Genomic DNA, 288,358 nt, shown 5'->3' with positions numbered 1-288,358 from the left:
TATTTATATTCACATTTCAACTATTTGACTGAAAATACGTGTAACATAACATTGCCCAAAATGAGCGTCGTACTGTAAATAAAAACATTAAACAAACAGCGTTTGAAACATCAAAATAAAGTAGTTAATTTTGTAAACTGTTTTGGTCGTTTTCGTTCGTCGCTGTATTTCGAAAACTAAAAACGTTATATGAAATAGAATAAGTTATAAATGAACTCGTTTTGAGTCAATTAAAATAGTTATAAAGGCTGATACACATTTAGTCCCGTATTTACTCAGCTGGATCCCATTTCCTTTGCAACGTGTCGCTTGTTTGCGAACATTTTTATTAAAACTTCTAGAAAGTGGGAACGCTCAGATTAATTTAACTTTTTGTGTCACAATTTTTTTCTTATTTTCGGTGGTGCTCGCTTTATATTCGTTTCAGTACTGGCTTAAATAAGCTACTTTCGTATGGGTAACGATGACGATAAGACAATTGATTGCTTCTTTGAATGAAACGATGACAGTGATTTTGTTTGTCTGTCTTTGGTCGTCATATCGGAGTACTCTAATGATATGAATTTTGTGTTTGGAGACAATTATGAGGCTAGTCAGTCCTTTGATAACAAGGGCGAAAAGCTAGTTATGTAAAGTTTAGTTACGGAGCAGAACATGAAGACATATCGAGTGGCTATAATGACCACTCCTTTTTTTCTACATCTAGATATTTGATGGTATGTGTTAGCACACCCCAGACAATTATCGTTTTGACAGTCACAATGTAGAGACTGTAAATGTGTGTGTTAACGCTTTATGGTTGGCACATTTGTGACTAGCGTAAAAAAATTAGCGTTTTTCTGATGAAATACATCCGTAAACAGCACAATATCTAACCATTTTCTACGAAAAACGATACCATTTTCAGGCTGATCGTGCGGGGTGAGGTAAGTGTTTAATTTTGGCGGGAGGCGGAGAGTGTCCGTTCTGTAGCGTTTAGCTACTGTTATGTATTCTGTGGTATTAGTTTAAATTGGTGTATGACATTTCTATCACAATGAAAGTATTACAACGTCACAGGTGTTATTTTTTGTTTCTTGCGTATGAATGCTAATGATGTCAAAATGTGTACATATTGTATAGAACGGATTAGTATCTATCACGATGTAAACGGGGCAAAAGTTAAGTCTTGGATTCCCTTACGAAAATAATAGAAAACAACACGAAAATAGGTCAGACATCACTTAGGTGTCCGATATTTTTAAGGCTTCTGTTAGAATTGAGTTATAATTAGAAAAATAATAATGATTTAGATTGCTAGTTATGATCAAATATTTCAACACGATATTTCATTAAGTATTTTATTTAGTTTTTTTATAGTGTAGTTATTATACTTTAGAATATAACAGAGCTTTATATATTTTTTTATAATTATATAAAAGTTAATTTGAGATTACTCCCTTAGTTATATGACCCTTTAAAAAACAACAAATTGAGTTTGGCCATCGTTCCACAATAAAATAACACACAAAAAATTAAATAATTATTCAAAACAAACTACCTTCCAGCGCCGGGCTCAAAGCAATTTCCTAAACAAACAATTTATTTTACCCAATGAAGTTTCTGTTTTAAACCAGTAGAAACTGGTTAAATCTGGATCCGCAGTAACGCCGGGACAGTCCGGAGTCCGATTATAAACACTTGGTCGACGGCTACGCGATTTAAGACTTTATTCGCGTTGTCTAGTTTGGTGCAAGTCATGAGATAAAGGTATAACGCATTTAGGTTGCAATTTATTTTTAATAATATTGATTGAATATAATATTAAATTGTCGCATCTGTGTTTATTTGTTTTCTTAATTTGTAATGTTCTGTGTTAAGAAGACTAACATTATAATTTTTCCATTTGAAAATGTTCAACTTAAAGACAAATAAACATAACGTTGAAAGACGTAAGTAATTGAATACTCAGTGTAAAGTTACACGCGAATTACCTCTTTATTAACAAACATTGTTGGATTTTCTGTTATTTATTTGAATGGCTTATTTCTAAAAACTTAAGAAATATGATCATTTAAATTTATCAGAACCAATAGCATTCCCACGGATTCTGTTTTTAATGTACCTACGTTTTAACAATTTACTATATTGCAATTTCATTCCTACAAAAATAAAATATCGTGAATTAAATAGAGTATAATATGTTTAATATTTAACAAGCTTTCTGTCCGCGGCTTCGCCTTGAAAAACCGCATAGTCCCCGTTCTATTGGGATTACATTATATAAGAAATCTTTACTAATATTATAAAGCTGAAGAGTTTGTTTATTTGTTTGAACGCGCTAATCTCAGGCACTACTGGTCCGATTTGAAAAATTCTTTCGGTGTAAGATAGCCCATTTATCGAGGAAGGCTATATATCATCACGCTAAGACAACAGGAGCGGAGCAATGCGGGTGAAACCGCGGAGCACAGCTAGTGTTCTAGTGTATATAGCTAATCAGGCACAGTCCTTTATAGCAAACCAAATATAATTTTCAGAACAAACTATATTCAACAGCTTCAAATAAAAATCGTGATTTTCATACTTCACCTTTTTCCTACATACTATTAAACATATTTTACATGAATCGTGTCAGCCTCCCCCGTTCACTGGACAAAAGGTAAGGCCTACGTCTTAGACAGTTTGCGTAATTTCCCCGAATGAGCTCTTAAGGCTCCTGTCCCTCTTGAGTTCTCTCGTCTTAATTACTGTTCACCTGAACAACCTTAATATGTTTTTATAGAGCACTTAATTTATGCTTTACTAAGTTTGCTCGGGTTATTTCGTGAATAAAGGATTTTGCGTTAGTTTTATTATGTAGATATAACTCGGCAAATACGTTTCAAGGAGTCGTTTTGTATAGGTTAACGTAGGGTCAATGTGGATCTATTGCAAGTAGAGTCTAAGTGAGTTATTATGAATGTTTATGAATTGTCTGTTTTACGCAGCACATTATTTAGTTCTTTAAGCTTTTGAGTTGTGTAAAGTATTTGTATTAATTATTAATTTCATAATGTTTTCTTGGTTCATATGTTTAATGAACTTTAAAAGACGTACATTATTTCATGTCAAATTATTTCATTTATGTATAATTTGCAACATGATTAAGCCAATTGATAAGTGCTTTCTTGCAGACCCTACTTAGATATACATCACCGATTTACAATAACTACTACAGTAAAGTGATACTTACATGTGAATAAGTCAACCTTATAATAGTTAAGTACCGAATATGTACTTCAAAATCTAATTCATAAGTTCGAGAATCTTTACAAAATGTAATTTCATTTAACCCACAGAAAAAAGGCGAGAAAGAACTTCTTAAACACCGAAATTGAATCAAAAACCCAAAACCATTAACATTCAATACAACAAAAGAGAGGTGCTGATGGTAATCATAATTTAAAACAACCGAGCTAATCAATTTGGGAAAAATCGCAACAAATTGAACAAAGTTGGATTCTCCGAAACTCCGAAAGTATAAATCATTCAATGTCAAAATGTAAGCACAATTTGATTATGCAAGGTACGTCCGGCTAAGTCGCAGGAAAATTAAATTTTATAAGTGGATTTGTTGCGGCTAATGCGGAGAAACGGCCCAATTTCGTTTTGTCTGGGGACCGTCTTGATCAATTGTTTACTTTACTGCGTTTACTGTGTAATTCAAATAATGCTTTTTCAATTTAAACGGAATTTGTTATATTAGACAAGTAGAGTCAAACTATGTCCTCCCTATTTTCCCTCACGTTCTAAAAACTTTCCATTTATTTGTACCGGTAGTAGTATCAGGATTACAAAAATATATCATGAACGTAACTTTTCTTAAAGTAACAATGTTATCTGAAAGGTGAACAATGTAATTACATTATATTATATACCAGGACATCATATTATTATGAGATCTTAAGCGGGCCTTTCTGCTTTTTTTCAAATTTGGTTATTGTATGCATCAAGTAGCAAGCGAGTGCGTTTGGATGCTTTTTTCCTCAGCAGTTTTTATACAAAGGAGAATGCCCATTTTTGGTACTGGTTTTTCTCATGCATCAAGACAACAATACTATTAAAAAAATCTCGGCAATTTAGAGGCCTTCTTACCATCGGAAAATATATTTTGAACAGGTAATGTTTTGTAAAATCTAATAAGACATGTAATTGTTTAGATCCGTTATTATAGATTTAGTGTCCATTACCGTTTTCATTTTTGGTACAGGTTTTTCTCATGTATCAAGATAAAAATACTATTTAAAAAAATCTCGGCAATTTAGATCCCTTCTTACTATCGGAAAATATATTTTGATCAGGGAATGTTTTGTAAAATCCTTAGATAAAATCTAATAAGACATGTAATTGTTTAGATCCGTTACCATAGATTTAGTATCCATTACCGGTTACCACGGTAACCAAGCGGTAACTATTATGACATTTACTATGGTAAATAGCTAAATGTATTAATATCGATTATTGTTTTCATTGAATTACAAAAAAATCAATTAACATAAAATCATTCTGTAAGGTATTGTTTATACACTGTAGGTTGTTTTAACATAGATAGTGAAGTAAAATAATAATAATATAAATAATATAAATATATATAAAAAAATATTATTATGACATAGCTTGGCAGGTAACCAGTTATTTCTTATTTGTTTCTTTCTTCGAATATGTAGTGAAAAAATGATTCAAACAACAACAACAATATGTAAACCGATATGTAAACCTCTATTGGTATTTTTTAAATATATATTTAGGTTTTCTTGAAATCCGTCCCGGAAGATTTCTGGTGCTTACCTGCACTAGCCGATGAACAGATAGACTTTGTCTGAAAGCATAAGCTCTACGCATAGATTAAATATGTTAAACGAAAAATAACCTTCAGACGATAAAATACTACCTAAATCACAGATAAACCTAACTAAATCGGGTTTATTTAAGTTTCGAGGTTAATTCACATTTTTCTCAATATCTTGAAAACCCCTGTTTTTATCACAAAAAAATCAATTAGTAAAAATCTTTTGAATGTCGGAGAACCCTCCAAAACCACTCTGGCATTGACGCAACACTATACTGTTGTCCATACTTTCATGGGCATTCTCCTTTGATACAATTTATTCGTGTAACAATAAATGGTAATGTACTCTAGGAAGAGTGAGACGTTCTAACACAAGCATTTAAATGCTTAAAAGGATGTCTCAATGACTGATATAATTGTAAACATATTTGTTACTGAATAAATATTTTTGATTTTTGATTTTTTTTTGAATTTCATTTATTTTAAAACTTAATTCAGTATTTTAAAAACAATTCCAATATTTTTTTTCCTTTTATATTAATGAGAGGTTGATAATAAATGACGTCTAATCGATCCAACCATTGATATAGTAACATGTATCCAAACATATTATTATTAGTTTCATTATCAATTATAATGCAGATATTTCACATTATTAAAGTATGTAGATTAAACCTACATCCTTTAATAATGTCAAATATCTGCAATGATATTGACCTTTCTTTTTTTAGTCCTCTGTGATATTATTTATCAAATAGAAGTAAAGATAAACTTTAGTTCTAGCACTCAAACGAATAACACAACTAGTAAAACACTGCGCTTAATCAATTAGTTCTAGCAGGTAATAAAGCATCGCAACTTTTTGCCACCGTAATTTATGAGCACATTAAATTTCACCCGGACTATTCAGAGCATTCCTCATTCCCCACTTCCGCAGCAACATATCCAAAGTTAACGGTCGAATCGTACAAGAAATTGATAAATGTCCTTCCCCGCAAGATCAAACAATTAGCGAATCGAATTATCCGAGATATAAATTTCTCCAAGCCCGGACTCTTTTGTTATGGAAAGATGAAGTTTTCAATTTATTCTGAATAAAAAGTACTAAAGTTTCATGCCAATTTAATAATTAAGTGTAACGTGCCGTAAATTTTATTGGCACTGGAGATATTTATTTAAGTATATTTTTAGTTTCACCCCTAAAGTAAGCATTTTTCGTTCAATATAATGAACGAAAATATTTTTTCCAATATTATTACAGCAAACAAATCTGATCTAAGCTTAGAAAAACATATTACCTAACGTTAGTATTCACTTTTAGGTTTTCTTAACATGACAACATAGTACTACCATCATTTCCTTTTCACCACCCCTCGCATCCCATCCAAAATTCGCCCCCGCATACCAGCGCTTAACTTTACGTGACAACAGATCGCGCAGACAACTTAATTGTTACTTTCGCTGATTCGTCCATTAGTTAACAATTCCGAAGGTGTATTGAGGAAAAGACTTCGCAAATAAAAATTTATTATTCCCCTTATTCCATCAATTGCGTCGATTCCTTTTGAATCTCGTTATTTTTGAGTGTTTCGTCTCTGTTGTTTTAAACCTGTTCGCTTTGTATGTTTAAGCTGTATTTTTCTGCAGATGTTTTTTCGGTATAGCGCCCATTATTTAGAAAAGTTCGTTTTTGTTGAAGGAGAAATACTGGGCTTCGTGTGCGAAATAATGGTGTGTTTTGGATGGATACCTACTCCTATGAAGGTAGGTTATGTATAAAATTATGTACTTAGTAGTTATTCGACTTATTCACATGTTAAGTGTTTTACAAATAAAAATACGTAAGTGAATGTAAGTTTTTTATTTGGGAATCGATTTTAAATTAAATGAACACAAAATTGTAAGTGATGATGCTGTTTAATCAAGCACACATATTCAAAATTATGATAATTTATATGTATAAGCTATATTAAATATACCTTATATTTTATCAAGTTATAAGCCACGTCACATAGCATAAAATTATAACATCCATAATATCGATTGCCTTTTCAACATTATTACCAAAGACCTCATAGATTATTACCTTCAATACCCGGGATAAGTATCACTTAATTTTTCCATTCACGGCTAATAAAACATCTGAATAGCGTCAATCCTCTCACTTCTCAGCCATCTTGCGTCGTCAAAAGGTGCTAATTTCAGCAGTCAATTATTCGCGCGCATGCAAACGCCTTTGTTATTCAAATTAAGAGCTCGCTGCAGTTACGTAGCCTCGAATAATGCTTCGTGTGGTTGCGTTATTGTATTTTGTAGCTTTTGTGTGCCCTGTCCTATAGAATAAGAGGTTTTGGACCAACAATTTGGTCACACGAATTTCGTGCTAGAAACGTAATGTATGATAATATTTTCGTTTCATTATAGAAGCTTTTTTTTACGTCTTTTTAATTTAAGATGGCGATGAAGATGTTTCTGGAAATGGGTTCTGAATTAGGTTAGGTGGATATTACGAAGTTTCTGGAAAACACTGAATAGTAAGAATTCATCATGTTCTCTTCGTTTATCTACATTTATAGATGTAAAAGGATACAAACAAATTCGAACTAATAAAAATATTTTATTGAAATAATATATTAAATTGCTTGTTTGGAACTTTTATTTCGTTAACTCTTTGTTAAAAATGCAATGTAGGTACTAAATGTCTTTGGTAAATTCTCATTCAAAGCACAGTTGCTTAAACTACGTAATTACGAATATGAAACTGTGCGATCACGTAACTAGTATCACGTGACACTTACCCACTGTGCTGATTCCATATTATCATATATTTTTTTTTACTATTGACATGTATATTAATGTGGGTTTCAATCATTAAAATATAGGGAACTAAGTTTCCGCTCGCGGCTTCACTCGCGCAGTCAAAGAAAAACCCGCATAGTTCCTGTGTCCGTGGGATATCCGGGATTGCGTCATTTTCCCGAGATAAAAAGAAGCCTACGTCCTTTCTCGGTTATCAAAATATCTCCATACCAAATTTCATGAAAATTGGTTCAGTAGTTTAGGCGTGATTGAGTAACAGACAGACAGAGTTACTTTCGCATTTATAAAAGGTATTAATATTAGTATGGAAGTATGGATGTAATATTGCAAAACTAACTTCAAATGATTTTGCGAATGTTGATTGCGTTAGTGTACGTCAATGTTCAAAATTAATACGAAACCCCTATTAAATTTCATAAATCGTCTAAGATTCACACCATATTATTTTATCACGAAATATACAGGAATACGAACTAATAATACTTAAAAAACATATACACAGAATAGTGACTCTAACTTCTAACTCTACCCACACCTGGAGTTTTCAACAACAAACAGGCTTCTAATAAATTTTCTTATAAGTGCATTACATTAACTGATTAAGGAAGAAACCAGACTTTTAACACATAAGTGAGCAGTTCCCAGCTGATTAAAGATACTAGACCTCTATCGACATCCAATCACAGTGGGTACTCGCTAATTGTGCTCAGAGATTAGTTTCCATTGTTTACAGTTGCCGAAGGGGACGCGACATGTGCAGCGAATCAATGCAACTCGATTCCAATCCAATTGTTTTGATTGAAACCAATCTGTTGAAGGTACCTCATATTTTCTTCCTTTTCATAATAGCAGTAATGCCATTTTTCAGAAACAACGATCACAAACTAATAGGTTGCAATAAAATAAATAGCAGATACTAATTTTGGATAAATTTAGAAATATCATTCTTTATCCATCCATCCACCCATCAATTCCGCCCGCGTAAGTCCTCTATTGGACGTAGGTCTCCCCCAAGAAGCTTAAATCTAATACACTGGAGATTGCACTATGAACGTTGACTTGTCACGGGAAGGTATGACCTTGAATGACGCCGGGTTGTTCCTTCATCCCTTTCACACCAACTTGCCAAGTTAGGTGTGAAAGGGACAAAAAACAACCAGGCGTCATTCAAGCTTCTTGGTCTCCCCCATAATCTGCCGCAGTTGCCGATCTTTGGCTTTGCTCAATTATTTATAGTTTTTTGAATATATTGTGACATATTATGTTCATAAACGCAATTTTACTTACTGTCTCTACATTTATTGCCAAAAAGTTTTAACTTAAATGTAACTTTCTTTTAAATAAATTATTTCACAAAAATTCACAAGGAAATTCCTAAATAAAAATCAATTCAACATTCTTTCATATCTATAAATTATATACAACTATTTTATCTTATTAATTAATACCCCCAGACCGTCAGAAGCACATCCAAGTTGAGTTATGGCTCAAGATTCGCTGCTAACATATCAAGACCACGTCAGACGAGTAACTGCTAAATTCGTCCTTCACATACACTACTAAAATTGGAGAAGGTATATCATATTTCTCCAATTAAAGTACATTCATTAAAGGTAAGAAACATGTATTTATCACAAACTAAACATCGTATACGTAATGCAATAAAACATTAACAATAGCAAGCAATTAAAAAGTCTCTAAAAAACATAGAAGAAAGTCACTATATGCTGCTAAGTTCCTTGAAATATAAATCGCAGGAGAGGTCAGTAAGATTATGTTGTTTCATCGTGATACGGGCAATTTCTCCAGCTTGAAGGTAAGCGCCTATAATGCGTAAGATAGAAGAGAGGCTTAACTGTTTCAGGTGCTGTTTATCAGTTTATAGAAAACGCTGAAGTCGGGGTGTGTTCTTCACTGAAAAAGCGTATTAAATGATTAACTGAATTAGCTGTGATCTTCTTCTATTTAAATGGGGATAAGTTTTACCGTAGAAGGAACCCTATATTACAGATCAATCACAATTAATATGAAAAAATCATGCCATATATCGGTTCGTTGTGCCATTACAATAACAGAAAAACAGACAAACAAACCAACAAAAAATACGCATTTATAATTAGGCCTTGCAAGTCCATTCTCTTCACACATCAAGCATTTCCTACATCTCTGTAATATAGAGCAAGTTGGTAAGTAAGTGAATAGTTGCATTGGAAGTTGTTACTAAAGTCGGTAAGTAAGCCGGACTGTGGCAGTGTGGCTCTGACCCAGGCATTGTGTGCTCATTATTGGTACAATAGTTGTAACCTAATATTATTGGATCGATGTATTGATAGGACTTTGTAGTGAAGTTACTTTGTGGTACTAATTTTGTATAGAAGTTTAGATACATTGTTATATTCTGTTGTGGGTATTTTCTTTTTCTGTTTTTGTTACACATTGTCTTTTATTGAAGCTTGTAATGGCATTTACTTGATATAGTTTCTTAATACTTTTCAAAATACATAAGAATAAAAAATATTAAAATGTAAAGCTGTTAATAACATAATTGTTGAATAATACACTTCCAAATGCACAACGACCACATCGAATAAGTTATATTAAGATCGTAGTAGATAACTATCGGTAATCATGTAATGAGGAAGTAACACTATAAATTTATAAGTATAAGATGGTACCTATAACAAAATAACATAATTTACGAGTTTCTTAAAACAAATGTACCAACTATTTTATTAATTCAATAAACTAAACGTTATTCTGCATAAACTTTATCGCATCGTATGAAAAATATGCAGCATCGAATTCAGCAACATACTCCCCGTGTACGTGTGTTTGTTCAAGTAAATTCGATACATACGAGAGCACTTGAAATGTACCGGATCGTAAACAGTGATATTTGTTTAAACGCATTACCTAAACCTGCAGAGTTTAGGCAGCTAGTAATTCTATCTATCGTGTGGGATGGCTACATGTTTGGGTGTAAGTATTCATCGAGTTTTCCTTTTAGATTATGTTTCTGCTACGATTTAGATTAACATGTTGTTTTAGTTAAATTATGAGAGTAATAATTTATTCCTATAATTAAAAATAGAAAAAATAGAGAGAAAAATTACATCACATTTGATGGTTCATGTCAATCATGGATTGCTGTTTACCATTCTCTTGTTCAGAATGTTTCTTAAATTTTGTTGTTATTTAAATTAATTTAGTAAAGTTTACGTTTAATTTGTACAGCAAATATATGATGAGAACTTCTCTATTTTAATTTATTTTTCCGTACTTAGAACCATGTAGAAAAATTTACTTAATTGATAAGCCCGCTGCATGAGCGCATCGGCATCGGCAAATATTACGAGACGTCTATCCTTTTTAACAACTAAAACGACTATAATAAACACATTATTCATACACATAAATATATTCCCTAACTCCGTAGTAAGAGAGGGTGTTGTTCCGTGAATAATATTGTAATTTGGAGGAACAGTTCGACCACCGGCACGGAAATATCGCGAGCATTTCATTTCATTGTTTGAATCTATCTAGCGTCTAGGTACCGAGTGTAGGGTGACTGTGGCACCCGCTCTTGGCTTTGGGACCTTTTGAAGTGAAACTTCTTTAGGCGTGTTGAGAGTAAAATTTAAAGGTCTCGTCATGGAGGAAGGTGACGATTTTGGTATCTTGAATCTTGTCAAAGAAGTTTCACTTCTGACACACATGTTCGACACACGCTCTTTTTTTTAGTGTGGAAATCTTGCACAGATATTCACGCCCCCGGGGAATGAGCCATGGGTTATCAGATTCTTATCGACTAAAACGCCACTGTGTTCCGTCGAGCCGCTTGGGACATAGAATCGACCGCTGTGTCGAATGAAATTTGGCTAGTGTTTAGAATGCCTAGATCGGAGGTGTGGAATCTAGCTTCTAGTGCATTTAATTCTGATAGAACTGTTTGTTTTGTGATAAGGGATGAAATGTTATGTTATAGTGAAAATATAATGTGGTGAATTTGTCTATGTAAATTGCAGGTTACAAAGAAAGGGGTAAACTGGAAATACACAATTGAATTAACTGACTGATTTTTTGTGAACCTTTTAAACCTCAAAAGAGTCCTTTGTGTAAGTATGTTAAACGCAGTGTTGAAAAAAAGACGTTACATGTTATTAATTTAAAACTATTGTTAATTGTTATTCACATAGATATAAAGACAGTTTACAATTCCTTTTATCATTTATTGCATTATGCATCACGATCAAATCCGACTATCCCGTCTCCTGGTCCATACACAGTCACCCTGGTATCAGTTCGCAGCGGCTTTTGTTCCGGCTGACGGCTCCGAATCATTCCACGTTAGTTCAGTGATTGCTTTTTGACGTGCCCATAGTTTTGGTTCGATACCAGCGCTGATCGGCTGCTGCAGGGGTGCAGAACCTTGGGCAATTATTTAATGCTGATATTAAAAGTATGTGAAATTAAAAAAAAAATACTTTTAGGATCACTTTAAAGAAAAGCAAAGGCTATGTGATTTGTGATATGCCTCAATTGATATTACATATTACTATTGCAGTTTGTCTGTATCTTATTTTTACATATTTACGGCTTAAGAGTGATATACTTATATTTAAAAATTACACTAATAAGTTTAGGGCTCATCGAATAAAAATTAGATCACAAATGCCTCTTAATTTAATATATCACATGAGTTGCTTAGATTTTTAAGACTGATTTAGCTGCAAATCAAGACAAGACAATTAATCAATTATTTACCAAAGGTTGATCTCCCCTGCAATATCGCTCAATTGCATTCATATCTCTATTTGTTCTCTAAACGATTTTATGCTTGATATGAATATTGGCTTTCATGTGATGGATTTCAATTGTTATTTGAAGAAAGGCTTTATCATTAGGGTTGTAACTTTAACTTACTCCTTTAACTTTAAAGGAATAATATAGTCTGTGTATTTAGTATGAGCATCACAGGACAGTGAAACTTAATTTTAATAAGGTGTAACATGCCAGATTTTATTTCGTATCTTTTAGGTATGTACTATGTACAATGTACATTCTCTCCTGATGAAAAACGTGTTCTTGTTTTTATTTAGTGTTTTGTGAAAATTCTATCTTCTGATTTCTTCCTTCAAGTTATCTTTTCACAGGTAGGATATGGATCCTATACCAAAATTTCATAAAAAAATTCCTGCATGCAAAATAATTTACAATACTTAAATAAAAAGCATTTGAATTTACTCCTATAAACAGAATGAAATAATCTAAAAATAGAATTTAGTTCAAATTTGTGCAGTTACAAGTCCCAGGTGAATTTTTAAACAAACATACAAACAAAACAATCTCAAAGGGAATGCGTTCGAGCCGCTGTTTGTACAAATAATGTTCGGATCTATTGGTTTGCTTGTTCGCTTTGTTTGTGAATATTTTGAAATGTTTGCTGAGATATCGAGATTTGTTTTCAGTTTATTTTTTTGAGCTTCTAGGTTGTTTCTTGCTCTTGGTTTATTCAAAATGGTAATAGGGTAATTATAGTTGATGCAAATTTGCTATATGCTATGTAATTTTAATGTTAATTTTAAGTTTTCTTATCAGAAGTAATTGAAGCAAAACTCCACATCGCTTCAATTACATTAAAAATAAAATAAAATATTGTAGTACTCTACATTACTAGAATATTTTAATTTATTTTTTGCAATTTTACAAGAACTGCATGATAAATTGTGACACAGTTAAAGATGGGCCTTTGTATAATATTATATTATGCAAAGAATACAAAATGCCTCTAAAATGAACCGTTATAAAAGCTATAAGAATTATTGTCGTGTATGATAGAGTAAGCTCACTCCCTATTACAGCATTCTGAAGAAAAACGTGATAAACATAATATTAATAATTATTATGCATATAAAAGAGAAATATACAAGTTTCGAGACATAATAAATACACTTTGTATTTCTGGAGCAAATTATTACATACATATTTGACATATACAAGCTCGTAACTCTAATCTGAAGCAACGATGAATATATTACGTTAAAACGTGAGTCATTTTGTCAGAAAGTTGTTTGTAAAATTTAATAAGTAATGTTGATACTTGATATCATAATATTATGGATTAATGCATTTATATTGTTAAGGACATGTCTTAGAAATTAACTTGTCTTTCATATTTTTAATTAACGAATATATATAATAGGATAGGATAAGAAATCATATAACACACAATTTGTTAACAAATTATACGGAATGTAATAAATCATGCTCACCGGCGAAAATATTGTTTAATATTGAAAATACTATGGAGGTGAATAAAAAATTTATAAACCAATATTAAAATACTCGTTAACAAAAATATGAATAAATTATTGAATGCGGGATCTAAAATACCTTTTAAATTAATAAAAAAATTACATTTTAAAATTAATAAAGAAGTTCTGCAAATCTCTACATTCTCTGGAACTGCCATCTCCAACACATCTAAAGACGCTCGTGTAAGTACAAATAAACAATTAATACATTAAGTTTTTCATATTATTCTCAGCGTGAACATGGTGGAATCTTTTCAGAAGCAATTATCAAGTTTCAAAGAAAATGCTCAGAGTTCCCACAAACCGCGAGCAGGCTCGTTTAATTAAATTTCAATTAAAATAATAAAGTTGCGCACAACTTGTGTAAGAGCAAACAAAAATCTTACGGTTCACGTCATTTTGATATTTATTTAGAAAGTTACTGACGAATCACGAGCGTGTTTTAGCACGAGATTTGGGTTTGGATTCATGTTAAAGCGTATGAGAAATTAGTATTTCATTTATCAAGCAAGTTTTGGATGGATCCTCTTCACAAACCCCTTTAAATTGATGTAACTGTGATATTAAATATATATGTATCAGTCAATGTTTAAAATCACATGGTCACCAAACATAGCTATTCTCCTTGACCCTATCTATGGAGTTTATATTATGTACAGAGTAAAAAGCATCATATCTATGAACAAACTTACATTATTCATTTTATAAAACACTTTATTCTACAAGTCCAGAATGAAACGATATTTTTTTTATTTACTTTTTATTTATTTATTTTTTTTAACACAGCATGCGCCAATTATACAGAGCTATTTCTTAAGAGTACAATACAAAATTATTTTTACAAAGTTATTTTTATTATTAAAAGAATAATAATTTTTAATTAATAGATGATAGATGATGATGACAACAATTTAAGGTATCAATTTTTGTATATCCTTCACTATAGAACGGAGCTTGTTGGGTGTATGGAAGAAGATGTCGATTTTATCACTGTATTTATTGATTATTTTTGATAGTCTGGGTAGTGGGGAGTTGATAGAGATATCAACTTTGAGCTGGTGTTATTTTTATCTCTTCTATCCTTTAAATAAAGGTAAGAAAATAAGTATTGACGTTAAAAAGACCATTAAAAGTTTCAAGTGTATTGATAAATTCCGCTCTCTAGATTTACACGTGCCGTGATAAAAATAGTCTTAAACGCTTTCTACTTCACATTTCAAGTATAGTTACATAAACTTTGTTAGAAAAACTATTGAATTTGTGTATGTTTGCGTATTTTTGTCTATAATCCTGAATAGTTTGTGTGTTTGTGCTAGCAGAACTGAGTAGGTAAGCAAGTCTGTAAATGCTTGCTCGTGCTTTAGAATAGGTAAACCTGTGGGTCTGGAACGTGATTTCTGAAATGAAATCAATTATACCGATGTAATGGGTGAATAGATAAGTGATACAATAGAAAGAGCATAATTTTATTTTAATGTGTTAAGGACCTTACCTTACCTTTTCTGTAATCTCTACTACCTATGTTAACAAATAAATAAGTTTTAAATTTGTAATGCATTTACCTAAAATATTCCTAGAGTTATAGAGATAATAATGTAATTATATCGGATTTATTTTATACAAAAGATGTATCTGGTTGTTATAATGTGAAATTACATTATTTCAATTATGACTCGAGTTACTGAAGAACAATCAGTAAACTTTTATATATAATTAATTAATTGTACGATAAAATAGCTTATTACGCTTGCAATTAAAAGATCCGATGCTCAATAAATTAATTTGTACACATATGAATCGTCGTGACTCATTATTTCCCACCAAAAAAGCTTTCATTAATCCGTCATAATTCCAGAAACACAATGGTCGAACTTTCGAAAAACCCGTGAAATTTACATAAAAACAACTCATACGAACTCTCAGTTAATAATTGTATCGCGGACAAAAGGGGTCCCTTTCCTTTTTTAATCCGAAACTTATGAGCGTGTGAATACATCATGGGTTAATATCGTATTTTATTGGAACGGATCGGGACGGGACGGTGTGAAGCCTCGCTGTGTTGCGTGGAAGATAAAATGGCGGTACGACGATTTTTTTAGCTATGTATATGCTTTTTTAATCGTTTGTTTGGAAACAATAGTGTTTCTTGTTGTGTTTATATCAATGAGGTGTAAGGTACATTCCTTCAAGAAATATTTGCAGATGCACAAACGCATAAATCATAATATATATCTTTTTTATCAATGAAGGACGGCTCTTTGGCACATTAGGATGATATACAGTTACATATTTTGTAATTAAATTGTAATACTGACATGACTATAAAGAGCAACTATGGAGTTTCTTCCCGGTTCTTCTCCATAGATACTGCTTTCCGAATCGGTGGTACCTAAATGTTAAAAATATGACGTTTTAAAAGTGCTTCTCGAAGAAGTCTAATTGAATGAATAAATTTTGAGTTTGAATACCTATTACTTACAAATTGGTTAGTTTTGTACAGTTTGTAGAGTTAGGTGAGTCTGCTTCGCTGTTAAATGATTGTATAATATACATATAATATGTATGATTTTTCTTTGATTGTAAAACACAAACACATACGTCAACGGTCATTAATAAGTGTTAAATAATCACCACAGAATTCTCACACGCGCCGATAACAAAACGTTCAATGAAATGGGATGTGTAAAGTTGCGTTGTAAATTCAATTGATAAGCGTGTAGAAAGTTCTGGAATCACATCCTCTTATTGGACGGCGAAATTTATTTGATCCCGGTCTGGAAGCTTCGACGAAATCGCTTTTATTGATTCTTCTAAAAGTATATCGGACAATTAATAGTATACGAACAGAGAAACCTTTTGAACGCAGATGCTTTTAATAATTGTTCTGGATTAACATTTTGTATGAGACAAAGGTTGTTTTCTTCATAATCTTTATACAATACAAAAATTCCTAGATAATGTAATTTTAGAACACATATAAAAGTGTTCAAACATTTCACAAACAAGGAGCTTTTAAAATACAACGAAATAAAAACAACATCAAAACAATTTAATACAATTACAGAATCCCCAGAGTACTTGAAAAGAGCCAAATAAGCACTTACCATACGGATTTAAAGATAAAGTATTCCCCATATCACACGATGCTAAGGCAAACCCAATATTAGCCAATAAGCGTAAAATCCTCCTCAATACGATGAGCGTTATTCAAATGTATTTAAATTGGAAAGATAAGCCAGCCATTTACAATGGTTGACACCCTATTGCTTGTCGCTTAAGCACCGACGAATACCGTGAGGTGTGGACACACCTGCGCTACTTAATATATCAAATTTGTTACAAGAGGGAGATCTATTATATCAATAGGATTGTAACAAACGTTTTGTGAAGTACAGCTATTTGATATTATTAGAATTACTAATTCTAAAACTAATTATTACGTTATATTATTTGTTAAAATGGAAGCTTTTGACTCTACATTCACAATAAACACACAGTACTTGCAACAAGCATTATAATCTTATGTGAGTATTCAAGGGAATATAGAGACGATATTTCTATAGTAATTTTAAAAGGAAAAGTTTATCGGGCACAGGAGTTTCCTACTACCAGTGTTACTAATGATTATGGGTGGTGGTGACCACTTAAGTTCGGGTGGCCTACCTTCTATTTGTTGTGACATAAAAACTACCAAAATTTTCATTAATTTATTTACTTCATTAGTTAATAATTAATATATTTCGTTCGTTCTGTGCGCAGTTCTGCTCACACCCTAATAATTCACACGGCTAACCCCGGGACGTTAACTCGTTGGCACAATCAATTATTCACCGATTTCACAATGACTCTCATTATGCCATTTTCTATGTGACTTCCGGGGAATTGAATGTCAATAGAGTTTATTACTATCATTATTCTTGTCTCGCTGTTTCTTAAGCTCGATACGACGATACATAATGTACAAGTGTACTTTTTAATTTTAAAGGTAGGGTCGTGAAAACTTCGGTGTTTAAGGCTAATCATAATTATATTAGGGCTAATCACATTTTTCATTTCTTAATTTTGACACATATTTCAAAATAATCCATACTAATATTATAAATGCGAAAGTAATTCTGTCTGTTACTCAATCACGCCTTAACTACTGAACCAATTTGCATGAAATTTGGTATAGAGATATTTTGATACCCGAGAAAGGACAAAGGATAGGTTTTCTCCCGGAAATCCCACGGGAGCGGGAACTATGCGGGTTTTTCTTTGACTGAGCGGGCGGAAAGCTAGTAGGCTTATATCGCTAATGTAATAAAAATATTGAAATAAGTTGATCTTTTTTCTACAAAGTTAAAATTGAACTGATAATTTGCTATATAATATATACTGCTCTTTAATTCTTAAAAATAATAATATTTGTACGTTAATATTCTTCGTATTAATATTCTCTGCTTAAAAATAATACATTAAATGAAGTAGGTATCGATATAGTTAAATATGATACAAATACAAGCACTTTACTTTTGATTAACCTAAAACAGAGTAAGTATTTTAAATATTCGCGAATTAATATATCTATTATTCATTTGAGCAATCTCATAATAAAATTTTCATAGATACATGACAATTTTACTCTGAGATTGTTTGAAAATTTTATTGTGAGAAATGTGTTTTAATTACATTGCAATTAAATCTTCTCTTATGTATAAAATATATATCACTGTCTGCGCTGGGTCGGAGTACAGGAGGTTGGCGGAGGTCTGCTGTGACAGCCTCTGTTGTGGTCACAGACCACAGTGGCATTTTGGCAAGTCTTCCTGTTGGGATAGATCTTAGTAATCTTAGCTTGGAGTTATTTTATATCACAGAATAATAAGAATTAAACTTGTGATAAAACTAACAGACTTCAGGTCGTAATAAATATTATTTTTGTAGAGAAGAATGCTGAAATGTATATTTAAAAAACCGCGTTAAACTAAGCACATCCTTCATTTATTTACTTAATCCTGTTTTCATTTATCAACATTTTTTATAACTTTTTTCAAAATTATGAAATGCTAAATAAAAATATACTATAAATAAACATTCACTAGCTCTCCGTTAACACAATAGTAATAAGTTATAATACACTAAGCTCCCCATTTTCCGATCTTTTAGCATAGAGAGATATAAACAGCCAATAAATTGGCACAATAAAAATAGTCAAGCATATAATTTAGCCTAATCGAGTCATAAAAGTACCCTTCCCGGTTCTACAAAAAATCTCCACGTTTGTACTTCAACGCATTCCAACCTCCCTCGGGAGTGACGAGCCAAATGTTGCATACTAGACAAATTTTATTACATTCCTCTCTTCCTATTAAGGCAAAGTTAACCTTAAAGCTAGGTATGTAGAGTTCAGTTTCCACTACACCGCGCTAGAAGGCAATACAACTAAATGTGGCGTGGAAAAGTTTTGCATAGAACCGAAGATTTTGTTAAGAGATAGGCTGTTTGCACTGTAACTCGCGCTTTAGGAAATAGTTAAGGTAAATGGGAGGTTGGCACGCGTCCAGAGCTCTCGGAGAAACTTGAAAAATTCTCGCGTAAAATGATTTTTAGGTGTCGTTAGTGATATGGAATTGAATCTGTATTTTTATGTATAACATTATCTCAACATTCACGTGTGACGTGCTGAACATGCAACAATTTTGTTTGAATGTTTTAATATAGGGAATAACCTCGAGAAACTTTATAATGTTACGAGAAGAGTTGTTGACGATTTAAAACCTCTTCTAAAAGAAGTCAAGTAGAATAAGTAAATGTTTGAGTTTTTGTTTAAGCAGTCATAAATGCTTAATTTTTCCTCTTCCATAGCTTGTGTATTTAATTCCAAAATTAGATCTCCTTTTTATATTTGGTACGGTATTTATCTATACAACACAACACATACAAATCACACAGTACAAAATATACGGCACGTAGAATGCTGATCAACTTATCGGTGAAGAAAAATCGATCAGTGAAATAGGTGTGAAATGCATTTTCAATTTCTATTAAGGATTTTTGCATAACTCAGGCAGATGTGCCTTTTTATGAGCGACGTATAGTTTAAAATGTAGTAAATAATGGTGCATACCTTCTCTAGTTTATATCACTGGCTTACATGACTGTGATATAATTGAAGTTACAGGTATGTCTGTATCATCAATACATGAGGTAAATAAATAAATAAATCATTTAAATAAATAAATCATTTATTTCACTTAAACATTTTAGAAATTAGAGCAGTTCTTATTATCCTAAGATAATAAGAACTGTTTTTCAGGAGCCTTTGTCTTCCATTGACACGAAAAAAAATCATAGAGGTATGAGTGTCATCTCTATTACATCATTCTCAAATATCCAATAGAAGCTATAGGTATCCGATACAACCCTTCATACATCATACATAACTAACGTTATGAAAACAAATGGTCAGTAATTGAGCCAATTATTTAGATAATGATCTCGAGACACATAAATCATCCAACAAAATCGCTTCGTTGCAACCTGAAAGAGGGACAATCGAAGAAACTATCGCATTTATAATATATTAAGTAACTATACTAAGCTATAAAACCACTAGCAAATTCCAGTGACAAAATTATAATCCGGAAAATAAAATCAAAACGCGTTTTACCTTGGAGAAATCAGACTGAGCATCCTCTCATTCTGCACTATGAATTTTTTACAAGGAAAGGGTAAGTGGTCGTTTTTGGAGTGAATTGGTGAATGTGGTTATGTGAATATTTAATAATAATCCCTAATATTTACTTACTTCGTGTTCTGTAATAGTTTGCTTGGCTGACCTAGTGCGTTGATGCGTTACGTTATGGACATATGATTGAACTAGCTTTCCGCCCGCGGCTTCGAACGCGTTTTCAAAGAAAAACCCGCATAGTTTCCGTTCCCGTGGGATTTCCGGGATGAAACCTATCCTATGTGTTAATCTAAGATACCCTCTATATGTGTGCTAAATTTCATTGTAATCGGTTCATTAGTATTTGCGTGAAAGAATAACAAACACACACACATCCTCATAAACTATCGCATTTATAATATTACTAGAAACTAGAAAGATAAGATAAGATTATCGTAATATGGGCTTTAAGTAAATGTATTTAGGTTTGAATTAAGATGGAAAATCTGACAGCTTCAGATCTGTTCTGTAAATAATAAAATATGTCTTTATTATTTTTTTTGAAGCTAAGAAAAGAAAATAACTAATGACACCTCATGGAATTACCTTCACATTTTTCTTATTTTCTAAAAGTTGGTTTTGTTGTAAAGGAAAGTTATCAATCGTTCATAATTTATTTGAAGGCTGATGATAAATGATAGATTAGTATTAATGAACTAGGAATTATTATAAACGATTATTCTATAAATAAAAACACAAATAAAGTAGTTATTTTTATTTTACGTGGGATAAATAATTAATCTTTCGGTTAACTTTAGATATGTATGGTAAATCAATAAAAATGGATTGTAAAATATTATTATGATTATATTTTGTAATTAATTATTAACTTCTGAAATATTCAGGATTCGAACCAGCGTCCTTCGCTATATAGTTCTAGCCTTAAACAATTCAAATTATAATTTTATGAAAATAAAACATAATAATTATCAACTTTTGTTAATACGTACACGTGTTTCTTATGTCTATAATCTTACGCAATATTACTAAAAGATCCAACTTTACCTAACCAAACTCTGTAAAGCAATTACACTCCAGTTTTCGGCCGATTTATTGATCTTCCAAGAAAGATTGTACTAAAAATATTTCCCCCAAAACCAATAGACTTTTTAACGTATGAAACGACAAAGAGCCAACCCGAAAGCAAAGTCATTAATTCTTTTCAGAAGAAATTAAAACCCGATACGACACAAATTCTGCTCCATTCCTTACTTATTAAACATACATATTACAATATTTTCATTGCATTTTAAACTCTATACTTATATTGATTAAGCTTAAATTCGAAAAACCAAGGTGTCGATTTAAGACCTTGTGTACGAAAACTGTTGTGGACTTTCAATTTAATTTGCCGAACACTTCTTATCTTTTTTTTCTCAGCATTTATCTCCATTTCATTACATTAAACTGTAATGTTTTTCTGCCGTTATCTGTGGACATAGTTACCGTTTCTGGGTCTCCACTATTTTTACTTTTCGTCTCGCGTAACCTATTTATTCAGTGCATTCCTTTTCACGGTAAAATCTTTTAATGTTTATATTTAAGTTGCTTTTAGTATCTATTACATCTAAGTGACTCAACTTTCCTAAGAAATGTCTAACAACAAATATTTAATAAGTCAAGAGTCTGATTTTACTAGAAACTTACTTTTTCTAGTAAATAATGTTTATAGAGAAGAGAAAATGAAAATAAACTACATACATTGTAAAACACAACAAAAATAATAAAAATGAATGCACACACAAATACGTGATATTAGTTTGTGCACTTATCTATGTCACAAGTTAACGAAGTCGAAATGTGTATTCTCTGCAAAATTAATAATATAATAATTTTACAAGTAACATTGTGTGGTTGTTATGCATGCTTTAATACTAATTGGATCAATTACGTATGTATAGAATATGATATAATATATTAAGCTTAGTCACAGAAAATAAATCTCATATCTCTAACCTTTTCCTTTTTCTTCCGTCTCCAATTAATTTCGGTGGTGTATATCCTTTACCATAGGGTGTTTTCCCTTCGCGTGATACCTATACTTCCTTATTAGTTTCTAGATAACGCCTAGAATCATAAATGCTTTTGTAGGATTGAAAGTCCATTCAAGGATAAATGTAGTTAAGGTAAACTTAAATATCGCTAAAGCAGCCTTAAAGCATCTTCTAATTATTGTAAAAATTTCTTGTTAATGAAAAAATAAAAACAACAAATTTCAATCTCTTTACTCTACAATTATTCTACAAGCATAGACAAAATATTACATAGTTTTACCGCCTCAGGTACCTAACCAAAATCTATTCTGTACAGGTAATTCTCTAAAAAAGAACTAAACATAGACTAGCGTGTCTACATGTCTTTTCAATCGCTGATCCGCCGGTCAATTTTAACTAATTCACAAAACGATCGAGTCGACGTGACGCGACAGCCTTCATTTCCGCCCCTTAATAGACTTCCAGTGACCCATCAAGGGGATTAGTCAAATATTAACGGCTTTCCGTTTGCACGATAGTCGCTTCCTTGGCCACCCATCAAATATTTCTATGTCACTTTTGAAGCTTTGGTTTTGGACGTGCCTTGTAACCGACGCGGACGATTGGATGGGAAGCAAATTTTGGATATTGCCAAGTTTCGGGGCTGGGTGCTAGAGCACTATATTTTATTGTAATTTTTTCACTGTAACATCGGTGGCGTATACGATAAATATGTACGAGAGGTCAATTTCAATCTATTTGTGATGGTTATCGTCATACTCTATATTGCACAATTTTAAAATTACCAAAGTAATATTATGTTTGTGAATTAGAATCATAAAACATGCGCTTAACTAGCTTACTGAAATCATCTCATCACTTATGCTCACATTGTTGGAAAACGTTTTCAAAAAGAAAAAAATAACGGCCAAAAGATAATATCCAGCCATAACAACCAATAACGCATAACAGACACGAAAATCATAGCACATAAGTATAATATAATGTCAGTTCAATAAGGATTTAAAAAGTGCCCTTCCTAAATCCCGCTGGATGTGGGTAAATTCAAACAAATGAGGGGTGGCTGTTACTTACGACGTATTTGCTCTTATATATTGGCCGGGCTTGCGTTAAATAGACCTTTTTAGGTGTTTTTACTTATGTAACGTTAGGTTATGAGGATGGCTCGTTCCTTTTGAATTTTGGAAAACTTCACTAAATTAGCTTTCTGCCTTCAAAATATCGATTAACGTATTTCATAAATAAAGGAAGAGACACTTTGCATTATGAAGTATTGAAATGGATGTGTGAATTGTGAAATAGTGACTTGCATAATTTATTTTCATGGAATAATCGAGAAGTTTAAATAAATTTTTGTTAACCTTGTATGCTCCAAATCAAGATAAATTAAAATATTTCACCTTGGGAAATGACTTGTGCCGTAAGCACATTGAACATTCATCATGTAGGTATCATATTGTAACATTAATAAACAGACTGAAGAATAATTTTAGAACGCACTAGCAAATAACTATAAAAAATAGTGTCGGACAAAAGCTGAAGTATAAGTAAGTTGGCTACTAGAGCCGTGCCCATGCATAAACAGAGCTTTCAAAATAGACTCGCAGAATTAAAGTGAAACCTTCTTATTTTACAATAATTCAACAGATTATACAACACGGAAGATTGTTATTTTACGCAGCGAAAAGTTTTCGCGTAAATAAACAACAAACGAGGAATTTGAGCGAGTTTGTCGGGTTTCTGTTAGCGTAAGTGTCTAAAAAACAAACCATCAGTTTTTATTTGACTTGCAGCACCGGCTTGTTCTTTAAATAAGTTTTGTTTACCGCTATTATGGCAAGTGATACAAGTCTATTGGAATTGTAATTGGTACGTTATTGTAATTCATGACGAACTGAAAAGTCTTTTTATTCATGTTAACACTATTTGCAATGTCCTTTCTATTGATGAGAATAACAATGCTCTAACTTTTAAATAAAAATTAGTTCGAAATACTATTTCTAAAAAAAAGGAATTCATTGTCATATTATTAAGTGATGTGAACTTGAACATTATTTTAATCGAATAATTAATTATCAGACATTGTTTTCATTCCGGTACACACATTCTGTACACCCGTGTCGTTTTGTCAATCTTTCCATAGTTTAATAAAAGAAAAAACAAATAAATAATTGTATTCCTTACTTTGATACGCAAATAAAACCAAGAATGCTTATTACGTTTTCCACTCGACGTCATATCAAACGTTTTGTGATTGTCCCGAATAAGTCAAAGTAACGTCTTCTCTGTAATTATTGTCTTTAGGGAGTTGGCGTTACTTTTTACATTTATTTCAAGTTCTTTCCCGTGTCAAAGGTTAATGAATCAATTGTTTCAATGTTTGCACTTGAATCTGGATAATTTAATAGGGTTTAACAAGACTTAGAGATGTATTGTAGGATACAATCAAAATTTAGGTCTACTTCATATAATTCTTACATTGTTCGAAATTCCATAATATTATATTACTAGCTTTCCACCCGCGGCTTCGCCCGCGCAGTCTAAGAAAAACCCGCATAGTTCCCGTTCCCGTGGGATTTCCGGGATAAAACCTATCCTATGTCCCGGGGTAAAAAGTAGCCTACGTCCTTTCTCGGGTATCAAAATATCTCTACACCAAATTTCATGCAAATTGGTTCAGTAGTTAAGGCGTGATTGAGTAACAGACAGACAAACAGAGTTACTTTCACATTTATAATATTAGTATGGATGCAGAAAACGGAAGGCATTGTAAATCCCAAATTGTTTAGCAGTACCAGATTTTTTAACGAATTAGCGGGTAGACATTAATATGTATTTGTTTGGACTAATGACTCTTCATTTAATTTCGACTTAGAGTAATGGCAATATACTTTGCCTTATAATCGGCACAACATTTAACTTATTACCAATTGTACCAAAATCGTAAGAGGTTTTTGTTAATTCATAATTTATGTTGATTTAATTGAATCGCATCACATTCGCACGTTCGCATTTTGCAATTGTTAGTTTCATACTTATATTATATGTTTAACAAACTGAAGTAATTAAGATTGAAATAACTAGATTTATGAGCTAGGTAATAACAGTCGTATACCTCATTACGGTTTACCTACAAGAATGGAAAACCAATATTAAGTATGGCGCATTAAACTGAAGTGCTCTAAGGTGGTTACAACTAAGCGTTAAATTTCATTGCTCAGTACTTCAACATAGTATTAATTATTTACAATTTAAGGTGCTGGTAATACGAGCAAAACAAGCCTCTAACAACAGGTTTTAGAGGAGTAAAAATGTTAGCAATGATTTTGATTAACATGTTTTTTTAATTAGCTGCTATTTGTGATTTTTCTTGCTTCTCCAAGTTTCAGGTATAATCCTACTTATATTATAAATGCGGACGTTTATGAGGATGTGTGTGTGTGTTTGTTACTCTTTCATGCAAATTCTACTGAACCGATTACAATGAAATTTAGCACACATAAAGAGGGTAACTTGGATTTACACATAGGTTTTATCCCGGAATCCAACGGAAACGGGAACTATGCGGGTTTTCCTTTGAAAACGCGGGCGAAGCCGCGGGCGGAAATCTAGTTCTTCATAATACCTTTTGGATTCTATTTCACCACGTAGGTAGTCTTCTTTGTATTGCAAGACTTAGAAGCTTTTTCCGCAAATAATAAGGTTTATAATTATTTATATATGTGTTATTAGTATTCATTCATTCATTCATAATCGTAGAATTTTCATCAAATAAAACAATGACCCAAATGCCATTGCTGGTTTTCAGCTATAGAAAATTTTGTGAAAAACGAATATTTACCGAAAAGTATTTAATAAAACGTGTATTGGAGATGTTGTTACCGAGTTTGTCCTCAAAGGAGTCATACAAAAACATTAATTTATTTTACTCATAGGAATTCATACATTTTTGCATTAATTCGTATAATTGTAAAAAGCAATATATAAAAGGGTAATAATATGAACATATGAACATTGAGACAAACGAAACAATATGTAACTGCATTGTTTTAAACTATATTTTATTTATATAACGTATTTATAGATTCATAATAATATCATCATTCAAGATGAGTATTACAGTTTATAGAAGCCCAGATAATTGTTCGGTTCTAAGAAGTCGAGTGAATACTTTCTCGAGCACTTTGTGTTTTGATGCTTAGAATTTATATTTCTATTTCCACACTGTACTGCTTCAATTATACAGTATTATTATAAAGAAAACATTTAATTTGTACTAAAAAAGCTTCGAAAATTTGAACATTTCACGAATAGAAGGATACACAATTCCTGATTGACGTATTCCATACAAGCTACAAAAGCTATACAATAAGCATCATGTTACAAAATCTCATTCAGCTAAAAATATATATATATTTACATGAAATTGAATCAATTCGTAAACAAAGACAAACACAACAATAGGTCAGTGGCGATAACAATACATGCGCGTTTTAATGTTATTTGTGGGATTTAAATTCTGTGACGTTTTGTTAAATATTGAATAGCGATTTATTAAACCATTTTGTAATTATTAACATTTAAGTTTGCCTTTGGTAATCACAGCATTGTTAGATGTTTTAAACACTTTATTCAATCCTTCAATATCTAATTGATTTCTGAATGAAAATTGACTGAAGAAGATAGTGTTCCTGTGAGAAGAAATAGGATACTGCTACTACGATCTGTCTATAAAATTACTATTATTTGGTTACTTGATATTACTGTGAAATTATTATTTTTCAATTCATCATCTCCAAATGATAAATTTTATCAAGAATTTACTAATGAATCTACATTTAATAGATTTTGGCTTAGAGTAACTGCAATATACTTTACCTTATGTATGCTTATTACCAATTTTACCAAAAACGAAAGAAGTTGTTGTCAATTCATAATTTATGTTGCTTTAATTGAATGAAATGATGAATAGTGAAATTAATTGTCTTTCAGGACGTTAGATTAATATTAACCTAATATAATATAATAAAACTGAATTTATATTGCATTCCACCAATGTTGAATCTTAGATTTATTAAATGTGTAGTTATGGCATCGCCTCAGGTATGATACCGTTATAGTTATGCATTAGCACAGCTATCCAATCGATATGCAGATAACGTCAGCAATCGGTATCACAGAAGATATCATTGGCTAGTTTAGAGTAGACGCCATAAAGAGCGCTCCTGTGGGATCTGAGATCTGAATAAGGGTGGGGCACACTGAGCACTTTATTTGTGAAATTACTATTAAAGTTACTGGGGCTACAAAGTGCTGCTTAATGTTGATGTTTTAAAAAATAGCTCGGTGTTGTGATTCAAAAATGAAAAGCAGAGAAGTTAGTGGTATGGCATGTGACGTGATGTGACATGATGTGATGCCACGTGATGTGATGTGATGTGACGTGACGTGGCGTGACGTGACGCGATGTGATGCGATATGATGTGACGTGTCGTGATGTGACGTGTCATGATGTGACGTGATCTGATGTGACGTGCAACGTGACGTGATGTGACGCAACGTTATGTGATGCAAATTATACGATGCAAATAACGATACTGTTACATAACAGAATACTAGAGTAGATAGACATTCCGATCCTATTGAATTGTTATAAATGGTTAATAATGAGGCACATATAATTATATAGTTCACATGTATAGATAGTTTTAATAAATTAATAACAACGCAAGTACCCAGTGTACCCGCACCCCTCTCAGGTCAATACGCGCAAGCACGCCATAAATTCCAAGAAAGGACCTCGGCGAAATGGATGCTTATCACGGACCGGCTCGGTTTCCTCGCCAGTTAAATAGCCCTGTTTTTGTCTTCTCCAGCCCTGATAGAAAGAGTTACTCGAATAAATTTATTGCTGAGCCTGCCTCGTGATTGGTGGATTTCAGTTGTTGAAACTTCTGATGGAAAAACCTTATTCAATAACAGCTTTCAGTTTGTTATTCTGAGTAACAATTTTCCATAGGTTTCGTAAATGTGTGATTATTTGCTTTCGATTTAAGATAAATAACTGGACATATTTATAAATTATACTTATTTAAGTAACTGAAATAAGAGACTATATTTACTATGTCGACTTTCGCTGTGGAATAGTGCAATTTTCTATATTAGGAATTACGCAGGATTTCTTTAGATGGTATTAGTCTCTTGGGATCTGCGAGCCGAAACTCTTTTTTATCTACACTGAGAGAAATCCACGTTTTATCGCTATGTGCCACTGAACCAAAAATTTACGAATATAAGCCAGTCCTCATCTTTTGATTTCACTCTAAAGAGTCGTTAATTTCAGCAAATCAACAGTAATTTCACAATTAATGATATTTCTTCACTTTTTGCCTTCAAATTAAAGAATGAACGCCAACAAAAGACTATCTAGTTTAGCGAACTCTAAATGAGTGCGTAACCAAAATCGCTCGCCCATTATCCTAATAGACGTCAAAACAAAGAGAATGTCACACCGTAAAGTTGAAACGAGTATAATTCAACGGTTTATTTCATTATTAAATTGTTCGTGAGCGCGCGATAACCAGGGCAAAGTTTCGTAACTTAGTTAAACGAAGTGAGACGATGGTCTTGGCGACTCGTGGTAGTTGCGGGGATTTTAAACGATTTATTGGGAACTTGGACCAAGTGGCGACAACTTCTGAAGGCCTTAGTGCCTCTTAAAAAACGAAACTTCCCATTAGACCTTTGAGTGGACGCAAAAGTTGTCACATCTAAGTGGGTTGTGTTTTAAAGACATGGTCACTGGTCAGGGTGAACGTTTGCTCTACCCTTGGCGAAATATATTTGCGTGAAAAAAAATTTAAAAGTTTCATTAAATTATATCTGAAAAGATACGTCCTGTAGTAGATATATGCGTACTGTGTTGACCTATGCGTGTTGCATACATTAACTATAAAGATATCCATAATGTAGACAAACCACACCATTTAATACCAATATTTTTGGACTATTATTGGGTAACAATGTGTTGTTCAACATAACAATAAAGACAATGCTCATAACGTAAACCCATACCATAGGCATTTTATAATTGAAGATTTGATTACATCTAGCATATTTATTTATCAATCAATTTTTTATTGCACATAAAGCATATTGTTAAATAATTTCAAAATATTCTCTACCAACCATTGCCCCTGTAATAAAACATCTTGCCATCAAAGCCATGTGTCTAATCGCATATTTTTCGATCAATAAGCACGACTCCAATATCCCAGCACGCAATCAGATCCGATTGTGATGCAAATGGCCGCTAAATTGCAAACCAGCGCGGCATTTCCTTTAGCCGCCGAAACAATTGCATCGCTCCAATATTTTCATGAAATCGATTTTACAAATTGTTGGTTGTTGTGTAGATTATTTTGAATTTAGCTCGCGTCTGCTTTGCTTATTTCAGACTATTCTGACTGAGTGACGTCATCACGTTTCACGGGTTCATTTTAAGTGGATGGTTAATTAGCTGTTCTTGGAAGGGAAAGGACTTTGTAAAGAGATGTTGGTAAGCGGGTTAATCTCAATGTAATTAAAATTTGAACTTATTTATTTAACTCGTAGAAATTATGTGTTAAGACCAACAACGGGATTCAAATACCAATTAAAACATGAAAATATCTCACCCACATTCCTAAACTATATAATATTATTGGGCTTTGTGTGGCGTGTTGTACTGGCACGGGTATATATGCCATTTATATAACTATATCAATAGTAGGAAAAATAAAATCTAGAATGTAAATGTTAAATCCAATCAAGAATGGCATTCGAAACATAAATTATAAAGCAAACTCACACCCAAACTTTCTAAAATATCATACATTTCTTCTCATGGTGTCCTTATACATACGCCCCATCAGGACATGCCCGCAATACACGCTGCATATGCCCGTACCCGCTTGCTTTGCCAACGTAATCATATTTTGGCGCACCGCCCGATCTAAACTGATTCTTTTATTTGCGCCCGGAGCGTGTCGGCTACGCTTTTATTTCTGTACTTTGAAATCAGGACTCACTTTTTAAATTTATATCTCAGTTTCGCTCCAAGTTGGGCTAGTAATTAGTGAGTTTTTACGTTTCTTTATATTCGTGTGGCTTGGATATTTAGGTTAATATAGTAAATTTGATGACAAGATTAATAGTTTAATTGCTTGGAATTTATTAATATATTTTAAGCGTTTCTTCCAAATTAATCTTTATGGTTGTGTGTGCGGAGTCCAATTACAATTACAATTTCAATGTCATAAAATTATTAATTCGAACACATCTTTATCGCAGTCTTCCTTAGTAATAATATTAACGTATATAATTGAAACTCATAAGCAATCAAGTTAACAATATTAATCCACACATTTTGATTCAAATGTCTGCTATTCTTATATAAAACGTGTCAATACAAAGGCGAGCACATCTCCAGGTCAATTGATGGGACCTTGTCTAACACAATGTACGCCCTTGTTCTGGCTAACCTTACCTAGATTTAGCTCTTTCAGATTGTCTTAGCACTCGTCTGGTAGTGATGTGCTACAAAACCACTATAGATATTTAAAACAACCCTTTTTTTGTAGTGGGGAAATCTTCCAAAGATACCCACGGCCCCCGGGGAAGGAGCCGTGGGTTATGTCGGATTCTTACCGACTAAAACCCCACTGTGTTTCGTCGAGCCGCTTTAATGATGGGGCCGCGGGTATTGGTTGGAATTATTCCGGAATAATTACTATTTTTTATTAGTATATTTCATATTTTAACACGTACCTATTTTTATTTAAAAAATATTTAGTTAAAATTATTATAAACATTTAAATTAAATTAACAACAACTTTTCAAGTAAACAAATGATTATGAAACTTTTGATCTGTACTCAAACTTATCCATTAAATGTAACAGAAACGGTCATATCCTAATAAAATATTTCATTTTGTCAAAGGCAATTTAGCTGTAAATGTTCTAGAACTTTCCAGATACTAAATCAAAAAGACTGTAACGATTTTCTTGTCGGTCTGGCGCGTCTCACGCAGTTTTGGCACACACTTTAGCATGGTGGAATTGGGCCATAGTTTGCGAGGCATTCTGAAATCGTGTCAATTTCTGGCTTTAATATAAATTTACAATCCATAAAGTAGGCCTTCTGGTGCAACGTTTTGTTGAGTAAAACGTTTTAACCCGATTATTTTAGGGGAGTTATGAATTTTTTTTTGTATGTTAAGTTAAATTTTTTTTGGGAGTAGGGTCTCCAACCGAATTGTGGAAAATTCGAACAAAATGTGTATATTCTTGCATTTACTTTTACAGAATTAAGTCAAACATTAAGTAATATAATTATTATATTGAGAACTAAATAGTCATATTTTTTATTCAACAGATAATATTATGCTTTTAAGCTCTTTACAATAAATGCGATCAATGTAAAAATGTGTTTTGTTAAACTAATCAACAAGTAGAATATAATCATTAATCGAAACATATTACCTCGCCTAACACGCAAAGATGCAATAATAGCAAAAAGTATCGACTATCGGCACATCACTGGGTGAAACGCGAGAAGTACTGTAAATTCTAATAATATATGAGTTTTCAGTGTATGAAAGACAAGTTTAGATAAAACTTGTTTTGATTTGTTGTTTGTTTTCCCATTTATTTGTCTGACGCGAACGTATAGTTTCGTTTAGAATTTTTGATATTTACGTTAGCACTGAAAATGTATTTTACTTTTTGTCTTCAGAGTTCTTATATTACAGAATTGGTTCATAGCAGTTTGATAGATTATCTACACTAGAACAAAAATATAATGTGGTCATGCTGTATCAATATAAAATTATTAATCTATAAAATTATGTAAGACTTCATTTCGTTACGATTAAGGCTGCAGTCTAGCAAAATTGCGTTTTCAACAAGTTATTTGACAATTTTTTCCCGGCTATTGAAATGATAAACTGAATTTTTTTTTCTTGTTTATCAATTAGTGTTATATACGCAATGCGCATGAATTTTTTCACATTTATAAAGTTACTTTATGTTACCTTAATCAGGCCTTCAAGATAAGTCTCTTTCCCCCAAAGACATTTCGAGCTAAGTTTGTGCACTCACTACGTTGCAACCGATTACAATTTATACAATTTGATCAGCGCATTATTATCCTTATATAGTCGTTATTAAAATCTGCTGAATACAATTGCCGAAAAACTTATGATTTTCCTAATTAGAACGTTATAAATTCATTAAATTTCCCATTTTTTGCCTTACAAAAACTATTGATAAATACTGCTAAAAGTTATTTTTTCCATTAATTTATTCGAGTTGAATGAGTATTAAACCTTTAAAAAAATTTTTTTTGAATTTTGATAATTCTTTAAATATTAAAAAAATATTTAAAATAAGTAGGAAAAATCCTAGCGAATTTCTTTAGTCGCGCTCCTTGGGCCGGAGCGTTCTGACGTGTGCTCTACGCTCGATTTTCCTTTATACCGAAGTGAAAGTTGCTCTACTTCATTAAATTTAATATTTTTGTTAATTGATTATTTTTATCTTAGTTTTGTGCAAATATTCGTATTTTTAAACATTTGATTTCGATATGGAAAATAAACGAAAAAAATATGCGTGTAACTACTAGAAAAAAAATTATCTTCGAACATAAAGTTAATGAAACCAAAGGTGATTGGCAAAAATTTCGTTATTTTACGGGGTGTCAGTAAAGGGATGTATATTTCTTTAAAACTAAAGTAAGCTCATAAATTTTCTTATAATATAATTTTTTTTTGAAGTTCCAAAAATGTTTATTTTTCGTTTGAGAAATACGAAACATAATATAAACTTGTATTGAGAACTTGAACTTGGGACATACGGGAAAAATGATTTGTTTACTCCAAAATTCCAAATATGTCGAGGTGTTTTAATTTTTTCTTCTAGTCATTTTGAACGTAGCGGCATGTTATTTGATTATTAATTTTGTAACTTAAATACAGGATGTTGGTTTTATATTCTGATCTTACAGACGCGCTGACAAATTTAGTCTACCATTTCTAGTTTAGACCTCTAAGTACCAATATTAAAACGAATGGATTATCATCACATCATCAAAACTCAGATGTAATGGAAGATCACAATAACATAGAAAATTCAATAGGTGTTGAGAACTAAACAAACACAAGTAACAGAGACGCGAATAATAAAAAAAGAGGACGAAAACGATAATTCGTTGATGCTTTCCCTTTTCGACGTATTGTTAGGGTACATCACCAATCTGCAAAAAATAAAACTGATGATTCCCAATTGCTGATTAAAAATGAAAAACAAATAATCGACAACAGTGGTGAAAATTTGCTGATCACAATGAAACATCCTTCAGTGGTAGCAGATTTACTCATTTAAAATGTAAAGGAGAGGAGGACAGGAAAACATTATGAATGTGGATGGTGGATTGTATACAGGGTGTAATCGATAAGTATATGCAGGCGATTATGACGTTATTATTGCAGGTATCAAAAAACTTAAAACTGATATCGAAATTACTTTACCTAATGAGCAAAATGACAATTATAACTTTTTAAAAGTATAACGAGAAATATCTAAAAAAATTACTTTATACATTCCCATATCAAGAAGGGAAAATGGGACTAGTAAGTAGAAGTTAAATGTCTAATTCCGGCCAAATACATGAATGCGGAAGATGCGGTTAAAAATAAAAAATTTAATATTTGAAATACAATGCAAAAAAATAACACTTTTGTCATAGATAAGAAACATGACTATTTTTTCCAAATTCAGGGACAACTAAACGTTGCAGAAGCAGAAGCCTGCTTATTTGCTGTTTGGACTGGAGTGAATCATAATCGTCTAATATTAATTTAGTGAGAAACGTCTTCCCAGTTCAAAATGGAGAAATAAACCATCCACGCGAACACCGACATCCACGCGGACGGAGTCGCGGGCGGAAGCTAGTCAAAAATAAATATCTTTTGTTTTCATTTGCGCATTTTTCTATTTTATAATTTTTTACACAAACATTACATTTTTTTTATGATATACAAAATTTGATAGAACGTATTCGCAAATTTTGTGTACTGATAAAAAGAATCACCCGGTGTAATTTTCACGAAAATTGTTTCAAATTGTCATTTTAGGTACTTATTACGAATATTAAATTATGCATACGAATGATTTAATTTTTAAAAATTAAGTGGAGCAACTTTCCCTTAGTACATTTGTATTATTTACATATAGGATGACAGGATGCATTTGTTTGCACTACTAGACCAAACCCTTAATGACCATTAATAGCTAACAATGAAGTCGTCATAATTCTTGTGACCTACATACACTGCCTTCTTAAAATTATTCATGTACAATCTAAATCGAATTAAATCTCATCCAGTAATGGAGTTCCTACTCTGTAAAGTTATTGCTTTCAAATCCTAATATAGAAAAATCGAGATAGAAAAAAGGGAAAAAAGCCTGACAAAAGTAAATGTATGAAACTAATGTAAGAGCAATACCAGAGAAAAGTACTAATATATGTATATTTGAAATTCCCTTGCGTACACCGAAATATCATTTTATTACCTGAAGTAGAAATAAAACTTGTGTATCCATATTGTTGGAAGCATGTACATGAAAGCTGTATATTGCTGCGTATAACATAACATACAATAAGGCATTAAAAGTGACGTCTGTGACACGATTTCTCCACATTTTTCGTAACTCGAGGAAGTTTCGTAGTAAATCTAGCGACGCGCGGAAAGTTGCTTTTAACTAACAGACAGAATCATGAAAAATGCTCGAACTGTCTCGAAAATTCTTATCACATTTTACGTACCTTTGCGTTGCGTTTCTTACCGTCAGCCATGTCGGGGTGTATGCGAACAATTTTTGCTGCTGAATTTTTCTCGGAAAATAATCTATACCGATATTTATAGACGGATTTTTAAAGTAGAGTCTTGGAAGTTGATATTTAACAAAATGTTAAAGTATAATTTTGATGAGTTGATGTTTCAAACAGGACGTTCAAAATTTCTTTAATTTAATTCATATAAAATGTAAAATAACGTTATAATTATGTAATAATATAAACAAAACGTTTCTGTTAAGCTCTACACTGTCTAGCTTTACTATTGTATACATACACAATTATTTCTAATTGATATAATGTTACCTAATGGAAAATCTCTGACAACCTACATAAAAAGTAAATGCAATTTATATAAATTTAAAGCTACCCTGAAAACAGCTATCCAAAAATGAAACATACATTTTTCGAATCACACAATAAATTAAAAAGATTAGTTCCAACATTCAAGCGAGACTTAAAAATTTCTCTCCATGTAATATATAGTACATAAAGAAGATAAAAATGTGACGAAGCGTTCATGAGATTTAAGCTCGTATAACGGACATAGTTACACGTCCGCGTCACCTTGGGAAATTTTACAGTCTACAACATATTCGCACCTAGTAAGGAGCCGGCAGTATTTCATACAGCTACCCGAGGGTTTGGTGCAAGTTACAAGTGTTTTTATTTATTTGATGTGTGTAATTTTTAGGTGTACTGATACTTTTTGTAGTGATATCTGGATGACTTGATGATTTCAACGTTTTTCTAGATATTCGATAAATTATTTCGAAATTTTCATAATCGTAATATAAATTGATCCCATTAAACAACATACATCAAAATATGTGCTTTTGACCCTGATGTTTCATAATATCATCATGCAACAATAATCTGAATTACTTTAACGCAATCGTATAGAAAAAATTGTGACGCGAAAATCGATCAAAATTTTTGAAATTATATTATTTATGTACTTCATAATTTTTTTCGTAAAGTATAACTTTAATTATATTAAATTAAATAAATAATTTGCCCAAAAATTCAAATGGAAAATCCTACCTACTTCTTATTGGCATGTGCCAATGCAGAGAGAAATGACATGTTTACAGTCTTCTTTTGTCTTGTGTGTTATTGTAGCAGCAGCAGCAGCAATTATAAAATCGCTTCCGCTCATACCATGCACCAAGCCTTCACACGTTCACACGAGCGGGCGTTTTATACTAGATTCTGATACGCGAATCCCTCGCGGCCTTTTGCAAAATAACTTCTAGTGAGGAATTTTTATTAACCACTCGTTCTGACTATCGCAAACTGCGAATTCGTACAGCCTTGTTATCAGACATTTTTGCAGTGCATAGTTTGTTAGAAACCTTTGTTTTTGAACAACTTTATATTGAAAATATTTTAAAGAAGTTTTTCATAGAGTTTAATAGGTTCTGTATACAGAACATAAATATAAACTAAGGTATTAACCTATAATAATAATAAAGTCTTTATACACACATTATAAGAAAGGAAAGTAGTAGAACACTGCTAAAATTTAGAATGTAATTATAATTTATTTCTATATGGACCTACAGCATGAATACCTACTTAGTATAAACATTGTGTATGAACATTCTAAATATATCCATTTTGCATGTGTAATTGCTAATAAACTAACATTATAGACTTCAATTTCCGTAAATATTGATGTAGAGTCGTGCGCTTATTTGTTTTATTAAGTTATTATTTCAACCTATAGATTTTAAATATTCATATTCAAATATTTCATACTAGAGGTCCGCCCCGGCTTCGCCCGTGGTACATATTTCGCAATAAAAGGTAGCCTATGTCCTTTCTCGGGTATCAAAATATCTCCATACCAAATTTCTTGCAAATTAGTTCAGAAGTTTAGGCGTGATTGAGTAACAGCCGATTGGCCGTGTGGTGCCGGCCTAGAATAGCACTACCCCATCTCTACCCGTGGGTGTCGTAAAAGGCGACTAAGGGTTAACTACATGCAAACGGGCAGCAGCGTTATGCATGATCTCCCCCACCATCAAATGCGCTCGCCAACCCGCCTGCCAAGCGTGGCGAGTATTGGCATTCTTTCCCCCCAAAAAAGATACACATAAAAATTAAAAATACATGAATAGTGCAACAACAACCAGGCCCCTAGTACCCGGCAGCTCCGCTATTCATGGCTACGGTAGCGGCCATGGTAACGGCGGGGCAGGGGGTGCTAAGAATCACCGGAAGCGATCCGGCTACCACTCCCGACGACCCCTGGCCCTGGTAACATACAACGCACGCACGTTGAGGACGGACGAAAAGATTGTTGAGCTGGAAGAAGAATTGAGTAAGTTACGCTGGGATGTCATAGGGTTATCAGAAGTCCGAAGACAGGGGGAGGACACGATAACGTTGGCATCCGGTAATTTATTCTTCTACCGGGAGGGCGACCAACAGTCCCAAGGTGGAATAGGGTTTATCGTTCGCAGACCCCTCATTAACAACATCATATCCATCGAAAGTGTGTCGAGCAGGGTAGCGTACCTGATCCTCAAAATATCTGATAGATATTCTTTAAAGGTGATTCAGGTCTACGCTCCGACCTCGGCACACTCAGATGAAGATGTGGAGGTAATGTATTATAAGTATATATATATTCAACATCAGTAAAGCCATACACACCTCGAAAACACATTTCAGTGTTGTGATGGGGGATTTCAACGCGAAACTGGGCAAAAGAGGCGATGATGAGTTGAGAGTGGGGCAATTTGGATTTGGGCAGCGCAACCCGAGGGGCCAGAGGCTCGCTGAGTTTCTGGAGAAAGAAGGACTCTTCATGATGAATTCCTTTTTCCAAAAATCTCCGCATAGGAAGTGGACCTGGATAAGCCCCGACGACGTAAAACGAGGAATGAGATTGACTTTATTATGACTACAAAGAGACATATATTCAATGATGTTTCTGTGATCAACAGGGTCAAAACCGGCAGCGATCACCGTATGGTAAGAGGCACATTGAATATAGATGTGAAACTCGAAAGGTCTCGCTTGATTAAGTCAACTCTTCGACCGTTCCGCACCCTAATTCAGAACCCCGAAGGCTTTCAACTCGAGCTCCAAAATCGCTTCGCTTGCCTAGGCGATGACATATCTGTGGACGATATGAACAACAGACTTATCGAAACGATTCGTACGGTAGGGTTGCATCACTGCAAGATTCCCCGTAAGAATCGAACACAAAAACTTTCCGACCATACCCTCAAGCTCCTGGCAGAGCGACGCTCTTTGCTACTGAATACTTCCGATGAAGCGAAGTCATATAGGCAGCTCAATAGACGAATTACAAAGTCCTTGCGACACGATATCCGCTCCTTCAATACGAAAAACATTGAAGAAGCGATACAGCGAAATAAAGGCTCAAAAGTGTTCGCAAGAGATGGATCTATTGGGCAAAGCCGGTTGACTAAGCTGAAGACGGATAGTGGCAAAAATGTGTCGTCTCAACCGGAGCTACTAGGCGAGGTCGAGAAGTTTTATGGACGCCTATACACCTCCGTTGTTAAGCCTGTTGCGAGTCCGGCGAAAGACCCTAGAGCCCGACTAACCCGACATTACACCGAAGATATCCCGGACATCAGCCTGTACGAGATTAGAATGGCTCTCAAACAGCTTAAGAACAACAAGGCGCCGGGTGAGGATGGAATCACATCTGAGCTTCTGAGAGCGGGTGGCACACCAATCCTCAGAGTGCTACAGAGGTTATTCACTTCCACCTTACTCGAGGGCACTGCGCCAAAAGCATGGAGCAGCAGTATGGTTGTCCTCTTCTTCAAAAAGGGAGACAAAACCCTGTTGAAGAACTACAGGCCAATATCACTGCTGAGCCATGTTTATAAGCTGTTCTCGAGAGTCATTACGAATCGTCTCGAACGCAGGCTTGATGACTTCCAGCCTCCCGAACAAGCCGGTTTCCGAAGAGGCTTTAGCACCATGGACCACATACATACGCTGCGGCAGATTATACAGAAGACGGAGGAGTATAATCTGCCATTATGCTTGGCGTTTGTGGACTATGAAAAAGCCTTTGATTCGATCGAGACTTGGGCCGTATTGAGGTCTCTTCAGCGTTGCCGCATTGACTATCGGTATATCGAAGTGTTGAGAAGTTTGTATGAAAACGCCACTATGTCAGTCCGGGTTCAGGAGCATTGCACAAAGGCAATTCCTCTGCAGCGCGGGGTCCGACAAGGAGATGTTATTTCTCCGAAACTGTTTACCGCTGCTTTGGAAGATGTCTTCAAGCTCCTGGACTGGCAAGAACTTGGCATCAATGTTAATGGCGAGTACATCTCTCACCTTCGATTTGCCGACGATATCTTAGTCATGGCAGAATCCCTGGAAGACCTCAATACAATGCTCGGTGGCCTCTACAGAGTTTCACAACAAGTGGGCCTTAGCATGAACATGGACAAGACGAAAATCATGTCAAATGTCCATGTTGTGCCCACTCCGGTATCAGTTGGGAACTCTATTCTCGAAGTTGTTGATGAATACGTTTACCTGGGACAAAGCGTCCAATTAGGTAAGTCCAATTTCGGGAAAGAGGTCAATCGTCGAATCCGACTCGGCTGGGCAGCGTTCGGGAAACTACGCAACATCTTTTCGTCCAAAATCCCTCAGTGCCTGAAGACGAAAGTCTTCGAGCAGTGTGTGTTACCGGTGTTGACTTATGGATCTGAGACGTGGTCCCTAACCGCGGGCATGGTGCACAAGCTTCGCGTTGCTCAACGAGCTATGGAACGGGCTATGCTCGGGGTTTCTTTGCGTGATCGAATCAGAAATGAGGAGATCCGCAAAAGAACTAAAGTCACCGACATAGCCCACCGTATTAGTAAGTTAAAGTGGCGCTGGGCTGGGCATATAGCCCGCAGAACCGATGGCCGTTGGGGCAAAAAGGTTCTAGAGTGGCGACCACGTACAGGACGTCGCAGTGTGGGACGGCCCTCAACGAGGTGGACAGACGACCTGATCAAAGTGGCGGGGAGCCGCTGGATTCAGGCCGCTGGTGATCGGTCGTTTTGGAAATCTTTGGGGGAGGCCTATGTCCTGCAGTGGACGTCTTGAAAGGCTGGAATGATGAAATGATGATGATGAGTAACAGACAGACAGACAGAGTAACTTTCTCATTTATAATATTAGTATGGATTTCATTTTAAGATTTGTACTTAAGAAATGGTTTTTATATATATTGCAGTAATAATTTATGGCTTGTTTATAGAATATATTTTTTTAACTTTAATGATCCATTTGACTTCAAACAGCTAAGTAAGGGCGTATTCAGAAAGAAAGCTTGAAACTTATAAGCGCTTATCGGCGCTTGTCATGTTCATATATTTTCCTACGCGGGTTACCAGCGCTGACAAGTGCCGATAAGCGCTTATAAGCGCTTATAAGTTTCAAGCTTTCTTTCTGAATACGCCCTAATTTTCTACAAACGGATTTAAAAATTCATTAATCATCTGATAATACTTAAATGTCACACAATAAATGAAAAATTCAATCTCTAAACAGTAATTTTTTTTATCTTCCTCATTTTTAGTCAATGAAAGCCACAGTATCTAAAAAGAAAACGTACAGGTAAAATTTTCAACGTACGAAATTCAATAGCACTAAGTACATTAAATTGGAAGCTAGCACCAACTCAGATGCATTCAAAGATGGCTAAGCTGTATAACGAACTTTGAAGATTTAGCTTCGTTCCGAACGTCCTGGAAACAAATGAAATTGATTTTGGGAGCTATTGTGAATTTGTAACTAACTTCAGACTTAAAGGACGCGATTTTTAGCTTCTTTTGTCTAATGATAAAGACAATGTGCGTATGATTTGTATTTATGTTGTGAAGTAAAATAATACCTGTTATGTCCGTAATCTGTGTCTTTTTAGTTTGTTGAAGACAATGCAAGTATAATGTAATATTTCCATTTATTGTCAATATTATAGGTTATATTATTGTCTTTTTAATTTGCTCATTGAAATCATATTTCAATATCACGATTTGACCAAGCACGAAATTTCAATTACCGTTCAAGATGAACATGTTTGTATGTGTGTGTGCGTGCGTGCGTATGTGTGTGTGTTGTAATTAATGAAACAGGCTAACCATATAATTGTGCATAGTACATTATACTGCAATTGCAGTAATAAGCTCGGTAATAATTGACGCGTACTTAATATGTTCAACAGAGCGCTCGTGTTTTGATAGTATAATATTGACTAGATTGTTATCAGGCCTTGTGTAAATTTGGTTAGGATAGCATTTTTTGTTTAATTTAATATGTTATTAATTATTCTATAAATAACAGATTAAAATAGTTTAGAAAGTACTTAGTTAAATACTGATACTCACTTTATATTTCGAGTGTCTGTTTTTTTATGTAGAGCACAATAAGAGCACAATGTATTCAAATAATTATTCGATTCGGTGGTAAATTAGTACAACATTAATTGAAACAAGCTAAAGCTCAACACTATTTTTAACCGACTTCAAAAAAAAGGAGGAGGTTATCAATTCGGCCGGTATATATATTTTTTTTTTTTTTTTTATTATGTATGTACACCGATTACTCCGAGGTTTCTGAACCGATTTACGTGATTCTTTTTTTGTTCGATGCGGGATGGTGTCGAATTGGTCCCATAAAAATTTTATTCGGCTAGGCCTAGTAGTTTTTATTTTATGAGCATTTTTGTCTGTACTCGATGACTTAATTTCAATGTAGCAAGTAACTTTGATTCACTTCCCGGTAACCGATTGAGCTGAAATTTTGTATACGAATGTAAATTGGATAGCGATGAAACATTATCATGACATGGAGCTGATCTGATGATGGAATCGGAAGGTGGCCATAGGAACTCAGTAATATATTGACTCAACTTTATCGAGTTTGGTCTCGTTTGATTCGTGTTGAAAAATACACTAAAAAGTATTAAATAAAAATAACTGCGTTAAAAACAACCGACTTCAAAAACGGAAAAGTAAGAAATAAAAAAGATTTGATATTATTAATTACTACATATTATTTTTATGTGCTATTTATTAAATAGGTTTGAAGTCGGTGCCAAACACTAAGCACTTAGTATTAAGCCCATGCACCGACATCAAACCTTTTTAGTAAATAGCACATAAAAATAATATGTAGTAATTAATAATATCAAATCTTTTTTATTTCTTACTTTTCCGTTTTTGAAGTCGGTTGTTTTTAACGCAGTTATTTTTATAGTAGGTATGTGTTGTAGCTAAATGGATAAAGAAGCCGTAGTAGTGGTGCTATTCGCGAATAAACAAATCTTTATATACGTACAAGATCTCTTTTTTTCTATAAATTAATACATTTATATTTTTTCAGCCCGATTATCATTCGTTCTATATAAATTAGTTCATGAATAGACAATGAAAGGTACCTGAAATCAATACTACAATAACTTATATATTTCAGAATATAACTTTAAATATAGTGCCAATTATCTAAGCGTATATTCATTGTTTATTATATAGAAGTTGAAGCTATTATGTGGTTGAATATTGAATTTATCATGGAAGTTAGAATATCCCGAATGAATTTCTTCCTAGAAATGGGAAACGATATTGGTTTGGTGTATGGTAGGTATATGATTTGGTTATCGGGTAATATTAGTTACAAGTAGAGTTTTCATATATAAATGGTATTAATCATGAAGTATATAATTGATATATTACAACCTTAACGGGGTTAAATCTAATCAAATTTGGTTCACATGTTTTGACCTGAATGAACACACAATGTTAACACACAAGTCCTACACATAGTAATTCTAAATATTGTGTTCAGCTCCTTTCAGAGAATATTTGCAGGAATATACCTTTGTTTTTTAAGCTATTGAATAGCTTCTATCGCGGGCCTTGAGCGCGGGGACCGAATCGTGAAATTTCGTAACGAAAAAACCTCACGCTCCCCACTCCGACGGGCTTGGAGGTGTGGCTTGAATGCTATGCAATAGCTTTACCGCGGCAGTCCCCGAGTGCCACACGTCTTTTTTTGTTTAATATCCACTTCTAAATAATATGCAAGATAGAAAGTTTTGCAAAAGTTTTAACAAGAAACATTAGGTATCTCATATAATTTTACAGCAATATTATTGGATGTATGGTAATTGGTAAACGCATACATCCATAAGGCGGATGGCACCTGGCAGCCATGGCGGCCCGCCCGTTTCCACTCTGCAACGGTCTATTCCTACATAACTCACAACTATTGTTAAGATTGTTGACTAGTGCTGTTATATAGCGAAGATTTTAAATTATTTAATTTCAATTATTTTAAACTTATATCAGAACCTGAAAAATTGGTGAAAGGCAGGATACCGGACTTAGTAACGTGAAATAGCTTTTATAATGTAATACCTAGTTTTTAATTTGAATTACGTATTAGTAATGTTTTTATAATAGTGCAGTATGTAGTGGATAAGACCTGGTAGGTATAGTTTTCATGAAGATAATAATAAAAATGTCTAAGGCATGAGGGCAAAATGCCGTATTATATAATAGTTTTATGATCTAAACGGTTTCTGATAGGTACTATCGTTTTATTCTTGTAACAATAAATTACGTTTCCACATTAATATTATCCATCTAAAATAATATATTAATATAGTATAGTAATCCATATCAGCCCTGTTTGATATTATGCGGTTGATTATTGATTCTTCCTTTTATTTGATGTGATAAAAATGAAACTATACTGACTTGCAGTGAAAAAATAAGGTTTAATTAAAACGATTACATTGTGTGTGCCGTTACAAGATTACAAAAGGAAATGACATTAGGTTACATGATTAAGCAAATTTGTTTCACATTAACGTGAAGTTGCCGCCGGTGCCACCGGTGTTGCCGCCACACCGCTGAACGACGCTCACTTCATAGTTGTTGAACATACCGCCCGCCTTGGAAGAACTCAGGGAAGGCTTCCAACATGAAGCACTCGTCAGTGAAGCTGGATCATGAGGGGTATAACGGGCAAATTTTTGCAAAAGATCGACGTATGATGCCGTGCGCTGTCCGTATTTCAGCCACTCGGGAAATCCCATCAGTCCCCGGTAAGACGTGCGTCACTCGACCCAGTTTCCATTTTAAAGGGGGAACATTATCCTCCTTGATCAGAACTAAGCTATCTTGTTTGAGGTCCTCATTGTTGGTTTTCCATTTAATTCGCTGTTGAAGCTCTGAAATGTATTCTTTCGACCAACGCTGCCAAAAATGTTGTCGAAGTTGCTCCACATGGTCATAGCGTCCCAATCGCGTAGGCTTAATCATCGTCAGGTTTTCGCAGATAGGTGCAGTTAGTGGTCGACCGATCAGGAAATGGGCTGGAGAAAGTGGGAGAAAGTCATGAGGATCTGAGGACAGAGGAGACAGAGGGCGAGAGTTCAGGACGGCTTCAATTTGCGTTAATACCGTTTCAAACTCTTCACGTGTTAACCCAGCATTGCCCAGCACCCGCCGCAAATGATGCTTACAGGACTTGACTCCTGCTTCCCACAACCCGCCAAAATGAGGACTGTACGGTGGTATAAATGTTAAACGAATTTGATTATGACTAAGAAAATCAGAAATATCACTACCATTATTAAAAATTACTGATAATTCTTTTTCAGCACCAACGAAATTTTTTCCATTGTCTGAAAAGATTTGATAAGGCTTTCCACGCCGTGCTATGAACCGATTTAATGCTAAAATATAATCATGTGTACTCAAGCTACCTACCAGTTCTAAATGTATAGCCCTTGTACTAAAACAAACGAATAAACAAATGTATGACTTTATTAATTTTGCACCCCTGCCTTTGCGGTCCAATATGAGCAGTGGCCCGGCATAGTCAACACCACAATTCATAAAAGGAAAATTTTGTTCTAATCTTTCCGAAGGTAAGTTACCCATAAGAGGGGTCAATGTCCTGCCTTTCATGCGTTTGCATACGATACAATTATGAACAACTTGTTTAGCTAAATCGCGAGCCCTCAAAATCCACCACCTTTCACGCATGGAATATACTAGAAGTTGAGGTCCAGCATGAAGCAATCGTTTATGTTCATATTCACATAATAATCTTGAAAATCGATGCTTCCCACTAAGCAATACGGGATGTTTTTTATTATAATCAAAATCATTCGCGTTAGATAACCTACCACCGACACGAATAATATTTGATTCATCTAGAAAAATATTTAAACCGGCTATTTTATTATATATCAATTTATTTTTAATATTTTTACTATTATTTAATGATAACTTATTTTTTAATCTATAATATTGCTCACTAAATGATTCTTGTTGAGCCAACCGTGTTAATGTATCAAGTGATCGCTGTAACTCATCTACAGATAAGGAACCGGTTTGTCGCACACGAATGCCGTTGACAATAGGCACTCTAACATTATCAATGAATCGCAATAAATATGCGCAAACCCTTTGCAAACGAATAAATGACGAATAACGTTCAAAATCAAATATTGAACATAATTGAGTAGAATGTAAATTGACAGCGCTATGTTTAATTTCAGGCAACTCACTATATGGCGAAATAAATATTTTATTATTGTCTGGCCACTTACTACTTATATCGCGTAAGAAGGCAGGGCCACACCACCAATTATGATTACTATCATACTTCAGCGTGTCTAACGTCGTGCCGCGAGTTATAATATCCGCAGGGTTATCGGTTCCCTTAACATGTCGCCAAATTGTATCGCACGTTAATTCATTTATTTGTGCGACGCGATTTTGAACGAAGGTTTTAAGTAAATGCGGCGACATACTCAACCAGCCTTGCACAATAGTTGAGTCAGTCCAAAAATATATTTTATCGAAATTTAACCGTAGGGATTGTTTTATTTTAATATATAATCTCGCACCTACCAAAGCCCCGCACAGTTCGAGTCTCGGAATACTTACTATCTTTATCGGTGCTAATTTACTTTTTGCACACAATAAATGCACTGAAACTGGTAAAGTACCGTTATTATTACACAACCTAACGTACGCGCACGCTCCGTAGGCATCTTGAGAAGCGTCAGTAAATATATGAAGCTCCTTGTAACTATTGTCATCAATAACACAACGAGGTATTTTAATATTATGCAAATGTTGCAAATCACACAGAAACTTACGCCATGCAATCGCTATGGTTTCGGGAACTTCGTCGTCCCAATCTAATTTTTGTAGCCACAATTTTTGTAACAATGATTTAGCTGTGATTACTACGGGTGTTAATAAACCTAATGGATCATATATTTGTGCAACGGTGGATAATATGACACGCTTCGTAACTATCGAGTAATTTTTTGTAAATTTAGTTGTAAAATAAAATTCATCCCTTTTTGTACACCAGCCTAAACCTAACGTTTTGGATGAATGATTTACATCAATGTTTAGGTCTTTATACATTTCAGGAGATACGTCGCAATTAAATGTCCATTTATGCAGCGGAAAACAACCCTGTTTTAACAACTTGGATATTTTATTACACAATTCCATTAACGATTCAAGGTCATTACTCCCCGTAATTAAATCGTCAACGAAAAAATCCTCGTTAATTGTCCTTGCAACTAATTCATCATTACAGTCTAAAGCTAATTGTTTTAAGCAACGCATGCTGAGAAACGGTGCTGACGCCGTTCCATATGTCACTGTATTTAGCATATATAACTGTAAAGGTAGGTTTCGATTATTCCTCCACAATATCAGCTGTAAATTACGTTGATCCGATTGAATTAAAATCTGTCTGTACATTTTTTGAATATCTGCGCAGGCTACGTATTTATATTGACGAAATCTAAGTAAAATTGAGAATATATCATTTTGTAATGGAGGTCCTGTATACTGTATATTATTTAACGATTTGTTGTTTGATGTATTCGCGCTCGCGTCGAACACAACACGTAATTTCGTAGTTAAACTATCCTCACGATAGACACCGTGATGAGGCAATATATAATGTGGTTTACTTAATAAATCTGGAATATTTTCTGTTTCAATAAGAGTCATATGACCCAGTGTTTCATATTCTGTAATAAATTCGCTATAAAGTGTTTTGTAATTAGGTAAACGATCCAACTTTCTTTCGAGAGATAAAAAACGATTTTTAGCCATAGTGTACGAATCACCTAATAACTCAGGTGACTCTTTTAGAGGAATGCGAACAGAGAATCTACCGTGTTTGTCACGTGTCGTAGTCTCTTTAAATAACGTTTCACAATAACGATCATCTTTAGACATGGGAGAAGAGAAGTCAGTCAATTCTTCTAACTCCCAAAATTTTTTCAGTTGAGTATTAATCTGAACTAAGTTACACTGAACTCTTTCAGTCTTAAACGAGTGACTATTATAAATAGGCCCAGAAATTATCCATCCTAATTTTGAATCGTACAGATAAGGACCATCACTAAGCTTAATCTTATCACTATTTAATAAATCCCAAAATATATCCGCTCCTATAAGGATATCGATATCCGACGGCACACTAAACGTAGGGTCCGCGAGTGAAATGTGTTTAGGTATTTGGAAGCGTTGAGATTTAATTGGTAACGAAGGTAACTTTGATGTAATACGAGGAAGAACCAAGCATTGAATATTTATATTAAAACGATTAACTTTAGAACGAATATTTACCTTACAGGTGTGAGAACATTTTGATATGCTTTGCCCAACACCTGAAATATGTATAGTGGACTGTATTATTGGTATTTGTAAACGATTACACAACGATTCTGTAATAAAACAATTCTGACTTCCGTTGTCAAGGAGCGCCTTAACTGTGTGATAATTATCACTAGAGTCAGAAACGTCAATGAGCGCTGTCGAAAGCAACACGGGTTGTATAGCGGCAGCGGCATTGCACGTGAGTACATTTATACGCTCGGAATGCACTCCCGTATCAGCTGATTTATGCGAACTAGGTATAGACGCGGGAATACTTAATTCTTCATTAGAACTAAGACAAGTATTATGAAGTAGTGTATTATGGTTCTTTTTGCATAATTTGCATGGACCATATGAACAATCGTTTGCTACATGGCTATCAGTGCGAATACAATTACGACAAAAGTTTTTATTTTTTACAAGAACATGTCTCTCCTGCACGGGCCTGTTTAAGAATTTCGGACATGAATACAAATAATGTTCACCGCCGCAATCAACACAAACACGTTCTTTTATATTGATATCGGATTTAGGTTTGTTACGAGATGAATTAACTACATGTGTATGTGTGAGAGGTTGCGACAAGGTTTTAGGCTTACTAAAATATTTCTGGTTGTTATTCGAGTTAATATAATTATTATTGTTATGTTTATTATATAAAACACCGCGCACATTGTTCGTTTTTATCATTTCTAACATATCAGCTCGGTTTCCAAGAAACTCTAATAGATCGCCTAATTTAATGTTTCTTGATTCATTTTTTGACAATAAGGTACCTTTATGCGTCTCCCACTCACGCTCTGTGGACTGATCGAGCTTGGACACAATTAAATAGACAACCAAAGTGTCCCATGAATCGGTCGGTTCGTTTAATGATTTTAATGCACGTAAATTACGTAATGTTGAATCTATCAACCTTCTAATGTGAACAAACGATTCGCTTTGTAGTGCCTGAACATTAAAGAGTGCCTTGACATGATTGTGTACTAATAATCGATTATTATGAAACCTATTTTCTAATAAATCCCATGCGTGTGAGTAGTTTTCAGCCGTGAACTCTAATGCACTAATAACATGAGAAGCAGAACCACTGAGGGAAGATTTTAAATAATGAAATTTCTGTATATCATTAAGATCATCACGACTGTGTATCATAGTGAGATATGAATTCCTATACTCCAACCACTGATCATAAGCACCCTCAAAGACAGGTAGCTTTATTACTGGCAATTTAATAGACATAGAATTATTACAAACCTGATGACAAATAGATTGTGTTTTTTCACTACTGTTAGGATTCACTAAGCACTTCGCGTTAGCCATAATAGAAAAATACTGCTGTTCAAACAATTCACGGTATTCTAATTGAGCTGCTATATCAGAATCTTCAACTAATTGTTCAATTTTACTCTGAATTTCATTGTAACTTTGAAAAAGTGTACAAGCTGACTCTATTCGTAATTCTAATTCAGTTTTGCTATTGGAATTTAATTCTGATTTGTCTAATTTTGAAATATATCTTTCAAACAATGTTAGCCTGCCTTTTAACGTGCCACGCTGTCTCTTTAAGTCAGCGAGCTGCATATTTATACTTTTACAAATACCTAAACGAGGAGATTTAGAATTACCACCGATTGTATCTTCACAGTCACTCATTTTAGCAGATTATAGGAAACAAGAGTACTTACAAATTCCCGGTAAGCATCAGCACAGCGCCGCGCTGCTCAACACGTGCACGAATAACTGAAACGTGAAAATAACGATATTAACGCAAATTAAACACACAGGAGATGGAGAGAAGAAGGATGGGTATCGTAACCTGACCGGATGCGACTCGACGGCAATCCTGCAGAATCCTTTTGCGACTCGCCAATCGCCATGTGCATGTGATGATGATGATGACTTCAATTAATGATTCGGCTCCGAATGGACCATGTTTGATATTATGCGGTTGATTATTGATTCTTCCTTTTATTTGATGTGATAAAAATGAAACTATACTGACTTGCAGTGAAAAAATAAGGTTTAATTAAAACGATTACATTGTGTGTGCCGTTACAAGATTACAAAAGGAAATGACATTAGGTTACATGATTAAGCAAATTTGTTTCACATTAACGTGAAGTTGCCGCCGGTGCCACCGGTGTTGCCGCCACACCGCTGAACGACGCTCACTTCATAGTTGTTGAACAAGCCCGTTAATCAATTAATATTCCTTTGTACAGCTTGATTGCATAACATAATCTCGCACTGCATAATTTGAGCGGGATTTTGGCTTCCTCCAGCCTCAAAGTTACTTGTTGACATCATGTGATGGATTGAACAAAATGTTTGTTGAGTGGTTGTAAACAATCCTTTTAAATTAACATTCTGTCCACTTTTCCTGTATATATATAAAACATAAATTGATTAATAGATAAAAATATAGTGAGGCAAATTTTGAACGTATGTCTTTCAGAATATTATTGTCAAGGATATCTTGGATTGCTAGGCTACTCAAGAAACCACTTCAGTAATCAATTCTTCTATTCCAAGTGTCATAAGGTGCTCGCAGCATAAGAAGAATATCAAGAACTAGACATATTATTATATTGAAAGCATATGGAATATTATATATCTACTTATAAACGTAGTCGTTTTACTTATGTCATGATATTGGTTTTAAAATAATTAATTTAGAATTGATAAAAGTATAAACAACAAAATTAATTTTTGAGTAGAGATGTTGTGTTGAGCGACATTATAGTGTTGTAACTTGTAACTGTTACTAGAGACTTTTCACCTACTATATTGAAGCTATATACAAAAACATATTTCCGCTTCCTATACACCACCACCTTAACCCACTGGTGACTTATCCCGCTTCGTTTGGCCAAGTGCAAATAGCGTATTAGCATTGCAAATGAGTGGCCAGAGTTTGTTAAGTGTCAGTATAACAATGTCGCAGTTCGCCTGTGATTGCCTTTGTGCCATATGTGTATTGCCTTGTAGTTTGTGTGGTTTATAACTGTGTTGTGAAGTGACGTTTGTATATTTTCTTGAGTTGGTTTATCTATGACAATTTATAAAGTTTTTTGAACTTTATTTAATATTTTAAATCATAATTAAGTTACAGGATTGTGAGCTTCAAATAAACTGATGTAATCACACTTATAATCAGTATTATTATTTCCTGAAGAAACTAAATAAAATTAAGACTGAATGACCTTTTATATATTTCTATTTGTTGTATTCCTAAATACCTACTTAAATATTTACTTTGCGATTAAGTAAAATCAATGTATTGGTTTGATGTTAAGAAGAAGAAAATCTTTCAAATCCTTGTTGCTAACAGGTTAGGTATTACAAAAGTTACCAATGCATATTTCTAAAACAATCAAAATAGTTTTTGTTTTCAAATCTCTACAATTCACACCCCGGCATCAAACCAAGCAAATAATCCATTAAATTCCTATGTTTGTTCGTAACTTTACCGATTTCCTGCCAGCACAAAAACATACATCATAACTTGAGAGCAAAACAACGCACAAAAAGGGGTATTTCATATGATAATGGTTTTAGAAGGCCTTAAGCGTTCTTTAGTAAATAATATAAACATCTAATCGGTTTTGTTAGAAAAAACAATTGTAGATTCTGGTTGAAATGTCATTTGTGTTGTGTTTCGGTCACTCGACAATGTCTGACCGAATACTGCTCCAATAATTCCATTCAAAGTATTAAACTTAATGTTTTATATTATTGTTATAATGTACAACGTTTCAGGTTAATTACAGTCATACATTTATTAAAATTCAGTTGTAATAAATTCTTTCTAGCAGATAAGCAATGGCGAGTGATTTTTTTTAACTAGCTTTCCGCTCGAGACTTCGTCTGCGTTGACTTATACTTAACAAAATATTATGCTATCTACTAGAACCTGCCTCTTGAACTCTTTATCTATTAACGATCGTTATCTATACTATCTACTAACTTTCCACCCGCGGTTTCGCCCGCGCATACAAAAAAAAAACCCGCATAGTTCCCGTTCCCGTGGAATTTCCGGAATAAAACCTATCCTATGTCCCGTTGTAAAAAGTAGCCTATGTCCTTTCTCGGGTATCATACCAAATTTCATGCAAATTTTTTCTGTAGCTAAGGCGTGATTGAGTAACAGACAGACAGACAGAGTTACTTTCGCATTTATAATATTAAAATAATAGTATGGATTAACAAAAAGGACAAAAAAGCCTGACTAAATACAATATTTGCCAACAGAATAAAGACATATTACCACATTCTCACAATATCTAAACGAGCCAATACGTGCCACCTAGATAATATTCCAACACCTAATCATTCCTCAGCAAGTCACGCAACTATTTGACTAATCTCGACTAAGTTTGGGAATTAACGGAGAACACTATAAAGCGATAATTTGGGATTAAGTCTAACGAGGTGTTATTATTATAGTTAGATAAGAATATTATGGTTGCTTGTTTGGTTAGATTTAAAAGTTTCGGGGTTTTATTGAGTGCTAAATTAAAATACGATTGTCATTATATAACATAATCATGTATATTGCTCTATGTATGGCTGTTGATTTTCCTGATATTCTGTACATTCGGCATGACCAAACTGTTCATAGTTTTTTTATATATTTCGTAAATATAAAAAAAAACTATGAACAATTTGGTTAAGGGACAGTACCTATATCCATACTAATATTATAAATGCGAAAGTAACTCTGTCTGTCTGTCTGTCTGTTACTCAATCACGCCTAAAGTACTGAACCAATTAGCATGAAATCTGGTATAGAGATATTTTGACACCCGAGAAAGGACATAGGCTACTTTTTACCCCGGGAAATAGGATAGGTTTTATCCCGGAAATTCCACGGGAACGGGAACTATGCGGGTTTTTCTTTGGCTGCGCGGGCGAAGCTGCGGGTGGAAAGCTAGTTATATTATATATTAATCATAATATACAAACTATCGTTTGTATTTCTTGATACGATATGGGAATTACATACAATTCCTAGGAAACGTAATTCCTAGATTTACACATTGCCGATAGCACACTGAAAGCGGCCAGCTTTAATAAAGTACAAATACTTCGTCCATATTCCAATCCGGTATAAACACAAATTCATTCACACGGCTTCAAGATCGCAGCCGTATTAATCACCCGAATGAATTGGTAAAGCTGTTAATACCAGCACCAACATGTACAAGCTATTTTAACCCCTATTACAAACATATTAGCTTCAATTTCATGGAGCATGTGTGTAAAAGTCTCAACTTGGGAGCGAGAATTGTTTTCCTACTTAATAAATAATTGTTTATTGTATGTGAAAGTAATTAACAACGCTTAGTTTATATACGCTTGAGTATTTTTAATGATACGTAAAAAAAGTGTGTTTTGATGAAAGTTTTTTCCCGTTGTAATTTATTTATAGCTGTCAAAACATAATATAAGTATAATATAGTAATCCATTTTATGTAATAAAAGCAGTGTTCTTTAATTCTTTAATATTAATATTAACGTGTCCCGTTCTGCTAATAAAATACGAGACAGATGCATTTCATGTCTAACAAGGGGCGATTTTCTTAACTAAATGGGACTTGGTGTAACTTATTTCATATATTTGATGTTTTTGAATAATGGTCTGTTTATGTTTCTTGTTAAATTTTTAAACATACGAATTTTTGTTAAGGTTAAGGCTAATAATCACAAGATTATTGTTGCTTTGCGACAGGATAAGTGTATATTTAGAGCTAGAAACATATTTTTCTACTTACTCAGTAGTGAATATATTAAGTCCACAATATTATTACATGCAGCTTATTTAGTTACTTACGTTTATGTATTGTGTGTTGAATTTATCCATACTTATATTATAAAGCTGAAGAGTTTTTTGAACGCGCTACTCTCAGGAACTACTGGTCCGATTTGAAAAATTATTTCTGTGTTAGATAGCCCATTTATCGAGGAAGGCTATCGGCTAAATATTATCATGCTAAGACCAACAGGAGCGGAACCACGTGGGTGAAACCGCGCGTATTAAATAAACGGATTCTGCTCATCCATTTAAATCACCTTTTAGCAGTTATCTTGTCACACATCTAACATCAATCTCTAAAATAAACTCAAACATTTATTTATTCAATTACACTTCTAGCAGCACTTTTGAATCATAACATAGTTTAACCTTTTACCACCAATGACAGCGTTTCAGCCTATCCAACTTATACCTTTGAACGTCGAAGTCGGAGCCTCGTTCGCACAGGTTAGCAACTAAACATGAGCACTATCAAGTGTCACTGTCACGCTAAGCTAAATGTTTATCACGCCAGTAACAGTAATGGGTACTGGGAGGGCTATCTTGAGGCACGCTACCTGAATTTCGGCAACGGCACAATTCTGCCTGTAGTTCTAACCACAGTGGCTTCCAACATTTGCATCTCATTGGCTATGCGGATGGATGTGCGAAATTTGGACGTGGAATATATTATTTAAGTAATTATAAGGGCAATATATTTCTCTACCAAATATTATGTCAGCTATATATAACAGTGACTATCAGTTGTGTATAGTTTCGTATATCCAATATAATATTAACATTTAATATTATTTAATATTATATTAATATTAACATTTACAATATAATATAAACATATCTTATTGTCACAAATACATATTACATGATATACAATTTATCGAAGCGAAGTATAAGCTCGCTTAGGCATGTTAGTGATATGCGTCAAAATTAAAGAGTAATTTTCGGCTTTTCCTTTAAATTTACAATTTATTGAGGAAATAATAACGAAAGACAGTATCTACATATGAAACAATTCAAGACATTTTCGATTACGATAATTTTTCAGTGTATCGAAAATATTTTATTAATGCTTGCATCTCTATCAGAAAACAAAGAATACAACACCATACAATATGGAGTCGTTAACCTAAAAATTCTAAACTGCGTTGATCTCATTTCACGCTCATAATAAAATGCCTCCTCCATTAAAACAATGGCTCTTTAAAAGTACATTAATGTTGAGATTTTGCAAGCAATTTCCGCCTTAGCGACGAATGCAAATGCGAACGAAATGTGTTATTTATCGCATGAATTAGAAATCACAATACTGCTCGAGCTCTAACGTTTTGTTTATGGTGATTTATGATAACAATATAACAAAATGGTTGAATTACTTAATTGTTCAAAAATCCTGCAACAAGTGTATTTGGTCATTGAATAAGGACTGACTACTAATGTCTTATAGCAATATTATTTCCAGAATGGAAAAGTGATGGCACTAGACGTCTTTATTATGGAACGGGGGATGAACATAATCATAATCGTTACAAAACTTGATATGAGTTCTCACTGCTAGAAAATGCATATGCCTATTCCTTCACGAGGTTTTTTCTTCACAGATTGAAGTATCGGTTAAATTAATAGTGTCCAACTAACATTCAGAAATAAATGCTTGAAATAATAATTTTTCAACAAGTAACAATTCTTAAATGAGATCTGAATATTTTCGAAACAGGTGTTTCTATTATTATCATAGCCTACAACCATGTAAATAGATTAAAAATTTTAATTAAATGTAATGTCTCATCCCTTTGGGAGTTACAGATAGACAGATTGACACGCTCAGGTTTATGGTGTCAAGCTGTCTATTACACCTCAAATCATTTAGGGTTGAGCGATAAAAACTAAGTTCATAAACACATTTTTTTTAAATTATTACGTAGCGGTTGTAAATACCAATGTATTTGTGTGTGATCAATTATTTTATTTTCTGATCATTTATTAAAAAGGAACAACCAAATGTCAGTAAATAAATAAAAAGATTTTGAGAACATCGTGTTATTTATTGATGGACAAACGATCAGCAGAAGACAGCTTAAAGCTCTATTGAAATATGTAATAGCTTTAAATCGTATTTTGCTGCAAAAGTCAAGGTGGTTTGGACAGTTACGAATAAAACTGACCACTACATTTATAATTTCATCATAAAGATATTCGATTCCCAAAATACTTGAACCTTTAACTATTATTATCAGTAAGTAACTTACACTCGCAATCAACTATCCTCCTTTCCCGAAATCATGCAACTATAACAATAAATCCATTTGAAGGAACTTTAAATACACCGGTATACGAGCAAAGGGTCCCGTTTGACCTAATTAGGACGAGTGGCTTCTAAAATGACGAGCAGATGGGCCCCGACTAATTGCTGACTTGTGATCGACGCCTGCGTGGACCGAATGCCCTTGAAGGTTTGGAATAACCATGAATTTTGAATGAAACTCACTATCATATATTAATTTTTCAACAACGCTAAAATATGTGTATTGGTTCAATTTATATTTAGTTTTATTGTGATTTTCAATGCAATAAGAAAATAGGTTTCCAACTCAAACCGGATTTTTAGTAAGCTAGTATTTTTAAGCACTTTTTAAATCACAAATTCAATACCGTTATAGAAAAAACATTATATTGAGATTTATATAAGAGACTTAATGTTCGCGACAGTTGGATAGGCGGTGACATGAATTATCTTAAAGAATTATATTTTTTCCAAGATACGATATTCTAAAAAAGGAACCAGATAAGTTTCTAAGTTACTTTAGATATTGACAAGTTCGATTGAGACATCCGAAGCCTGATCTTAAAGTGATGAAGCAGACTATCGAATGATCTCGAAGAAAAATAGTCTTACACAAGAACTCGGATAAATTGTTGAAAACTAATAAAACAAGTTTGGACAATAATTCCAGAGTCTGATCAAAGACTAATCTAATCTAGAATTTGTTAAAATATTTTGAAGTAGCTAGATTTGAATAATAAAACAGTTTAAGGTACAAAAAACTTTTCGAATGTTTGTAAAAACAACTTAAAAACACCTGATAAAACTAAAACATTCATCAAGGACGCACATAATATAGGTAATCGCGTAAATGGAAAAAATCCAAAAAGCGTGTGTCAAGCACATGTGCCAGAAGTGAAACTTCTTTGGCAAGGTTCAAAGATACCAAAATCGTCGCCTGACTCTATGATGTGACGGTACTGCCATGACGCATCCTTGAAATTCTACTCTCAACGCGCCTAAAGAAGTTTCACTTCAAAAATATCCATACACATCATAATCCATCACGCACTCATCTTTATTATAATTATTACTCTATGTAGAGATTTTAGTATTAATTAACAAAGCAACACTGAAACACCGAATAATATCTTTAATTTGTCATCAGCACTAAATATCACGAAGGAATATAAGAGTCTGAGATCGAAGCCTGAGTCAGACGTAAGCCCGCTAAAGATAACTTGATACATAATGCATGAGGACCTCTGTTAAACGTTTTAAGAAGATATTTATTGTCTGTTTTATCGGCTTGGTGTAATGGTTATATTGTTTATCTGGAGGTCTAGGGTTCGATTAACGGGGGAAATTGTATATTTCTAGGTTTGTATAGTAACTTACTAGACAATACTTAGAAAATAATAGAATTAATGTGTACCTTATAGTTGAATATTTATTATAATTATTAGGATAATATTTTCTTGTTTTTGTGCAAAATAATGAATTAATTGTGTATTTTCAACGTATCACTTTATCACCTAATATGAGAAGCTATTTTCATACAATTTTAAAAAGTTTCGAGTTCCTTTCAGTAGTCGTATTTACGTAATAAATTAATACCTACTCAATACAGCAATAACAATAAAAATATAACACATCAAAGGGAAATCAATTGCAATAACCATAGTCAAAATGATTTTCATCGCGCGACCGCAAGCATCGAAAAACATATCATTTGCAAAACGGAACGTATATCTGTATAATAGAATATAATAAAATATATATAACGTGGAAGGTCTCATATCTGATTATTGCATTGGGCCGCCATCACATTATGATAATAGGTGCTCGGGCGACGCTCCCAAATAGAAATAGAATGATTTACAATTTTCTCTCGACTTGCGTTGCGAAGGACTGATTGATTTTTACGTTATGGCTGCGTTTGTCGTAATGTGAACGCGATTGTTCTGTATAGGATATATCGCTTCGTTTGTTTGTTTGTAATAACTGGATACATTATTCTAATTTATATTATCATGATTAATATAAATACTTTTAATCTGTACGACCCACTGCCGAAACAACCTTTGAGTCTTAGACTATGTACTATTTAGAAAAGGTAAGAAGTGTAATTTTTAAAATTTTATTAATACAGTTTATGTATGATACATCTAAAGTGCACTTTTCATATTTTTATATAAGAAAAAAGGATCTAAAATGTTATAAAAACCAATACATTGTTTTCTAAGCAGCACAACTATAATATTTATATAATTCTGTCAAGGTATTCGTAGAAATTCTTAAACCGTAGAATCGCAAGCGAATAGATGCGTCAACTTCGAATAGGATTTGATATTGGGATCCGATTGCAGGAAAGATTAAGAAGAAGGTAATACAGCTTTGAGTAATCTGAATAACTTAGAATAATCTCTTTATTCTTTAATTTCTTCCTTCCATTCTGGTTTCATTTTAATTTTTACTCAACTGCGCAAAAAGGAAGGATGTTCTCAACTGTAAGTAGATTTAACATTTTTTTGGAAAAAATAATAACACACCATACCTTGAGAACTTTCGTTACATTGGTCTTTCAAAAATTTTGCACGCTGAGCACCGCTTCAAACATTACTCAAAAAGGATTTCGTTCATTAAATTAAATTAAGGTTTCCAGAACACGTCATAAATTAATTTTTATTTTTAAATTATTATCGTGATTTATACTGGAAATAGTTGCATATTTTTTTTTATAACTGTAGCTTATAACTAAACTATATTTTCACCAAATAACACGCATAAATCTCACGTGTAAAACATCTGCATTCCGTATTCATCCGTACCACAATACGAAAATTACCGACGAAGCATATAAATATTTAAAAGTTCATTCAACTTCTCTCATCATGAAAGATTAGGGTAATACGGGCATTACCCATTCAGGGTTCGTGTTTAACTTTTTCAAAAACCTGTATAAAATATGAACGTTTTAATAATCATTTGTTACGCCTATGTGTAGCGTCGTTTAACAGTAAAATGTTGTTTTATACGTAGTTTAGTAATATTTTAAATTACATACATAGTTTTTCGATTCGACGATTCCCATTGCGAACAATTTGATTGGAATACACAAATTAGATATAAATATTTTCATAGTTACATTATAATATTATGTAGGTAAATTCCTTTTATATATAATACTAGCCGCTAGAGCCGACACTGCCTACTTAAAAAAATAAAACAAAACCATTATAGGTGAAGGAAGTCGGAAAAGTTTACATAGAGCCTTTATTAGCTTTTAATATAATTTACGATAGAGTTTACATTGAAAAATTCTTCTTTCAACTAAGATCCTACCAATTAACTTGCATGCAACATAAAAATAAGGAGTAATTAAATTCATTGCAACCGGAACCCTCTAAACGTCTTGAAAGCGTCGCTTGTAGAAAGTAGAATTAAGTTCTACTGCTCAATTTGAATATACCCCCGGAACTTTTGTGTGAGTCGGTATTTATTCCGTTCTAACGGTCTTTTGCTGCGGAATACTTACTATAACTATGTACTATGTAATTAAAAGGTATTAAAGCCCAAAGTTCCTTGTGGGATATTAATGTACTTATAATATTATATCCGTTTTGTTTTACCTATACGTAAGTGACAAGGTGCCTACTTACAAAATTTTATAAGCTACGCGTGTTATTTAAAAAAAAAATATTAAGTATCTATTATTTTCACCAATCGCTTCTAAGTAAATACGTCTTTCCTATGCCTTAATTCAACCTTTCTAACACAAACATACAAAATATCTCTACATATAAAAATGAATCCCTATTTCACTTGGTCACGGCATCAGGCGTGAATGACTAGACCGATTTCGATAGTTATTTTTTTATTATATTCCTTGAACTACGAGGATGGTTCTTATGGAGATAAAACGTAAACATGTACCACTGGCGAAGCTGGGGCGGACTGCTAGTTAGTAATACAATAAGAAAATGCACAACTGCATTATTTAATCACAATGTATAATGTAGGAGGGAAATAAAAGACTAGCGGGCGCAGCTGCAGCTCACGAGACGGGACGTACATATGATTGAAATGACTGCTAATGTTGTTTTCTTCGTTATTACGTTTACGGTTTAAAAGGAAATAGTCCTTATTTACTTATAATATATTTATTATATTATACTTATTATAATATACTTATTTACAGTTTTAGTGTAGATGTATCATTGAAATGAATTAAATAAGGAATAGGCAAGATTATAGACAGTAAACGTAATTTTTTTGTTAATACTTAAAAAATATACATAATAATATATTATTCATTATACTTATAATGTCTACCTAAGGGTTAAAAACTAGCGTACATAATTAAATTACTAACTATATAGTAATATGTGGTATGAGTTATGTACTAGGACAAAAGGATCTTCATAGTGGCTTTTAACTAAATTTTGAACATGAATTAAGTTAACGTTTACACGAGATCATGTAACTTATAAATAAATTATATTATCTCTTCCTTAGAAAGTTCTTGTTATAAAGGGAAAGGGAAATTCCATTGAATAGGATCCACATTCAGTTTGGCCTCCGGAGAGTTAAGGGTATATGCATTTTGTGTGTTCTCTGATCAATTTTACTTAAGGGACAAGGAAATTATTGACGATATTGTATTCGGCCTTTATTGAGAATCATTTACTGTTGTATTTTTAATAAATATGGACTTTTCTCGCGTGCTTTCTATGTTAAATATTCAGGTTTTCAGATTCATTTCGTCTAATAAATAGTCGGTTTAAGGCAGTCATGCGATGTTGTGAAATTAAATAATTTAAATTTGATTTTTTAAACAATTAGTCACATAATTATAATGATTAATTTTAACATTGTTTTCATTGCATTTAACTGATGTAAAACATTTCGCTTCTCCAAAGCAATAGAATGTATACGAAACATCATCGTGATTTTATTTATTATTTTCTTTAGATCCAATAGTTCGTAAGAAGATGTAGCAAATGATCACATGTAATAGTTGGACACAATAGCTCTTAACCCATACTCAATCGAAAATCCCCTTAACAAAATATGAAGTGCGAAGTCGGCATAGAGCGTCCATCAGCGCACAATGGGCTCAAATAAACACCAGTCTAAAACAGCATCTAATTCAGCACCGCCGGCCACTTGCGTTGAGGAAATTCGCGTCTTCCGGACCCAGAGGCTTTCTGAACGCCTTGAGGCACTAATTTCCGCTTCACCGAAAGCCTACCCGACTCTTTTGTTCGGTAATCGCGTTTTTTGGACTCACTTATTCCGTTAGGGCAAGTTAAATGCATTACTGTCACGTCTTGGGATGGTAATTTCTGATTATGTTTTTAACGTATGGATGGTTTTACGAATTGATTGAAGAATACAGTGTTAAGTATTTTTAAGACAGAAGTTAGTGACTAAGCTCTATTATGATCACTTTTCGGTAATATGAAAGTTCGGGAATATCGTGGCTGATACGGTGTCAATTCACAAACTATAAACTCCTGATAGGGACATTACAAGTGTATTAATGTTAAAGTAAATTAAACTAATTTTATTATTCAAAATATATTTTTGTCATTGAGGAATTAATTATAAATTATTAATCACTCGTCAAAGAAAAGATAATACAGTATATCGCAATTCTCGCGTACTGAAAGAAGTGAATCGATATTCTAATTTATTTTTAACAGCCACGCCTTAAAGTTACACAAAAATAAAATAAATAAAAGCTAAACCCACGTACAAAGAGCAAATATAAATTGCTCCGAGTTCAGGGAAAGAAAAAATAAAGATTTTATACGAATGCCGGAGCTAATTGATCGCAACACCTTCAAAGATTTCCTCTCGGGAGCTCAGGAGGGCCTTGGACCGGAAATTAGAGCCTTGAGCCTTCGCGAGTGCGTTCCGCTTCAGTTTTATTGTGTCCAATTGTGGGAACCAATTTGTGTGAGCTCTGAACAGGTGATAGTGTGAGCTGCATATATGTTTGTTGTGCTCAAACGTTTGAAGTTGGACGTGCATTGGTACGCTGCATATATGTTTATTGTCGTCATACGTTTGAAGTTGGACGCAAACAATAAGCATTGGATTTAAAAAATACGTTTTTTGTTGCGGTATTGTTTCTTATTGTAAGGCTACAATCCATATCACCTTTAAAGTGAATTAATTAGGCTCACTAACTACTTTATCAAGTGAAAACTTAAGCTTCATTGCATAATGTATCATACTGGTCATTAATTATATTACATTTGCAAGAAACATATTAAATATCTGTCTTTTAATCAAGATTTAAAATTCAAACGTTTATTCTCATCTAAAATAAAAAGCTTTGCCAATTTTCCTGACACGGTAAAATAAATTAAATTTGCAACACATGAAAACATTGGTTTAAAAACGTAGCGTGAAATATGAATAGTACACCTAATGAAAATAATATTTACAATCAATATGAACGCAAAATAGCTGAAAACCGACATTTCTAATTAAAAACGAAATAAAAAGCGGTACGAATAAAATACAAACTGAACAGCACTTAGTGTTTATATAAAAGCATGCACGATTAAATTCTTTTAAAGCTTTCCGTTTTTTTGATGAAAATAATCCAGTGTTTGGTGTCAATCATTGGAATAACTTTTGCGTTTTAACATACGAATCGAGTTCTGCCTTTCATAAATATACATTGGTTGAAATTGAAATAGCGGTGAAGTAAATGTACTATTATTTTCAATCGATATATCGGAATCAGTTGAAATATGTTTTTATTTTACATGTTAGTTACAATACTTACAACTCAACAACGGCTGAACGCATGTTAATGATTTTTTCTTCATTGGATTTGTCTCCGCTTGCATTGGGATTTAAAATATTTGACAAACTCGTTTATTAAAGAGAATGATTTAATACAATTAATATTAATTTTGTTCAGTTAATTGAAATATAATTTTTCGACGAGATTAGAATGAGACCTTCAAATTAATAGAGTTCAGGTTACAGACGAAGTTGCGTGGGTCAGCTATACTATAATATACAAGTATATACCATAATAGATTGCTTTCTTCTTATAAATATTAATGCAGGAAAATAACAATATTCTAAGCAAAATCTGTTCATCGGATAAACTTATATTGAAATAGCGTAACGAATTTGAGAAGCCAATTATATATTCCGATCGCGTACACTGAAAAATGTTGTGAATTTATTTTTGTTCATCCCCAGCATTAAAAAGCTAGGATTTGCTTGTCGACCGTTTTCAATGGTATTATAGGCTATTTTTCATATTTTAAGTGACGTGTTTGAATTGTATACATAAAGCTTATATAAAATTAGACGTGCCCCGTGGTTTCATCTGCTTGGCTCAGCTCCTGTTGGTCTTAGCGTGATGATAATATATAGCCTGTAGCCTTCCTCGGTAAATGGGCTATCTAACACCGAAAAAATTTTTCAAATCGGACCATTAGTTCCTGAGATTAGCACGTTCAAACAAACAAACTCTCCAGCTTTATTATATAAGTATAGAAATATAGATTATTGTACACATACTTTGAATAGGTTCAATTATGTATTAAGAAGTTAAAATGTTTAAATATCAAACGAGCAAGAAAATCTCTCTCCTAAATTAGAGAAACTTGTATGTATGAAAAAGCATAGAAATGAGCAATAATGTACTTTATAGCTAAAACACATTTCTATGCATTTTTCACAGCTCAGTCAAAAACTATTTCGCGAGTCACACAAAAAACGTTCAAAGTTATGTCCAAATCGAATAAAAAAGCCAAGTTTTTCCGCTTGGAACATGAAAATCTGTATTGTGGAACTGTTTGCGGAAGTCGGCAAACTAATTAACGCCCAAACGATAACTCATCATCAATCTTACCGTGTGTCTCGAACTTTAGGCCAATTACACACGGAGCGGCTTTTCAATTATTATTTGCTACTGTTTCGAAAGTTCGAGAAGTAATGTCTTTGGCTTTAGATATAGGTGAATGTGGATTATGGTGAATGTGTTAATTGTTAATTATTTGAGGTATAAATGTTTTAATTCTATGAAGAATGGGTATTAACAATAAAAGGGACGTGTACGGCGTACACGTACGGACAGCAGTACTCTGCTGTTTCATTCACCAGAAATTTGATCATATCTCCGTGCTCCTTTTTCTTTGAGGTCAAGGCCATTCAACGCAGGATTTCGTCAAATATTGTCACAGTTTGTCGATTATAAATTTTGCATTTTATTTAATTATCATAATCAATATTATGTATATTACTAGGTACAATTACTATCTCTATATCATTCAATGTTCTTTAACAATTGATTTCATTAAATCATAACTGACATTAATATTATAATTAAAAATTGATTATAATCAAGCGTAAACTAGTAATAATAAGGTTATGACAGTATAAAACGGCGCATGAAATTCGAAGGACAACAATGCCCCGGGTCGCTCCGTGAATGCGCTGTTATCCCGGGTGACCGCTGGACCCTAATCTAGATGGCCTCCGGTATAAGATATAAGAGAATATTATATTATGTTATCTACACTAATATTATAAAGAGGAAAACTTTGTTTGTTTGTTTGATTGTAATGAATAGGCTCATAAACTACTGGACCGATTTTAAAAATTCTTTCACCATTCGAAAGCTACATTATCCACGAGTAATATAGGATAGGTTTTATCCCGGAAATTCCACGGGAACGGGAACTATGCGAGTTTTTCTTTGAAACCGCGAGCGGAGCCGCCGGCGGAAATCTAGTTTATTGTATAAGAGTAAAAAAACTTTATTATAATAATATTTAGAATTAAAAGATCGGTAGAGTATCTGCTTGTGACCACACTCCATGTTTTCAGATTCACGTCGTTTTCAAAACTTGTGTAACCCGTTGTCTGTCTATTTTTTATCAAATTTTATTATTTTATTTATGTAAATTGAATTAAAATCCCAAGACAGGTATATTGAATGTATTGCGTTTTAATTTGTTAAAGATATATTTTATATCACAACAATAGTACGTTGAAGTTAGTAGTTTTGAGATACACGGATAATAACTAGCATCTGTGCCAATCTAGGCCAAAATAAACTGTCTGTGTCCAACATTTAAGATAGCTTCGATTAGTTATTTTCCCATAAAACTGTAACAACTCGGAAATCCAAACTACCATGAGAATAACTGCATTTCAAATTCATCATTACACATAATATTTTGATTGCAGTGATATCCCCATGAACGAGTAATGCTAATTTAATAATAACCCGTCCATAACTAATCAAATGCAATTTGAATACCGTAATCAATTTAATTATCCTCCAATTGTAAATAATGCAATTTAGTTATTTTACGGATTATACAAATGCAAAATAGACTATGTTGAAATGTTATAGAGTTAAAATTTAATTTAAAACAATAGCTGCTGTTGTAATAATGCATTTCATAATATTATGTTAAACTCAAACTCAAACTCAAACATTTATTTATTCAATTAGAAATAATATAGGAGCACTTTTGAATCGTCATAACAGTTTCAACATTTACAACCGATTCGGAAAGCCGTATGGAGAAGAATCGGCAAGAAACTCCATAGTAGCTCTTTTTAAATCATGTCAGTATTACAATTTTACAGTGTGTCAGTGTTACATTTTAAGGCCAGTTAAGTTTTTTTTTAAGCTATTGCATAGCTTCTATCGCGGGCCTTGAGCGCGGGGACCGAATCCAGAAATTCCGTAACGAAAAAAACCTCACGCTCCCCACTCCGACGGGCGGAGGTGTGGCTTGAAGGCTTGGTATGCAATAGCTTTACCGCGGCAGTCCCCGAGTGCCACTCGCCTTTTTTATATCTTTCTTCTCTCCACTAACATTTTGACACAAACACATTATAAGCATTTCTCTCATAACTTGTACTGCTCATAGTTTCCTGATTAGCATCTAAGCCTACAGCCCATTTGTCGGTCACCTATGGGCGACGTCAGCCGCGCGATTATGAATTTTATCGTCGATTAATATCGTTCTAATGTTATTAAATTCACCCTTATCAAATGTTACAATATGGTGTTAAAAATAACTATAATGGATGATGAAATTATTGTAAAAAGCTTATATTTTAAACTAGACATTCCAGTTGCTGGGCCGCTTTGACCGGGGATAAAAAGTAAAATATGACACAGAAAGAATGTAGCTCTATACTGGTCATAGATTTTTTCGGTCTAGAAGTTTCGGAGAATCATATCAAACGAACAATTAATCAAATTTTTTCTCTCTATAATATAATTGTAGACAATTTACGGTATTTTTAATAAAAAGTTCATCTATAAAAATTGTATTTCATTCTTTTTTAATAACAAAAAATACGTATACGTTCAAAAAATGCTCAACTGAATAAAAGTTTGATATAATCTGTATTGTCTTTCAATATGCCTACATAATGTTGTCTTATTTTAAAATTTTAAAATGAATAAGGTGAGCTAATAGAGCTAAAAAAGCATACATAGAGCTGTAAAAAATTAAAAAAAAAGAATGTAATTTTATTATTTCATTTATAAACAACCTTTGAATTTTAGTTACTCTTCTTTATTATACTAGGTTTTAATTTGGTTTTACCTTATCATCACAAGCTGTTTTAATTTATTTTAAATGGTACTTACTAAAAACGCCTCGGGTAATCAGCTACTATAAAAACAAAGGGCTATCCTTTATCCATGTATCATATTTCAACCCCTAAAATCCACCCCATATTAAAAACTCCACATTTAATTGCGGCGTTAATTAAAAATAACAAAGCTTAGAGTATTTAAAAATTCGTCCAATTTTCGACTCCATGAATATATTTGGAGGGAATTTTGAAACTGTTGTAACGTAATGTCTTTGTTGTTAAAAACTACGACAGCGGACTGAAACGGGCGTGCATTGCTTTGTATTTAAATAGTTTTGCTGTGGCGTGCGTTGTGCCAGCGAGATCTGTTCAATTTTGGGCAATATTCTTGGTAAGCCTTTTTTAAGTTCAAAAAAAATTATAGTTTTAATATATTGAAATTTTAGTAATAATGTTTCAGGCATTAACTTATCTTATCACTCATCTACACCATAGTTTGATTTTAAATGGAATAACTCCATATTTGCTGTACTCCTTATGCTTTTCTTACAATAAAGATAAAAATGATATCCGGTTGATCATCGATAACCATGACAGTGTTTTTAAATCATAATTACTTAACAATATTGAATCCACGTGTAATATAATTAATTTGGCAATATTCGTTTGACAGCTCACAGCGATATATCATAAACAAGTAAAGGGATACATCAATCGGTTGTTTGAACTCCAGTTTAATGTAATAATCGACGTCTTAACGAGCGGAAACTCAGTTTGTTAACTAATTAGGTCAAAGGGTTGATGGGGACCAAAGTAGGCAGTGATGATTGTACGTTGGGTATTTAGTTGGGAAGGTGAGATATGTGACTGTATTGAAAAATGAAAACTTATTTAACAATTCCTAGGTAATTATAGTAAGCCATCGTTAAAACATGACAGAAGAGAAACTGAGAAGCACGATGGTGGCGCTTATTTTGATGGGTCGAAACATTATATACAATAAAAAGCGTGGGTTATTATTGTTCGAAAATTACGAAATCGAGAAGTAGTGCAGTAGTTTTTCGCTCAGTAATTCTGAATTTTATTTAAGAAAACATATAAAAATACTACAACCAACCCGTACTTGTAAATGTATATTTTCAATAATATTTCACATCATAACATAAGTATAATAAATACGTAATGAGAAAGGAAAAAGTACAAAAGCATAAATAGCTCCGTGAGGTATAGGGCCGATGCTAAGCTCTCCCCTGACCGACTTTACTCTTTTTAATCACATGGCTAGCCTGTTTTCTTTAGCCTTATGACCCTATTATAAAATGAATATGTTTATTTATTTTAAATACAAGGCACTACTGACTACAAGATATTATTAGTCATTTATTTTATTGATATGGTATTCTTATTTAGATTAAATTTCTTTCACAGCTCTCTAAAATATATCTTGGAGTTTTTAAAGAGGAATTCAAAAGACACATTAATTTTAATACATAAATAATATTTCATCTTTAACGCTCAACTAAAATATCCAATAGCTTGTTAATATTATGTATAAAGGCAGAATAATTTAGAAGTGCTACAAACTAGTTAATCTGGAAAATTCTTAATGAATAAAGTGTTTTTGACCAGATTTTTTTGCAATTCATATTACTAATAGAATTTTTGAGAATTTATAGATGTTTGTCAAATCATTCACACAAAAATAGCTTATCTGATTTATACGAAATTTGGTAGAGAGTTAGATTATAGATTATAATATAATCTGGATTTGCTAATGGTCTATTTTTTACCCAGGAATCATATAAGTGACTACGTGGGTTCCGCCTTGTTCTGTTATCTGGATGAGATTGCTTCCTTAGCTATTAGACCGCCTGTTGTGGTTTTTGTGTGTATGTGTGTATTTATTTAACTTTCGTTTCTATCTTTTCGTGCACAATAAAGTATTTTTGTTGCTTACTAAGAAGTATACTTTAGTAGACTCGCTGGCACAACGCTCTCGCAGAGCAAAAGCCTGTTGAGTTGGCAGTTTTGCAATTTGAATCAACGCTTATTAAGTCGCCGCTGCACTCCTCTGGCTAATTAATGGGACGTGGAATTTACTAACTATATTCTCTTTTATGTGAATACTTTAGTACGGAGTAGTGTTCCAGCGGCCTTTATTTTGAGTTTTCATCCATCATTCTATGGCATGTTTTTGGTAGGGTTATCGTAAGCATTCGGTTCTTAGGTCAATACTATTGGAATGCTATTGTAATACTTACATGGAGATGTGATCATGTCTCAATATGTTTTAATATAATATATTTTACTATCTTACACGCACATAGCTGAAACAGAGCTTTCAATTCTTAAATTTGATCTCCATTATAGTTTGAGAAATAAGTTGTTGAATATTAAGGTACGGAATGTAAAAACTTATTATCTGTATAGAATATAAATCAGAAATATAGGTATATACCTAGGTTGCTACTACCTTTTATTACAAGTCTAAATTAAACAGGGGTAAAAGCAGGGATGTTGCATGAAAATTGTTTAATATATTTCTCACAAGCCAGCAAGCACAGAATATCCTTTGCTTTATATCTTTGAGCTGCATCTACTTTCTGTTCTGAAGTATAGAATTCGTAGAAGCTATATCGTCAAACTAAAAACACTGGTCTGCAAAGAAATCCTCCTTTGAATAAAAATATGATAAACATGTAGATCTTAACATGCTGAATCTAGATCTGCTTTCAGTTTTTTTGTATCACGTCTAAATTTTTTTTTATTGTCGTTTTTAAATACCTCAAAATTCTGTATTGTTTGGTAGTCTCTCTTGCAATAATGCTATTTTATTCGGTCTTTATGATATTTTTCATCACAAAAACGACTTGAATTTATAAAACTAGAACGATATCTACTGAAGACATTATTTTTACACTAATTTGTAGGGAATTTATGGGCTTCCGTAGTTCTCATCATGACTCCGCTGCGCTCAGTTCAAAGTAAAGTTTTAAGGGGACGGTTTATTTATTTTATTTTTAATTTGGTAAAATTTTTATATTGTACTGATATATTGATGAAAATTTGTATATAATTTCAACCACAAAGCAAAATCGAATCACGTGTTATGGATTTTTAAACGACGCAACATCGAAAGCGCGAGTCTTTAGTGTGGTCTCTAGGGACTGCAAATGCGGGAGCTTAGCTTAGACTTAAATTATGAAATTAAGCAGACTAAAGTTGTAAAAAGAGTATCTGGTGACCACTATGAAACATTTCACCTGAAGTTTGATAGGAGATAAGGAAAAGCTAACTGAAAATATAGTAAAATATAGATAATAAGTTGGCAGCAAAGCTTGCTGATTTTACTTGATTGATTCGTCACGAAACTCCTTATAAAATATTAAAAGAAAAGAAAACTACTAATTGAAACAATGTAAATAATGTGTAATAATATTATCTTATAGTTTTTAATCGTTTTCTTGCCATTTTTTGTAATATTTAAACCTAATTTTTAAAATAACGATGTATTCTTAGAACAAAAAATGGGTTTCTTTCAAATTAAACCACAAAAAATCTAGACGTGATACAAATTTTTTAAAACTTAATTTCTGGTCAGAAGTATCACTTCTATAATAATCTTTTGCAAAAATAAGAAGGAGCGCGAAAAAATTTTTTTTGCAGACCAGTGAAATTAGAGTATTATATCCTTTTAAACAACCTGCATTCAAAGGTCATCGTCACCTCTGCTGTGCACCCTAAGCTTGGTGCCTCCACACATAAAAAGTTTCTACAAAAGGTTACACAATAATGATAAATGTAAAGAGGAGATAATATTCGCACAGCGATACACCGCGGCCGCAGTATTAATGCTCTAGATACGTGCTCAATTTAACGCGATTGTTGTGTTGTATTCCGCTTGGTACTAACTATAACCTGTGTATTAATACAATGGTAATAGTTTGTGGCTGGTAAAGATAATATTGTAATAAACTGTGCTGCTATTAAGATGATAATGTTTGTGTATGAATAAATCGTAGAGGCGTTTTCTTATGTTTTAATTTATAGAATTTTACAGGATGAGAGAAATATTTATTTTTAATACCCTACATGAATTTAGTTCTTTACAAACGAAAGTTAGCTATAGTGTTAAAAGACATAAAGAAGGGCTTAACTCAACTGCCAATCCTGTAATCTTATAACCGTATGAAGTTATGTTCTGTTTCGACCTTATAACATACACTGTACATTGAAATCAAAACTCATATTGTCCGATCATAAACTATTTTCTCATTGCAATTATTTATCGATCGTTTTTATTAACGCGTCATATTGTTTCACGTTTAATTACCCACATCGAGACACCAAGTGGAGCGGACCATAGGGCAGGTCGGGCAAGATAAGGTGCCATAACTCATCGGAGCCATATTTCGGGCGGCTGCCCCCAGATTGGCCGCGATTTATGCTTCACACGTTCGCGTATAAACGTCTTCGGCTAAATGTTTTTATCAGGTGTTGTTATAGTCTTGACTTCTTATCGCTGTTATTTATTGGGGTTAAATTATCGCTTGTACATTTCGTGAATTTCAGTTATCGAATGCTTTTGAAATTCGTTTGGTTTAAAATGCAATCATATACTTACCATTTCTGTTTCTGCAAGTCCTTATCATATGGGCTTCTGAAGCTTCATTTAACATTTGGTAAATTTTCTTGGGTATTATAATGCTAATACTTATTATAATACAATGATAGAGTCATAGAGCTAACCATAGAGTTAATGAACCATAACTTATCAGTCAATATTTAACCAATACATTTTTAACATCCAACGCAAGTACTTCAAAAATGTTTAATTCCTCTAATTCCGTGCCTACTTTCGCAACGTTTCCCCAAAATTTTACCAGAAAGATTTACAGTAAATCCGTCCTATTGTTGAAGATAATTCAAGGCCACTTCTCGAGTCGCATTCTCCACGGACGCATCTAAATAATTTAATAGCTGTCTCAGAGCGAACGAACGCCGCTCGGGGAATAATTTACTAAGTCATAATTTCTTTGTTGAATCTATGTAGCTTATTCCGATTAAGAAATCTTTTTGCGAGCGACGTTCGCAACGTTTTTACAAATTAACGCAGAATCAGCGCATTGTATGTGTTTGTAGCATTGTAGTTACACAATTATATGCATAGGATATTTTCTTGTATAAAACTTGACGAAGATAAATTATAATGCTAAATTTAGCCGGTCAAAAGGTCGGTCTGACTTTGACCTTTTGACATTCAACTATCTCCGATCCACTGCGATACGATGGAAAGTTTAGGCAAATCTGTATTGTAATATTATAATAAATATTTCCATAATATTATGTACATTAATGACAACCAATAACAGCTATATAAGCAGTTAAACCATAGAAATCTAAATAACAATACACTATTATTATTTTATATTTCTATAAGAGCCAATTTTTAAATCCTTGTTTAAAATTTATCCGTCCAATAAAGTATTACACGAACATTTTAAAATATCACCTTTAACCCTTAACTAGAGTCGTGAAACATTGTTACGTATGTATAGTCGTGGGTCCATTAGACCCATGTTTTTTGAAATGGTCATAATTACTTATTTATGCATTTTTTTAGGTAAATTTAAATAAAATATGATATTTATATAAAGAATACATATTATAAAAATCAACAATTAGAACTTTTATTTACTTAACATAATTTCACTTATAAAATCAGTCGTTGTTTTCTTACACAACAAAAAGGCGTCTTACAAAAATTTTAAATCTCAACAAAATTTTTATTTTTTTTAAATCAAAATTTTTTTATCTAACTAAAAAAAGTATGTTGCTTCCTAGAAAAAACAAAAACAAACTAAAAACTCTTATATTAAGAAAATAGCAATCCCTAATTACGTGCAAGATTTACAAATTATATTTGCTCAAGTCATGCATATGGGCTCCCTGCATTTAGTGCACAAATGATCAGAACTTTCACAATTAGATATTTCAGAGCTCGCGTCATGTTCTCTCTCGACAACAAAATCTACATCATCATCGGAAAACTCATTATCTGATCTATTTTCTGCAATACGGGTAGGTGTTGAGTTTTCATCGGAGTCTTCATCATTTCTTAACAATTCTTCATTTAACCATTGTTCTAACATATCTTCGTTATCAACATGTACACTTCTGGGATTCGACATAGCGAAAAACTAAAAAAAATACAATAATAAATTTAATAACGAAAATAAAAAAGTTACGTATCTATAGTCGTGGGTCCAGTGGACCCCTGTAAAGGTCAGTACCTACCTAAGGAGTACCGAGCCGAACACATCTGTCTCACAGGATACTCTCCGGCGTACTACAGGAAGGTACTGAGCAGTGAGAGGTTCTGCGGTAAGTGCCGTGGAGTAAACAAGACTTTAAAAACTCAACCTGGGTCCATTGGACCCACGACTCTAGTTAAGGGGTAAACTGTCATATACGGACAATTAGAATACATTTTTGAAATGGTAGTTTAATACGTTATTCGATGAATAAGTTTTAACTGAGGATTGAAAAATTAGCCCTTAGTTAAACAAAATTGAAAATATACTAAAAGTTAGAAAGAACGCATTTCATATTCATACTAATCAACAAATTAGTGACTTGTTATTTAAAATCTTCGCATTACATCTTCTCATATATCTCTATAATCATTAAGTAAGCAAAATATAAGATTTCACAGGACGAAATCCAAGTTTATCGACACGTAACGAGTGCTCTTAATATCGATATATAAATGCTAAAGTTACTAAAGCCTAAAGGTAAACATTAATTTCGATTTGGCACAAATTACGTAAACACGGCTTGTTTATGTTAAAACATCAAACGACCTACTAATATTTAGCTTGTTGATTTATATTTGATACTCAGGTAACTATGGTGATGGCACTGATCAAATAAATATATGAATACGTATATAAATACGAACGATTACATGTTTTAATCATAATGCCTATTTATATAAAAATACTAGCTTTCCACCCGCAGCTTCGCCCGCGCAGTCGAAGAAAAACCCGCATAGTTCCCGTACCCGTGGGATTTCCGGCATAAAACCTGGTAAAAAGTAGTCCTTTCTCGGGTATCAAAATATCTCTATACCAAATTTCATGCAAATTGGTTCAGTAGTTAAGTCGTGATTGAGTAACAGACAGACAGACAGAGTTACTTTCGCATTTATAATATTAGTAATTAGTATGGATTAATTTTTTTATTGTTTAACGCGCGCGTGTAGTGCGTATAACGACGTCAGTCGTCACACGCTGACGTCACGGTGTCTCGTGAAACTAGAACTGTCGTAGGTTGTTAAAACATGTCTTATAAACATTTCTAATGTGGTGTGCTTAAAATTAATAAATTCTAAATTTTATTTAACTATAGTAATAAAACGTATTTCATTCCTAAATGCAGACCAGTATTCTAATTTTTTGCAAGCCGATTAATATCTGTCTTATACTCGTAGCTAATAGCGCTCTATGTACAAGCAAAGGTCTGAAAAATAATGAATTTCTAATTGAATTTCTTCTTTTGCCTACAAATAATATAAGATTTGTTGTTTGTAATACACTATGGCTATTTATTTTAGTTTCATTTATTTTTTTATCGTATAATATATAAAGTTACCAGTTCTGATACATCGTCATCAAATAATCTATAAGTACATAATATAATAAATCTGTAGAAGGGTCAAGTCGTACATTGAAAAACAAAAATAAATAGCAGGGGGTGTTACTGGATCGATACCAAACCCAAATATGTGATTAAAAAAAATTATAAGATGTCATTGTCAGAGTTACTCAAAATGGAGAAATAAACCATCCACGCGAAGACCGACATCCGCGCGGACGGAGTCGCGGGTGGAAGCTAGTAATGAATAGAACAAGTAAAGTACAAACGATTTCATTTAATATTGTATCCAACTAGTCATAATCTCGCTGTAATCCTCTCTCCATGTAAAAATACTAATGGTACATTAAATCGCCACCAATTCATTCAAACGTAATTTTACAGCATGTAGTATGTTAAATACCTAAGTACACACCATCGCGTGTTTAGACGGCATCTAGTTACAATCCGACCAGTTTCTGCAAAGCTTAATGCTCTTTTACGTCAGTAATTATCGTTTTAAGCTTAGTGGGGCTCCAATGGCGATTATCATGCTCATCTTTATGCAAGTAGGGTAGTTAATTTATATGAAGCTATTTTGCTCAAAGACAGTAGGGTTAATTCTGTGCGAATAATGTTCGTGGTATAGCTAGGGGATAGTTCAATGGACAGTGATTCATATTAGTCGAAATGTTAAAATAGTGTATTAAGTTTAACTGTTTTTGAAATATATTTCGTAATATAATAAAAAAAATTACACGTTATACATATGTACCATTGCTTTTTCATTTCCCTTATTTCTTTAGTATTGTGGATGAATGTTATGATGTATGAAATAACTCTTAAACTTAAATAATAAAATATCGGGCTCGTTCTTCATTAAATAGGTGTAATCTTTCCTGTAACATCGACGTTTTAAAATAATAAATAAGTTATTCTGTGAATTTCATTAATTAAGAAATTTACGCAAACAATTTGTATGTAGGTTTAACACTTTGAATGCGGACATGCAAAATTTTAATATTTTCCTTCCCAACTATATTTCCCAAACCACAAAATTATAGTCTCATGTAGGGCGATGCTTTTCAACAGAATGTAAAATTGGTTCATCAGCTTTTACATACAAATGCCTCGTATATCATACAGTTATTATAAAACGCGCTCAATGAACATAACGTATTGAAAAATGTAATATAAAATTACATTACCCTTACTCATCATTACCCACAACTGGAAATAAATTCTTATTACAATGGGATAGGGTTCGAAATGGTTTATAGGGGATCGCTCGACCATTTCATGTTTTATTCATACTCTGAATAGTTGTTTGTCTAAATTTGACGTAGCATAGTTCAAGTATTGAAATGGTGCCAGAAAACTCGGACGGTTAGATGCAGTGTTATATACTAGGGGTTTATTTAAACTTTTTTTGGAAACATCGTTTAACATGTTAAAGACTGAAGTGTAATTGGTGTAGGTATGAAAACCTAAATATTTGGAAGTACTGTAGATTTTATTTCTTTCTACGTAGAGCGGTAGAATTCTCCTATTAAGGATATTATATTATAATATTGTTGTTTATGTTATATAACAATATTTTCTATTCAGCACCTAACGCAATTGAGTATTTGAATAATTTTTTTTTTGTGCTAAATGGAAAGATTATATATTAGTTTTATAACAAAACTATTTTTTTAAATTTTTTTTTGCAATAATTCAAAAGTTATTTCAAAATAAAAATTAGTCTTTGAATCCAGTACCGAAAACACACCGACAACTCCCGAAGCGTCACCCGGACGCGTGTGACGTTATAATGTTAGTTTTCACACATTGCAGTTGATAGAAAAACGTATACAACTTAAACATTTTGACGTCACATCTATGGTGACCAGTCATGGCGCGTTTATAGTCACGTGATTTTAATTTAAATTTCATCAATTTTTAATTGCTTATAATTAATTGAAAAAATTTTTTTTGAGTTTTTTGCATTAAATATCAATATTATTAATAATAAGGTTTTAAAATACATAAAAAAAACAATAATTTTTTTTTTATTCAAATACTCAATTAAATTACCTTAAAATTGTTTTGTTAGTTATTTAATATTTTGAATATTAAAATGAAATATAAAGTTTCTGTCCATTTATAATTATTATATTGTGACTAATGTGTACTAAATTAAATGTTATTATTATCAATATACCTTTGATAATGAAATTTAATTCGATTTAAAATTTAAAAATTAGGATGTAACAAATACAAAACACATAATATGCATTTAGTTACTCCAACCAAACAAAATTGCCCAAATTCACCAATAAAACACAAATAGACGTTCAAATAACGTATCTTAAATGTAAGCAAAATCGGAATAGGCAATATCATCGGGAGACAAAGAACGGGGATAAAGGCAGCCTGTAAACGCTCGAAAACACATAAAAAAGCCGCATCAAAATTCACTTTCTTCGCAGTGCCGGGGCATAAACCCGCGAATGTTTGCGGCGGTGATAAATAAAATGAATTCGCGTCAATTTCATTCAAATAGCACCCGGAGTTAAGGCCGCGTTTCCATTGTGATCTGCTTGCGAGTTGTGTGTGACGTCACATGAAGCAAGAGTTTTTTTATCTGGTGAATATAGCCAAAGATAAAATAATACGTAGTATAAATAACGTAGTACTTTTTACCTTACCGGTTTTGACGACCAAACCAAGATGAGAAAGCACACTGAAATCAAGTGGATAACGCGGACATTGTCGTGCAATTGTCGTGTCTAAATATTTGTTTATAACAACACGCGCGAATAAATCTTCACATTTGTGTCTTCATCTTTCATCATCAACGGATCTTTCATCTTTCATCATCAACGGATGCACTAGGCTAATAAAAGGCTAATAAAACTGAAGTGTCGATAGAGACAAACAATAAACATAGCTACTTATTTAGTGACAATGGGATCTGAAAATACAAATATGTACTTTCTTCTCTTATAGGTTTTCTTGGAAATAGAAAACTTAATTACACAGAGATCGAATCCAAAAAGACATTCAAGATAAATTAAGTATCCTAATTACTTGTATAATGGAAACGCAACTTAATATTGGTGATTCCGGGAATGTCGAATCTCTAAGTAGATATCGCGATGGTTGTAATCGATTTATTGAATAAGTAATTATTTCTCTTTCTCTTTTCTGTATTTGATACATAAACTAAAAAAGAAATTCACAAATTAATAGGTATAAATAATTTTAGTCCACTTCAAATGATATCATTTGCGATCATAAATAACTTATTATTTTTCGAAGTACATTAATTATTTGCCTACACATACCTACATCAAACTATTAGTGAAAGCCCCATCAAAATCAGTTTTTGAAGATAGAATTTTATTTGTAGATAGTAAATAACATAATATTTTTTCCGTACCATACTATTACATCATACTTCCCATTCCGTGCGTCTCAATCAATCTATCAATCGAACGATAATCGTGGTACACCGAACGCTCCCAAAAACCTATGTCAATTAATTTACACGCTCCATATTTTCCAAACTACAGCACAGCTATCCGCAATCTTCCAGTTAAAATTTACGGCGTTGATAAAATATAACTCAATCTGGTGGAAAACACCGCCACCAATATTCAATTTATTTTCTAACTGCTGTGACTTGAAACTATGTAACCACAGGGTAGAAAGTTGGCTGCGCGGTTTTAAATTCTACGTGATGTCTGCTAGTTTTATAATGAAATCATGTTCAGTTCGACATGAGTTTCATAACAATATTCATGCTGGTTGGTGACAGATGTAACGTATTCTATGATCATGATTTTTTCGGTATTTCGAGGTCTATGTAGGTAGGTATGTGTATAGGTATGTATAGGTAGGTATATATATTTGTAACAAGTTTTTAACGATAATATTATACTATCGACTTAATATTTGCATAAAATGATATCAAACACATCTTTTTTAACTAATTAATTAAGACAGAACTATTAAATCTTATAATATTTTCTGTTTCTAATAACTTCAGGACCAATGTCAGAGTACTTCTATATTCTGACATTGGTCCTTCAAGCAGAAAGTTACTATCGAGTGTACTAAAATAAACACATAATATTATTCGATAAACATAATCCTTCTTTTGTCCACAAACAGGAGAAAAATATATCGGGATAAAATCTTCAAAAACGATTCCGTGATGACTTTTTGCTTTTTATATGATATTGGGGAGACGAGTCACGATGCATCAGCAACACTTATTCGTGAACGTGATTGCATTCTCAAATTGAGGATTATCTCGAAATAGTATATAGAAGGTTTAAAGAGATATAGATCTCCAGACACCTCAGCAATATTAGGAAATGCGAAATGCGAATTATAAAATATATACCACCCTCTCAATGTCGTCGATTTTCTTTTATATCATGTAGACTCGTGGGTTGTTGTCGCTAAGACGAAGATTTCCAAAGGCAAAAATTAATTATTTAGGCCCATTTTTTTATCTTAACCGTAAATTAACTTTAACTTAGATAATCACAAATCTTTATAAAAAACTAATTATTTTCAATTTACACACCCTGTATAATATTTGCAGCTTTTTTACCCAGCTACTCAGTGAAACATATAGAAATAGAAACAATACGGAAGCATGTAAGCTGCTCTGTGCACCCGGCCCTCAAGGGACGGCCACTGATTGAAAAAGAAAACAGCTTGGCCGATTGATTCTTTGTACCCTCACCCTGTATATCTTGTCTTTTATACTCCAGGAGCTGCTGAGTTAGTGATTTATTTTTTCAAATAGTGCAATGGCTTTTAAAGTGTTTATAGAGCTTATACCTAGTTTGTGAAATGTTTACTTATACATTTAATGTTTAAATTAAATAATTCTGAGTGAATTTGATCTAAATAGCACACGCAAAACTATCTCATAGTACCTAAGTTGACATTACAATTCGCTTTTAATAACATTTACAGTTAATCTTAAAAAAAGTAAGAGCAGTTTTTAGTTTAGGTATGTTTGATTTCATAAAATAAAATATTGATACTGAGATTCTAATATCAATAAAACTAAACGAACATGCATGCTTATAGGTGGGCATAAAATCAAGAAACTTTTCGTAAATAAAAATACGATATTTGGCAATAAACATAACAATCATCATCAGCTCCTACACTACACGCCTCCCAGTCGACAAACACTAGCCGTTCCGGTGTTCTCGTTATTCTCCTACACTATAACGCTGTATGCAAACTGTACATTTCCTTCGCTTTTAAGGAGTTCATATAAAAATTTTGCTATTCCAATTGCGAATATAGTCTATTCTAATAAAATAATATTTAAATTTTGGATTTAAAAGCTATAATTAGAAGTATTTAAGACGTATAAATTAAAAATTAATGTGACTGTAATTCAACTTAATATAAATTATAGAGGTGGAAATGGTTGTTATCAATAGTAGTTTTTCTTACATAATATTATGAATGGTCTTAAATTACAAAATATACTTCCTTTATTGATTCATAAAAAAATCAATATTATAGGTAATGATGAAAAATGTTGCTGCCAGTACATAAAATCATTTTATAAATTAATCACTACGCATCATACTGAATAACAACCTTGATAACAACCAACAAAAGTGACGTCATATTTCAGTCAATATTTCCAAAAAAATCCCATTTAAATATTTCATCAACTTGATTTTTATTTCCCCGCATTTCCGCGAACACGTCCGAGTGTGGTCAAAGTTTGACAGACTGTCAGGCGTCGAGACGAATCTGTCAGAGTTTCTGACAGCCGAGTGGCAAGTTGAGTTTATGGTAACAAAGGTAAAATATCTTTCCAAACTGAATTGAAACTAGTTTCGCGTAGTTTTCGTGTGAAAGTTTGTGATGATATACTTCGAGCATTTCCGGCATTTTAATTGTAGATTGTAGACAAAATAAATGCTTTCTAAGTATTCTTCATTATTCGATTTTAGACTTATTTAAGAATAACAGACAAGAGTTTGAAGTACACATAACAAATGAAGGATTCCTAGAAAATTTAGAAACTTTACTTTCCGACCTACCTACATAACCATGTGAATTACAATAAAACTTAAAATTAACCTTGCTCATTCAAGTGATTACCAAAAAAGTACATATTTTATTCATTTTCCACGAACAAAATTCCGAAATAACACAAAGGGAAAAAACACTTAATGTTAATAAAGATATTCCCAAGTGAATGATTATAGAGAATCCATAACCCAACAAAATCCGAGATAAAAGGAAATATTCGGAATTCGGCCTGTATTCCGATCACGAACGTATAACGTACTATGCTTATATTGCTACTAGTTTTGCACCCGGCTTTTGTTTATGGAGATAATATTATTATACGTAATTCGTACAGACTATATTATTATATTGTATTAAGAATAATATACACAGTCTAATCTAGGTTATAGTACCTAATAGGAGTAATATATTGTTTTGAGAAATCGAAACGTATGAAACAAAACATGTAACATATTACCTTACGACTGTTTATTTAACACTTAGATTACTTATTTCAACAAAAATAAACTTTATTGATAAATCGTGCCTTTCATTCCATCATATAAGGGCTCTAATTTCAAAAACATAATAGGTAATATTTTCTAGTTTTTTTTCCATACACTAAGATTGTTAAACATGTATTGATTAATCAAATCATCCTGAACCATCCTATACTTTTGAAACCTTGTAAAACACACATAATCTCGAACCGATGGTTTCAGAGCACGAAAAAAATCATTCCTTTTATTTAATAACTACAACCTTTTGTCTTTAGCTCTCAAATAATGTTAACCCTTTCAATTTGCTTAAGCTCGTTTAAAAAGAAATCCCTTTCAATTTGATAATTCAATTTTTCATTTCAACAAGCGATCATTGCTCTTTGTTTAGAATAGTCTTTAAAATAAATAATTGCGACTTATTTAGAATACTTTTAGTAAAAGTTTTTACAGCACTTTTACAAATAGATTTATTTCCGAAGTTTTTAGCAAAGGTTTTATGCTTGAGCAGGTATTTTGCTTAGTAACATCGTGGAATATAAAACTGATAACTAATTCCTAACTCAAAGTATTTTTAAAATTATACAAAAACAATGTCCAAGTTTTGAACACAACAATCAAGCGTATTTTAATGCTAGCGAAATTATAATAACTAGCGAATTTTTTATAACATAACCAATTTATACTCAAACGAACAACAGAGGTAATATTTAGCTCGTTATTTAGGTATGTTACTTATAGAATAAAAAGAGAGCTTCAAATGTGTAAAGTTACAAAACAATTTATTATGTCAAAATTAACTTAGTGTTAATTTACTGTACGCTTTTCTTTTCCTTTTCTATTCCTTTACTATTATAGTCATATCATTAAATCTAATATTTTAGATTTAAACATGTGCCAAGTGCCATTTAAACAAGTTTTAATAACATGCTTGTGAGTGATTTATTAATCACTCACAAGCATGTTATTATGCTTAAACAAACATAAAAAGCAAACAAGCAGCGAACACTGAATTTATACAATAAGTATGGATGAAGGAATAACAGTTGTATTCGAGATATCTGAGAGAATATGCTAAGTAAGACATCGATACAGAAGTTGTGAAAAGCAAAGAGCTGTTTGTCCAGTTATCGCTCTGAATCAAATGGCGAAAGCAAATCTGTGCCACGAGTGGTACAAGGAATAAGTAAACAATAAAATTCTATCCTACTAATTTTGTAAATACGAAAGTTTGTATCTAATCATCCAACAACCCGCACTCATCCAACAACTCGCACTCATCCACCAACAAGCACTTGCCAGCCAGCGTGGTGGATTATGGCCTGTACCCTCATAGGAGGCCCGTGTCCCAGCAGTTGGAACGTATATGGGCTGATGATGATAATATGATGATGAAAGTTTGTAAGGAGGGATGGACGTATGTTTGTTACTCCTTCACAGGAAAACCACTGAAAGGATTTCGATTGACAGAATAACCCATGGACGATTTCTGGTTAACTCATGAAACTGGGTAGATGCAATTTAAGCACTGTGATAGATACTGCAATCGGAAAAGGCTGAGTGTAGCCGGGTTAACATCTAGTGATAGGATAAAATTATGCACAGATTAGAAGAGGAGACAAAAATAGTTTTTATATTATGCTGTACATAACATAGTATAAAAAGTACCTACTGAGAGTACTACAGAATGTGTGCCTATTTATATTATTTTAGAGTAAAAATGGATGTAAGACCTTATCAAAACCACTACCATGATAATCATCAGTCAAAGAAATAACATAGTACCTACATACCTAATTTCAAGCGTGAACCTTGACCCTTTAAGCTTTTTTTTAGTAAGCTATTATAAATAAGATAAAACTATCATTAAACTCAATATTATATACCTCCTATGACTTGTGCTGTTTCAAGGCATTCGATACCGAGCTTTAGTCTAATAACACTGCTATTTATATCTCCATTTGTTCACAAATATCAACAGTTTGAATTATAATTTCCACAATTGAGTATTACATTATAATTTGTAGTTTGCATTCTTTTTTGTCGCAGATACTATATTTTTCCTTTGGAAAATTTTTCAAATCGGACCAGTAGTTCCTGAGATTAGCGCGTACAAACAAACAAACAAACTCTTCAGCTTCATCACTACATAGTATAAAACAAAGTCGCTTTCTCTGTCCCTATGTCCCTCTGTATACTTAAATCTATAAAACTACGCAACGGAATTTGATGCGCTTTTAATAAATAGACAGAGTGATTCAAGAGGAAGGTTTTACTACATAATTTATTAGGTTTTAGACAAAGCGGGCGAAGCCAGTTATAATATAAAATAATAGTATAGATTTATTTTGAGTCTATCGAAAGCCTCTTTTCACTTTCATAAGAAAAAACCAGTTTTTATTTCCATTAGTGAGACACAATTTAACGTAATTTAATAGAGACGTCAGTATAAAATATATGGAACATGTCACAAGTACTTGTAGCCTGTTTAACTTACTATTTTGTCTACTTCACCGTTCTTGTTCAAAGTATTTATTAAATTTCATTTGTTTACCAATCACAACAGCAAGTTCTATGCTAAATGATAATAATATGCAATTTTGTAAAATTTAAAATAGAAAGACGACAATAACATCTCCACATGATAAATTGCAAATTCAAAAAATGCAGACAAACACTTATACATATAACGGCTAGACGGAAAGTAATGCTGAGTGGTAAGTCAGGAGCGCGTGAAAAGTCAGAGGGTGTGCTGTAACAGACGAACATCGGATGACGTAATGCGACTCAGTCTGAGGCTGGATGCGAGCCAGATGCGAGCTGGGATAGACCGAGAGACGGCTGTGGAATAACGTATCTTATCTGAGCGTAATAATTGTGAGTTCAAAATTATAAAAATCGTTAAAGTGCTAGTCTCGTGACAGTACAAATCAAATATAAGCTATTTATTTTACTCACACGGTTCATGAAAAATATCTAGGTGACAGTCGGGTGGACAGACAGACAGAAGCGAAGTTGTTTTTTGTAAAACATGCGATTAATTATTTTTTTAAAACCGGGATGTAATAAAACAATTACCAAGCACATTATTCGATATTTTATGTCGCCCCATAAGCTTGACTGCACAGACATACATAGTGTAAAACCTGTGACAACAATTTCAACTAGTAAAACTAAACACCTTTCCGAGCAGGAAATTATTGTGTTGTCAGATAATATTGGTCAGGGTTTTGGCGCTATGCTCAACAATTTAGGGCTTAAAGTAACTAATATTTGCACTCCTAACAGTTCATTTAATTATATAATCAAATCACTTGACCATTTCAGCTTTAATAAGAATAATATTGTAATTATACTTTATGGAGATAGTTTAAATGTAAAAAATAAGGATATTGATGTAGGATTTCAAAAAATGTTGGAAATTAGTAGTAAGACTAAATGTAAATTTATGTTGTGTACATTGCCATACCTACCTGGTTTGACACAAGAACAAAATAGATTAATTCATAATATGAATTTAAAATTGTATAATGTAACAAATCATCATTGTGATGCATTTATTTACTTTGACATTAATTTGTGCATTAAATCTTTTACTTTGACAAAGAATACAGTGTATCTGCCATCTAGATATAAGCGAGAACTTGCTATGTTAATAGCATATAATATTAACCAGTCTGGTACATGTTCGGTATCAGACCCTGGATCTACTATAATTTTATGTAGTAGTAATTATATACACCAACCTAGTGTTGACAGAAAATCTAGCCCTAAGCTAGATTTAAACTAGTATATAAGACAACAGCTAAGCAGACTTTTTCTATTGTACATCAAAACATTCAAGGCTTGGCTAGCAAATTATTAGAAATAGAATTGTTTTTAAATCATAATAGTATTAAGGTTTTTTGTGTAACAGAACATTGGCTTAAACAATGTCAGTTGTTAATAAATATTGATAATTATAAATTAAAAAGTATATACTTCAGGACATATGCTATTCATGGAGGTTCTCTTATTTTTGTACATAATAGTGTAAAATGCAAAGAACGAACTGACATTGTTAGTCTTTCTGTAGAACGGACCATTGAACTGTCCTGTGTTGAACTGGAGCGTTACATTATTGTTTGCGTTTATAGACCCCCTTCCAGTGACTTTAATATGTTTGAGACAGTCATGGAAGAAATATTAAAGCGTTTAAGTAGGAGTAAAAAAAAAGTTATAGTATGTGGTGACTTTAATATTGATGTACTTTTACAAACACAAACGGCAACACGAATTGTTAATTTGTTTCAGTCATTTAACCTGTATAAACTTTTTAATGAACCCACACGAATTACACCTACTTCTGCAACCTGTATTGACAATATATACTGCGACTGCATCTGTTTAGAGAAAAATATTCTCAATTCACTCACTTCGGATCACTGTGGCCAGAAAGTAGTTTTTGAATGGGATTGCTTACCTGAATTTAAAAGAACTAATGTTAGGCCTATAACTAAAAAAGGCATTAATAAATTTAGAGATAATATTAATAAAAACCTGCCCGTACTGAATGATCAATCCTGTCATAATAATCCTTGTGAAATGTTTAAAAATCTTTTTAATTTAGTTCATAGTGAATTTGAAAAAATATTTAAAGTTAAATCTTTAAATATTACCAAGGATTTACCATTTAGTAAATGGGCGACACCTAGCATACATAGGTGTAGGATTGTTCTTTATGAGTTATATGGTATGAAGCAATATAATAAAGATCCATCTTTTCTTAGTTATGTTAGAAATTACTCAAAAACTTTTAAAATTGTTTGTTTTACTGCGAAGCGTTTGTATATCAGGGATAAAATACGCGACTCGGATAATAAAGTTAAAACAGTTTGGTCTATTATTAATGGTGAAATGGGTAAAAGCAAATCAAGTAATACCATAAAACTTGTAAATAATGGCATGGTTATTGACAAAAATGCTGATGTTGCGCTTGCTTTTGAAGATTTCTTTAGTAGTGTCCCTGCTAGCATTACTAATAATTTAAATTCGTCTTCAATACTTGCAGAGACCTTTTTGAGGGACCATGTTGCGGGGTGCAGTACATTATTTGAATTGCGTCACGTAACTGCTAATGATATTGTTACAGCATTTAAGACACTTAATTTAAAAAATACTTGTGATCTTTGGGGAATGTCCGTAAATTTAGTTAATAATATAATAGAAAATATTGCAAACAATTTAGCTTTCATATTTAATAGGTGTTGTGACTATGGTACATTTCCTAATTTACTAAAGTTTAGTAAAGTTATACCTCTATTTAAAAAAGGTGATCAAGAAGACTGTAACAACTATAGACCTATCTCGATTTTACCAACATTAAGTAAAGTTTTCGAAAAGTTAATATTAAACCAATTGACTAGTCACTTTGCTTCTAATAATTTGCTGCACACCAAACAGTTTGTTTTCACGAAGGGGCGCTCAACCACAGATGCTGGAGTTGCACTACTAACACATATATATAAGGCATGGGAAAACTCAAAAAATGCTTTGGGGATATTTTGTGACCTCTCCAAGGCATTTGACTGCGTTGAACATTGTACTTTATTGCGTAAACTTAATCACTATGGGATTAAAGGACAAGCTCAGAACCTCATAGCCTCATACCTTCATGATAGGATACAAACTGTAGTTGTTAATGGAGAACGTTCTAGCGGTGCGTCAATTAACATTGGTGTTCCACAAGGATCTATTTTAGGACCCTTCTTGTTCTTGGTATATATCAATGATCTACCTTATTATTTACAGGATAGGTGTGAAATAGTTCTGTTTGCAGATGATACCTCATTAATATTCAATGTGGATAGGCATGACCCAAATGTTGACGAAGTGAACAGTACTCTTTTACACATATCCGACTGGTTTACTGCTAATAATTTATTATTAAATGCCAAAAAAACAACTTGTGTTGATTTTTTACTACCTAACGTTAAAAAGTTGAGCAGAAATATTACCTTGAACGGGGAGGTATTACACCCTACAGAATCGACTGTATTTCTTGGGTTAACATTGGACGAGAAACTACAGTGGGGAGCCCATGTCAACACCGCTGCAGGTAAGCTCAGTTCAGCAGCATATGCAGTCCGAAAGGTAAGGCATCTCACCGATGAAGATACAGCTAGATTGGTTTATTTCAGCTACTTTCATAGTATTATGTCCTATGGAATTCTACTATGGGGCAGGGCAGCAGATATAGAAACTATATTTATCTTACAGAAAAGAGCCATTCGCTCTATATATAATTTACGTGCTCGGGACTCACTAAGAGATCTCTTTAAGAATACTGGTATACTTACTCTACCATCACAGTATATATTTAATAATATTTTGCATGTACACAAAAACGCCGACTTACACACAAGAGTAGGAGATAGACACTGTTATGGCACAAGGAACAGAAATAGAATTGAAATACCATTTTTCCGATTAGCTAAAGTTAAAAATTCATTTATGGGTCAAGGTATACGCTTTTACAATAGAATTCCTCATAATATTAGAGAGTTTAGTAGTTCTAAATTTAAAACTTATATAAAAAATGTACTAGTTCAGAGAGCGTACTACAGTATTCAGGAATATATGGACGATAAAAACCCATGGAGGGTTGTCGCGTAAAAACCACAGGACAGTTCTTTGTATATTATGATATATTATGTATTTAGATATAAGTTACATATTATGTAATATCGACATGATTTTAAAAGAGCAACTATGGAGTTTCTTGCCGATTCTTCTCCATAGATCACTGCTTTCCGAATCGGTGGTAAATGTTAAAATAATTATGTAATGACGATTCGAAAGTGCTACTAAATAGTAGTCTAATTGAATAAATGAATGTTTGAGTTTGAGTTTGAGTTTAATGCCCAACTTGGTAGATGTTTTGTCTCAGTCACAAATATAAAAATAATAACAATAACTTATAGCATAAAATAAATAAATTTCCATCGATAGGTAATGGAATAACGCTTAAATCATTTCCCTATAATTCGCTGTTATGCAGTCATTGATTATCATTTACGTTTAGTAACAGAATGCACTAATTATATTTATTTGATGAAACTTCTGATATTTTAATAATATGTATTTGTGAAGCGATTACATCCAAAATTGAACACTATTAATGTTTCAGCGATAAAATTTATATTTTATAATGTTAAGCTATCAAATTTGTTATTTGATTAAAACTGCTGATAGTTATTCAATTAAAATTTGAGATAAGTTTTTGATAAACAAGGTTTTCATTCAAAGTTTAAATACTTTTTTAATCAATATTCGTAAATATTAAAATCAGCCGCTCTCATACGGATCAACCAAGGAAAAAAGTTTTCCTGTAAATGCGTAGCATATTATAGTTGAGAATATTTACTACAAATCGGTTCAGTAGTTTTTAATTTAGTCTTTACAGACAACCAAACAAAAATTATATCTTTTTTATTTAAATATGAATTACATACAACAATACCCACTCCACATGAATATAAAATACACATACAACTTGTTGTGTATCTAACGATTAAATAAACATGATATTTTACGTTGTGAGGCACAACGTATTAATTACAATCCATTCGCCATTTCGCAAAACAACAAACAACTATCCCTCATTAAAGTTGCCAGTAAAGCAAAGCCAGATAATCCCTCGAAAATGAATCCCGTATGTTATTTTTCAATCAGGCTCCTGGAGTAGGCAGAGAGGCGCTCCGTCAACGTCCCTCTACTTCAATTTAATAACATTCCCGCGCAAACTGAGAAAACGTTATTAACTGGAGAAAGCGCAACCCTTTCACCTTTGATCGCTAACTTGAGCATAGTTTTTAACTGAAAATTATCTCGTCAAGGTTTTCTGGATCGCTCGCATAATTAATTAAACTGTGATGTTATGTATTGCTATATAAATTGCACAGAAGAGAACTTAAACATATTTCAAATATATTGAGTATTTAAACTCCGTGTTCTAGTTGTAGTAGACAATCCCTGTTTAAATAAGGGCTCCGTATAAGCACGTATAAGAATGTTATACGGATGTAAATGAATATTGTATTGTGCAAACTTAATTTACATAAATACAAGTGTAAAATCGATATGTGCTTGATAAATCAATCAATCCTATCTGGTGACTCTCTCTGATTAAAATATGTTCACACGATATATATATAAAAATTGCACGAACTCTCCCATAATCTATCAATATAATTTTTATTTTAAGATTATGTTGACATAAAATGCTACACATAACATCACATAACATAACCTCCTAATCTCCAACACGCAAAGTTTATCAGAGCAAGTGAAATAGATACATCAATCCAGTCCTCTGCTGGCGATAAAACCTTTTTTACTGCTTCTCCAGACTTGCGACGTAAGCGTAATTCAATCAAATCCAACTGTAACTTATATGCGAACATTTATCGTTTTTACGTTTGAGCCATTTCGCTGAGGGCCTCGGAGGAATTATTTTAAATTTGCCTTAGTTTTATTACCCGCTATTTTGCGTTGACTGGCGCACTAAAACTTTTTTAGTAAGTTTTTATGTACTGTGATAGTGAGTATTTAAATTGTCTAATCAAATTACGAAACTTAATCATTCTCGAGATAAAAAATTCATTTATAAATATACTGTTTAAATCATTATTCACAAAAATAAACTGCCAAAGTTTTTACCAAATAAAATAACAGCAAAATCTGATAAACATTGCTATTTACGAACTTTTACGCTGAACAAAAGCGTGTAAAAGTTTCCACTACTTCGAAACAAAACGCAAAATGTTATTGTTTTTAAAATATTTGCACTTCGCAAAAGTAGCATTAAAATCTAAATAACATGCAAACAAGAGTAATTCAAGTACACGATTCTTACATTACAAGAATAATTCACAATTTTAAAACAAAAGCATGAAACTCTGCCAAGAAAGCCTTTGTGACATCTTTCAAATCGCTCCTTTGAGATAAATGACACCTTTTAATACAGTTTCAACTCAATAGCAACGTTTTAAAATTCACTTTTCCATAACTTGAAGTAGAGAGGTGTGGTGGTCAAATAGAAACCTTAAATGCAAACAATACAGTTGTTTTTACAATGAAGATTGTTTCGAGTCTCAGATGTGGGCTTCCACAGACAGTCCACGTCATAGAGTCGACATTTTATAGATAATAGTAAAGAGAAGTGAAATTCTTTGGTGTATGCAACATGTTAAGTATTGTTCACTTTCGTAGCACTTAAAGAGATATGTGATGTATGTTTCTTTAAACAAGCAAAATATCCTTGTTAAAAGTCATGAAAACATTGCTTGTATGTCAATCATAAGTAAATGTTCAATTATAAGTAATCATTATTATGATACGCTACAATATTTCTATGAGTACATAGTGGTATATGAATACCCGCTATAACAACGCCTTTTCATAATTCTAAACAACAAATCTGCAACACACACTTCACTAACTCAACATACTGCATCTATCCATAATTCGCGTCACGATCCAGAATTTCCCATTTCCCTTATAAGCACTAAAATGTTATATGATACATTCTGTAATATTGGGGATGCGCTATTTTTAATAGCCCATTGTGAGCCTTTATGCGATGACATCGCTTTCATTACATAGAAGTGTCACCTGCTACGGAAACTGTCATTATTGACGGTATTTATAACGTCATAGGAAAGCGTTTGTAGCGGGAGAGATTACTAGTTTTTATCGTTACAGTGTATTGCTTTTTGGCTCGATTGTAGTATCGTTGATACAAAGTAAGCTTGAATAAATGGAAGGCTAAAGATTTACGCGTAAAATTACACTTTATTAGAGCCATGTTGAAGTATATTCATAAAATTACACATGACTCATATTAAAGTAATTACAAAATGAGCACTAGAAGCCTTGAAAATAATTTACTTTGATTAACTTAATTAAGCCTTTTTGAAGTTGAAGTTATTTGAAACATTTACGTAAATAAGCAAGTGAAAAAGGAGTGTTAAGCTAAAATGTTGTTTAATGAAGTTTATAAGTAACGCTAAAGTAAAAACATGATCATTAAATATCTAATTATTGTTATTTTTCAGTAACAGATGTTAAGTACTATGTACCCTCTATTGCAGACTAGTTTTTGTTAAAGCAGCAAACTTTTTGTTTTTCTGAGTCTTGCAAAAAGATTAGTAAATTAGAGACGGTACACTTGTGTTCAACCTTTTCTATGATTTTGTTTAGATTCAATACGACGACTGTGCAAAAGGTTTCTTTTGTTAAGTTTATGTATGGTTTATAGTTTATATGAAATTGTAAATTCTAAATGTGAAAACAACTAAAGTTTAATATCTATCACGCCATCGGGTTTTTTATTTTACGTCTATCTAATTGTTAAAGCTTAGAAAACTAATTCAGTGTTAACTTGCGCTCCTTGGCTTACATTGCAACATGCACTAATGCGTTAAATAAATAATTTCTGAAACTATAACACCGATCATTATACTCCAACTAGCTGTGCCGCGCGGTTTCACCAGCATTGGTTCGCTCTTGTTGGTCTTAGCGTGATGCCTATAGCCTTCCTCGATAAATGGGATATCTAACACCGAAATAATTTTTCAAATCAGACCAGTAGTTCCTGAGTTTGCGTGTTCAAATAAACAAACTCTTCAGCTTTATAATATTAGTATAGATAATCATAATGTGACATTCCCACACATCCACTAGAATTTAAACAGCCAATTAAGCTATAATTATACAAGTTAAACTTTATCCCCAAAGGTTTGCGATCTCTTACAGAATTAGTGCTTCAGATCAAAGCTCAGCTATTCAGTGGAGTGGCGTGAAATAGTGTTATCCTCTTAAGTTAATACATGTACCGTTAAATACGATTCTGAGATCGCCCCTAAGCGTTTAGCAGTGTATGAGAATGTATTATTGTGTATCATGAGGGAAACTTAGATTTAAACGGGTTTTAAATCACTATGGATACTTTGCTGTAGCAGATAATTAAGGGAGAACTGTATAAATTGAATTAAATTGAAAGATAGATTTGAATAATTGATAACGATGATTTCAAAATTTTCTTTAACATCAATAAAACATTATACATAGTATTTTTTAATCAATATGAGCAACTAAATATATATTGGATTGCTAGCAAATAGCCGAAGTAGCTGATGCATAATCGACGGAACTTTCATTATAAACAAATCAAAATTAACAAAAGAATACGATATTATGTCAGCATAAATTTCTATTTAACGCGGCCAATGTCGTAGTCGTCAATTAGAATGTAATGTAAAAAACAATACTGTATAAAAATAAAACAAATTAAAACTCACAACCGTTATAATTCTCTACAATTTAAGTATTTTGAAAGTTTAAGTTTGTAACAATTTCAGTTAATGAGCCATGAATACCACTTCAATTATAAAGTTTCTAATGAAAATAAAATTATATTCCTTTTAAACTCTCCCTAATTGAGATTAAAGTATGTGTTATATTTTTAAAACAGTCCTTAATAAAAAATGCTTAGAAATTATTCGCTCTGAAAGTACATGTTTCGATTCACATCTCAAGTTATTTATCAATATCTCCAGAGCCGAAACATTTAGCTGACCACAATACAAAGGCTGTCAAATATTTCGTGGCAGACTGAAATATAAAGAGACACGTCGTCCCAAAGATTACGGGACCATTAACGATGTGATGTATGGACCACTTGATTTATGTACTTAGAAACTAGTCTTTTATTGTTACGTGAGTGCTTTCACAGCGATTAATGATTCAGCTAGTTTAAATGTCGCGGATTGTTAGAAGTACGTCATGACGGCTTTCATTGTGCTTGAAATAACTGGTGTTAGTGGCTGCTGCTGCTGGTTGCTGTGAGTTCGATTAGGTAGTGATATTTTATGTGAGTGGGTAACTGAGTTGGTTTGTCTTTGCTGATTTGAAAGGATAGGGCCTCTGCACCTATATCATATAATTATTGTGTTATAAATATTATGTTTTACTAGAGTCGGAGAGAACGTGTTTGCATCGATTAACTATAGTATGTTTCATACTGTGTAAGAACATACTGCCTGTAGTTGTCTTCTCATACATAAATATTTCCCAAAAAAATAATCAAAAACTTAATCCCATTCATTTCATTAATTGAATTCCTGACCATAAGAGCTCTCTGATAAAATTAATATTTCCTCGTCATCATATAATATTATACTACAACACATCTTTATAATGTTGTATATACAACATTATAAAGATGTGTTGGTTTATTCTTTCTTACAAAAATACGCAACCGAATTGACTGAAATTGGGTTAATACATAGATTTATAGCTTAGCAATACCCAATAGGCTCGGTCTCCGCGTAACTCGTGAAGCGAAATCCTTAAATCAAGTACATAATATAACTAACTATATAAGTATTCTGAACAAATTCACATTTGTAAAAGGCACGTTAAAAGATAAATTATGTGTTTTCTAAGCTGTTTCTTTGAATAGTGATCATTCTTGATGTTCTATTGATTTGTGTGTTTAGCTTTTTTGTATGTACTTGTTAAAGTTATTGTAGCATGCAGTTATTGTTACAAAATACCGATATAATTCACGCCAAGTATGTTAAGAGTCAAGTATATTTTCTTCTTATGTCTATTCCATATAATACATACCATTCCCCACAAAACACAGCATTCCGAACACTTTGTCGTCCACTGAAATGTCCATTAGTAGTAACAATAAAAACTTTATGACAACTAGCTGAAGTCACTCCGAGGCTCAAATAAAATATTTACGGCGTACATACGACTCCCTTACGAGTTACCACGTTTTAATAAATCATGGTCCGTTTATTGCGTCCATATTTGATGATGGGTCAATGGTGTTATTAACTACATTTTTGATTTGGATTTACGATGTCAATCTTATTCGTGGTTTGTAAAGATTTATTACTTTTTTATCACCATAAAATGCATTCGTACTTCATCGAATCATAGCTTTATAAAGAAATGGAAGTTTAAGGAGGATTTTTGATAGTTATGCAAAATATAACATAAATTTAAACCTACTACAAACATATTATCTAATTACCTACTTGATTAATTAACAGGTAGGTATTCACTTAAAATATTATAATAATGAGAAAATCTATGAGTAGAAATATCTGAAATTTATCCACTTATGTCCTTATTGTCCCTATTAACCTACGTTCATATACATGTTTATGCGAAACAGCGAAATACAGGTATAATCAAACGATACAGCACACATAAGCGCTGAACGTTAAACACGGCTCCAGAAATGAGCTACTTCGGCATTAGCAGCAATTTTTCCAAGATTTTCGTCAGTCACGACACACTGGCCTACTTTTCTTTGCGAACCGCTAAGCAGAGCGTAAGGTGTTTAGTCGAAACGTTGAGAGTCATGACGTCAAATGTTTTTATATGTACACTGTACAATGTACATCAATTACATCTGTGATGTGCATTTACTGCATTTTAAGAATAAATTTCATATTAAAATTGGGAAAATAGCTACTGGTTCTACTGAATTGAAGAGGTAGGTATCAAGGGTTATTGTGTTACGTAAATATTTAAGTTACGAGTCACGTTTGTCCGATATGAACTCATAATTTACTGAACCGATTTTAATAAATCTTGGCTCTATTGCACTGTGTGCAGTTTCAAGAATGCATATCACAATAACGATAAATAACTGGAATACCCGGGGGCGAGGGGCTATTTTACATATTAATTTACAAGATGGTACATTAGTAGATAAGTCAATGTAAAATCATAAATATAAAAACTGTTCTGAATTTTATTTTATTGGTTATAAATAATTGAGAACAAAATGAGATGTAGTCTGAAGGCAATCCTCGCCGCAGGGCGCGATCGTCTGGATCTTGTCGGGCTTTGTATTTTATTTTAAAGCAACAATAAACAAATAATACATCTAAGCCGCAAAATCATTTCTTAAATTGAACTGAAAACAAAATAAAAAAATGAAATAAACGGTTGACTATCTGTAAAAACAATTTTTCGAAAGATGTTTAGATAGTTAAGAAATATTTATTTGTAATAACTGATTATTAAGACAACTTAAAAATACTTGAACTCTATTTGAGTATTGAAATAATGAATGTTTACATTTGAATAGATTAAAAAGGTAATTGAATTCATAACAATAACAAAATCTTCAGTAAACGCTTCAAAGTTTTTTTTCCATTGATATTTGATTATCTAGTTTTCACTAAGGCTATTTATAGTCTGTAATCTATACATATAATAAATCTGTAGAAGGGTCAATTCTGTACATTGAAAATATTGAAAAATTAAATAGCAGGGAGTGTTACTGGATCGATACCAAACCCAAATAAGTGATTAAAAAAATTTTTGTCTGTATGTGAAGATATCATGTGAAAACTACCGGTTCGATTTCGATGAAACTTGGTATAATTATACCTTATTATCCTGGGCGTAAAATAGGATACTTTTTATCCTGGAAAAATACGTAGAAAAACAATTAATCTTAAGTTTTCAGTTTTATCTATAGACGTTGTTCTGTAGAACCGCGAACACACGTTGCGTATTATTATAGGCCTAGCCGTATTTGGGTCCAATAGATATATTTTATAAGATATCATTGTCAGAGTTACTCAAAATGGAGAAATAAACCATCCACGCGAAGACCGACATCCGTGCGGACGGAGTCGCGGGCGGAAGCTAGTTTATGCTATAAAAGTGTATTTCAAACCACAGAACTTGATAAGGTTTTTTTCAATAAAAGACAAATTTCAATAGTAAAACAGATTTTCAACTTTCGAGATAATAAGTGAGGCTTGATAGACACTTTTTATATTTAAAAAAATTGGTTGTCTGTAAAGTCGGTTTACTGACGATAGTTGAACGTGACAACGATTGTGCTTCTTTGTCGCTCGTTCCGCGATCTCGCTTGCACTTCAAGCCTTACGGAACGCCTCAGAGCGAGGTAACGCCACATGAGTCATGTTTTTTCGGGCGTGCAGCCGGCTCTATCGAATTATAAACATTGAGAGAGATATAGAGACATATAAGAATTGCTCTTTTCTATTGCTTATTAAGCAATAGAAAAGAGCAATTCTTAAAACCATATTTAAAAAGAATTTAAGATATCCAACCAAAGAATTGTATCAAGAGGCTGGTATACTAACGGTGCGTCAGCTATACATACTAGCAGTAATACTAAAATTCCATAAAATAGCTCCAAACACAATTATAACGAACGAACGCACTCGAAGAAATCCTGCATGGAGGAAACATAGCTGTAATATGTCTTTCGGTAGCAAGGCGTTTATATTCATGGGACCTCACTTATACTCCATAATGAACAAAAAACTAAATATCTTTCCTATGACCAAGTTCCGCTGTAAAAAATATGTTACAAATTGGCTATTAAATCTAGACTACTTAGAAACTGAAAATCTCGTTACAATAATATCTTGATTAAAATATAAATTTAAACATTTACTGACTATTAAAATAATCACTCATACAACATCTACACATACACACATACACACACACACATATACACGCACGCATACACACACGCACATATGCACACTTAATATTTAAATGGCAATTAAACTTTGAAATATTTTTATGTACCTAATACGGCGAAAGAGATTGAGCCCCACAACACAGGGGATCCTAGTGTGGGGTTCAATGCAGCACATGTAACTATATTATGTAACATTTCTTGTAATTAATAAAGAAATTTTTCATTTTCATTTTTTCATAAGAAGTTGTCACGTCAATAATATGTTTAAATTCGTAATTGACTTTCTTTACTGTGTGTTTTAATTTAAAATTTGGTAAATATTTAAACTGTACTATCATATACAAATATGTATGTAGTTATAAGAATACATTTTCAGTTTTAGCGTAAATGCAATTCATAAATTTGCACCCAGGTCTATATTAAAACGTCTTGACCACTGTACTGTAGTGTCAATAAAAGTTATAAAATATACAGGAACGGCTTCAAAGAGATCCATCATAAAAGTTTCCGATATGAAATTCGAGGAGTCCCTGAAAGGGTGTCCGCGTTAAATTGATAAATTTTTAACAATGTCCCCGTTTTTTCTGAGTTGGGTTGAGGTCGTAAGTTCGGATATATTTTATAAAATAACTTCATTTTTTTGAAACACGATCTTATTAAAAAATTGAGTTTTGGAGGATTTTTTACCGAATACCAAAGAGAAGGTCTACGTTATGTACCTCATATATGTATGTATACATATTATTATATAATATATTTTTATTATACCCCGTAGTCATACATGAAGAATTGCAAATGTTATCAGCCTTAAAATCGTTAATTTTGATGGAAACATACCATGATGTTGTTATAATTCATATTCATCAGCATCGCTTTCAATCTTTTCTCAGAACCGATGAAAATTAGATAGTTCAATATCCGAGATCAAACATGAGTTGACATGATATTTAATATATAATAACATTTGCTTCCCTTTGCACATGGAAAGTTGTTTCTGAGAAATATTTAAAGGGTTTAAGACAGTAATATCTTCCTAGATATTGTGATGTCATGTGATTAGTAATTTTTAAACGCTGACCAAAAATTTCTATCGCGTTAATCAAAATCATAATATTATATACTTACATATTATTGTAATTTATAATCATATATAAATATATATAAAACTCAAAGATGACTGATATAGATGATAGAGATATGATCTATCAACGCACAGCCCAAACCACTGGGGTACCACCACCTAAAGGGGTAAAATAGGGGATGAAAATTTGTATCATGTAAATTTATCTTTTCCACGCAGGCGAAGCTGCGGGCAACAGCTAGTCATATATAAATTTAAAATCTGCTTATACTGGTTTTTCAATCCAAGTAACTTGGTGTATTTTCTAAGAATTTTCAGCCATTAAGAATAAACATATAAAGCTCAAAGAAAACTAATTTTAACCAAATATTCACAATAATAACGTGAAAAACAAATTACGGATCGACTCTGCTGCTTAATGTATGTAATGACTGTGTATTATCGTCATTATTTCTGAGATTTGAAATCTAATATGGCTGCAGAACACGAGAAACCGACATAAAAGTAATTATTGGAAAGCAGGTTATATTATTGTGTTTTTGTGAAAACCAAATATAAACATTACTACTTATTCGCGGCTTCACTCGCGTGCAGTTAAAGTTTGTGTTTTATTTTTTACTACATTATCATCAACAATATGAAGAGAAACGTTAATTTTAATGAGGTCTGATCTGACTTAGAAAATCTACGGTGTTATTTATGTTGAATCGAATCGTTTATTTTATTACTACTCTACTAAATATTACTCTAACTAAAATATTATAAATGGTTGTCTATAATTATCTACAATAAAGTTCAAATCATATAAATAGGACACGGAAAATGAAATAAATATTCAATCAATTCTAAAGTACAGTGTTTCCATAAAAGAAAATTAAAAAACAATAGCTGTTTGAAATACAACATTATTGTTAACATAACATCATATTGGCTATTCATGGTATCTTTCCTACGAATATGAATACATTGCGAAGTAACATAAAACGAGTTGATATTTATCATTTGTAGTAAAAATATTTCATATTTATATTTTATAATTGAAGAGGCAATTTCTTTAGTAATAAGTTTACATCTGTTACAATGAAAGTTCAATCATAAAAGGCACATACTTTTCTTTTCTTTTTGTTTCATTTTGTTTGGCTCTACTTCCAGTTTCAGATATGTTTAATATGCTTATTGTGTAGTACTTATCGCTTCTAGCATCGTACCTCCTATGGTAAAAAAGTATTGTTAGTTATAGGTAAAAAATGTTCATATTAATATAACATTCTCTATACATTTTAAAATTAATATTTGACAATCATACCTATGTTGTATAATTTTGTTTTATATTTTGGATCCAAACAATAAATAAAATAAAAAATAAATACACTTTATTTAGCACCAGATAAAAAAACAGACAATAAAATAAAAATAAAAAGACAATATTATTACAATGTTATGCCAACAATGTTTAAACTCACACATTTTTATCCTCGGTTATCCTTCTATTAGAAGCACTTTTGATTTAAAGTTTATCATGTTTTATAATATATTATATTACCAAATAATATTCAATCAAACCTGTACAACAATTCCTGTTAAATAACAATCGTATTCGTCTATCTGAACAACTTTTACATTAACAACATTATCAGTCGACAATGTCATGTACCATTATACAAACTACGGAAGCGTATCCAATAAAAAACTGTCAACAATATAATACGATTGTAATAGTATGATAGCTCATAAAGTGTTGAGAGCGTTCAGCCAATAAAAACTTGTCCTTTAAGGGTTGTCTAGCTTGGGGGAGAAGCAAGGGTTGCGGGATTAAGAGCTAACTTGAAGGATCTTTTGAAATACATTTGTGAGTAATGAATTGTAATGCTGGAGTGTTTTGATGTCCCAAGATTGTAAACAGAGGTTTTAGTTGGGTTTATGATTGTAAGATTCTAAATCGGAGACTTAATTTGAAAATTATTGCGCTTTGTAGTTGTGGAATGAATTGTTGTTTAACGATATATTTAGTTTATGAATTATTTTGAAATATACGTAAGAATTATTTCAAATAATATATAAAAAAGTACTTACTTATTGACTGACTGTTAACTAAACAATATTTTTGGAAATTCGTCTCTTAAAATTGAAGCGAAAACTTGAAACGTAATTTCGGGCAGTAAACTAGTTAAGAGTAATTTGAAACTTATCTCTGCTTTAAAAAAATTACAGATATTGCTGCACAATTTACTTCTTCGTTATTCCAAACCATTAGCTAAAATCCATTATTAATCACATGACCAGTATCGTTGATTTCGCTCAACCAAAAAGCACGTTTTAAAAATTTCATAATCAACCTTTCTGTAATACAATAAAGGTTTTATTCGACTGAAATGAAGCAGTATTGTAACATACATATTTAATATCTGCTTTATAGCAGCGATAAAAGAGTCGTGATTGGCCCATTATATGTCCCATGCGATAATAATCTTTATGATGTACGTGTTAGGGACGTTAATGCCTGTATTTTTATTGTCCCGTGATCGGAACATCAGTGGATGACGGTTTTATTGGGATTTAAATGTTTTATTTTTGTAATAAGTAAAGTGACTGAAAGGTACAATGTTGCTAATGTTATAGTGAATATCAAATAACAACATTTTACGTTAACAATTAAACAAAAAAATTGGTAGTCTGTAAAGTTGGTTTACTGACGATAGTTGAACGTGACAACGTCCGATTGTGCTTCTTTGTCGCTCGTTCCGCGCTCTCGCTTGCACTTCAAGCCTTACATGGAACGCCTCAGAGCGAGGTAACGCCGCATGAGTCATGTTTTTTCGTGCGTGCAGCCGGCGCTATCGAATTATAAGACGTTGTCACGTCAAAAAAAAAAAAAGACGGGTTGCACTCCGGGAGTGCCGGCAGAAGTGAAAACTTGATTATTAACGTTCAGCATGTTTGATATTTTGGAATGGTATCCGTCTTACGCATGGAATATAAGGGCTAAAAAAAAATCCGTCTTACGCTTTTTCGATCAGGCCACGTGTCCTGACGCGAGTTTAATATTTTATACCCAACGCCGCTAAAGAAGTTTTCACTTCAAAAACAGAAAATAGACACTAAGCAATTTCAGATTAATTGTAATATTGTAATACTTAATACGAGTAATAATCTTCTCATATATTTATCACCTATATTTCAAGGCCTTCGAATCAGTAATCGAAATACAACGAAAACAACACTTAGCACTTGTTTAAAAGTTCACGTTAATGAGCCCTTTCAATACTTCATTTGTATCCGGAGTCACGCAAGGCACTCGTCTGGGGCCCTTATTATATAGGGTCGATGTTATCAACCGCTATAATTATTATGCAAAGTGCTAATTTCTAAAGTTTATAACTTCTAGAACTTTCTTATGTTTTAGTAACTTTATCGAATAGTCGTTAACTCGAAAGTTGTACATGTAAAACTTTTGCATATGTGCTACAAATTTGTAGTTTTATAGCTTTTGGTAAGTTTTTCCAGTATTATAAAGTTTAGATATTTTTTGTTAAAACGTTAAAAGTCCAATTATTTTAATTTATACTGAAGCAGACTTAATTTTAATAGTGTGTTAAAATATATAAGAATTCTCAATAAGCCATGCACGAGCTATTATTTCAAGGAAGCTGTCAAATAAAAGCAATATATAAAACATTAAAATTTCTTATGTGAGTTGCGAATAAATTTCAAGAACACATTCTATATACAAGAGAGACTGAAAAGTTTTCTTTGTGAAACTTAAATCTCATCGTTAGCCGAGTCGTATAATTTAAATATAGAATTTCTTTCCGAGAACATTCTGAGGCTTTTGCAGAAGCTATATGTATGCTTGTGGCTGATAAGCGAAGCGGAGCGAGCGAGAGCGAATTTATGTATCACTCGAATTCCCGCTTATTCTAGGTGTGAAAATTTCGATTTTTAGATAGATAGATGTTTGTTACCCAGTCTCAACAAATCTATTAAACGGATTTTGATGAATTTCGATCAATCCCGAAATTATTATCTGAGACTGAAAATAGATGAATTTGTAAAAAAAAATCTTATCGGCTTTTGAAAAAAGACCACATTGTTATTAAATATATATGAATTAAAAATCTTAATATATATAAATCTCGTGTCACAATGTTTGTCCTCAATGGACTCCTAAGCCACTTAACCGATTATAATAAAATCTCAAATCGTTTTAGAGAATGCGAGCGAAGCCGCGGGCGTTAAGCTAGTATGATTATATAGCTTATTTACAATGTCAACCGTTCAAATCCCTCGTCGCTATTCTCGTGTATGTAGTTCTGAATGAGAATCTCTACTGAATATATAATTGAATTAATGATAATATGGCATATCAGGTAACTATAATACGCGTGATACCCTATGAATAATTTATTTTTCTAACAGGTATATTATGGCCCGCCATACGCCACCGCCTACTTGGTACAGTGACGCGTCACCGTTGAATCAAAGGAGCCTGGGTTCGATTCCCGGAGGAGACGAAGAAAAAAAAAGTCTCGGTCTAGCAGAAGGCTGAACCTACTTGTCTCTAAAGAAAATCGATCAGTGAAACAGATGTATGCATCTGCCCCTTACCCCACTTGGGGACAGGGGAATTCACTTTATGTAACAAACTCTCATTTCACATAGCATTTAATTACATTATACAAAAAATATTTAAGACCTTTTATTTAAAACTTTTAGATCTATTATTTACAAAAAGATAAATAAGCAGAAACTCATCTCTATCCTAATACTTTCGGGTTTTAAATTACATCTCAGACATATTCTATTCATTCGTTCTAAGAAAACATCAAGTTTTTAAAAGACTTCTCAACAAGTTCGAGTTTTAATAGTTATTTTTATTTATAATGGAACAAGACTTCAAATGAATCGTTGTACTGAAATTAATAATAATAAATGGTTTGTTTTGTATGTTTTGTAGTTGAGAAGTCTCGGGTTCGATCCTTATGAAACGATATGTATCCCATAACATCATTTACCTGTAATTCACAACCTCTAGTGAGCGAGACATCGTAGCTATTTAAACATCCATATATCACAAAATATTTAAAACTCAAACTCATACATTTATTTATTAAATTAAACTTCTTTTAGAAGCACTTTCGAATGTCAATAATATTTTTAACAATTACCACCGATTCGAAAAGCAGTATCTATGGAGAAGAACCGGCAAGCAACTCCATAATTGCTCTTTTAAAATCATGTCAATTACAATTTTACTTTACACAATATGTAACTTATATCTAACTACATAATGTATCATTATATGCCAAATATGATTATGCATGTAATATGCAATATGACTATCGTAAGACGGAAACAACTCTTAATAAACATAGGTAGAGAAGGTATTCGCAACACCACTGGAAATACAAAAAAAAATGTCCCCACAACCAATGTGAGTGTACGTGTATATATAGGTGTGTGTCTATGTGTGTGTGTTATGAAACGCGGTAAAAATGAAAACGCCAAACGAAAAGTTGGCGGATCCCTCCCTATGATTCGTATGCGCATCGGGCATGAATTTTAATGTATCCTGTGTGAGTAAATATCGCGGGAAGTGTACATGCTGTGGAAATATTCATTGATGGATAGGAATGGGGAATATTGTGGAGTTATATGAGTCTAACTGAAAGTTCGGTGAGCTATTTATGTATGTGCTAGGTGACAGGACGAAGTAGAAAAGCCCTGAGAATTAAATTATTCATTTTTAAATATACATTTCATAGAAACTATATAAATTATAGGTACTGATATAATGACAATGATAACAAAATAAATTAAACCATGCGCAGATGATATCCTGTATAATATTTTTTTTCATTTTACGAACGAAAGTACTTGCTTAATAGATTCACCATTTAAAAATAAAATATCTTAAAAAAATTGCTTTACAAATTAGAAATGAATAAAATAAATATATATATAGAAAAATACAATTAATCGTCCTTTAATTATGCTTTATCATAAAAGTTCGAAACAAAAACACACCTCAATATGTTAAAATCAAGTTAGACATATTATGAGCACTTCTTTGGTCCTTAATTAGTTACATTAAAAAGTGTAAAAAAAATGTCTACTAAATGTAGCGTTGCATTAATGGCTACAGTGGAAAAATTGAAATATTCCGAACACTTAAGTACAAGGAGCTAAGTTGTTTCTTTTAACATCAGTCTAATCGTCTATATCACAGTAAAAGTTTTATCAAAATATTATATCATTCGAAAGGTCGAAATAAATAAAACACATAGACAGACAAACAAAATATTAAATAAAACGTAACAGTACTTAATTGAGAAAACACAAAACGGCAAGCCTACCCCATACGGAGACGGGTCGCCATTAAACAATTTGAATATAAAACCATGTACATACATCGCTTACCCTTAAACATGAAAGCAATTTAAGAACCATAAGCGGGCCCGCGTGCACACAGTATACGTAATAAAATAAGAAAAAGATTTCCCGTGATGATGTCGCGTTTTCGGCAAGGAATCGAAAATTGTTTCGCGAATCCGTTGATGGCTCCAAGATAAGCGCTCGTGGCTGCAGATTTTCGAGGTCATTAACTTGGAATACTGTTTATGTGAACTAGGCTTAAGCCGCGGATTTACTCGCGCGTTATATTTACATTATCATTGCGAGGTTACATTATCATTTACTTGGGTGAAATATTTATGTTTGTAATAAATACTGCAGATTTTACATGCTCACAAAATTGTTTTTCAATATCCTTCAAATTCAGTTTAAAATACCCATGTCGAATTATATGAGTTTAAAAGATATTATGTATAGTTAGATTAAGTAAAAATCAAACAACAATCAAATAAGTTAAAGTCGAATATCAACCTAAGTATACACAAATTTACGACTATTTGATAATACAATAACTGGCACCACTGTCCTTTGGAGTACACAATATTATACATGCGTAATGGAACGGTAAGCAACTTTTTTAATTTCCGTAATGCTTTGTTGTTCAAATATTAATCACGTTATAAAGAGGATTCCAAAGTATTTTCGGCATAAAATCCGCAATTTCAACGCCGCTGAAAGTATTTGATACTCTTAGATCTCAAGCAAATATACTTAAAGGATTACCAAATATCATTTTCAATGATTGCTGTTTGTGCGGAGAGATTTGTTACCGCTTAAGTCTCCCTTTCAGTCAGATCGAAATCAAAACGCCTACATTCTTAATATATTTATTTTTTCTTCATATTTGCGACGCCTTTTTCGTTATCAAATTTATATACCATTATCTCGGAGGGCAAGGAATACATTTTTTCCTCAAAGCGAAGTAATTATGGCGCGAATTTTGCTTTCATGTGTGGGTTTTTCGAATTCGCATTTCTCCAAATTGAAATTGAGCTCGTACGGGTTTTATTAAAGAAATTATTGTGAACGTTTGTGATATTCGCTGTAATATGCTTCTCATGATTGGTGCGCACTCAATTTGTATATTACGTCGCCTCTGATAGCTAATAATTGTATTTAGATAAAAATATATGATAAGGAAGAGAGAAACATGCAGGAGACAATATTTATTTCGTTTTCCTCAAATTTTACTCATCTTTATTCAATTTTACTAAGTCAAATGACGTGTAGTCAATTTTTTTCTAACATTAACCCAGATGGTAATTTAATTTAGAAATATACTACTTAAACTTCTTCTGTACCTTTCGTTTTCCCGTCATTGTGTGTACTTTTTTTCATTATGATTTTTCTTACAAAAGGGTCAGAATAAATTTACTCTTAAATCGAATTCGTTTAATATTTATATTTTATGCTTGCTTTAGAAATATTACTTATATACATATTATTTATTGCTCTACCTCCACACTTCAGTTTATTATATTATTTTTTTTGAATATTGATGTAAATAATGTATTTGTTTATTTCTTAAGAAATTAGCTGCAGTATGACCTCAGATCGCATCAAAATTGGTCTAGCCGTTTAGATGTAAGCAGTGTAAAATACAGACATAGCCTGACTTTCATGTGTATGAGATAATTTGCATAATAGGTGAATTTATATCGACTATCTAGGTATTTTATCTATGTTTTTACGTGTAACAACAGCATTAGAAAAATAACTTTAAAATTAATCAACATATAAACTTTTTTATTAATAGAACTAATCAACAATAATACACAAAACATTATCTTAATATTATATCTCCTTTATTCTATAAGTTCTTAAATATGGGAAACTAGCTTTCCGGCCGCAGCTTCGCCCGCGTTTTCAAAGAAAAACCCGCATAGTTCCCGTTTCTGTGGGGTTTCCTGGATAAAATCCTATGTGTTAATCCAAGTTACCCTCTATATGTGTGCTAAATTCATTGTAATCGCTTCAGTAGTTTTTTCGTGAAAGAGTAACAAACACACACCACACAAACTTTCGCATTTATAATATTAGTAGGATAGCTTCAAATAAAAGACCATTAGATTTTCATATGTTTATTTAATAATACCTCCGTCTTTCGTTACAATATTTACAAAATACAAAATAAAATAATCCGAGCAACGTTTGCTTAAAAAACGTATTTACGTATAAACAATTGTTAACTTGCTACTTGTTAAGGAACATAGCTAGGTATACTCATCTACTGTACTATGTTAGATTTATTCTACTTTACAAGATTTAGGGGAAGAGATTTTACTCATTTTCAATTTGCGCTTTTTGTTATATTTCATTAATAAATATGATACTATTATTACCGTAGCTACAATATATTCAAACCAAAAAAAATTATTATATATCATAAAAAAATATACAATTATAACGTAGCTACAGTACATTCAAACCAATCAATATAAGTTATATTATATTCATTCGGACTTTTAGAATTAAGAATAATATTACAACATAACGTACCTTTATACATAAAAGATACAATCAGAAAAATAAATATTACTGTATTTGGGCATCTCATTTCATTGTGAACGTATGAAATTATTTTTCATGACGACAATGTTATTTTACATCAATGAATGTATTAATGAAAAAATAATGCGTTTGAGAAACATCTTCTAAATATTATAATTTATATTACATATACAGTTATAATATATACTCTACAATGAATATATAAATACAACAACATTAATAACTGAATTACAGCTACACGTAGTTATCATAATCATAGAACTTGCTACATCGCGTAGCTGTCCCGTAGCACTGCGTAGCAATACCGCGTACCACGTAGCACACGTTACCGCTGAGTTAGAACTGTGTGACACTTATAATCCTATTTCACTTTGACTTTTCTTAAAGCAAATGGGAAATTGTATGAATTTTACACAATGTTATTTGAGGCAGAAAATCTTGTTAGCGATAAGTCAGCCGTTTTGTAAAAGTAGAATTGTTATGAATTTAAAATGATTATTGTACAGCTATCATATTTTGTTAATCGATTTGCTTATACTGCCTTTACAATATAATTACATATATCCAATTTTATTATTCTAATTAAACTGTTAATGTTAACAATTAAGGTAATATTAAATTGACCACATAAAGCGCAAATTGAAAATATGGAATGTTAAATAAATGATTTAATAATTATGAAAACAGTCGTTAGAATTTTAATAATAATTTAATTTATTTGTCATTAATTACTAATTATCACGAAGACCTCTTTTCGTTAAACTTAGTTTATATCATCTCTTCATTTAATTTCTCATAGATTCACTTATTGTTTACATTTTACGATACATAACAGCGAACGGCATATTTTGTAAACTATTTAGACTATTACCTTGTTAGTTAAGGGATATCCATCTTACATAAAATGAAACGAAATGAATTTATACAATACTATTTTCAAAACAATGATTTAAACCAACAATTAATATACACATTATAATTAGGTACATTATAACAATCAGTATTTCAAAATTCTACGTCTCAAGTACATTCAATGTAAAAATTAAAATTTGTTTATCTCCAGTGTTGACGAAGCTTTGTTTTAATGAGAAATCTTTGCGAGTTGGTCACATTGTTGCTCTTTTGTCCCCCGGCTTTGTCTGCGTTCAGAACAATGGGTGACATAGTGCAAGAACAGTTTGACTCGCGCTCTGCAATTTTATCCTGCTTTCTTTCTTTGTTTAAAGTACTATCTATACCTTGGTACATAGTCAATACTTTATACACAAATTGCGTTTTTATTAGAGATTTTACTGGGTATAAGATTTGTTGTAGGAAAGATTTTAATTATCGGCTTGTATTGTTTAGTGGTTAGTATTTTTAATGAGGGCGTAGATTCGATATTGTTGGTTTAAAAAAATGTTATTTAGATAATTTATTTTAATAGCTGTTAGAAATTTTGTACCTACAACAATCAACAATCCTCAATAATAACTCGATGAAATAAAATTATTTGCTTTCAAATATAATCAGACAAATGCATAGATAGTGTAAACAATTAAAAGAAAATTATGAACAATAACGCTTCAATATTATATTATGTAGGCAGTTATTTTGTACGTATATAACATAGAATCTGAAAAGGGGTCTTCTTTAAATTTGACTAGAATGTTCTAAGAACAAATAAACATCTCAAGTCCGATGGATCGGCAACTACTAACTCATAGTAATTATTTACAATACTTCGACTATTTACATCGCGTTATTTCTATGTTTACGTATTACCTTATTTACAAATTGGTAATTTACATTCTTGCAAATTCGTAATGGAATGTAGATTGTAGGTTAGCTATTCTGTACGAAATATTATTTAGGTTTTTTAACTCTAGATATTAATTACATAATCTAGGAATAGGTATGAATAGTTTATTTATTCATAGTATAATATTACGTATAGATTAGCTTTAAATTATTACAGATTGAGTGATAAATGTACATTTTTAAATTATGAAAATATTATTGTTGAAAGTAATAAAAAATAATTTATAAAAAAAAGTTTTAACTATGTGTAAGTAAGTATAGATTCTATACTCATTATTGTAATGGAAATAAAATAAAACCATTTATCCCTCAATCTGTCCGTTTATTATTATTTGATTATGTAAAATAATATCACATATTTGCAGTACTTAAAGTCGTTACACAAATTAATGTTCATAAGCATATAATTATATAATAGATTTAACAATACCTTCATATCGGTAGACGTAGTTACAAAGAAAATTAAACCTTTAATAATCCATATTTTTATTTTAATACTGTTGAGACTGGATCTCCAGATAACCTTTTTGTAACTACGTCTTTAACACTTAATCTAGAAACAACATCCGATCCTCTTATCAGTTTAAAATTAATGTTTAAATATTCTGCTTCAAGTTTTAAATGGAAGTTATTTTTATACATTATCATTTCATAAATGATATTAACCAAAATAAGCTTGTTTTTTAAACAAGACAAATTAATAAACAATCTCGTTATACGCGGTTATTAAATGTTTAAAATATTGAGAAATTAAATTACTGTTTCGTGAAAATGAAAATAAGAGGATTGGATGTTTAAAATTTGAGATCTTATTTCTTAACATTTTTACTAACGCTTCGAATATTAAATTAGTTTTATCTCTTTGGAGATTGAGATGAAACAATTGTTGGTGTTTAGGAAACTTGTTTAAAAATTCATCATAAAAATCAAAAAAATAGCGATAAAGAATAACGAAAACACTTTAATTAGAGTCTCTATTTGACAAAAAGTGACGTACACTATTTGTAAGATATTAACTAAATAATAAAAATAAAATAATAATAGTCACTCTATGTATATAATATAAACCGGCTAGTATTATTACAAAAGTTATAAACAAAACAAATATTTTGATGTAGATACACATGTTCTTATTCACCATAGACATACGTATATTCAGACTTGCCATAGACATCAGAACATGTACACAACACAAAGGTCAACAACAGTTCCATCTCATCACATCTGATCGTGGAGTGATCATCTGCAGGCCATGGAGGAGAGGAGGTAGGTGAGGAGGGCGCAGCTCAGCTGAGACGTGAGGTAGGAGGACGCGCGGTTGCTCGTCTGCATAGCAGCTGGATGTTCACCTGCCAGAATGAAATCGTCTTATTAATACAGTCTGGTAAAAAAGCAGAGTAGAGGGGCTCGTTAAATCTATACTAATATTATAAAGCTGAAGAGTTTGTTTGTTTGAACGCGCTAATCTCGGGAACTATTGGTCCGATTTGAAAAAAATAGATAGCCCATTTATAGAGGAAGACTATAAGGCCATAATATATCATCTCGCTAAGACTAACAGGAGCGGAGCACTGCAGGTAAAACCGCGAGCACAGCTAGTATATAATAAATAAAGTTTACCAAAAATAAGACAAAAGAAAGAAATAAGAGATTCACAAATAAACTCTATTTATTTAGTATACATCTATTAATAGTAAAGTAATTTGTGCAATATTCTATCCTATAAGATACCAGACATTATTATTTGGTAAGTCTTTTATTTCCATAAACAATAAAAAAATAATGACTCTTGAGACAGACTTTACGAGTTCATTGAGTTTGAAGAGGTTCATTAAATTTTGTTTAATTCCCAATTAATTACTCTTGAATCGTAGTTTTATATAAAACAAATATATTTTTTATCATTCGTAATAAAACTTCGCCTACTACCATATTATTATGCTCATGTTATCATGCCAAATCGTATTGTATCAGTTTAACATTATCTCGCCAAATTTGCTGCATATTGCGGCATTAGATTTGCGGACATGCAGTCATTATCCTTATTTGTTAGTTAAATTGTCGCGCGAAATGAGTTCGTTCGAACAATGCCAACTATTTGGATGTAGTAATTACTGAAATATGTGTATTTTTATAGTAGATTAGATTGGATAAAATGTTCAACAATTTTGAAAATATTTTTCAAATTATCAAATATTCCTTTATTTATAAAAATGATAAGAAATAATTAATATATAATTATAATATAATGATAAAATGAAATACTATGTGAAATCCCCTGATTTGCTTATTAAATTACTACTGTTACTTATTCATAAATATTTTTAAATGATTTTATTCACTCGTATTTATTCATATTTTATAATTTCAATTCTTTATTTTATGAAAGGACTTAAGAGGGCTTATTCAATTTAACGCAAGTCAAAATCTCCGCGATCTATTACGATAGATCGCGGCTTGCGCTATCCTTTTACTATGAACAGCATAAGTCCACAGGAGAGCGCCGAGCAACATGTCCTCTCTCTGGAAAGGCTCGCTGCCGACTGATTTTAATCGGGTCGCGCGCAGTGTTTTATAGTACTTTAAAAAAAATTGTAGAAAAATAATAGAGGTACCTTAGTTGATTTTTTAAATTTTATCTTATAAGTAAGACGTTCTTTTATTGCAATATGTAAAAATTATATTAAACTAAGTCAAATATCTTGGTGAAAATAATCATTTTGTCGACTATAATTTCTAAAAAAATTCACATTGTTCGGATTTTAATTTCGTAAGTTAGGAATCCAAAATAAAAAAATCTTTTAACTAACTATTTTAATAAGAATTTTTGCAGTTAGTTAAAAAAAATTGTGTGTTAGATCTGTCAGCGATTTCAGATATTTTTAGCTTCGAAATTGACACTAAAAGCGAAATCAAGTAATCATCGGCTCAGTTATCTTGATGGTATTCACAAATACTGTATTAATTGAAAAAAACTCTTAACTAACTATATAGACAATAAAATTTCCTAAAATTATTAGTAATTCATATGTTTGTAAGATAAGTGGTTGATGGACAATCTGGTTTGAAAAATCACATATTTGAGCCAAACAGCGCACGGACCGCGTACACGGCCTTAACATATTTTTTTCTTATTTTGGTTCAGAAGTAGCGTGATAAGCAACAGTTCGATTCAAACTTAATGGCGGTTCGGAAGTTAGAAGCAGGCGCGAGTACGGGTGCGCACAGGTCCCTTATCGTCCCGCTTATACCTAAAATTATTGTCTGCGCATCGGACCGTACGATGTTCTGAGCCGCCATTAAGTTGGTTACTGTACAATACTTACCATTCAGAACATGTACGGACACAGACGCCGGGTGCGCGTTATTCGGAACGCACGTGTAATTCCCCGAGTCTGTCAGCGCAGCCTTAGTGACCAACAGCTTGCTGGTTGTGCCGCCTTCCGTCTTCTCCGTCTCCAGGCTAATGCCGCCGCGGGGGGAGTCGAAGTCCACCACTGCGTTGCCGTGGTACCTGCGCAAGGAATGATTTTAATGTGGTATGTGTGTGATGACGACGACGACGACGAATTATATAGTTTGAAGGTAGAGATGGCGTAAAGTTCTGGTTTTTGGAGTAGGAATTTATGGAAATTTTAATAATTTTTCTTAACGCGAGAAAATAACTACTGACTATAATCTCTCGGTAACCTTTTCAAGCGTATGTGAGCTTAAATAATAAAGTCTATATACTAGATAGAGTAATAATACTCAATATTTGTCTTCTTTATACTTTCATATTGTTTATGATTTTATTATTTGTACAAAATGTATATTAAACATATAGCAGTTAATTCACAAAATATTGTATAACCAGCACCTAATTTACTCCTAACCATTAATTTAAATTAATCAAAAAACAACGTGGCAAAATGGATTTAATAAATTATAATTTAGAGCCCATAGCAATATAGCCTTGTCATAAAGGTTTTCAGAGCGGTTTATAATTTATACAAATTGGCTTAGGTAATCTATCTCGACCAATCTCCCGGGAAAACATCTTGCTTATCGAATTTAATCAGAGAAGTATGGAAAGTTTCCTAGTTTATTTTATTGTGCTTCATATAACTAGGAAAAGTTCCTAATTTTTAGTTGGGTAGATATATAATATAATATAATGATGTTAGAATCTATCTAAATGAAAATTTTATTCCTACTTGTTATCAATAACGCCAATATAGGTAACTAGTCATAAAATTTTCTAAAGTATTGTAATGAGAAGGGAATGTGCTTCCGTGTAAATAATAAAACTCTACCATCCTCACAATCGAAGACAATGTATTCAATGTATTGTATGTTGTGTACAATGTTTGTATAGTGTATTGTATTGTATTTTATTCTATTGTATTGTATTGTATTCTATTATATCTGTATATATTATTATTGTTTGTATTGTCATAATGTTAAATTAATTGTAGTTAGATATAAGTATTTTTCTTTTGTATTTTGACTTGAATTGTGTTAATAATGATTAAACTGTACTGTACCTATAGCATAGTGGTGCTTTGGCATGACTGTAAGCCACTATGTTCTTGGAATAAATAAATAAATAAAATTTAAAAATAAACAATATTCATTTTCTTTTGGCTCCCATGTATCGGTAGATGATGATGAAAAATGGCAACGTGCAAGCAATTATCTATCTTATTGCAGTTATCTATAAGGACCATCTTACCATAGCACAGACGCGCTTGAAGGCGGCGAAGAATGCACATTTACAGAACACGTCAATGATATCGTGCTGCCTTTCTTCACGTATACATCTTGAGAGCCCCAGATTGTAGCCGCAGCCGCTGTGGACAAAATTAGACTTTATTGTAACGGAATAGGGCATACATTTATTTTAATGTAAAGCTACGTGTAACAGAACTTGCTGTATGATGGGTTCCGTAGCTATTAAGAAGTATTTAAATTATATATTATACATATTTGAAACATTATTTGTTGGAATATAATAGTTTTAATTTTATAGTTCATCAGTTTAGTGGTATATATTACCAGTTAACAGATAGATATCATAATAAAAGTGTGGGATATTAACAGTTGCTTTACACATCCATTTTAAAGTCAGATTTTGATTATGACATGTAATTGATCCATTTTCTTTGCCTTACCAAACCTAGTTCATCTCTGCCCGACACCTGAACCGAGGACTCAAATTATGTTTTATAATTAAACTAAAGAGACAATAAAATATGAAATACTTTACAAACTATAAGAATATTTTCTCCAGTTTAAAACCCATATCGTAGTTATTACGCTGTACCAGGGCAATACAATTTTCAAGGCCTGTTCCAGACGGAAGCTGTCAGTCTGTCAGACCCTTATAACTTCAAGGATGAATGGCATAGTTATTTCAAATTCATACATAAATGTTTGGTCAAAAGTAGGATATTATTTAAGATGATTTATATTGAATATTTGTGTAGCAATTTTTACCATAAACTTTCCATAACGGGTTATGAACTGGTCACAAGTAAAATGTAGAGTTGCACCTTTATTTATAAATTTAAAAAAGATTTAAAACTTTAAAGTTTTTTTTTATTAAAATATTCTTTCCGATATTTAATAGTAGGTATTTTTAATCGCACACTCTTATGAGTGCTTCACTATATTTTGAACGTAGGTAGTATATAAAATTACTTCAATTTTTTAGCTAACCATTCATCCAATAATAGCAGATTGTTTTATGAACGAACCTAATATAAGATGAGTTAAATTTTATCTTTTATTATAATAATAATTCATCGTAATTGATAATATACCAATACAATATAATTTATAAGCATGATCTCTACTGAAACAAACATCGACATGCAAACAAAGATGACATCCAAGAAGCGATGTAATGGCGCTTGAAGGTCTATTAATTATACTATTTAATACTAATCACTACATAGTATAAAACAAAGTCGCTTTCTCTATCCTTATGTCCCTTTGTATGCTTAAAACGGATTTTGATGCGGTTTTTTTAATAGATAGAGTGATTCAAGAGGAAGGTATATAATTTATTAGGTTTTAGACAAAGCGGGCGAAGCCGCGAGCGGTATGCTAGTTAAAAATGATTGAATAGAAATGTAATAAAACCATTATATGTTTAAGTTTATCCATTTAAAATGTTATTAAGCTTGCGTCTATCTCTTGCGCCATTAGGAAGTATTGTATCAACTAAGGTATCATCAGTACTATGTCGAAAATGTCGAAATGAAAAAATATTTATTTGGATAACTTGTACAATGTACATTGAATTTATTTTCCCTATAATTCATCGCAATTGGCATCATAATCTTCAGTCAAATGTCACTCTTTGATGCTTCCAACACAGGGAGAGTTAGGCTTTTCCCTGCTTTTACAGTTCCGCCCTATAAGTTTTAAATCTAACACAATTATTACTTAATTAATTTACGGATAATCGGTAATCGTTCACGATAATGTCACGTTTAGTTTTCTCGAAATAATAACACACGGAGAAAAATTAATTATCGTCGCTGCTTTAGTCAAATTAATTATGAAAGACCTGAGGGTCTATTAAATATTACTCGAGCTACGTTACTAGCCTGAATAAATAAATTAATAACTATACGTTATTATTGTAATCTTTATATAATAATAATATCGTTCTTTAAATTGTAGAGTGCGGGTGTTCCAGCAGTTTCAAAAATACCTTATGCAGTCTTGTTTCATTAATACGCTTTTATTACATGTATATTTGTATGTTACCGCCTTCTTTAGACTCAATTTTGATGCACTTTAAACGGACAGATTGAATTGAAACTTTGAACAGTTATATAAGAATTAGTGTCGATACAATAATTTTACGTATTTCTCCTTATTAAATCGTGTTTTTAAGTTGTTATAAGATGAAAAATTATTTCGTTATTTTAGTCACTCAAATATACTAAAAAAAAACATACGTAGTTTATATCTATAAGTCTTTCAAGCGCCATTTTGAAGTCGCTTCATAAACTAAGGAATGCTGGTACCTGAGCGGGGCGGTGTCTGGGGCGCGGGGGTGTAAGACTCATCTGCAATGCAAGACAACAGCTTAGGAGGGGATCAACTATTAGAGATCATGCATAAATTACGATATTCAAGGGATCTACTTTGTCAAACTAGTAGTTAACTCATATTTACAAGACCAACTTGTCGGAATGCGCTGTTCAACGTAGTTTCAATATAATAAGGGACAGAGTGTACTTTTGATACGGAATTTGTGTTTTTTTAATGTTATTAAAAATGCGCCATCTTGTAAGCGATATTCGTTGTTACCATCGTAATAATTACAAAAGTGTTTCTGACACATGGGGTATATGGGATTCGAATGAAAATAAAAAGGATATGATCTTATGCTTTTAATAATTAAGTTAGTACGTGTGACATTTAATTAATGTTTGCCGCTCACCCTCGCTTGTCTCGTATTGAATAGAGTATAAAAGTACGCTATATTATACTAATCCAAGGTACACGTTATAAGTTATTTAAAATTTAATATAAATTGGTTCAGCCGATTTGCTTGTTACAAATTTAATAAATTTCGAGTTGTTACACGTAAGCTGCACCATAAAATACACTCCTTACATTGTTGCATAGTACCATGTTGGTTAGTCAATATAATATGTAGTTGTAGATAAAATACAAATAGCATTGAAATACTACGTTAATTTCCGTCGAGAAATATATTTAATTAATATTGATGTTACCAATAAAACAAAGAGCCTTATGGACGATTTAATATGGTCTGTATTAGTTAAATTGGTAAAATAATAAAGAGTTTAGTAGTTCTAAATTTAAAACTTATATAAAAAATGTACTAGTTCAGAGAGCGTACTACAGTATTCAGGAATATATGGACGATAAAAACCCATGGAGGGTTGTCGCGTAAAAACCACAGGATAGTTCTTTGGCATATTATTACAATGTATTATGATGTTACATAATATGTATTTTGTATAATTAAATTGTAAAACTAACATGATTTAAAAGAGCAACTATGGAGTTTCTTGCCGGTTCTTCTCCGTAGTCCCTCCGAATCGGTGGTAAATGTAAAATATGTAATGACGTATCAAAAGTGCTTCTAGAAGAAGTCTAATTGAATAAATAAATGTTTGAGTTTGAGTTTTGAATACCGGGTTACCTGCATGCTCGTTTGTTTGCTCGAGGAAAAATTATAAAAACTTAATATATTTGCTTGAAGTCTGCATATTATACACTTACAGATTTAATATGGATATATTATTTTTTCATAATTTAAGAACGCTTTACGTCACGGTAGCAATTTTAAATGAAAAAAGCTTCCAAACCTTTACCAATGCGAACGTATTTTTCAACCTCGCGAAATAACGAAACGATAACTTTTGTTTCAGCATGAAAAATGTAAGGAAAATAACAGTGTTTCTTAAGTAAGAGGGGCGCAACCCGAAACGCGATAAAGAGCGAAATGACGTCATATAATGTAACTCATAACTTATATATCGTATGATATATATGCGCATTTAGCTGAGGTCGTCCCATTTTTCAGCGTAACAAGCGCTGTAATTGGCAAAGAGCAGAATTTGAGAAGCGCTGATGTATCGCTGGCTGGTTACAAATTACTTGCGCTAACAAATTACGGATGAAAACTAAAATGTTACGCAGATATGGGAAAAACCTTTCGATTTCATATTTCCGTCGAGTCATGTTACTAACTGATTGTGAATAATAACTTATTTTTCGATAGTTCGTTGATACATTTTACTGGGTTATTGATGTTTTTAGTTCTCTATTATATAACATGAATTTGATATTTTCATGTTAGTTGTTCAATTATTAAAAAAAACCGTGTTATTACTCAACTTATAATATATATGAGGTTTAATAGATTAGAATTAAAAAAATCATATAACTACACAGCGTATGCAACACTAGACCCTAGAGCTTAGTACAACGCTGTAAAGAGATAGTGGGATATTTTTAAATGTTAACCTAATCAAGATACATTATTCACCTTCTAATGAGAAAAATCGTAAAATTTCAACCGAATATTAATACCACATTCTAATTACATTAAATAAGTAACTATTCATTAACACCATAATGGCTTCCAGTGGCGTGTAATTTTAACGGCTTGTTAATTTTTACTCTGTGAACAACTAAAATATTCAAGTCCCTTTTGACGCCAGCTCTACTTAATTTTAAACTGTTCAGAACAATGATATAGTGCCCTGGATAACTTTGATAAAAGAACATATTTTGTATTTTCTAATTTGAAGCTTTATTTAGCTATTTGCTATCACTTATCAAGTCATAATATATAATGTGACCAGGGCTCGGAAACCGGTTTAAATTCTTAACCGGTTTCGGTCATTGACCCCAAACCGAAATTGATTTAGGTTAAAGGTTGCACTTTACCGGTTTTTACCGGTTTATGCGAAATACCGGTTTTTCATTAATATTGGTTTTGGTGGTGAAAATTAACCGGTTAAAACCAAGTTACATAAGGATCCTCGGCCCCCGCTACCCTCGCTCGACGGGCCTGGACGTTGCGAAGTCATTTAGTTACAAAATTCTTAATCGCACTCAAGTTCGCAATTTTAGTTTATATTTGAAACTAGCTTCCGACCGCGACTCCGTCCGCGCGGATGTCGGTCTTTGCGTGGATGGTTTATTTCTCCATTTTGAGTAACTCGGACAATGACATCTTATAAATATCTATTGGACCCAAATACGGCTAGGTCTATAATAATACGCAACGTGTGTTCGCGGTACCTACCACAGAACAACGTCTATGGATAACTGAAAAATTGAGTTTAATTTTTTTTCTACGTATTTTTCCAGGATAAAAAGTATCCTATTTTACGCCCAGGATAATAAGGTATAATTATACCAAGTTTCATCGAAATCGAACTGGTAGTTTTCACGTGATGTCTTCACATACAGACAGACAGACAGACAGACAGACAGACAGACAGACAAAAATTTTTTTAATCACATATTTGGGTTTGGTATCGACCCAGTAACACCCCCTGCTAGTTATTTTTTCAATATTTTCAATGTACAGAATTGACCCGTCTACAGATTTATTATATGTATAGATTTTAATTTGATAACTAGATTTCCGCCCGCGGCTTCGCCCGCGTTTGCAAAGGAAAACCCGCATAGTTCCCGTTCCCGTGGGATTTCCGGGATAAAAACTATCCTATGTGTTAATCCAAGTTACCCTCTATATGTGTGCTAAACATCCATACATCCATACATCTATACTTACAAACTATATTTTAGAATAGAATATATTAGGTATAGTAGATACTAGCTTCCGCCCGCGACTCCGTCCGCGCGGAAAAATTAAGATTTATTTTTTTCTACGTATTTTTCCGGGATAAAAAGTATCCTATTTTATGCCCAGGATAATAAGGTATAATTATACCAAGTTTCATCGAAATCGAACCGTTAGTTTTCACGTGATGCCTGAACATACAGACAGACAAAAATTTTTTTAATCACATATTTGGGTTTGGTATCGATCCAGTAACACCCCCTGGTATTTATTTTTTCAATATTTTCAATGTACAGAATTGACCCTTCTACAGATTTATTATATGTATAGATATTAGATTCACTATATCTTGTGGCAAGCGTTAAAAAATGAGGCAAAAATAATAAAGGAATTAACCGGTTAATTTGGGTGTCAAAACCGTTTGTGCAGAAGTAACCGGTAACCTTAATCATTTGGGTTACTTATAAACAGTTCACTTGTTTAACCGGTAAATGAAGGAACGATATATTTACCGGTATATAATCTAAATTAACCGCTCTTTTCAAACCGGTTCCGAGCCCTGAATGTGACAATGACAATCATATTTTTCTAGATTAGCAATAAAGGTAAATTTTTATTAAGCTGCGTTATTAGATAATTAGAAGTACGAACACAATGTATATTAATAGGCTGTTGCAAAAAACTATTTAGAAATAAAAGACTTTTTAACGGATTTTAAACGCGATTTATTCAATATATTATATTTTTTTTTTTATTTCTAAATAATACTCGCGTAAAATCAAACACTAAAAACTATTTAATTAACTTTTCCTTTAAAAACATACAAGCAATGTAAAATTAAGTTTATAGTTTTAAGAACATTGATTCAAAACTAGCGTTCTAACTATTCAATCTAATTATCACACCACTAATGTTAAAACACGGATTTATAGCTTCACGATTTGCGGCATAGATCTATGTTCGAGCCCTTTGATCGTTACCTCATTTAATAGTAGGTAATCCCTGATTTCAAAGATGCTTATGAATGTGAGATGAATGGAATATATATTGGTTATATAACATATCCACGTGGTACGGATTAATGAGGTTTTGACAGCAATGAACATATTTTAATATTATGAACAATTTTTCAATGTTTGTGTGCGTTTTATAAAGGTAATGGAGATATTTTTGGTCTCGAATAAATTAACAAAAATTGAATACCAGTTGGTTGATTTTTGAAAAATAAATATTGCTTATTTCTGACTCTGTGTGTCATAATATTTTAATTCAAAATTTCATCGAAATCGGAACTTTAGCTGTGACAACGAAACATACAGAGTGAGACTTATTTTTGCATTTCTAATTTTAATAATGATTTCATTTTAACGTATTAAATACCTTAATTTCATAAAAGTTATATTTTTTTACTCATCTGCATTAACACGTAATTTAACACATAATATGTTATATATGTATGTATAATTGTTCAATATATTACCTACCAAAGCCTGAACAAATTGCTATGCTAATACGCTATCCATTGCACATAAATTATTTTATCTCAGCACTAAATCACAACAGAATACACCAGATATAAGATTTAAAAAATTACTCTCAAGATATTTGGCGATCCTTCACGTTGTTGGCGTCTTCCCAGACATAAGGGCAGACGTATAGCTTGTAGTTTGTATTGTAGCATTAGCTTCTCCCTAATATGACGAGAGACGAATGTAAGATTACATCTTGCCCACTTTTCACGAGTGAGGCCAAATAAATAGCTCCTTGAGAGTTTCGAGTCACGTCTCGGAATCCGGTTAATGAATGGCCCGATTTTATACCTGCAGTGGATGTTAACTGAAAAGTTTATGCAATAAGGATGTATTTATATAGTCTTATTTATTAACTAGCTTCCGTCCGCGACTCCGTCCGCGTAGATGTCGGTCTTCGCGTGGATGGTTATTTCTCCATTTTGAGTACCTCTGTCAATAACATCTTATAAATATCTATTGGACCCAATTCCCAAATACGGCTAGGCCTATAATAATACGCAACGTATGTTCGCGGTTCTACGGAACAACGTCTATGGATAAAACTGAAAAATTAAGATTAATTTTTTTCTACGTATTTTCCAGGATAAAAAGTATCCTATTTTACGCCCAGGATAATAAGGTATAATTAATTATACCAAGTTTCATCGAAATCGAACCGCTAGTTTTCACGTGATGCCTTCACATACAGACAGACAGACAGACAGACAGACAGACAAAAAATTTTTTAATCACATATTTGGGCTTGGTATCGATCCAGTAACACCCCCTGCTATTTATTTTTTCAATATTTTCAATGTACAGAATTGACCCTTCTACAGATTTATTATATGTATAGATATAGATAGTATTAGTATTTGTTATCTACTTTTTATATGTAAAGGACTTGAATGGAAGAAATTACTTGGAAATGATTGACAATGGCATGTGCTTAGAATAAATCGAAATACAGATGCTAAATAAGTGCGGGGATTTCTGCGTATGTTATTGACGTAGATTTATGTTTCTTGTAACCAATTATTGTTGATGCGTTGTATTTTTGTTTGGGATATCGTTCAGTGTGATCAATTAAATTAATGTTTTTGTAATATTAACTAGTAGGTATAACTTGCTTTTTCAAAAATCTATTCTATATAAAGCTGAAGAGTTTGTTTGTTTGTTTGAACAAGCTAATCTCATGAACTGCCGGTCCGATTTGAAAAATTATTTTGGTGTTAAATAGCCCATTCATCGAGGAAAGCTATAAACAAAAAAATATAGCGGGTAAAACCGCGGGGCACAGCTGGTTTTAGATACATTTAAACTAAATACTGAAATAATTTGCCTTACTTGTTTTAATATTATCCTGTCAACAATCCTTACACACGTGCAGTTCAACCAAACAACATAAAACAAATATTTCATAAGAGATATCCGCCATTAATTCCGCAGTGTCACGTATTGGTTACGTGTTCAATATTGGACCAAGTTCGACTCGTGTGTTAACGCCGGAAGCATTAGTTCAAATTAGTTCTTATTAATGTTTTAAATTAGACATTTGGGAGATATTGCCGATATTCAGTAAGGTATTTGAGTTATTTTAGTGTATAACATCTCAAAATTGTTTAATGAGGTTCTTATATTAACCGATATAAACATAACAAAGGCGCTTCCCGCGTGCATGCTTAAATCTTTAAAACTAGGGAACAGATTTTGATGTGATTTTTTTAATAGTAGAGTGGTTATAAATAAAGATTTTAGTATATAATTTGTTGAGTTTGAGATAAAGCGGACGGAAAAATAGTGCTAAGCTTTTTTGACCTATTTGTAATAGGTACTGGATTTGGTAAAAAAATGTTTTTATATTAAATAGATAATCTCTAGCTTCATCTAAACGTTTTCATTTAAAAGACAATCCTTGACTTAACTATCTACGTAAAAATCTATTCGAAATTGGCGCCAAAATACAGAATAAACGAAATAAATGATACAATTTTGCAATGTGTTGCGACTACTTGTGTCTACTTAATAAACAATACTTTATATCATTAGGTAGGTAATAATTAATTACCTTCAACATTTAACACAACGGCCATGTTAATCTTCGGTTCTGTGTTTATCTGGCACTCATAAACACCAGCGTCTCTAGGCTGAACATAGTCTATCTTCAGGTCCCAGTCGTCAGAGGGCTCTGGGTGTAGCACGCTGAACCTCGCGTCTCCAGTGTACGTGAAGATGTGGGAGGTCAGGATGTGGAGGTCCCGCTTCCTCATCCAGGATACCTGAGAAAGTATGAGGATTGTATATTGAGGAAGGTGACGTAATGTGATTTATTCGGTGTTATAATTTTATTTGAATATATTCTAATGAAAAATAAAGGTTGAATTTTCTATGAATAAATGTATTTATTCACAATTCATTAGTTAAAAAGTATGAAGTAAATCATTGTTAAGTGTATGATCATATTATAGTAATTTTAAAAGTAGGTAAATTACAATTTACTGAGAAAATTGTGAATTGTATAAAATTAACGATATAATTTATTGTTGAACAATAATTAAAGCATTAACAATCAAGTGATTTTGTTTAACTCTTTAAATTATATTTCTTTAAGCCTGTAGAATTTTAAACAATGGTATTAATATTTCCTAATATAATAGTGCAATCTCTAACCGATCATCATCATATTCAATTTCAAAATGTCAATACAGTCGATATAGTTATTAATTAATAAAAAATCTAAAAAATATATTTATTTACTAAATAAAAACGTTCCCGATTGGTAGCTAGTTTACGAGCTATTCATTTCCCATGCAATGGAAGCCATTTCCTTTGGATGATATAGAGGTTATAAGTAAATTATTACCCATATTATAATAATCAAAAAATAACATAAAAGTTTACTGTGTGTATGTATGAAAATATTATATCAATTTATTATTAATACAACCTAAATATTACAGAAATTTATCTGATCAAATTAAGATATTAACCGTCTATAAAAAACATTTATCATCCACTTGTTCAAAAGCCACACCAAGCCCCTTGATTAAAATTACATTAAAAATAAAAGCCAAATGATATTTTTTAATTCGGCGTTTCTCTGAAATTCAAGAAATATTCATTCCTTTGTCCACTTTTTGTTTTGTATGTAATTAGAGTAAGCTTGGAGTCGTAATTAAGAAAATGGGGGAACTTTACAGCCTTTAAAATAATAAAGCTAAGCGACTTTTTAAGGCTGCATTTAAAGATTGAGTGCGACTCGAGAAATTCTTTGAGATAAGGCTTCAGGATTGTCGGTTTATGAGATTACGTAATAACTCGAAATGTATTATTTTTTGATACAGGCAAGAACATGTCTCCCCTAATGAGAAGCAACACACGTCATACATAGGCATTTGCGACAATTAGTTGTATACGTGATGTAATTTGCTAAAGGGAGTTGGTAAGATGGGGGTTATAACCCCCCTTACATTTAGGTTAACGCACCACGCCCATTATTGTAATGATTACGATTTTTCACATTTCCCTAAAAAAGTGACGGATTCGTCTCCACATTTGTACTCACATAATCTTGAGTAATAAATGCAGAAAGCTTAAGCCTTTGAATATATAAAGATTGTACTAATATTCATGTTTAAAAATATTATCACATAATAGATATTGAAAAACTCGAAAAAAAGGGTACTAAACATATTTTATTCGAAAGATTTTCATTTAAAAGTACGTATCCATTTTTTATAGAATTGCACAATATAAGTTGAATCATAATATTGAAGCTTGAACCAAGGCCATTTACTTCAACTCTATCGGAATTTCTTATCGCCAATCAAGTCATCAATAACGTAGTAAAATAATATTTAAAACTCATCATTTATCTCTTTTAAAATTAGTCACTATTGACGAGGAATAAGGTATAATATCAAGTGTATCTGCTTTTTATATCCAAAACCTTGACATTTTATTATTTTCTTAGCCATCAGTGAAAGTTTTTGGCTCCAACTTAAATTGAAATATAGGGCCCGGAGCGGGACGGAGCTAAATTAATTTTAATGTAATTTATGTATTATCTTACTTTGTTTACTTTGTGAAGTGCGGCCTATTGCGTATTCTTATCTCATGAAAATTTCTTTTATATACAAAAACTTAAATCACTAAAGATCGTTTATTAATGAGTATACTTTGTAACTAGCTTTTTTGTGATATAATTTATAAGAAGATAATAAATAGTACCAACGGATAACTGAATACATATTGTTTTATTTGTTACATAGCATACAAAATTTAAATAGTTTCATACACAATTACCATCATTCTGACATACATTAGCAGCTATAAACAAACTCTTAACATCTTGAACTTCAATAACATTTTCATACAATACCAAGATAACTAACCAAATCTCACAATTCTTTCACCACCCTTCCTTACATGCAAACGCCTGCTTATCACCACCTGCAGACCACGGCATCATTTTTCACTGTCGAACCGCCCTCAGAACCGCTCCACTGGCCAGCATATTAATGGATAAGGGATCAACACCCGTATTATATCAACTGACACTCAAAATGTCCTTGAAAAATTTTTCCTTGATGACAACGTGTATCGGAGTCAAGAAGTGTTCGTATGTGACAATTTTCTTTGACCCTTTGTGTGGGTGTTATTGTTATGCATAGTTTGCATATTTACATAACGAATATTGTAAATAGTATCGGTTGTATTGTTCGTTTGTTCGTGACCAATAAGTTCAAATTTACTATTAGAATAATTCTCATATCATAATCTTAATATAGCACTGTTTAGAGCTATGTTCCTTGGGCAAAGAATATTCATTACAATAAACAACAGCTCAATAAACTCCGACTATAAACAACAACGAACCATCCATTATTAAATCTCTTCTCTCCAAGTTTAAATCCAATACTCCAATACATCACAAAACTAATCAAATCTACACAATTAAGTTTAGATATCTATAGGCATTGATGGCACAATGGCCACAATTTATAGGTCAGCTTAAATTGATTAAAGGCTCCATAAAATCGGCAAGACGACCGCAGCCGGCTTGATAAACTGGGGCCATCTATCTGCATGTCTCGCTGCAGTGGCGAAACAGATGACACGAGTGGGAGACGAGATTTGCACCGTGATTAGATCATTTCCAAGTGTTTGGGAGAATAATGCCATTTGTAACATTTAAATAGTAACATTAATTTGTGTTAGCGGTACAGATAAATGACTGTGATTTAGGAAACGCTAAGAAAAGAACGTAGGTACGTAAAATGTAAATGGAAATCGAATTGAAGTTACTTCGACTTTTTTATGTACGTACTCTTTTCTAAGAGTTTCATTCCTAATAGTTATTTAAAATTTTCTCGTTATATGATATAACATACGAGTATAGGTACCATTGTTTTCGATTAACATTTCGTAAAAATGTATGTTTTATAAGCAATACGAGTTCAATTAAGTTGTGTATAAGAGTCTCACTATTTAGATGATATTATTTCTATTCAATACCTTGGAATAAGTAAATAATTAACTTACAGTTCGATTCCCTATATGCTTAGCGCGGCACCGGAGCACAGCAGACTGCCCCACAACAGCAGAGACATTTCTGGGGGACACGTCGTCAAAGTACGGCCGCTCCACCCGGTCCCCCCCACCGTTCACACCCGAGAGGACACCGACACCTGGAAAATAAAGGGTTATTTATTATAATGTATTTATTAAAAAGTTGTGTTTTATTTATGACCTTTTTATAATAATTTCTTTAAGTTATGTTATTTTAAAGTATTTATTTATTTATTTTATTTTATTTATAAAAGGTACCTTACAGCGTATAATACAATAAAGAGTACAAGGTACACCATTATATTTGTATATGTATATTTCAATTTCATGACCGAAATAAACTACCTACTTTATAGCAATTTCAAACACCAGACTCTTAACATAGAGCCATTGTTACAGTCAATTACATGTAGATCATTTTAATATTCATTTCAAAGAATATATCAATACTAAGAGACTTTTATTTATGTTATTAGTAAATAAATAGTAACCCCAAAAAATTCTTATAATATAATAATTATGTATTACTATAGATGGTAATAGACCTAAAGTATAATACCTAATTAATTAATTATTTAAAGTTTTATTTTAATCTTACGATACAAGTTGCATTCTTATAACTCGATGTAAATTAATTGACAAATTAATAATAACAAATAATATGTATAACTTAAGTAAATTCATTGTAGTTCTTAGTAAATTTATAATCTAAACTAATATTATAAAGCTGTAGAGTTTGTTCGTTTGAACGCGCTAATCTCAGAAACTACTGATCCGATTTGAAAAATTTTTTCGGTGTAAGATAGCCCATTCATCGAGGAAGGCTATAGGCTATATAATATCATCACGCTAAGACCAACAGGAGCGGAGCCACGCGGATGAAACCGTGGAGCGCAACTAGTAACAAATATTTATTTTGCAAGAAAAAAGCCAGCTTAGGAAATTTTCAAAAACAACAAACTGAATCTATTTGATATAAAAATTATATTTCAATCACGTATTTGATAGCCAATAAACTTTGAAGTTAGAGGACTTGCGGTCGACCACTGACACTCCATGCATAAATAAATAAAACCTAACAAGATCGAAAATAAACAAAATTATATAAAAGAGAAAACGCGATTAAAATTCTGAACGAGGCTTACCGAAACTAAAGTACTAGAAATCACTTGAAACATCTCGCCGAATTGAATACATATTTGTTTGTTATAAGAAAATTAAAGATTGAAAGTTAAGGCTCGAAATACTTTTGTTTTGTCTGGGAGAGGCATTAAGAAAATACGAAAATATATTAGGTTAACATATAGATTAATATATTTTTGAAAGATGTTTAATCTAATTGCACTCGATTTATAAGTAATTAACTTTAACACAATATGTAGAGCTATATAGAAGAAGCCCATATTTATCAATTGCATTCAAAAAGATAATAATTATCGTTGTCAGGCCAACGTTCAAATTAACATTGACGGCATTGTTGTCATCTTACTCCGATTTTACAAAAAACTGAAAACATATAAAAATTCATTCAACATGACCTTTAAAACTAGAACATATATTATATCTAAGCAAAAAGCCCACATTAATTCCACCGTCATGTCAACAGCAAAAACGCCGAAAGTCCCACAAACGCCCAGTGCTGTCGCTAAGCCCGACGTCATGTCTCGGTTATCAGCGGCGGAAACGTGTCGTGACGTCACGCCTCAGAGCGGAAATAAGAAACCGTACTCTTATGACAGCGAACCGCGTGGAGCCCCGAGATATAGATAATAAATTAACGTGCCAGCGGGTTGTCTCTAATTCTCTTTAGGTCTTTTGTCCTGCAGTTTCGACTTATTATTTAAAAAGTTACTCATGTTCCTGAGTTTTGCACGTGTAGGTATAGCACGGTTTGTAGATTCATTTTTAAAGTGAAACTTTTATTACATCGTCTCAAACTTTTTGGTCTGTGTAGCGCATTTCGCGTGACGTACGATAATTATCGTACAAATACATTTTTTTATTTATTACATTTAATTCAGGAAACAGACAATAAATTGTACAGACACATAGTCATTGAAATAATGGTACCTATATGTTTTTGTCTTCAGATTCTGTTAATTGATTTTTATGATGACTTTTATATCACCTGTTCCAGTGCAATAAATAAATAACTTAATAAGCTTGATTCAATTCTGATTTCTGAACTATCCTTACCTAGCACTTTTTAGATAAGTAGTGTACTTTAAACCAGCTGCACAAACACATTTTCATAGCGCTATTATAGTCAAGACGAAAATACTACCAACAGAACATTATTTTGTTAAGATATTCTATCCGAAAACCGTTAACAGATATTCAGCTGATATTCCTTTACACGTACCTAGTTTCACCACGCGCAAAATCAACAACACCATCACTATCTTTATACAACCTCACAACTTGACACAAAGTATCCACCTAGTTTCCTATACACCTAAATATGAATGAACGTTTACTCCTACATAAATTGGGCGCAAATTTAATATCGCTCTATTCATGGCCCCACAGTGCCGCGGAATGGCCCGCTTTGTGAGGTCGCTATTGTCTCTCGTGCATCTCACACGGCACAAAGCTTCTCTCTAATATGACGACGTGAATGTGTCTTAACTTACCTTTGAGTTATATGTAATTGTTACTTTACCTTTGTAACTCTATATCATAGATATGAGTACATTTTAAACATGTTAACTTATAGAATATGTTCAACTATGCTGAATTGTATCAATGTTTCGCAATGTTAAGCGTTTAATGTAGAGTAGAAAAACATAATGCTATCCTACTAATAATAAATGCGAAAGTGTGTGTGTCTGTACAATGAAATTTAGCACACATATAGAGGGTAACTTGGTTAACACATTTAGAAGTATTAAGCTAGTAGTAGTAAAACCAAAAAGACTATCACAATTCACTTGTTATGTATTATTATGAGTAAAAGTAAGAGCTAAGTTAAGTGGTATAATTATTATACTACAGAGAAGTAAAGATCATTCTCACACATAGTTAAATTTAACCTTTTACTTCAAAATATAGAATATCAATAAAACCTCTCCATACGCTGCCAAATAAACCTGGGTTATTTCATAAACTAAAAAAGGTATTTGTTTATTCAGGTATTGGCACATAAATCGCTTGTCGCTACAGCTGTCTAGAATGTCACCAATACTGAATAGTTTCATAGCCTGCATTTTACGTCACATACTTTCGAACGAAAACAATATGTGCTAGTAATGTTATAGACATTGTGCGAAATATCTGAGTTTATTACTGTACTGTTACATTTTTAATATGGAATAATATTTTAATAAATGGTATGTAGCAAATCCAGATATAAAATTCTTCAGAAAATAATGTTTCATCCCCTTTTATTTACTGAATTTTGTAAAATTATGTTCACATTCTAATTACTTCAAGAATTCAATATGATCCTTAATAGTTCTTAAAACGAGAAGACATAACAAAAACGTATACAATTACCAAAATCCAAACACGAAGTATAAATGCGACATTCTGAAATAAATATATAAATAAATATGCAATGTTGTCCGTGGCTCAGCACGTGACCCGAATGTCGCCAAATATGCCAAGCGTGAGCCGCATACCCGAGATTTTTTCCCACCCCCAAAAGTTTCTCAACGCTTTGTTATGGCTACAGAAATGAATATATTCCGAGTTCACTTTCATGTTTTATTGAATGAAATCTTTTGATGTTATTTTGCATACACTCCACTACAATAACCTAAACAGGAAAAAACATATTTTTATATTAATATAATTAATGTAGAGTATTTTAATATTGAATAGTTTTCATCGATTTAGTTCGATGCATTCTATCTGTACGTATATTATAAACTTGATGTCATATTTACATTAATAGATATACTAGCGGTCCGCCCCGGCTTTGCCAGTGGTACATATTTACGTTTTCTCTGCGAACCATCCTCGTACTTCAAGGAATATAATAAAAAAGGAATTATCGAAATCGGTCCACCCGTTCACGCGTGATGCCGTGACACGACACGTACATTTTTATATATTATATAGATTTTATTTATAACCAAACATTGGTATAAGAAATAACTTCCATTTGAATGCTAAAATCGAACATTGCTTAAATAAACCGTGATTTAAAGTTACTGTTCATTTTTCCGACCCTTTGTCCCTTCCCGAAGTCACAGTTGCCATTCTATAAAATGCTGATCACACCTGACCACTGCATTTTTCATTTCGCCCTCTGTATTCTCCAGAAGTGAATACTTGAAGCAATAAAGACAGCTCCATGCAGGAATCTAGAAAAATCTCGAATATTCCAGGAAAAAAGCAATTTCAGCCAAATGTTTGCTTTGACACCAGACTCATTGAAAACGGAATAAAGGTTAATACGGGTGAAATTCTTGATTTCTACAAAATTTAGAATTATTCCAGAAACATTAATGTTTCGGTTGACATAATAATTATTGTTATCCACATTGTTCTTTTGTTTTTATGAAGAGAATACCTACAAACATGCGACATACTTTACTGGAGTGACTGTTAAAACAAATGACAAGAACGAATATAAATAAACTTCAAACGAAAAATCAAAGTACTGTTAAATTGTTTGAAATTAAAACATTTTTCATTTATCTTTTTTGTTCACAGTTACGAGGTATAAATATAGTTTCATATGTAGTTATATAGTTAAGCTTTTCCAAGTATTTTATTAAAAACCTGTCCGTTTAAACTAAGTTGGTGCATATATACATTGCTTTACAAACATTATACATAATTATTATGATTAACTAAATCTTCTCAGAAACGAAATTGAATTAGGATTCAAATAATATTATTATGAAGGGCTCGGAAAATCCAACTCTGAAACATGGTCGGTAGTGTATCATGAATTCGCTAGTTTAACTTAGTAACATTGTGTTACAAGTTTGTATTTAATATAGGTAATTATTTATTTTAATATACTTAGGTAGTATAATATATCTATACTAGCGTCTAGCGGTCAGCCCCGGCTTCGCCCGTGGTACATATGAAAAATAGATGTTGGCCGATTCTCAGACTTACCCGATATGCACAGAAAATTTCATGAGAATCGGTCCAGCCGTTTCGGAGGAGTATGCAGACTAACATTGTGACACGAGAATTTTATATATAAGATTTATGTAGTATTTTTATTTTAATACTAAGACTAACAATAAAATTTAATTTAGAACTTCATATTAATTAATAACAACCTTACATGCATATTTTTCTTACACATATTTCGATAAAACATTTTCTGTATTTTATGGAAATACGAATCGACTATAACAATGCTACACGACTTCTTTAATGTGAGAAAATAATTCTGTATTATCTACGTATGTATCCTGTATATAATATTAAAAAAATAGCAGAAATGTATTCACACACACACATATTTTATATTATAAATATTTACATTGGAATCCAACCCTACTACAAACGTATATCAAAGTCCCAACATCTCGCTCTGATTCCTTCATATTAGCTAAAATATAATCCGTACGAGGTTATGACGTCATGTCACTAAACAGCGGTTATTGCACGAAGCAGTCGTAAAGCAGTAATAACTCCAGATTGCGTCACTGTACCGTGATGCGAGGCGAACATAAATTTGATAAGTTACAAGTTTAAGGTAACAGATTTTCTTGTTTATATGTGTAGTATTAAAATAATGTAGAATCCATGTAATTAGTATATTTTAAGATTTTGATACGATATTATCTATTTGGTTACTAAATATAAATACAGAAGAAGAGAAAAACTGAAAGTATAAAGAAAGAGAAGGTTAATCTGGAATGAACTCTACATAATTTATAAAAATTGCTTTGTCACAAAATCTTTAAAAAAAAAACTTCAATATATTTTTAAATGTTCTCTGCTTTACATTCACAATTACCAACTACTTACACCTACAGCTACACAGTAACTCGAATAAAAATACAAAATGGCCATCACTTATCCAAAGCAATATTCATTGAACTATAATTTACGGCCATCACGCAGGGAAGTGCTCACAAAAGTGTCTTAGTGGACAATAGCTTACCCAGCTTCAAACTACTATAAATTTAGCGTAATGGCTCCGAACATTGGCTGAGTGATTTCATATCTGCTAATCTGTTTGAGTGCCTGCAATTTATTTATGCTCGAATGATTCGTGGAGTTTTTGATTGAGATGTAAGAGATTTTATTTTATTCTTTATTGTACATAATGTACCATACATAAATAAGCTATACTATAATTAAATACAATGAAAACACACGGCACATACGTACTAAAAGGCGGCCTTATTGCTCAAAAGCAACCTCTTCCAGGCAACCCTGATCTATTATGTATGTAGATGATAAGTGACACACGCTTCATATATTTAACTTTATCAGGAGGATTTATATTTGTAAATAATAAAGCTAATCATATATCTGCCCATAGCAAGTAGCAGTATCTATTTAACAATCTGCATGTGTAGTCACAAAAAAACAATCACATAATATTAATCATAGTTCGAAACTTAAAAGAAACAATACAAGTGAAAATATCTACAACCTATTTATAATACTATAATAATTAAAGAATAAGAAACCAGACAGTTTTGCCCAAATCCATAGAAACTTGACACTCCCACCGCAGTTCGGTCGGAACTCCGCATTGGGTAATATTTCCCAACTTCAAATTAACTTCTCTCAAACAGAGTTAATCACAGTGGACCCTCGGAAACTATAAACAAGGGGCATCTTTATAGCCAATAAAGGTCCTAAATAGTTTTTTATCCCGTTATTTTATGTGTATTTCTTGTCATTTGTCACGCGGTTCGTCGCCTGCGTTGGATATACGGCGATATGCTCGTTGCCTCTGAGAATTGGGGGAATGTATATAAATGACGTTTGGTGATAAATAACTGACGCAATTTTAAGGGCGGCCGTACACGGACCGCTTCAAGCAGTTGAGACCGACCGCTTGAAGCCGCGACCGCGCGGTGAACTATAGGCATTCATTCACCGCCGTACACGTGACGGCTCGAGCCGTCGCGACCGCTTCAAGCCGTCAACTGCATGACGAAATTCCATCGTGCCGTTGACGGCTCGCGAGCGGTCGTGAGGCATACACTGACTGCTCGAGCCGTTGACTGCGCTAGAGCCGTCGACGGCTTCCTATCCCCCTGAAAATCAATGACGCGACTAGTCAAAAAATCAACGGCTCGAGCGGTTGGTAGCGACGGCTCGAGCAGTCAAGAACCGACGGCTCGAGCCGTCAACGACCGACCGCTCGAGCCGTCCGTGTACGTCGCTCAGCCGTTAACTGCTCGAGCGGTCCGTGTACGGCCGCCCTAACTATTTAGGGCGGCCGTACACGGACCGCTTCAAGCAGTTGAGACCGACCGCTTGAAGCCGCGACCGCGCGGTGAACTATAGGCATTCATGCACCGCCGTACACGTGACGGCTCGAGCCGTCGCGACCGCTTCAAGCCGTCAACTGCATGACGAAATTCCACAGTGCCGTTGACGGCTCGCGAGCGGTCGTGAGGCATACACTGACTGCTCGAGCCGTTGACTGCGCTAGAGCCGTCGACGGCTCCCTATACCCCTGAAAATCAATGACTTGACTAGTCAAAAAAATCAACGGCTCGAGCGGTTGGTAGCGACGGCTCGAGCGGTCAACAACCGACGGCACGAGCAGTTGACGCCGACCGCTCGAGCCGTCCGTGTACGTCGCTCAGCCGTTAACTGCTCGAGCGGTCCGTGTACGGCCGCCCTTACACACTAAAATAGCCAATAGAATATTTAACAAGACGTATTGTATCAGTTTTGGAGTTGATTTATTTGCATTAAACAATCCATGTATACTTACTTAAACTAGGTACTAATAGTATAAATACGAATGTTTGGATGGTTGTTGCTCGATCACGCTAAATGCTGAATAGATTTGAGATGAACCATGACAGTGTAATAGCTGTGGAACCAAAGTGTAGATATGGAAATAATCGCATGTGCTCATTACTTCGTGTAGTAATAAAAAAACTTAAATATTGTTTTTGGAGAAATAACATGTTTATTGATTCGTGAAAAAGAGGAATTTATCTTATGTGCATTTATTTACAAAAGCGGCCCTCAATTTTCTAAGTAGCATGATACGACATCCCTGACCTATTAAAGCACGAGTAGTTTTTCTCATTATTGAGCCTAATGAACTCATTCCGTGATAAAAATACCCCATAATTCTGAGCAAGTTGTAGAGGTATAAAAATCAAAGAATTATGAAAAAATGTTCCGGAGTTAGATCCAAGGCCGAGAAATATAATAAAATTATTTTCCACTAGCTTCCGCCCGCGACTCCGTCCGCGCGGATGTCGGTCTTTGCGTGGATGGTTTATTTCTCCATTTTGAGTAACTCGGACAATGACATCTTATAAATATCTATTGGACCCAAATACGGCTAGGTCTATAAATAATACGCAACGTGTGTTCGCGGTACCTACTACAGAACAACGTCTATGGATAACTGAAAAATTGAGATTAATTTTTTTTCTACATATTTTTCCAGGATAAAAAGTATCCTATTTTACGCCCAGGATAATAAGGTATAATTATACCAAGTTTCATCGAAATCGAACCGGTAGTTTTCACGTGATGTCTTCACATACAGATAGACAGACAGACAGACAGACAGACAGACAGACAGACAGACAGACAGACAGACAAAAATTTTTTTAATCACATATTTGGGTTTGGTATCGATCCAGTAACACCCCCTGCTAGTTATTTTTTCAATATTTTCAATGTACAGAATTGACCCTTCTACAGATTTATTATATGTATTATTTTCCATTAATAAGATTGCTTTAAATTTTACCCATCCAGCTCTAAATAGACCACAGTAATTTAACACATAAAAAAATCATTTATCAGTAATTTAAAATGTTAAAAGACTTGTTTTGAAATAACAATTGTAATCTTCTTAATATATATAAATCTCGTGTCACAATGTTTGTCCTCAATGGACTCCTAAACCACTTAACCGATTATAATAAAATTCGCACACCATGTCCAGTTCGATCCAACTTGAGAGATAGGAAAGTTTAAACATGTAGGTACCACGGGCGAAGCCGGGGCGAACCACTAGTATATTATATTGTGCTCTACAAACGACAAAGTTTCTTAGACACATTAAAACATAACGCAACCCAATATGTGTTTAATAATAGAGGTATAACCTAGATTATAACAATATTAATAGTTAAACTAGTCTGATAACATATTATTGTTATAATAATTAGACTAGTCTAATAACATATTGTTTAAGAGACTTTTATTATTACAATATTAATATTATTGTATTAAAAACATCTACAATTATTTTATTCATAAAATATACAAAAAACTCAACTAAAAGATACCCTCCAAGACACTTAGTTCTACGTCAAAAATTCAATCAAATCAGCAACATGCAAGAAAAAAGCTGTAATAAATTCTTCGTATAATTTTAAAGCAAAACAACCCTCTTCAAATGGTCTATAAGTTAATTTAGAGCCATTAACAACTAATGGACCGGCACTTATAGCATCTGACATGATAAGCTCATGATTTTATAAATAACTTATAATGTACTCGAAATTTCTACAACATTTTTATCACATGCCATCATGTTTTGAAGCAAAAATTTTTATTTATTCACGCCATGTTGAATTTCTTATTTGTCGTTCATTTATTGGAGAAATTATTTATAAGGCCTTAGTAAATATAATGGTATCTCCTATTTATTACTGTAAAAAATGTTTTACTTCTACACCGCTAAGAAAATCGAATGATAAATCCAATAGCGAAGCATATTACAATCCAGTAGCAGCGAAAAGTATTAAACTTAAATATTTATTCTTTTACATTTACATTAAATACTACACCAAAGAGACTGAAACAAATTAGTACACCGCAATATAACTTGACAATTATTAATTCCTTGTATTTCGCGTATTATAATGAAAAACAGAATTCATGTAGCGGTCGTTAGACATAATCGTCTTAATTAATAACGCCTAGGCTTAACGTAAACATAATACCAAGTGGGATCTCATGAGCCGAAATTAAGCCAGATAAACTTGCCGTAATCGATTAAGCCTGGCTTTGCCCTGAATCTATTACTTGTAACTCAATTTATATTATTCTCCGAGAGCTTGCCCTTTGCTTCAGTTTCGTTTGACCTCAATAGTCATATCCTTATTGTATTTGTTATTATAATACACGAGGTTCTCCTATATGTATTTTCTAAGATTAACCTATACATTATTTACTTAATAAATAGTTTCTTCGGGATTACATAGAATTACAAGCAATTATTTGATTGAAAAAATAATAATGTTTTAAGAATGTAAAAATAAATTAATTTGAACAACAGATTAACCACTTATTACGTAATGTTCATTTAGATACTCGTATATTGTTTAACGGTCGTATTTTTAAACGTGCGAATAATATGAAAATACAAAAAAATGAATTAATGTGTTTTCAACGGCAACACCACCGAGTTTGCATAATAAATAGCCCAGTAGGACCCAGTTACTTGAAAAAGTTAACCTTATTAACAATAAACTTGTATAATGCTACAATCATTAGTCAAGTTCACCCGTCGAGAGCTCGCAAGTTTTTTCGCAACTCCGGGCGTTTTGATGGAATCCTTGTTTTGCACTTTAACGGCAGCTCGTTAGCACTTGTTATACAATGATTTGTTTTATGTTCTGAAGCAATTATTGCTCGAGTATCGTTAAGGAAAACTGGAGTACTTGAAAGCTTTAAATTTTTAAATTTCAGTTGAAATCATGGCGAGCGCTTTCTAAAAGTCATTTATTTTGAATGTGTCTGCATTCGGTAATTTCGGGATGATTAAAACTTTTTTTAACTAGGTACCAACTTATAAAGAGGAGAGGGGTCTAACTTGTAAGATTGACGAAAGGATTGACGTATCTGTCGATTTAGCTTTTTTAATTTTGCAGCGTCATTATATAGGGTGTCCCAACAAGAACGCAAGATTTAAATTTGGCACCATTCGAAGTGTCATTGTTTGACATATCAACAAGTGTTATTTTTTTTAGTAGAAGGTATAAGGTTAGTAAAAATGGAACGCTAAACGAAGGATCAACGCATTCTCATTGTAAAATTTGTTTTACCAAAATAGTGAAAGTTTTGCGGCTACAGTACGCAAATTGCGATCAAAGAAATTGCGATCAGTAAAGAGATTAATGGAAAAATTTGCTGAAACTGGGTCTGTTAGTGATGTAAAGACAACAATGCGCCTTCGACCAGGTCGATCAACCGAAAATATCGCAGCTGTACGTGATGATATCGCTCAAACTCCATCCATCTCAATTCAACAACGAGCTCCAAAAATTGGTGTTTCCGAATCCACTATGCAGCGAATTTTGACGAAAGATTTGCGTCTTGCATGCTGGAGGGGATGTGGTTTCAACAAGACGGCACCACCTGTCATACAGCCAGAGAAACAATACAATTGCTGTATCAGTCATTTCTCGGTCGTGTTATTTCATGCTTTGGGGACCATAATTGGCCACCTAGATCATGCGATTTAGGGGTTTTTTGAAATCGATGGTTTATGCGATTAAGCCGACGATGACTCAAGCCATATAAGACGAAATTGGACGCTTTATTAATGAAATACCACAGCATTTATGTAAAACGGTGAAACGGTGTTGAAAATTTCATGAAACGATCGCGTATGTGCCAGCAAAGCCGCGGCGGCCATTACCTGATGTGTTGTTCCAAACATAACCTCATCTTGTCTACTTTTTGATATAATAAAGTTTTCACAATTTTTTTTAAATATCTGCGTTTTATGTCAAATTTAAATCTTGCGTTCTTATTGGGACACCCTATATTTGGAATGTTATTTTATACGAGATCGAGATGCTTATTAGTAGCGAATAATTTTTATTTATCATTCATTAATATTTTCCGGACGAGGAGGTTCAAAAACAAAAACTACCAAAATTTTAATTGTCACACAAACATACCAAACCTCATTAACATATAAACCGCAATGGCCGATAAACATAGAGCACGTAACTACACTTTCAAAGTGTATAAAAATGTCGCCATTCCAGTATCTATAGTGCCATAATTTGCCATCCCTTCCCATGTCCACTACTTTTGTTCTCTGACCCGCGCAGTTATCACCGAAACTTTCTGAATAAACATTTTATATCTACTTTATGGCGTATTTAGTTGACATTATTGTGTTGTTTTACGATTATGAATTTAATATTCTATGCTTTTTTTGGCGTCGGTTTGTCTACAGATAATTATTGCAACTTTTTGAAAATTATCTTATGAAATTAAATTAAATTAACCATCTAAGCACGACTATCAATTCGTAAAATGCATAATGAGGACCCAAATAACATAATATTTAACATAATTCAAGAAGAACCCAACTAGCGATGCCTGAATAAATACATCCTCCGCAAACATCGGTCGAAAATTAACCTTTAAAAAGGTTCTCAAGTTACAAGTAAATAAATTCAAAGAAAAAACTCATTTCAAATATTAAAAAGCGGGATCTCGAGTTCGGGGCTGCTTGAGGAAATAAGGAGCCTTTGTTTTTGGTTCCGTACACTATTAATTTTAAATTGCATGTTTTTAGACTTGCAAGAAAATAATGTTCTTATATTCTCTTCGAGTTGGTTGAAAAATTAGAATTAACATTAGTATAATATTCAACAAAATCACATATTATGTTATGATTGAAATTCCTGTTTAAATATTGTTTCTGTATTTTAATTATAATCAAGTTAAGAATTGTCTAAAAATGTTTTTCATTATTACTAAATTTCTGTAACAGAAGTGAAAGCTATTAAATACGTGAAGCGTAAATAATATTGTATGGTATTTCCCAAATAATGTTTGTCCTTATCAATAACAATTAATTTACAATTCTATAAATCTATGAATATTGATTCCAGTTGAAGGATTACCGGGTGTAATCCTTCTCGAAGATAACGATGATTGTTCCACGAATTTCAACCAAATTGTACTAAAATCCAATAATATTACACTACAAATATAATATAAAGGTCACAGGTCAGTCAGATAGTTATTACAATCATGTGCTATAACTAGTTGCGCTCCGCGGTTTCTCTCGCGTGGTTCTGCTCCTGTTGGTCTTAACGTGATGATATATAAGCCTTCCTCGATGAATGGGCTATCTATCACCGAAATAATATTTCAAATCGGACCAGTAGTTCTTGAGATTAGCGCGTTCAAACAAACACAGCTTTATAATATTATTATATAGTATAGTAGTATTAGTATAGATGTTTCGCTCACTCACGTACATATAAGCTAAATTACCACGAACCAGATAATTCAGTGGTTCAGTAATATCAATTCAAATTAGTATTATCCCATTTATAGATTCACCACCAAAAGTTTCATAATTAGGTTCTGTGGGAGAACTAATTTATTGTGAAACACATGATTTCATGCTTCGTTTGTTATGAAAATAACTAATTTTATGTTATACAAATATCGCCAAGATTAAAAGTAATAAGTAACGAGATATGTCTGAATTTAAACTAATAGAAGATAATATATTCTCTTATAGTGTGTTTTTATTTCGTGTTAGCTCGTCTAAATGTTATAATTTTTTTAAATAAATAGCATTAACGTGACTGTGCTGCTACTATGATACATTTCAATGCAATGCTTCTTTTATTATTATTAAAGGTTTCGCTGGTATTACTTTAGTACTGTAGAAAAGATAACATAATATTATTTTATAAGACTAGATTCTTTTAATAATAAAATAATAAGTATCCTACTTTTAAGTAATAGCTCTGTATAATTGGCGCATGCTGTGTTAACCTCTAATTGTTTGTTACTTTAACGCAAGAACTATTTATATTACGTTATGTAATATTTATATTTAAGAATCATTGTTAACAAATGTTGGTTGACCTAATAAATAAATAAATAAATAAATAAAAATTTTATTTTATTTTAAACTAAACATGTAATGCTTTGGGTTTTACACCTGTTAATTACTTGTTGTTATGAAATAAATAAATAAATAAATAAATAAATAAAATAAGACCTTTAAACTTTTGTATACATTTCAAATAAATATCCTACTCTAATAAGGTCTCTAACATTGATAACAAATTCCTGAAATTTCACAAACAAGGCGACTATACAAACAAGATTCACCCAAAAATATAGTGACAAATATAAAGCGAGAATATCACAAAAGAAACTCAATGAACCCTTACGATGAATGGATGAAAAAAGAATATTCGGCGTATTATGGAAAAGTTAAATTTCTCCCCTGAAGCTAATACCCATAATCTTCGTAACTTTTAATAGGACAGACCCAAATTTGACGGCCATTATTCAGAAATACTGGCCGAGCCCAACATCTGCGAATCTTTATTACCATCGAATCGCCCTGTCTGAGTTTTATTCCGAGATGAAGGATCTTACGTAATAAGCAGTGCAATTATTGTTTCATAGAAAACGGTAAGAATATTTCATCTTCCTTTGTTTCGGAGAATTTTAATAAAACTGAAGTGTCTTAATGTAAGGCAGCTTTTTATTTTGTACTAGTTACTAGACGTTGAACTAAGCGGTTCGGTTCCACATTCTTTATCCGAACCGCAAGGGACTGGAACATGTTTCTTGAATCTGTGTTCCCCGATGAGCACAATATGGGGGTCTTCAAGCGTAGAGTGATCAGGTACCTTCTAGGGAAGCGCGTTCCATCTTAGACCACATCTCAGCTTAACATCAGGCGAGATTGTGGTCAAGCGCTTCCCTATTACCAAAAAAAAATTCCCTATTACCATATCCAATTTACATGATATTATCTTCTATAATATTATGCACGCCTATAAAATAATCTAGACACGCGGCAGCGTGTCAAGCCGAGTTCAAGCGAAGAGAACTGGCGAGCAGCAGCCGTGTGTATATTTACACGAACCATTTCGAGTTCGAGACGATTCACTAGTTCGAGAAGGCTAGTTTTACACACTGTTTATATTTTGTGAGGTTCTAAAAACTAGCCTCATCAAATTATGGGGTTCAATAGGTCATTAGTTGTTTGCTTTGTGAAAATAATTATATTATTCAAATGAAAAAAGTTATATTTTGGAATAAACATTGTTCTCTAAGGGAAAATAAAACAATTGAGTTTTCAGTCAACCTAAGAACTTAATACATCTTTGTAAATAAATTTCTGGACTGTCTGCAGAACTTGGCACACATTTAGATCTCATTTCTTTTTTTGGCAAATTAAGTCAACGATTGAACTCGGCTCCAATTTTTACATTTATGTTTTTGGTGGGATAATAATTATTACTTTGTTATCTGTCTGTGCATTCCGTCTCATCTCTTTAATTATATCTATAGAGTTCCTAGTCCTCATATTTTATAGTCCGTATGTCCACTAGAATAGCGGTAATACCCTTCCATCAAAACCATGTTTAACACAATCCAACAAGAATACTCACTCTAAACTTATCTCATGGAAGACTCGTAAAGCGTTCCCTTACACGGGTCTACAATCAGTTAACTATCACGTCTAGAGATGAGCTTACATTATAACATACGAACTCGTGACTTGCGGGACAGTGCCCGTAATAACACTAGGAGCAAATAAAATGGGATTGCCCGCAGTGAAGACTTATGTTGCTGGATGTGTCTTTGATACACGACGACTGTAAGGCGAGTGATGTGTGATGTTTAAGGTGTTCATGTATGGTTGTTAGTTTTAATATCTGAAGAAGTCCTAGTTATTTGATTACAACATCTTACATCACCGATTTAGAAGTTGATAAGCTCACTCACTATGTATTTGCAAGCAATATATCTATTTACCTAATGTTGTGATGAGACAAAGTTATATTTTATTTTTATATTTATTTATTAATTTGCCATTTTAGCTTAGGATTGAAGGACTTGTACCTAGTCATTTTCAAAGTCAAATTTAAACATTTATTTATTCAATAAGACTTTTTCTAGAAGCACTTTTGAATCGTCCTAACATAGTTTTATCATTTATCATTTTACATAGAATAGAATACCTTTATCTATGTAAAATATTAAATCATCATGTTTTCTTAGATATTTTATGTAAAACATTTATTTGCGTTATCTAGTGCGATTAAATCTTTGGTATGTTCTTTATTAGAATTTAGCCGGAGCTTAAACGTATCTTGTACTTGCACTGTAATGAATTTAACTGTTTGATGTATAACTATAAAGTGCTTTTCTTTTTAATATTATTTTATCTACTTGCTTCTTGCTACTGACAATACAAATTCACACAGGGAGTACTGAAAATCGATGAAAAATAAATAACATTTTAAAGATACACTTAAAACCAAACAAATGGAAACACACTAGTCCGATAATTTGATCGATACTACAACCGACAGGCGATATATTATCATCCAGAAACCCTCATCATACAATTGTACGGAACCCATTTGAAACCAGATCCGATGTCCGCTTGACGGAGGTCACTGAAATATGAACTCGTTTATCTCAACTGTGGCTTTACTTGCCTGCACTGTACGTTATCACATGTTTTTGAATAAATGTCATATACTGACATTAGGAAGAGAAAAGGCTGACCTTTAAACCTAAAGAAAACTAAACCTAGTTTCCAGTAGAAGATAATATTTTTACAGCGCGAAAATGATTTTGTATTCAAATTTATTAATTTCGATTTATGGAATGAACTCATAGCGACATTTTAAAAATTTGCATTAATATCTATACTAATATTATAAAGCTGAAGAGTTTGTTTGTTTGAACGCGCTAATCTCAGGAACAACTGGTCCGATTTGAAAAAAATCTTTCGGTGTTAGATAGCCCATTAATCGAGGATATATTATTATTATATTATCTACTAAGACCTATATCTATATCTATATCATCACGCTAAGACCAACTAGAGCGGAGCCACGCGGGTGAAACCGTGGAGCGCATATAGTCTATTTATAAAAAAGTGCTCATAGAATTTGGTAGGATGACGGTAATATAATATAATATTTATACATCTGTCCCATACCACACAGTCCACACGGGAACGGGACTTCATAATGTTATATTCTCTCGTTGAAATAAAGCCTTACATATTGTATATTTAACCGTCCCTGCTTTAAAATGAGGAGAATAAAATAAATCGCCTTGAAGTTAAGTTAATTCTCAGCGCATTACGAGCCGTAAATATAATTTCTAATGTAATAAACAAAGCGGTCGTAACATTTAATTTGTAGGAAATGCTTTGAATTAACAACTTCATACATCGTGTGTATAACAACGATACAGTATGGGCTAGACTTCATTGCAAGTCGGTATTACAAGTTATATTATATTACAACAAAGGAATTACATAGTTCGTGAAGATAGACTGTGAATTATATAATATACATGTAAAAAAGCGGAAGGAATTGGTTAAAATTTGGCACTGAATATAATATGAAAACCTACAATTAGCTAGATACTTTCGGTTAGATATTTTATTTAAATACATTATCTCTTGAATTTAAAAATATTTCCGTTTTCAATTGCTTTAAAAGTCTTTGGTAAGTATGCTGTATCGTCGATTTTTTGTACTATTCAGCATAAATAAACATTGCTAAGTCTACAGTCAATTGCACCAACTCTTCTTTTTTTTTCAATTGAAACTCTACGTTATAAACAGCTTCTTAGCAAACGTATATATTATAATCTTTTGCATAAAAACACAGTCCATAACCGACTTAACAATTACAATTCCCGCGTCCATCGCACACGACACATCGTGGACGCGTCGACTTTTTTACTTCACTTCTTTATTTATATTTCGTTTTGTTAAAACGCTTTGTGGTTTCTCTCTTTTCGAAACACACGTGTTTTGAAATTTTAATCCGGAACCGAATACATTTTGTATGTATTTTTTATGTATGATTGTTACAGAATTTTGTTTTGTCTATTTTTTCTATCTGATTTTCAAACCAAATGATAATAATTGATGTACTATGACCATTACCTAAGTAATATTTTTTTTCAATACAATATTATGTGATTTCGATGCTAGTTACTAAAAAAAATTGTTTCCTCTGATGTAAACTTTGTATGTTCGGTAAAAAAAAATTGCAAATTATAAACCTTTTTATTTCGTCTAGTCAGTAACTAATCAATAACATATACGCCAAGTACAATCACATTCTATAAACTGCATATTATATAGGCTCTAAAACCCTCAAGTTAGAAAGCACACGACAACACAGCAATATGAAAATTAAACCGAGCGGACGACGCGGACACAAACACGCAAAAACTATCAAACTTCACGACCATAAAATCCTTGCCCAAGTAAATTATCGAATCACTGAGTAAATGGAGATAAAAGTTAACGTCGGCTGTGCGTGTGAAATGAGCAAATAACTTGTTTGTGAATACTCCATGTATACACTTGTATGATGAGCCAATTTAAAGTTTGTCTAGGATACCAAGTTATACAGCGCCCTTATGTTGAGATTTGTAAATATCTGTTTATAGGAATGCTGATAAATAGGTTTTAAAGTTCAAAGTCCAGTTAAAATGGCCCTGATGTTGATGATGTGGTGTAATTTCGTTCGACAGTGTGATAGTGTCGAGAATCATTTAAAGGAAACAGTAAAATATATGTAAAATAATATGATCTTACATCTAAAGTTGTGTCATAAGTAAATAAATTTGTATGCAATTAAATTGTATTTGTAATGGAAATGAATTAGATCTACTGCATAATGCAATCATTCAATTAACTTTGTTTAAGTTTCATCGCACGATAAAGAAAGGTCTTCTTAAAATGTATGTGTTAGCCGTTAGGTATATTGATATCGTCCAGTCGTCGTTGTCGTATCGTCCGTCGTAGATCATAATAACTAGAGAATAATAGAAATTGTTGTTACCTTTTCTATCCTGTGCAATATGATACGGATGGCTTAATTCGAACCCCACCCTATTAGTCCATATCCTCATCGACAGTATCATCTTACCAACATAATGAAGGATTAGAAATAATGCCAAGTCCTCACTATCAGTTACTATCAGTTATCAGTATTTTATCTATACTAATATTATAAAGCTGAAGAGTTTGTTTGTTTGTTTGAACGCGCTAAACTCAGGAACTACTGGTCCGATTTGATAAAAAATTTCGGTGTTAGATAGCCCATTTATCGAGGAAGGCTATATATCATCACGCTAAGACCAACAGGAGCGGAGCAATGCGGGTGCAAAAGCGAACAATCGAACTGTTGGTTAGCCTCATGGTAAGTGATCAACACCCTCCATGAATGTTTGCAGATGTAAGGCTTCTGCAAATGCATTGTCCTCTTTAGGAGTAAGGGATAGAGAAAGGATAGAACACGGGAATAAAGGAATACATTGGGAATTGGAAAGGATATGATAATCGTCGAATCAGAACACGTCCAAGTTACCTCAGAATGGTTTTGAAATATTCATTTGATCACATCTCGCTGTATCGCTTTATCGAGGGTGAGAATTGAGCTGAAATAAAGGTTACTATCGTTTATTTCAATGAAAATGAATTTTGAAATAAATTGTATTGTATTTTAGAATATTCGAGTACTTTAATGTATTGGTGGAATATATGGAATGTACTAGACAATTTGATGGTATCATAATGTTTATATGTCGACCGTCTCCTTGGTACAGTGGTTGACGCGTGAGCGTAGAACCGAGGGGTCCTGGGTTCGATTCCCGGTGGAGACGAAAAAAAAAATGTTTCGGTCTGGTAGGACACAGAAGGCTGATCACCTACTTGTCCCTAAAGAAAAATCGATCAGTGAAACAGATGTATGCATAATGCATCTGCCCCTTACCCCACTAAGGGGACATGGGACTTCACACACTTACTTAATGTTTATATTTAATGTTTTAAAATATTTATTTGGCGCTGCTAGTTGAAAAATCTAAAGGGTACGACGGCGGGGAAACGAAGTAAAATTAAGAGTTCATGAAAATAGACCAATATCTTATATTTAATTTAACAAACTAGTTTAATATTATTTTTGAAATATTGTAAACCAAATAAATCGAACAACATAACTTACAAAATAAATACAAATACTCTACAACTAAAATACCGCATTACTTTTATCAAATGTTATTTGAAAAGTTTAAAGATGTAACAAGTATTTATTAAAGTACAGCAATATTTCTTCAAGTAGTTGTGAATCAAAACACGTTCCGAAGTAGGTGAAAGATATATGAAAGGTATGAAAGTATTACGGCATCTACGATAAGTCCAGCTTTGCTAAACTGGCTAGGGACTCGAGCTGGCTATGTATAATATAAATTATGTAACATTTATGTTGGCTATAGAAACGATTTTAAATATCTTAAGATTCCATTTTAGAATATATTGTATGAAAATCTTGTAACGTGGTGACTTAATGGTTATAAAACTTAATATGAAACTTTAGTTAAAATGGATGTATGTGTTTAAAATATAAAATGGATGTAAAGATTAATGGTGTGATTAGAGTAATAATAATTGTGAACGCATCCTTGTTACGGTTTCACCTATTGCCGAATATGTAAAAAGATCACCAACTTCTAACATCTAAAAAATGGTTTAAAAAAGCAATGTGCTTTTTTAAACCATACAAAAATCTACGAACAAAAAAATAAGTAGCGACTAAATACATTTATTATCAATTTCGTAAACTGAAGATTGAACTAAACAAATCTCAACTAGTACAGTAAGACTTGGAAAAATCAGACGAGATCGTCTCGCTCAATTTGGGAAAAAATCTCAAATTGGAATCTCGAGAGCATCAACATAATTATGGCTCAGCTAGATAAGGATACTTATTTTGTTTGTTGCTCAAGTCGTCAGTACCTCATTAACGTTTATAGCCGAACCGTTTCAAATACGAACTAGTTTTTTATACTAATAATGTAAGAGTTTGCTTGTCTGAGAGAGCTAATCTTAGGAACCACTAGACTAAAAAAATCCTCTATATAATATGCACACGATTCCCGAGGATCATTTATTTACAATTTTCATTTTTAGATTGATTGACCTAAATATGTTTTATAAAGATCATTTTGAGAACGTTTTATTAAAATAAAGAAGATGAACATACAATTCATGAATCAGGTATTTGACAATCAGTTAACCAACAAGAGATTGTATGTTTTTATAAAATACTAGCTTTCCGCCGGCGGTTTCACCCGCGGTTTCAAAGAAAAACTCGCATAGTTCCCGCTCCCGTAGAATTTCCGGGATAAAACCTATCCTATATTACTCGTGGATAATGTAGCTTTCGAATGGTGAAAGAATTTTCAAAATCGGTCCAGTAGTTTATGAGCCTATTCTTTACAATCAAACAAACAAAGTTTTCCTCTCTATAATATTAGTTTAGATTTTTTAAAGTAATAAGTTTTACAGCACCCTGTATAATTCAAGATGCGATGTAAATTGGCTATGGATAGAGCGATCTGTCTGATGACTCCGCTAACAATATGATGCTCACAGTTCAATGTACTGTAATCCTGATGTCTGTTGTGATAAAATGTAAAGTGTTAGCGCATTTGCAAGTTTTTTCATTTATACATAGATGATTGAAGTTTGTCTCAAAACACGAATTAATAAAAAAACACGAGTGTATAGTAATTTAAACGATTAAATACGATGTACAGGATTCATAATAATCTTTATGTTCTAATTGTACTTTTTAAATATGTTTAACTGCCATTGATATTATTCGCAAGACATTGAAAATACAATAATAAGTGACTCTATAATTATTGACTGTTTACAATAATGACTTATTTAATGCTGATCCAGTATTACTTTTTCTTGTGTTTTAATAAAATACTGAAAGAATGCATTTAACAACACCCTGTATAACGCTCCGGGAGAACAAGTTATAAATAGTGTGGCGAGAAAAGGAGACATTGATAAAGTTTATTATATTTTCCACGGAAGGAAACATAATTTAATGTCGGAAAATATATGCAAACGCATTGAAATGAATTCTAAGCATTTATCTTAGTTGTTATTTAGTGTATAAACAACTGAGTGCTAAATTTTCAACTACATATATATTTCAAATGTAAATGGTAAAGATCATTCTTTATATATGTTAGCGCGTTTAATTTAACGATAAAATTATAGTTTAAAAGTAAATCAATTGATGAACTTAATGATTTATTTTAATAGTAATCAAATGGATAAAAGTATTAATAATCATTTAATTATCAAATAATAATAATATTACATTTCATATTCAAAATAACGATCAAAACAACACAAATAACACCTGCGCTGACTCACACAGTCACACCACTCGAATAGTTGTTTTGATCGTCCTATAAATAACGGTCGTCTGCAGTTGCGAGTCATTCTTGTCTTGACTTTGGTCGAGTAAAGATGTCTAAGAAATATTATATCAGTATTTAATTACGTAATACAACCACGCTCTAACATATAATATGTATATAGCTTTTACTTTAGCCAATCAAATCATGAGCTCCAGATTATATTTCTGCATTATGAACAAATAAAAAAGTCTTTTTACATTATTAACAAAACACATAGAAATCGTACATGTGATATACATACTTATAATCATGTGTTTCTATTCTACCTAAGAAAAGAATTAGTACATAGGATCGAATTTACTTTCTGATGCATCATTCGGGTGAATAACCACCACCCCACATAACATACAAGTTACGTTACAACTGAAATTTCATTTGTAAACGCAATACAAAGTTACACATAGTATTCGCCAACCACATTAATATTTTGATAGAATCGTGACGTCACAACAAAATATATACAATCCGTCATATCCATAACATTTGACAGTATCTCTCGCTACCAAATCGCTTGCACAGATCCCAGAGTTTATAGTACACCATAAAATATTCTAGTACATCTTAAATTCAGTGGTTTCGCGATCCAGAATTTATTAGCAATGTTAGATGCACTACTCCGCAGATGTGGAAGAGTTATTGTTACAAAAGAAAATTGCTTTATTTAAATATTGTTTTATCCAGTCGTGTGAGATTTAATACATTCGTGAGTACATGAAGTTTATTGCAGCGATCGTTTTGAGGGATTTTATTTTAAACTGTGTTTGAATTTAATAGAACTGGTTTCGATTTGCAGTTTTGGAGTGTGAATGTAATATTTATGTGAGAGATATAGATATCTAGTTTATGTAAAGTTCTCATACATTTTAAAGTTTAAAAAACATAATATATTTAGGTGTAGATGTCGTTTGCCACATCAACTGCGTTGAAAATCACAGTTTTAAACAGGCAACTCGATTTTGTGTTTCTATTTTCACTTATTACAGCACTTCGTTATACATCTGTTTAAAACCTTTTAATTGCTAAATGTTATTCGTCACTAAAATTTATTATGGCTAAGATTAAATAACACTAAAACCTACCAAAGTAAGGAATTCAATTTATATTTTCTCTTTGATGCTTCAGTCCCAAATTAAAATAATAAGTACGTTTCATTTCTCCTTATTTAATGCTTTCTCGAAGTTTCCCTTTTTATACAAACTTTTAATGTCTTTAAAGCAAATTAATGTAAATTTTGAGAATATACAAATATAAAATGTACTAAAAATTTATAATAATAATAATAATTCTTTACAATTTGCATTGCTTTATTTGCATTATAATTTTTTATTACATACAGAATTTATGCTTTAGAAAAGCATAAATTCTGTATGACCTTTAGAAAAGGTCACATATTGTGTTTATAATAATCTCTATCGTTTCAGTAGAGCGTGCAAAGAAAATTACAAATCTCAATGTTTTGGACATTTTACGTAATTTTTAATGCTACAACTTCATCAACCCCTAATAGAAACTTTTTTGCTGGGACTTATCTGGTATTGGTCCGGGTATCAAAAAAATCAGTGTAGTAGGTAATTTTACTGTAGAAGGGTAGCAAAAATGTTTTCTGAAATTGTAAGTGAATAGATACTTTCAAAAAATGTTAAAATCGGTAAGGCTCTTAATACAAACCCAGTTATATACACAGTACAAAATAAAACAAGGTGAAATTTACTCGAGTAGTGTACAAAATTAGTACTTTCATTACTCCAAACTGTTGTCACGCAAACGTCTTCAAATGAAAAATTCAGTTGAACACTCCTTGTTAAACGTACAGAAGAGACGAAATTACCGAGTACTTGGACCCTTTGGATTCAGCTAGATTAACGGTTGCTAAGCAACCTGACCTCATTTGTTTTAATTTTCTATTCAACTACGTAACCGGGTGTACTTTATTAAACCTTTTAATAAGCTTTGTAACATAGCTAAACGTTCATAATGCAAAGGCCAATGACGATTATCACCCAAGTAAATAGTTAATACAAAGTGACAATTTGCAATAAAATGCCTAATGCCTTAAGTTTACAGTTATGTCAAGTTATAATATAATAAAAAACACAGCTGAAAATTATGCAAATATAATTTTTATTAATTATTATACAGGGTTACTTGCAAAACACCAGCAACCTCGCAGGGCAGGATAGCTAACATCATAAGTAACAACATTTGTTGTTAATTTGTTAGATTTTATTTTCATACAAAAATAAATATTCATTTAATTTTCCGTTTGAATATTATAAACTCTATGCGAATCCCAAAAATTACGTAAACAAGAAGCGAACGAGAGGGGGAAGAAGCATGCGCGGGCGTCGTGTCGTCCTTTCGATAATGAATAGAACATAGACTTACAAATGTTAGGAGAGTACAATAAAAGCTTAAAAAATCATTTAAAAATAATTTATTGCGTTATGCTAAGTCGTAGATCAAATGTTGTTACTTATGATGTTAGCTATCTTGTCCTGCGAGGTTGCTGGTGTTTTACAAGTAACCCTGTATAATTCAATATCCATCACCATCTCTTTCCCTCTTACGTTCTTAAAAATAAGTTGTGAACACGATTTTTCACAAAAGTTATTTACAAATAATAATTAACTGTTCTTGGAAGTTTCGTTATTTGTTGTATAAATATTAAAATGTTTAGATTATACACTAATCACTTAACACAAAAGCAGGAAAATCGTTTAATAATATAAATCGAAGCTGTAATTGGTAAAGTTGGTTAGCGAGTTCCTTATAGAATTACCGCGGAATTTCTAACCATGATAAATTAAGGAACCTCAAGTCAAACGGACTTTAAAACTTTAGAAAATGCTAATATTTACTGTAATTTTGGTCGATTCTGAAGGAAGATTTGGAAGCGCTGATGATAAGTTTCCATGATTGTTTAGTAAACTACGTTGATTTTAAAATATAAATTATTTTAATTTGAAATTTCTGAGAAATAATCCCCTTGTTGTATGTAACAGGGTACTGTTACATGTAATTGATGTAAATAATGAATGTGATTAATTTTGTGTTGAAATAATAACAGTACTAGGTAAATACTTTTTACCGATTTCAATTAATATGTTAATTCTGTATTTTACAATTTTCTACTTAATTTATAACTACTGAATTTTAACACTTTCAATTTAATTCGCTCTGCTTATAAAAGAAAATATAATAATATTATTATATCCTTTTCAAAAACAGAAAAAAGGGATCATTATTATCATACCCTCGTTGTTAAGCGAATGGTAAGATAATAGTCCCATGCATACACAATCCTATAAAAGCACTTCACCAGGAAATAATAGCGAGCTCAACAAACCAGATCAATTTTAAATAGCCCCAGCATCAGATAATATTCTTGTAGATGCCGTGCCTATTCTAAAAACTCCAAGTCAAGTCAATCTGGAGTGCTTTTAATAATAGAGCATTGTGGAGCAAGAACAAATTTCCTTTACAATGGGGAAAAAATCTAAAAGCGGGGATAATTCTTGTTATTTACCTTTGTCCCGGCCACAATAGATCCAGCGAATGGCGGCCATTGAAACACGATTACTGAAGTTACGACATGCTTGCTGTTGACGCTTGTGAAATGTGTCTTTGTTACTAATAATTAAGGACGAGCATTATCGGATAAACTTACCTGTTATCTTTTATAAATACATCTACTCTTCTGATCATATGAGGCTGAAGTGTTTGTTTGTTTGATTGCACTTTAATTTCTTTAGCGCATTTTAATTTACATTTTAACTAAAAATGCCTTTTTTCATAAATCTACAAGATATTATATAATCAGTCCTTATTCCTGTTCCAATTCCATGTACAAACTAAATAATTTGAGTCGACAAATAAATAGATAATTTACTTTTATCGAGAAAACGTTTTATAACAGCTCGTTATACTATCGATAGATATACACCCGGTGTCCTGGGATTTATTCCTCAATCCACTTTATTTCCAAGTCTCGCTGATGCCCTATTTATCGTTTGTATTTTGTTTGTATTTATTTTAATCATGATAACGTTTGCTTATCGACACAGGAAATGTAAAACAATTCATTATGTCCAAAACTTTTATTTTTTACTTCATACATTTTACATATGCGAAAGAGTGATAAAGGCTATACTATAACACAGTTAAACATGCGTATTTGAATTACTACGACAATAATAAATTCCAATAGATTGCGCTATAAGAATGTCTCGTGTTGGTCTCGTGTAAGACATCTGTCAATTTTCTTTGACCACGCGTGCAAAGCCGCAAGAGACAGCAAAAAACATATTATCACAATATTAAATTACCTATTTTATTCAAATACAATCAAATGGATCATTCGCAGAAATAGCATTTACTATGAGCTAGTACTTAATATTTATATCGCGTATATTGTTTCTGCTGCGCAAGTAATTTTCATTGACTGTGGCGATTGCACGGCGATTTCTCAATTAAGCCGGCTATAAGACTTGCAAATATAGCCGAAACGGACGTTCCAAGCTGGCTATAATCGTTACCGTAGCGAGATCCCTTTGGTAAGGTCATATTGCACATTAAGTGGAGGGGGAAGCTTATGGTACCTTATTAAAAACAATTCTGTGTTTGGAATTAATATGCCAAAACAACTCCAGCTAAATTGATACTAAATTTATTTCTTGTTTTTAGACGATTCGATAGTGATAAAAACGTAATGTTAACTATAACGTGAAATCTATTAAATAATAATATATAGTATAACGCAACGACTACCCAACAGTCTGATAAGAAATTTATTTTTAAATTTAATTTAGTTGTTTATTGTTGGAGAGATCCAGTCAAGAACGGGACTTACAGGCGATATGAGAGCAGACGATGCCAGAGCCAAAGTGTTTTTATTAATTTCCTTATTATAAAAATGGTATTTGCGATCTATTAAACTCGCAGAATTAACATTTAACACCCAAAATACCAGAAGTATGTATTATTGGTCCACCGGAATCGCCTCCACATATCATCGCCAGGGAGCCACACTGTGATACACACATCAAATAGGATCCAATTGGCCTTTCTGTCTCCAAACATTCATTAATCATGCCTTTGAACACCTGTAATGGTTTTTTTAAAGAATAAGTCGAAGACACGTTCATCCTCCCGTGACCAGCTACGTACAGCTCTTGTCCGATCAGCGTCTTATAATCGAGAGCACTGATAACAGCATATTCAGATATCTGTATACGTTGTGTGCGAAGAAGGCAAATGTCGATGGTGCGTAAATTAATACTGTTGTCAAATTCGTGTGCAGGATGAATGAATACATCAAGCACCTTAGAAAATTTTCCCCGAACGGCCCATATGTGTGACCCATAATTAAGAAAATAATATGAAAGCAGGGATTAGTTCTGCCTGCAATGAGCAGCAGATATCGCCCAAGTGGCCGAAATAATGCTGCACGTACAAAAAGGTTTAAATATTTCTCTATTGCCGTGTAGTTTCAAAAGTCCCCAATTAGCGACGTATGGAAACTCTCAAGAAGAACGACTCGACCTTGAAATATGCGCCGCCCCGCTTCACACTCCGCGCTCAAAACTACGAATAGGCAGGTTACAAAATAAATCATTCTCGCACGTGTCTTAATACTTGGAATATTTATGAATAAGAAATAAAAACTTTATGTAAATTCATGTTGTTCGTATAATAAAATGTGTTGCAACAGATTACCTAGGTGAAACTATTATGATTGGAAAGACTATGCTTGTCAAACAATATTTTCCAGTAGTTGGAATCGAAAGTTTATTTTCTGGTGCAATGGACGCAAGATAATATTATAATCGTTTTCGTATCGTTCTATAGTATATTAATTATGATCGATGAAAATACAATCACACTTTATTTTTTCTTGTCTTATCTCGACGTCATAAGTATTGGTAACAAGTAACAAGTGACGCAATACGCACTCGATGAATTTTGAATAATAAGATTTTTTATAACGTTTGCTTATCGATGCAGTAAATGTGAAGCAATTCAGTGTATCGCAAAACTTTTATTTCTTCCTGATAAAAACTACCAGTCAAAATGTTCTATTGTTTATTATTCCCTTTGATAGGTCTAAACGGGGAGTGTGAAGCAGGACGGCGAATATTCCAAGGTCGGGACGTCGTTCCGGGAGAGTTTCCATATGTCGCAAGTTGGGGTAGCCTTAAACAATATGGCAAGAAAGTGATATTCGAACCGTGTTGCACATGCAGCATCCTTTCGCCTACATGGGCAATATCTGCTGCACATTGCATGGAGAAGCCACCTCTTTTAACCCAAAAAACTATTCACTACGGCTCTCAATTACCAACAGTACGAGGAAAGATCTCTGAAGTACTCCAGGCTATTGCACATCCTAACTATGACTTTGAAGAAGGTGCAATTTTGATGAATGATATTTGTCTCTTACGCACTAAACTGATTAAAATAAAGACATATGCCGTCCTCAGCGCCGTTGATTACTTAAGTCTGATCGGTCAAGAGGTGTACGTAGCTGGCTTTGGAACGACTAACGATTCTTCAAAAGTGGCTTTGACATTTTTCATTAACAAACCACTGCAAGTGTTCAAGGGTATGGTTAGTAGCTGTATTGAAAAGAAATCTGATGCTTCTTTCAGTTCTATTTGTGTTACTCCAGCATGTGGCTCTCTAGCGATGATCTGTGGAGGCGATTCCGGTGGACCCGTGATACATACATCTGGGATAGTTGGAGTTAACTCTTGGAGCAAGGTCGGCTGTGAATCATCTCTTGATATGGAAATGATTGATAAGCATTCCTTAGCTCTGGCCGCGTCTGGTGTCGGTTCAGCTGTCAGTCCAGTTGTCGACTGGATCTCTCGCACTATCGCACATACAGGTTGATGACAATAGCGATGAATGTTTTACGATTACAATGATTTATTTTTGTATGTTATGGATAACTTTAGAAAAAATAAGAAAATATTATGTTCTGTGTGTGAAGTGTAAAAGTAAAAATAATCAATTAGTATAATTATAAAGCCGTTTTAAAATTATGGCTTGGCATAAATTCACATAACACAGGTTTAGATTTATCTAAAAAAAATGAAATGATACTTGGATTTTTTTTACACATATAACATTTAATTGTCAATTATTTTATTTTTATTCGATTATAAGGTAATATCAGGATTAAAATAATTTAAATTTGTCTTAAAGTAACAGATTCAAATTCCGCGCCATTGTTCAAGGTCCTTGAATTTTTTTAAGAAAGATCTTATCTTATAATTGTGATATCGAAATCGAGATTTCAACTTACACAGAAACTTTGCAGACAAATAGCCGGTCGAATAATTCCGAATTCATAAAATATTCCCTCTGATTTTCAATGTCATTAAGGCTATTGAGATTGTATTTGATATTCAAAATATGGCTACTTTTAAAACCAGGTATCTTAGTGCTCTATAACCTAATTTTGCAAGAAGGCGTATTATGTATTAACAGTGTGTTTACTTTTATTATTGCTTAACACGGGTCTTTCCATATCGAGCTTGTGGATTAGATGACGTTTACGAATACAGTGTAAATTTTGATAGTTTTATCATTCTCGAACATTTTATGAGGAAGTGATATGTAACAAACTATCAATGCTAATCTGCAGATTTTGTATTGATTTTTTCTCATATCTAAACGGTGTTTCTAGATTCGCTATCTATTGTATCTGGTATTCGCAATTTCAATTTAAATACATAGGTAGGTATAATTTTTTTTTGTTTTGTAATAATAAAATATTATGACTGCTTCATGTATGTAAACGTCTTCTCAAATAGTAAATGGTATCACCATAACACAATGTATTTGTATTTAAATACGTCATTAGAAACCTATGCTAAAACTTTTCCTCGGTTTCCACCAGTTAAATTATCAGATTATTGCAAAGAAACGCTCATGAGAAGCCATTTTCCATTAGGAGATAGTGGTTGGCAAGTTATCAGTTGCATAGATGTGCAAACCGTTTAAGGACGTCGCTCACTAAACGCCTCGGGATTGATCGAGCTCGCCATGTGAGCGGCGAGATATACGAGTACCTTTACAGTGTTGCTTGAATTTATTTCGTATTTCGAGAAACCTTTGATGGAAATTTAATTTTTTTTTTCTTCTTTAAAAACATTTACATGTGCAATCATTATGTGTTTTTAAAGCATAGATTCAATTTCACGATTTCTGTATTATAGAGAAAAACTTTACACGGATATAAAGCATATTTTCCACGTTTGAAACTTAACATCATCATCATCATCATCAGCCCATATACGTTCCCACTGCTGGGACACGGGCCTCCTATGAGGGTACAGGCCATAATCCACCACGCTGGCCAAGTGCGGGTTGGCGGATGACACATGTCGTCAAACTTTTTAATTCTTCGACATGTCGGTTTCCTCACGATGTTTTCCTTCACCGTTCGAGCAGTGGTGATGTTACAACATGCGCAGATAAATTGAAAAATCAATTTATTTCCTGCGCGCTCGCCTGGTCTCGAACCACGGACTTATCGATTCGAAGTCCGAGGTCTCACCACTGAGCCACCACTGCTCATTGAAACATATATGCTTTATCAATTATCAGGATACAATATGATCGCAAATTGAAATCTTACAAGGTTGAGAAATTCTGCTTAAAACGAGTTAAGGAGAGTGAGAGAGAGTGCTTCCTTTTCTTGATGGATAAATGGATATAAATATTTATTTTGAGAATGCTTTTACTTTCTTCCTTCTAATTACAATGTCATTGAGTTCTTTGATATTTTGTTATGAAATATTAAACATAAGAAATGTTTTTTTTATTACTTTTGCACTGCGTCTCCTTGTACACCGGGTTGTCTGGCAGAGATCGCTGTCTGAGCGATAAGACCGCCTGTTGTACCTACTCTTTTATTAATTAATGTTTTCTGTCCTTACCTGTACTTCTCTCTGTGGTGCACAATAAAGTATTTTTGTTTGTTTGTTTATAACCCTATAAAACGATTTGTGTTTTAAATAATTCATCAAAGACTTTGAGTATTATATCATGGTAACGGTTTAAGTGCTTCACAAAGCGTTTACTAAGCATCTGTCTTTATTAGATTTCATTTGCAATCGAAAGTTGGAACTAGAGCCATGTTGAAAATCTCAGAATATGTTTCTCACAATGTCATTGATTGGTTTGTCGGAATCCAAACTTCTTAATTAGCTCTTCACTCACCATACTCAATAATATCTTTTTATACTTATATTATGATGAAAATAGTTCGTAATTGTCTGTATGGCACATAATAATAAATTGTCAACGTTTGATAAAATTATCACAATTTTGCAAACTTACAAGTGATCCATTTTGTTTTCTTCATAATAATTAATAAATGTAGTGTCAAAGGTTGATAAAATTTGATATAGACTCCGGATATGTTAATAAAGGTAATTTTTATCTTTGCTATAAAAATACAGTATTTACTGTAAAAAAGTATACTGAGTTCTATCAGATGCTTTTTTGTTTAGATCATCATTAACCTTATAAAAGGTAAAATTATAAATCACCGAGCTCGAGCAAGAAATCAGACAGAATAAATTGGCTGTAACGAAAATGTAAAAGTAAAATACGATAAAATAGACGAAAAGGTAACAAAACTCCTCGTTCGAGATGCAATCAATCACAAGTAAGACCACTAAACGTCAGAGCAAAGAGGAATGATAAAAAACTTGCCAAGACTGTGTTGGGCTGGACCGACATGCCTTAGTCTATACATCTATACAAATATTATAAAGAGGAAAGGTTTGATTTTTTGTTTGTTTGTTTGTATGAATTGAATAGGCTCCGAAACTACTTGGCAGATTTGAAAAATTCTTTCACTGTTGGAAAGCTACATCATTTCTGAGTGACATAGGCTATATTTCATTTTCAAAAAAAATAGGCATCCTTACTAAAATTACGATAACGTAATCCAAGGTGTGAAAAAAATATCAAAAAACTACCTTACATCGCGTGCGCTGCGAAAACTGTTGATGATAGAACAAAATGATATACTACATTTTTATAGAACACACCATTGTCTACAAAAAATCAGCGGCAGCATATCTCTAACTATTACAGTCATGTCACAATAAGCGTTTTTTTATTGAAAAAAAGAAATTAAAATACCACCGCTACAAAAAGCTCTTTATTTGCACCTTGGTATTAACCCTTATCAAAATAAATGATGTATTATTTAATATTATATAATATTTTAATAGCCATAAATATTACACTGTTTTTAGCTTTGTTGATTCTACACGTTGGGAAATGTAATACTTATAATAAATGCGAAAGTTTGTGAGGATGGATGTACCTACTCACTCTTTCACGCAAATACTACTGAAGATAACATTGAAATTTAGTATACATATATAGAGGGTAACTTGGATAAACATATATGTATATCCCGGAAATCCCACAGGAACGGGAACTATGCGGGTTTTTTTAAACGCGGGCGAAGCCGCGGGCGGAATGCTATTGAAATATAAAGACGTATTCCTATTATGTGGTCACGTACGTCTAGAGCAAAACTAGAAATGTTTTAATCGTTATTGCTAACAGAAGGTAATTACTAATTATGAATTAAGAATGATTCGTCTTTCGCAGTATTATTTTCAATATGGAAAAGCGATGGTGCTAGAGTGTGGACGACCTCTAAAGAACTCTCTTTTTTTTAATCTATACATATAATAAATCTGTAGAAGGGTCAATTCTGTACATTGAAAATATTGAAAAAATAAATAGCAGGGGGTGTTACTGGATCGATACCAAACCCAAATATGTGATTAAAAAAATTTTTGTCTGTCTGTCTGTCTGTCTGTCTGTCTGTCTGTCTGTCTGTCTGTATGTGAAGGCATCACGTGAAAACTAGCGGTTCGATTTCGATGAAACTTGGTATAATTATACCTTATTATCCTGGGCGTAAAATAGGATACTTTTTATCCTGGAAAAATACGTAGAAAAAAATTAATCTTAATTTTTCAGTTTTATTCATAGACGTTGTTCCGTAGAACCGCGAACACACGTTGCGTATTATTATAGGCCTAGCCGTATTTGGGAATTGGGTCCAATAGATATTTATAAGATTTTATTGTCAGAGGTACCTACTCAAAATGGAGAAATAAACCATCCACGCGAAGACCGACATCCGCGCGGACGGAGTCGCGGGCGGAAGCTAGTTGGAAATAATACCGCTTAATGTGGTCTAAGATCCGAATATAAGTCGAAATGCAACGGCGTGATAATAGAATGAGACCAATTTTATATTAAATTTCGTGTATTATAAATGAGTTGACTGGGAAAATCCTGGACAGGATATCGTGAAATGGTATCGGGACAGGACCACGTTTGAGGTTAGATAGTTGAACAGTATAAATGAAAAGCATGCTTTTCGTTACGAAAATAAACGTATATATTTTAAAAGATATATAGTAAAAGTACTACTATGGTGTAGCTCGTATTACGTAAGCCAAGGTAAGGAATAGTTTGCAAGTATAATTATTGTTATGATTGCAATCATAGTCGCCACTGTATTTAATTGCGTTGATAAGGTAATTAGCTTTAATAATACTGAATATTCCATATCAGTAACATTTTCTGTTAATTATGATAATCGTATGCGCATTTAAAACTATTTTCAGGAAAGGAATTCTGTTAAATTTACCGAAATAACGACGTAAACGAGTAAATTTATGGACAGAAGTTTGCCTGTCAAGTTTAGTTAACTGACGGCTTACGGAACCCTAAAAGAAAATCAAAGACACCGACGGTTCATCGACCCTCAATTACTAGCCTTACTAGAACGAACTGCATTCACCAAATAAAAATAAAATCGACGAAGCAGAAGCTAAGCCAATAACGACTTTCGGTGAATGCAATTGAGCTCTTTTTAAAATGAAATAACATTTGGAAATACCAAATGAAAAGGCAAGGGCTTTTATCAGTTGGTTTTAGGTGACGATATTACTTTTTTTACGTTTTATTGTGTTAAAATTTAAACGTTGTATTTGCAATGCTCATACGTCAAAATAATTGCGGTTTAGACTGGTTGCAGAGCTTGACCGACCGTCAGTGCGTACCGTTGGTCCGATACGCATCAACAATTGTGACTATGACAATACGCATGACAATACGCGTGCGTATGGTCGGTCTAGCTATGAACGGTTTTATGAATTTCCATACATATTACAAGCGCGACTGACGTACGCACTGATGGTCGGTCAATCTCTGCAACCAGCCTTATACTAATTTCAGGCTAATTTGAAAATTATAGTTAAATCAATATTAATAATTCAATAATTATCATTTTATAGTACAAGAGGATAAATTAAAAAGCGCATTGCTTCATGTGTCAATCATGGAACGAACCTAAGTTCCCATTGGTTACAGCTGTTATAGTTTATACATTGACGAGCATACTAGAGAAATAAAATATCTATTCAAACAATTATTTCCATACACATTTCGGCGTTCAATTCAAGCGCACCTGTAGTTAAATTAGCACTGATAAAAACCCTTTGACTGTGCACGGTAAACAGTTTTGTATTGCTAACGCTGAGCCCGCATGTTTGTGGACCACCTTCTCATTACTGCCTTTGTGAATTTCCTGCTGCTTCTATTTTCTTTGACGAGATATTCCGTAACTTTAGCTCAGCTGGCATGGTCGTTGACAGAGGAAATTCGAATAGAATGTATACGTTTATGCATAAATCCTAAATAATAAATATTAGTTTAATTGTACATTTAATTTTTTAGACCGGAGCTTGTTCATTATTAATTCAAAATTACCTTCGCATTAAGTTACATAATAACAAAGCCTACTTGTCGCTTTTTGTCACTATTCGTAAATATTTTCGCACGGCATCACCAAAGCTAATAAAATATATTATAATAATATCTTAGTACAAATTACATTAACTATCAATTATATGCTATAGTATTACCAAATAGGTCACCCACGATATTATTCAAATCTCGCGTCATTCGAAAGCATCCGCTCGCGCGGCAACCCGTCACTGCCGGCCGGTGTGACACCGCCCGAATTGTTCTGTCATTTCACACGCGCGTGATCTGACATCTGTCACGACTTAGCGCTGAATAACACGTCGTGACTTGCGGATTTGTGAATTTTTGTAGTTGTAGTGAGTTTTAGTTTTTAGCGACGTACCTATACATTTTTAAAGTGGTATAGGAAAAAATTCGACCACGAGGCGAGATACGAATCCGTTTCTTTCGCCTTACCGGGGCGACGTCTGACCTCTCGGTCATGCGTGATCTCATTTAGTTATACATTCAAAGTATAAAATTTTATAATAAATGTTTTAATTAAACAATTTATGATTAATTGGTAATAATACAAGCAGTGGTGGCTCAGTGGTGAGACCTCGGTCTTCGAATCGATAAGTCCGTGGTTCGAGACCAGGCGAGCGCGCAGGAAATAAATTGATTTTTCAATTTATCTGCGCATGTTGTAACATCACCACTGCTCGAACGGTGAAGGAAAACATCGTGAGGAAACCGACATGTCGAAGAATTAAAAAGTTCGACGACATGTGTCATCCGCCAACCCGCACTTGGCCAGCGTGGTGGATTATGGCCTGTACCCTCATAGGAGGCCCGTGTCCCAGCAGTGGGAACGTATATGGGCTGATGATGATGATGATGATGATGATGGTAATGATTAATTCGTGGATTGAACACGTAAAATAAATTATGATGAGATATTTTCCAATATGTTTATCAATTAAATTATAAAATATGTATCTATTATAATAAATAATTTTCATGTATAAAAATATAGTAAATTTAAAGGCCATATCTGTTATTACCGTCATTATTTAATTCACAGGCATATTATGAAAGAAATTGATGCACTAGAATAACTTACGTTCCTAATAATCTTAACACCTTGAAACTTCCACGTTAACGAGTAAAATATAGTTTTAAGGTATACAAAAATCCATTTAAGCTTTGCTCTAACATTTGCAGCACAAAGAAAATATAGTTTATTATTCAATTCAATAGACTCAACGAAAATTACAAGCGAACAGAGAGCGATATCGTTTTATCATTAATACTTCACGAAAGTTTTAAGCGGCGGTTATACTCTTTAGGGCTTAATTAGAGCCTATTCTACCCCTATTCTTTGCGCAAAACTTCCCCAAACGCGCTATTTCAGTAAATTATTAAAATAAAAGTAGATGTTATTTAGTGTTATTCGCTAACTATTTTGGAATTTTGCCAATGCTTAAGAAAATAACATTAGGTCGAGTCTCACAATGGTATTTATTCGGAGCTCTCAGGCATAATTAAAATAAAAATAACATAACCGTATGAAAGTGTAATAAACGTTAAAGTATACAAAAATTTGTAATATAAATGTTTGCCGTACTCTCAGTCAGAAATTACAAGAGCCAGAAATTATTTTATGTTAAAAGTTTTTAAGTATGCCGCTGCACGGATGTTATATTTCTCAAAGTTAATGGAAATATAAACAGGGAATGTTCTAGTTATTTTTAATAAGTGGACATGTTTATTTATGTGATTGCGAGGTCGTTAATGTGAAATTGACCTTAAGTTTTAATGGTATAACAATTACCTTAACCAACAATTATATAATTTCCACACATAAAGAAGTCTAGTTGGTAGAAGGAATGTTCGAACTTTACGATCGAGTTTACACTGCACACAAAGTAATTACATACTTATTTGATAAAAATTATAAACAAACATTAACATACTATAAGTTCACAATAGCAAAGAAACCACCATTGTCATATTCATAGTGAAATATAATCTTCAAGAATTACACCAGCATTTAATAACCGCATAGAACAACGTTCCGCCCCACAGCAATCAATTAAAAACGAGCTCCGAATGAAAATTCATCAGCAAGATACAATCTCCGTCAACCCTTAAATCCATCAAACTTGAAACAGAAATTGAAACAACAGTAGGCAGCTTTTCGCAAACCAAACTGTCAGAGACGTAAAGCGCTAACCCGTCAGCGATAGCGCTCGAGCGACAATTGTGCCCGTCACATAACCGAAATAGCTGACAATTAACGAATTGATATCCAATGAAATGATTGGTGACCGGTCTTCGCACTTTTATTGGCACGTTCCGATCCCATCACGTAGCGGCATGAGTTGTTTATTAGTTCCTTTTTTAAGTGACTTCAAATTTCGTGTTACAGTTGCTTGTTATGTGATTTGCGAATTGATGTGTTGATGGTGGGTTGTGTTAAAGATGAAATTAATGATTTGACTTATAAGTATTATCAGCGAGAGTTGTTCTTTACAAATAATTTTTCATGTTCATTGTTTCCTATCAAGCAACATAGCTTAAACGACACTCGACTGAAAAACAAAAACGCGTCAAAGTATCACTCGATTAATGAACCTTTGCAATACAAACACCGCGTATCAAAGTTAATTTGCTATCAAGGGTCGTTTGTGCCGCGACAACAATACTAATTGCATTCTAAACATGGCGGCGGCGGACGGGTTATGACGTCACCACTTTGTCGACTTCGCGCGTCATCTGTGTCGCTTATCGAAGATTAATTATTTAACAAAGAATTATCCGTGTAACGCTGACTTCGCTTTTTGTGACGATTGCAATGTGTTTTCATGTCGTGCATCATTGTTATGGTTATTGTTTGCTTTATTAATTATTGCGGCTTTTACGTGAAGATGATAATATTATATTTGTAGAGTACCTATAGTTTGAGAATGAAGAATTAAAGAACGTGGTTACGTAGTATTTTAAGCTAAAATAATACCATGTGACTCGCTAGATTGGTACTGGGATATAAAGTCACTGTTCTGTTTTTGCAGTATGTATTGTTCAAGAGCAGCATTTTTTTTTTTGTTTTTAGTATTAAAATTAGAACATAATTACTTATTTTAGGTACCTATTATTTTCAATGTTTTCAATTAGCTCTCTATATCTATATTCTATACGAATATTAAAATAATCACCCACCTACAGAAACAAGTTAAATGTCACGAACATTTCTAACTATTTATAAGCAGCGAAGCTAAGGAAATATTGCGTTGCAGAACAACACAATAGTTTTTATCGGAATTCACAAAACAATGGATTGTTCGCAATACAAGTCGAATTCGGGCATTTAACGGGTAATCGAAGATTCGAGAGCTGTAAAATACTGCTTCACATGCCTGTTTTAATATTTATGTTAGTTAAGGCTTTTGTTTTAAGGGTTCCGTATATTTTCCGTTCCGTTACTTTATGTTTTATTAGGTATTATTGTGCTATTATGATGCAGTAACAATAATTTAAAGACGACGCTCAAATAACACAACTTATACTTATAATAATGTTACCTAATGAATAAAATTATTTATAAACATTATGTTACTACATATTATTGAAGTGAAAACTTCTTTAGCGGCGTTGGGTATAAAATCTTAAACTCGCGTCAGGACACGTGGTCTGATCGAAAGAGCGTAAGACGGACTTTTTTTTTAGCTCTTATATTCCATGCGTAACACGGACCATTCCAAAATATCAAACATGCTGAACGTTAATAATCAAGTTTTCAACAGTGCAACACGGAGTGCAACACGTCTGTTTTTTAACAAATAAAACGTTGTACTTATACCTTTACTTTTTGTAAATAAAAGACAAGACCACCTTAAACCTTTTTACCCGTATAACAAATTAAGAATAGGTACATACGGGCAAGTCCTTATCCCTGCGTGTGACTGGACGAATTTTATTATGTTATCTTGAAATACTAGGTCCTTAAGCATATACAGTCTGTATAAGCTATCGTAAAAAGGGATCTAGATTCTTGATATTCTTACAAGAAGTAGGTCAGATACTGAGACGTATATCTTGCAGATTTATTTATTATACGATGAAAGTTTTTTTATAATACTTACATGGCATAGTTAGCATGTAAGGGTTATAAGTCTGATTCGCTCTCAAGAGAAAACGAATAATACTTTACTTTCTTATGCTATGAAGGCGAACCGTTTTATATAAATATATATATATATGTAAATACATTACTGATTACGTAATCAGTGTGTATACTGCACATCCCTACTAATATTATAAATGCGAAAGTAACTCTGTCTGTCTGTTACGCTTTCCCGCTTAAACCTCTCAACCGATTTTGATGAAATTTGGCATAGACAATCTTTAGACCCTGAGAAAGAACATAGGCTACCTTTTATTGCGAAATGTGTACCACGGGAGAAGCCGGGGCGGACCGCTAGTGCTTTATAATGAAACAACTTAAATCTCATAAGCTGCGTAATTGAGTCGTTTTTTAAGGCCTAATTAATAAAGTTATATCTGTATTAAATTAACTCTGGTTCTATTTTATAATAGTGATAAGAAACACCGACATAAATTCTATAACTATTCGTTTGCAATATTAATAATTTTATGAAATCTTCATAACTTCACACCCGCAGTATCGCAAAATAATGCTCCCGCTGAAAGCGCGTCAGCATGCTGACAATATCTTTCGCTGAACAAAGTTTTATCAATATAAATGCAATCCAACTCCAAATGAACATTGAATTTATGTTTTTTCCGTTCTCAACAAAATAAATGTTGTAGTTTTTAATGAAAGTTGAAAATAGCGCATTCGATGCTATCGTAAGTCAACGCTGACGTGTACATTTTGTGCTTCATTTCATTTAAAAATGAGCATTTTTGTTGTTTCAAGAAATTCTCATAACGGGGAACAGGTAGCAATTTTATACTGTATAATGTTTAGTCTGACGTAAAATTGTATGGACGCTGATTTTTATGGACTTCTGCTTCTGCTGTTTATAATCATAAACAAAAATTTGTTACAAATTCAGTTGGTTGTAAAGTAAAATTATTTACTTTTTATTTTATGAATTTAATACTTGGATCTATTTACATCTTTATTTAACACATTAATTTTATGTTTAATTCATATGTTGCTTACATATGAATTAAACTCTTATTAGGTAGGTACTATTTCACGCCATAATTTAAATCTAATTTATTATGCATGTACCATTAGGTACATGCAAATGTTTTTAGTGCCGGTTTTGTATTAACAAAACCGGCACTAAAAACATTTACGATCAATTACATCTCCTGTCAACATCACCGATTGTGCCGATAATTCATTAAAGTGAACTGTGGCGTCGTCCTTTGAAGTCCCATTACCACACTCCGGGTATACCCGGATGGTCTAATTACCGGACACTGCTTGACCGGGTAAAATTATAATTTTACTGACTTCCTCTTTTCCCGGAGGGCCGGACGAACTAATAAAATTGTTTGTAAATGTTTACGATGTTAGGGAGTTATTGAGTTCTGTTATTTAGAAAATTTTGCATAACTTGAGTGATAGGTGGTGAGGTAAGTATAATCAAACATTATTTGATTGACAACTAGCTCGAACCATCATTTTTGTTCAACCACCACAAAGGTACTCGTTTATGACTTCTATAAATTACTTCATAATTGAAATACCTATAATTTGGGTTATAATAACCCTACCTAGTAATACCAATAGTATTTTAAATAACTTCAATCAATGTACATTTTTGTGTCATTTAATAGCTCACATATTTCTGTAATTGTATTTTTATGTTCTCTAGCAACAATAAGAAGCGGGCTAAACTTCATTAAATTACACGAACCCATTTACTGAAGTCACGGCAAGATAAACCACATAATATTTTACTGAATTTAATCTTCCCGCACTAAAAGCAAGCTGTCTTCAAAATAAAACCACATTGTGCGCTTCCTATGTTGTAATGAAAAATAACAATACCTGCATTTTTGCCGAAATCCCTCACAAAAGACTTTGGCCCAGGTTTCAAAATAGTAAAATTAAAATCTACCGTACAAAAATGAGCAGGATGAAAAGTAAGTTCTGTGTTTACTTAAAATTATGAGATAAGGAAAAGCAACAGTGTAAGGTAATTAAATATTTTTAATGTTGAAAGTATGTAAGAAAAACTTTGCGAGAATCTATTAAGTAGAGTAAATAGCGTTTTCATGTTTGTTTTAAAGCTACTCCACTAATTAAGTTTTTAAATTTGTTATGTGTAAAGTCTCGTTAATAATAATTGCAAAGAACGCATTTTAATCCATTTAACGGTCCTTAATTTTTTAAGTCACAGTTTATGCCGTCTCATACTACCTATGTAAAATAAGATACCAGTATCCGTACTATTTTTTTCCAAATAAACTAAGATAAATTTTTAATCTGTCAACGCACTGTCAAGTGTCATACTGACAGTGACAGCTCAATGACACTTATTACGGAGAGTGTCAGTAAAAGCTTTCTTCAATTTTGATAAATGCTCCATAAATAAAATATTTCCATGACACGTGAGTAAATAATATAAAATAAGCCAAATGTGTTTCTTTGCAAGAGTTTATTTATTATTATATCGAAACATTTCTTGGTACTTTTAAAAATGAGATATTACAATTGAATAGACATTTTGCTTTTAGCCATATCGTTTATTACGATTTAGGTAACCTTTCTTTTATATACTATACATTTTCTTCAGAAATCTTTAGTAACAATCGCTCTATCTATAGCATCTCTACATAGAAGAAAATTATTCACAAATTCATATTAGAATATGTTTTACCGTGGCTTTTTTTGTAAAATACTAAGTATTACTACTTATTAGTACTTCTATGCTATTTAAACATACATGGTTGTTTTATAATCACTGTTTTTATAAACTTTTTACATTTACATAATTATTAATTGCCCAAAATATAAACTAAGCTATAGCATCCTGCCTCTGTTTCAATCAAACACAGGACAGCATCCGACGTCACTGTATTTACAGACATCCCACGGAATTCTAGCTTATATCCCAACGTGAATAGGTGATCTAATCCCGTATCAGTGTCACTCGCACGGAAAACACGAAAGCAAACAAATCACGAACAATCAGTTTGAAGTCGGAACAAGGCGGTTCAAAGCCGCTTCAATAGGAGCAACGGCGCGAGCTACAAAGCACTCCGATGAAAAGCGCATTCACGTCATAGATATTAGATTATGCAGCTATATGGGGATAAAACTTGTATTGTACAATACTGTTTTGTCAGAAACTACGCAATACTTTGATTAGGAAACACTTAAAAATTTGGATAGGGTATTAACCTTTAACGGTTGATCAGATTTAAAAGAACTTGCGTACGAATTAGATGTGATTTTTTGCGTTACTGTGCATGTGTGTGTGAATTATTACACAAACACAAGATTATGATTCTATAATAATTCTTGATGTTCTATTTTGGTAAATTTATATGAACCGCATACAAAATATTCATATCGAAAAAAATACTATTATTTATGCCATCTCTATCAAAATCGATACTATATATTATTTATTTTGAGTTCACTAAACAGCAAACTTACATCAAAATCCCCTGGAACATCATTCAGTCACACTCCGCTCCTCCGCTCCGGCATACGTTTGAAAACATAATTAATTTCCGTCCCACATTTCAATGGCACTATTCACTTGCTCAGCAATTGCTGCTCTTCAGACTGATTGCTGTTTTCTAACACTGGGACATGTGTCAAGTAATGTGGTTTAGACAGCCTCAATAGATTGGCATTATTTTTAATTGTATATTTTAAAATATGTAAGTAGTATAATCCATTTCTCAATAGATTTAGATCGGGAATTTTCAATGTGTGAATGTTTGTTTATATCAATTTAAAATATTTTCAATCTATTCCTATCAATATCTGTTCATCAGTCAATCATAAAAAAAATCATGTGGATAAATCACCTTTGAATCCAACGATGGTAAAAGCAAAATAACGAATTTAAAATAGACAACCTAATCATAATTATTTCAAAGTATAGTACGTTTCTACACAAAGGCTCTATACTTTATTTTGTAATCTAAGGGCTCTATTTAAAAAAGTTTACATCGTTTTTTGATTTCAGAATACATTCAGTTTGGAAGGGTTCAAAATTGACGGTAAATTTTCGCAATTTTCCAACAAATAGTCGATGTATAACATCAATAAAACTTCATTATTAAATGTGATTTACATTTGTGTTTGAAAATTGTTAGTTATACATACATTTTCACATTTTTCCTTGTAGTTATGCGAAAACCCTGTACCATAATATATTGCCAGCTATCTTAATTCTTTTTCTTGTAACACAGACGCGCAAACTAGTTGAAATAAATCTGGATTTTGTAGTAAGGCCAAGTATTTAACTACAATAACTGGGTTAGCGAGTTATTCCACTCACGGCGCAATCGTAAACCAATCCATGAGTAAAACTAGTTTGGAATAAAAATGCAATGGATAAAGGTTTGTACAGTATTGTCGATACAAAGCATTATTTAAATGTGGATAGAAGAGCTGTTTAAGATAACTAATACTTATTATTTTATACGTTGTATCTTTTTATTCTTTGTATTGTTATTGTGTTTGTTATATTGTATTGTTATTGTGTTTGTTACATTGTGTTCATATAATATTATGAATAATTTAATGTAATCAATTGATTAATTGGTTCTGCGAATAAGTACACTTATTATAATAAATTATAATTAAAATTAAACCATCTCGTAATAAATCTGCTTTTAATGTTTCAAGTCTCGTGTAAAATAAATTAAGCATCAGATATAAATAAGTAATTTAAAAATTTACGAATGTTTGTAACGAAATACTACCTATAAAAACGTTTATAAACTACAATGTTTACTGAAAAAACAATATAACAAAATATAACATTGCATGATACCTATAAAATCATAGTGTCTATGTACCTATATAAAATTCCTTGAAATATAGTATTTTTAATATTGATCTGAAAACTAAAAAAATGCATAGGCCTTTATGCATGCAGCCTACCTCTAGATAACATCGTAAAATCCCAATTTGATTACGAATACCGCTGCTGCATAGAATATTTTCAACATACTTGAAAACAATTGAATACTAACTGCGATTTTTAACAGCTATTACTTCGATAACTGTTGTTTTATTGTATTTACTTAAATTGTCAATATTATAGTTAGCAATTTCTTGTTGAACAAATTTTAATATTTTAATAACTACTTTTATAAAAGTAACACACAACGAAGTTTAAGCGGATATTATAATATGAGATATCATTTATCAATAGCAACAATATATGAGCGAATACAAAATATTAAATACTATATTTTTAACCGACTTCAAAAAAAAGGAGGAGGTTATCAATTCGGCCGGTATATTTTTTTTTTTTTTTTTTTTTTTTTATGTATGTACACCGATTACTCCGAGGTTTCTGAACCGATTTACGTGATTCTTTTTTTGTTCGATGCAGGATGGTGTCGAATTGGTCCCATAAAAATTTTATTCGGCTAGGCCCAGTAGTTTTTATTTTATGAGCATTTTTGTCTGTACTCGATGACTTAATTGGAATGTAGCAAGTAACTTTGATTCACTTCCCGGTAACCGATTGAGCTGAAATTTTGTATAAGTGTGTAAATTGGATAGCGATGAAACATTATCATGACATAGAGCTGATTTGATGATGGAATCGGAAGGTGGCCATAGGAACTCAGTAATATATTGACTCAACTTTATCGAGTTTGGGCTCGTTTGATTCGTGTTGAAAATTACACTAAAAAGTATTAAATAAAATTAACTGCGTTAAAAACAACCGACTTCAAAAACGGAAAAGTAAAAAATAAAAAAGATTTGATATTATTAATTGCTACATATTATTTAGATGTGCTATTTATTAAATAGGTTTGAAGTCGGTGCCAAACACTAAGCACATTAGTATTAAGCCCGTGCACCGACATCAAACCTATTTAATAAATAGCACATCTAAATAATATGTAGCAATTAATAATATCAAATCTTTTTTATTTTTTACTTTTCCGTTTTTGAAGTCGGTTGTTTTTAACGCAGTTAATTTTATTAGTATATATGTATAGTATTTTTAGTACATAAAGTATTTTGCCTTAATATTCTCTCCGTTAGGGACCTAATCGTAATAAGTGCATTAGTCCGATAAAAGCTTAATCGATTAAAATCTGTAGAGCAAGTCTAATAGTCTACATTCTCAGAAATAAAAGTTTTTATAAAAAATATGGCAATTGGATAGGATAATAAAACTCAGATAGGAAAAGCGCTCAACAAGTAAGGAACGTATTTTAAAATATGATTTTACTTATTTTATGACTTCATGAATCTGCTTTTTTATTAGATTTTATGCTTTCTTTATAGAGGTACATAGTTAGTAGTGGTTCAATGGTGGTAATTCACAAACAAACTAGACCCTGATTATAATAATCTAAAGTAAATTTAAATTAACGTTTAGGAAAAAAACACATAGGGATACAAAATGTAAGGTTCCTTGTGATCAAAGTAAATCAATCTTCAAGAAAAGAGTGAACCGGTTCCTACTATGGAAGTGCGTACCATCTTACACCACATATCTTAGTTTTCCATCAGGCGAGATTGCGATCAAGCGCTTCCCTATCTAGAATAAAAAAAAACATACACAGGATATATTTCTATCGCTATTTTATCTTACATTATAAAAAGTAAAAGCTCTACAATTTTTAAGCCACAATTTGTATTAAACTCTACTCTACACTTATACACATGTCTACTTTATATTTTTTTTTTAGTTCGTATTTCGTAAAGCAAAGTCAACCTGTTAAATATTTTTTATGTAAATTGCAATAGCCCCACCCACACTTACAAATATTAACCTGCAGTTAGTTACATAACATTTGTATCGCTCGTTAGTTATTCCATTGTGTGTAAAATTTCCCGTTCATTAAAACTTGGCCACAGTCCATGGCGGCTCATTATCGCAAAACGATTCAGCATTCCAATATATAAGTTAGCCATAATTAATTAAAACTTTGGTTAAGCGTGTTCTTTTCACGGTGTGCGACGTCAGTTAGTTTGAACCGTCTCGGAAAGTTTGGCTACATTTTGAGCGGGATTTATCGAGAGCTGTTTGCTAGTTGGCATGCCAAGTTCAAACTAATAGGCAAAAGATAAGTCGTTATTTTGTTAACATAGTTCGGAGGAAATCTTTGTGCGCCAGAATAAGGCTGACGTTGCGTTTATTCACCATTTCGAATGCTTATTTTTAACTACTTATTACAAATTTAAAAAATTACTCGAGCGAGAAGATGTTATTCAACCTATCTTACAATTTGAGAAACGAAGAAAAAGATGAACGATACCGTAACGGTAAAATTTACTTCAGTTCAGCATTGATAAATAGACCTACAAAATAAGACATCTTAAAATAATCTCAAAGAAGATTTGCGTAAAATACGACCTTCGCAAAAATCTTAACATTTAAATCGTCGTATAAAAATCTCTTAGGTATCCGATAATCGCGTGCTTATCGTGAGGGGCGAGAAACTCTCCTCGTCTAAATCGGCCATTACACACTAAAGACGTCGACGGACGTAATAACACCGAGTTTCCAAAACAAATATCAACAACTTCAAAGTTCGTATAACATTGTGTGACATCGCGCGCCGCGTCCACGGCAACATCGTCCCTATTACCAAGCCCTAAACACCATTTCACGCTGATTGGTATTTGGATGTGTAATTTACATCTACATGGGAAGTTCCAGTATAATTGAGTCCATGTCTGCGTCAAAGTGTTTGAGATCCTTTTATCTTCTGACATGGTTTCGAATTCGTGAGGTGTAAACGTGGTTTGGAACTGACAAAACTGTCCAAAGGCTGTACATTGTCGTTGAATATGATTTTCAAATGACGCTCCTAACTGACTCTGATATCACGTTTCAAATGTTCATTCAACTGCACCGTCATTGTAATTTGGAACTCTGTTGTGATTGTAATACTCGGTTTGATACAAAGACATCAGCTACATTGATGGATGAGTTTAAGTTATCTACCAGTAGAGATATCACCAAAATAGACGGTAAAAATTCAAATATTGTTATACATTTTGATGTAATTATAATTATGAGTAGTCATAATAAAATATTAGCAATGATAGCTCATGCTTGGACACAACTGTATCCTTTTGAAATTGTAACTGCAAACACAGAAATATGCGCTTAGGTTCCAAACTTCATTAAAACGGTAATGAAAATAAAATTGTTATGAACAGCTAAAACAAATTCTCACTTAGAGGAATTCACACTGCATTACTGAAACAGGGAATGAAACGCGGGTCCCAAAATTTAATTAAAAGATAATAAGCAGGCAGATGTATATCATGAAGAAGGAGAATGCCCATGAAAGTATGGACCACAGTATAGTGTTGCGTCAATGCCAGAGTGGTTTTGGAGGGTTCTTCGATATTCAAAAGATTTTTACCAATTGATTTTTTATGATAAAAACAGGGGTTTTCAAGATATTGAGAAAATGTGAATTAACCTCAAAACTTAAATAAACCCGATTTAGTTAGGTTTATGCGTAATTTAGGTAGTATTTTATCGTCTGAAGGTTATTTTTCGTTTAACATATTTAATCTATGCGTAGAGCTTATGCTTTCAGACAAAGTCTTTCTGTTCATCGGCTAGTGTAGGTAGGCACCAGAAATCTTCCGGGACGGATTTCAAGAAATCCTAAATATATATTTAAAAAATTCCAATAGAGTTTTTATTCGGTTTACATATTGTTGTTGTTGTTTGAATCATTTTTTCACTACATATTCGAAGAAAGAAACAAATAAGAAATAACTGGTTACCTACCAAGCTATGTCATAATAATATTTTTTTTTATAAATATTTATATTATTTTACTTCACTATCTATGTTAAAACAACCTACAGTGTATAAACAATACCTTACAGAGTGATTTTATGTTAATTGATTTTTTTGTAATTCAATGAAAACAATAATCGATATTAATACATTTAGCTATTTACCATAGTAAATGTCATAATAGTTACCGCTTGGTTACCGTGGTAACCGGTAATGGATACTAAATCCATGGTAACGGATCTAAACAATTACATGTCTTATTAGATTTTACAAAACATTCCCTGATCAAAATATATTTTCCGATAGTAAGAAGGCCTCTAAATTGCCGAGATTTTTTTTAAAAGTATTTTTATCTTTATGCATGAGAAAAACTTGTACCAAAAATGTAAACGGTAATGGACACTAAATCTTTAATAACGGATCTAAACAATTACATGTCTTATTAGATTTTACAAAACATTCCCTGTTCAAATTATATTTTCCGATGGTAAGAAGGCCTCTAAATTGCCGAGATTTTTTTTAATAGTATTGTTGTCTTGATGCATGAGAAAAACCAGTACCGAAAATGGGCATTCTCCTTTGCATCTCTTTAATGCGATCCAATATAATTAATGAATGCAGGTGTCAGGCAATTCCGGGTTATTTATTGACGGTATTACATCGTGCCGAATGCGCCCAAATTAATATTAACGATCCTTATCCATTAATTGAGGCATTAAAACATCAGCCGATTCAATATCCGTATGTTTTTCAATTAAATACGCTATATGTCATTGCATATATTATTCGGCTCATTACAACCCAAAGCCCAAGAATAAATTGGAAACGCTGACCGAATAAATGCCATAAATACCCAACAGATTAAACATTACGTAAAAACGCATATTCCGCGCTAAACTTAATAATCAAGTAAAAAAAATGATTCAAAGTCAAATCAAAATAAATCACCAAAATTGGGAATTATGAATACAATTTTAAAAACATGGATGCATACGAATTTAATGTATAATTGTTTCATGTAGCGCTACAATATGAAATAATGAGAGGTAATATCCGACCGAGTTGCGTTGGACATTACGAAGCTTATAGGATTAAATATTTTGGTTCCTGTTAAAATTGTGCATAGCGTACACTGTTAATTATGACATTATTAATGCAACTGATGTTTCGTATTATACAGGCCTTGGAAATCGTATGCGCTGTGTGAATATGAACATTGATTATTATTGAAATAAAGAGTAATTATTATTATTGCTGTTGATCTATGGCCATCATGTCAAGCCACTTCCTTCAAAACAAATTATTCGTAGTGATTAATTATTATACCTATTACGCTCTAGTCAGTAATTAAATTAATATTTATGTGCTGCATTATGTTAGATTGAATTAATGTAGTCTATAATAAATGTATATTTTAAGTACTAACTAGCCCGATTACTTACTGAACAATAAATATATGGATTTGATAGAAAAACATGCATTTAATAATCTATATCAGAAATGAATCTCTATTATATAAAATATAAAATAAAGGGGTGCTTTTGTCGCATTTTTTTTAAATATTTTGATATTATTTGAACTACAACAAATACTACTCGAACATACAATTTCATAGTTAAAGGACCATCGATGACAGTATTTGTTGCTTTTAATTTTAACATCATCTTATCCAACTAGGGGCCCGTTGTTCCCCTACATAACTAAACGCTGGACAGTACAAAACGTTTATAATGTATATTAGGGAGCCGACAGACGATTCAACGACTCACTAGCACCAGCAATTACGTCGATTTAGAGGCTGTTTATGCAAATTAAAGGGGATAGGTGTTGAGAGAATTTAGTTGTTTCGGCGTTCTGCAAAATGTTCGGACGTTAATTGAAATTGCGAGTTTAGGTTATGTTAAAGGGTTTCCTTATTGCTCGGGTAAGTTGCAAGGGAATTTAATGTGGAATTAACTTCGAGTATAATTGCTTTAATTGTAGTTATTATAATGTGTGTAATTTGTGAACTATTTCATGTTAATTTAATGGTAAATGTGAAGAAATTATACATGATAGAGCTACTCTACACAGGAGCTTTTTCTGCGTGTGTGTTTGTTTATTAGCATTTCAAAGATAAATGGGATTTGATAATTTGTTGCAAATATTTGTCCTGGATTGACACATATATATCATCTATGTTTAATCCCATGAGAATGCAGTGTTCTTGTGGAATATTTACAAACATACTTAACAAAAATTTCACCTACTACTATCAAGTGTTAAACTCATGAAACTACTCTACAATAAATATTATCATTAAAAAATAATTAGCAATCTTAAAAATTTTATACATTTAATTTATTTGGCAAAATATTTTTAACAGTCATTTTAATCGTCTAAGGTACTGTAATTATGTTTATATTTCAAACAGACAAAACTATTGAGCCGATTTTCTTTCAAAACATCATTAAATCCTCAAACACATCACACGGCAAATCAAACAATTCTCTTATTTATGTGTAACAGATTACGATCTAAAATCTTTTATCGCGCGATCGCGTCTGCAATGGTTCTGATAATATAATGCTTCGTGACGGGAATAAACGAGTTTTTGTCTACAGATAGATGTCTCAGTAAACGTTGATGTGTGAATTTGTAGGCTCTTTTGTATTTGTGTCATGTTTTTTGTGGTAAATGTTGTAATGGCTGTTAATATAGGTCAAATGAAAAATTTCGTTTTTTTGTTAAACTTTATTTATTACTTAACCATTTATTGTACCACACCATTTAACATTACAATGTTCAGTATACATATTATATATATATTTATATGGATGCGAGGTAAAGTACAAAAGGTGACCTTATCGTTTAAAAACTTCGCTATCTATCGCTTAAACTTTAGTAATGTATTATAGGATTTTTTTTCTAAAACTAACGAACTATATTATAATCTATTTATTTATTCAACAGACGGAATATATTTAAATGCTCATATACCTATGTATAGAATGCAAATGAAGGTTGTGTAAAGAAATTATTGATCTCTACACGTAACAATAAGTTTTCAATCATTTTTATTAAACAATACATATTATGTCTACATATAAATAGGAAATAAGTGGCCTGTTTCCTATTTACGTAACAACTTATTACAGTATTTTTATATGCATATTGTGAATTAACGTCCTACACACAGTTTTACGTACACAGATTCCTGAACGATTTCTTATAGAGCACAGGTACATAAATACTATAACAGATATAATATAATATTATAAAACTTTAATAGATTTAAATATTATTGCATACATAAATATCATTTTCGTAACGTTACAGTACACATCAATAGGGATAGAGATAAAATATTATTTGTCTATAATCTATACTTGAATATTATAAAGCTGAAGAGTTTGTTTGTATGAACGCGCTAATCTCGGGAACTCCTAGTTCGATTTGAAAAATTATTTCGGTGTTAGATAGCCCATTTATCGGGAAGGCTATATAATATCATCTCGCTAAGACCAACAGTAGCGGAGCACTGCGAGTAAAACCGCGGAGCACAGCTAGTCAATCATATATGTATTATTATTATCATCCATACGCCCTGCAGCGGACAGCAATCAGTAAAACAATTGTTTGTATATTTTAACACCGTCCATGTATCGCCATAATTTATACAGTTTAATTTGCATGTTAGTGACATGACTTAATTACAGAACGGCTAGTATGTGCAAATAATTTTATTTATTACATAACTGCTGTCCAATTTCAATTCTGTTTCATTGGGCCTGCTTTGCGAAACCATTTGTTGTGTTATTTGTTTGGGATTTATGCTAATTTGTGTCTGTTTTGATTGATTGTGTTATAAATGATTGACTTGTTAGTTTTAGTAGTTTATAATCTTGTGTTGGAATGTCTTAATGTTGAAAGTATAGTAGTTTGACCACTGCTTCGCGTGGTGTTTTACCAATAATCGCTACATAAATTCTAAACAGCTCTCATTTCTCTCATTTTTATTATATTTTAAAGCAATGCTTAACGATGATGCATCAACGTTTAATCTTTAAATTGACTATTAAGTAGATGACGTTTGTTAGAAACTTCTAATCGTACCGTTTTGTACGTGAATATAAAATCAAATGCATATTGTACTCGTTTTTATTGAATGCGAAATCACATTGCAGTTTTAGTTTTTATTTGGAACGAGTTGAATGCTGATATTCAATTCATTTTTAGCGAAGTGTCTAACCTTTGTACGTAAATAGCTTTTTATTGACGCTAAATTGTGTATGTTTGTTTACACAGTTGTGTGTGTTTTGTAACTATTTATGTATCTACTTGCTAACTTATACTACGTCCGCCCACACCTTTATCTAAAAAAAATATGGTTGATTGACTTAAATAAGAATGTACACAATACACATTATGAACTTTCTGACATAATATCTGTATTTAATTCACTGTGTACCTATTACCCACATTAAAATTTACTTTCACTAAAGTCCCAAGGTGAAAGAATACTGACGTAAATAACGTTAAATTCGCAAAACTCTTCAATTAATTTAAAACTCCAATCCTTTACAGCGAAACGCTTCCAGAATTTTCCGTCGAATGTGACAAAGCATTGATGTCGTCCATGATTGCGACCTTTAAAAATCTCAGAAATAAATACTATAAGGAACATAAATCTTCTTAAGTGCGGGGGGCAGTGGGAGGGGCGGTTCAAAGCCGGATCCCCGCTCCCCGCTACTCCGCACCCCCGCGCTCGCCCCACATACCCGGGTCAAATTGCACTTGCTTTGAAAATAAAAATACCTTCACACATTTACGTAGGCTTAGTGGTCTTTAGAAATCGTCGTTATAGTGAACTTGTGGTACTCGAGTTTTCTTTGACGGCCGCCCAAGGGATTTTATATTAAATGTAGGTATAATGTTTATTCTTGGCTTGTATATAATGCTAGTAATGATAATGTATATTAGTAATAGCTAATTGTTAATTACTTAGGTGTGCAAATATTCGGATGCGTGTGTTATTATTTTACGCGCTCACACGCTAATTTTGGACGTTTTTCAAACATTCTATAATTTTACATACATTTCTAAATTATATGAATAAACTACTTCACAATAAAAAGAAAAGCTTTTTTTAAACGTGAACGATGTCAGGGTTAGCAGCTAGTAATATAATTGCGAAAGTTTGGACGCTGGCTAGTAAAGCGCAAACGTTGAAGCAATCTTGTTTAAATGGAAGTAGAAGTCTTGTTCAAATCGTAAAACGCAAATTAAAGTGAATTTTGATTTCCTTATTGGGGTTTGGAGCAAACTATTTTACACGTGTTTAATTAATTACTTACCTACTAGCTTTCCGCACTTGGCTTCGCCCGCTTTATGTTAAACCTTATGAATTATATAAAAAAACCGTCCTCAAGAATGACTCTATCTATTATAAAAACTATAACTACGTATCAAATTCCATGGCATAGTTTTAAAGATCTAGGCATACATTGGGACAGACGCAGGACTTTGCTTTATACTATGACGCGGACGTAGCGACTAAACTGTGCCTCACGAGAAACAGCTTATTTTTGATCATTTTCATCAAAAATTTCATGAAAATTAGATTTGTTATTTAGCCATGAAAGTATTTTAATAGCAGGTTATCTAGATATCAAAATCCCAGACTAGAATAATGGAAATGTTAAATTAAAGTTATATGGACAATCTCACATCAGCCAGTAAAACAATAAATTGCATTTCACATCGCACAAGTTTATAGCAGCGAAACTAGTTCTGTTCAGTTCATAACAGCTCAAACTTAGTAAATTGCAAACCCTAATATCACTAACAAAACCGAGCAAAAAGCTTATTAGGAATTTATATTAGGGCGGTATATATAATATCGTGTAGACTGTACTGTGGAGGTCCTGCATGTCCGCTCGTACATATTTATGAACCTTGTCCAACACTGTTATTTATATGCCCCACAAATATACAGCCTGATAAAGGGTTGGGCCAATCGATTTTATAATTTAAAACATCGAAAGGGTAAGGATATTTTATTATTTCTGAATAAAACGCGGATGTTCGAGTTTTATAGGAATAACACTTGACCGTGTTTTTATAAAATGAACGAGAAAGTTTTTGTTACAATTGCGTTGCGTTCCGATCGGTTTTTCATCTTCATATTTTTTTAATGACTCTAGAAAATATAATATCTTTTATCTCTTTGATGCGATGGTTGCGTTGATTGTTTTATAGTTTTTGTCATTGAAGACCGAATAATATCTACGCTTTTGAATATTTTATTAAAGTATCCATGTTAAAAATAATTTCATAATAAGTACCTCTTTCGATTTAATGAAGTTCTTCAAATTTGTTTAATAGAGATCTAATAAAGGCTTTATTTAGCATATTATTTTGGAATCCAATCTTTAAGAATTTCAAACTTAATGAATAAATTAATATTTAACTATTTTCGGCAAACGAGAAAGGTTTCATGAAGCCCAGATTTACTTTTATAAAATATATAATCATTTTCTTTTATATTTATAGCTTTTATCCGTATTATTATTACAAGGAGTAGGTACTACTAGATCTCACCAATATATAAAATATAAAATACAATAATTATTCGCTCTACATCCATACGTTTATTGAATTACTTATCACGCACAAGTTACTGAAACTATTAAATTAAATAAATTCATAAGTGAACTATAGATTTGTAAGGACAACATAAGGTTATCCGATTATCCAGACTGGTTAGGTTAATAAAAACCATAAACAAGCAAGCAAAATCTATAAACATGTCGGCAGAATAAACCTATTATCAGCTCTGATAAAAGTCCCTTCAAAGGGCCCAGTCACAAATACCACTTAAACAAAATTTATTTTGTAAGACACATAAATAAAGTTGAGGGTAAGCGGAAATTGTAAGTAACTGGGAACGCCTGGAGCGAATAAGTTAACATGCCTCTGAGTGGACAGACCGACGGAAAACTAATGCGGGAATAAATCTCGCCTGTCCCCTTTGGGTTTGTCTGCTTGTAATAGATTCTTATAAGTGTACACACGGAAATACATCCAAATAAATACGTTGTATACTGCTTGGTGACTGTTAATCTATACTTATTAATATTATAAAGCTGAAGAGTTTGTTTGTTTGTTTGAACGCGCTAATCTCAGGAACTACTGGTACGATTTGAAAAATTATTTCGGTGTTAGATAGCCCATTCATCGAGGAAGGCTATAGGCAGAACATATACACAGAACAGTAAGTTTTTACTGTTCTGTGGCTATATATTATCATAACGCTAAGACCAACAGGGGCGGAGCCACGCGGGCGAAACCGCGGAGCGCAGCTAGTTTGGGTATAGACGGTATATAAATTAAAGTCAGGTGGTGACAGGATGAAAAGTATGTACATATGTATGTATTGTATGTAATAACATACCTCTACAATGTGATGTAGGACCGAAAATAAGTAACAAGGGCTTACCAGAAAGGTTATATATATTGTGTTCTATTCTATCGCTCGCTTAATTAGTGTTACAATTAATGTAAAGGAATATTAATATTAACGAGCATCTGTCTCATCAACTACAATGAACGTAATAATATATAGTACTTGTAGAAATTAATATACTACATTATTCATAGACAGAGTTCGTTATTCCTAACAATTACTAGAGTATTAATGTAGTACAATTACAACACTAAGCTTTATATGAGAATATAAATTTAAATTTGAAATTCAAACTTTAAATAGTTAAATATAGATTACAATAACCGTTAAATGGTTGGAAAAGTTATGAAATTCGTATTATAATTCATAACCGGAAACTCTATAACTATCGGAGCGCATCGTTCTAACAACCGGAGGGCCGGAGTCCCAACTTCGACTCCCAGAGGAAATGTCGCGGTCGAGCTGAATACCGGGTTAACTTCACTCTTAAAATCCATCTGTGAAATGCGTTAACCCCATTAAATGGTGAAGGAACTCTATATAAATCTCGCTTTCAGTTGCCCAATTTCAATCAGTTGAACTTTTATTAATGGCGAGGGTATATTGAGCATTTCAGTTGTCAGCTGAAATGACAACATCTGTGGACAACATACTTTCCAAATTAATGTGATATTTTACGTACCTACGCAACTTAAAAGTAATACGGCCCGTTTACTCGAAAAAAGTACAGAGTAACACATCAACGGATTTTTCTACAAATTGTACAAGTTATTAAACATTATTAATCATAAATTATAATATACACAATAGAGAATAGAAACACAGTCATATTATCAAACAAATTGCTATCCCGTAGCGAGGTCAAACCTTCACGCAATGTCCAGGATCAACAAGAGCGTAACCAAGTCAAGTAGCACACGCTATTATACCCAATAATCCAGGTATTCCCAAAGGCAGAACCTTTGAAGCCACTAAAACTGAAACACTTAACAAAGTGGCCGCTGTTCAGTTAAATCGATATTAATGCGGTACAATCAAATTATCGTACGGAGCAGGCCACATTCGCAAAGTTATTGAATTTCTGCACTCACGTTCGTTTGCGAGAAATTCCGATAAATGTCCCTTCAACTTTACCATATTTGGTAGTCGCGCCAGCTTCACTGGAGCGTGTTACGTTTTATGGATTGCTCATAATTACGTTTAGATTTTATGATGTATTTCCAACGATATTTGTATCTACCTATCTTAATATATATAAATCTCGTGTCACAATGTTTGTCCTCAATGGACTCCTAAACCACTTAACCGATTACAATAAAATTCGCACACCATGTGCAGTTCGATCCAACTTGAGAGATAGGATAGTTTAAAGCACAAAGCGGGCGAAGCCGCGGGCGGAAAGCTAGTATAATTATATATGTCACCGTCATCTGGTTGAATCTGCTATTTTATTGAATGACTAGCGTCTTAATTGAATGACTACATTCAATTGAATGAGTAGACCGAACGTTGTTAGCGGATTGTAACATAGCCCTTTGAACACAGCGGATATAACGCCCGACATATTGTTGAAGAACTAGCGCGTTCATTGAATGACCACCAAATTTACTTTTTCGAAACGTGTGTACAAACACGATCACACTCGTACACAAAGACACAAACAATTTCAAAACAGTTACTAAAGTTTAACGTTAAAAGATTCCAGGCAGAGTGCACTCACACAAACAACAGAAATGCAAACTAGCAAGCTGACGCAGCGCCATCTTTTTATTAAATTGCTTTACTGCTCACCTGAAGCCACGTGATTTCTCGTTAAATATTCACCATGGCTGGCGACAGATGCTTCTGGCTCCTGCTTTTATTATTGCATTTTCCATTCCCCAAATTGGTGTGAAAGCTTTGCTTTAGGAATTGTTATGATTGCTGTGTGCGGTGTTGGTATTTCTAATTAATTTACGAACTAAGAGAAGTAATTGAACACCTATAAATACAATTCTAAATTGTAATGCCCTTCAGAATATAATATATAAGTTGGTTCAGAATATAATATATATTATGTTTATTTTTGCAAACACCATTATATTAAGAAAAATAATTTAAATTACTTTTAGAGTTTGCTTAAGTGACATCTTTTTAGTTTTATTTAAATAACAATTTATAGACGAATCGAGGCTAATATAATATGTATAAAGGCTTCATAAACATTTGAATATCATAAATAATATATCTTTAATATTCTGTAGTGAGTAACTTTAAATCAAATATTAACAATTCATACCAACTTACAAAGGCATAGGCTTAAGCTGAGCTCCTACTTAAATAGGCATCTAGAGAAATATGTTACTTACTGATTATAAATACAAGTTTGTCCCGCAACTGCGCTCAAGTGCGAAAAAAATAACAATACATACACAATATTAAAACCTTTTATAAGTTTTTGGATGGCAGTAACTGACGAGAATTCTTGCAGCCTCCGCGATCTCTTATAAATAATTTTGAACTAGTTTTTATTTGGTTATATTTTGTACTAAATAACGACAGATCTCAATTTTTAAAACATCGAACTAAATTCTGGATAAATATGTCTTATACATATTACATATACATGTGAGTATATTATAATAGCTAGTTGGCCGTTAGGAAGAAAGGCGAGCGTGTCGCCAAACAATGCGTGTTTATGTCCCTGGCGAATACGGAATATACTCGTAAAACGAATTTTACGCCTTTTATTATATCGTGTAACCGTCACAGGATTAGGGAAAGGTTTTATTTTTATAATATGCTCGGATATGCTTTTAAATATACGTACGATAGGCCATATGGACGCCATGCTAATGTAAATACCGCATTAAACTGTTTATAATTAACTAGCTTTCCACCCGCGGCACCGCCCGCGTAGTCAGGGAAAACCCACATAGTTCCCGTTCCCGTATCCCCTATAAAGCTATCGTATGTCCTTTCTCGGGTATCAAAATATCTCTATACCAAATTTCATGCAAATTGGTTCAGTAGCTGTTAAGGCGTGATTAAGTAACAGACAGATAGACAGAGTTACTTTCGCATTTATAATATTAGTGTGGATTAATGTAATATGTTGTTAATGCTTTAAAACAATTTTCTTTTTCAAAATGTTTAGATTAAAGAACTCATAGATTCACTAAATTTTTTTGTAGAGCCACAGATAATAATAATACTAATAAGGGCGTAGGGATGTGACGACCCCATCGCCCACGGTTGGAATATCTATTGTCTACGTGACAGTAGATATTCCACCCGTGCAATCAGTCAACCCGCAGGACACCTTGTGGCGGGGTGTCGGGGAGTAGCGACCCCGCAGGAACCGAGTGCTCCCGGGGGAGGCCCCTGTCTTCATCTCCGGCTTGCCTTCACCGGCCGGTCGGAGTGAAGCCTGACGAGGACAGGACCCCCACCTCTGGCTTGCCTTAACCGGCCGGCCAGAGTGGAGTCGCGAGAGCTTTTAGCTCGAAGGGTGGATGCGAAGTGTAAGTGGCGAGTGGGCACGTGATGCTGGACCCTCAGGGAGCGCGTGATCGTCGTTTAAAGTCCAAGGACGCCTCTCCACCCTTAGCTGCTCACAATATGTTGCCCCCTTGTCGCACTATTGCAGCGACTTATTTCGGGGGCCCATACAGTGAGAGGGCGAGTCACCACCTGCCAACATATTTTTACTTTCTTTTAGTAGAAAGGCAGGTGCCATAGTTTCCAATAGTCCCCAAATACCGGCCCATTTAACATCCCACTCCATAGCCCAGTTTATTTTGCTTTTCCATATCTTGAAATAGTCCTACATCGGCCGCGGACTGCCTAGGACTGTATCTCTATAGTGCAGTCATGGGCAGGCTGCGGCTGGTGTCCCACAACACAGTAAAGTTCTCTAAAGGGCCTCTGCGTGTTGGATCCGTGTCCCCACGTAAGCCTTCCAAAGGACCGGGTACCTTCCTATATGATGGTTCCCGAGTATTATGGAATGAGATACTAATAAAGTTGATTTTTAAATGTAAGTTAATTTTATACCATGTAAATACTTACAAAGCATATAATAATATTTATTCATTATTATATGTAGAGTTCCCATCTCCATAAATCTGCTGGTAGAGCTTTCTAATTAATTAGTTTGAATGGTTTCGGCTCGTGTAATAGGAACTAAATTTGATGAAACTAAATATACAGGTGGGTATATTCACAAGTATTGTTATCACACAACGCTAATAATAAACTTAAAAATATATTACGATTAAACTCATTATAATAACACACTATTTAACAAATCAAATGTGCCATAATAGGATCACCACTATGCACATCGAAAGTCAATAAAAACCGACAATTTTTACACCAAACAATTTAATCTATCTCAAAAATTCCCCCTAAGTTACTCTACCAGTTCAGCTAATATTGTATTTTAAGTTAATCCAGAACAGACAAGCGGCCTAGCGGGAATTATTTGCTATCATGTCGGCCTACAAGCGACCGGGCAGCCGCGCCAAATATCTCTAGCCTCGTGTATGCGCATAACTTTACCTGCTTTACGACTTTTGTGTATAAAATGTAATGTTCTTCACAATGGACAACGTTGGCCCAACAAATGATCGTCGATGTTTGCCGCCATAGTGGCGACTATGAATAAACATCTACCATGACGGCCCATCATAGACTTTAGGCATAGGTACACTATCGCGATTGCCTCCACTCGCCCAACACTGCCCATTGTGAAGAAAGCCAATAGCGTTTTATATCAATCAAATAAGCAGATTACACAGAATTAGTATATCATCCTTGATAGATTCATACATTTTTATATCGTATTGAGAACTTATTGGAAATATTCATACGATTGTTCTGATTTCTATTCAATAAGAGAGGAAAATGTTAAGATATCGAATGTATTTGCTTCTAAACGCCTAATAGAGAATTTATTTTATATTTCTAGAAAAATTGAGATCTCTATACAAATTGAATTGACGAAAGCGACTTTTATTATTCTTTATATGATATAATAAATGTATGAAATTTATGAATAGCAGAAAATATTAAGTTGATTCTATTGAAAAAAAAAAGTAATACTACATTACACGGCTTTGCTCGCCTAAATCCTATTTGAAATATTGCCATTTTAAAACTGTAGGTATCTATCTATTATAATGTCTACAACATTATACAGATAAACGCATATAAATGAACATTATTATGATTATAAATTTCGCCACATTACTCATTGTCAGAATGGTCCTGTCAAAGATTGATACGCTCAAAATCTAGAACATCTAGACAGTTTTTAGGTCGCAGGCCATCAATCACATGATAATAATATTATGACATGGGAATGTATGAAATTTCACATTTACAACCTTTTTTGTTGGAATGAAACTGCTGGCAATATTCATTTGAAGGATCGTGTAGAATTTGTTCATAATGTTGCGAGCTTTAGTTATTATTTTGTGCTTTTATTAATAAAAAACTCATCATTTCTAAACGTTAATAATCGTTCATTAAATGTTGCAAGAAATATTTTTATTTATCCCTACTTAATATTATATAATATTATTACGAAAGTAACTCTGTCTGTATGTCTGTTACGCTTTCCCGCTTAAACTTCTCAACCGATTTTGATGAAATTTGGCACGGACAATCTTTAGATCCTGAGAAAGAACATAGGCGGGCGAGGCCGGGGCGGACCGCTAGTTCATTATAAATTTTGAAAATGAAAATGAGAATGAGAGTGGAAGAGAGAGTGAGAGTGAGAGTCAGACAGAGTGAAAGTGATAGTGAGAGTAAGAGAGAGAGTGAGGATGAGGATGAGGACGAGAACGAGAACGAAAATGAAAATGATCTACCCTTTTTTTGAACTGATAATTACATTCGAAGTCGTGCATGCCCCACGCTTACTGACATCTTCAAATACCTGTATTTTGAAAACTAAGCTTCTAAATGCAAAAATATTTTTTATAAATACCGAGAACATAATTATACAGGTGTAACATACTAAAATATAACCGAAATCTAAAAACTGACCCTGAAATCTGTGTCCGCTTCGCGTGAAATGCCCCACATACATAATATTATGAGCATATTATATTAGGAATATGTGTGTTCTACGACCAGAACGTATGTTTATTCAGATAATATTTGTTGTATAAACTAGAAGCATTATTTACTGAATCCAACGTCTTAATAAACAGTAATATTATCTCATATAGCTTAATAAATACAACGGAAAACCAAAGAAATGAAAGGAAAAAACGTAAATAAAATTAATATAATCATATTTTTCTTCTCTAGAAATTCTGAAAATAAAATAAACGGAACGAAATTCGGGTCACGAAATATCTATAGAGGCCTCAACGAAATAATCAGAGAATGGGTTCTAAGAATAGTGAATAATTTCATAAACTTTTGTAAGTACGAATTTTTTAATATTTCTCCTACAATATTAATGGAAAGGAGGCACGTGTTGTGATTGAATAATACCGAAGGTTTAGTATCAATAATTGAAGCATTGGGAGCAACAAGGGCGTTCGGTACCCAAAGTCCGTTTTGATGTTATTACATCAAAACATGCACAGAGCCATCTAGTTTCGTATCCCGAAAACTTGTTTAGATCAGCCGCTTTTTGATGGCGTGAGAATCAATAATGTCAAAGGTGGCACTACGCCCTTGTTGCATAGATATCAAAAGTGCGTTTAAATTCGAACACTTTACGACCTGTCTGCAGTTTGTAAAAACTTATTGTGTAAAAAATGATTGAAACGAGTGATTCAAGTGACTTAAGATCAGATGCTGACCAGAGCGAACATGAGCCCCTCAAAAAAGGGGAAGAAAGAAGGTGAAGAATGAAAACATGTGAAAAAAAACGTGCCGAAAGTTAGAGAAGTTTTGGTAAAGAATATACATCAGCTCAAGGAAGGAAGATACCTAGAAAAGTTTGTAAACATATTACCACGTGTTGTTCCAAAAAAATGCACAGAGAAGATTTTTTTGTAACTTTTGAAACATAGGTGACAATGCGCAGCAAGATACCCTCATAATGTCGTGTTTAGAAAAAGTGTTAAAGTTGAGAGAAAATGTTGGGCCTGATAAGTTGAAACTTTCAATGGAAATACTTTTTAACAGTAGACGGATTAAAGATAAACATTTGCAGAAAGTAAATTACTGTCGCTACTAAAAATCTCGGAAAAACGGTTAAGAATAGTCCAAAGTCCATTTTAATGAATCTGATTAAAACCACGAAAGTCAGAAAAAATGATTAAGTTGAATATTTGAACGGTGGTTGTAATAAATACACATTAACTTACATTTCTTATTTTATTTTCAACGCAAAATCAATAGCAAAATTAACGTCCTATCTGTTTTACCAGTTGGGTGCAACAAGGGCGGATAACACAAGTTAAAAAAAATTGATTTTATGATATTTCTGATTTTTTCAAAATAATCATAATACCTTCATCTTTTTGCTAAATCATGGTTCTAAGAAATTATACAGTAAATGTAAGTCAAATTATAAGTATTAAAATAATGTTAGGCATTACAACTTTCATTATCATTTTTCTCGAAACTCTATTTTACAACATACGCCCTTGTTGCACCCAATGCTTCAATTAATCAATAACCGTAAAATTGTTATTATAATTTTTTATCCTTGGAAACGATTGTTTTGTTTTAAGTTGCACAAAACAATATAAATTAAAGGGCTTTTATGAGCTAAATGTACGAGCAAATCGTATGCATGTGTTGATTATTTACATACAAACCTATTGTCATATTACTTACCTTTATCAGGTCCGTTCATAACACTCACACGTAATTTGTGATACATTTCAGATTATGGATTACGTAATTTATTCAATTTAAACGGGTCAGTTTTCTGAAAGGTTACCTTTTGTTTCACTGCAGCATTGGGCGTCTCTCTGCGTAGATCTCATGTAATTCGGCTATTGTCTGTACGAAAATAGAACTCGCTTTCATTAAAACAATTTGAATCAAAGAACTTTGACCGGTTACCAAGTTTTTCACAAAGAACTAACCACTAATAAAATTGTCGATTTTGATGGAAATATAGCACAGAAAGAGAAGAACACAATAACGGACGGAATCAGAAAAAGCGACACTGTTAATCAATTTACCGCACTAAAAATCGCTTCCACATTCCATTACTTAAACAAAGAAAGTGTTTGCTTCAATTTCGAAAGCAAACAAAAGTTATAAAACAGAATAGCGTTTTGTACTAAAACCGCATTTTGCGAGTTGCTAAGTCTTGTGTAAGCAACATGATGAAAACCTTTTAAAATGCTCACGTGTTACAAACAATGATAACATTCAGTAAATTACATGTTTAATTCAATTTATTATATTTCAGCGCGGTGCGTTCGCTACGCTTTCGTAAATATATCATTACGCCTTCAATATACATGGTTATTACTGTTAACTCCCTCCAAAACTACCTTCTCACCAATTCCTTTAAATTTATTTTTATTGTGCCCTAACTTCACGTTCAAAATAATATTTGGAAACGTTTTCATAATTACAATTTAAAAATACCCTTCGTACATTTTATGGTTTTCACTACAAGTAAACGAAGCAGTTATTTCAATAAAAATTAATTCATGTCCATACGAAGACATCAACATCATAGACAATCTGATACATTTGCTGCGTTAAATTATTTTGTTATGAACAACACAGTGAATTAACCACATCATTATTCAAATAGAAAACAATGCGACAAAATTAATAATAAGTAACTATCGAGACTTCTCAACAGAAATGCCTTTGGCCATTCTCAAGGTATCAATTAAGGACAAACCTTCACCTTGTCAATAGAAGTCTCATTAGATATCAAAGTGAAAGGCCCCGATAGAGTCAAGTGATGATTGCAATCTCCAGCGACCCGATCCCACATTAATACGAACATAAACATCCCAAATACAAATAACTTCTCACCACTAGCTCTATTAAATCGAAAATCTCGAACGCAAACAAGAATTGATCGAAAAACTATCCACTCCTGACAAGTAAATTGCAACTTTATACCGAAAGCAATGAGAACGAATTTGTTTTGACGTAAACGTATGAAGGTTTCATACTTCATATCGAATCATCACGGGAAACTGTGCCTTATTCGTATGGTAATAAAGTTAACACTATGATACGCATAAGAACTTATAGGGCTGATCCCTGGTGGTTTTACAGAATGATTTTGTTTTTATTTATCGAGTCTTGATACAGTGGTAAATATAAATAGGATTTATTTAGAAATGATATTTTTTGTATTGGTATTTGACTGAGACGAAAAAGAATAAATATTGTGTGAGTTATTCTTATTGTTATACAATCAGATTTAGTTATAAGTATTCTGACATCCCTACTATTTTATATAAAACATAATAAATACGTTTCAAATGAAAAATATTAAATATTCGACGTACAACACACCAAGAAAAGTCAAGCATTCACACAAAACACTCAAAAACTGGAATCCAACGATCACTGTCATAAAAAACAAACGAATCAAAACCACCGCGAAGAAGAAGTTAGATTTGATCAATTACAAAACAGTTCTACTATAACAAATTCTCAAAACACCGCCGTCATCAATAATGACACCATAATTAGTTCGGAAGCAGCCCTAGCGATGTCAAAGCGTTTGAAACACCGATAAAACTTTAAGGGTCTTGGCGCAGGTTTATTGAGTAAGTAAGATTGAAAACACGAGGCACAAACAGGGCAGGTGAATCGATCAGGATTAGCCAAGTTGCTGGATACTCCACTCAACTTGTATAAATGATCGCATGTATGCATCTATGGGGATCAAATTTCAAGATTCAACTCGACTCGAGCAAAAAGCGAAGCTCTGGAAGTAACTATTATCTGTGATTATATAACATGTCGTGAAACAGACGCCATTTAATGGCAATGAAGTATTTTATTTAGGTTTCATAAAGTGCGAGATTTTTAAGTGCAATAATTATGATCCCCAGAATATAGATTTCCAGATATTATATGTACAGAATTTATAAATCTAAAAACATATTGCATGTGATAGAGCTTTTAAAGCCTTTTTTTTTAACTAAATACGTTTAATATACTTGACGTTGTGTATACCGAACCAAAATCTGAATAGATTATTTTAAAGATTCATAGTTTTAACCGTTTCTATTTATAGGTTCAAAGGATAGAAGCAACAACCTACCCCAAACCTTAAATACATGTGATCGCGACTACCGTTCCACCCCATGTACCCTTAAAGCATTTAGCCCTTCCATTAATTCACTCACAAAAACTCAACGTTCAGCCAACCCTTAGACAATCATCCCCTTTGATGGCACTGATTCCTTACCCTTTGTTTTTACCTGGAGCAGAAATACTTTGATCTGTAATGGATTTGGGCCAATTTTTTACTTTGCAACATAAATGACTTATTTCGTTTTAGTTGTGGTTTAATGTATTATCGTATGAAAGGTTTTTGCGGTGTTTTGTAAGTTCAAAGTTCAAAATTGTGTTGATATACAGTCTATGTATATTGTATGTCGTATTGTGTAATTAATGAAAAAACGATATTGCATGATTTGAATGAATGGTCGATTGAATTTTAAATTCATTTCGATAAAATTGTTAAATAAAATTATATAATAATATTAAAAGACTCCACTAATTAATATATTATCTTACTCATTTATTAAGCTTTAATTATCCTGCGATACGTTTCCGTGAATTTAATAAATAATACAGTTCATTAGCTGTTTAAATAAATCAGATTGAAATTTTCAATTAATTTTCCGTAAAGATTTACACAATACCAAAGTTGGAATTGGTTAAGTTTGTGTAAGACCGAATAGTTTTAGGTGAAACTCGACCTTTAGTATTTAGGCCTCAATGTAGGTATAGTAAATAGCCTAGTTCTGAGACAAACATTTGTCTTTATTTAATAGTATATAGAAGATGATGTTGGTAATAATCTACAAAAGTTTTAGTAACAAAACTTTGTCGCCTAGAGTAACTATTACAGTACAATATAGCTCTAATACAGTAACGATTTTAGATATTTAGACTTGTAATTTTATAAGGAGCTTATTTATTCAATTGCCTTTGGAGTTCCTCAATTACAATTTAATTTTATTTTACAAAGATCTACAGTAATCCAAAATTAATAATGCGCATGCAAATCTTCGCTAATTGTCGTATTTCCGAAGACACTCGAATCATTGAATCGTAAGAGCCCTAAACAACGAACTTGCATTTTACACCTTGTTCAAAAGAAATAGAAGTCAATTCACGGTCATACACAATTAAAAACAAATCGGGCGGTAGGTGACGGTAGCCTGTCAGTCAAAAAAACTCAAAAATCCGTCAGTTGTCTTTAAATATTGGTGGTGACTGCACGTGTTCTCTCTGTGTGGAATTATATAGAGCTGCTATAACGTTCCCTCCTTGGTTTTGTTTTTAAAGGCGAATTGAATTAATTGATGAAATGATTTACACAGGTGATGCAGGCATAGGTTTACAGAGGGCAGTAGGGAAAGTGAAAATGAAGAAGAGTTTGGATAGTTCACTTAATACTTTACATGAATTAGATAATATAAATATTGCGGAATCTCAGGAATGTACTACCCACGATTTTATAACTTTGTATAAAATACAAAAATCTGATCTTACCATAGTATGTCAAAATATTCGTAGTATTTATAAAAATTTGGAAGACTTTAAATTGAATCTTGTACAACTACAAATCTTGCCTGACTTTATTATTCTTAGTGAGTGCTGGCTGGACAGCAACAAATCTTTACCTATATTAAATAACTATACTTCATATAATACGAGCCAACACATAAACCATTGTGATGGTGTAACAGCATATGTAAAAAATATCCATTCGGTAAATGTAAAAGAAATTAATATCTCACAGGCATCTTGTATACAAATCAGTTTTAAGGAATTTATTTTGATCGGAATCTATCGGTCGCCGTCTAATATTAATGCTGAAATTTTTATTAATTCATTGAGTCTTCACTTAGAATCCATAAAAAATTGCAAACAAATTATTTTGACTGGAGACATAAATATTAACTTAATTCACAAAGATAATGAAAGTTTTCATGATAAAACAAATCGACTTAGATATTTAAATATGTTGTCAACACATGGTTTACTTCCGGGACACATAATACCCACGAGAGATAAGAACTGTCTCGACCATTTTATGTTGAAAATTGATCCTAAAAATAAAGCTTCTATTGCGGTGATAAAAACAAGTACCTCGGATCATTATACAATTTTTCTAAAATTAAAAAAAATATCTAATAAATTAAAATGTAAAAACAAATATAAAAGTTCTTTGGATTATGACAATGCATTAAAAAGCCTTCAAAATTCTAACATTAATGATTTATTTTTATGTGTTGATGCTAATACTTTGGCTCAAAAATTAATAAATTTAATACAAAAACATATAATTGACAATACTTTGGTAAAAATTATTCCGAATGTGCAACGTATTATAAAACCGTGGATGACTCAAGGGGTACTACGATGTATTCGCAATAGAAATTATTTACAAATAAAGCTACGATCTGACCCACAAAATCAGGTATTGCAAATCACATACAGACGTTATAGGAATTATTGTACTAGTCTCATTAAAAAGCTAAAGCGTAGATATGAACAAGAACAAATAGCTAATGCTGCCGGAAACCCTAAGATGCTCTGGAGAACCATAAATAACATCACACAACGGAAGACATTGCATGACAAAAATGTTGAGCTACTATCTATACAGACAACCCCTCGTAAATGTGTTAACCTCGTCAATGATTTCTTTGCCAATGTTGGAAAATCACTTGCAGAGGAGATTCTATCCCGCCCAAGTTAAAGTACTAATTCGGCCACATATTTGACCTTGAGTTCCCATGGTTCATCTTTTGTTTTGTTAGAGGCAGATGATGATGAGGTTAAATCTGTGTTAATGAGTCTTAAAACAGATAGCGCACCAGGTTACGATAATATCACTACTAAATTTTTAAAGCAGGCCGGGGAAATAATTGTGCCTATAATGACTCATCTGATAAACCTCTGCTTTGCAACAGGAGTCTTTCCGGACGCTCTGAAATTGGCCTTAATAACGCCTGTGCACAAGGGTGGGAATAAAGACGATCCCAATAATTACAGACCTATCTCAGTCCTCCCAGTAATGGCAAAAATTCTAGAGAAATTATTAAATAACCGTTTAACTTCTTACCTACAAAAATTTAATTTACTATCTCACTCGCAATTTGGTTTTAGGCATGGTATAAGCACTGAAGACGCTGTTACAGCTCTGACGTCTGTAATAGTTAATCAAGTAGATGTAGGAAACAAATGTTTAACTGTATTTCTAGATATAAAAAAAGCATTTGATAGTGTCTCTATCCCCATCCTTGTGCAGAAGCTGGAGCAAATCGGTATACGAGGTACTGCTTTAAACCTATTTCAGAGTTATCTCACTGATCGTAGACAAAGGGTTAAGATAGCAGAGCATTGTAGTGACGATTCTAAGGTATATTATGGTGTTCCGCAGGGGAGTGTATTGGGACCCACCCTATTTTTGCTTTACGTAAATTCATTGTGCGATATGTCTTTGACAAATGGATGTGTGTTTTCTTATGCGGACGATACAGCTGTTGTATTTTGTGGAAGAGATTGGGAAGAAGTACAAAATAGTGCTGAAATTGGTCTAGCTAAAATCGCTCACTGGTTAGAAATGCATCTCTTGACTCTTAATAAAGATAAAACTAACTATATCTGCTTTACAAATTATAGTAGAAATCAACCTTATATTAATATAAAAATTCATTCTTGCCCTAACCTTAATACATTAAATTGTTCATGTCACCAAATCAATAAAGTATCTAGCACAAAATATCTTGGAGTAATCATAGACGAACGTTTGTCGCGGCATCTCCATCTAGAACTCCTCATGACAAGGACTAGAAAGTTTATAATATGGTTCTTCAAGACTTTAAGACATGTTGCAACGACAGATTTGCTGAAAATTGTATATGTGTCACTTGTTCAATCGGTGCTAACATATTGTATTACCGTATGGGGAGGGGCTACCAAAACAAAATTCCTAGATCTAGAGAGGGCACAAAGATCTTTATTAAAGGTTATCCATTTTAAACCTTATAGATTTCCGACTCAAGAATTATATTCGGTGTGTGATGTTCTTACAGTTCGTAAGCTGTACATATTAAATATTGTTCTGAAACAACACAAGAGTTTAAAATATGATCCTAACCTTGATAATAGAAGGAGGAAAACATGTGTGGTTCCCAACGTATATGTTAAAACCGCATATGCTCGAAGACAAAAGGCTAAACAATCTTCTTGCCTATATAACTTAATAAATAAAGCATTAAATATATATCCAAAAACAGCGAAGGAGTGTAAATTACAACTCATTAAGTGGTTAAAATATAAAAATTATGAGGATATAGAGGAATTATTAAAATTAAATTAAATATTTTTTTAAATAAAGCAACATATATAATATATACTTACACATTACACACACACGCACACACACACATACACAAAGATACACACCTGTTCTGTTCCATAAAGTATATCTGAATAGTTTTTACATACCCATTTATCTTTATATCACTTTTTACTTTATTAAGGAAATGTTATTCGTGTAACAATAAATGGTAATGTACTCTAGGAAGAGCGAGATATTCTACCACAAGCTTATAAATGCTTAAAAGGATGTCTCAATGACTGATATAATTGTAAACATATTTGTTAACGAATAAATATTTTTGATTTTGATTTTGATTTTGAGTTCCGATGTATCTAAAATGTCAGAAATAAAGATAATCCCTGATTTTGATTGTTTTTATTTTTTTTGTAATTGTCATAATATTGAAGAATGATCAGTACTGTAAATACTTTTGAACTGAGATTTTAATGATAAGATTTACATATATAGTTTAAATAATATAAACCTGTGTTTGAAAACCATACTTTCTACCAAACCATATCTACTTATTTTATTGAAAACCATACTTATTTTAACCTTCTTTTCTTCCATCATTACACCAGCTTCAGTAAGACACTTTAAAAGTACTATAAAATTTTCCAAGTAAATCAATCCAACAAAGATAATATATTCGCAATCAAAATGGGGTTATACTCGCTATTTACTTACAAGGAATTATCGAAACAAAATCTTTACTTACCTACAAATACATATAAATCTCTTTAAGCACAAAACATATAATTTGACTAAATTATGCATGAAGAAAATGCATTTAACCGCTCTATATAGATATCATCTTCGGACGCTCCGAGAATATGACAGTTGCCGAACAGTGACGAAGATTTCTATGCGCATTATTACCTTTGGAGTACTGTATGTCCGTTGCTGCTATCTCTGCATCTTCGTAGGTTATAATATTATACTCGTATTGGAGATTCCATGTTAATGTCTAATAATAATCAGTTCAAAATATTTGTATAGGTACTTATTATTCAAAATGTTTACCATCAGATTATTTAAAAAAGAATGTTAAATTAATCTCAAACTCTAGAATAAACTATCAATATCAAAATGAAATGAGATATTCCGAGTGTAGAAATAAGAAGAAAGTTTCTCTTCAGACAAAGTTTGTGAAAATCCAAATAAATGAAGGTTTAGTATGTCTACTGTAGGTCTAACTTTTTAGTGACTGAATTTCTTTAAAAATCTCTCTGCTCCCATTGCTGATGTTGTAATAATTTATAAGATACTGATACTGATATTTTTCTTGTATTGTAGGTTTACGAAGCGAATACATAAATTATTTTTACATAGTTCTTAAGTTTATAAAAAAACATTCAATTTATGATAATAAATCACAAACTAATGGACGTTAAAATGTTCTTAAAAATTACGTATTTTCTATGAAAGTTTCATATTATGTAAAGTTAAAAGCTCTTATTTCCGGGATTTTGTATTCGCTGTGAAAATTCAATTTTTTTAAAGTAAACTGGATACAAAATAATTGATAGGCCGCGGACCAGCCGTCTGTCTTACTAGAAAAATTAAACAATGATGCTTTGAGATTTGAAATACATTCTACAGAAAGACACTGTTCCTCTTAAAGTATTGGAAATAGCTGATGATATTAATACAGCTCCAAAATTGTAAGTTGCTGTCACTATATCACCATTCAGCATTCAATAGTAGTTCATTTTCGAACGATTTTCTGAGAATTGCTCTTAAAAGGTGACCCCTTGCGTCTGCGTTCATCTTAACCACGTTTGGTACATTATCAATATTTCGGAGACACGCGTTTCCAACTGATTTGCTCTCAATAGCGGTGATGTGAACTCTGTCGTAACAGATTTTACGTGAGTAGTGCCCGATAGCTACAGTTTTTGCTTTGCCTCACGTAAATGTGAAAGTCTTAAAATGTTTTTTCTTGAAAAATAAGGTGCTCATTTTTAAAACAATGAAATCTTTAGTAACCTTATGTTGAATGAATACTAATACTAATGAATATTTTTAAAAGTCATTTGGCCTAAATACTATTTACATTTTTATTACACAGATGCTTGGCAGTCTATAAGATGTACCTGAAAGAATATTGTTTCGTAAATATATGTAAATGCGTTTCTTTTAGGAGTTATATAATAAAACTGGAACAAGAAAAACGGTCCTAACGTTCAGAATGTTAAAACTTTGTAACGTCTTTTCTTCCTAATCTCACATGATCAAATCGATGAGCATATTCAATAGTTCCATTCATGTATCTAGTTTATTGACCGACTTGTTTATCTTACACATTTAATTAGCTCCAAGTTCGGTCGATATCCAAACTAACAGAATCTCTGGAACGTTCCCCAATTCCATCCCTCAAATTAATGTTCCAAAGCCAAAATCGAAGTAATTATATTAAACTAGGAACAGGCATCTTGAATCATGTTAGTACCACAGCTGTAACCAAAACCGCGACAACTTTGACACTAACTTATTTGCCGAAATATATTCAAGACTGCAAACTCTTAGCACCCTGTACCATGTCGCGGAAGCACGACTCGACACATTCGACTATTTACATACGATCCAACGTCTTATATTAAATCACTGTTCTCGTTTCGAATGTATTTCAGTGCGGCGCAGTAAACCAGCAATGGATGTGGAAATACGCCATTCCCTCTTTTATCTTAGCGGATAAATTTCACAGTTTTAGAGGGAATATTTAAGCGTGATTCCGAATGAGGAATTGTTTTATGTGAAATGCGATGTATTATGTATGTTATTGTAAATGAGCGGTGTGCTAAAGGGTAGGGAATTGTATTTATTCGCTTTCTTGTGTAACATGCAGATCGGAGCGTTTCTTTTGTTCTTTCATATAAAGCGAAAATTTCCTTTGTCAGCCTATATTTGAATGTCTATTCTACATTGTATTGAATAGTCAATGACTTTTTATATTCATGTATCTTCCAAACAGACGAGGTGTATTGAAATTCCATAATCGAAGTAACTGCTAACTAATAGTTTATAATATTATTACTATGTATTTCAGCAGATTCTGAAATCAATATAAGGCTAAATATTAAACCATTTTTTCGTACATAATAATTTAACATAACAACTGTACTTGAAAGGAATCAAACAAGCTAACACTACCTACATCTTAAATGGAGAGTATATACGAATAAAATCGAAAAAAATATTATAAAAGATAGAACCAAGTTGTGGGGTGCCCTCGCCATGCACTTGACATATTGAAACATGGTAAGTGGACTGTATTTGCTTTGTTAGATATTCTTTCATATTCGTTGAGTGCATTTTTCGAAAGTTCTGGAAAATCTTATTTTCCTAATTGATGTTTCTTTGAACCAGAAACGTAAAACATAAGGCTTAAAATATACATCCTATTCTGGACTAATTTATACGAGTAGGTACATATTTTTCGAGCTTTTTGGAGAGCTCTTTTGAATATTATTTCATTGGTGAATTTCGATCTACGATAGGTATATAAGACCCAACCTTAAAATACCGGTTGAAAATAAATAAAATCAAATACTTAATCAAACGAATTAGGTTACCTATTTTAAATTACAGGTTCCAAAAGCTTACTCGATAGATTTTTTTTCAAGCTATTTTTTTATTATACTATTAAAATAGAATACATACATTATATACTAAAACTTACCAGTCCCGGGACTCGAAGCGGTGGTCACATAGAAGCAATGCAGCAGTAAAGAGAGCAGCATCTTCGTTGCCATCGTGCCAACTCACTCGCACTCTCTCATCCCATATCGTCCCTTCTCTGTCACTCTTCTTGATTGCTCGTCCATGATTCTCACATTATATTTGCACTGTATTTGCACCTGTAACAATTAATATAAGTAATTGTTATCAAACTATATTAAATATTTGTATTTTCCAAAAAAATAAATCATAAGACAAAAATTACCTAAACAATTAATATAAATCATTTGCATAAAATTATCCTGAATTCGTGTTTCCTATTAAAAATATTTGCATGTTCAATAATATCTTAATAAATTCATAATATCTTTATAGTATTATGTAAGTAAAACGTAGAGCCAGTTTATAATTAGGAATATATTATTATCAAATAAACATTTTATCGTATCTTTTTTATATCAGAGTTGCTAAGTTTCCCATATACAATATATTATAAGTACCTAAAGACTGCATTCTATAGTATTATGTACAAAGTGAAATCCCGTTTCCTTTGGGGCAGATGTATCGCACAAAGCACATGTGTTTCATTGCTCTATTTTCTCTACGGACACTTCTATTTGCTTCCCGTTTAAATTGACAGTTTTTACATAAATTATCTAAGCTAAATTTCATTTATATAAATTGAAACGTTATTGAGTAAATTTATGCCAAAGTACAATCACTTCGAATACACTCATGTTATGTACCTACATATAAGATTAGAGGATGCATGGGGCCACCCAAGAAGCTGCACCTGTTAGGAATTGCGACATCGCGCACACCTGCGCTTCCAGAGAGTGTTGCGGCAATCATCGCCACCGCGACGCTGCAGCCCCGCCGAGGAGGACGAGCACTCTTAGTTCTAACATCGAACGGGAGGGACGTAGGTTAAGTTAGGAGTAATTTATTATGTAATTTTTTTTACAATAAATAATTTAAAGTAAATTTCGGTTTTTTTTGCGCCTTCGCGGGCCGGTCGATATAATTGGCGCAGCCGGTAGGATGATCCTCGAGAGCCGTCTCTCGGAACGCGAAACTACAAGCATCGAGAATTGCCATTCCATCGGAGGGACGACGACGGGGACCAAGAACCTACATCTATTGGCCGCCGCAACGCGAAGGGTATCCGAACATTGATACTGCAAGAAAGGCCGAAATGAAAATCCTGTAAGTACACTAATTCTCTTAGTGACTTGCCATTCCTAGATTTGTAAGTTTTCCTAGATTACCCATTCACGGGAACCGAGGAACTGTAGCGCGTAGGTTTAAAATATTAATTCATCGCGAATTAATTTTCGAATTTTACAAAATCAAATTGTAAAATTCAAATATAGATATTAGGTTGATAAAAGATTAATAAGTTTAAATATTAATTAATTACGAATTAATTAATTTTCAAATTTTGCGAATTAATTCATTTCATAATTCAGATATATTAATTAGGTAAAGATTATTATTTTTTTTATATTAGTTTAACGAAGTTAATAAATTTAATTAAATTTAATATATTTTATATTATAAGTATAGGAAATACAGATATCTAAAATGTCAGATTTAGATAAAATTTTTAATGCACTTAGGCTTTTGCCAGAATTCGATGGTAATGTTAACGTTTTAACAAGATTTATACATTTAAGTGACCAATTGGCTGAGGAATTTATAGAAAAAGATCCCGGAAATACTTTAAAAACTGCCGCGTTATGTAATGGTATTTTAAATAAAATCACTGGGCCTGCAGCCCGAGTTATTAATGCAAACGGTATACCTACTACTTGGCACGGTATCAAAAGCGTATTAGTTAATAACTTTTCTGACCATAGAGATGAGACCGCCCTTTATAACGATTTAGCCTTATTAACGCAAGGTCGTAGCTCTCCTCAAGAGTTTTACGAAAAATGTCAACATCTTTTTAGTACTATAATGACGTATATAGCATTACATGAAACAGTCGTTACTACTCGTGAGGCAAAAAGGGACCTGTATCAAAAATTAACACTACAGGCTTTCCTACGTGGCCTACGAGATCCGTTAGGCTCACGTATACGTTGCATGCGCCCCGCAACCATTGAAAAAGCATTAGAATACGTGAATGAAGAACAAAGCACTTTATACCTTCAACAACGTAATGAAACTTTTGATAGGAAACCCCACGTACCCTTTAGAATGCCGTACTCGAATGAACCGTTTTATAGACATAATGATTTTAGTGAACCTATCTCTTCTAAACTACAGCCTTTACATTCGTTCAGACCGCAATTTAAGCCACCAAATTTTAATCGAAATTTTAATCAACCACAGGGACCAGCACGTCCTACTCGTACTATGCAAATTTTCCGCGCTGCACCCCCTAACTATAACCCGCAGAGCAATACGTTCAGATTACAGCCTAAACATCCCGCGCAACCGAAACCGCATCCTATGAGTGGCGTTAGCCATTACGTTACAAAGACTTTACCACCAACACCTTTTGCACGCGCTCATGATTGGTCAAAATTTGGTAATCCACCCCCGAGTAATTACTTTAAGACTAGGGAGATGAATCATAATGAATATATAGATAACGAAGAATATTACTGTACCGATTTATATCCTTATGAGGATAACTATTATAATAATGAATATTACTGTACGGAATATGAACCTTATGTACATTACGAACAGACAGACGCACCTGAAAATTCTGATGAAACGTGTGACGTACGTTCAGAACACGATCAGGATTTTCAGAATCCACCAAAATTAGAAAAACCAAAATAGAATTAAATCTACACACGCAACGTCAACTTCCTTATATTCAAATTCATAATCCTCCACTTAAATTGTTAATTGATACTGGAGCTAACCAATCTTTTCTTAGCCCTGATGCAGTACAGAGATATTTTCCTGACGTTACTCTTAATTATGACCCCTTTGAAGTAAGTAATGTTCATGCTGTAACTCGTAGTAATTATTCTATAACATTACCTAGTTTTCCTGAATTTAATGACCCTGACGATATTACATTTTTCGTTTATAAATTTCACAATTATTTCGACGGCTTAATAGGTTCAGATTTGTTAGATAAATGGGAAGCATCAATTAATTATAAAACTAAAACTTTAAATACTTGCAATGCTACGAATCGGTTATTAGTATATGACTCACGGAACGCTAATCTTTATGAGGACGTCATACCCGCAGGAAGTAGTAAATTAGTTAGATTACCTATAGATGTTGAGAATGGAGACGCTATTATACCGGAACAAATTATATGTAATTGTCATATTTCTGAATGTTTAACGAAGGCGAAAAGCAATCGCGCTATCGTGGAAATTTCTAATCCAACCCGTAATGACGTAATTTTTTCAATGGATCGACCAGTATGTGCCGAGGTTTATAATAACGAGTGCACGCGCACCAAACGTTCGTCCGACCGTGTGAAACAGGTATTATCTCGCTTGCGTACTGATCACTTAAATAATGAGGAACGTTTAAATTTAGAGTCATTATGTTCACAGTATGCGGATGTATTTTATATAGAAGGAGAAACCTTAACATTTACGAATAAAATTAAGCATTCTATTAGAACTAAGGATGAAATACCGGTTTATACGAAAGGTTATCGCTATCCATTTATTCATAGACAGGAAGTACAGAATCAGATAAGTAAGATGTTAGAACAGGGTATTATTAGACCATCAGATTCAGCATGGAGCTCTCCTATTTGGGTGGTACCTAAAAAGGCAGATGCATCCGGCAAAGTTAAATGGCGTTTAGTTGTTGATTTTAGAAAGTTAAATGAGAAAACTTTGGATGACAAATATCCGATTCCTAATATTACAGATGTCTTACATAAATTGGGTAACTGTCAATACTTCACAACGTTAGATTTAGCAAGTGGGTTTTATCAAGTAGAAATGAACCCAGCTGACATTCCAAAAACCGCTTTTAGTGTAGAACATGGTCATTTTGAATTCTTAAGAATGCCCATGGGTCTAAAGAATAGTCCGTCTACTTTTCAAAGAGTAATGGATAATGTACTGAGAGAATTGCAAAATTCTATTTGTCTAGTCTACCTAGATGATATAATAGTATTTAGCACTTCTTTACAGGAGCATATCGTTAATCTTGGGAAAGTGTTTCAGAAATTGCGTGAATCCAACTTTAAAATACAAATGGATAAATCGGAATTTCTTAAACTCGAAACCGCGTATCTAGGTCACATTATTAGCAAAGATGGGATAAAACCTAACCCAGATAAGATATCTGCCATCCAAAAGTATCCCCTTCCGAAAACTCCAACCGATATTAAACGATTTCTAGGTCTATTAGGTTATTATCGGAAATTCATACCAGATTTCGCTAAAATCACGAAGCCCATGACACAATGCTTAAAAAAGGGTTCAAAGATAACATTTTCTAAAGATTACATTGAATGTTTCGATAGGTGTAAAACATTATTAATGAACGATCCAATTCTCCAGTATCCTGATTTCAATAAAGAATTTATTCTTACGACTGATGCGTCGAATTTAGCCATCGGTGCTGTACTCTCGCAAGGCCCCGTTGGTTCCGATAAACCAATTGCGTACGCTTCACGTACACTTAATAGTAGCGAAATTAATTATAGTACGATTGAGAAGGAACTATTAGCAATTGTCTGGGCAACGAAATATTTCCGTCCTTACCTTTTTGGCCGCAAGTTTAAAATTATAACTGATCATAGGCCCCTTCAATGGGTCATGAATTTAAAGGAACCTAATTCCCGTCTCACACGTTGGAGGCTCAAACTTAGCGAATACGATTACACCGTAATTTATAAGCAGGGAAAGCAAAATTGTAACGCCGATGCTTTATCGCGTATTCAAATTAATAATGAGGAAACAGATTCTTTAGCGGTTAATCCAACAGAAACAACACCTTCGTTAATAGGAAGAAGTTCAGATACAATTACTGTTAATTCAAATTCAAGTACGATTACTGCACATTCGAAATCAAGTACTCTTACAGCAAATTCCGACACCGTCACAGTTCATACTGACGCGGAGAACCCAATTCTAGATATACCTATAACAGATCACCCGTTGAATAAATTTAAGAGACAGATAGTTATTACTTTAATAGATAGAGTACCGAGTAAGCCTATAATTTCAAAACCTTTTGAAAATCATACTAAGATAGATATTAATGTTAACAAAGCGAATATTGATAGCGAAATAGTTTCACTAATTAAAAAATATGTAGATCCTAAGATAAAAACTGCAATTCTAGTTCATCCCCCTGATGCTATGTGTACTATAGTTCCAATAATACAGAGTAATTTTAAAAGTTCATGTATGGATTTAGTTCTTACAAAATTAGAATTGCAAAATGTCAAAGATTACTTTAAGCAACAGGAAATAATACGAAATTATCATGAAGGCAAAACTAACCATCGCGGAATTAACGAAACTCATTTATCTTTATCTAGGAAATACTTTTGGCCTAAAATGAAGGAAGCAGTAACTAAATATATTAATGAGTGTAGCATATGTGGTCAAGGGAAATATGATAGAATTCCAGTAAATCCAAAATTTCGAATCGTAGTTCCTCCTACAAAACCTTTTGAAATAGTACATCTCGATTTACTTAGTATTGATTCTCAGAAATATCTCACTATAATAGATGCATTCTCTAAGTATGCTCAAGCATATTGTTTAAAGGACGCAACCGCAATAAGCGTAGTTCAGGCTCTTTTGACGTTTGGTACACATCATGGCTTACCTATGACTGTCGTAACGGATCGAGGTCCTGAGTTCACGAACCAAATATTCAGTGAATTTGTAAGGCTTCATAGAATAAATCACCATAAGTTATTAGCTCATGCACCTAACGAAAATGGTATGGTAGAACGGCTTCACTCAACTTTATTAGAACACATACGTTTACTAAAACTTGAACGACGTGGTGAATTAATCATTAACTTAATGCCGTATGCTGTTCTTGCCTATAATAGTTCGATCCACAGTTTTACGAAGTGCAGGCCTCTTGACATTATAACCGGTCATTTAGATCCCCGCGATCCTGTAGATATCGATCTATCAGAAAATGTCTTACAGCAATATATGCAAGAACATCGCGATAGTATGCACAAAGTATTCAAAATTATTAATGAATCGTCTTTGGAACGCCGTACTCAAATTACAGAAAACATTAATAGGAACCGCGAACCCGAAATACAGTATTATCCAGATCAACAAATTTTTGTAAGAAATCCTAGGGCTAGTCGACAAAAGACCGCACCGCGTTTTACGCACGATACTGTACTGGCTGATTTACCTATTCATATCTATACTAAGAAGAAATATGGCGCTGTTGCTAAATCTAGGCTTAAGAGGGTACCTAAATTGTTACAGAATCCTTCCTCTGATCCTGTGCCAGATTCAAGCAGAAGATCCCACCCTGACTAGCTTGGATGACGGACCTGGTATATTACCATTTAATATTGGAACTGCTAGAATTGTCACTCATTATCATTCATTTTTGCAAATTATTAATTTAAAGGATATTCGTGATAGTATAACCATAGTAAAGGATCAATTAAATTCATTAACGCCTAATTTGCACGATAAATTATTTTCGCTTTATAATTCACATATTGAACACTTGCATTATAAGATTATTAAATTGTCAAATCAGTTGGAAACTTTTGAACCCAATCGCATAAAGAGAGGTCTCATAGATGGTTTAGGTTCAGTTATAAAAAGTATTTCTGGTAATCTAGACTATACAGATGCAATTAAATATGATACCGCAATTAAATTATTACAAAATAATGAGAATAAATTGGTCACAGAAATGAATAATCATATAAGCCTCAGTAAAGATTGGATAGAACAACAATCTGATATTTTAAACAACTTAATTAAAAATCAGGAAAAAATTGAAATAGCTATAAATGATTTAAAGGCCAATAATTTAAACGTTACTCTATACATAGATTTAATTCAACGCGTAGCGATTTTATCAGATAATATAGATGATATATCTGAAGAATTACATAGATTAGAAAATTTATTAGGTTTTATTCGTGCGAAAAGTACGCATCATCTTATGTTCAATTCAAATTCTCTAAAAGAAATGCTAAATAAATTACACAAATTTTATGGTAAAGAGCAAATCCCTCAAGTTAATTATAGAGAATATTTTGATTTAGTTAAACTAGGCTATTATTATAGTAATAGGAATATAGTTATAGTTTTTATGTTCCCGGTTGTCCTTCCTGCTACCTTTGAATTATTTAAATTATCCATAGTTCCTAATAAAGATAGTAAAGTCCTAATTCCACCCTATCCTTTTGTGGCAATTCACAACGAGGATTTTATGTACATGGAGGCAGAATGCCCGAAGTCTGGCCTAGGGTATCTATGTGAGGACAAGCTGAACCATCATCGATCCAAAAATGACTGCGTGTATCACCTTATTACCACGCAACGAGTCGTCGCATCTTGTCTCTTCACGCCTGTGGAGCTCGGAGCGCCCGCACTAGAAAAATTAGACGACGCCCACTACGTCATCAGTTTCCCCAAGCCATCAAAAATCCACTTATCATGCTCGCAAGATCAATATGACGTCATTAAAGGAAGCTACTTAGCCACAATACCCAAAAACTGCATTCTTCAAACGGAGGCTTTCAAGATAGTCAATCGAGAAGACCATATCAAAGGACAGATAATGAAAATTGCAAACCTGCCAGATTCCAGCCAATATAATACAGATGAAGAAGTTCTGAAGTTGAATTCGATAAATTTGGATAAATTACACGCTAGTAACAGAGCTATATCAATGGAAATGCCTATCAGTACTAACAACGGATACGAGATTCTCTATATGCAGCCTTCCATAATACCGATATATGTTATATTAATAACGAGTGCAGTTGCCCTAGTGACATGGTACGTCGTACGGAGACTGCGTACATCAAAGCCTATTACTACGAGTGTTCATGGTAATCAAAAAGAAGAAATAGAACATCAATCGGCGGAGGGTGAAATTTCAGCGATATTAACGAGCCTTGCCCGCCAATAATCGCTGAACTTCAGGAGGGAGGTGTTATGTACCTACATATAAGATTAGAGGATGCATGGGGCCACCCAAGAAGCTGCACCTGTTAGGAATTGCGACATCGCGCACACCTGCGCTTCCAGAGAGTGTTGCGGCAATCATCGCCACCGCGACGCTGCAGCCCCGCCGAGGAGGACGAGCACTCTTAGTTCTAACATCGAACGGGAGGGACGTAGGTTAAGTTAGGAGTAATTTATTATGTAATTTTTTTTACAATAAATAATTTAAAGTAAATTTCGGTTTTTTTTGCGCCTTCGCGGGCCGGTCGATATAATTCTCATACAAACGGTCTTGTCTCATACAAACATTTATGTTCAAATTATTTTTATCAAATTCATCAATCATTTGTATGTACACTGCCCAGAATAATATAAGAATAACATAGATTTAAGAATCAGAAATAATTTGAACAACTTAAACCACATAACACAAATATGAACGTTTTTATTCTTTTGAGCCATTCGCAGATACCTATATACTTAAAATACGTTTAAAAATATGAATAAAAATGAAATTTAATATGGCTCTGGGTGCAGCGTAATTGTTGACTGCAAATGAGACGTACAAAGGTAAATATGGGAATTAAAAATATTGTGCTGTTGTTCCAAACATTTCTCGGTATTTTATTAATTGCCCGACCGTTCACTGAAGTTGTGTTTTGTTTATATTTATTCCAATATACATAAAGCGACGTTTAACAAACAAATAGTGTATTTTGTATTTGTAGCTAAATACAAATCAATTTTATATATATTTTTTTATTTTGAAAAGCTTCCTTATAGGAGAGGATCCTTAGGGAAGGGAATTCCCTAGTTTTTAGTGAATATAATATTAACAGAACCATTTTGTCAGTTGCTAAATTAGTTTAAAGCATCCTGTAACATATTGTATGTCTTTTCTAACATTATAAAAAGGAAAACTGGGAGTATATAATCAAAGACTGGGTATTGGGATGATTTAAAAATTCTGAAATTGTTGAAGATTGTGCTATTTTAGCAGAAACATACAAAAATCACGCTATGAAACCTATTTAACACAAATTATACAATTTTTTCATTATTCATTGTACCTCATAAAACATGATTATCACGCCCAAATTGTCCACACTTAAATCTGTCTCCTTGCATAATAACAGGCGAAATAATATGGCGGCAAATTGGGTCATTGAATACAATATGGGAACTTGCAACTCACGGCTTCACTGGGACCGTTTGTATTAATTTACTTACGTCACTGTTATTTATGTATGCATTTAGAAGCGTTTTGTAGTATCGGCGTCTTTGGGAAATAATGGCGCGCTATTTTGTTTCCAATAACGACTATAGAGATATATTTTTAGAGTGGGAATTGCAAATTTTGTGTAAATAAACCATGCTCGAATAAACTTTTAATTAATTACCTCTTCTAGATTTTTGACGGTAATCGATTCTATAAATCGATAAAAATTATCGATTTATTAGAACTTACTGCTCCAGATAATTAAATACCGCTCATTCAGTCATAAAAGGCTTTTTATTTTAAACATGTAATATGCCGATAACTTAAATTTCTACGTTCATAATACGATTAATGTTCAAGTTCATCAATTTTTTGCTAAAATTATACCTAAGCTGAAATCTGATAATGTATCCATACTAATATTATAAATGCGAAAGTAACTCTGTCTGTCTGTCTGTCTGTTACTCAATCACGCCTAAACTACTGAACCAATTTGCATGAAATTTGGTATGGAGATATTTTGATACCCGAGAAAGGACATAGGCTACCTTTTATTGCGAAATATGTACCAGGGGCGAAGCCCGGGCGGACCACTAGTAGGTATATACATATAGGTATGGTACCTATATACTTTGACATTTTTGATGAAATATATGCATAAAATAATTACACATTATTTATCTGTTATAATTATAATTTATAGCAAATAAATTGATTACTAATTACCCAAAAATATCGTGTAAATTAGGCCGATAAATTAGGAGTAATTCGGTACCAAGAGACTTGTCCATCCAAATGCTGTTATAATGACACGCGGTCATTACATATATCATTATGAAAGCCACAATACGTTACAACTTAATTACCTATATCCCAGTGAATTACACAAATTTCATATTAGCTTTGATAATATTTGTTTCAATTCGGACTAATTGTAATGAAACTTTATTCACGGTAATAAAGCCAAATGTACATTATTTATGACCCTTTTATTTCGTATATTAAGTCCTGTATCATAATATATTAACATTGTAAATGATATAATTTTAATATTTATTGAAAATGAAAAACAATTAACTAATGAATTTATGTATTTTGTAAAGTACATAATTATAAATTTATTATTATAACGTTAAATATAGAGCCAATGCATAACACGCAAAAAGGAGAATGCCCATTTTTGGTACTGGTTTTTCTCATGCATCAAGACAACAATATATGAAAAAAAATCTCGGCAATTTAGAGGCCTTCTTACCATCGGAAAATATATTTTGAACAGGGAATGTTTTGTAAAATCTAATAAGACATGTAATTGTTTAGATCCGTTATTATAGATTTAGTGTCCATTACCGTTTACATTTTTGGTACAGGTTTTTTCTCATGCATCAAGATAAAAATACTATTAAAAAAAATCTCGGCAATTTAGAGGCCTTCTTACTATCGGAAAATATATTTTGACCAGGGAATGTTTTGTAAAATCTAATAAGACATGTAATTGTTTAGATCCGTTACCATAGATTTAGTATCCATTACTGGTTACCACGGTAACCAAGCGGTAACTATTATGACATTTACTATGGTAAATAGCTAATATTGTTTTCATTTAATTACAAAAAAATCAATTAACATAAAATCACTCTGTAAGGTATTGTTTATAAACTGTAGGTTGTTTTAACATATATAGTGAAGTAAAATAATATAAATATATATAAAAAAATATTATTATGACATAGCTTGTAAGATAGCTTGGAAGGTAACCAGTTATTTCTTATTTGTTTCTTTCTTCGAATATGTAGTGAAAAAATGATTCAAACAACAACAACAATATGTAAACCGAATAAAACTCTATTGGCATTTTTTAAATATATATTTAGGTTTTCTTGAAATCCGTCCCGGAAGATTTCTGGTGCCTACCTACACTAGCCGATGAACAGATAGACTTTGTCTGAAAGCACAAGCTCTACGCATAGATTAAATATTATGTTAAACGAAAAATAGCCTTCAGACGATAAAATACTACCTAAATCACACATAAACCTAACTAAATCGGGTTTATTTAAGTTTTGAGGTTAATTCACATTTTTCTCAATATCTTGAAAACCCTTGTTTTTATCACAAAAAATGTATTGGTAAAAATCTTTTGAATATCGAAGAACCCTCCAAAACCACTCTGGCATTGACGCAACACTATACTGTGGTCCATACTTTCATGGGCATTCTCCTTTACCTAAAAATTATAGCAATTAAGAACTTATTTCTCTAACTATAAGAAACAATCATTGTTGCTACCTATACAACAATCCGTCGCAGCAAGCTCTCAAACAATTAATTTCCATAACATAGTCAGAAAATAATCAATTGATGTATCCCTAAACAATTTCACGAGCACTTTTCCCTTCTCAAATCGTAATTTACACGAAAATATAAATAAAACGAGCATAAAGCAATAATCAACACATTTATACAGAAACAGAGCATTACCTGCCCATAACATTATCGATGCTATAAAGATCCCGGTAGGAACGGAGCAAATGTTCCCAATTTACTTTATTGCTGTCGGCATATCGGTACCATTCAGTTGGATCTATGGAAAATACAAGTATACCGAATGTTGGAGCGTTTTCCTTTGGTGTAGCATTCGGATGCGGGGTCAGCTAAGGCTGGACGTGCAGCCTGCTCGTCCAGTTCTTTCCGATACCTTTATTTGTCAAACAAACCGACTAATAAACCGCCGAAATAGAAACGGAATACAATTCGATCGCGAACTCGACAGATGCTCTTTGTGTCACGTTAATTTAATTCGGGAGATTACAGAGATGCTCCATAGTGGATTGGGTTCGCTTTGAAAAGAAATTTGAGGCCTCCAAGGATAAATTAACGGAATTAATTACTTTCCCGGGGAACGCCCCATTTATTTTGCTGACGGGATGTCGTACGTTTAGTTGTTTAGTATGAAAACTGGATTGAATTATAAATCTTGAGCTTTGCAGTTGGAAACGAAAAATTAACACATATTTAGTAGTAGATAGTATAACAACTTTATAATAAAAACATAATATGTGTCGAATTGAAATCCTTCTTTTGTATGTAGTCGGTTAAAACATGATTACAAAGTGAAAATCGTAATTTAAGTCGTAAATTGAATTTTCATTGAGGCGCTGTAAAAATAGATAAGTATATTTGTATGAAAAGATTATATTTTATTCATTAAAGGGTTCTTCGTAAATTTTTATTATAGATGACTGTCTAATGAAACAAACAGTCTATCTAAGCCTACCTCTCAAACGAACTCAAGCATCAACTCAGGCTTATAAGTTATCAGTTGATTCAGGAACACTTTTTAATCCATTCAAACTCAAACATTCATTTATTCAATTAGACTACTATTTAGTAGCACTTTCGAATCGTCAATACATAGGTAAGTATTTTTAACATTTACCACCGATTCGGAAAGCAGTATCTATGGAGAAGAATCGGCAAGAAACTCCATAGTTGCTCTTTTAAAATCATGTCAATATTACATAATATACAGTAACTTATATCTAACTACATATTATATCATAATATGCCAAAGAACTGTCCTGTGGTTTTTACGCGACAACCCTCCATGGATTTTTATCGTCCATATATTCCTGAATACTGTAGTACGCTCTCTGAACTAGTACATTTTTTATATAAGTTTTAAATTTAGAACTACTAAACTCTTTAATATTATGAGGAATTCTATTGTAAAAGCGTATACCTTGACCCATAAATGAATTTTTAACTTTAGCTAATCGGAAAAATGGCATTTCAATTCTATTCCTGTTCCTTGTGCCATAATCGTGTCTATCTCCTACTCTTGTGTGTAAGTCGGAGCTTTTGTGTACATGCAAAATATTATTAAATATATACTGTGATGGTACAGTAAGGATACCAGTATTCTTAAAATGATCTCTTAGTGAGTCCCGAGCACGTAAATTATATATAGAGCGAATGGCTCTTTTCTGTAAGATAAATATAGTTTCTATATCTGCAGCCCTGCCCCACAGTAGAATTCCATAGGACATAATGCTATGAAAGTAGCTGAAATAAACCAATCTAGCCGTATCTTCATCGGTGAGATGCCTTATTTTTCGGACTGCATATGCAGCTGAACTGAGCTTACCTGCAGCGGTGTTGACATGGGCTCCCCACTGTAGTTTCTCGTCCAATGTAAACCCTAGAAATACAGTAGACTCAGTAGGATGCAATACCTCCCCGTTCAAGGTAATATCTCTGTTCAACTTTTTTACGTTAGGAAGTAAAAATTCAACACAAGTGGTTTTTTTGGCATTTAATAATAAATTATTGGCAGTAAACCATTCAGATATGTGTAAAAGAGCACTGTTCACTTCGTCAACATTTGGGTCATGCCTATCCACATTAAAAATTAATGAGGTATCATCTGCAAACAGAACTATTTCACACCTATCCTGCAAATAATAGGGAAGATCATTGATATATACCAAGAACAAGAAGGGACCTAAAATTGACCCTTGTGGAACACCAATGTTTATTGACGCACCGCTAGAACGTTCTCCATCAACAACTACAGTCTGAATCCTATCATACAGGTATGACGCTATGAGGTTCTGGGCTTTTCCTTTAATTCCATAGTGATTAAGTTTACGTAACAAAGTACAATGTTCAACGCAGTCAAATGCTTTGGAGAGGTCACAAAATATCCCCAGAGCATTTTTTGAGTTTTCCCATGCTTTATATATATGTGTTAGAAGTGCAACTCCAGCATCTGTGGTTGAGCGCCCCTTTGTGAAACCAAACTGTTTGGTGTGCAGTAAATTATTAGATGCAAAATGACTACTCAATTGGTTTAATATTAACTTCTCGAATACCTTACTTAATGTTGGTAAAATAGAGATAGGTCTATAATTGTTACAGTCTTCTTGATCGCCCTTCTTAAATAGAGGTATAACTTTACTAAGCTTTAGTAAATTAGGAAATGTACCATAGTCACAACACTTATTAAATATGAAAGCTAAATTTTTCGCAATATTTTCTATTATATTATTAACTAAATTTACGGACATTCCCCAAAGATCACAAGTATTTTTTAGATTAAGCGTCTTAAAGGCAGTAACAATATCACTAGCAGTTACGTGTCGTAATTCAAATAATGTACTGCACCCCGCAACATGGTCCCTCAAAAAGGTTTCTGCAAGTGCTGAAGACGAATTTAAACTATTAGTAATAGTAGCAGGGACACTACTGAAGAATTCTTCAAAAGCAAGCGCAACATCAGCACTTTTGTCAATAACCCTGTCATTATTTACAAGTTTTATGGTATTACTTGATTTGCTTTTACCCATTTCACCGTTAATAATAGACCAAACTGTTTTTACTTTATTACCAGAGTCGCGTATTTTATCTTTGATATACAAACGCTTTGCAGTAAAACAAACTTTTTTAAAAATTTTTGAGTAATTTCTAACATAACTAAGGAAAGATGGGTCTTTACTATATTGCTTCATACCATATAATTCATAAAGAATGTTCCTGCACCTATGTATACTAGCTGTCGCCCATTTACTAAATGGTAAATCCTTGGTAATATTTAAAGATTTAACTTTAAATATTTTTTCAAATTCATTATGTACTAAATTAAAAAGATTTTTAAACATTTCACAAGGACTATTAGGAAAGGATTGATCATTTAGTACGGGCAGGTTTTTATTAATATTATTCCTAAATTTATTAATGCCTTTTTTAGTTATAGGCCTAACATTAATCCTTTTAAATGTAGGTATGCAATCCCATTCAAAAACTACTTTCTGGCCACAGTGATCCGAAGTCAATGTATTGAGAATATTTTTCTCTAAACAGATGCAGTCACAGTATATATTATCAATACAGGTTGCAGAAGTAGGTGTAATTCGTGTGGGTTCGTTAAAAAGTTTATATAGATTAAATGACTGAAATAAATTAACAATTCGTGTAGCCGTTTGTGTTTGTAAAAGTAAATCAATATTAAAATCGCCACATACTATAACTTTTTTTTTACTCCTGCTTAGACGCTTTAATATTTCTTCCATGACTGTCTCAAACATATTATAGTCACTGGAAGGGGGTCTATAAACGCAAACAATAATATAACGCTCCAGCTCCACACAGGACAGTTCAATGGTCCGTTCTACAGAAAGACTAACAATGTCAGTTCGTTCTTTACATTTTACACTATCATGTACAAAAATAACAGAACCTCCGTGAATAGCCTGTGTCCTAAAGTATATACTTTTTAATTTGTAATTTTCAATATTTACTAACGACTGACATTGTTTAAGCCAATGTTCTGTTACACAAAATATTTTAATATTGTTATCATTCAGAAACAATTCGTTATTAATAAATAAAAAATCATACATAACTTCTGTACATAAACAAATATTAAATTATAAAACCCCGAATATATTCATTGATTCAAAATGTATGTAAATAAATTCATATATTCATAGCCATTTCAGTTTTTCTTTTCTATATCAATGATCTATTTTTCAAGTATATCTAAGTTATACTGTAACATGTGATTTCATGATATTATAATTTCAAATATCATTGTACGTTGAAGAAGTTAACTAGATAACGGATTTTAAATTCGATTTATTCATTTTATAGTAAGCTTATGCCCAATAGAACGTTTTTTAAACTTGATTTCATGAACATACGAAAAGTAAATCACTTTTGCGTTCTGTTTTTTTTTTCTTAAATTTCGACGGTCTTCAATAATACTTAAATGTAACTATATGAAATAACTGATATTATGTACGTAAATAGATACAAAATATTTCTTAGAATGTAAATAAAATAAAAGACTAAAAAAGTAGGATTTTTCGAAACGTATATTAAGATTATACCTTTTTCTCTGGCATCAATCTATCTTTAAATAAAAACAGAATCGAAATCCGTCCGCGAAAAAGGCATACATAGTAACAGACATTCAGAACACGCAAAGCGATTTTCCTTTAAGTGTGTAGTTTATACGTATTTTTATTCAAGTATAAAACTATTTATATCTATAAATCGTTGTTTATAACAAAACCGTGGAGAATTAGCGAACTAAAGCATCGCCGCGATTCTTCAGCGAACTGCTTACGCAACCGGCTTCATACTTCAATGGAGCGAAATTAGTTCGATCCGAAGTTGCCCCGTAATCGGATTCAAACCCCACGGACTTTACTTAATCACTCGATAGATCTTTGCCTTATAAGCCTTTATATAAGTTGAATTTAACTGGACGTGGTAATTAAGGAGGAATCCCCATCTAAGCGATTCCCAACTTTTATTGAAAGGCTGAGAACTTATCGTGAATTATTGAATATTTTTTATGTATTTTCCGGTAGATATTTTCATCGCTTCTATTTTTATTTAATGACGTATTTTTCCTGATTGACTGGATGTACAATAAAGCTATTCTCGTAAAGCATTGAAAGCATGTTTTTGTAAACAGAATGCTATACCCATAATTTATTATGATAAGATTAAACCACAATCTAGCAAATTAGTTATAATAGTAAGCTAAACATTATAATTACAAGCACAAACTATTTACCGAATAAGGAGATAATCACATACAAACAATCCATAAGTAATTATCGCGAACATTAATTGCGGAACAACCCACACACAGACTCCGAGTTTCAAATACGTCGATACCGTTAATATTGAAGTTCGTTTAATTGAAGTAACGAAAAAGATCACGTATACATCGAAACAATGGCATTACTTTGATGTCGCAGTAAATTTTATGCGCGGCGGGAATTGAATTCTACTGAATGGTTTCTGTGAGAGCCGTGGAGCGAACTCGTAATGAAATAGTTACGGTCTGCACATTGCGACTAGTTCGTCGAGTGTCATTGCTTTTTAGAGATTTTCCTTTACGCTCCTGCACTATTTTGTTTGAGTTTACGCGAATTATTTTAATGGAATTTTAAATAATGTTGTGTAATTAAATGCTGGAATGTAATCAGAGCTGCGTTTATTTTTATTCATATTTATAATGTCTACACAAAAAATAAGGCCAGCAACAATAACATCGAGATAGAGACATGAGAGAGATCGTAAGTGCAAGACCTTTAATATTAAAAGATATTAGGTTTTGATTTCAGTTGAAACTAACTTACGATAGCAAATCTATCTGAAAAATACCGATTTGTTATTACACCCCCCCCCCCCTTATTTTGAAATTGCTATAGCATACAAAATTCATCAGATTAAAAGTATACCCATTTCATTCAATAATTTATTACGAATTTCAACGTCATTACCTTACACAAACTATTACATCACAATAATTCCATCCAACACAACTCGTAGCACACATTCTTCCAAACCGCATAGCTAAATCCAACCAACACACAATCCACGGGTATGTCACATCAGTCATCCATTATGCGAACATGTCAGAGATCCGCAATCGAGATTCGTCAGATGACCTCTTGATATCGGCCTAATCTCCCCGATTACTATCCAAGGGCTCCATTTGTACTTCGAGCACTACCATTAGTTTCAAGTGCTTGCTGATTAAATAGCTTCTGCGTATTCACTAATCTGCCCGGAGTGATTTCTTGAAATTCTTGAATAGTCAAATTTAACCCACATCTCTTTGAGAGTCTTGAAATATTGGCTTTTAATGAGAATATTTTTTCCTTATGCTTACGTAATAGTTTTACTTGTGTTTCATGATGTACTTTTATAATAAGCAGTTCTAAAATATGTGGAATATAATAGTAACATCCCTGCAACGTGAAAATACTAACAAGTTGATTATGACGATTATTATATTATTAATTAAATCATTAATTTTATTCTTATTTACTTATTCGAAAGATCAAAATTAAAGCAAGCGCAAGAAACTATCTTGATTAAAAACGTTTCCAGCGTTAGAAGTGTAGCTAAAGTTTATTCCGAAGCAATAGTAAAGTGAGCGTCATCTATCACAGAGACGCTGTTATCCCAAATACAAGCTGGGCCCCGGTTTCGGCCGCGTGCCAAAGTGCGATTATTGTTCGTCGCCACTCCGTCTCCCCCTCCACTTGGCACAAGAGCGCACATTTTTTCCCCAAATTTATTAAGTCCGCAAACAAAATTCACTTTGAAATGTGCAATTTCGGTCACCTCATCGGTTGTTCTATTTTATTATTTGAACTTGAAGTGCTCTTTAATTTCGCGATTGCTTTATTCAACAGCCATTCATTTAGTATTTTTAAAATACTTTTAAATTTTAATCAGCACTCGAGCCGTACTTCAATGTTGCTTTGTCTTAAATGCCAGACATTAAATAATACAGAGCAAACCACCGCAAATAGACGAGAATTAAAAGCTTTGTCCAAGTATAATGGCTTAAGAACATTGTTACAAGACATTGCAAATAGAAGTGGGAAGGTAAAATCATTATAATTAAGAGCTCTAAACGTCCGTCGCGTTCATTAAAGAGTGTACCACAAGGCACTGTAATGGGGCCGCTTCTTCTCCCTTGTTATATCATACACTGCTTCCTTTGTGACTGAAATTGTTACATTCACCTGGTTTGTAAAGGTTAATGCATACTGTTTCCTACACATTTCAATATTTGGTATGGTACGTTGTTATTAATTGCATGATTATTTTTTAGTAGAAAGTCCATTTCTGGTTCGGTCCAGTTCGGTTTCCAGTGGCTGAGTTATTACGTAAAATAACGCAATTATACACATAACGTACCATGGCAAAGAAAACACGTTATAAAACGTATATTATTTGAAGATTATTTGGAATTTAATATTCCATAAAAAAATACTCAACTTCAAATTAGTTTTCAGTCATATTATTTCTTCAAAGAATTTAAAACAACTAAAACTTCGTATTTTACATGTTAATATTTGTTAATTGCAAAATACTAAAATAACAAACATGAGACTAAACTATCTCTAAAACACTGCACGAGCTTTACCTCCGTTCCTTGGCCAACATACCCGCATCTTAATACCAACATACCCACCTGTGATCGTCAGAGCAAGACCACATTGTTTACACTATTAGTGATACGTAGTTTTAAGTAGTGTTGCTGAGTCTGCGTCTCGCATACAGATTGTATCTGTTAATGTTTCTTGTTAGTTCGAAACTGGAGCCTTAATCACGCTGTCGTGTGCTTGTGGTTATGTTTGAATTTCCAACTTTTGCACTTCGCTGCGTCTTGTTTATTTTTAGTGATAACGTGGTCTGTGTTGCATGTTCCTGTTTTAGTTCAGAGCGTAAATATTGGTCTGGAATGGATAATTTATGTGCATATGTCTTACAAACATATCTTGGTAGGACGGTTTATTTTGTATTGCTTTGTATAAAATTAACTTCATACACATGTGTCCAACTTCGAAGACTGTCATGTCGTAATAAACGGTAGTCTGCTTCTTTTCAATCTTTCTGCATCTTTATTTCCACAAATTTGAACCTGCTTTTTTAGTTTAATGAAATAATTGAACTGTAAAAACAATAGTTTAAAACGTTAATACAAGCTCAAATAATGGATACTGACAGTGTATTCAGAACACATTAATCCCTTGATATCTAATAAATCCCACAACCGTAAACTAGGACAGCATCTGCCACAAACTCTGCAATAAACCAATAAAACTGCGCAGAACTTTGATGTTTTCATTGTATTAATAAAATATTGGTTAAATGAAATATCGAGAATAAACATGAAATGTTTCGATAAATCACGTGCGAGACTCAGAACCCATTAGCATTTCACACATTCACCATTTCTTTCCGATTCATTGACCACTCCGAGCTATTTCGTGCCGCTTTCTCTTTACGTGACGATCGCGATGTCATTATGTTATATTTATTTTATTACTTTTATATTTCTTTATAGCTACGATAATTTTATATGGTGAACATACATACGTCACGGGAACAAGATCAAATCATTCGATAGATGTATCTATATCTATACTTAATATTATAAAGCTGAAGAGTTTGTTTGTTTGAACGCGCTAATCTCGGGAACTACTGGTCCCATTTCAAAAATTATTTCGGTGTTAGATAGCCCGTTAATCGAGGAAGGCTATAGGCTATATAATATCATCACGCTAAGACAAACAGGAGCCGAGCCACGCGGGTGAAACCGCACGCAACAGCTAGTATTGCATAATACATATTTTATGAAACTATTAAATTCATTAATCTGATCAACTAGCTCGAAAAGCTTTAAAAGTTGTAGTAAATAAGTGCATTTTACAATAAAGTCAAAATAAACGATGATGATCGTCTCATTTACAATGCATTATAAAAATATTGCGCGTACACATATTATGAGCACTAAATCATAATTTAAATACAAATGAAATATTGAAATTATTTCCACTGCACTCAATAAATTTACTGTGACTATAATTTTTAAATCGAACAAAGGTTTAACGGGGTGGTAAATTCAAATTCATATATCGATAAGCTCAAACGGATTATTAAAATCAAACGATTTTTTATAAAACCCATTCACTATTAAACGGAACGTGCAATTTGCGCACTTTATACTCACGGACATTTATAAAAGCACTTCATCAATTATCGCTGTCGTATCGTGGTCGGACGGTAAAAATTTTATGGTAACATAAAATAAATAGCGGTGTGGCGCAAAAGGCTGATGTCAATAATTTATTATTTTCGTTTCCTTTTAAAAAGACGCCATTAGCGGCGTTGAGTGCTCGCAACTTCAGCTCTTCCCTCGTGTGTGCGAATTTAAATATTATTTAAATTTCATACAATTTTAAATGCTCTAACTCGTGTTTGTGGTAAGTTGGTAAGTGAAAGAGTGTTCCTTATGATTTTAAGTGCAGTTATGGTCTAGTCAATTTTAATATACTATATTTTACTTCATCATCAATCTTTACATTATAAAGCTGAATAATTTCTTAGTAGATAATATGTTTGTTTGATTGAACGCGCTAACCACGTGTCTATTTTGAAAAATTACTGTTAGATAGGTCATTTAACCAGGAAGGCTTTATAATTATGATCACGCAACTAGACTAATAGGAGCAGAGCAATGCGGGTAAAACCGCGGGGCGCAGCTAGTTAAGTATAAAGTAAGAAAATATATATAAGCTGTGTGTGTGAAATTTGTATTTATGTTTTGTATGCAATAAAGATTATAAATAAATAAATGTAATTTGAACAACATAGTAGCAGTAGAAATTGACTTAGCTCAGTTCTATTCTGCAATATAACATGGTCTTAATTTACCTGAATAAAATATTATATTATATCTCTCTTATTAACAGAACAAATCATCTATCTATGTAACAAAACATGTTCCATCACAATCCGTTGAAAGAAGGAATTATGAGTAATTGATTTCTTTTTTCCTGCGCAAAATATTCTGCGTCAAATATAAATTATTTTATTGTTACTATGTTATATTGTTTTGTGTGTTAGATAACATATTTTATCTTTATGTATAAGGAACCACATCTAGAATACAGTATTATGGTACATTTATTGTTCAAAGAATGACTAGGATTGATATAAAACTAATTCACTGATATTTTAAATAGTGGTTATCTTTACGTTTTACTTCGTTTCTTTCTATATTTTAGAAATCCCTCCTTAGATAATATTATAATTATTGTATAAGGAACCACGTCAAGAATACAGATTTATTTACATTTTCTTGTTGTTGACACTGATATGTTAAATAGTGGTTAACAATTATTTACTTCGACAAACATGATATTTATATTACGATGTTATATAAATGGGCAATTACCATTGTATTATATCTCTATTACTAAATAAATACATAATTATAATTTTGTTTACAAATCACGAAACGATTATAACATAATCTAGGTTGATATTAACAAAAATCTGAAGATATATTAATGTACCACAAGCGAAGCAGGGGCGGACCGCTAGTCACGTATATTATTCACTACAATATATTATTATCTTGTACAAATTCAATATTAAATAGTTTACTTAAAAAGCACAAGCTCGTCAAGAAGCCGTCTCAGAAATTCCAGCAAGTTAATAAAATTCACAGTATTCAAGCTGCTTGTTTTATATCAAGCTTAACGGTATCAAAGGCTGAAGCTAAATCTATTTTAGCGTCTCAGAATTTGCGCGCTAAGAGCCGGCTTGAATGACCAATGCGTTATTTTATGAAACTAAAAGTAGGTACCGTTTTGTTAAAAATATAGTATACCTACCTGTATTATTTGTTGATGTATTTCTATACAGTAGTTTTTATTGTCTTCTGTGCTTATGGCCTGTTTGTTTTGTTATTATTCCACCATCTCTATATTTTTTTTTTATTTTGAAAATCTGTTACTATAGTACTTGAATATCCATATAATATAAATATTGATTTTTCTTTTGAAACTATTATAATTTTAATAGTTTTCTACAGCTGCTGTTGCTTCTTCATAATAGTATCTAACGGTTTATATTCGGAAAATACCAAGTAAAATACCCGCGCAGATATTTGAATTAAAATAAAACTACAGTACATAACATTAAATAATTCGTTTTCTCCGCAATTTCCACACTTCCACACTTTGAAACCAGTAAAACTTCTCAAAATATAAACTGGAGTGAAGCGTCCATTTTATTGTAGTGCAAATATAAATAATGCGCTAGCAACATTTAAGACAAGGTGTACATTTTATCACCACAGAATGCAAGCAAACTGAAACTACTGCAGAATGGCTGAGTTAAATAATTACTCACCAGATATATTACACTGGTACTATCTCTAATCTATACTTAATATTATAAAGCTGAAGAGTTTGTTTGTTTGTTTGAACGCATTAATCTCGGGAACTACTGGTCTGATTAGAAAAATTATTTCGGTGTTAGATATCTCATTTATCGAGGAAGGCTATAGGCTATATTATATCATCACGCTACGACCAACAGGAAGGAGCCACGGGGGTGAAACCGCGCAGAGCAGATACTAATATTATAACTCCGAAAGTAACTGTAATTGCGTTTCTTTCACACATAAACCAGTGAGCCGTTTTTGATGACTTTTCGTGGTTTTGATTAGAAAATAAACTAAGAATATTTTATGATACCTATTTGAAAGCAAGTAAAATTTGGGTGGATGTATGTACCTAACTGTATAATGTATATGGGTAATGGCTTCCGTTCTATACGTAAAATTTACGGGACCGTATACACAGGTCACACAGGCACAGACAGCTCTGTAGTATAATATATTATATCTGTGTAGGTTTGGTGAAGGTGAAGCTCAATAAAAAATAAAAAAGACCTTAGTATAGTTGAATAATTGCGTAATCAATCGGAAAATCTGTCTGTGAAATAAATACGAAATGCATTTAGCCTTCTTGGTTCGTTTTAATGTACCACAGCTTCTCTATTGCTCTTGAAACGAGTAACTACAATAATTTAAATAAAAAGGGTAGGAAAATCATTTATTTTGGATTATTTACTTTCAATCTTAGCTTTAAATCCAACACGCTAGCCTAGCTATATTATGTTATGCGTGTTAACGGAAATGTATGTAATCCGTCATTGTATACAATTCCTAGGAAATGTATGTAATTCCTATTCCTAAAATCGCACGGAAATGTGTGAAATAAATTATTTTATACTTACACATTACACATTTCCTAGGAAATCTATTTTTCCTAAATAGCAATCGGACATGTAAAAAATTTTAGATATTGGAAGGTACGCGGGGACAGCGGGACGAAGGGACTGATTAGTGATTACTTACCAAATTAAAATTTATATGCACACAATAATATCGTGTCAAAGCGTCAAGCAAAACCATACAAACTTTACTACTCTACTTTGAGACAAAGTTTTGAAGCAACATTTTCAACGAAACAAAAATACATCTTTAACCTCTTACAAAATGTACTAAATAAATATATTTCTGTTAGTATCGTTTCAAAATGTTAAACTTGAACGTAACATCCATCAAACTCGCATCTGTATAACCCAGAAAGATTAGAAACTGCGCCACACATAGCGGAAAGTATTGCATTTTCTCAGAGCATTTTAAGCATTTTCTAGCGAAGTCTCATAAAAATATTTCTCGAGATATTTCTGGCATCTAGCTAGTACATTTCATTTTACAGGTGCGAAGATATAGTGCGCATAGTGTAATAAAAATATCTAACAATGTGTGTAAAACATCGTGGCTACACAGCGTGGGTGCTTTGCGGAATTCGGGAGGTTTACACCGACCCAGAGATGTTATAAGCGTGTTACATAACATAGCGTACTTTTCATTTAAGACCGTATGAAGGCTGAATTAACATGAATTCGTACTGTTTATCGTCCAAAGGCAAAATATTCTTTTGTATAATCTTGAATTTACTATAATGGTAATACCCTATCCTAATATTTTACGATGTAAAAGCGTTTCTAAAGGGATTTTCATTTTCAATGTATTACTTCTCTTATTCCGATGCCTTAGTTCATTAATGATGCGCTATTTTCTATGTAGAATACATACTTACTCTATCCTATATACTATATAGATAATATTTTCCAATTAGAAAATAAATTAACCTCTAATTGGAAAAAATACACTCAGAGACAATAATATTCCAATTAATATGCATTTAAATAAAAAGAACCATTACGTCCGCCCGTTCCGCCACGATCCATAAATCATTTGAAATTTGTTATTACTTCCAAGACATTCATTTTATTAGTATGGGGCAATAATTCTGAACTATATTGAATCTGGATCGTCTAACGTGTGTTTAATTAAATATGGATTAATTCTGTATTGTTCATAATAGCTTTGTAATAGCTTACTGATTGCTCTTTGTGATGAATAATACCATATTTTATTGTTTTCTTTGGATGTGACTATACTGTTGTTATCATGATTATTAAAAAATCAATATGTAGTATAATTTATTAATTAATAGAATAGATATTCTTTGATAATTCGAGTAAGATTTCATTTTATTCATTTTAAAGACCATTGCTAGGTTTAACAGTGATAAAAATAACACATAGGTGACAGTGACTATAATATATTCTAATCTACGTATAGATGTATAAATATGATAAAGAACAATAAATATTAACTCGGCGGTTCACAAAAACGAATATTTAGGTTGAATGAAACACGAGAGGTATAGCTTGTGACGTAATGACAGAACCGGCTCTTCTTTATCTCCTATAATTATCCGCCGTATCTTCATTTTATATTTTCCTTCTGAAAAATATTCACCAAATATTTTAATATTGTCCCTTTTTAGGTTTATGATTATCCGTTTTTAAGAGAATATGAAACAAAGTTTCACTTTTAATGAGCGTATTTATCGCTAATTTATGTTACAGTCTAGACAACATCATTAAAATTTTTATATTAAAAATCGTCTTCTTTATATAAGAAATTTATATTCTGTACATATCTGAATAATTTGAACATTAGAATACATCAATCTAAATAAAACTTAAATTTTCCTTATACTTGCCACCGAAATTAAATGGCTCCTCTTATTCGTAAATTAATGTATTTTCCTTCCTCAAAAACAAAACCTTAATTACTTCAGAACACAATACAGAGCGTTCATATTGAAACAAACGGGGCAATAAAACGATTCAGCGCAAGACAAATGTTTAAATCAAGGACATTTCAAGTGAGCCTTAAACAAAGCACCGAAATTGTAATTTGTAAGAACATTACGTGCGGCTTGCTCGAGAGGAGCGGGAGCGGGCGCTATAGCGGACCCATGGCATGTTGGAATGCAAAGGTGCAACATATAAAAGAATGAATAAGACTTTAATTTCCTGGGATACCGGAATCAACCAACCCGCACTTGGCCAGCGTGGTGGATTACGGCCTGTACCCTCATAGGAGGCCCGTGTCCCAGCAGTGAGAACGTATATGGGCTGATGCTGATGATGAAGACTTTAATTTAAAATTGTTATTAAGTTTTATTTTACGAAGATATTTAGTCAAATATTTTACATTTTTGTAGTATTCTTCGATACGAGTTTTTTGATCAAATCTCTATGTCCTAATATAAATATGAGATTCATTTCTCTACTAATCGAAAAACATCTAAAGATTCAAAAATCTAATAGAAAACCATCTATTAGAATACTCCTGGCTTATTTCGAAAGATTCATGTGCTTTCCCATTGTCCGACGCGACCGATTCCCACCTCCGCTATCCGCTAGTCGCCCGTTGCGGCCTAACAGCGTGCATTTTAATTAGGGCGGTAACTTACAACTTGGCTCATTCCTAGGTGCCGGTATCCCAGGAATCCAACTGTACGCAACTTAGTGATAAATAGTGCTAAGGCTCACTAAATCACATCTTATGAAAGGAGTTGAATTAAGACGCCCGACGCCGAAATGTTTAAAACTTTAATCTTACTAGAGTTATGGTGGAAATAAAGCTAGTTTAGTGAGTCCGTTCTTAATTTCGATTCGCGTTCAGGTTGAAGTTTTGTGTTTTGTTTTACGGGCACGGTTTTATTAATTAGGTTGTCATTTTCAATTTGTATTAGATGTTTTTATGGTTTTGAATAGAGAATATCACCTGGTGGGAAATGATGTATTATGCAGTTCAGAAATTATTTCTACAATAATTAAATTTGATTTATACTATGGGTTCTAAAGTACATTAAACTCTCGTTGTGTTGTGGAAGCAAGTATGTTGCTGTGCTGGTTAATTAGATAGTCATTTATTAGCCTAATATCTCACAGAGACAAACGTTTCGCATAAATTGAAAAATTTGCGAATATTAAATAATTGAAATAAGCTAGCAACCATCTATATCTATGAAATATGGACCCAAGAAGCATCCATCATCTTGGAAACTCCTCAGAAAATTCCACAAGGGCCACTCCACTCTTGATTCCACAAGGGCACAAAATGATCACGGGACTCTATATAAAATTGAAATCCGTATAATTTTTCGCGAAATCTAGAAAAGCTCGGCGCGTACATCTGTTAATCCTTCTTTATAACCGGCTTAAGCACAGCGACTATACTTAGCCCGCTGCATCGGATTTTTGTATCGCTCCATTTTCCACGGAATTAAAAGCGTTGACTCTGAAAATTATTTACAAACGTGCCAGGATTACAATTAACGTTTATCGCGTAGTTTTATGAAACCAAAATATTCGAGATTGTGGAAAATGGAGGAATAAAGTTCGCTTGAGATGCAGCTGCAGCGGTACGTTACAGTTATGTTATGTTCTGAATACGCTTAGAAATTTTACTTCGTCGGAAGCTTGGGGCTCTAAATCGCTTTTAATGCTCGTTATAGTTTATTTTATGGTGAATGTCATTTTGGCGGGAATTGATGATAATAATGTTTTCATTTAAATTTTGGCATTATCATATTATGTTTTTGTTTATTATAATATTATGATAAATAACGACGGCTAGTCGACGTGCACAAACAAATTTAGAAACGAACGAGTTAGTTGTAGAGTCAATTTGTTTAAAACATTGTTATACATTTCCCTACATTATTTTGTATTCCTATTGTAGTATCTTATAAACAATTTTCCACCATTCCCAATAAATCCATTCCGTTCATAAAACTAAACATCACATTTGATCGTGCCAGCATTGATTCACATCACAGAAGCAGGTCGTGCGGCTGATCGCAAATCGTTTTTTCTCGACGTACGTAGAGACAGGAGTGTTGATATTTATACGGACGATAACGCGTTTTCACGCACGAATGGATCCGACTGAAATAATCTGCCGCACGGATTAACATTCGACGCGCTGTAGATGAGAACGGTGACGTCAGAAAAATGTATATAGTTATGCATGGGGAATTTTTGTTTTAGGCACGGGTGAGGCTGACAGCATTTTTTTGTTTGCGTGGAATAAGTTTGATGTTGAAGTGTAAAATAAATAATTGTTTTAAAGAAACAGCTTTAAATGATACTTCATCTCCTAATGTAATAATGACTGCTATGTAAAATACTGTGGTTACAAAAATATTTACAGCACTGCGTATTTATTTAATATCACTAAGTACACCTGAATTAACAAGCCTTATAATCCTTATCCGTTGAAAAAATAGGACTTTATCGCGTAAAAATTCACACAGCACAATTTATATTTGCTAATGTTGTTTTAATAAGCAATTCAAACCCATTTTTCGCTTCATTGCTTTAAATCCGTTCAAAAACACCCTTACCACGTTTACTATTCTTAATATCAACTGCGATGATATCGATTTTTACTAAAAACGTACCAATACTGCGGCCATACAAAAAAAAAATGCCTATTATTATCTCTATATTTTATCGATCTGTAGTTATCAGTCAATTTGAATAAAAATATCATTCATACAGGTGTGAATAATAATAAGTGAAAATATAATATAGACCTCTAAAAATATATTGTAAGTAATATCTTCAGTTATTAAGTACCATGTGAGTGTGTAAATGTGTTTATATGTATATGTGTGAGATGTATGTGTGAGAGTAGTGAGAAAATTCCCACATTCTTCCACCACGCCGTATAAGTTTGTCTCACCAAAAGTATGTACACAAGGTAATGGCTCGAATGATAGTTCCAATACCCTTGGACCAGAAAAGGCTTAGGGTCCAATTATCCACTCCCTATCGAGCCACGCTGGGACAAAGGGTCCGTTATGGCGACACTGCTGCCATCCCACTTTGAAAGGGTGAACTTGGAACTCCAATTTAAAGTTATGTTTATATACAGTATGTATGGATAAAGTTCGAATATTAGATTTACGATGATCATTATTATGTTACTAACATCCATACTAATATTATAAATGCGAAAGTAACTCTGTCTGTCTGTCTGTCTGTTACTCAATCACGCCTTAACTACTGAACCAATTTGCATGAAATTTGGTATGGAGATATTTTGATACCCGAGAAAGGACATAGGCTACCTTTTATTGCGAAATATGTACCACGGGCGAAGCCGGGGCGGACCACTAGTTTATTTATAAATACATGCCATAGAGCTTTTGCCAGATAAGTAATAATAGTCTACATTTTTGAAATTACATTCTAACATGAAAGTTTGTATAAATGTAGATGGATGGATGGATGATTGTTGTTCATTCACGCAGAAAGGGCTGTTCAAATATCGCTGAACTTTGGGCTAGATATAATTCTGAACAAATTTCGCATAGTTTGTGGAAAAACTTAACATTTTTAGAAGTTACTAATGAATGAGAATATAAATACAAATGTTTATTAACATAATAATATTTGAACAAACAATTCAGTACAGGGCCGTATGGCTCAGTGCTGTTACATAATAAGTTTAATTTCGTAATTTTAAAGCATTTTGTTTATTATAGTGTAATCTCATTTCCTTTATTTATTTGTTTCTCTCGACAATCTGACTCTTACTATTTAGCTAACATCAAAATACATTTTACTTATAACTAAAAATAACTTATATAACTTTAAATATCTCTCCACCCCACCTAGTATCCATAAAAAATAAACAATCCAATTAAATTAAACACGCACAACAAAATAAAAACTCCAATAAAAGTATCACCATTAAAATCCGCCCTTTAAAGAAAACATTGTAATTTCAATCGAACAAAATCGTAAATAAATGGCACAGATAAATTCGCAATTAGACGACACAAGTACAAGGGACTCGTTAAATTTACACGCTTTATGATTTAAACTCGATTTGATTGGCGACATACAAACGACCTTGTTATCTTTAAGGAAAATAAGTATTTTTGTTTAAGAAGTGAAGTGGTGTAAATTAATTTTTCTTTTTCAGGAATTGGGAATTATAATTTAACTTTTATAGACGCATAAACGTCTAAAGTAAATAATTATCTACTCTCATAGAAAAACATGCGTAGTTTGAAAGAGGCTTTAAGTTAGATTTGTTTAGAATATTTACGCAGCAAAGAACATGTTTTCAAAAGCTTAAGAATTTGTAATAGATCGTAAAACTAATATAATTTGTTAACTTTAATACTTTGTTTTATAAAACCAACGAAGTAAAACGACTGAAAAAAGTTACCTACGTAAACTTACAATATTTTCATTTTATCTTATTCTAAAAAAAATATTTTTCAGTAGTCTACGACATAGTACACATTACATAATATTATTAAACATTTTAACCAAACAGCACAACACCTCAAATTCCAATGCTCATGTTTTGAAGTCGGTTAAAATATATTCGTGTTAATGCATTTGTATGGAAATATATTGGGAGCAAGTTCCAATTTCCAACGTAAATAGATTGTGAAACGGGATGTCTGCTGCACAATATGCGAACAATTTGGATAATATTAATGCAAAGTGCCTTTAACGTGAAATCATTACGTTTAGTCGCATTGTATTAGTGTGTAATTACACCATTATATTCGTAATAGGATGTTATATTATTTCATTTAGAAGCTAGGGTTGAAAATTAAATTATCTAGTAATGCATAATTCAACAAAGCTATGCGTGAAAGATTATTTCCTATGTATCTACGTAAGACTGTACCTGTGTTACCTACATAAGACTGTAGCCGTAGTTCCCTACTATGTTTTGGCTATTTCTGAATCTGATAGAACTGCATGGATATGATATTAATTATTCGTTTTTAATTTGTTTTAAAAACCTAATTTGTTGTAACTACATACAAATAATATGATTTTATGTATTATATTGATAGATTACAAATACATAATATACCAAGACTATGGGACGGAAATTTTATGTAGATCGATAGATGTTTATTACCCATCCCAAAATGTTGACACTAGATAGGTACATAATATACATTGTATTTACGTGTGAAAAACAAAGCGTCTACACAATAAAGGGTTCTTTTCATCAACATAATGCCTCAGCGCTTGTCACTCCTTTTTGTTACGTCAAATTACGCATGATTGATTCATCTAGAGAGGCCATTACTGTATTGACGTTCGGCGAATGTGTATTTCTTAATTATATACCGAATTCATGGAGATTATTAAAGGACTATTTGTGAAAAAAAAAATTAACGAAGTAAATTTTCTTATTTTTGTATATAAATAACTCAAACTCAAACATTTATTTATACAATAAGACTTCTTCTAGAAGCACTTTAGAATCGTCATAACATATTTTTAACATTTACCACCGATTCGAAAAACAGTATCTTTATTGTAATACGTATTTGATTGGACATTTTACGCAAACGTTTTTATGGACACGTAGTTATTAAGCTATAGTTATTAATTAAAGTGTCCACATTGACAGCTTTGCGCAGTAATTACTCCACGAGGCAGCCCACTCTATGTGGAACCACCTATTTCTTGTTTGGACGCAAGGATTAGATATTGAGAAAATAAAAGATCGATATGAACAAATAGCATAATATAGAATTTAGTATTTAACATCTCCATAAAATACCATACCATATATAAAAAATATCTGGTATCCTGCTGGAATCTTTAATACAAGTTCATTGCAATTTTGTCACCAAGCTGGAATGTTAATAACCAGCGCATACGACGCAATATAGTCCTAAATTTCCGTTCTGATACAAAGTGTAGTTTATTTGCGACGCGAGAGCTTCGCGTCGTCATCCTATTGCTATGCTGTAATCATGTTATTAAGGCTTCGAGTTTTTCTATTTATTGGTTCTTTATTTCTATACTGTTAAGGTAAGATACTATAGCCATAATATAAAAATGATACCTATTATTTGCATAATAGCTTTAATTGATTTTTATGGGAAGGCAAAACTACGTAAAAACATATTTGATGATAATATGTTATATAACAAAATAAATTACAATATTTAATACCAATAAATTGAAACAAAACTGTCTATAATTTGACTTACTCTACATAATATCTAGGTGCTTATAAATCCGTAAACTTACAAGGAGCAGCTAAGTTATATATTATTAAAGAGAAAAATATGAATGTTTAATCAAATAAGTAACATTCCTCCAATACATTCTCATGTAAGTAAACCCCAAATCCATTACGCGATACTTGTAAAATAAGCGATGTGTTATGTACTACGCAACTAACAGCCTATTAAATATTACAAGCGATTTCCATGCGTAGCTCCAAGGAATAAATATTATAATAGCGTGTACGCATTTATCCGAGACGCTGCTGGGTTGGGTATACACAAATGGGTACATACAGATAAACATATTGTTGGTTACATTCGATTAAACATGAGCAAACTCCAGTTTATTTCTTTGCGTATTTTCCTAAACTCTTGAAAGAACATACTGTAATATTCTATGAAATGAGCTCGAATATAAATATTGGTATACCTACTTACAAAAATTAAAGGTAAGTAGATTTTTTCTACATGTTTAATATACAAAGGAAACTACGATTATATAATATTGCTTTATATGCGAAAATGGATCTTATCAACATCGCATTAAGGTTAAAATATTCTTGACATTCCTAAGAACTCTTCCCTATTGACTTGTTCTTTGTTGTTCTCGAGGCAGCTCTAATGTTTTATAGCATAATATTTCACAAATAATAAAATAAATTCATCAAGTATTCAATTTAAGTTATCATTAAGTATGGCATGGTATTAATAGATAGTATTATTCATCTTATACCGACGAGAATAGATCCAAATACGAGTTTCAATAAAAGTATACGCTATTTTATTTAATCCTCCTTGATAAATACGTGGGTGTATGTGTGGGTGTTAAAAAGTAATTCTCCTCGTAACATATAAGTTTGGTTCAACTTCCTATATGAAATGCATCAATGCACACACACGGCTTAAACATTTTTGACAAAACACACACACGCTTGCAGATAAAACTATATTTTCTATTTTTAAGTTTGTTTATCTTTCATTATTACTTTCTTCTTGGCATTTCCTGAACACTATATGGAAGAGCGCAGAATCCTGGCATACAGGTATGTATCTAGCTTGGGAGTCAGTGACTTCATTATGACAAAATAATATTAAAAATTGTCAATAAATAATTTTTATTTATTTTATTAACAAAACTCTACACCACTATAAATAGCAGGTCTTTAAGTGCCACAAAATCCACGCACCATAAATATTCTACAAATATTTGATTTCCTCTGATCTCCTTTAACCCCAAAGCGGCCCCGATACGTGCCGACTACCAAAACCGCCAACTTTAAAATAAACTATACATAAAATACGCGTACTAATCGAGAATATAGGATTAGGGCCCGTAATGGACCCCTAATTCAGACCCAAACGGACCCGGGGTTTCTAATTAAGCCCCTAATTGAAAGGGACCGTACTTGATATTTGAACAACGACAGCCAATTGAATTTTTGTTTGTTACCTTCGAATATTACACGGAACTTGGCGACGTGACGCATTCCAAGCGTGACAGATAAATGATGATTTATTTGGATATTTTAACATGTAGATGCTTTTCTGGTGTTTGTTATTATAATTAGGAGTATATTTGGTTTTACAAGGAGTTAGGAATTAGGTCAGGCAACTCATAACCGCGTGCAGTGCAGGTAGAGCTTTAGTAACGTCGTTAATTTAACTTTAACTTTGCAATGGCAAATACTTCTTGATATAAATAAGTAAGAAAGTGTTGGTGATTATGAAAAGTATTATATTTTAAAATTTTTAACTAAAATTGGACCACAATAGGGTAAATAAATTAATACACACTAGTGACCCAGCTTCAGACAATTACTGAGCTTTACTTTTCAAACTCTGGAAATCAGCAAATAAAAAGTAATTTTATATAAAAATACTTTAAAATGAATGTTCTTTATTAAAGGAGTAAAGCCGTGAAGCTAGCTATGTACACAGCCGAACGACAACTGACTCGTTTAGCATTCAAATAAAACTTGCTCACTCAAGCTTGTTATTTTAATAACGTCGTCTACGAACTAACTTTGTTTAATTTAGTTCTTCTATAAAGCAAGAAACTAACCTTTAACAAATTTTATTAAAATAATAATAAAACCTTCGCGGGGTTTCCTTTTAATATCCTTAAATTATCTTCACAACAGAACAAACGCAAACAAAGAAATTGAGCACGACTCGTAAAGACGAGAAAAAGTCAAACCTTATTACGGCCTTAAATAAGTTATCAAGACGAAGGCTTCGTGGCTCATATTTCAGAACGGGAAACGTTAATTTTAGCCGCAAACAAAACGGCTGTGAATTCTTAACGTACATACAAACTTAATATGAGCGAAACGGGCCAATCAAAAGTGAAATAAAAGGCAACGCAGTAAAGTCCAAAATTGAACCATAACGTTTGTTATTTGCTGAATTAATGGATGGTGATTTATTACATACATGGAGTTTTTCGTGTCAAATGTCACGTCATAATTTTGTTACCCACGCAAATATTTATAAAGTACTATGTCGTATGTATCACCTTTACTTACACGAATATAAAGCAGCAGTTTTGCCCTAAACAGACCGTGTGATATTTCTTCAATGAATAATGCTAATAAATTTCATTTAGTAATTATTTAAGAAAGCGCAGAGTATTATTTTATATTCCAGTATATGAACGGATGTTGTTAGAATTAACACTTAAGTTAAGCGCAGTAAATTCATTCCAAGATATTGAAGTATTATTAAGAAACTAAAGTATTGAGCTTAACACACTTTAACATCACCACTCGGAGTTTTAATGAAGCCACGAACAATACAATCATATAAACCGCACCGTAAATAAAAGACAATTTATTAGCGAAGCACCTGTATTGGAAACTTTTTCTAGACGCAATAAATTATTGACAGGGAACTAATTAAACCCGCCCGTTTCTCTCAACTTTGACGGTTTGCGGATAAATAAGAGAATTGAAGACTTATGCAAGAAGAGACGAGGACCCTTCGTGGGACAGCTCTATGGGCTTCTTAATTGGATGTTATTATTCCGCAGTTACAATTACTGAAGACACGTAAATTTAATAAAATCTTTTATGTTTTGTTTTGGACATACAATCTTGATAAGTACGAGTGTCTTTTCAAGTTATTCTACTTCACAATAGAATATTATACATTTTATTGTTTTAGTCTTGATTGTAGCAATTTATTGTACAGTAGTAACAATGTTAAATGAAAAAAAATGCGATAAAAATAAAAAAGTACCTAAGTAGGTACTTTTTTATTTTTATCGCATTTTTTTAAATTAAGTAATTATAAAATATTTAGGAAACAACAAATTCGTCTCATATATTTCTCGATATAAAATCAAGTAGATATAGTATCGTATTTAATAAGTATGTAATGCTTATATATTTTGTTTCTCATAATCTATATTGTAAACGCTCTCAAATTATAACAACAATTTATTAAGAAAAACTGATGAAAGATAACACAAGAACATTATATCCTTACGCTCTCGAATATCTGATTTCTTTGTAATATTTTTCCAAGTTTTTAACGAAGTGAGCTTTAATAGGGGTCGAAGGACGGAAATTTTATTAAAAATCTCAAGGATGGGAACACTGCGATGTCCTAATTTAGTCCGTTAAAATGGGATCCCAAACAATTTGCTAAAGTTAAATTTCGACTATATTTTACAATGTTGAATACGCCGCGTGTTATTAATTACTTTTCCTTGTCAGCTTCACATTCTAGAGGTCTAATATAAAGTATAAACTAATATAAATGGGTAAATTTTAAGTTAATAAAGATTACATACAAAATAACTGAGGTAATTTTGAAAATTGTTTCCCTATTAGGAGGCAATTCAATCTCTGAGTGCTCTTCTGTTATAAATTATAATACAGTATAATATTATTGTCTTCATACTGCCTTTCAGTTTTATTAGAACTAAGTGTAATAGGAGAGAAATTTAATATTAATGGATCGATGAAAACCTAATTTCTTTCGATTTCGACCTTTTTGATTACTTATGAGATAATATATATTATTAAGTACCTATAACTAAGTACTTATTTTATAATCGAGATATATAATTTAGGTGACGTAATGTTTGTGCTAGTAATTAGAAAGAGACGGATAGATTATAGGCAACAAACTCACTAGGAAGGCATTTAAAAGTCTTATTTCATTATGTTCAACTTATTTGATTAAACTTCAATCCTTATTTCTCATTCTTTTGCATCTAAGCTTCAGTCTTATTTTTTTTCTATTTCCAATGAAAAATTATTCCTACACTAAACACTTTATATTGTAGAATGTGTAACACTATTCACTGTACTTCATTCAAGGAGAAGTAAACCCACATACAAAGTACAATATTCAGCAATTTACAAAACTGTTTATCTTGTTAATTTTAACTAAAACCATGTTAAACAAAATAAGGCACAAAGGGACAATGTCACATGTTCGCGAAGCCCGCACAACGTTGATTAATCCCGCCATCGATCAAAAGCAAAACAGCGTCATAAGCTCTTTAAAGCATCAGGTTTATTTTACCCCGCCTTACTGGAAATCTTAATTAACCTAATTTCAGCGCATGAAATATTTGCGTACAGCAAAGTTCCAGATAGCTCTGTGAGAATTATGAGGAGTTTCTTATATAACAGATTAACAAGCCTGCACATTTTTATAAGAGCTTTTGTGTAGTGCCGTTTGTTGATAAATTATTTAACGGCGAGAGATTTTAATAAAGGTGACATTTTCTTGTGGAACGTGATGCTAACAAATTGTGTTTTGAGATTATTTTTTAAATCTTAATAACGGCTCTGATAAATCATTATAATATTGTAGAGATATAGCATGTCCCGCGATATTAGATACTTACACAAGATTTTATTAATTATTGTTTTGTATTTTATCACGGAGTAGGAATTTGTATCAAACTTATAAAGAACAGTGATTATTTAATAATACAGTTTGTCTGACTGCATATGTTGCGATAAGATGTACCACTTTCATTATACAATACTCCAATGTTTTTCTGACAAGAAAGGTAAACGTCGTTGAAGCATAGTTGTATTTTGTGTCTTTATTTTTGTTAATATCTCTTCCTTGTATGTCATTTCGAAGACTATATAATTTAAATTTTATTAAATCAATTTCTATTTCATTTCAGAAGCTAACAAGGTGGATAGCAACCAAAACCTCTACAATGAAATCTCATCACCACCGTTCATCTTCGCAGAAAGTCGCCACCAAATACCTACCAAGCACAACCAAGACGGAGCGACAAATCCCTCCCAATATCAGATTCCAAGAATAGTTCTTCGTAATTCTCCTCCATAATTCCCGGGGTTATTAATTTCAAATAATCCCGATTGTCTGATGGTTGCGTTAATTTCGGGGACACACAATTTATAAGCTACCGAATTCAGACGCGTTAGCTCCCGCCGGTTAATGAAATAACTCGAATATTTCGGGTTTAACGAGCGAGATATGAATGTTTGTACTTAATAAAATAAACCCGGCTATAGTCGGGATATCCTGATTTGGATTATATCGGTTATTCCGTCGGCGAAACCACACAGATTATGAATTTATTCCAGTACTTTTCATTATTTACTTGCTGATTGTGAAACTGAATCGGCTTAATAGTGATGGATTATTTGACCTTTTTTTTTAAATTGGACAAAGAAACTTTTATAACTTAAGATGTAATTATATATAGTGAGGAAACAGAAATTATTATTTTGTTATACTTAATAATAAAACTAGATTATTACAGTCAGTTTAATTTCACAGCTGTTGCTAACAGCGCTTCAGATAATCTTTGTTTCGAATTTCCATTAAATTTAAGCTATAATTAAAATTGCCAATTGATATAGAATTGTCATGACTTTCGTAGACAAAACTTTTCTCTGTACATTTATGTAGGTACGTACTTTGCGTATAAAACAATAATTCTGGACACCGATGTTAAAGTAAGTTTTAAGATGTATTTTATGCTCAGTCTAGCAATTGTTTAATACTAAATAATTAACTTACGCACATACATTATAATGGAGGCTTGGGAGTGGCTTATTGTACTGAATGATCCAAATTAATAATTAATAGTATTGTATTTGAGTTTGAGTTTAATATAATTGAATAACCTGAGCATAACGTCTATATCCCACTAAAATTATAAATGCGAAATTTTGTGAGGATGTGTATGTGTGTGTTTGTTACTCTTTCACGCAAATACTACTGAACCGATTACAATGAAATTTAGCACACATATAACTGTATATAGAGGGTAACTTGGATTAACATATAGGATAGGTTTTATGCTGGAAATCCCATGGGAACGGGAACTAGGTGGGTTTTTCTTTGAAAACGTGGGCGAAGCCGCGGGCGGAAAGCTAGTACTATGTATATGAGCGAGTAGCACGCAATTATATTGAGCCAAATATAATTAGCGCAATGGATGAACCACACACACACACACACACAATGACAAGCATTAATACACAATTGAAACGAACATGATCATGCCTCACAGAAATAATATATGTACACATGAAAACAAAATCATCAAGCAATAACACACATGCAATTACATATCATAAATACGTTTTACATAAGCCCTATAATCCCGTGGATAATATAATATCCGAGATACAGTGGGCAGTCGCGTGTGCCGAAGAGCGGTCCTCCATTACATGGTAGAGTGGCCAAGTTCGCTAAACGCTCGTGATTTGTTGCCCCATATGCTAACACGTTGAAATATGGGGTTTAAATGGCTTGTACGCAAAACTTTCCTTATTAACCATGCTCCTTGGCGCGTTATGAATGCTTTTCAAATTTTATTTGTGAGAGCATGTGATGTGGTTTTTGCTGCAGGTAATGCTTTTTAATGTAGGGTAATTAATTGTTGTCCAATTCATAAGTTTTTTTAAAAGTATTCATCTATTTTTCAAGTTTCTAATTTAAATTATCTTTAAGTGTTAGTTAAATAACAATCTCATCTTGAGTCTACTTAAGTATATCCATATACTATGCTCTAGATATTAAAAGGGATATTGAATATTGTAATTCTCCAAAAATACAAATTCCCTTAGTACATAAGGATTTCAGTAGGTTAAGATGCAAAGCAAGTCTTGCAATAATAGTTATTTTGTTTCAGCCAAAGTAAATACATTTCGCTAGTTGCATTTATCTCCATATTAAGTTAAGAAAAATACACCATCTGAATAAAATTAACTTCATTAACCAGTCGACGCCGCGGGACGAGCTAGTGCACGCTAGAAACACGATTAGTATTCGTAAAGAGTTATTTTAAATTAAACTTTGTGCTAATTTGCATTTGGCTTTGTGTAAGTCCAACTATTAACCTTGCAACGCTATTTTTCCTTACATTTACGACTCATGCTCTTTTATAAACAAGTCAAAGGTCTTTCTATGTGTTATAGCTGTTTTATGAACACTCCATTTTATGTAGCTCTCTTTTACTATGGCGTTGGAAATAGGTAAATCGTAAATGAATTACATCGGAACACGTGTGTTTCTTTAAGCTTCAACTTTTTGCGACCATTGTTTTAATAATGTAATGAAATTTTACTCATAGAGAACTGAGAATGGGATCGTCACAAAAGGAGATGAGAATTCATGTCCTATTATAAATTAATATAGTAAAATAATGTTAAGAAATACAAATTGAAATGATATTATGTAACTATGAAGTGAAGACTTAAAAAAAAGACTTGTAAATGAATAGTTAAATATGTTCAGCAATCAATAAATTGTTGCTTTCTATTATACACCATTTTATATTACAGCATTAGGTTATTATTCTATGAAATATAGTAATAATTGGTATCCCCCACACGCGCCGCCTCGCTCCAGTGAACATTTAGCTAAGCGTTTGGTCCCGGGTTCGCTTATCTACTGAACGTCTGCATACAGACTAGACGCAGATTTCGGATAAAGCCATACCATTTTTCCTTTAAATTTTTAGGAAAATCTGTGTAGGATTCAGATATTTCAGTGTATTGTGGTTAAAGGATAGGTTATAGAAATAGTTGGAATATACAATATTACGTTACTGAAAATCGTAAAATATTACGATTTTGAGACGCTCATAATATATTATATAGAATATAGAAGGTTATAATATTTTGAAACGTTTACAACTTCACAGATAACACGTAAATAAATAATAATAAATTTGAGATTTTCTTGGAAAACATGATCACAGCTGTTATATTTAGAATGACTATAGTCGAGCCAATTTAATAGGCAACATTTGACGTCTATCAATTTTATCTTCGAAGAGAGGTAACCTGCTTAAAAACATCGATTAAAGTGTTTTAATCGATACGGATTTGAAACATTTGTCAATCGAATTTATTAATTTATGATGATTTTTATTCACAAGTAATCAATGCATTCGATTCTAGATGTCAGATTTCGATTTTTAGAGTAACGTCTCTAGTATTTAAAAAGAAAAAAGGTTTATTGACACAAAATTGTAGCGACGTCAGTTCTTCAATTCAGAAATTGTTTATAATGTTTAGGATGGTTTATCAGTAAAATGAAATCTTAAAATTACTTGTATCGGTCATTATTTTTATAAATATGTAATCGTAATTGAAAAAAGTTAAGCAAATGTGCAGTTCCAACAAAACGAAATATCATGTTATTCTATGTCGTCGTTACTAGGTTACGTTGTTGAATTTTGTTGAACTGTCAAATGTTGCCTATTAAAATGGCTCTACTATAACACATCACATTGTAAATATGTATTTATAAAATAAATATAGTATGGGATGTCGAGCTAATAATTTTGTTCGTATTATTAATTAAAATGTAGAAAAATGTAGAGTACAACCAAAATAGTTTTAGTTGTACTCTATTCTATCTATAAGGAGTTCTAAGTTTACCTATCTGTACTTCTATTAAAGAGTTAAAATAATAATAAAAATGTAGGCTTTTGTAATTTTATGCGGTAAAGTAATTTAATTACAAGCTAGAAACATAAAATCTCCGCAATCTAAGTAAATTAGAGCGTGGAAGGGAAAGCTAGTGTGTTAAAAATTTAGCTTCAAGTTATTAACATCAATTACTTTCTGTATCATTAGTGGTTATTTACGTACTTTTGTTAATATTTTGCAGTATTTAGACTTTCATACCTAAATGTTTAAATGATAGAGTTACAGCGTTTATTTATTTATTACATTTGAAATATGAAAGATATATTATGTGAAGGATGCTAATAAGTTTGTTAAATTGTTACTATTTTACGACTTAACAAATTATGATAAGATTTCAAACAAAGGCAATTTGACAACACCTCGCAAAATTTATTATTAATCACAGATAAGGATCAATGTCTCAAATTTAAATTACTACCAAGTCAATGTTTAACAAAATTTTCCTCAAAATGTGTGTCACCTGTCCCTCCCGTAATTAAATTATATGAAAATTAAATTTCCCTTACACTCTTAAACCTCGCTTTTCACTGCACCATTTTCCTTATATTTTTACCTCTTGAAAAACAAAACGCGTTATGTTTATTCAGCGAATATTTAAAACAAAATTAAAAATTATACAGAGAACGTTTCTGGAATAACAAAATACGATCGCTTTAGCCGGACGGATTGTGAAACTCCAGAAAGTTTAAAGCAAAGTAATTTAACAAGTTTTTACTTCATTAAGTTAATGGAGAAAGCATGTAAGTTGTATGGAAATTTTAAAACTGCTTAATCGTAAAAATTCTATTTATTGTTGAGTAAATTGTGTTCATTGTTCTTTAGGTAATGAGCTTTTATCTTTATGTATATCTTAATGTTACTTTAAATGTATTTCAATTATAGAAAAATGTATTTTTTCAACATTCAGTATCTGATTGTCAATGCAAGAATAAAATGAAATCTTTTAGCGGAAAACGTGATAACTAAATTGACTATGAGATGAATACTCGTAGTTTTATCTTTTGATCCAATATTAATTAGAATTAACGTCCCAATTAACAAAACTCTCAAGTATATTTTAATACCGTAATAATTACTTTATATTTAAGTAGGAAAGAAAAAGTACTTTCTTGTATTATGACACATAAATGTTGACTAGCATATTCTATAGTATAAAAATGAATCCCAAAATGTGTTGGTAAGAGCATAACTTTAGAACAGCTGAACCGATTTCTTTAATTCTTTTTTTATTATATTATATTCCTTGAAGTACGAGGATGGTTCTTATGTAGAGAAAACGTGAATATGTACCACGGGCAAAGCCGGGGCGGACCGCTAGTTGCTAATAAAATAAAAGCGAAAAGCAATAATAATTCTTCAAAAGCTTTTTTTGAATAATAGTCTACTCATATGGAAATGGAAAATTTACTTCATACTTAATTAAGCGAAGTATTTATGCCTAACGCCCTCTATATCATTAATTATACCTAATATTTCTCTATGTCCCCTTACAATATAAAACACAACCCAAGAACTATCACGTTTATAACCCGTACCGTAATGAACTTTTGATTGAACACAGCGACATTAACAACGCATTCGCACATGGTATCCACAATAAATATCACTATTACATTGTCATTACCCAGTTACCCGGTCGGTAGTAACTTGCAGATCATTTGGCAATAGAGCGCTCGCAAACTATACTAATTGCCTACCGTTTGATATTGCTAAAATCCATGTTTTGAGCGCTTGGTGCGTGTGTGATGAGCGGAGCGTTTGGTGTGAGATGGAGGCGGGAGCGGGGATCTATAGAGCCCAAGAATTAGGTAAGTAGTTAACTGAGTAGGTCATATAAATTTAAAAAAATATATAATATAGGTAAGTTTAGTTCTTAATTATGAGGTTAATTAAAACAAATAGAGGAAGTAATATCTAATATAACAGGGAATTTAAACCGTATACAAAATTCTAACCTAGAGCGAGTTGTCAATTTTTTTGTATCATGTATTTCCAACACTTTTGAGTCAGGACGTAATTTAATACTGGACTCGTAAAGACTCCGTGGACCTTTGTAATGATTTACTGTTTTGCATTAATTTATTAATCATTTCAATTTTCAAATCAATTTTAAACAACTACTTACAATTGAACACTCTACCTCTCTATCGCTCATGGCATGTTCCCCATCTGTTATCTGTGAGCGTTCCTCTTATATCACTAATGGCACGCACACACAAGCACGTGATTATATATCAACTTGTGATACGATCGTACAGATAACATTATGTTGTGCGGGTTGGTATAATTTGATTATTTCAGCACACCACTTCAGGTGGTCGAGTGGCGCTATTGTAAATTTCGTTCATTGGATTAGAACGTAATATGGGATCCTGGTTTTGCGAATTAACTACGTATTGCTTTCAAGTACTTCAATTATTGAGTTTACGCGTTAATTAAAGCTAAAAATGTTGAATTTTATTGGAATTAAATTTAGTGTATGGCTGATTTATTAGTTTATGCAGTTGAATTACTTATTATTTTTAACTTATTTTCACAATGCTAGTACATAGGTGATTTCAAAGACGGTAGTACAGCTTACATAAAAGGCGCCCTGTCACGCATTTCTACTGCCCTTAGTAAATGTGTTTTATAAGAAACTAGCTGTGCCCTGCGATTTCACCCGTATTGCACCGCTCCTGTTGGTTTAAGCGTGATGATATAATAGCCTATAGCCTTCCTCGATAAATGGGCTATCTAACAACGAAAGAATTTTTCAAATCGGACCAGTTGTTCCTGAGATCGATGAGTTCAAACAAACAATCTCAGCTTTATAATATTAGTATAGATTTATATTATATATCAACATTTTAACCAATTTAAACAAATTTTAATTTTCCATCAAACGCACAAACATGATTCAACTACAGAGCAATCTTCAATATAGGTTTTCCTTTATAGTTGTCATCGCATGTTATCAAGGTCCACACAACACAGCTATAGCATAGCCTACAGCTCTAATAGAGAAGGCTCAATGCACTAGGCTGACCCAATTCGATTTGATTGATTTCTTCAGACCTATAGAATATCAACTTCCTTCTGATGAAAATTTATTGGGACAAATTAATTAAATTAATTATTGTTGGTCATTTTAGCCAATTAAATTGAGTTAATGTTATTTATAACAACTATATAGGTAGATTACAGCTATAGCACACGAATCATCATTTTATCGAATTTAACTTCACGCCGAATAAATATCTCTTAAATCACAAAAGATTGTGAACAATATAGTGACTAAATTTACTAAACGATTTCAGTTAAGTTTAACATTAAAATACTTTGTAATAACTTATACATATTTAGATATTTAGACCGTTTGTTTATATTTCTGTAATAAAAACAATCAAACAAAAAACTCAAAAATGTACAAAATTCAAGCAATCCATCACGAATCCCATTACAAACTGCCGCAATCTCTTTCACAATCGCTACTAAAATTATAATTCACCTAAAAAGGGGATGAATAAATAAGGTGGTGAGTTTCCGCGTAATTTCCTTGCTACATACATTAATGGCTACATTATCCACACTCGAGCAGATTGTAATCACGAAACGATGAAGCAATTAGAGGGTTAAAAACCGTTGGAACCCGCCCGAGGATACATGTCTTTTTAATTTGAAGGCTTTATGGTTGCGTGATGAATTTGTAAGGGATTTTTTTGATTGCTACGTCGTTGTTTAGAATTTTTATTGGTTCTTGCGATTTTAGAAATTCATATTTATTTTAATATCATTTCGGAATTGTCGCTAACAGCTTAATATAATACAGGCTACAGTTTTGTTAGCACGTAGATAGCACACATTTTTCTTCTGTCTTAAAAAAAAAACATGTCGCATTCATTCTTCACATATTATATTGTTATCTTATCATATTATGTTCGAAATAGCCACGGTAGCGAAAATCAACAAAACATCAAGATCTATAGAACTCATTATAGAAAACGTTTTAAGAAGAAAATACTCAGAATATAAAAGTTAAAAATAATTGCTGATTTGTTCATATTCGTGTAATAACTATATTTAATAAAGAAATCCACAATGCACGATATTTCTTGATAAAAATCAAACACTTGAAAGCACAAATCACGGCGAGTTAGCAGAAACGGCGGCATTGTTAATTTATGATGAATCGTCCACCTTCGTGACTTGTGGCTCGTCGGGCCCTTGCTTAGCTCTAAATATCTCCAATAACTTAAATATAGGTGTATTACATATTATTGTGTTATATCAATCCTATCTTGTACTAAGAATTTTACGAAAACTAAGGTGTGGTGGAAATGTAATACTTAGTTGAACGTAAAATTTTATATGGAATTCATTTGTTTTGATTTGTGCATGTTTAACGATAGAATTAAAAACTTAGAAATAACTTACGAGTGTAAGCAGAGTGTTATCTATCAACCACACGAATGAAGACATTATTTAATTTAACATTAAAATAACTGGTTGTCTCGAAGAAATATCTATTTAGCGATAAGGCCACCGTTTGTTACAATGTATCCTAGGTTAATCCTCAATTTTTAATTTTATCTAGAGCAATTAAGTATACATAAATGAATAAATAAAACATTTTTGGTGTACCTGGTAATAATTCTATTAGTTACATTGCACTTATTTAAATATCGTTCTTCATAAATCGATATTTAAAAATATTGATATTCTTTATAGTTACTAAAATCATGTAAGGCTTTCCATATCATTGTAAAAATACATATTACAATAGTTATTATTTGTTCCATTTACACCGAAGTCATTGCTAACAATAATTCATTCACAATGCAATTAAAATCCTCCTCAAATCAAGTATGCATCATTTGACACAAAGTTACATATTTAAGCCCCGATCTGAACCGTACGTGGAACACGAGTAACAAATACGAAGGTTTAAAGATGAATTTAACTGAACCGCGTGTGTCTCATCCCCGCTATGATGTATGGAGCGCACGTGATCTGACTGTAACCGACTTTAAACTTTACACTTTATAAGCCGATGGGAGGAAAAAGGTGTGTTGTTATATGGGTTATGTACACAGTTATGTCATTATATTGTTAGTTTTACAGAATTAAGTGCAATAGTGATATTTGAAATGCTGGTGTATTATTTTTAATTTGGAATAGCGGAAGACAAAGAATCGTATGACATACTAAAATAATAATGTTTTAGTTACCAATTTTTGCAAGTAATTTCATTCTTATCTTAAAAAATTGCTTATCAAATGGGGAAATCCTCAATCTTAAGGTACTTAGCTTGAAAACTTCCTATAATAATTTGACAAATGAGGTACAGTAGGCGTCTTAATTGTCCGATGGTTACGGTCAAGTCACGGCCTATGTCACGTCACATTAAATTTAATAGAGCCCTCTAGAGTATAAGGATGATTTCCTTATGCATAAAGAACAATTTATTTATTGTATCTGCTTGTTTTAGATTTTGAACGTATATTTTATAATCATTTTGTGACATAATAATTTATATCTTATTAAATTTCCAAGATAATAATATGACCACAAACACATTATTCCGTAAATAGCGTGACCAAAAACGTACCGAAAACATTCCCACCCAGTACACAATTCCTACTAAAGCAACAATTATCACAAAACAAACGAGATAACACGAATGTTCAGATGAATCTCGATAGCAGAGGTCGTGTCATCGCTGTGGTGACGTCAGATATAGGCATGCTCTTTGCTTGTTTTTTATGCCATGGCTTCTAGCTTGTGGCGACTATTTTATTGTTCTTTTGTAATTGTTTTTATATTATATATTATATGAGTAAAATAATTGCTTTTGTTTAACGTAATTGGTCGGGATTTATATTGATAATTAATCATGTATTAAAACAATGCTATCTAGATATTGCAATGAATATATCATTTTATAATTTTTAAATTTAAACATATACTACTATACATAACATAATAATATTATTGTTAACGTAATTATTATTATACAATACTCGATAAAAGCAATAAACCGTAACAAATAGGAACTACAAATTAAATATATTGAGACAATAATTGCTTCGATGATAACTTTTACATCAAAACGTGATCAAAACATACTGGCATCATAAGATAAAAAGAAATTGATAAACAATACAAAGCACCAACAACAAAATAAAATACATTATATTATTTAGAACATAGCAATCGCTTCTCAACTCAAACGGCCCACACACTAATTAAAATATTTTTTGTGTAAATAAAATAGAATTCGCCGCCGAAATTTCCGCTTGAACAATCGTATCGCAGAAACAAATTCCCCATTCTCGTAAAGTAATTATCAGCCAAGATTGGGCGACACGCCATTTTCAGTTATTTACAGCGAATGTAATTTTATTCTACGAACAAATTGTGGCTTTGTGACGCCTTGACAACGAAGCGAAACCTAATTTCATTATAAATTCTTCCCGAATGATTTGCGAAATTCTGTTTATGGGAGCTGAAGCTTGCGTGCTTTTTATCGGAATGTTTGGTATCGTGTTGTTTAAATAGAACTATAGATGTAGTTACAAATAATATAGTTGGATATTTTAAAATGACATTATATGAGTAAAAATAATCTTCAGACCCCCAAAATACTTACATGAAGAAAGGTACTTAAATAATTTAATATATAAATAACACTGTTATATGAATGATACAAAGAAAGCTTATCAAGGACATATAAATACACACTGGAAAAGCTCTATCAAAAAGGCTTAAAAGCTATACATAGCAAAGCCAGTGTGTAATTCCTCAACCCACGCAAATAATACTACAACCTACGATCTTATCACGATACAATAACAAGATAATTACGAACTAAACACAATATATCGTACGTAATTATTTACTCGTCTTTGTTAAACCGCGAAGCTATCAATTACGATTATCTGACTATCTCTATAATGTGGGGCTCGTCATACGTCGTACACATACTTTGAGATAATAAATCTTGATAATTAATTAGCTTTTCAATAGTTATTTCCGCGAAAGTGACGCATCAGATAATGTGTATCGTATCACTTTGTTATCGATTGACGTAGTTGAATTGTTCGATTCAGTAGTATTATTGTATCGAAGCAGTGTTGATTTAGTACTGATTAATTGTAACTCAAACGTATTTAATGATCATCTCTTCTATAATAACATTCTATTTCACTTAATTGTGTTATCAAGGTGTATGATGGTGTCAAGGTGTGTGATGTTTGACATAGTAAAGAATAAAGCACCCGAGTATCTGTATACTAAATTGTTGTGGCGAAGTCAAACAAGCAGAAATGAGGTCAGGGGTGTAACCAAGGAATTGTCGGTCCCGGCACACAAAACTGCAGCATTTCGTGGGAGCTTCAGATACTCTGCTACCAAATGCTGGAACAATATACCACCTCCCATAAAATGTCTGCAGTCTAAATTTAGCTTCCGACGTGCCTTCAAAAAATATCTCTTGTCACTTCAGAGTTCCCTTCCCTCTTAAGCAGCATTTGTATCTATTATTGCTTCCCCCTTTATTATGATTATTTCTCACGTAGCTTTCATTTATTTACGTTACCTTTTGTTCTTACTAATGTTTATTTACTATCTATCCTGTTCTTATTCATGTAATTTCATATATATTATGTATATAAATATCTATCCTGTTCTTATTCATGTAATTTCATATATATGTATATTAATTAGTTTACTTTGTTTTTAATTGTTTCTTCTTATTACCTTCTATCTATCTGCCTTCTGGGTCCTGGCAGAATCAACAGCGTCATGAGTCAAATGACTCATGACATATGCTGAGCCTGGACCATTTTACAGCCATAGCACATAATTGCAACTATTTATTGTTTTTTATTTTATTTTATTTTTTGTTTAAGTTAATTAATTGCATCCTAGTTTATTTGTCTTTTTTATTTCTTATTTTTTTGTTTATTTGTAATGTTCTGTGTTTTGTCAGTTGTTGTGTGTGTTATTGTGTGTTATGTTTGTAAATAAATGTGTGTCTATGTCTATGTCTATGTCTATGTATACTTAAATTATAATTACTTCATGAACACAATATGTGTGATAATAATTATTATTATACAACACACCATTTTTGTTCTCGCATTTTATGTTCAGCTCTATCGTCATATTTAGAAGCCATTTTATAAATAACACGCTTGATATTATATTGTTAACAAAATGTTCATTAATTAAGTAAGAAAATATTTCTTTCAGCCACTAAAAGAGCTAAGAAATAGTCATTATAACAGTACGATATTCATGCCCAAAATAAAACTGAATTATACAATTAAATCTATTCTCTTCTTATGTAGTGATAAGATAGATAATATTATACATGGATCAATTGTGTAATGTGATGTGAATTAGTTAGATATTAAGCAAGCGAAATAACATATTATGTCTTACACCGTAAGATGTGGAGATAGCTCAGGCAGTCTCTTGGATATGCAAAGTCTTACGTGTCAGTAAAGAATAGAAATGCACTATAAAAACACATTCTTTCACAGCACACATCGTACTCACAACTCCTACCACACAAATCTACCAAATGCATCATCATCACACTATGATTAACTTAAGTAGCGATAGCAAACTGACAAACATTTGTTCTCATTTCATATTTTTCGTCACAAAACTACAAAACTACCAACTGCATCATCATTACTCCAAGACGAACAGTAGCGATAGCTTGCTCCAAATTCCTTAACACTAAAGACAGGGCGGGGCGGGGCGGAGTTGTACACAATTTATATCTAGCGCCGCTTACAAATCTTCGGTAAGCCACACTCCAAACAGTTCACTTTGTTGAAATTCATTGGATTTATGTTTATTAAGACGATACAAGATAGCGTGCTGTGTCGTTCTTGCTTATTTGTTACTGCAAACATTATGGAATCTAAATGTTTTATACAGCTGAAAAACAACTTGAGCTGCGGTGTTGCACATTATGTACTTACAATTAACAATGAATTAGTTTAATTAATTATTATTAATCTTGTTTTGAATCTTAATAATAAATTCATATACCTATCAGCGTTTATCACATGTAATTAATTACGGATCTTTCTATTTGAATTGCGGAAAAATAGTCTATTTTGATACAGGGTAGGATCAAGCAACATAGGTAGAAAAAAATGTCAACTAAATTTTAATAACGATCTACAAGTACTCATCATTATCTCACAGCAACTCATGAACGTAACTCGTTTTTGTAACCACGCTCGTAGATTTTAAAGCCTTTAAAAATCTATTTTCTTGTCAATAAATAAATACTAGAAGCTAAAAGATCATGCTAAAAATTTCCTATCAATCACGTCTAATCATCAAATTAACCCCAATACTCGGAAGGCTCGGAGGCTGTTTATGCAGATCTCATGTCGCTATCTGTTCCTCCAAGCTTATATACAATACGCTATACATATGCTGGTGACACTAGTTCCATGTGGAATGGTGTTTGATTAGCTATGTACTTGTGCTGTGTGAGATTTGGTATCCGTATGAGTAGGTATTATATATTCTGGAGGATATCATGAAATGATTTGTGGTAGGTTTTAGTACTAGACACTTCCATATAGTAAGTTGGACGAAGTTATTTCGATAATATTAGAATCTGTTAACGTTTCTAGTTTAGCTTATTTTATCATTAAGGAATACGTTAAAATGATACAGTTTCATTGTTAGTTGGCATTCAACATTATCTACGACGTCCATATAGCTTCTACAACAAAAGTTTAAATGCTCGTAGACACTGCATAGCTCCCGCGTAGTAGTCGCGTCTATTTTACGTAGAAATAGGTATATATACATAATATTATATTGAAAGCTAACATAATTTAGTAAGATCGTGTTATTTATAATATCCATATTTATATACATGTTCCTATGTAGAGTATTACACAATATTTATAATATCTGTTTCACTCATAAATTTTCTATTCTTCTTCACGTGACGAACATCTAAAATCTAGACTATGTTTCAAAATGTAAAATAGAAAACTTTAAGCTTGATTTAAATCTCAAAACAGAAAGCCCTCAGCACTAATGAATAAATATGATATTTTAGCATGTTTTATTAAGTAATTATGAAATAAAGCTAACAAACCATTAGGGAATCTTTCGTGCGCGCACAAATTATTCATGATCATGTAAATAAAGCCAAAATACGCAGTTTGTAGACAACGTAATTTGTAGCACGGCTTCACGGAATGCCTACATTAATTATTTGACCTAAATTCGTTACACGGTTGCGACGGAGAGACAAATGTCTTCGATATTTAGATATAAACAAATTACTTTGATACCTTCGCATTACTTCTCCTTATTTTATGATCACTTTATCTGGATTGGACAACAGCAGGAGTAAAAAATGCTTTTTTGTTAATTCCGCCTTTGTATTTCTATTTTCAAATATTAATTAACATCTTTGCGCTAAAACAAACCTTTACCTATTTTTTGTTTCTTAAGCTTGATATGTGTATACAAAATTGTATCCAAAAGAACACCGATATTGCGTGGTAGTTGCGTAGTAAAATACTTTTTAACATAAAGATTTTCTTATTGATAATGTTATTTTAGGACTATATCCGAATTTTCTACGTTGTGATATTTTTTGCTAAATAAAATATATTCAGGCTCTATAATCTTCTTAATATATATAAATCTCGTGTCACAATGTTTGTCCTCAATGGACTCCTAAACGACTTAACCGTTTATAATAAAATTCGCACACCATGTGCAGTCCGATCCAACTTGAGAGATAGGATAGTTTTTATGAAAAAAAAACGTAAATATGTAGGTACCACGGGCGAAGCCGGGGCGAACCGCTAGTTTTATATAAAGCATTATATAGTTTTCAATTTACAGACTTTAAACCAAATTAATATTTACGAAGACTACATCAGCTCACTCACATATAAAATTCAGTATAAAAAGTAATAAACTTTAGCTCTTTTTAAAATTACTATTATAAGCATGAAAGTTTGTTAAGCTGATGGATGTTTCTTATTATTTTACAGAAAAATTCCAAGGGAAATTTTGTAATATTCGATACTTGATATTTTACTTTAATCAAGACTGTATTAAGATTATATTATAAGAATTATTAAATACTAGCTTGCAGCCTGCGGCTTCGCCCGCTTTGTCTAAATCCTAATGAATTATATACTAAAACCTTCCTCTTGAATCACTCTATCTATTAAAAAAGCCGCATCAAAATCCGTGGCGTAGTTCTAAAGATTCAAGCATACAAAGGGACATAAGGACAGAGAAAGCGATTTTGTTTTATACTATGTACCTAGTGATAGTACTTGTCATTATTATCATTATATATCGAAGAAAGCTGCGTTGATAACGTCAAAAAATATTTCATAATAATGGAAAATACGATAACTATAAAATTAGATTGATAGATAAGTTATCGAGACCTATACAAATTTAATAAATTACAACCAAATATGTCAAATACCTCTTCCCAAACCTTATATTACGTGAGACTCCAAAATGATTACAGCAAACAATTTTTAACATCGTACACCCAAATACACCTCTCAAGGGCATAAAGATTCATGGCTGAACATTCAGAAGGCGTCTATCTTTGCAGCTTTATACTGACTCGGAAATCTTAGCGTCGATTAGCACAATATAAATGACGTCATCGGAAGTTACCAGGGGAATCTTTCGTGAACAAATGAAAACATTTTTAACGTTCCCTTCGCGGGGACACTGCCTTTTTAAGATTTAAGCTATTAAGGCTGAGCTGTAAAAACCTTGATTTTAATTTTCAGATAAATTGATTACGTTTTCGTTCAATTTTTTATAATCATCTTCATTTTATGAGACTTCTGTTATAACTGAATTTACATAATGCTGGAATTGTGGAAAGATGGAATACGAATTTAGGTAAGAGTCAAATTTATTATGATTGTAAACTAGCTAGTAGTTATTCACACTTTTTATTGGTACTTTAAGCTATGTGGGATTTAAAAATGTTTTTGGCTTTCAATCTTATAAATAATAAATACAATTCCTGCATCCAAAACCTTACGTAAATTTCAATATATATAATATACATATATTATATAAGAACCTAAATTGAAATTATAAATCGTAATACGATTTATATACTATTTTCTCGTATTTGGAAGTAAACATTAGAACGTGCACGTCCACGAAACCCACCGTTATAATATCATTAGGAAGACAATCGCGGAATAATTTGGCTATTTACTTAGGAAACTGTACCGGGAACAGTTACAGTAACTAGGTTGAATAGTTACAAATTAGATGCCCCAAAAAACCGGTAAAAAACATCGCTAACATGTTTACAAACTCGACGCGGGTAATAAGTCAAAACTTTTTTGTTATTCCCTCCAGTGGTGTTGAAATCGGCACATTTACTAAAGTGTCCCCAACTTTTTCCATATGAAGTTCGCTTAGTGGGACTTACTTTTATAGTTCGCTTTTGTAGAGCCGAACGCTCTGCTTATGTTGATGCTCGTATTCTGTTATGTTATTGCGATGCTTCTAGATTTATGAATGTTGTAATGGTTTGATTTAAACGCATACGTGTATTTGTAACACGTTCTTTAATTGATTTTGGTTTTAAATTTTCTAGATTTGAGTCTGTAAAATTGTTAGAAGTTTTTTTTTACTTCATATAAAATTGTCATTTCATATAAGTTGTTTTCTGTGTACCTACATGTGATGACCACGTAACAATAAAAATATAATTTTATTTACTACAACATTAATTTTCATAGTAACATAAAATTATTATTCAATCTGTAAAATAAAAATAATACAAATTAAATTTCGCTTCACAATTAACACTTTAAATTCCAATTAATTGCCGTAGCCACATAACAGAAGCAAAATGGCAATTATAAATTGCAAATTAAGTTACGGAAAATTCGGAATGCTTCTATCGAGTTGATTTATCGCTAAACAATCGGGGACTTCGCAATGCTTCGGAAATTTCGAGAACTTAACAAAAGGAAGACGCTAATGAAGTCAAGGGTTAATTTTCAACTCCTTGTGGCTTCTGAAAGCCACATAGTTACATAGTTTTAGAGTAAATCTACAATGGTTTAGCATCAATTTTAAATGGGATTGTCGACCGCTGTATGCTTTGAATTTATATGGGTCTTGTTGTTGATATTATAGGTCCGATAGAGACGTGTAAAATTGAATGATTTAATTCAATTGTTGGTTTTTAAAACGGTTTCTTTTTTGTGTGCGATCTAATATGTAGGTGCACGTCTAACTAGAAGAAGCCTGTATACATTTGTGGATAATATGCGCTTAAAATCGGTTTCACTTAGTTTAGAGCATAATTCTCAGCTTTTGTACACACATATTTCCTCAAGCGCGGAACCAAGAAAGCGGTTATTTCCACAGTCTAACACGTGTTCATAATTATTGATTAAGTTATTAACGTACGGTTACCGTATCGTTGTGGCCTATTTATAGAAATGTATTGTGTTATTGGAACGTTGCTAATCAACCATAGCTAAGGATTAGAGCATAGAGATGAAAGACATATTATTAGGTGTTCCAAATTCTCCTCAATAACAAATTACCTCATAGATTTTCCAACATACCAGCAAAACTATCAATAATAATTGCTTGTATACTATGTTAATATTTACAATACTATATGGGTGGCTTAATTTCACATTTAATTTTAGTTGTGGTTTTGAACGCTGAAAGGAGAGTTTTACCTTTAAAAGTTTCTTACGTCATTAAATGGCGAAAAATTCCACCATAGGCGTCGCCGCGGCAACAACAGTCAAAGGTTACATAGACGTTAACAAAACCTATTTAACTTAGCAAGTATCCTTGTTTACATAATTCAGAGGGATAGACAAAACTCGCGGAAGGATGCGAGGAGCCGTCAGCCATAAATAAGCTCACATTGTTATTGCTCTTTTGTTTATTGTCCTAGTGTCGATGTTACTGAATATTTAATGTTATATTTGTTGGCCAGTTGAATTTCAACGATCTGTGTCCTTGGTGCGTCTTGAGTTAGTAATAATATAACTATATGGAGTTATTTAGAGTGTAAAGCGTCACAGCTTTTAAAAGCATTTTTATGTTATGAGTTATGATGATATTGATATAGTATCAAGCCTAAACAGTCAAATATTTTATTATAAATTCAATCGAGTACAATTTCTATATTAAAATGACTTCTTTGTGTAAACCAATGCATTAAATGCTTACATAGAGGGTGCAAATCAGGATGGTAACAAATAAAAGTAGGTAAATAAGAACGAAGAAAGCCACGAGTGAAAAACTAATCATGTTTATTTATTACGAGGAAAATTGGATCATGTATTTAATTAAACCAATAAAGAACAATAACTAGTTCGATTGCGGACGTAGATTGAAGTTTTTATAGTTTTTTTCCGTACGGACTTCCTTATTCGTTGACTAAAGTCCTAAAAATGTTTATGACTTTGGACATAAATTATTACGAATGTTAGAACGTAAAATTAATAAAATAAAATTGTGAACGTAATAAACCACGTGTTTTGATGATTGGTTAAAATGAAAATACTCAAATAATGATCAAAATAATAGAGTCGGATATTAAAAAGAAGACTCAAAAATTATCCGCTCTTCTTTCGAAAAAGCTAGGTGAGCAATCAATTCAAAGTTACTATAGCAGTATCTGAAATTATCTATCTTCAATAATTTAGACTGTGGGTATTCAGCTGGCTTATAAGGTGTGATTTGTTTTACATCTTACGAATTAATTGAGAATGGTGGAATACGGTAATATAATACGGTAATATTATAGAGGAAATAATTGTGAAAACTACTGTATTAGCAAAAGCTGTATTATTCTTGATTGTTTTTATCGTAGGTCAAACCAATGAATAGCTACTAGGTAAATATAAAAGTTAAAAAAGGTGTAAATTATGTGTAAGCTTGCTTGTATAAAATACACAGGAGATTTTAAAATTAAAGTATATTAAGCATGTGCAAATTAAAATATGATAATTTAGCCTCCGTACATTTAATTAACCTTCAATGTCTATTTGTAACATCATTTATATTGAAACACAAAATATAGTAAATGTAAGATTTACGTAATAATCTGGAAGGTTTATCTGAGCTAAGAAACTCTTATCTTTGCGCAGACCCAAGTCTGGACCAATTTTACTTCTTTATCTGTGAATAACAGATTATACCATTAATATTATTAACTAGCAACTTGACCGGGCTCCACCCGGGTCAATAATTAATGTTTTAAAATATATTTAAAGTAGTTATTAATAGATATTTCAATCCAAGCGGACAACTAATCCAAAATCGTTAAATGTATTAAGATTTTAATAAGCCGTTTTCTTAGTTATTTCTTGACGTGGAGTAATTAAAATAACACAACTTTCTTTAAAATCGATATCATTCATTTCATACCCAACCACACAAACTTCATTATTTATGAAAAGCTTATGAAAAACTTTCCAGAAAATTAATTACCGAATTCATTTCACGTAATTTTCATTTATTTCCAAGAAAGAGAAATCAAACACCCTTATGGCGCAAATATGGGTTGGTTTCGATGGCAACGGCAATTAAAATTCGCAAGGAATATAGGTAATATTTGGAAATCCTTGTTTGTTTTGAACAACATTCGGGTGTGTTTTGACAGGCCGCTTCAGCATATTGATTGTCCGGGATTCACGTATAGAAGAATTTATGGATTAAATTGTTGATACGGCCAGTCGTATGAAATGTATTTTTAAAAAAGGATGCAGAACACGAGGAATAAATTGCACGGAAAGCTGGATGCATTTATCTTATACGTATAAAACAAAATTTTGATTGAGGAGCGTATTGGTGAAGTCGAATATGTGGACTAGTGTAATATGTCAATTAAAGGTATTTTAAAAACATAGATATAGGAAGGTATATTTGAGATACAATCAAACAAACGAAATCGACAAAATTGCGTATGAATGAAAACAGAACAATATAATAATTTTGTAATATTATATTAGACTCAGATTCTCTTGGGTTGACACTGGCAAAATAGTATATATCTGAATAGTGTAGCTTTCTGTAAACGAAAGAATTGTCGTGGTTTGTCGATACTTCTGAAGACAATCCTTCAAAGAAAAAACGTAGGAATTTCTTTATGATATAAGTAAGGATAGTACTTATAGATATTAACAAACAATATTTGATACACACGACTGAATTTAATCATCTTTAAAAAAATATGGTTACGAGTCAATCCGAATAACTTTGCATTCAGAATAATACTAATAGAAACGAATTTGTAATCAGCGCCATCTGCTAGCGACACTTATTTACATGAAGCTAAAATGGCTATTTAACAATCATTCGCACCATCCATCATTTCGCAGACAGAGATTAGCGGCAAACTGACGGGTTGATATTTCCTTTATTATACTGGCGTAATTGCCTTTTGTGTGTGGGTCAGTGAGATCATACGCAATACGCATTGATGATTAGCGTTGGGTGTCTTGTTTGTCACTTGTTTGTAGCTTTGTGTAACTATGTTATGTGCTGTGTTACTTCTGATGAAAAATAGGTTGATTAATTTAAACACTATTTTTGTTAGGGGCTGTTAATGCTTCCTTTATCTTCGACTAATTAAAAATACTCGTGATTTGGCGCCGTTTTTTAAAGACTTTCTTACCTATGTAAGGAAGAGCATATATTTTTTTTTCTAGATAATTTCTACGTATAGACAACCTCTTCGAGTTCCAGAACTAGTTAGCGTTCCCTATGATGAGATAACTTAACAAAAATGTTGAGTTTTTTATACTACCTACTAGGATGACATAGGATGTCAATAATTCTGCCGTCCAAATAGGTATTTAATTGAAATGTAAAATATTCGTGATTTTGCCAGTGATTAACTGGTCAAAGTTAACAACTATACTGCTAACCGCACAATCCTAGAAGTTATCCTTTGACTAGTTCGGACTACAGGCTTCAAGTGATCTGTGTTTGCAGTTCGCTTGCGGTTTTGGTCATCCACGTTGCAATTTCACAATCTTCAGTCTGATTGGGTAAACACTAAAATATATACTTATTATTTTGCACCATTATTACTTACTATTGTCGTGAAGTAATAATCATAACATAATAAAGTGAAGAAGCTAATCAATTATAATTAAATATTTAAAAGAATTTTAAACCAATACAGTCAGAAAAATTTTTTTCAGAGCAAAAAAGGCACAAATATATCAATTATTAAGCATAATATAATAATGAAAACTGTAAATCATTTTGGATATTTACCTAACATTGACTCTACTTAATAACTGATATAATAAGGTAATTGTATACAAAATGTAATAAAAAGATCTTGTAGATTTTTCATGAAATAAGTAAATAACTTTAAGTGTTCTGACCTTCGAATATTGTGTGTACCTACTTCGTTATATTTGCGTAATCACGTTCCGAATATTGATTTTCCATTGCTTTGATATTTTATAAGAATGTAGTAATAAAAAAATAATAAAAAAATCCTAATATCAATCTGAAACAACGCTCACTTTCATTCAAACCGTCAATTTACAGGAAGCATTCTAAATTCTATATCCAACACCAAAAGTTCGAATAACACAAGAATTTAAAATACTAAAAAGCTAGCATATTCAGAATCCAGTTATCTTTTAACAGAGGAAATCTAGCAACCGTACTGGAATCCAACCAAAAGTCGTTTGGCAAGACAAGCCCTCGTTATGCTGCTCACTGCTGGTATACCTGACTGCTGTCATCATCATAAAGATTATGGAATAACGGTTTACGATACTCGACGTGGAGGATTTAACTATTAATCGTATATTGTAGTAACTTTTTTTCGTATTTATGGAATTGAAGCTATTTGAGAATCAGCGGTATGCGTTGTCGATTTAATAGCTGTTGTGTACTTCGTTCTTCTTGTTAGAATTGATTTAGTTATTTTATTACGTATATATATACATTACAATTATGACCAGTTCCGTTTTGATGTAGTATCATACATAATAAAGTCGAAACCAGCTTTTTTTTCAATTTGATTTGCACGTTATACGTGTATTTTGATAATCTGTGGCATGCGTGAAAACATGTTTAATAATATAAAAAATGTAAGGCTTTTCCACTGAAATATTCCAATTAGTTACCTACCTGCTATTTGAACGATTTTTTATCAAAGAGGCGTATTAGTACTACCTTTAGTAACTTGAATACAAAACAGGTCAACCGTGTGCTTTCAAAGCATTATTCATAAATATTTATTTTTAAATATTGCCTAGTTTTATTTCGACTTACTAATAAAAAGTATTCGTTAGTTGTATTTGGCATTTTTCTTTATTCATTTCTTTTTAAATCAATAATTTGCGTGGCTCTATAAAATGTACATGTGGGTATAATAATATACGTCAATTCTCATATTCCTTGATCCATGCAAACACTATCGTTTCTAACTTAACTTTACATTGCTGTATTTGGTCCACATTGTGGGACTTTTTATCTCTAAGCATCGCAGATCAAATTGTAATAATAACAAGTAAAAAAACCTATAAATATAATAATATACGTCAATTTCAAGTGAAGTGATCAAGGAATATGTCCTTGATCACTTCACTGCATACAACAATAGCACAATTATATCATGAATCATTAATCATGAATCACAGTCATCACAACATTAAATTAATTCCACAATAAAATACAAACCAGTAAAGCCGTTCGTGCCTAAACTACGATCGGAACTGTTATCGATCAAACCATTGCAACAGACAAACCCGCGGGACAAATGGTATGTGTGATTTACTAAGTGTACCTAGAAATATGATTATGCGTCATTGTTTGGATTCCTATTGATTTCGCATCTGTATGCAAATTTGAATAAAACACAATAAATTCTGTGTAAGCTGTTGTTTGTTTAATGTGTGTAACGGGATTTACGATGTAGGTGATGATGTTAAAGTTGAATGTTTTTGACTTTGTGTTGTTTTTGCTGTGATATTATTTACTTTTAGTAAAAAAAAAATATTCCATAAAAAATACCGATTAGGTTCTACTTATTTTACATATGGCAATATGCTTTTTTAATTAACTTTCCTTTTATATTTTTTTTAATTTGGCCTGCCTTAATTAATCAGCAAGAACGAAAAAGATAAAATATACAGGTAGAGTAATGGTAGAGCAGTATTTAGAATAACATTTTGCGCACATTTTCCCAGAATTTCATTCGAAAAAAACTATCGTTCGAAAATCGACTCTATATTATAATTATTATATGACATAAAGTCCCTTGAAAATATACATCATACTATTGTGACGAAAAGTTTCCAAGAGAGCAGAACTTTCGAGAACATAATATAAACGTTGGACGCACAGCTGTGTCCATTGAAACACGCCCAACTCAATTACTCCATATATTTTCTTTATAAAAACCTTTCTAATGTAGCCGTATTTATGTGAGTTCTGTATTGAAAAAATATTTCTGGGTTCGGCCTGGACGTTCCTTCATATTTTAATTGGTAGAAGTTTGTAGATCAATTAGTACAAAATTAACATAAGGAATCCTTTTTGTAGATAGAAAATTATCTGTTTATTAATAATTCTTAGATACATTAATGTAACCAACTCAAAATCAGCTAGGCGACAATTGTAAAAAAGGGTTATCTATAAAATGTTACATGTTTCGATAACCTCGGCTATTTCTACTGAGTTTGAGAATAGCAAAACTATACAGATTACTTAATAAAGCTATAAAAACAGCCAATATAATAATTATTCTAAAAAATATCTGCTATTAACATTCCAATCGAATCGCAATAGATCATACTTGTATACAAGTGATGTACCTACATTGAGAAAAGACTTAACAGGACAAGGACTTCAAAATTCAAAGATATTCAAATTGCTTTCAAAATTACGTTACTTTAAAAGGTTTCCAATCGAAGCAATTTCTTCCTTTCCTTACCAAACAAATGTGATCTAGGCTATCAAAATTTTGAAATAGGCTTAAATCGCGAACGTCTTCAAAAGGTTCGAAAACTCAAAGACATCGAAATAGCGAAACGAGAAATAACAAAATCAAAGGAACAATAAAATTGCATCCAGAACACAGGAAATTTAGTTTCCGAGATCTCATCTCGCTGGATATCAACTCATACAATATTCGCTTGTGTTTTATTTCAAAATTTCGACGTAATAACATTTGGAGTTTGACGAATGAGCTTCCTCGTGCGATGTTTCTGAACATAATATTATGATATTATGGTTACAAGAAAATAATATATATGATTTCCTTAAACGCCGGTCACACCTAAGTATATTTTGATTAAAGTTTTATAGTTCATCACTTCCCATGAATTGAGTCGTTTTTTCGCTAGTATAATATAAAGGTTGACTCAATCAACGCGGCATAAAAAGCTTTTATCGATTTTTAAGGGATGTTATAAATTTGGTATATAAAATATATTTCAATATTTTACATGTAGATTTATATGAGTAACAAATCCAGTAAATTGAATATAAAACACTTAATACGGTTTCAATAAATTACTATCATAAAATAAGTCCCTACTCTTATAATTGTGCATTCTCTTGGAAAATGTATACTTGAGTTATTTATAGGGAAAAACCTAACCTTTCTCGGCAAAACGTGTAATAAAACGTGACCTAAAAACCTTTTGTTTTCAATAAAATTTTATAAAAAAAAGTATGAAGTATGTTTCAATAAGTATGTCTTGAGAAGTAGCTCGTTATGTTATTTTTCTATATATGAAAATAGTAGCCTGTCTTTTAGCTAATTCAATACAAAAGTCATCCAAATAAGTACTGACAGTTATGAAGCTTTGGATGTTTATTTTAACAAAATGTATCTATAGATTGGATTGTATATAAATAAAATCTGCCGTCGACATCCGCCAAAAAGTTATTTAATAAAATGTAAATCTGGACAACAATACTGTATTTCACTATTTCATTTATAATTTTACAAATGGAGCGTGAAATATAAAACATAATATATTGTGTCAAATAGAAGAGCTAGAAGAAGAGCGAGAAGCGAGAAAAAGAGCGAGAAGAGAGACAATGCTTTTATATCGAACGGCAAAGCTGATACTAAAAGCCTACTAGGTATCTTATATTTTGTAATGCTATAAATAAGATTTATTGTAGAAACCTTGTTTTAATGTTATTAATTATTGAATACTTATTTGGCACTCTGAATTAATTTTTGCACTGTGTTCACTAGAACTTTAATATGAAAAGATTTAAAATATATTGCCTGAATGATGTTCACTCAAACAAATATACTCTTAGTCGCTATACATGGCAGTTCAAAAAGTCAAGCAAATCAAACCGCCTCCCACAGTCACACACACAACATAAAAAAGAACTGATACAAGAATCACGCACAATACTCGCGCTCCAGTAGTGTTATACAGTGCAATAGCTCGATTATCACTACAGGTACGCGGGAGTCATTACCTCGCCACAGATCAGCACAGACCCTTAATTGGACGTAAGCTAGACCGTGCCACTCGTTAACTCTGATTATTAAACCCTCCTGTGGTCACGGCTAGCGAATGCGTTTCATATTGATCGTAATTTATATATAACTGCACTCGCCATCGATAAGATTTACAGAAATACACGTGAAATGTTTTTGGAAAATTTATGTTTTTGTATAGAATCATTCTACAAAAAATGAACGAGAACCTTCTTTAAATAATGCTGTAACGGTGCATTTAGATCAAACGAGCGAATTTGCTGTGTGTTCTAGCTCTATGTCAAATTATTTTAGTGTAAATAGACGTAGAGCATTCTTTCGTTGTTCTTAGTGCGTTCGGAAATATTATAATATGCAATGTTCTAATACTGAACATCACTGAATACGAGTTTTCGTTTACATAAGAAGATCACGAAAGAATGATTGCTACAAGGTAAAATTTTTGACTCTCACTGACTTATTTGAATATTTAAACAATTCTAGATTCACTTAAAATATTACATCATGAGATGAGAATCAACTTCAGTGTCCACATATCTCACGCGTTTTTGTAATCAATTTTTTTTATGTTATAAGAAAAATATAGCAACAAACCCCATTTACACAGCAGAAAGAGGAATCAAAAAGCACAACAATAATTATAATACCCAACACAATAACGTGACATACGCGTATCCACGTAACAATTTGATCAACTTCTATCAGGCTCATTCGTATTGTGGTCACGTACCCCGTCGATATTCTATCGAAGTAACCCTCCTAGTAATTTATGGAGACCGAGAGGCGTGCCGTTATGAATTATGACTGGGACAGATAGACCACTATGTTTACAAAGTAAAAATTTTGCCCCCACTCTGAGTTTCGGATTATACAAGTTTCGTATATTGTTATCCATATTAATACGAGCTTTCTTATATTCTTCTATAGAATATATTTTGTTAGTGTAATAGATGGGAAAGATATGAAAGTAATCAGGTAGGGATGGATCAATCAATTTTGATGGTGTGCAGACGTATAGTTGAATAAAGTTAATTAATGTTATATCAAATGTTCAGGTCAGGTATTGGCTGCCATAACACTGTAATAAAGAAAAAACGCGAACAGTACAATGCTTCAACTACCATTAACCAATTATCTACAGAACAATAAAACTGATTAGCGAAACAATGTTCTTTACGCGCACGAAAACGATTTAACCAGGTAATAAAATTCAAATAACTTCCGCATACAACTAAAAAGTTCCTGCGAAATGCACTCAATACAAATGTAATGTAAATGGAAACTCCAGAACCATCCATAAACTATATTGTACAAAACACATCGTAATAAAAAGAAACGATCCATTCCGATTCGATTTGAATAAAAACGGATTCTTTTGAAGCAAGGCCTAGGTCGGTATTCGTACAATGGAGGCGTCATTTTTCAAGCAGAACGGTTGTAAATCAGGACAAGCGTTCATATTTCATAGCCGAATGGAGTGGCCATCGACTCGCAAGGATTGCGATCGAATATCATTCGATACAACTCTATCAATTCGTGCTCAAGATCAAATGTGCTTTATGGAGTGCGCTGGACGTCGAGGGTCAAATCTGGTATTTTCCCCGTTTTTAGCTTTTTCAGTACGAGTGTGATAGATCGAGCATTCTTTGAAGTAGATTATTTTGAAGCATTTTTTAAATCTAGTTACATGAATCTATTTTTATTTATAAAATATCTATTAAACTGCGCAGTGACAATAATTCAACTTGTGAAAGATCTGCACCGAACCGGTCGAGGATTCAAGACTAAATAACGTTAATCAGTTAATCCCAATCAAATCAGTAAATTTTCTCAGAAAAATTCTGCCCGTTATGTTGGAAAGAATTAAAATGCTACAACATCTTCTATAATTTATTTATACTACTTTTGATCTATACTAGTATCGTTCGGTACTCAAGAATATTCTCGTTCTAACTACATTCCTCTGTGTGTAAATGTAGGTATGCTTCACAACGACACACCCATAATACTATATAATATATAATAACAAATGGACTAATCCTCATTTTAAACAACGATATCAGGATGCATAGAGAGAATACTGTGAAATATCTACGTATGAGAAAACGAGCCACTATCAATATTGATCAAATGTATTCACAACAATGACCTATTCACAAGGAACTAAAATACAATAAAAAGTTTAAACGCTACTGTTTAATGGATCGTAAGTATTATTTACTCACTAACACACATTTATTAAGTTTCAAATACTAAGAAATAAAACACTAATAAATAATGTTGTATCGCAAATATTGAAAAGCTCACGTCCAATTAATATAAAACGATATGGATTAAATTGACATGAATATTGAACTTCTATTTTAAAAATTATGCAATATTTTAACGGTTTAAATCAAGCTACGAGGATGTGCTGTTGTTAATCCTTAAATCGCTTTCAATTTTAAATTAAAAATGTTATATTAACATTTTCATTTGTACATTTAATATTTTTAATGCACATTTTTTATATTTAAATTCTTATTTGATACTAGCTTCCGCCCGCGACTCCGTCCGCGCGGATGTCGGTCTTCGCGTGGATGGTTTATTTCTCCATTTTGAGTAACTCTGACAATTAAATATCTTATAAATATCTATTGGACCCAAATACGGCTAGGCCTATAATAATACGCAACGTGTGTTCGCGGTTCTACAGAACAACGTCTATAAAACTGAAAAGATAAGATTAATTTTTTTCTACGTATTTTTCCAGGATAAAAAGTATCCTATTTTACGCCCAGGATAATAAGGTATAATTATACCAAGTTTCATCGAAATCGAACCGTTAGTTTTCACGTGATGCCTTCACATACAGACAGACAGACAGACAGACAGACAGACAGACAAAAATTTTTTTAATCACATATTTGGGTTTGGTATCGATCCAGTAACACCCCCTGGTATTTATTTTTTCAATATTTTCAATGTACAGAATTGACCCTTCTACAGATTTATTATACCTATGTATAGATTCGGTACGCACACTAGTAGATTTAAATACTACGATTTAATATAACTATGATCTTCTATGAGTTTCAATTCACTGTAATGATAATAAACAAAACATGAAGATTTATAAAATAAAATATATTTAAATAGATAAATATATCTTTAACGGTGAAAATATTTCACTCGATTCAAAAAGTCAAAAAGGTAAATAAATTAATTAAAATCTCGGTGTCTCTAATTGAAAATTAATATTAAGTGTAATCATTTTCCGCGCTGTAAAGTCATTTGCGTACATAACACTTACAGTTTTATAACTTCAATTTTAAAATAATAAAACATTACATAAAATTGGGTTTATCAAATGAATTTGCACAATAATACACTACATTTTGCTACAAATATTAAATTTCAGGGTAAAGTCCCAATTTTACGGTCTTACACCTCAGTATCTCTTGAATATTCTGAACTACATTTTATTGGAGTTATCTGATATCTTTGTATTTCCTAATTGTTAACGAAGATAATAATATTATGAACTTATTGGACGGTATTTAAATTTCAGGCTGTTACCTAGTTAAGTTGGAATTGATAAAATTATGAAAATATGTTTTCAATGGCTTATCCTTTATTATAATATACTATAGGTACGTGTATTCTTTCTTGTTTAAAGGAGGTAGAGTGCTTTGGAATTTTTATAGATTCGTTTTCATTTCAATAGAAGTCAAACACTGATTACCTACTTATTTTTGATTGTGTATTAATTCCTTTTGTTCGTTAATTTACTTACCTTTCTAAAAGCGTTTAATTATTGAAGTGAAACTTCTTTATCGGGATTGGAAAAAAATTGAGTGGAACATTTTTTCGTTACGCGTGAAATTTTTCCGTTACGCGCCATCTTTTTCTTATTCCTACCACGCGTGATTCGACGTATTTTGGTAAAGTTTCATATAGTAAATTATTTTTTTGAAAAATAAGGTCATAAAGAAGTTTCACTTCTTACACTAGTACACGTACACACTTTTTTTCCAAAAATAGTTATATACGCTCACACTTATACCGTCCGTATCATTTAAATACTTCTTCTCAATATTGCTTTACTGCGGCAGCCGTGATCGGAAAATAGTCCGTAAAAAGGTGAAAAGGTAAAATACCGTTGTACAGGGTCTTTTAGTACTATTTTTAGTTTTACTTTGAAAATAAAAATGGCTACCACATTCACTCGGTAGTTGCGCATTCATTGTATATTCAGATGGATTTGAATCGATTCCAAAATATGTTTTCAATTTTTTTATTTCTATACGAAAATACATATCTAGGTATGATCGTACAAATAATAAACATTCATATTAATAAAAACATATTGTATAAATATTTTAATTTTAATACTTTTAATAAATAATATGATTCAATTATTTAAAAGATATTCCATAACATGATAATGAAAATGTATGTTATTTACAAAAATCCGAGCGAGGAAATAAAATAAAACCAAATCAAAATACACTTTATTAAAACAGCCGTAATGGCACAGAAGTTGTAAAAATATACTACACATTTAAAATTATTTTGAAAAGAACCTTTTTTAGACGTTAAATCTCAACATGTCCATCCGAGTCAGGAGATTATTGAGAAAAGAATACAATATAGCATTTGTGATAACATTTTCCTATCTTTTTCATATTTGTGTATACGATTTACCTTATATAACACAAGTATGTTCACATAAACGTTACCTTTACCAAAACCCAACAACCCAATGGAACGGAATACAATAGCAATAACTTCAATGTGTTAATTCACAACGCGGCGACTTTAAAGCGTCCACATCTACCTTTAATTATTCCCTCTAACTCGGCATTTCACACATGGCAGGGTAATCACTTAAGTTCCAATACAGGCAAGTGTTCCATCGCGCAACGTTATCAGCTCAGTGGGCCAGAAACGGACCGTCTTCGTTCTACATTATACGAGTAATTTAACTGAATACGTTTAAGCCTATCTTCGGAGTTTTAGTTTGAGTTCCAACATCACAAGACGTGAGTTAATGTGATGATTTAATTATGTAATGCAATGAGGCTGGAGTGAAAAGTTTAGTTGTGTAATGAACATGGAGGAAATTAAATTTATATGGAAATTTCAAACAGGTTTTCTGTCTTTGTTGGAGAGACCTACTGTCTAAACGGTCTAAATATCGTTTGTTTTAGTTGCTTTCTTTTATTGCTTGAGAACATGTACAGAATTAAGGTTAAAGTAAGTTTGTATTCCGTATTACACGTCAATGCTACAAATCAATTCTCTTATTTATATAATTTCAAAACGTATGTTACTAAATCAAATATACACAAGTAAAAAGGTCTATATACAGATACAATGACTATGTGAATCTTAAGGCTTTGAGATATTGCGCCTTAGTAAATCACATAGATAAACGAGGCTCTATACATATTCTGTAGAGTCCATGTAGTATCCCTTCATGTACTCGTAGATAGAAACTTGCTTTTCATGTCGTAACATTTAAAATCGCTTAAAAATAAATATAAATAAATATAAATAACTTGTCGCACTACTGCAGCGACTTATTTCGGGGGCCCATACAGTGAGAGGGCGAGTCACCACCTGCCAACAATTTTTCGCTATATTTTAGTAGAAAGGCAGGTGCCATAGTCTTCCATAGTCCTAAATTCCGGTCCATTAACATCCCTTTCCATAGCCCATTTTTTTTTGTTTCCTTATCTTGCAATAGTCCTACATCGGCCGCGGACTGCCCAGGGCTGTATCTCTATAGTGCAGTCATGGGCAGGCTGCGGCTGGTGTCCCACAACACAGTAAAGTTCTCGAAAGGGCCTCTGCGTGTTGGATCCGTGTCCCCACGTAAGCCTTCCAAAGGACCGGGTACCTTCCTTATGATGGTACCCGTGTATTATGGAATTGAGATACAATATAATAATAAAGCTTCGAATGATACTGAATAAAGGTAACCTTTTTTACTTAAAATAAAAAATGTATTTAATGATTCCTTAACTGAGAAATGAAGGTACGAAGAAAATAATATCATATATAGGCAAACCGCCATAGACGCTGTCCAACACGTACAAACACACTTGTTATATGGCAGTATTGATAAAAGCATTTCAATGTGTAAGTTGTAAGCTCGCCTGAAACCAAGGCTATATTTTATCTTGTTCCGCTCCCAAGGGGTGTGTGAAACCCGGAGTTCGGTGCGGAATCAAAAATTATCATTTTCCGCGTATGAGGCTGGGTAAGACTATAAATAATAGATTATTACTGCAATCAATTATTTTTATGTATTTTAAAATATGTTTTATTTTGGTTAATTAGTAAAACAGATTAAATATTATTCGACCTTCCTAGAAATTATTGTATGGGATTCAATATTATATTGATATAAAGTGTTATAATACAATGATATTTATTTAGTTTATCTTTGTATTTAATAATAACAGTTTGCGTATGAATTTGAAATAAAATTCTCACGTTAATGCTCAAGTTTTCAATTTCATCAACGAATGATAAAAAATAATTGATTTTCATCACATTCACAGTATCATCTAGTATACAGTATACATGTATTGAGATGTAGCTTTTCTGATGAAATAAGATAACAAATAGCTATCAAATATCATTAAAAGTATTTCGTCTCAATAACTCTTCCCTTGTACATACGTGTTTCACACACACACACATATAGTGTAATCAATAGCACACGCACATGCAAAGAGCTTTCGATCCCGAGGCTCTGTCCGGAGGCTGGAGCAAAAAGCTCTTAGTATTAATCTCGTGATAGATCTCGCCTCAAAACCGCTTGTTGGCTTTCTTTCGGCTTATTGACTTATACGCTATATACTTAACGACTCTTTATATATCGATGTATCGGCTGCCCGCTTTAGTATGTGTGTAAGGTTTGGAAGATATGATTTCGTAGCATTTACGTAGCGTAGGTTCTATTGACTAAGAATTGTCGTAGGTACCGCTGCATATAGATATAGTATGTCTTTCTTCTGGTTACGTCAAATGTTGATTATCGTCTTAATATGATGTATATACTTACTATTAATGCCTATAGATGTTCGGTAACTAATAAATTAATCAGATAATACAAATACGTGAATTTATAAGAAAACATACGGAATGTAGAGTTTTCTCTATATTGTACATTACATTGTATAGAGCACATATTATTATTTATTTGAATGCTTTATGTATGGTACAGTTATAAAACAGATAATGTAGAGTACTTTACATATATAAATTCAATTTTATTAACAATTTATATAAATTACCGTTGAAAGAGTTAATCAGATTCATGAGATAATTGGCCGGCGATATTATATTCTTTGTTAATGAACCAATTAAAACATTCATCGATTATTATTAATTCTGTGAAACAACATTAAAGCGTAAAATCACTTTTATTTACCTACAACTCAGTTTTATTCTGTAAATACAAATGATATAGTGTATATTTGTACATAAATGGCATTCTATTGTATAATAATATCCACAATTAACCGTCCCAGCGAAGAAAGTTGGTCGTGAGTACAGGAAACTTAATAAAACAGACCCTTGAAATCGTTTCGCCCACTTCCTCCAGTAATTTAATTCCTACATTCACTGTGACAGCGTGAACTCCTTACGAAATTTAATAATGCAGTACCCTTAAATGATACAATAAAAATTATGTAGAGTTCATTACAATATAAGGGTTAATAAAAATTGCAAAAAACACAATTATACTATTATAAATCGGCTCTTCGAGAGATGTCGATATTGCCGAGAACTTCTTACATGTTCTTAATGAGAGCTCTCGTAAGTTGAAGTCAAGTATACTTACTAAGTCTATGAACTATCGGCAAGTTGCAAACAAGAAAAACTACTCGTTCCCGAGTCCCCGAGGACGTCACGTGACACAACACTCAGTTATCGGATTAAACCGCACTTAATTTTTATCTCAAGTTACTCGAGTACAATACAGTTGTACGAATCACATCACTTTAGTTTCACAGATCACTGATAATACGTTCGTCGCGGTGATAAGGATGGCGCTGTGCGGCGGGCTCGCGGGGATAAACGGTCCGTCCGGCGCGGCGGTCGGCCAGCTACTGCTGCTTGCGCACGCCTGGACCCGGCCGGCCCCCACCTCTCCTGCGATTCGGCACACGAAAAAAAATCAAATCAGAAACCTCTTCCTGTCAGTGAGCTCCAATGATCACCTTAAGTCCTAAGTGTCAGTTGTTAGTTAACGCCAGTGCGGCACCAAACGACGTAGTTAGTCTGAGTTATGCGCGGATCGTGGAGCGGTTAGCGTCGCCAGCTAATTTATAACGTTTTGAATCGAATGCTTATGTAAATTCGTTCGGAGGTAGATCGAAGGAATTTTTTCTCATCTCAAAACACTTGAACATCAAACGGTGGAGTTCAAAGAGATTTTTTTCTTATTTTCACATATTATTCCGGGCCCGCTCCGCGTAACTTTTTTATTTACTTCGCAAGTTTCGATCATTAGAACGCGTCTGTATTTACTTGAACTTGAAAGGTTCTAGTCCCATTTTTATATTATCGCCAATATGAAAGATTATGTGAAGTGGAAATGACTTTTCATTAGATTTACTTATCAGGATGGCTTTTTTAGATACCACAAAACATAATATAAGTATATTGTAATCACTATCACCCAGATTTTACCATTCTTATTGAACAGAAAAAAGTAAAATGTATTTTATATCTGTTCTACTAGTAATTTTGTGCGAGTAAGTAAATGATAAGTCTCCTGTGGCTTTCCTGATTGAGTCGTTTTGTTGTTCATCTCAAGTGGAGATCGAACTCAGCACCCGTCCATTGTTATGTTATAATTAAGAGACATTAAGCCTTTCTTCACCTAAACAGTTCTAAAGTACATTATAAATCGTAGTAACCTTTACGGAAATATATCTTTATTAACTGAAATATAAAAATATGAATATGTCAGGTCAGGAATTCAATTTGTTTTATACAAATTAATATATTATAAATTCGTAACCAAATTCTGAAAGCTTTCCATTAAACTTTTCGACATCCACGTGTTAAATACGAATGCGGTTAGCGCAATCGAAAATATTTCATTATCATTTTAGACTAAATAAATAACGTAAGACCTTTATTATGCAATAAATATAAAACAGTATGAAAAAGAATGCTAAAGTAGCAAATGGCAAAACAAATTTAAAAAACAAAATTGGATCAGAGCTACAATTGTTCAAGCTATCTACGCCGTAACTCGTAGCAGCGTAGCGCTACGTCGTAGCTATCGGAGCGACAAAAGGTCCACTGCAGTCCAAAGAAAACCATCACAACACTAATATCTCAGCTTGCAGCTTATCTTCGATACTTCAACTTGCCTTCAGGGAAAATTTAACCTTATTTTGTACTAATTAAGTTTAATTCTCCTCGTCTCTACAATTGTATCATTTGAAATACATTAGTTTTCTCGAGTTTGAGCGTTATGTAATGTTCTTAGAGTTAAATTTTGAGTGTGATATTGGATCCAATTCACACCTATACCGGTTATCGGCGTTTCCTCACGCTTTTGTTCCTAATGCTCATTACGTATTCTCTCTACTGAGAGTAGATATAAATTTTATAGCTTTTATTGAGGGTCACGACTATTGTGAACATTCGATTTCGGCTAAAGAGCGGTGATTGGGCAATTTAATTTCAAATGTAAAAATTCAAAAAAGAGAAAACTGTAAAGAATAAAAATATCAATTTTATGAGAACGCTTTTATGAGCTTTATATTACAGTTATTCGGATCTATTAGCAAAACGATTAAAGCCATTATTTTTACACGAAATATATTATTCCATCCAATATTCACCCGTGCGTTGAGCATAACTTATGTCCATCAATTTTTAAGACACACTGAGAAATACAATGAATATTAAAAGCGTCATGAATAATATAGTTTCACCTTAGCCCTTTGGACTTAATATCGAATTTTTCCATTTCGGTACAATCATTGACCGCTTTCACGATATCTCAAACGTGAGGTTGCGCTCAAATGGAGCTGTTACGGGAACGCAGCACCTAAAGTTATAATTAAGCTATTTAGAGAATTCTGCACCGTCACATAATCCCGTATAAAAAGTGGTATGTTTACACGCTACGTGATACGTGTTTAGTGCCGACCATTCTATTTTATCGCATTATCCAGCCTCGGATTGAAAGTAAATTGTTCGATTTATTTTTTAACTCTGTCGTAAGTGAAACTCGATGAGATTTAACTGATTTGAAGCGCAGAAATTGTTTGCGAATTTAAAAGTGATAGATTTTAAAAGTAATGATAATAGTCATATTTATTAAATTTGCTATGTTACTTCATTTTATTTTATACAGAGAACTGATAGGATGCACTATAATTATTATAGGTAAGTTTTTTCGGAATAAAATATTAAATTTTTTAACTATACATTTTAATTAAGTTTCTTAATGTAACACGTATAATAAACACTAGGTATATAACACATATTAATATAATCCATTAAAAACTGCTGTTAAAATTAACAATATGCTTCTTAACTATACATGTGCACAATACAACAAATTAAAATTAGATGCCCTTCACAAAATTGAGAAGTCAATGAGCCGAATTATGTTCAATAGACCCTTGGCCTCTGCCTTAAAAACTATTAGCGCGTCCAATCACGTATATCCAAAACTGTAATACATTTTTACAGCAGTGAAGCTTTTAAAATAAAACTAAATTGATAACTATCAGTGGATATAGTTTTACGCAACAATAGCCGTTGCAGCGATTGTGGGCTTCATACAAATTGGCCGCAGCTCGCCTGATCATATTTTACGTTTATTTCATTTGAAACCAAACAATTTCTCTAAGCTTTCCGCTTTTTAAATGATGCAATTTAAAACCGATGAGAAGTAAAGTTTTATAGAGTAAAAGTATAAAGAAAAATACGGTGCAATATTTGTCTTTCATTTATGATTTTAAATCTAGGTAGAGTTCATGAATCTAAATAAATAAAATTATGAATCAGACAAACAATTTGTAAATGCATTGTAATCCTCTAAACTTCTAATTCATTACAATATGAATAAGACAAAATTAACATTTCGATTCGAAACTTTTTAAATGATTTTCTAAAGTTTCTTATTGTATTGTTGCGAATTTTTCGTGTTGTCGTCATACTTTTAATTTGTTTTAACAACAAGCCTTTTTATTTATTTTAAAATTAGTTTTATTTAAAGTTTTTCTAACAAAACTACATAATATAATAGTCCTGTTAACTTTATCTTATTAAAGCTGAAATTAATGTTGTACCTATGCGCAATCACAAGTTACAACATACCGTTGCAGAGATGGTCACTACATTACGAACCCTGCAATACTGCATTGCACCCATTATAACTTCAACAACTATATCACTATTGCATTTAGTTGGTTTACTTAGTTAAATTAAAAGTAATCCCAGCACTTCAACTTTTATGGACTGAATATTTAATTCGTATTGTGTAATGTGTTAATTTACTATTGCTCAAATACTTGCTTTTCAGTAATTGGCAACGATTTTAAAAAAGCTCTGAAACAATATACATTCAATGACGTTACTGAGTAACTGACTGACTGACTAATGGACAACACACAGCCGAAACTTGCGAGGAAATGGGAATTTGGTATCAAGGTTTCTTAGAGAGTGTAGGGGAGGACTAAGAGACGATTTTTAGAAAACATTTAACTTCAATTATATTTGCTAAACATCAATAAATTGTTTAATATACTATATATAATTAAATGTATTATTATACTTGTACTCCGTTGATTTTAAAAAATATTGTATATTGATTTAGTACATGCATTATATACGAATAGTATATAATAAAGATAAATAAAAATACTCAAGAGTTTCTTGACAGTTTTTGCTGAAAACTCGGCGCGATTCCGAACACGGCTATTAACTTAGTTTAAGGTTGACGTTCATAAGTGAACCGAAGCCGTATGAATAAATGATTTGAACTATGACTTTGGAATATGAATATTTGGAAATATAATTTTTTATATTATGCATTAAGACATGGTACTTCTTTGTCCGTAATTATCCTATTTCAAATTATTTATTGAATTTCTTGTAAATCGGTCAAGTTACTTTTATAATTAGTACAAAAGATAACGTATTACATAACAAATATAAGTTTAAAAAAGAAAAAGAGAGCAGTCAATCGGAAGACATTTGCATATTTCATGATCATAAATAATAAACACAATATATTTTAATTTACCACTAAGACAGAACTACGCATATTATACATCCATTTTTATTAATTCTCATTCAACTGAACCGTACAAAAGGCACACACACAAATACATTTAACATGATGTAATTACCTGAGCAACTCAGTGAACCATAATCAATGAGCAAACAGTAAGTGTTGGTCTTCAAGGGAGTTGGCGCAAACAGATGCAATAGTTGGCAAGTTAGAGAAACGTCACGTGTGCTTCTTGTGTTTGATGGTAATAAGTCATTATGGTTGTGTGTTCATTGTGCTTATGTATAGCTTTTTGCTCGCAGCTTCGCCCGCGTAGTCAAAGGATAATAAGCATGGTTCCCGTCCCCATGACATTTTCGGGATAAAAACTATTCTATGTGTTATCCAAGTTATCCTTTATACCTGTACCACATTTCATGAAAATCGGTTCAGCAGTGTGAGTGTGAAGGAGTAACAAACAAATGTGTGTGTGAAAATATAGAGGATAGAAATATGGGTGTCACGCTATAAAAGACGAAAAGCAAGTATTGAATATAGTAAAAGTTGAAATCTCTACATTAAATGAGTCGTCAAACAGTATATATTTTATAGTGTTTCCCTCACATATTGCAATATCTTTGTTTTCATGTTACAATGCAGATTTATGGAATCTAAGATTCATCGTGCAGTGCAACTCTAGTGATATCTGTAAGAGCAAGTGAGTAAGAATGTTGAATTTCGATTATTGAGCAATACTTGTATTAGTAAATTATAATATTAAAGGACAATATTTGAACATACATTAATATTTATTGTTTATACATCCTATATAAACAACATTACTCTTACATTATTACTCTACGTAATGATGTAGAAATATTAAACTAAAATGCTTGATATTTTAAATATTATAAATACAGTATAACTGTAACGTACAAAAACAAGATTAAACACTATATTATATATGACCAGCGTTAACAGAAGCCTTGGGCAGATTGTAACTGAAAAACACTTACATAACAAACCAGTATTCAATCTAACATCGCTCGAATTACATGCAATGCTCGCAACAAAATTGCGCTAAACTATTATATCGATGCACTCGTCACTATAGCCCACTATTTTACGGCGACATGCGATAGCAACTCGTTATCCCCACCGCTCGTAAAGACTTATTGACGCTGAATATGTAAATGTTCAGGTGGTAACTAACTTTTTGTCTCCAAACTGTATTGTCTAGACAGAGACTAGACAGCTTTAAGCTGACTCGAATTAAGGATATTTAGCGTTATATTACCGTGTCGCAGGGGTCAAATTAAAGTAACGACGATGTAAATGTTCAAAATATTGAGTTTACAAACATAAAGTGAGTTTTAATTAAATTTAAGGCATGATTAATTACTACCTATATAAATAACTTGTTTTTATCAACAATATTAGATTTAAGATATGATAAAAAAGGTATTACCTTGGCATTTACTCGTGAAATGTCAATCATGTAATTTTCTAAACACATTTTAGTAAAGTGAAACTAAATATTTTTGAAAAAAATGTACCTATAACTCTCTAGTTGGCTTTCTTCCAGTAGTGGACAAACAATTAAGGCTGGTGATGATGATGATTATAACTCTCTAATAATTTTACACAAAATTTCCATTAAGTATTACAGTAGGTATTTATTATTTTCCTCACATACCTACCACTAGATACCAAACTGAAAAAAATAAATACACATAAAAGCCACTCAAACACCGCGTTCTCTATAGGAGAAAATAAAACAGGGTAAAATTTCTAAACTTGCAATATTATCCATATAATTTACATTGAATCTTGCTATGCCCAAAGCCCCTAAATAGCGCGAGCGTTACGGCGACATTACGCGTCGTTCTTGTATAAAATACCGATAAATAAGTGTGGACTTGGAACTTATTTAATAACTCTGACCGCTTCATGTATTTTTAACTAGATGCTACATTAAATGCAGTTTTGTGCTATTATTTATATTCGTAAGCATATTTTTCAACATGATCTTATATATATGTTTTGATAGCATTGAATATTATATTGATCAGAATAATGACAAAAAATTATTAGCCCTATTTATCACAACACATTTACATACAATTAATTTATTATAATCCATACCTATTATAAGAAAAAATTATTTATTCAATAAAATTGATTTTGATAATTATTTCCACAAAGACAAACATAAATACTACTACTACTACTACTTACTTGAATGAACTGTAAATAAATATGACATAGTTAGTTCAATCTATTGTATATTTTTTAAGTTTATATCTCTGAATCCTGAGCCGCGACGTAAGCTTTTAAGCTCTTCTATGTCAGTTATAATAAATAAAAACACACTTTTTTACATAAAAATGTGAAAACGTCGAAAATAAAATCCTTTTTGTATAAAAGTCTATTGCAAACGACTTTACACAAAACGAATATATTTTTAGACAGCGAGTGGAATCAATAAGATTTATACTGGCTTTTTAAAGTCTAGATTTTATGTTTAGTATCAAAGAGAACAGATGTAGCCCAGACCTAGACATGTGCTCTCTTTGCAATAAAATTTATTCAATAAAACTCCACGTTTTGTGAATCTGCATTCAGGACTACGCGCGACGACTCGGCGCTAGATATGGACTTCGTAGAGCTAAATACTGATTGAATTAAATAAAAAAAAATACTTCCTCTATCATCAAAGGTTTTCTTTTTTTATTACACACTAGCTTCCGCCCGCGACTCCGTCCACGCGGATGTCGGTCTTCGCGTGGATGACATCTTATAAATATCTATTGGACCCAATACGGCTAGGCCTAAAATTATATAATAATACGTATGTTCGCGGTTCTACAGAACAACGTCTATGGATAAAACTGAAAAATTAAGATTAATTTTTTTTCTACGTATTTTTCCAGGATAAAAAGTATCCTATTTTACGCCCAGGATAATAAGGTATAATTATACCAAGTTTCATCGAAATCGAACCGGTAGTTTTCACGTGATGTCTTCACATACAGACAGACAGACAAAAATTTTTTAATCACATATTTGGGTTTGGTATCGATCCAGTAACACCCCCTGCTATTTATTTTTTCAATATTTTCAATGTAGAGAATTGACCCTTCTACAGATTTATTATATTATATGTATAGATAATTATAGATTATCGCGTAATGACCCATTCTCCAAATTTTAAAATAAAAGCCTTATTATTAGTTTTTTTATCAAGCAAAAACAAAATTATTTTCTTTCCGTGTATTAATAAAATTATAACAGCCTAGACGATTATAAAATATTAATTTATTTAAAATAGAAAGGCTGATCAAGATGAAGGTTTTTACTTAAAATTCACAAACTTTATCTATTACGCTCACACGCTGAGGCGGCGTCCATAAAAAGAGCACTCAATCCGTAGATAAAGTTATTATGCAATTCTGCTAAAAGGTTTGCTGCCCTTGTAGCGTAACGATATGTTATTGGATACACCCTTTGACTGTAGTCCTATGGCTTTCACTTAGATATTTTTAGTGCCGAAAGCATAATGAATTTGATTTTAAACGACGCTACTAAAAAGTTTTCAATATGTTTTATACATATCCACACATTTATTGAGTGAATGAGCCAATCATTCACGCTTTACAAGCGTAGGACTTACACCAAGAGTAGTTTAGTTTTTGGTATTGAAAATAGCGAGTCTTTGTGGAAATAACTAGGTATCTCAATCAATTTTATTGAATAAGTATTTTTTTTCTTATATTGCGAGTAATGTAGTTCTTGTATTGCAAGTTGGCCAGTTCTTGTATCGCAAGTGGCGTATTTCTTGTATTAAAAAAAGCGTACTTCTTGTATTGAAACGCGTAACTCAAAATAAAGATGGTAGCTTTGGCCTTAGTCCAATTGTCAGATCAGAGTACAAAGTCCAATGGTCTATCTAGCAAAGACATAAAATAAAAAAACAAGCGTATTTCTTGTATTGAAAGAAACGTAGTTCTTGTATCAAAAAATAACGTAGTTCTTGTATTGTGAGAAGCGTAGTTCTTGTATTGATAGAAACGTAGTTCTTGTATTGAGAGAAGCGTAGTTCTTGTATTGAGAGAAGCGTAGTTCTTGTATTGAGAGAAGCGTAGTTCTTGTATTTAAAGATGCGTAGTTCTTGCATTGAGAAAAGCGTAGTTCTTGTATCAAAAGCTTATAATATTATAGTTTGTTTATTATCCATGCATTTCATGCAAATCAATTCAATCAATATAGGTACCAAAAACAATAATATGCTTACCTACTATTTTTTTTGCTAATAATTGCATTTACCTATTAGAGCTAGATTAAGATTTTCTTAATTATTGGACAACAAAATATGTAGTTATGGCTATCAGGAGAGTTTTATAAAATATAATGTACCAGAACGTTTCAATATAAAATATATTATATCAACAAACATTTTTGTTACAAGCAAAAGTTCTTTTAATTGTGTTTTGAGGTAGCACAATATTATGATAAAAAAATAATTTACATGAAAACCTGTAAAATACATAATTCACAAAACACTTGAGCAAATAAATTAAAACTGGAAACAGTTTCATTCAATATTCAATCCACTCATTCCGTGAAACTATAAAACTTTACAACTTAACGTAAAATAACTACATAAAAGTACGAAGAATTAATATTCAAAACTGCAATTCGGATTCGAAATTATTGACGTTTCAATTTAAAAATATCTTAAACGATCGGACTATTAGTTAGAATAGCTTCGAAAGTTGGTCCTCGCGAAGTTATTTAATAACTACTGCATAATCCGACTCCGTCTGCCTAGTTTTAATCCCGGCCTTTAACATCGCCTCGAACTGAAAACTCTTTAACGATATACTTTGATACCTCTGTAGCTTCCAATTTAGATATTCTTTTTTAATTCCAGCGGTTTGTGAACTGCACTAATAAGTTCATTGATGTTAGAATATAGATTTAAGTTTGATATGAATATTCTTGTTTCTTTCAGTTCTTTTTCTCACTTTATGTTTTACAATAAATAATGTGAGCGAGACTCCATACACAAATTATGTACCCTTCCATACAACATACATATAAAAACAGAACTCAGTAATGTCCCTGTAATGGCACACGCGTCCGTGGGGCATCAAATTGAGACATATTGAATTTGGTAGGCTTGTGACGTCACGCCTAATGAATATTTTATCGCGTTAGCGGGAATCGAACCGCATTCATAACGGTTAGGGAAATTTATGTGATAGTTTTCATACACTTTTTTCGGGAACTGTGAAGTATTTTTGAGGAAATAACTCGTATACACTTACTCAATGTATAGTAGTAGCATGTAGTGTATTTCCTTCTATGTAGTAGTTTTTGAAGCCAAGAACATGGGCTTATGGCAAAAGCTAGATTATAGCTATATGTACAGCTATTTAGCTATAACTTGTGTTATTCAAGCACAAACTACTCAAACTACTCAAAGCTATACAACTTCCTAGGTTTATAAAATTTCGCTCTTTTTTATTGGCGTAATTAAGTAAGTAACAAAATTCAAACTTTCGCATTAATATAGTTAATATCAATATAGATTTTTGTATTAGAACATCTTGAAAAAGCGAGTACGTTTTAGCATCACGAAAAAGCGCGGCGCTTTTAGTTTGACGTTCGTAGCAGCTTCTGAATGGTTGAACAGATTTGAGTGTGGTGAGTTCCTTTGTAAGTCCTTCGTTGAAATGGATATTCAATATCGATATTTTGTACGAGTTAAAAACTAGAGTATACCTGCTACTTAAGCCCTTTGTTAATTATGATTAGTATCAATAGCATTTTGAACCAATGTATTGTATAATTACATATATACTAATATTATAAAGCTGAAGAGTTAGTTTGTTTGAACGCGCTAATCTTGGAAACTAAAGGTTCGATTTGAAAAATAATTTCGGTGTTAGATAGCCCTCATCGAGGAAGGCTATAGGCTATATATGATCACGCTAAGACCAAGATGAGCGGAGCAATGCGGGTGAAACCGCGGGGAGCAGCTAGTATTTTTATATAATGACAATTATTTTGGTTGATGGTTGTTTAACCATCTAACCCCACCCGCGCCCCTTTCGATTACAAAAAGAAATCATGATTTATTGAACACAAGAAAGCTTTGAGCTACGATTCAATAACATCATTTAAATAATTACCTCCCCTCCCCCTCCCCCACCCCTCCGTATTTCACGCTCGTTGACTGCTCAATCTAAGGAAATGCATTACTGCGCGCATTTCAATTTAAATAATTGCGGATTATTCAATATACAGGGGTGTTGAGTCAAGTTATTTATAAGATGGGGTGCATAAAGCTTGTTTATTCGGTTATAAAATCATCACACCTTATAGATATTTGAAATCAAATTATCTTCCTATGGGTTTAAGAAATTAGATGTATGCAAACCAATCATTTAAATATAACGCTTTACAGATGTACCTATCACACTCTCTTAAAAGCATACACACAAAAGCAAAGCTTATGTTAACATACTCATACAATAAAGGTTTTAAAGAAAGTTCATACTTTTATAAAAACATACTTATGAATAACAAGACATGAGGCAACCCCGGTGCCGTCTGAACTTTGTGACTATAAGCTGAACAAAATTCGATCGAAGTGAAAACTTATATCAATAAATAAACAATTTAAAATCTTAGTTTAGTATACATTCCTTAAATTATAATAAATAATTATTTCAGGACAATTATCACACACGGCATGATCTGATCCCATACTAATATTTCGCTTGTGTTATGGAAACCAGATGGCTGATAAACATACATTATATAATTTATAATAAATACTTAATACCCTGACACAGAGCAAACATCTATGTTCATCACACAAATATTTTCCCCGGGTGGGAATCGAACCCACAACCCTGTTTTTGAAGGTAGGGCCACTACATACCAAGCCAACCGGTCAGTCAGTCAAAAAATACTAATTGATATCTATGCATATTATAACAAATCTGTAGAAGGGTCAATTTTGTACATTGAAAATATCGAAAAAATAAATACCAGGGGGTGTTACTGGATCGATACCAAACCCAAATATGTGATTAAAAATTTTTTGTCTGTCTGTCTGTCTGTATGTGAAGGCATCACGTGAAAACTAACGGTTCGATTTCGATGAAACTTGGTATAATTATATATTATTATCCTGGGCGTAAAATAGGATACTTTTTATCCTGGAAAAATACGTAGAAAAAAATTAATCTTAATTTTTCAGTGTTATCCATAGACGTTGTTCTGTAGAACCGCGAACACACGTTGCATATTATTATAGGCCTAGCCGCATTTGGGTTGAATAGATATTTATAAGATATCATTGTCAGCGTTACTCAAAATGGAGAAATAAACCATCCACGCGAAGACCGACATCCGCGCGGACGGAGTCGCGGGCGGAAGCTAGTTTATCAATAAGATGTCAAATTGCTTTATATGTATCTATCTACCAATACAGTCGAAACCGTCTCCCAGTATTCTCATGGAAAATACACGTCTATTTTAGTTGCAATTTTCAGATCGGATTTACATTGTGCCCGTCAGATTTGTGTAGCGGCCATGCGTGGTTGCACAATATGCTGCAGACACAAGTCTTGATCAGACCACGCGTTTAACATAATGCTGTATGAAATGGAGTAGTTTTCGTATGCTTTTGTGATACTTTGTTGATGTAGAAAATAATTCTTTAGTATCTATTTGTTTGGAAGTAAATGCGTCTTATGTTTTTTTTAATGGACTTAGTAGGTAGTAATTATCTTCCTATATATACATTTTGCATCTGTTGCTTAACAAGGAAACTTTAATTTATCGTAATCATTATTTTTAAAATACATGACGTATCTTAAAAACATTCACTACCACAGTCATAGTCAATTATTTTCATTAAAAATCCTAACATAATCAGAAATCAAATAGGTACTCCATTAACATCCATTATTTTCATAATTAAGTTTTCATAGAATAAAACTTTTGAACTATTTCATAAACTTATTCCGTGAAACGTCATTGGAAACCGATCGCGCGCGAATTATCAACAAACGGAGAGTTAATTATGCAATTTTAATCGAGTTTTTAATTTCAAACGGATGATTGATGAACGAGTTGTGAAAGATCTGTTTGCGATATTAATAACTTTGTTTTTATTATGAATCTATTTTAATAATTATGATTCTATGAGATATTTCCTTGATCCCGCGATGCATATTAAATTTTTACGCTAAATCTTGGCCAAAATTCCATTAAAACAAGGAAGTAGGATTGTCAACGAAAGAGTAACAAACACACATCCATCATCACAACTTTATAGGGTTGCAGGTGGACGACCAGATCGACAGCTGGACCCTTGGTAAGTAACCAGAAAAATAAAAGATAAACAATACGAAAATTGGTTTTCTGCGAACACACGTGTGTGTGTGTGTACACACATTGATCAACGAAAAAAAATAATTAATCAGTTTCGTAGAAAGTTTCATGTTCTTTAATTAATAACCTTTATAAAAATTAAAAACGAGTAACATAACAGTTTTATAACCGCTCATCCACCTCCGTAACGGCTCCACCGGGGTTGACACAGGGCTAAAAACAAAATAAAATATACTTAACCTATATCACTCAGGAATAACGTAGCTTTCTGTTGGAGAAATAATTTTTCAATTCGGTCCAGTAGTTTTCGAGTCTATTCAACAAATACACAAATCTTCTCTTTATAGTATTAAGTAGTATCAGTATAGAATTGTAGAATGTAGATGTTACTGTGGAGAAAGAACTATGATAGGTAATTACATAATGATAACATTATTAAAGCGGTTTTAAAAGCTTTTAAAAGCTCAATTCCTGGTAGAGATTACTCTGAAGTGATAAGGCCGCCCCATTATACATAATATTAAAGCTGTATGAGATTCGTTATTTACTTTTAAATTTTATAATAATGTGTTTAATAGTGTCATATATTAAACGAAGCTTATAAAAGTGAGATAAAAAGTCTACTAATGTGGTGAATGTGTTAGATAAATAGGAATTGTTTCAAGCTGATCCCAATACACGTTGTATAATTGTGACATTGAATAAATCAAATCTTCCCACTATGTGACGTCACGCGGTCGGGTACAGCCCGGCCGGACCGACAGATATTACTGCAAATTAAACCGATTTAATTCACTTTATTGCAATGTTACTGACCTTTGCGTTTGTTTACGTTTTAATGTTTTGATTAAAGTTATGTTTATGTTTTGTAGTTTTATTTATAAATTGATTTTCAATTAAACAATCTTTGTAACTTTATTATACCTGAGTATTCTGTATTATTATAATTGTCAAGTAATGTAAACATTCATTAATCTAAACTATAATGTTTACGTAACAAAGACGTATAGAGTTATACAATTTACAATCATGTTAATAGACTAGTTTCATCTGTTTTAATCTTCAGATATATATTAAGAAGAAAACTTTTTGTTTCTTTATAATTTTTTACAATTATTTACTAATTTAACAATGCTACTCGGTGCAAATGCTGCTAATTTTAGTCTGGGCCATACCAGGGTTAGTGACTACCATAAATAAAAAATACACCTTACTAGATTACAATCAAGCGATCTTTTCACCATATACACACATTGTTCCATACAATACACCATACCATACAATATGAAGCTTGCAACACAAAGGGTGTTGCGGTGGTCCCACTAATCTTGGCCAGCGGAGGGACAAAGAGGGACTTCGTTTTATCCCGACGCGACACAAAAGTGCGTTTTAATGAGCGAACTTCGACGACGAGAGGGCTTATTCTGATAAAACATTTGTATATTACTAATATTTTAATTATTGTGTAAACATGTCTGAATTAAATTACGGTTTTAAATTAACCAAATGGCTGATTATGTATAATATAAACCCTGAATATAGAAAAATCGTAATTCCTATAGGTTAAAAGCAAGCGACTAGTTGAAATAGTTTCACATTATTTCAAGTATAAAATTTAAACGAATAGCAAAACTAATTGTACATTAGAGCTGAAATAAAAAAAATAAAGAAATATTTGGACAATACAACATAAATACACATCTATTTATTTAAAAATAATGTAAATACATTGGTATAACGGGCACTAATATACAATTTCCATTTTGTAATCACCGAATCTACAGCAGCAGCTATCGGCTAAGGTAAATGTTGCCTCGAGCAATTATAGCGTAGTTCCAGAATAACTCGGCTTCCCCGTAAAAGCGTTGTTTATTGAATACCACGTCCGTGCATCTCTGTGCTTATTCCTCACCTTATTGACTAACTTCCCTTTACACGGATTAATTCGTTTTGCAATTATTTTTAATATTCCAGACTGTTGATGATATTCTCTCCAATCGGAAAACCAAGTGTACTTTTTTATTATTTTCTACATCATTAGAAAAATGCAAGGAAGAGCTTTTTATTTTATATTGACAGAATTAAAACAATATAAGTTTCAGAATTACAACATAAAATTATGCAACCAAAGCTCACAAAAATATTGAATGAATACAAATAGAGCGGACATGCTTTTACTTATAATGACATCGTGCTAATCTTACCACTTATAATGCTGTTCTAAAAATAAATTAAAACCCGTTCCAAAAACGTATCTCACATGGTCGAAGCTCACCGCACAAAAGAATGTCAAACCCAGTGGAACCGGCCGATATAAATCTAACAATCTTCAGATGAAAGTGTCATTCGCAAGATGAATGGCCGATTTCGGTCGCATCTGATAAACAAACTTATAACCTCACACGGAAATAACACTATTACATATCGGCTCTATTTTTGCTCTTACAGATGTAGATAACATTTAATGTGAGACTGATTTTACGTCTATGTTAATAATATTTCATTAAGGTTTAATTTTTTTAATTACATGTAGCTTACCACATTCTACGTCAGAGAAATAAAAGGTAAAAAGAATTTCCTAACTATTATGTTCACTTATTAGTATCTAAATTTCTGCCCGCGTTTTCAAAGAAATACCCGCATAATACCCGTTCCCGTGGCATTTCCGGGATAAAACCTATTATATATTGTGTTAATACAAGTTACCCTCTATATGTGTGCTAAATTTCATTGTAATCGGTTCAGTAGTATTTGCGTGAAAGAGTAACAAACACACACACACACATCCAAAAAAACTTTCGCATTTATAATATTAAGTAGGATTAAAGAATTATAATTTCAGCGTAAAGTATAAATAAATAATAGAGACCGAATTATTAATAACATTTTTATATGGATTAACAATAAAAGAAATTAGATTTTGGTGACTATGTACCTGACACAAACAATAAAGGAATCACAAATAACAATTCTGTTCACAATTACTGTTTAACTTTTCAATCTACGCTAAGGTGAAACAAACGTTTCATTATAATAACCGAGACATTGTGAAGTTGTTTAAATTAAAGTTTAGTGAGAGTTTAAACCAAATTTCCATCTTATAAAGACTGCCCCAACTTTTGTTTACCCACTGAAACGTTTTTAAGTAACCTTATCTTGATTTAATTTAGTGGCGGAGAGCGGATAATGGAATATTCGCAATGTTGACATTAAATATTATGAAATTTCTAAGAAAATTCATACTTTACTTACGTAATTTATGAAATTACATAGAGCGTTTCAAAGCGGATGGCAGTCGCAATCTATGTACATATCACCAATAATGGCATGCGGCATTGTATATTATTATTAGCAACAAAGTGTGGCTTAGCTCTAGCAATTATTTCCTTTCGATGGTTTCGCTGTTCTACTTTTAATTCATTTTAGTTATCCTATGACATTTTTACTTAAGTATATTTTGTGTTCTATTATTAACCATTGCACTATTTCATTCGTTCTATGAAATTATTTTTAGTTCTGAAGCATTGTATCTTAGTTATTATTATAAGGTCTCGTTACATACGTTACACGGTTTTTTGTAAAACTTAGACCGGGTTTAACTTTGAAGTCCCCGCCAGATCACGTTCTTTACACCGCCTGTCCCTCTGTGCCCCGCGTTGCCCCGGTATGCCCCCAGGTGCAAAACTTGCTTGTTTGACACTTTGAGCAGTTTATTCCGGACGGCGGCCGTAATTTACACTCGCCGTGGCCTCCACGGTCAACTCTGCCTACGTTTACTGTGAAAAAACCGGTGTAGGTTTATGTACTAGTTTTAGTGTACTACTGTATTTGTGTGGCTTAAGTAATAAAGTCTACTTAAAATCTGCTGACTGTGTTAAAAATCATCCATATCGCAATTTAAAAGAAAGTACTTCTTAAACTACTTATACTTTCTTTTAAATGATTACATTATCTGAAAAAATATAGACAGGAAAAACTTACTATTATTGTGTAATATCTACGCAGTGATAAATAAATGTGTGCGTTTATAAATTACAAAATTATAACAGTAATATTTTTATGATATTATCTCATTATAATATGATATCTCATTATAATGAGTATTCATAATTTAATATTAAGCGTTTCACAGAAATACCCTTTTACAACGTTGCTTTTAAAAACAAATAATTTGACCACTCTTTAGCAAGTTTTTTTCATCCAGCGCTTTCTTAAAAAGATTTAAAACTTCACGGAACCGAAAGTCAATTTATTACAGAAAATGTTAAGCAGTCTCTGATTTCTTAGGTTCTACAGTTAGCTATTAGCCAGAAGTTGAAGAGCTAAAGGCAATTAGGTTAAAACTTTTGCCACCAAAGGGTTAGAATTCTACTAAATCATTTGTGTAATGAACTTCTCTGTATCATCTCTTGCTCTTTCGAGAATAATTAAATTGACTTTACGTTCCCAGCACATCACAAATTTGGAATGTTCGAGACGTTACTAGTGGTAATTCCAGAGTAAAGCTCTCATCTACATTCTAATAAAGTAGAAATAATGTTTCATTATAATTCCCATTATCAACTATGTATAATATAATAAACTGTGACTGGGCGAAAAATCATAGTTTCATCAAATCATCAGATCAGGTTTTAAGAACTTAAAAATATGTATATCATAATATCTGCGAGATCAAAAACATATTATCTATCTCATAAAATAAATGTTTATTTAATTGTAACATCTTTTGTTTCTATTTCGCTTTTAATAATTTCCGCAATGTTCGATTTTCTGTGACATTTAACTTTTATCAGTATATAGTTCAGAGCCAAATCCAATTAAAATGAAAATACGTGGGTTTAATCTAACGTCTAATAATATCGCTGGTCGTTCATCAGAATTATTTTCAAATATTATTGGCGCAGTTTAATCCATACTAATATTATAAATGCGAAAGTAACTCGGTCTGTCTGTCTGTTACTCAATCACGCTTTAACTACTGGATCAATTTGCATGAAATTTGGTATAGAGATATTTTGATACCCGAAAAAAGACATAGGCTACTTTTTACCCCGGGACATAGGTATTAGGATAGGTTTTATCCCGGAAATCCCACGGGAACGGGAACTATGCGGGTTTTTCTTTGACTGCGCGGACAATTCTGCGGGTGGAAAGCTTGTAGATAACATAAATCAGATCTGCCATCAACTATTCTTTAAGCAGATGTCTAAACAGAATCGGTTTAGAATAAAGAATCGTAACTTTAGAAGATACACAAAGCGTTGTTGAATGCAAAACTAAACTGTAGTGGTTCAAGAATTCGAGAAATAGGAAATGGAACGAGCATCGCAGTTCGCATAAAGCACGTAGTTAAATATTAAATAGAGTGCTTTAGCCGTGTGTGACGAAATTTCGCTCCAAGACACGTTGGAAACAAGA

General features: G+C 32.5%; 3 protein-coding genes across 4 annotated transcripts; 1 reads left to right on the top strand and 2 right to left on the bottom strand.

The window, feature by feature from the left end:
- Positions 1 to 44,337: 44,337 nt before the first annotated feature.
- Positions 44,338 to 49,911, bottom strand: LOC123698678. Its single transcript, XM_045645422.1, has one exon. The coding sequence runs from the start codon at positions 49,909 to 49,911 to the stop codon at positions 44,557 to 44,559; it is 5,355 nt and encodes a 1,784-aa protein (XP_045501378.1). The 3' UTR covers positions 44,338 to 44,556.
- A 59,692-nt stretch (positions 49,912 to 109,603) lies between these two features.
- On the bottom strand, positions 109,604 to 270,375 carry LOC123698363 (T-lymphocyte activation antigen CD86-like). 2 transcript variants are annotated; one of them, XM_045644967.1, is made up of 8 exons: positions 270,125 to 270,375; positions 199,647 to 199,824; positions 125,806 to 125,951; positions 122,330 to 122,540; positions 115,482 to 115,523; positions 113,174 to 113,291; positions 111,786 to 111,973; positions 109,604 to 109,808 (listed from the first exon to the last, which is right to left on the bottom strand). In XM_045644967.1, the coding sequence occupies exons 2-8, from the start codon at positions 199,717 to 199,719 to the stop codon at positions 109,699 to 109,701; spliced, it is 888 nt and encodes a 295-aa protein (XP_045500923.1). In that variant the 5' UTR covers positions 199,720 to 199,824; positions 270,125 to 270,375; the 3' UTR covers positions 109,604 to 109,698. The 2 variants fall into 2 exon arrangements, with proteins under 2 accessions (XP_045500923.1, XP_045500924.1); XM_045644968.1 differs by lacking the exon at positions 115,482 to 115,523.
- Positions 200,525 to 207,882, top strand: LOC123698362. The gene is made up of 2 exons (XM_045644966.1): positions 200,525 to 200,851; positions 206,059 to 207,882. The coding sequence occupies exons 1-2, from the start codon at positions 200,841 to 200,843 to the stop codon at positions 207,728 to 207,730; spliced, it is 1,683 nt and encodes a 560-aa protein (XP_045500922.1). The 5' UTR covers positions 200,525 to 200,840; the 3' UTR covers positions 207,731 to 207,882.
- Positions 270,376 to 288,358: the final 17,983 nt, after the last annotated feature.

This window comes from Colias croceus, chromosome 16, assembly GCF_905220415.1.
Source record: "Colias croceus chromosome 16, ilColCroc2.1".
NCBI lineage: Eukaryota > Metazoa > Arthropoda > Insecta > Lepidoptera > Pieridae > Colias > Colias croceus.
The sequence above is the reverse complement of the archived record's forward strand: the minus strand, read 5'-3'. Positions and strand labels throughout refer to the sequence as shown.

Coding starts and splice junctions, on each gene's coding strand:
- LOC123698678 (XM_045645422.1), bottom strand. CDS start 49,911: ATGAGTGACTGTGAAGATACAATCGGTGGTAATTCTAAATCTCCTCGT.
- LOC123698363 (XM_045644967.1), bottom strand. CDS start 199,719: ATGGCAACGAAGATGCTGCTCTCTTTACTGCTGCATTGCTTCTATGTG. Junction 122,541..125,805: donor AGCATATAGGGAATCGAACT/GTAAGTTAATTA, acceptor ATACTTTCTCAG/GTATCCTGGATGAGGAAGCG. Junction 111,974..113,173: donor TCAAGCGCGTCTGTGCTATG/GTAAGATGGTCC, acceptor TTCCTTGCGCAG/GTACCACGGCAACGCAGTGG.